A 233,084-nucleotide genomic window follows, 5' to 3' on the forward strand; every position below is an offset into this window, starting at 1 on the left:
CCTGAGGCAAATGGCAAGATGGCCGCCCACTCCATATTCCACTTACAGAATCTGACAAGACTCATAGCTGAATCTCATCTCAGCTCTGGCAATGGGACAACATCCTGCACCATACCTGAGGCACCAGGGTAGCTTAAGGGAAGCAGAGCATGCTAGCTTAGGGGGATTCAGGGGGAATGGCTGGGGGACTGCTGCCACCACACCCATCTGCCGCCTAAGGCAACTGCTTCACTCAGTGCAAGTTTTAGAAGATTCATTGACTGTTTCAGGGCATAACCCTATACCTGAAATGAGAAGCTGAGAAGAATGAAGGATTTGGATTTGATATCCCGCTTTATCACTACCTGAAGGAGTCTCAAAGCGGCTAACATTCTCCTTTCCCTTCCTCCCCCACAACAAGCACTCTGTGAGGTGAGTGGGGCTGAGAGACTTCAGAGAAGTGTGACTGGCCCAAGGTCACCCAGCAGCTGCATGTGGAGGAGTGGGGAAGCGAACCCGGTTCACCAGATTATAAGACTACCGCTCTTAACCACTACACCACACTGGTGAGGAGGCATAAGAAGAGCCCTGCTGTATCAGGCAAAGGGTGCATCTAGCCCAGCATCCCCATTCTCACAGTGGCCAAACTGATGCTGCAATGGGAAGCATCAGTAGGACCTGAGCGCAACCGTACTCTCACCCCCTGGGATTCCCAGCAAGTGGGATTCAGAGACATATTGCAGTGGAGATAGAAGATAGTCACCATGGCTAGTAACCGCTAATAGCCTAATCCTCCATGAATTTGTCTAATCCTCCTTTAAAGCCATCCAAGTTGGTGGCCATCACCACAAATTCCATACTTTTATGCACTGTGTGAAGAAGTGCTTCATTTTGTGTCCTGAATCTCCCAAGATTACAGCTTCACTGGAGGTCCTGGAGGACCAGTATTAGGAGGGAAATGCCCACTTTCTTCAACACCATGCATCACTTTAGATGCTTCTATGATGTCTCCTCAGATACCCATTAAGGGACGCCCACAAGCAGGGCCTGTGCCAAACAGGGCACTCTCCACCTGTGATTCAGCGGGTGTTCAGAGGCAGACTGCATCGGACGGTGGGGGGAGAACAGAGCCTTTGTGGCCAGTAGTTCCAACCAAGAGAGGAAATGCCAGAAAGGTTGGTGATGACATAATGCGCGCACACACATTACATGGTTGCCATGTTTTTTACTCTTTAATAATGATATGATAAATACATTCGGACATTAGGCCTGCGGACAGAGGGCCTTTAAGACTCTGGGTGGGATGCAGGGGGGCTTCCCCCCTCTCCCCACTTATATAAATATTAGAAATCATTGTACAAAAGAACTGGATACCGTTATAACGCATCAGGGTGCATGTGAAATGCTATCTGTGAGTTTGGAGTGCTCCAGTAATCAGAGAGAAAGAAAATGAGGCACAGTGTTCACATTACAAAATCCCACCCGAGTTCAGGTACACCATCCCGGGCTTCGGTTGCGTCCCACCGCTCCCCACTCCCAAATCTCTCTCTCTCTAAAGCATAGGGAGTGGGGATGGGAGGCCTTCAACCCTCCAGATGGACTCAAACTCTGAGTCAGCCCAGGCCATTATGGCCAATGGGCAGGGATATCGGAAGTTGTAGTTCAGTAATATAAAGATGGTCAGAGGCTCCACCTGTGACGTAGAGCCATGTTCTTCAACCTTAGGTCCCCAAATGTTGTTAAACTACAACTCCCATAATCCCTGACCATGGGTGAAAGCTGGCTGGGGCAGATGGGAGCGGCAATCCAGCATTATTGGGGCCCCAAGGCTGAAGAACTCTTGATTCAAAGTCTCCCTACAGCTCACACAGGAAACCTATGGCTCTCTAGATACTACTGGACTACAAGTCCCATCATCCTTGCTGCCTGGGGCTGATGAGAGCTGGGCTCCAGCAAGTCCCCCATTCCTGCTCCACAGAGACAGAGAAATAAGGGAGACTGGCAGAGATGTGCTCCTACTCAAATATTTTCACCAGCAGACCAAAGAAAAAGGCACATAGAAGCTGTCAATCTGTAGTTTATGGCTGCTAAGGGAATGAAGTGGTAAGGGATGAAATGGGGGCAAGGGGTCGTCTGGCCTCCAGCCACCTCCTTTCATAGCCCACTCTAGAATGAAAGTTTACATGCCTGTTTGTCTCCTTTCAAAGGAAGAAATCCCACTGCAAATTAGTTTTCTGTTGGGATGGGTAACACAAGAGCCCCTTAATTTTTCTGTGATTATGTTTTTAGAAGCCCAGCAGTCTTTCTGGAGATCTACCACTTCAGAGTCTAGGTGGGGGCTTACTTGAAGGAATGCTGCTTAACCTCCAACCCCCATTGTACGCAGAACAAAGTTTTCCCTCATGATGTGCTGCTTTTCTAGGTGTACAGTCTGGAGAGTGGGAAATGGAGGGGCATGTGGATCTCACAAGGATCTCACTTGCAGCCCACGAAGCCGTTAAAAGCCTCCCATTGCTAGAAGAAAAAGACCACATTTCTTCCACCGAAAAACTGGGTCTCTTATTTGTGGTTGTGTTTCTGGGCAGGGGCACTGATAGGAGATGGCCCAGGGGTCCCCAAACCCCAGGCAGTGGGTCCCCTGTCCACATCCCCATCTTTAAAACTTTTTTTAAAAAAGCTTTGCTCATAGAGTAGCTGGTTACCAAGCTAACCAACTTAATTTCCCAGAAGGGTCTATCCGTATACATGTGTGTATGGGGAAATTTGTGCCAATTTCCATCATGGGCCTGTGCAAAAGTCCTTTAAGTATCTGACCACACCCCCTTCCTCTACGCCACCATGCCGTGCTATAACACAAGCAGTGTTATTTTTCTAGAAAAAGAGGTGCTGGAACTCAACATGTTCTCTTAGAATGGCAATGGTGCCCACCTGAGAGGTGCTGGAACTGAGTTCTGGTAAGTTCTGGCTGGAAAAAAAAGCCCTGATATCAAGTAACCACTGAAAAAGCACAGGGGTTTCTTGCCCTGGGGTGGAGCAGCTTTCCTTGCAGAAGCAGAAATACGGCATTCAGAGGATGCATCTGTAATCTAAATAGGGATGGGGAAATCTGCCACTTTTGGTTCTCCTGGGTTCTCATTCCCTGCCTCTACCACATTGCAAATTCATTTTCACATCACATCAGTTTGCAAGTTTTTAAATTAAAGCCCCCATCAAAAATTCATCAGCACTTTAGTGCAAATTTATCACAATGCACACATTTTGTACACAGTTTCCCCTAATTACATATTTTTACAAAGTGATTTATTGGGTTACATTTCAAAGGGTGGAGACAGATTCCCAGTTATCAGCAGCACCTCTCCTGTCGGTGATGAGTAACATCAGCTAATCATTTCAGAGCATTATAAAGTGTTGGTCTTCACTAAAGATGGTTATATCAAACAATGGGTAGAAAGCATGTTATAGCCATCCACTGCCACATGTTGCAAGCCAAGCACTTTAAGTCCTTATGTTCTACCTTCCATGTGACAAGTTATTTTGACTAATATTTGTGTTTATATTTGCAACAGACAGGTGCTGTTATCCTGCATTGTATGGTGAAACTCTAGCTGCATTTTCAAAGCAGGCTCTGGGTTTTTAAAAGATCATGACCCAGCCTTAGCTTTTCTCTGACATTCCACTGAATTACTAGGATCAGAGAACGTCCCCTTTGCAGCCTCATTTTACATGCCACTCATCCAGAGAAAATAAGATCTCCTTCTCTGGATACTCTGCAGTGGGATAAACATGCAGTTTCCTGCCCTTAATCAACCTCTGAACATAACATGAGAGCTTTTCCTGTTAAAGAAGAAGGGGGGAAGGGGGTAAAAGATAAAAAAAAAAATCTCAGCTCATGAAAGTGAACTTTACTTTGGAGAGAAGGTTAGGGAGCCAAACATAATGTCCTTGAAATTTCCTCCAACGAGGCTCCGTCCACGAAAACAGGATAACACCACTTCCGCTGTCACAACCCCTGAGATGAAATCGGAGATGAAGCAGGCGAGAGGAGGGGGGCTAGAGAGGCTCATGTGGGGAGGCAAAGAGGGGGCTCCTCTGCATGGATCTGAGGCAAGATTGAGTGGGAAGGGGAGGGGGCATCAGGAACGGAGATTCACTGGTGGTGGGGAAGAGAGTGAGAGAGGAGAGAACTGTGGGGGTGGGGGGGGTGGAGACCAACAGGTGCTCTTGCCTGCGATTTTACTTCAGGGCATCCAGGTGAGTGCAGACCTGTTGGAACACTTCGTCCACTGAGCCTTCGGCATTAAGCTGAGGAGAGAAGGGAAGATGCATTTAGCAATTTGGGGCAGCCAAAGCCTTGCCGCTAGTACAAAACACTATCATCACACTTTGAGCAAAACCTTAACATCGCCCCCCCCCCACCGCACAGCTGACAGCATCGCCAGCAATTCTAAGCCATTCTACTATGCACCCACCTTAATTTTGTGATGGTAAAAATTGTTTTAAACTGTTTTCAGTACTGCTTTTTAATGCTGTAACCTGCCTTGGGACCTTAGGGTGGAGGGCAGGTAAAGAATAAAGCAGAGCCCACCAACCCACTTTGATTTTATTTATTTTTTTGCATCCTGTTCATGGCAAGAACCCTATAAAAATTAAACCGCTTGATGCATTTGTATAGACAACAAGTAGAAAACACCTGTGCCCCCTCCAGATGCTGCAGGACGCTGACTCCCATCAACCCCCACTGCCATGGCCAATGGGCAGAGATGATAGGAGCTGGAGTCCAACAATATTTGGAGGTGCTCCATCCCTGGCACAGAAGCAGGATTAAAGAAAGGATCCATGTTACCTTGATTTGCATGATTTATACAGGTTGCAGCTTTGGGGGTAGGGAGGTGCATGTGTGCAGAATTTCCATTTTAATATAAATAATAATTAGTAGAGAACAAGCACAAACCCCGGCTTCATGCTGCCCATGTGTCCTGGGAGTGTAGTCAAAAAATGATATGCCGCTCAAGAGATCTGGATGCTGGATCAGCCCAAAGACCCCTCTGGTCTATCATCCTGTTCTGACAGTGGCCAACAAAATCCCAACAAGAAGTCACGGCCAGAGTGCAACAGCGCTCTTCCCTCCTCTGACTCCCATCAACTCGTGTTCAGAGGCATACTGCCTCTGTAGCCGTTGATAGCCTTACTCCCCATGAATTTGTCTAAACCTCTTGTAAAGCTATCTTTCCAAAACTCTTTTTAAAGCCAAGTTTCTTCCTACTTCTCTCTCTCTTTTTCTCTTTCTTTCACACACACACTTTTTAAAGTAGCATCGGAGGACTCTAATTTTGATCAGAGTAGCAGCTTGAAAGGATATTTAGCCCCTTTAGGAATTTTTTTTTGGAGATTTTACCAGGACTTGTATACGGCTGGAAAAGAAGACTTAGAAAAAATCGAGGACTATCTAAGGAGAATAAACTACCAAAGATTCCAACAGAAAAGAAGGACCAGCTGAATGCACCAAATACAATGATGGAGGTACAATCAGCAATAGAACATTCCAAATTAGGCACATCACCAGGCCCAGATGAACTTACAGCGAAATATTACAAAAAATGAAATGATCATGAGCTGGTGTTACCATTGAAGGATGTTGATGATATATCATAATAAGATAATCTATATAATATAATGAATAAAGGAAAACTACCAAATTCATGGAAAGATGCCTACATTTCATTAATTCCAAAACAAGACACTGAACAATGATTATAAACTTATTAAAAGATTATTAAAAGATGTATTAAAAGACATTATTCATAATGATCAAGCGGGTTTTCTTCCTGGTCAACAAATGAAATATAATATGAAGAATATAATAGACATAATAGAATATTTGGATACCAGGAATGATAAGCAAGCAGCACTGATGTTTGTTGATGCAGAAAAGGCCTTTGACAATATTTCCTGGAATTTTATGAAAAAGAACTTAGAGATGATGGATGTAGGGCAATCCTTCCTACATCTAGGAGCTATATACTCTGAACAGAAAGCCATGCTGATTGTTAATAATGTTATAACTGAAAATTGTGAAATTACAAAGGGAACGAGACAGGGATGTTATCTGTCACCATTATTATTTATTACTGTTTTAGAAGTTCTGGCAAGAGCTATAAGATCAGATGAAGGTGTAAAAGGAATCAGGGTGGAGCAGAAAGAATATAAATTGAAAGCCTTTACAGACGATTTAGTAATAACAGTAGAATATCCTTTATCCGCTGTACCAAAAGCACTGGAAAGAATTCAGGAATTTGTAGCTGGTTTCAGACTTAATAAAGTAAAAACGAAAATGTTGATCAAAAAGTATGACTGTACAATTGAAAGAAAAGCTTCAACAGATCACAGAAATAAATCCCAAAGACAAAATATTTAGGGGTATGGTTAACTGCCAAAATTATATATTTAAGGACAATTACATACCTATGTGGAAAAAAATAAAGAGGGATTTGAAGGTGTGGGGAAGGATGATATTATCATTTTGGGGAAGGATTTCTGCTGTGATGTGAAAATAAATGTGCTTCCGAAAATGTTGTTTTTATTTCAATCAATCCCTGTGGTGAGCAGGGTCGGACACTTCGGGGAATGGCAAAAAGTAGTATCTAGATTTATCTGGAAAGGGAAGAAGCCAAGAATAAAATGTAAGTTTTATATATATAACTTAAATATAAGAGGTGGCTTCTCCCTGCTAGATCTATATATATATTATGAGATTTTCTGTCTTTGCTTGCTACGGGATTGGATATTGTTGAAAAATACAAATTTACTAGATATGGAAAATTATGACAGCAGATTTGGGTGGCATGCATATTTATGGTATGAGAAAGTAAAAGTTGCCAAAGGATTCCTGAACCACATAATAAGAAAGTCAATACACAAGGTATGGAATAGATATAAAAATTAAGTTTACTGGAACGGAAAACACCTTGGTGGCTCTCACCCTTGGAAGCGGTTTCAGTTAAAAAGTTACCGTAAATATGAAAGGAAATTGGGCCACCTATAGAGATTTGTTAATGGAGGCAGAAGACTAGTTAAAACTGGGGGAAAATTGAAGACGTAAAAGAATTTATGACATATTGGTTACAATACCACCAGGTAAATGATATTTTTAAGATAAAAGAAACGGGTTTGATACAGTAAGATCAAAGGTTTGAAATAGACCTGTTGCACAATAATGTGAAAGTATTATCGAAAATGTACAAATTATTGTTGGAATGGCATACAAAGGATGAGGAAGTTAAAGCCGTAATGATACATTGGGCTAGGGATTTTGGGTATAATATTGAAAAGAAATCTTGGGAGAAGCAATGGAGAGAAGAAATCAACTTCCCTGCATGCTGTTCATTGAAAGAAAATTATATGAAAATGATGTATTGTTGGTACCTTACACCAAGTAAAATTGAAAAAGATGTATAAAGTGAGTTTAAAATTATGTTGGAAATGTAAGGAGAAGGAATGTACTTTTTACCATATGTGGTGGGCTTGTAATAAGGTAAAGACGTTCTGGGAGATGATTTACAATGAATTAAAGAAAATGTTTAAAAAGACATTTGTTAAAAAAAATGAGAGGCCTTTTTGTTAGATATAGTAGGTGAAGAGATACCTAGAGAAGATAAACGACTATTTATGTATACAACAACACCAGCGAGAGTATTGCTAGCCCACAATTGGAAAAATGAAGAGGTACCATTGAAAGAAGAATGGCAGGCGAAACTGATGAACTATGTGGAGATGGCGAAATTGACAGGAAAGATCCGAAACCAGGAAGATCAAGTATTTGAAAAAGACTGGAATAAATTTTTACACTATCTGTAAAACCACTGTAAACATTTAAAATCACTGGCAGGAATGTAAAGATGCTTGTAATGTGAAATTTATTATATGGTTTTTCTTAATGGAACAATTAGTAGTTGGATAATTTAAAAGGATGCAGATATTTTTTTATTACAGAAAGAACCTATGGAAGGAGGGAGGGAAATCTGATGGTTCAAAGGAACCTTTTCTTTTTCTTTTTGGATATGTGAAATGGTTAATGTAAAGATATATAGAAATGTAAAAACTAATTTTAAAAAGTAATTAAAAAAGTAAAAGAAAGGCTATTTAGCCCCTTCTTTCCTTGCACTGCTTTCCTCAAGCCTTCTAAATATTCAAAGTAGAAATATATGTTTACAAAAAAACCAGAAGCCGTCCTATTAGCTATAGTAGGTAGAGAAATATATAAGTAGGATAAAACACTGTTCTTATATGCAGCAACTGCAGCGAGTATGTTATTAGCCCAAAGATGGAAAGAGGAAGATTTACCAGTGAAAGGAAAGCGGCAGATGAAATTACTGGACTATGCCAAATTGGCGAAACTGGCGGGAAAATTTCGGAACCATAAGGATCAGACTTTTCTGAAAGACTGGAATAAATTTACGTTCTATTTGAAAGACAACTGTAAAGAACTAACATTGCTAGTAGGGTTACTGGAGGTTTTGCAAGGTTAAAATGATTATGATTTAAGAAATATAAGAAAATGCAGTATATAGAGAACAGGTTTGAAAGCCATTGGCCGGGGAGGAGGGAAGTCATGGGGTTATGAAGCCAAATGTTTTATTTATCTATCTTTGTTTATATGGTGTCATGCATGAAAATATTTCTAAAACCAATAAAAAATATTTTTTAAAAAAACATTTAAAGTGTTCTTATGTCACTTTCAACAGTCATGGCTTCCTCCAAAGAATTCTGGGAAGTGTAGTTTGTTAACAGTGCAGGGGATTTCCAGCTTTGTGAGGGGGTCTCCTAACAACCCTCAGCACCCAAAACAAACGACACTCCCCTTGATTCTTTGACATAAGCCATGTTTTGAATCTGGCTTCTCGCTAAACTTGCCTGTTAGCATTTTATTTCATTCTCGTTGCTTTCTGTATAAAGCATCTAACAAATGTAATAAATAACACTAGTTTAGCAAGAAGTCCGACATCTCCTTGAGCTGCTCTTCTCAGGGAGGATTCCAGCACAAGGCACCAAACGCAACCAGAGCTCTCTGTGCCAAAGTGCTATGAATCTTGGGAGTTACCTTCCTCCCCGCCCAAGCACAGCTTCCTCTCCTCTCTGTCCACTTCTGCCCCTAAATCCTCACACTGTCTCCATCAGCCTGGCGCCCCCTCTTCCGCCCTGTGGGGCCTGTGGATTACTCACTGCCTTGCTATGCCAAGCATCTGGAGGCCTGGTAGACACTTCCTTTGGAGTTATGAATGAAGCCAGGACATCTTCAAGAGACACAGTGAGGCATCCCATGTTGTGACTGAACTCCCCCTCGCCCTCACTTTAAAATGAACCAGAACCTCACCGCCCCCTGCTGAAAGGAAGGGCTCCTCCAGAAAACGCATTTATCCAGCACCCAGCCTGATTGGCTTGCACAAAGCTTGCTCTGTAGTTAGACAGAAAAAACCCTTTCCATTGTTCATTCAGGATTATTTGTGCTCATGATGGCATCTAGCATTCAATGCTGTTTGTACCTGGAGACATCTCAGGGTGCACACGCTGCTTTGTTTCCATACAGTGAATATCCTGCAACTTCTTGCTGAAATCCTGTAACTTTTCATAGCACAAATGGTCCAGTTCATTATTATTTTTTGTAGTCCCACTTTTGTTGTGTTGTAGGGCAAGGGTGCCAGGTTCAAATAATGCAGTAACCTTGCGGGAAGCGTTGAAGGACCGCTGACAAAGCAGAATGATGTGAGGACTGTCTAATATAAACCCGCTTGAATCCCCCTCACAAAATACTGATAGTCTAGAGCAGGGATAGGCAAACTCCGGCCCTGCAGATGTTTGGGACTACAATTCCCATCATCCCTGACCACTGGTCCTATTAGCTAAGCTAATAAAAAAGCTGGAACTGTTGAACAAACAAATCATCTCACCCCCAGAACAATTATCTGGACAGACCAAGTTCATCACCCATGAGTGGAGTGTCCAACTTGGAGAAGTGGTGGCCATTTTGCAGCAACACTTAGTTGCTTTCTGCTCTCCTGCATCCTTTGTCCTTGCGAGCGGAGGGAGACAAATGGGTGGACGATGGGACTCACCTTACGGACAATGCCCCTTTTCTCATAGAAGGCAATGACAGGCTCAGTGGCCTTGTAGTACGTCTCCAGCCTCTTCTTGATTGTCTCCTCGTTATCGTCGACTCGTCCGCTCGTCTCCCCGCGCTTCAGCAGGCGCTTCACCATTGTTTCCTTGCCAGCGTCCACGTAGAGCAGCAATGTTGGGGGTGCGATCTGAGAAGGGAGGCAACATGGAGGGGTCAGGGAGTAGGGTGGGGGAGAGGAAGAGAAGATGGAAATGATAACTGCGCCGGCCTAAATTCTCCAGTCCCAGCCAGCACAGCAGCTAAGCAACATCTGGAAGGCCACAGGCTCCACAGGGCCTGGTCTAATTCAAAGTTCCGTATGTGGTTCTCCAACCTCACTTAATTCTCACAACAACTTTGTAGGGTAGGTTGGGATGAGAGGCAATGACTGGCCCAAGTTCACCCCGTGAGCTTCATGGTTGAGTGGGAATTTGAACCCTGGTCTTTCAGGTCACAGTCCAGAACACTGGAAATGGCTGGAGACTGAATCTCCACCTGGGGAGAGTGGGCTTAGACCCCAAGCTACTAGTCACCTTGTCCAGATTTTTTCAATCTGTGCTCAAGTCTTATCTGCCCAGGCTTCTAGGAATGTAAAATAAACCAGCAGTTATTTGCCAAGCTTACAACAGGCTAGGGGAACAATGCTGCCATCTTGTGCTGTCTCAGGGAATCCCAGGCAGGAAACGCTCAAAATAATACTGCTTCCAAACCATCACCACTGATGCACAAGAGAGAAGCTCACTTTCCCCGATTACATACATCACTGTACACACTCTTGGGCTGGAAAACTGCATTGCAACACCTGGAAAAGTGCAAAAGTTGAAGGATAGCTGCATTTCAGATTGCATGTCATTTCAGAAAGTGCAAACCAGGTAGGTTCAAATCAAAATCCGTAGCAAATATCTCCCCACACCATTCCTCTTCATAATCCTGAATGTTTAGGGTTCCAACCAGAATAAAGGGTCTCTCTTTCCATCCACCCCATTCTGGTTGGGTCAATCATCCTCTGGTTCAGCCCTTCCCAACTCATCCCACCCACTCCACACTTACCTTCTTCTCAAACTCCTCGCCCTGCTTCACTTCCCGGGGGTAGCCATCAATCAGGTAACCCTTGGAGGTGTCTGCCTTAGCCACCATGGCGTCCCTCAGCATGTCCAGGACGGTGTCCTGTGAGCAGAGAAGGGAAATGCCATGAAGTTAACACCACACGAGCGCTCTGCAAACTGTGGGGGCCTGTGATCAGGAGACCTAGAGGTGCCCCAGCAGTGGCTGGTACCCATTATGACTGGCAAAGCAGGAGGGCAACAGTAGGTGGCGCCAGAGTCAATGGCCTCTGAGGTCCCTTCCAACTTTATCATTCTGTGATTCATTTCAGTTGCATACAGACTTCCTTTCAATAAGAGGAGAGGACAAATGGGTTGGAGGGATCTCAAGTAAAAAAAAAAAAGGTGGCTTTATGCAAGTATTCTTTGAGGCAGCTCCCGTCATAAGGCATGGAGTCATTTGCAAGGGACTTTCTACTTCAACAGGTGGTGGAGCTGATATAAACACTGATATAGAGACCAAGGAATTATTGACTGTTCTTTAAATGGTTGCTCAGCTACCTATAGCTCAAACCTGGAAGGCCGCAGGTGGCGCTGTGGGTTAAAGCCTCAGCGCCTAGGACTTGCCGATCGAAAGGTCGGCGGTTCGAATCCCTGCGGCGGGGTGCGCTCCCGCTGCTCGGTCCCAGCGCCTGCCAACCTAGCAGTTCGAAAGCACCTCCGGGTGCAAGTAGATAAATAGGGACCGCTTACCAGCGGGAAGGTAAACGGCGTTTCCGTGTGCGGCTCTGGCTCGCCAGAGCAGCGATGTCACGCTGGCCACGTGACCCGGAAGTGTCTCCGGACAGCGCTGGCCCCTGGCCTCTTAAGTGAGATGGGCGCACAACCCCAGAGTCTGTCAAGACTGGCCCGTACGGGCAGGGGTACCTTTACCTTTACCTTTTTTACCACTGAGAAAATAACCCATAACTTAAAAGTGATAAATGGAACAGTAAAACTGGGTGAATTTTATGCAATATGGTGGCCATTTATCACAAGCGCTCGAATTGGAGAACAGCCTTTACCACAGGTGTCACGGACTTTGAAGATGCCCAAACTCAGAACAAAAGGGGAAAACGTGCTAAGAGGAAGGCACATTTGGCAAACCCTCACCTTGATCAACTCCTGCCCGGAAACCTATGTCTTCACTGAGGAAAGACGTGTGGATCCAGAATTAGCCTCCACAGTCACTTTAAGACTATGTTCATGGAAGACAATTTTACTCAGCTATGAGTGATTGCCAAAGAAGAAGAATACTGTAATGTACTCTACGTGGGACTACCTTTGAAGTTGACTTGGAAACTATAACTAATCCAGAGTGTGGCAGCTAGACTGGTGACTGGGAGTGGATACTGGAACCATATAATACCTGTCCTAAAGGATCTACACTGGCTCCCAGTAGATTTCTGAGCACAATTCAAAGGGTTGGTGCTGATCTTTAAAGCCCTAAAAGTCTTTGACCCTATATACCTGAAGGAATGTATACCATTATTCAGCCCAGACCCTGAGATCTAGCTCCAAGGGCTTTCTGGTGGTTCCCTCACTGCATTCTTGGTAGTGGCACCCGCCCTGTAGAATGCCCACCCATCAGATGTCGAGGAAATAAAAAACTACACAACTTTTAGAAGACATCTGAAAGCATCCCTGTATCAGGAAGTGTTTAAAGTTTGATGTTATATCATGTTTTTATATGTGTTGGAAGCTGCCCAGAGTAGCTGGGTAGGGCAAGGACGTTTGGATAATTTGTATGGATGAATAAGAATCAATTATGTTACTGTATAACCTGATATCTGCTTTGGAGGTAGTGGTGGAGGTGAATGTTATGTTATGGGGAATGTTATGTTATGGGTTTGTTATTACATATGTATATATAACACAAGAAAAACTATTTAATTGGAAGAGAAAGGTGGCAGACTGGTAGAGGGAAGATCTTAACTAGGTAGAAAAAAGAGGGAAATTGGGTATTTTTAGCCTGGTAAAGAGGAGACTGAAAAGAGATATGATAGCCATCTTCAAATATCTAACGCGCTGTCATATGGAAGATGTAGGAAGCTTGCTTTCTCCTGCTCTGGAGGGTAGGACCCAAACCAAGGGCTTCAAGTTTCAAGAAAGGAGATTGTAGACTCTCCTTCTTTGGAGGTTTTTAAGCAGAGGGATGCTTTAGTAGAGATAGAATCATACAATCATAGAGTTGGAAGAGACCACAAGGGCCATCGAGTCCAACCCCCTGCCAAGCAGGAAACCCCATCAGAGCACTCCTGACATATGGTTGTCAAGCCTCTGCTTAAAGACCTCCAAAGAAGGAGACTCCACCACACTCCTTGGCAGCAAATTCCACTGTCAAACAGCTCTTATTGTCAGGAAGTTCTTCCTAATGTTTAGGTGGAATCTTCTTTCTTGTAGTTTGGATCCATTGCTCTGTGTCCGCTTCTCTGGAGCAGCAGAAAACAACCTTTCTCCCTCCTCTATGTGACATCCTTTTATATATTTGAACATGGCTATCATATCACCCCTTAACCTCCTCTTCTCCAGGCTAAACATGCCCAGCTCCCTTAGCCGTTCCTCATAAGGCATCGTTTCCAGGCCTTTGACCATTTTGGTTGCCCTCCTCTGGACACCCTCCAGTTTGTCAGTGTCCTTCTTGAACTGTGGTGCCCAGAACTGGACACAGTACTCCAGGTGAGGTCTGACCAGAGCAGAATACAGTGGCACTATTACTTCTCTTGATCTAGATGCTATACTCCTATTGATGCAGCCCAGAATTGCATTGGCTTTTTTAGCTGCCGCGTCACACTGTTGGCTCATGTCAAGTTTGTGGTCAACTGCACAGGGTTGAACTAGAAGACCGTTGGTGTCCCTTCCAACGCGACAATTCTAAAAAGAGCATTGAAGGCAGGGCCCTGTCAGAACAAACCCCATTTATTCCCACCATAAACTCACCAGTGGAACTAACTCTCCCTTCTCCATGATGGCCGACAGTTTCTTCCCCCTGTCTGAGCCAGAGCTGACCTCTGCTCTCAGGAGGTCGCCAGTGGATAGGTGGGTGTAACCATACTTCTGAACAATCCTCTCACACTGTGTCCCCTTTCCTGAGCCAGGCCCGCCTGCAACACAACACAAGACATTTCCGCCACAGAGTCTAGGAAGAGAAACGCCTGGTACCCACTGGGACGGATGAGGTGGAGGGAATGGCAGGTGCAGCCACAGCCAAAGACAGGCAGAACCAACAAATTATATACCCCCATCCTTCTCCCCGCTTCTCTTTTTCCAATCCAAAGTTCAGTTTGTCACATGACCACATCAGTTTGCAAAAAACCCTCATGAAAATTCATCAGCATTATTGTGTGAATTTCTCCTCATAAACTCATTTTTGTATGCAGATTTTCAAAACAAATGCTGTTTTGCAAAGCAATTCCCCCTAGCATAATGCGCATCTCTATGTTGCTTTCATTAATATACGCAATTTAATGGACGCCCACCCCCACCCCAGGGTGTAAGTGAATTTTTGTAACACATTACTTTGCAGGAGAACTGCATTGCAAAACTTGGATAATAATGAGGTTTAAAGCTCTGCTGCGTTTTGTTTCGTGGTACTGTTTCTGAAGGTGTGGGTCAGACAGGTTCACCTTTAAATGCAAACTCCCCTACCCCTACTCCAACTGTGACTGCCTACTGGGGAGAGGTTGGCTGAGGATCCCTGGAAGGATGGAAGCCTGAACAGCTGGGGGGGGGGCACCAGGAATCCTATGCTTGTTATTGTTGTTACTCTTCCTTGGGATTTTAACATGCCCCAGATCATGTTACAGCAGGGGGCCAGTCCACTGTCCCTCAGACCTTGTGGGGGGCCGGACTATATTTTTTTTGGGGGGGGGGAATGAAAAAATTCCTATGCCCCACAAATAACCCAGAGATGCATTTTAAATAAAAGCACATATTCTACTCATGTAAAAACACCAGGCAGGCCCCACAAATCACCCAGAGATACAATTTAAATAAAAGGACACATTCTACTCATGTAAAAACAAGCTGATTCCTGGACCGTCCGCGGGCTGGATTTAGAAGGCGATTGGGCCAGATCCGGCCTGCAGGCCTTAATTTGCCTATCCATGCCCCAGATCCTTCCTTAATATACTCCAGCCAACCCTTCAGTGGTAAGTTCCTCACTTTTATTAATGTTCCTGTTCCTGTTTGTTTGGAAATCTATGAGCTGGATGAGAGATCTATTTCTGCATCAGGCTGACTAGCAACCTCTCCTATACTTACCAACTACAAAGATGATCTTGTGGTTTTTCAATTTTTCTGGGAGGGGGAAAAGAAGGAACAAGACAATGTTAAGCTCTGGGAGGCAAGCACTTGTGGACATTTACCAGATGCCCGCCCAGAGAGAGATATTCAGCAGAAAGCAAGTGCTGATACACACACACACACACACACACACACACACACACACACACGTGTGCTATTGCTGCTGCTCTCCACCCCAGCCCCTTGCCAAATGGAAGGCGCTCAGCCTTTGCTTTTGGGCAATGTGAACAGAAGCCAGCTTCCAGCTTCCAAAGGATTTCAGACAAGCCCTAAGGCCGTCAGATGCAAAGATCGCTGCCTTCCCTCCCAGGATTACCTCTGCCTGCTTTAACTATGGGATCTTCCACACAGGAGCACTGGGCACCCATCTTCCCTCCAAAACTGGTAGCTCCTTTTCGCTGCTTTGATTCCCGTCCTGTCCTTCCTCCTTGTTCCCGCCCCCCAGAAAGCCTCTCTTTTCCTGCTTAGTACATTTTTTGTCCATGAGCCTCTGGGCACCCTGCCCTCCACAGCTGGGGCTGGGGCTGGGCTTAGTCTGGGCTTTTTAGGGAGGCCTTGTGGCTCAGAGTCCAACACAGGTTGCCAGGGAGACCGTTGCTAAGGCCCAGTAGATGCCAGAGCTCAATTGTTTCATGCAGCATCTGCAGGGGGCCAAGAATCCAATACGGGTGGAGGATTCCAGATGTGCTCCCTTTTGCAAACAGAGCCTGGATCCAGCCCAGGAGGACCCAGAGTCATAGAATCATAGAGTCATAGGATCATAGAGTTCAAAGGGACCTCATGCACTGCTCCATGTTAGTGTAAGATGATCTGTTGCTTTGAGTGCCTCTCCTCAGCACAATTCAAATTTGACTCTTGAGAGAAGCTGGAGGAATCTTGAACTCATTTGAAAAATTTATCAGATGTATTCCAGTTACAGGAAGAGGAAGTAACTAAGCATCTTGAGGTGAGGCAAAATAAAATCCAGAAATATGGGGAGAGCGGATTCTTTATAGTCTAAACCCCCAGCGGCACTAGCTGTGGGAAGCTTGATTTGTTTTGGGTGGTAGGAAACAGAACTTCTACAACAGAAACCAACACAAGTAGGACCCGTTACATTCACAGCCCGCTAAAGTGCCAGTTACAGTGGACAGTCTTAAAATCTGGATATAATTTAAATCTAAAAATAAAACAATCTAAATGGAGGAGGCCGTCTCACTATGAATCTTTTTCAACTCCAATCTGCACTCAGAATCCAAGAGAGGCTCTTGCTAAAATTAGTAATAATGTAAGATGGTATGAGACTGAGCAAAGAGAGCTGGAGAAACTCCCTCTCAAGGACAGGTTTCGATGGTTAGGGGCTTGCGTGCTTGTTTGTTTTGTTGCATTTCTATCCCTCCTTTCCTCCAAGGAGCTCCAGGTGGCATACAAAGTTCTAATTTCACCTCACAACAACCCGGCAAGGTAGGATAGGTTGAGAGTACCGTAAGTGACTGGCCCAAGGCGACCCAGTGAGCGGGGATTTGAACCCAGGTCTCCCAGGTCCTAGTCATATCTGCTATACCACAGTGGGGATTTGAACTTGCGTCTCTGTAGCCCTAAAGCCCAGAATATCCATGATGTCACGCTGGATGTAGCCAATGCTATTTTTCCTAGAAAAAGAGGTGCCAGAACTCACCTCCCTTGTTCTCTTAGAATGGCAATGGTGCTCACTGAGAGGTGCCGGAACTGAGTTCCCCTGAGCTGCTGCTGGAAAAAAAGCCCCTTTAAAAGGGTAATCTTGCCCGCAGACTGACCCCAACTCCTTACTTAAAATGCATTGGTGCAGAGGATATTTTTTGCTCACATACACCCTTTTTAGGGCTGGAGCAGGAGGAGTGAGAACTCCTGAGCCCAGTCCTTTCGTAAGCCCCAGGTCTCAGATAGGAAGTAAGAATGAAAAAGAGTGCTTCAGGGCATGTAAAGTAAGAATTTTCTCTCACAACTGAAGGACAATTGTCATGACTGCACTTACCCAGCCATGGGCATAATCAAGTAAATAAATAAAAATACTTACTGGTAACTAATAAGTAGAAATTGTAGAAAGATTTTGACTAATTTTTCTGAGCACTTGGGGTCAAATGAAAGCAATTTAAAACAATTGATTTTGAGACATTTCATTCCAAATCTGCTAGATTGAGCCAGACAGAGGATGATGACGGGGGGGTGTCCTGCCCCAACTCCAATAAATACTGGTTATGCCCGTGTACCCAGCTGTTAATTTCCATGTTATCAAAATGTGGAGTCATCAAGGTTCAGGAATCTGTTCTTTTTATCATCTGTTCACATTTTCTGTGCTTTTTTTTTAATAATAAAAAATGCATGTGGAATTATGGGAATGGTATTATTTCTAGTCTGCAGGTCTTGCTGGCATCAACAGTGTCCAACCTGCTGCCTGACCTGGATGTACAAATCTGCCTCCATACACAGAATTAAGTCTGGATTTGTGTTTTAGAAGCACAACACGGCAAGGTCTCAAAGTGTTGGCATTTGGGGCATTAGGCCACGAATCCACAGCAGGATGGGATTTTGCATGTCCCTTGGTGGGCTTGAGTCAAATTTCAAACTACTGAAAGTTTAATTTGAATTTGAATTTAATTTAATTTATTCTTTTATATGGCATCCTTCCTCCTGAAGGAACCTATGGCAGCCAATAACAATATAACGAAGAACTTTCTAGAAACACTTAAGAAACAACCACATTCCCTCAAGCCAATGATTTCAGAGTAGAGGAATTGTTTTAAATTCCTCCTAAAAGTCAGTAATGGTTTTTGTGAGGGTGCAGGCAGTTTCACCCCCATCTCTTGCATTTTAGGGCAGTGGTGGAGAACCTCAGGCTCAGGGAGAATTGTGGCCCTCTGGGCTTCCTTATCTGGCCCTCAGAACTTCCCAGGGACTGGCTGAGATGACGGGCAGAATCCGCGACCAGGGGAAGGAGACAGTGGAAGAGGACTGGAAGAAATTTAAAATATATCTCAAATACTATTGTAAAATTGAGGAATGTTAAGATGTCAGGGGGTAAGAAGCAGAGAATTGCAGCTGTAACTAAAAAACTAAAGGAAATTTAATGAAAGGGAATTAAGACAATTGACTAAAGGGTTGCTAAAGAATCACTAAACAAGGATGCAGGGATGGGGAGGTATGGGGAAGTCAAAAGAAAGAAGGGCATGAAATTATAATTTTGAAGTTATATTGGTTTAATTGTTTTGTATGTTTTTGTCTGTGTTTTGATTTTCCTGTTTTTCTTTTGTTTGTTTTGTTCTGTTTTTATTATGTGTTTGAAAAACGAATAAAAATTATTTAAAAAAAAAAAAAACAGAACTTCCCAGGCCACATCCTTCACTGGCCCTGCTTTTGCCTGCCTGGGATGTGTCCGAAATCTCTGATTGTGCCCATTCCTTGCCTGGACAGAAGTTAGAGAAGGGGGTGGGGTGGGGGAGTCTAGAAACTAGACTCTGGCCCCGTCCACTGTTTGCACGTGGCCCTTGGAAGGTTGCACTGGATGGGTGAAAACCTAACTGACAGCGAAGGCAGCAGAGCTAAAAATAAAGAGGGTTGGTTTTGGAGCAGTCCACAGCTCAGGGCATCATGAGCAAGCAGCAGGGTGAGGTCTCCTTTAATTACAGCTTTCTAGAATTACAACTGCCTACTTGGGGACATGTGTGGCTTGGGGAAATCTTTTGATGTGCCTGAACCAGAGATGTTTATGTTCTGGGTTCCGTACTGCAGACCGACCTAAAATGCAGAAGGGGTGTTCCAAGGAAAGCCACGTTTGCAGCTAAGAAAGGACAAAGTTGTCTGATTATCATGGTCTGTTGTAGATTATGGGCATGCTGATCCCCATGGGCCAGTCATTCCCAGTGCAGGATAGTGACCCTTGGGACTGGTGGAGCGGAAGGCAAGGAAACCAACACTAGGTGGTGCCAGAGCCAATGGCAGGCAGAGCCCACTAGTTCTAATTTTGCTCCCATCCTCCTCCCTGTTGAGATATACAAAGGAAACACTAAGGGGGGAGAGGTCAGTGAGCGCCATCCCCTGGACTAGTTGCAAAAAGTAAGATGAGCAGCTGAGGACCAGCTGAGTTCAATGGGGCAGGGGCCTTCTTGTCCCAACGGACCACCCCCCGCTGACCTTACTCCTCCTCTAGCACAAGAGGGAGAAATAAACAAGGCAATTTACCAGCCATGCTTTGCTTGCCCCTAATGAGCTATGAGCCAGTGGCAAACCATAGTTTTAAGGCTTGCTAGCAGCACTGGCTTGTCAGGTAGGAGCAAACCTTGACGCTGCGTTTGGACATTGTGGGAAGCCAAACTTAACTGTGGCTTCCTGGGTTGCTTCTCTGACATGTAGCAGAGGAGAAGCACACTAGGTGTGGTTGGACAGCTGAGACCAGCACACCAGCAACCAGCAGCCCTTGCTTATCATGACATATGGACATGGCTGGTAGTGGCTACATCTCAGAACAGAGCAGCTGCTTTTCCTATGGAGGGTCCTCAGTACAATCTCTGTTTAAGAGAATCTCAGATGCAAAGGCCAAGAGAGAGCCTCTGCCCAAGAACTTATTTCTATAGAGAAACTTTCAGACCTGTGAGCCTCCTCCTGAAGTGGCAAAGCCCAGACACAGGCTGACCACCTCAGGAAAACCAGTCAGACCCACACTTTCTGGGCACAGGACAAGTGGAAGTGTGGGTGAGACATTGCTTTCCTCTTGCCCTGTGTGGTTTAGCCTTTGCCCTTCTGCTTTCCCCCAGGATACCTGCTCCTTATTGCTAAATAAAAGCAAATGTCAATCTGGAGAAAACCCAATAGACATTTGCACCAATTCTGTAGTAAAGATTTGAGTTTTTCTAGGGGAAAGCGGTGGGGAAAGCAGAACTGTGGATGAGCCCTGAGTTTGTGCAGTGAACTCACTTTTGTCAGCAAACCAGGTTCCCATTCATTCATTCATTCATTAAAAAACAGGCGGGCTAATACAGCCAATTGTATTTGAAGACATGACAAAAGCATGCAAAAACAATGCTACTCTCAGCCCACATGGTGCAGATCAGATGGCTGAACTTGCAGAGACTAAGGCAGCAGTGGAGCAATCTGGCAGGCACAGACACCCCCTGGTTGTAAGAAAGAAGGCAGGCAGGCAGGTGGAGGGCCGAGGGCAAGCTGAGATGAGTAGGGTGATGCCCCTTTCGCCTTGATGCACCAGCCTCCGCTGACACGTAATGCAGCTAGAGTAACGCTGCAAGGCATGCACCTACTGGCAAGATGGAATACAGTGTATTTGGACTGTCAAAATGTGTCCTATCACTATTCAAATGACATGTAAGGCCAATCAGAAGGCATGAGAGTCAACTCCAGGTTTGAGGGGATCCCACGGCAAAGGGGACCCTTATGTGGGGGGGGGGAGCACCAGGGCTGGCTGGTGTATGGGAGGCAGAGTGTGGTAGCAGTGCAGCCCAAATGTGTCCACCACCAAATCCAATCCACCATTGGATTCCTGACACTGCCTCTGATGTAACATCGCAATGGGATGTTGTGCAAAATTTACATCGCAGCTCTTGGTCACCTGGTGCTGTTTGCGGGTACCATGAAAGATGGGGTGGGGTGGGCATAACAGGTGTTGATGGGCTCCATTGCAGACCTGAAGCTGAGTCAGGCCAAAGGGGTCTCATGTAGTCCTACATCCTGTTCTCACGGGGGCCATCCAGATCCCCCTTCTGGGAAGCACTCAAGCAGCAACTCAAGTGCAATAGCATCCTCTCCACTTGTGATTCCCAGCAATTGGTGTTCAGAAGCTTACTGCCTCCAACAGTGGAGGGAAAACACAGCTACCATGGATAGCTGTCATTACTAGCCTTATCCTCCATGAATTGCTCTAACCCCATCCAAGTTTTGCAGCCATTGCTACAACATCGTTCATGCGCTGCTTCCTTCTGTTTGTCCTGAAGAGCCCAACATTCAACTTCACTGGTTGGCCCTGAGTCCTAGCATTGTAAGAAAGCGAGAGAGAAATTCCCTCTCCCTCTCCACACTATGCAGAATCTTATGCACCTCTATCACACCCCTCTTGCTCGCCTCAATCAAGCTGCAGTCCTCGTTCCTCAGTTGTTCCTCTTACTCTCCTCTCAACCCCTTTCTAAAACCAAGTTGGTGGACATAACGTCTTGTAGCTGGACAGAGAGGGAGGTTGGATAAGAAGACCTGAAGGATAATAAATAGAGCCCACTGGATCAGGCCAGTGGCCCACCTAGTGCAGCATCCTACTATCAGAGTGGCCAACAACGGGAAGCCCCCCAAAAAGGACCTGAACACAAGAGCGCTCTCCTCTGCAGTTGCAATTGCCAGCAACTGGTATTCAGAGACCTAAACTCAGAGATCTACCCCCTCAAATCCAATTTGTGTGGGCTGGTCTGTGAATTGGGCCGAAAGAGCAATAAGGCAGACTAAGTCAGGGAAAGAGTAAGAGGATTCACTTACCAGCTGCCATCCTGAAAAATTCTGGGACAAAGAGTTCTTCTGCCTGGAATTAAAAAATTAAAATTAAAAAAGACAACAACAAAGGGCTCAGTTAGGCTGAAGGCTGCAGAGCTTGGCAAAGGCCACCCCAAAAGCACTTGGTTGAGATCCTTGGGGAAGCTTCATTCTCCTCTTTCGCAACTGAGGGGAGCAAAATTTCAGTCAGCTCCCAGCTTGGCCTAGTCTGCAAAACATCAAGATGCTGCTGCTTTGCTTCTTAACCTTTTCCCTTGCTGAGCAACCTCCTTCACTCTTTCTCGGTTCTCCTGCGAGATAAATGGAGGGGAGGGAGGGAGAGAAGAAAGTACCACATCAACAGCACAGGTGGTTGGGCAGGGGAACCTTTTTCATCCCAAGGGCCACACTTCTTTCCAGGGGCCACGTGCCAGTGGTTGGCAAGGCCAGAGGCAAAATGAGCAGAGCAACTGATATCAATTTTACTTTTGGACATAGATTGGTTTCTGCACCCATCCATGCCTCCCTCCCTATCGTCCATCCAGAGGCACGACTGGAGTACAAAGACACCCTCCAGCCAGGCATGGCTGTTCCCAACGCTAAGCAGGGCCAGTGAGAGGTGTGGCTGGCAGAGACAGGGAATGCGATCCAGAAGAGCTACGAGGACCAGAAGTGAAGGACCACATTCATCCTTTGGGCCTGAGGTTCCTCACCCCTGTGGTGGGGGAAGAAGCTGTCCTATTACAGATTGCCTACACAAACACACTCATGGGACTTGGTGCGTCAACCCAAATAACCATTTGCTGGCTCTGCATCAGATGAGAGGCCAGAGCTGGAGAAGACAGTTGGTGCCCCAGAGGTTCTTCTTGGGTCTCCAGCTATTGTTGGACTACAACCCCCATCATCCTTACTTAGCAGGACCAGTGGTCAGGGATGATGGGAATTGTAGTCCAACAACCGCTGGAGACCCAAGTTTGAGAAACACTGCTCTGACACATGCCGTCTTCCACCCCACCAAAGATCCAGGACTAGAGATCCTAGCCTGGGACATGTGCAGACTTCCTGCCTCAGAGGAGCAAACCCAAAGCGGCATGTCTCCAACAACGGTGGCCAGCTTTGAAAGGCAAACAGGCAAGACACCCACCGGTCTGGTTGCAGCTTCTGAGAGAACACAACAGCCCTACACAAACATATCTAGGAGAAGCAGGGAAGGGGAAACGGTTGCACCACAATGGGGATTGCAGATGCCTTAGGATGGAGTTCCCGTGGCAACAATTACCTGGCGGCGGTGCTGCCACCGTCAGTCGCCAGGAGACGGAGAGCAAAGCAGAGCCAGCCAAACAGAGAAGATAAAGGCAGACATTCAGTTCCACAGGTGGAAAGCAGAAAAAGACACAAAGCAAGGCGACATAAGAGAGGAGCAGGGAACATTTTGTTCCGCAGTTGGTGAGAGCTGGAGCACAGCAACACCTGGAGGGTCACGGGTTAGCTGCCCCTGGAGTAGAACATGCTGGGCTGGGTGGACAAATAGTTTGACCTGCTGTGAAGCAGTTTCCCAGGTAACTGGTATCAAGTTCAAACCCTTAGCATCTTTATTTAATAGGCTCTGAGGTTGAGGGAGTGGGAAAGACCAATGCCTAAGAAAGGTGTGGGGAACTTGTGGCTCTCCAGCTGTGGTTGGGCTCGAACTCCCATCTGCCCTGGGCAACGTGGCAGGGATGATGGGGGCTATAGTCAGACACCAGAAGGAGCACAGGGTCCTCACTCCTGGTAATACTATGGAGAGTGGCTGCCAATCAGAGTACTAACCTCTAAAACAGCATGTGCATAAACAGGGATGTGGGACTTGTGGCTGGACCACAGCGCCCACCATCTCTGACCATTGGCCATGTTGGATAGGGTTGATTAACTTTGTAGTCCAAAAAAATCTTTGAAGAGCATGGGGGTTTGTGTGTGTTTGTGTGTGTGTGTGTTGGACTTAAGACCTGGACAGACTCAGTTCCAAATCCCCATGAAGCCCACTGGAAGACTCAATTGCCACCCCCCAGCCTAGGCTAGCCTACAAGGCTACTGTAATGACAAAATAAAAATAAAAATGTGTGTGGTGGTGGCTGCTCTGAGCACTTTGGAGAAAAAGCTGGGATACGTTACTGTGGTGTCTCTTAACCTGAAGCCTTGCTGTAGTTGCCTTGGAGAGCAGCTGCAATTGCTTCATATTTAATGGAGGGAGGACAGCTTGGATTACACCACAAGCTCAAGTCCCCAGGACCATGAATGCCTCCCCTCCAACAGATGAAAATAGAGACACATACCACAAAGCACTGCCAAAAACCTCCCCTGCTCCCACACCAGCAGTGTTGCATCCTTTTTTGGCGCATGGCAGGGCCAGGATGCTCAGGGCCAACAGAATCCCCTCCACTAGACCAACCCTCGCCTGCTTCTGGGCATGGGTGCATGGGGGCCAGAGGGCACATGGAGCCCATGTACCAGCTCAGCCCTGGCCACCCATGCAGGGAGGAGTATGCCCAGTCAATGTGGCCCTGGGCAGGCAAATCCCCACCCCAACACTGGCCAGGTGGCCATTCAGCAAGGGGGCCAGGGACACGAAGGCCAGGCCAGCCAGGCCAGGCTCTGGGGCTCACAGGACGGGACAGGGATCCTTGTGTGGGGGTACCTGGCTCATGCCCCTAAAAATCATGCACCCAGAGCTATGCCCCCCCCCCCCCATGCTACGTCCCTGCTCTGTTCTTTTTTAATTAAGAAACTTTCTGGTGCAAAAGTATAAACAGAAAACAGCTCAGCAGCAAAGCAGCATTGCATTTCCCCCTCTTTTGTTACAAAGGGCAGATCCACACCGTAAGGGTGCTGGGAACTATAACTCTGTGAGGGGAAAACTACCATCCCCATGATTCTTTGGGGCAGTCATGGGCTTTAAATGTGCTCTGCATGTGGTTAAAATATGTGGTTTGCATCTGCCCTTTTGAAGACAGCAAGAGAATACCCTTTCCCAATTCTTTTCTGCTGACATCAACAACTGCAAATTATAATGCTGGCTCCACAAGTCCGAACCTAGACATTAACCCCAACAATTTCTATTTGTGGTCTTTGCCCACTGTCACTATTTTGAGGAGGGGGGAGCTCACTGTATTCTATTTTCTCTCCCCCGCATGGAATAATAAATAAAGATACAGCCTAATACATTTCTGGTTTGGTTAGCCCCTTTGATCACACATTTTTGATAGGAAAGCTTTTCTGCTGCATTCCAAAGCTTACTGCACCAACAATCTATGGAAAATGGCACACAGCACTTGCAATTTGGTGCAGTAACAAGTCTAGCTGCAACCAGCAAGCTCTTTTGACCCCACGTGTGTGTTGTCTTCCCAAAACATGAAGGAGCGTCTCCACCCCCATCGTTCTGCCCGGACACTGAGGTCCAGCACCGAGGGCCTTCTGGCAGTTCCCTCGCTGCGAGAAGCCAAGTTACAGGGAACCAGGCAGAGGGACTTCTCAGTGGTGGCACCCGCCCTGTGGAACGCCCTCCCACCAGATGTCAAAGAGACAAACAACAACAACTTTTAGAAGACATCTGAAGGCAGCCCTGTTTAGGGAAGCTTTTAATGTTTAATAGACTATTGTATTTTAATATTCTGTTGGAAGCCGCCCAGAGTGGCTGGGGAAACTCGGCCAGATTGGCGGGGTATAAATAATAAACTATTATTATTATTATTCAAAGCAAATATTTGTTTTGCACTTCTCACCATCATTTGCCTATTTGCAAGGGTTACTTCATTTGGCCCATGAGGCCATTTCCCCCAAGCCACTCTCACCTGCCCTATAACTGGCACCATACATGACATCAGGGGTAGTAGGTAGGGCAGGTAAATATGCAGCTTGAAAGTAATTACCTGGGGACTTAGGCCTCACCCAACTTCCTTTTGTGCTGTGTTTCTAAGCACACGTCTGTGCTGTAAAGCACTGCGTCAGAGTGCTCCCCCCCCCCATGGCGCTTTCCCCATGGAAACCCATTCTTTACCATTGAACTGGAACAAGCAGCAATCCACAGAAAATCCAAATTGTCATTTGTTCTGATTCACTGTTAAAGAGCAGGTTTTCATGGAGGAAATGCAAGGGGGGAAAAGAAGAAGAAGAGCTCATGGACACAGTGCTTTACAGTGTGGACTGTGCCCAGAAAGGGGGAAAGCTAAGTGTAGACAAGCCTTTAACAGCATTTCTGATTGTTCCTTAGCATGCTGTATTTGTCACTTTTTAAAATTTGGTGCTGGGATTGGTTCTATTCAGGAGTTCATCCCTGCCTAAAATGCAGTTCACAGTTGGTAGCAATGAGCCGATCGCCACTGACGGCACACTCCTTTTCTGCATCCACCCCACACAATTCACTGTTTTAATGTCTATATTCAGAGCACAAGAAAAGCCTTCTGAATCAAGTCCAGGGCCTGCTAGTCAAACACCCTGTTCCCAAAGTGGCCAACCAGATGCTACAAGGTGAACCCCAACAGCAGGACCTGAACACAACAGCATACCCATCAACTGCCCTGGAAAAACTGGGACTTCCCATTTTTTTCCCAGGTGAGCAGGGCAGCCATTTTGGGTGCCCTGCTTTCGCATGATTTCTGGCCAAGATCTCACCAAAAAAGTAGGAATTTGGGGGTCTCGTTCACTGCCCCAAAATGTGTGTTTTTGGGTGCCATGACTTTTTTCACATCTGTGATTTTGTGCGGGTCTCGTGCATCACGCAGGATTTCAGACCTGGAAGGTGATGTCCCAGATTTGGGCAGCATCACACTGGAGGTTATGCAACAGCGCTCTCCAACAGTGGAGGCAGAACACAGCCATTATGGCTGGTAGCAATTGATACCCCTATGAGAATTCCTCTGTTGATTCTCCTATGAGAATTCCTCTGTTGTTGTTTAGTCATTTAGTCATGTCCAACTCTTTGTGACACCATGGACCAGAGCACGCCAGGCCCTCCTGTCTTCCACTGCCTCCCACAGCTTGGTCAAACTCATGCTGGTATCTTCGAGAACACTGTCCAACCATCTCGTTCTCTGTCATCCCCTTCTCCTTGTGCCCTCCATCTTTCCCAGCATCAGGGTCTTTTCCAGGGAGTCTTAGAATAATCTGCTTCTAATACTATTCTAGTTGGTGGTCATAGTGCTGCTTGTGGGCGTGAATTTCATAGTTAAACTAGGCACCCTATGAAGAATTTCTCTTCTTTTTCTCTTTCCTGAATCTTCCACCAACATTATAGCTTCATTATTTGTTCCCAGGTTCTAGTATTATGAGGGAGGGAGAAAAATGTGCCCCTATCTACTTTCTCCAAACCACACATAATTTTATGCACATCTGTCGCATGCTCCCATTGTTGGGGGCAAGGGACCAAGCCCCGAGGAACAGCAAAAGCTAGCAACTCATGCCAAGCTTCCCCCCCTCCCTTTTAATAAGGCATCCTAGTGATTAACAAGATTAAAGTTTGGCAACTCTAGCAATAGATAGGAGCCAAAAGGTTAAGTATGTTTCCGAGCACAATTCAAAGTGTTGGTGCTGACCTTTAAAGCACTAAACGGCCTCAGTCCAGTTTACCTGAAGGAACGTCTCCACCCCCATCATTCAGCCTGGACACTGAGATCCAGCGCCGAGGGCCTTCTGGTGGTTCCCTAACTGCGAGAAGCCAAGTTACAGGGAACCAGGCAGAGGGCCTTCTCGGTAGTGGCACCGGCCCTGTGGAACGCCCTCCCACCAGATGTCAAAGAGAAGAACAACTACCAGACTTTTAGAAGACATCTGAAGGCAGCCCTGTTTAGGGAAGCTTTTAATGTTTAGTAGGTTATTGTATTTTAATATTCTGTTGGAAGCCACCCAGAGTGGCTGGGGAAACCCAGCCAGATGGGCCGGGTATAAATAATAAATTATTATTATTATTATTATTATTATTATTATTATTATTAGGGGCCATCATTCACAGTCCCTTCTCCCTCTCTGTCTTCCTGTATTCCAGGGATACACTTTATGATTTGGAGAACAAATACCTCATGCAGCAACAAAAATTCAAACTCCTCTCTCTAAAAAGCACGGTGTCTGACAATGCCTTCCTGCTAAGGCTCTGCTCTCTTATTAGCTTGTCTCTGTTTTGTTTGCATTCAGGGTAAGACACGGGATTTGAAAACTGGAATTAAATAGCAGCTTCAGGCACTGATTACCACTGGGGAAATGGTACGATGGGGGCAATGATTCAAATGTCTCTCCCCCCAGGGGTTAAAATACGTACTCTCTTTCATACAAACACAAACAGTGTTTATGAAGAATAAGCCAGAGCGCTCCAGGAGCCCTGTTGCACCCAGCCTCCCAAAAAAAACCTTCTGTCTAGGAAGTCTGACTTCAGTCCCTAGCTCTGCAAGTCACTAATATTTCTGGCCTCAGTTCTCTATCTGTAAAATGGGAATGCCCTGAGGGGGAACACTATACAATAGATAGTTTTGCTGGCAAACACGTGGCCACACCTCATTCCTGCACCAAAGTAACAGCCTTGCTTTTGGGAAGAGTCTCAAAGGAGCAGGCACTGAAAATAGACCTGTGGTTCTTTGCAAAGATCACTGCGACCCACCTCACTGGTCTGACTGAAGAGGGATGGAGTGGGGTCCAGTTACACTCCGCAACAGACACACCTAATAAGGCCAGATGACCTTGAGGTTTTGCTGGCTTCAGAGTTCTAAGTATGGGGCACCCATAATAAATCTCAGAGGGGTCACATCCTTGCAATGGAGAAGACACACTGGTATTGTACAGCAAAGTGGAGGTTTTTCTAAAGTTAAAAATGACCTGTGCATATGGATGGATGGATGGATGGATCTATCTATATCTGGCCCATGTCAATTCTGCATGTGCTCATTCACAATGTGTTCAGTCTCATTTCAACATTAAAAAAAAAATGAATGGAAAAGCATATCTAAATATGTTAGTTAATTAAGTAACCTGCTCTTCATTGATACAAATAGGACAGGAAAAAGAACACCACAAATTATAAACAACACACCATATGCGAGAGGTGTGTGTGTGTGTGTGTGTGTGTGTGTGTGTGTATCAATCACACACAGAGTGAGACACAGGCAGTGTCAAATAAACGAAGAAACTATAAGCAACAAAGTGACAGGCAATAATCAGACAATAAACAACACAAAACATATATATAAATACCGTACATGGGGCAGCACCCCTGTTCACTTCACTCACCATTTTCTCTCCACATTCTCTCTAGGGAATTTCTCTCCCTAGAGCTCCCCCTTCCGACCCCATGGGGTTGATATTGAATGATATACTGGTTCTGGACATGGAAGCTTCATAAAGCCACCGTGATTAAATGGCCACAGATAAATTGAGCATCTTCCATGAATTTGCCTCATTCGCCTTCAAAGCCATGTTTAACCGCATTTAAACACACACCTGCAGAGTCATTTGGAACATCTTCCTCTATTATCCGGGGTTGCCAATGTAGTGCCCTCCATAAGTTGTTGGGACTACAACTCCCATCTTTCCACATTGGCTACCCCTGCTGTGCACACTACTAGCAAACTTATTGTCCAAGTGTCAGCCCACCTGCTTGTTCATCTACCCAATAGTGGGGTAGAGTGGCATCAGGTGATCAGAACCACAAGCACAGAGCCTTCCCATCGGCTGGTTCTTTTTAACTGGGAAGGAACCTGAGGCCCTTTGCCTACACAGCTCTGTAACTGAGTTAGGGGCCAACCGCATCTTGGTAAACCTTACAAGGTAGCTCTGAATCATTATTCCCATAATTGCTTGGAGACCATCTCCATGGTGAGGAACAGGAACTCTGCCTATCCTCAGAAGTGTGCTTGACTTTGTTATAAGCACCCACCACTAACCCAATGGTAGGTTCAGAATAAAACTCTGATATTATATATTATATAATATAACATATGCTTGGTAATATCCACAAATTGGCTTGCAGGGAGTTGGATTTGTCAGATGCAATTGCCTTGCACAAGCTGATGTTCTTCAGATATTTTGGCCTACAACACCTTTACATAGAATTATAGTTGGAACAGACCATGAGGTTCCCTGCACTGTGTGAATCTTTTGCCCAAAGTGGGTCTTTGAACCCACAACCTTGGGAATAAGAGTCTCATACTCTACCAACTGAGCTATCCCCAGCATCATACAACCATGCTGGCTGGAGTTGACAGACTCCAAAATGTATGTCACCTCAAAATTTCCATAAAAACTGAGACCTCTAAATGGCCCTTCCTAACCCCCCCCCCCAAAAAAAAAAACATAGGGGGCTTGCAAGTGCCTTAGAGTACTTTGCAGTGCCTTGATTCACATGCCTTCCAAATCCCCACAACGGCTACCTTCAGGTGAGCTGGAAAGCTGTTATTTGGGACACATGCTCCAAGACACCTTGGAGTCTAACAACTGACACCTAATGTTCAAAGCTTACATCAGGGGTGAGGAGCCTCAAGCATGGGGGGTGGAGAGGAAAGCAAATTTAGCCTTCCAGGCCGCTGTATTTGGCCCTTAGGACTCCAGCCAAGCCATGCCCCCACCCCAGCAGCTACATTCCTCACAGGTCCTGCTCTGCACCTTCCCTGCGTGTTTTTGATTAGTTGCAATATGTCCTTGAACGCTGACAGTGCCTCTTGCCTGCCGGGGTGGTGATGCCCATCTTTGAATGTGCGTACAAACACCTGACTTTGGAGTGGGTGGAGCACAGCCTACAGTACAAAGTTTAAGAGTCATACTGGTTGCTCCACCCACTTTGGCTTTGGTCCCGCCCACAAGGGGATGATGCCCTTAGGCTTCAAAAGAGCCAGATCATCTTAGACTGGCTCAGAGGTGCCAATATTGAACAAAATATTGGGGGGGGGGGTAAGCCCTGACCTGTATAATCTATCACATGATGTGTTGTATGCATGCCATTTGAATGGCAATACCCATCGACTTTGGAGGGCCCCAGCAAATATTTTAGAGGGGGGGGGGACAAAGCCCTCTCGGCCCCTGGGAGTTGACTCCTATGGACTGGTTATAATGGGCCAGCCCACCACTGAACAAAATGCTGTGGTAAGGAAGTTCTTCCGTGATTCATGCACTTAAATCAGCCTTGGGTGGATTTTGTGCAGCAGTCAGGAATTTTACACACACACACACACACACACACACACACACACACACACCTTCTCAGAAATGAGTTTCACCACTAGCTTCTTGCTTTCCCCCAAAAGGTTTCGGTTTGGTTGCAACAGCCTGTCATGCCAAGCCTTTGGCACCTTAATTTGAAATGGCTGGATCCAAAGTTGGTTCTCTTTGGAGGAGACCCACTGAAATTGATGGACATGACTACTCAGTGGAATTTAGTTAGATGAAAGGCATGTGTGTGTGTGTGTGTACACGCACATGCACACACACACACACACACACACACATACTTTTTAAAAACAACAACCACTCTACAGGTGGCAATAATAATAATATAATAATAATAATAATTTATTATTTATACCCCGCCCATCTTGCTGGGTTTCCCCAGCCACTCTGGGCGGCTTCCAACAGAATATTAAAATACCATAGTCTATTAAACATTAAAAGCTTCCCTTTTTCCACACACCCAGGAGGAAAGCATATTTCTAACATGATGCTACGGCACATGAGCGCACCATCAGAAAACAATTCAGCACTTTTCTTCTTTCAAGCTATTATTTGTTTATCTTTAACCATAGCCAGCTGCCATATCCAAGGTCAAACTCTTTGTTCACCTAATCCTGGAAGCAGCATTGACTATGGACTCTTGCTTGTAGCTGTTCTCCAAGGTCTGGGGTGGGCAGGGTTTTCCACCTGTTGCTCCTGGGTCCTTCCAGCTGCAGATAATGGAAACTGCAAAGCAGGTGCTCTACTACTCAGCTACATTATGGACACAGAGAACTGCCCTACACCAGCTCAGGCTATTTGCCTGCCCACCCCAGCACCCTCTATCCTGGGGACTGACAAGATAACACCAGCTCCCACCATGGTCGATGGTCCGGGATGATGAGTGATGTAGCCCAGAAGCATCTGGTTGCCACTAGTGTGCACTGGGGCCGGTAGGGCAGAAGACAAGGCCAACAGTAAGTGGTATCACATCCAATAGCTGGAGGAGCCAACTAATTTTGGTTTTGTTCCCATTCTCCCTGCTGTGTTCTACAAGGAACAACTCTGAGAAGGAAGAAGCTGGCAGGCAGGGCTACCCCCTCGGCTGAATAATGATGAGGATGTAAGTAAGAAAGCAGGTGGCTGACAACAGACTGAGGTTGATGGAGCAGTATCTTGTTCAGCCTAATGGACCAGCCTCTGCCATCTTGGTATCCTCCAAGAGGCAACTGTTTTGCAAGGACCTGGACCAGGGAGCCTTCTCCTGTCCTTTCACCCGGAGACGACAGGATATAAATTCTAGAGCTTCTGCGTGCAAAGCAACTGCTCTCCTGTCGGCTTATTGCAACCAGTCAAGCTTTCTTGTACAAACGCACACCTCAAGTGCATTTGCACATCCTGAGCAGCAAAACGCCACATACCTGTTATAGTCAAAACAAAATATCTGTATCTGAAGAAGTGTGCATGCACACGAAAGCTCATACCAAGAACTAACTTAGTTGGTCTTTAAGGTACTACTGGAAGGAATTTTTTTGTTTTGACTATGGCAGACCAACACGGCTACCTATCTGTAACTGCTACCTGTTATAGGTATGTAAACAGAAATTCCATGTTCACCTGCAGGTTCCCAGCTTGCAAAGCACACCACTTTCTTTCTCCCCACTCTTGCTGGCTCTTTTCAGTCTAGCATTTCAATAAGCTACAAACACTGGCTGCAGCTCCCCCCCGTCCCCCCCCCCGCCCGAAGTTTCTTAGCAACTAGCAAAGCGATTCAACATTTCCAGCCAGACTCCGGTAAAAAAAAACAGAGCGTGCCTTTCACAGGGATCTCCCTGTGGCTGGAGGTGTGAGGCTGGCCAATGGGGGAGGGGGGGAGCGCATACACACACTGCGATTTCTCTTAATGGCATGACTTTGTGGGGGGTGGGGTGGATATCCCAGCGATGCAAGATGGAAGGAACACTGACCTTGAGCGAATTAACAGGGGAGATTCCTGATTATCCCAGACGCACAACCCAAGCAAGACATGGGTGTGTGTATTACACACACCAGCGCCACCACAACAGCAACACGCACGACTGACAAACCAGCCAGAGGGATCAAATTCTGAAAAGCGCACAGCACTGCATTGTTCCATTGTTACTTGTCTGCAAGCACACTGAGCTGAAAAGGGTCTTAGCAGCCAATCCAGGGTTGCACCTTTCTACTGAATCCCTTACTACGACAGAGACCATGAGCAACATAATGAAAATATCTGTCCTGCTTCCTCGATCTGCCGGGTGGTACCCAATGAATGAAAACAATAAAAACAAGAATTGCAGCGTGCTTTCCCTGGCTGCATTAAGCGATTTGCGTGTGTGTGTGTGTGTGTGTGGCGGTGTGTCCTTTCCCCCAGAAGCCCTGCCCCAACAAAAGATCCGTACGTACCTCTCAGCGCTGGGGTGCAGGGGGACAAGAAAGGGGGGTCGAGGAAGACGAGGGCTCTTTCTCGCCAGCAGCCTGCCCCTGCATGGGATATCCAGCTATTTTTACCACTCTATATACACGGCTGCCAGGCGCGTGGCATGCTGGGAGCAGGCGGCGGGGGGGGACACTCTCGCTGCCTGACACCCGATGCCCGGAGACCTGAGCTGCATAGAAATGCTATGGGGATGATTTGGGGGGGGGGGCATAGCTGTCAACCTTCCCCTTTTTTGCGGGAAATTCCCTTATTCGAGCGCCACTTCCCGCTGCTATCCCGGATTGTTAGATATCCCGTAGACTGTCCCCAGGACAGGTGAGGCTGCTGATCCCTTATTTTCGAGGCTGCTGATCCCTTATTTTCAAATCTGGAAATGACAGCTATGGTTGGGGGGGGGCACACAAAAAGAGTGGCAAGGAAACCGCAAGAAGGTGCAGGATAGCGAAAGGGATAAGCAGATAAGGAAGCTAAGCTCTCCCTGAGTTTTCTATGTCATCACAATGACAAGAAAGGTATGGGGGGGGGGGAAACCATTATCAAATTAATGTGTTATTATATCTATCTGGGTTTTGGGGTGTGTGTTTTTAAAAAAGAATGCTGTCTGAGATCCTCTTCACTGGAGATGCTGGATCTTTATTTACACTTCGATTTGTTTGGTTTTATTGACAATCCTTATAACTATGTTATGGGTAAGGGAGCCTTTTTTGCTACCTGTCCCGACCTCCGTGGGCTGACTTTGACAGGTGAGTGGAACATCCCACTTGTCAGTTGCCTGATGCCATTATGATGTCAGGTAACTGACAGGTGGCTTTCCAACTGCCAAGTCATGTGCGTAAAACTTCGTTAAAGTGTGTAGAAGTGGGTTTGTCTTTGTGCAAAGTAGCTTGCAAAAAAAAAAAAAAGCATTATATGAGGAATAGGTGCATGAAAAATGTATGGTCTGCAAAACTGTGATCAGAAATCTTTATCTTAGGAGAAATTAGCATCAAAATGCTAATGAGGAAAGGTCTTTTTCAAGCAAACAAACAACAGAAACTTATGCGGAGAACTGGAATTAAGATTGGGAAAAATTATAAACCAGAGTTAACAGGTTCTCCCATCCAACCCAGAAACCAAAATGGACAGATTTGCCCTTCCAAACTACATTATGCAGATGCAGGGGGTGGGACTAAGAGGAGTGAGGGATAATGGAAAGTAAAGGAATGTCAATGAAGGAGTGAAGGGCACGTGGCCTGGTTGTTTCTGGAAAGACACTGCTGCTGGTGGAGAAAGAAGAGCCATATCTCCGTAGCAGGACACCTGCTTTGTATACAGAAGGGCCCAGGTTCAATCCCCAACACCTCCTGTTTGGAGTGGGGGCTGGAAATCTTACACACCGGAGCCAGCAAAGAGAGCCACTGTTGATCAGCACACAGTGTCCTGGGCTAGACATATCATGGGTCAGAGGTGGAGCCCCAGCGTTGCATGCAATATTTGTTGTTTTTCCCACTTGTGAGCCCAGAGTAGCGAAGGTAGGAGGGGACGGAGGAAGATGCATCTGTCTCTGGGACCCTGGGAAGATGTCAGTCTGGTAAAGGCTGTCTGAACAAATGAACTCCTCAAAGGCAGCTTCTTATAGTACTAGTGCAGGGATGGCGAACCAATGGCCTTCCAGATATTGTTGGACTCCACCTCCTACTGGTCCCAGCCAGCATGACCAATGGTCAGGGACGATGGGAGCTGCAGTCCAGGGGGCCACAAGTCTCTCAAAGCTGCCCCACACAGTTTGTAAACTGGGACCCTCCAAATGAGGTTGAAATCGATTTCCATCAGCCCCCTACACCTTTAACAGGGGTCAGATGGTGAAAGATGGAAACCATTATGAGGGGAAGGGCTGTAGCTCAGTGGTAGGAGTTTACTCTTTGCATGGTGAAGGTCAGGGGTTCAAATACTGGCATTTCCAGGTGAGGCTTGGGGTAAACCTCAGAAAGCTGCTGCCATCAGAGCAGATAGTATGAGGGTAAATGGACCGATGGGTCCAATGTAGGCAGCTATATGTGTTCATAGGAGCTGGGTCTTATGGAAGAGGAGAGCATAGTAAATCAGGTCCCCACACAAAAAGCATGAGGGAAATGTTTCAAGAAGCAATGGGGCAAAGGCACCAATCACCAGGCAACACTTCACCAAGGTCCTCAATCCTTGGCACCTCTAGGTGGGACTGGGAATGTCCCCTATCTGAAACCCTGGAAAACTGTGAACTAGATGGGCTAATGGGTTAACCCCTGCTCAAAATGGATGGATGGCTAACTTAGGAAAATTAAATGGGTCTACTCTGAGTAGGACTAACACTGGATACAGCCCCCCTCCCTGCTCCACAGGGGCATTTGAAGGACCATCTTGCCCTGAGGGGAGAAGCAGCAGTAATAGCTTTTTTTCTAAACAAGCATGTTGCCTTTCCCATTCTTTTGAAACTCATCCCCCACCTCCCCAAAATAAGAGTAATCTTATGTAAACCACTTTGTCGAGGTCCACCTGGAAAAGTGGTATATAAATCCTGCAAGCAAGCAAACGGAGCAAAATAAAATAAAAGCAGCCTCCTGTTGCATCCAGTACTTTACTTTCTGCGTAATGGACAGGGGTTAACTGTCAGCCAGTAGTTGACCAATGCCAGTTTTTGACCTCCTGGGCCACTGACTCTCCTGTTTTCCAGTTGTGAAGTCCCGCTTCCCACCCCTTCCCGTTCCTGTTTTTGACCCAGAAAAGAGGAAGTGGGGCTCCAGTCCAGCCTCAGCTCTGGAGGCACGTTGGCAGGCTTTCTGCCAAGAGCCCAGGCCTATGACATGCCACTGCTGCAACCTTACCTGCCCCCAGTTCTGTTCTTCCTTCGGAGAGTCTTGGCTGGGACTAAACAGATTGTCCAACGACGCCAGCAGCGGAGACTCTGAATCAAGAGACAGAAAACAGGAAACAAAAGATGCCTGGAAGGTTCCATGTGGTGGTGGGTGGCAGGGGGAGCAACACAACACACCAGGGTGCTGACAGAATCCTCCCAGGTGGTAAAAAGCAAGTCTCGGTCTCAGCTGCCATCGTTTTGGGATACTGGAAAGCAAGAAGCTACATGGGTCTTTGTAGAGCTAGTCCTTGAAATTTGTCCACCACTGTCCCCAGGCAACCTGAAGTTTCGCATGAGAAGAGCCCTGTTGGATCAGGCCAACGGTTCTGTTGGTTCATCATCCTGATTCCAAATGGCCAACCCAATTCCTCTGGGGAAGACTGCAAGCAGGGCACAGAAGCACAGCAGCGTCTCCCCACTGCCATTCCCAGCAACGGGCATCCAGAGTGGACACTGTGTTTAGGACCAGGAAAATATCTAAACTCTGCAGCTGGAGTAAAATTAGGCAAACATTTATAGTAGACTCCCTACTCACTGCAAATCAACTCATTCTCAGCCTACAAGTGCATGGGCAGTAGCCAAGGGGGTGGGTGGTTCCCCCCCCCCCCATCAATACAAATCAGTACAAATCTGAGGTTCTGCCCCCACCCCAAAAATACTGGCTACGCCCATGTACAAGGGAGGTACCTGGGAGATAAAAGGTAAAGGGACCCCTGACCATTAGGTCCAGTCGTGGACGACTCTGGGGTTGCGGCGCTCATCTCGCTTTATTGGCCGAGGGAGCTGGCGTACAGCTTCCGGGTCATGTGGCCAGCATGACTAAGCCACTTCTGGCGAACCAGAGCAGTGCACGGAAACGCCGTTTACCTTCCCGCCAGAGTGGTACCTATTTATCTTCTTGCACTTTGACGTGATTTCGAACTGCTAGGTTGGCAGGAGCTGGGACCAAGCAATGGGAGCTCACCTGTCGCGGGGATTTGAACTGCCGACCTTCTGATCGGCAAGGCCTAGGTTCTGTGGTTTAACCCACAGCGCCACCCGCATCCCAGGACCTGGGAGACCAGGGTTCAAATCCCTCACGTGGTCATGAAGCTCATTGGATGAACTTGGGCCAGTCACTGCCTCTCAGCCTAATCTACCTCACCAGGTTATTGTGGGGATGAGATTATAAATTAGGGTCAATCTCCTCTCATCTCCCACCCTCCTGCAGGTTCTCTGATGATGTTGTCTCCCCCACCCACACCAGAACTCAGGGACAAACTAGAGGTGATGAGAGGCACCTCTCTGTTAATTTCATGGGCATGACTGCCCTGCCTAGGTGCATGGAGGGGAGGCTGTTGAAGGCTACAGCTGAAGGCCACAGCTCTGCCTCTGCCCCTTCACGGCCTAGGACCCTCGTACCTACAGGACAGCCTCTCCCGGTATGCCCCATGGAGAGCCTCAAGGTCCATAAATAGCAACACCCTAGTGGTCCAGGGCCCTAAGGAAGTTAGATTAGCTTCAACCAGAGCCAGGGCCTTTTCAACACTGGCTCCAGCCTGGTGGAACGCTCTGTCTCATGAGACCAGGGCCCTGCAGGATCTGATCTCTTTCTGCAGGGCCTGTAAGACAGAGTTGTTCTGCCTGGCCTTTGGCTTGGAGTCAATTTGATTCCCTCCCCCTCTTTCTTTTTCCTTTTTCCTTTCTCCTCCTGTGATGAGGCTGCATTTTAATATTTTAATTTTTCAATATTTTAATGTTGTATTTTAATCTTGTTTTTAAGTTGTTTTCATTCAACTTATTTTTATTATTACTTGTTAGCCGCCCTGAGCCTTGGCTGGGGAGGGCGGGGTATAAATAAATATTATTATTACTATTATTATTATTACTACTACTACTACTACTACTACTACTACAGGTGGAGGCACCAATGCTCCCAAACACCAACTGCTGGAAACAGCAAGAGGGGAGACTTGCTCTTAGGGCCGGATCCTGTTTGCAGGCTTCCCATTGAGGCATCTGCTTGGTCATTGTGAGAAGAGGATGTTGGGCTAGACGGGTTACTGGCCTCATCCAGCGGGCTCTTAAGGTGTAACTCTTTCTCCTATCACTTTTCTCTATTGCCCCTGGCACTTTTCACCTACCTTCCCTGTTTTATTCCTTTGCGCTCAGTTTCGTTCTGATACTGGAGGGGAGGTTTTTTCACCCTTCACTCTTCCGATATAAAAAATTAGGCCCGTCTCTTCTTGCCTCCCCATGACTCCCTATGCCTTCATCAATGGATGGAGCAGACACATGAGCAGCAAAGGTGCATTTTGGCTAATGGTCCCTTTTCACTTCAGTTTTGTTATTTCCTCTCCTGGCAATTGGGTTTGTGCACTTACTCTCCCACTGAAAATTCAGCTTTCCAAATATTAGCCGCAGGTTTACGATTGTTGCCTTCCTTGCCAGCAGAACGTTTTGTAGAATCGTGGGCTCCTGCTGCAAGGACTGAGGCATAGACAGGTGACGTCCAGGGCCAGATCCAAGCTGAGCAACCACCAGAGTCACCAAGTCCCAAACTGGGAGTCTTTTCAATACTCCCAGTCCTGGGCAACTAATGACCAGCCAGGGTGAATGTGATGACTCCGGACCCTGAGTTATACTTCACTGTCTGGGATGAGGCTCCAAGCCACCATAATAATTGCTCACCAGACACGACAGGTACGCAGAGAGCCAAGGATTGCCGGTTCTAGTTCTGGCTCCTCTTGAAAGCACCTCTCCCACCTGCGAGTATCCGGGGGGGGGGGGGGTGGCAAGCCCTGGATAGAAGGAAGCTCTGCCCCCTAAGGCAACCATGCAATCACAGGCTTGACTCGAGCTTTTTTTTTTTTTTTGCAGAGTGCTGTTCTCCTTACCTTTCAGACCCCCACCCTGATGCAAGCAGGTGCCCCCCTGCTCTCACCTGGAAACTCCATCCTTTCCAGGTGCAGCCGCTGCTGAACACAGGAGCCAATGTCTGCAAAAATCTCCTCCTCCTCTCTGTCCGCAGCAAACTGGAAAGAGAAAGCAGGGGGAGGGAGGTGCTGTTAAATCTTTCTCAGGCTGGTTACAAAGGAGGAGTGCAGGGCCTGCTGTGTTCATTTTGAGAGGCCCCCATCATGATGAAGCGAGGTGTGCCTTAAGGGATCAGGCCAAAGATACCATATTTTTCCATGTATAAGACTAGTTTTTCCCCCTTAAAAATAATGTCAAAAATTAGGGGGTGTCTTATGCACAGATAGGGACGCGGGTGGCGCTGTGGGTTAAACCTCAGCGCCTAGGACTTGCTGATCGCATGGTCGGTGGTTTGAATCCCCGCGGCGGGGTGCGCTCCCGTTGCTCGGTCCCAGCGCCTGCCAACCTAGCAGTTTGAAAGCACCCCCGGGTGCAAGTAGATAAATAGGGACCGCTTACTAGCGGGAAGGTAAACGGTGTTTCCGTGTGCGGCTTTGGCTCGCCAGAGCAGCTTCGTCACACTGGCCACGTGACCCAGAAGTGTCTGCGGACAGCGCTGGCTCCCGGCCTCTAGAGTGAGATGAGCGCACAACCCCAGAGTCTGTCAAGACTGGCCCATACGGGCAGGGGTACCTTTACCTTTACCTTTATGCACAGATACATCCCCCCTTTTCTTAAATCTGAGTCCCCCAAAATAGGGGGCGTCTTACACATGGGGGCGTCTTATAGACAGAAAAATATGGTATGTCTAGGCCAGCTGCTTCTGACAGGGCATAGATGTGTGATGCCACCCTTGATCGCAGTGGCTGCCCTCCAGTGGAGCTGGACTACATCTCCCATCATCCCTGTCTATTGGCCATGGTAGCAGGGGTGGATGGGAGTTTAATAATATCTAGAGGGCTGCAGATTTGCCTATCCATGATCTAAGAAGATACCTTCCCTGCTGTCTCAAGGAAATGCCTCTTCCAAGCACAGACATTCATCCATTTCTTGCATACAGTAGGAATTGCTGCTGCTTAGGTCTGTAGCCTGTTTCTGCTTCTCTCCTCACTCTGCCCCCCATCCTACCCTCTCCCTCTTTCTCTGTGGGTATTCACAGGTTACACTAGAGAGATTAATAGTCTATATACCTATGTAAACAATAGCTAAACTGTACAAATCATAACGTGTGAAAAAGCCTCCTCGCAGTTTCTCATTTTTCCAACCTTAAGTTCCGTTCTCCCTGTTTCCACATCAGTTTGCAATGGTTTTGAAAAACATAGCCCCATGAAAATTTATCAGCTTTTTAGTGCAGCTTTTTCATCATCAGCCTTTGCCTTGCCTTGGTGATGAACTGGATGAGAGTCAACAGACTGACACACAATTCAGATAAGACTTGAGGCACTGTTGGTGTGTGGTTCCCTAGACCGGATGGCTGGGAGATCGCCTGCTCTTGATGGGGTTACACCCTCTCTGAAGGAATGGGTACTCCTAGATCCTTTGCTGTCAGGTGGCCTCAGGGTGCAGAGTGCCTCCCGTCAGCTTTGGCTGGTGCCCCAGCTACGCCCCCATCTGGACAGGGATAGCCTAACTCTTGTAGCGTACGCTCTGGTAACCTCTAGGCTAGATGACTGCAATGTGTTGTATGTAGGGCTGCATATGAAGATGGTTCAGAAACTTCAGCAGCCAAGTTGTCCACCAGGACAAGACGTTTTGGGCATATAATGCCAATCCTGGCCCAACTGCACTCACTGCCACTTAGTTTCCAGGCCCAACTCAAAGTGCTGGTTTTGACCTATAAAGCATTAAATGGCTCAGGGTCACAATTACCTCTCTCCATAGGAACCTACCCAGACCCTGAGATCATCTTCTGAGGCCCTTCTTTGTGTGCCTCCTCCATGAGAGGCCCAGAGGGGGGCAACATAATAAGAGGCCTTTTCTGCAGTCTGTGGAATGCTCTGCTCAGCAAAGTTTGGCTTGCACCTTCTTTACATATCTTTATGTGCCAGGCAAAAATGTTTCCCTATAACCAGGCATTCGGCCAATTCCATGGCCTCCAAAATGTGTTTTGGGGAGAATGAATGTTTTGGGCTTGTTTTTGTTTTATTATGTTTTTGTGTTCTTGTTTTGTATTTTTATGTTGTGAATCACCTGTGACCTTTGGATGAAGGATGGGATACAAATGTAATGAATATTTTTTTTATGTATGCTATTTTCTCTAATAAAACATTTCTGCAAAGAAATCTTCCCTTGTACAGTGGATTTTGTACATTATTTTCATCAATATATGCATTTTATGCATGCTTTATATATGTATTTTTGTATGCATTACTTGGCTGGAGGAAGTGCATTGAAAAATTCAGAAAAGTGCAAATTTTGAAGGATGTCTCTGCTGCAGTTTGTGTACTGCTTCAGAAAGTGTGAGTTAGTTCAGCTCGCCTTCAAATGCCAACTGAAACTAATTTCTGCTCTGTCTCCAGTCCTGATGAAAGCAAATTCTCTTTCCCAACGCCTTAGAGCATCCCAACCAACTCAGTTCAGGAAGGTCCTTACCCGGACAATGGTTCCCTTTTCCTGGTAATACTTCACTATCAGTGGCACATTCTGCTTGAATGTCTCCAGCCTGCGCCCAATGGCATGGGGGTTGTCGTCCAGGCGGCCTTGCTCCTGGGCACGCTTCTCTAGCCTCTGCCGGAGCTTCTGGCTGGGGCAGGCCAGGAAGACGACAAGATCTGGGGAGCCAATCTGCCAGAGAAGGGAGACAAGTGTCAGGCTTTAAACATGGCGGCCATCCTCTCACCCTCTTCGCTGCCCAGGGTATGTCTGGAGCACTACAAATTGACACTGGTTTCATCCTTTTTCTCAATGTTTCCCTTCTCTTCATTTTCTCCTCTATGTTCCTCCACTTTGGTCCATCTAGCTCAGTATCCTCTGCAATGACTGGCAATGGCTTTGCCAGAGTTTCTTTCACTCTGCCTGGGTTGTCTCCTACCTGCTCCTCAAACGTTAACACCTGGCCAATGTCTCGGGGGAAGCCATCCACCACAAAGCCTTTCGCATCTGGCTGCTTTATAAATTGTTGCTTCAGCTCCTCGATTGTTGTTTCCTGAAAGGCAAAGAGAGCATCACTGGGAAGGCTGAGGCTCTCAGCTCCTTGCTTGTGGGAAAGCAAGATGAACAGGGAAATAACAAAAAGTGAGCACCTTTTTAAAACAGTGAAGTTGCCAAGTTTCTGTAAGCCCTGGCTGGGAAACAGATGAATCTCGGTGACTCCCAGTGTTCCAGTCAATTACACACTGAGCATCACAGACTAAAGCTTTTAATCTGAGCCAGAAAAGAATGCAAATCTGCCTTCTCACCTCCAAAGCCCTTCTTTCTCCCTCATCCACTCATTTCCTTTCCTGCTGCTGCTCCAGCAATTGCAATGGGAGGGAGATAAATTCTACCCCAAAAAAATCCTCTTTCTCACAAGAGGTGGTAAAGGGAAAAGACACCATCTTCCCTTCCACCCTTCCAAGCAAGTTTAATTATTATCTTTAGAGACAGTCAAGCCTACTGGTGCCAGCTTGTGACTGCCGGTGCCTGGGGCCATGCGTTACCACTGGGGACGTGCTCTAGATCATCACATCCCCAGTGTGCCAACTTCACTCATGCACGTAGTGGGGTATGGCGAAGTAGCGCACACATGCCGGGGGCGTGATGATGTACTGTGCCCAAGCACACGTGGCCATGCCACACTTTGTGGAAGCCATGGCACCCAGGGCCCTGGGACTTGGTGCCTATGGCCAAACCTATGCCAAAAATGGACTTAGTCATGTCAAAATGACATTTTGGTCCACCATCTTGATTCAAAATGGTGGCTGGCATCTAAACATCGAGGAAGATTGCTGCCCTCCAGCTCAGGAACCCCCGTGCCAAGTTGGTGATTGATATCTCAAGAACAGATGGACAACCAGATGGACAAAGCACTTTCCAAAACTTATAGAAGATTCATCCTAATGTGCTTATAGAAAGCTTACACTTATGTCTGGTCTTGACTTCAGTGTTAGTTCTGATTTGTGATTTGTGGGGCAATTATACAGTGATGAGCATTCACCCTGAATTAATCCTGATCTGTATGTCTTCCTGTTAGTCAGCTGCTTATCCTATACATTTCAGTGACTTGAATCCACCTCTGAAAGTCTTGAAACAACCTTGGTTGCTAAAATTCTGAAAGCCAATCATTCTTACCGGTGGGGCCAGCTCCCCATTGGCGATGATCTTGGCAATCAGCTCCCACTTCCTGTCGCTGTTGGCATGATGAATCATCTGCTTGCGCAGGATCTCACCAACGGAGATGCAGGTGAATCCAAAATGGGAGGCAATCCTATTGCTCTGAGTCCCCTTCCCACTCCCAGGGCCCCCTGCAATCCAAAAAGACAGCTGAGCAAGGCATGTAGAGCAAGGAGTAGAGAACCTTTTCAGGTGCTGTAACCATAAACAATAACAACCAAAACACATCACAAAGTACACAACCAAATGGAACCATATCCACATGAGATCTAAAAATAAATATACAGAAAGTAAAATCAGTAACAGCAGCAAAAAAACAAAACAAAAACAAAAACATATCCCCCTAAGCTATAACCCAGACCATGAGCCTGTTCAGCAACCGCAGCTTTTGCAGCTGGCATCAGTCAGGGCCAAAATGACCCCCCCCCCCAGAGGCCAGGTGGAAAAAGGCCTACAAGGCAGGTCTTCCGGGGCAGCCAAGAAATTGATCAAGTGCACCAAAATAACCACAAATGGGTCTAAGCTTTAGAACAGACTTCCCCAACTCTGGGTCCTTATTTGTTGTTGGACTATAACTTCCAACACTCCTAATCTCTAGCAATGCTGGCTGAGGAGGGTGAGGTATGTGGTGCAACAACATTTGGAGATCCAACATTGGAGAAGGCTGCTCTGGAGAAATAATAATAATAATAATAATAATAATAATAATAATAATAATAATTATTATTATTATTATTTATACCCCACCCATCTGACTGGGTTTCCCAAGCCACTCTGGGCGGCTCCCAATCAAATCTTAAAGACACAATATAGCATTAAACATTAAACATTAAAAACTTCCCTAAACAGGGCTGCCTTCAGATGTCTTTTTAAAGTACGATAGTTGCTTATTTCCTTGACATCTGATGGGAGGGCGTTCCACAGGGCAGACGCCATTACTGAGAAGGCCCTCTGCCTGGTTCCCTGTAACCTCATGTCTCGCAGTGAGGGAGCTGCCAAAAGGCCCTCAGAGCTGGACCTCAGTGTCCAGGCTGAAGGATGGGGGTGGAGACACTCCTTCAGATATACAGCACTGAGGCCATTTAGGGCTTTCAAGGTCAGCACCAACACTTTGAATTGTGCTCGGAAACGCACTGGGAGCCAATGCAGGTCTCTCAGACCGGTGTTATATGGTCCCGGCAGCCACTCCCAGTCACCAGTCTAGCTGCCGCATTCTGGATTATTTGCAGTTTCTAAGTCACCTTCAAAGGTAGCCCCACTTAGAGCGCATGGCAGTAGTCCAAGTGGGAGATAACCAGAGCATGCACCACTCTGGCAAGACAGTCCACAGGCAGTTAGGGTCTCAGCCTGTGTACCAAATGGAGCTGGTAGACAGCTGCCCTGGACACAGAATTGACCTGCACCTCCATGGACAGCTGTGAGTCCAAAATGACTCTCAGGCTGCACACCTGGTCCTTCAGAGGCACAGTTACATTCAGGACCAGGGAGTCCTCCACACCAGCCCACCCCCTGTCCCCCAAGAACAGTACTTCTGTCTTGTCAGAATTCAACCTCAATCTGTTAGCCACCATCCATCCTCCAACCACCTCCAAACACTCACACAGGACCTTCACTGCCCTCACTGGCTCCGATTTAAAAGAGAGGTAGAGCTGGGTATCATCTGCATATTAATGACTGTTCCCACCATATACGCACACACATATATACACACTCCTCTCCTTGTACCCTGTGGCAGTACAGTCCATTAGGGACACAGGTGGCACTGTGGTCTAAACCACTGAGCCTCTTGGGCTTGCCGATCAGAAGGTCGTCGGTTCAAATCTGCTTGACAGTGGTGAACTCCCATTGCTCTGTCTCTGTTTCTGCCAATATAGCAGTTCAAAAGCACACCAGTGCAAGTAGATAAAAGAATTTACCCAAGTCTCCAAGCAAGCATTTGCCCCTCTTCCCACCGAAGAACCGTTCTTCCTCATCCCAGTTAACTTCTCACCTATTACAAATATGATCTTAGGACGAGGTTGACCAGGGACAAATACATCATATTCTTGGATCAGGCCTGTGAATTCTGTCATATCCGAGTCACTCTCAATGGAGAACTGGCTTTCAATGGGTGGTAGGTGCTGGTGGTACTGGTTGTATGGTGCCAAGCCTAGTCCTGCAAGGATAAAAATAAATCAGAATTGTTGTGTATTGAGTCAAAGGATTTTATATCTGTATTATTATTGTCTGTATTTGCATTAGGGTAAAGTAACTGCCTTTTGGTTCCAGAGGGTACAGCTACTATTGGTTCATTTAAGCTGCTGTATTTGGATCCTCTGTCTTACTGGTTTCCTCCAAAAGGCAGGACTGTGATTGCCTGATATTGTTCCCTCCAAAATGTATCCTTTCTAGCTAGTTCCCTGTCCCTATAAATGTAGCTCTCCCCTCCTTAGGCCCCAGTCTTGTTGCTTTAATTAAGAAGTGTTACTAGAGAACTGTCTCCAGCATATTATGTCAAGAGAGCTGAAATCACAAACCCCACGTCACAACAAGAATGTCATTGCAAATTACAGGGGTTGCCAACATGGAATCCATGTGTTCGATGGTGTCCTTGAGGTGCTTTCCCCAGGTGCCCATGCAGCCTCTGAATTCTACCCCCAGCCACTGTTGAAGTTGGATGAAGTTGCAAGAGATGCTCTTTTCCGCTTCCTCCAGCTTTATACGAAAAGGGCCACAACTCAGTGGTAGAACACACGCTTTGCATACAAAGTCCCAGGTTCAGTCCCCACTGGCATTTCCAGGTACGGTTGAGAAAGATCTCCTCTGAGGTCCTGGAGAGCCACTGCCCATCAGTGCAGATTAAATGGACCATTGGTCCAACTCTGCATAAGGCAGCTTCCTGTGTTCCTGTTTAAGGCTCAGATAAATCCTACTGGATTAGACTTTTAGCTAGATGCTTTAGAGAAGCAAAGAGAGATTGAGAGAGCAAAAGCACACTTGCACTTCCATCCTTCCCCTTCAGAAGGAGGATACAGGGAAAGGGGAGAGAAACACCAATTCAGGGTGGCACCCACAGCACGCATCAAAAATTCAAATGTGCCCACAAAGGTTGGTGACTTCTGACCTAAGCTCTTAAACATGCCGTTCAATGAGGGGGCATCCAAACCTGTGCAGAAGAAGGTTTTCTTGCCTTGCCCACTGCTGCCATTGCTGTGCATGGCCCGTCGTTCCTGAGTGATGAATGTATCCCATTGCACCATCTTGGGTCCGCCCAGCTCCCGGACTTTCTGCAAGCAGTGCTCCAGATAACTAACCGGGTCTTCTGGTCGGTGGTACATGAGGCCCGTTAACATGCTCTGTGGAGAAGCAGAAGTGGGGGAGGAAAGCACAGGTTAAAATTATATGTATTTCAGAAGGGGTGGCGGAGTACATGGCCAAGTCTCAATGCTCTTCCCAGATCTATGTTTTTACCTCACCAGCTCCAAGTCATAGCAGAAAGTTATGGCCCAGGGGCTAGTAGCACTAGCTGGCCAGTCACTCGCACATCATATTCACCTGGCTCAAGCAGGTGAAGCAAATGAGAATGTCACAATTACAACTCACTCTGTTTAGAACGCACAAAACCCCTGGTCTAAAACAGCAGCACTGGTTGCTAATTCATTTCCAGGCCCAGTTCAAGGTACTCACATAAGTTTAAAACCCTAAATGACTTAATCCCCAATACCTAAACTTCCTCCCAGGAAGTCGACTTACCCACCCATTTGTCATTAGGGTCTAGGGCAGGTCACAATATAAAAAGACAATATTCCTCTTGTCCTAGGTAAAGTGGTGTGTCTTAAGTATTATTATTATTATTATTATTATTATTATTATTATTATTATTTACCCTGCCCATCTGACTGGGTTGCCACTCTGGACGGCTTCCAGCATACATCAAGACATGGTAAAATGTTAAACTTTAAAAAGCATCTGATGAAAGATAACAATGAAGATACCAGGTGCACCTCTCTGGGGAAGGGATTCCACAGGGGTCAGCAAACTTTTTCAGCAGGGGGCTGGTCCACTGTCCCTCAGACATTATGGGGGCCCAGACTATATATTGGGGAAAAAACTAAACAAATTCCTATTCCCCACAAATAACCCAGAGATGCATTTTAAATAAAAGCACACATTCTACTCATATAAAAACACGCTGATTCCTGGACCATCCACGGGTCGGATTTAGAAGGCTATTAGGCTGGATCCAGCCCCGGGCCTTAGTCTGCCTACCCATGATATAAAAACATAATAAAATAAAAACATAATAAAACTACCTGATACAGGACTGCCTTCAGATGTCTTCTAAAAGTTATGTAGTTCTTTATCTCCTTGACATCTGATAGGAGGGTGTTCTACAGGGCGGGTGCCACCACCGAGAAGGCCCTCTGTCTGGTTCCCTGTAACTTCGCTTCTCACAGTGAAGGAACCACCAGAGGACCCTCTGAGGAGGATCTCCGTGTCCTGGCTGAGCGATGGGGGTGGAGACGCCTCCTTCAGGTATACTGGGCCGAGGCCGTTTAGGGCTTTAAAGCTCACCACCAACACTGTGGTGCCAAATGTAATCTTGTTACATTGATCAGTGCCTGGTTTGGCTAACCTTTATGGAGTTTGGGTTGCAACCTAATTCACAGATTGAAGATTGGAGTATACTTATCCTTTGGATTTCCAACTTCTCCAGATTTTGCAATGTTTATTTCAGCGCCAAAAAAAAAAGGGGGGGAGGTACCAATATACCTTTCTTTCTTTTTTAAGGATAAATTACATTTATAAATGCATGTACTGTACTGGAATATAAATAAATATATAAATATATAAATAAATAAATAAATAAATAAATAAATAACTGGCACAGTCTAGGTCCACACATACTGTGTTTTTTCTCTGCTGGGGCTGTCTTGCTAACCCTGTGTCAGCGCTGGAGGTGCTGGGTGGTTGTCTTGCACAGGGTGTGAAGCTGAGGGGGCACAAAATGATGCTGATACTACTATTAATAATAATAATACCACCTCTGTTTATATGGGTACCTACCAAGGATGTCGTGGGACGCAGGTGGCGCTGTGGGTTAAAGCCTCAGCGCCTAGGGCTTGCCGATCGAAAGGTCGGCGGTTCGAATCCCTGAGGCGGGGTGCGCTCCCGCTGCTCGGTCCCAGCGCCTGCCATCCTAGCAGTTCGAAAGCACCTCCGGGTGCAAGTAGATAAATAGGGACCGCTTACCAGCGGGAAGGTAAACGGCGTTTCCGTGTGCGGCTCTGGCTCTGGCTCGCCAGAGCAGCGATGTCACGCTGGCCACGTGACCCGGAAGTGTCTCCGGACAGCGCTGGCCCCTGGCCTCTTAAGTGAGATGGGCGCACAACCCCAGAGTCTGTCAAGACTGGCCCGTACGGGCAGGGGTACCTTTACCTTACCAAGGATGTCCATTAAAAAAGTAACAGTACCAAAATAAATTATTGTGGGGAGAAAGGAAATATTTTTTTTGGAGGGGGGTGCCAAATTTTGTCCTTGCTCAGGGCCCTGTATTACCAAAGCCTCTACTGTATCTGATGTTTATCATCTTGAACCAACTTGAAATTAAAACTACGTCTTATGATAAAATATTTTTAGTTATTATTATTTTATTGCATTTATGTCCCATGTTTTCTCCTAGGAGCTCAAGGTAGCATACATGGTGCTCCCCCTCCTCATTTAAACCCTACAACAACCCTGTGAGGTAGGTTAGGTTGAAAGGCAGTGACTTGCCCATGATTGTACCCAGTGAGCTTCATGGCCAAGTGGGGGTTCAAACCCTGGTCTCTCCCAGGTCCTAGTGTGACACTCTTAATCACTGTCCCACATTAAATGTATTTAACATGCATTTAAATACATTTTGCAACCCATAATTAATGACGGAAGTTGCATTTAAGTACATGTTCCAAGCCATATTGAAATATGAATGTATGTAGCTTATTTAAATGACACAGACTAATTAATGTGGAAACAAGAACGGAGCCAAAAATCTATGGTTCCTTTTGCTGTTTTACCCCTGCAGGGGTGGATGGGAATGTAGTCCTCTACAGAAAAAAGGTTCCTCACCCTTGCCTCAGAATAAAATGGTCCCGTCCCTCACTTTGTATGTTGTGGTAAGAGGTGTGTCTGGGAAAGAGGAATCCAGGGCTTAGCCATGGAGACAGTTACTGTGTTGGGATGCTACAATGGTGTAAACACACCTTGAATTACTACAGAGCAGTGGAAAGGGGGATACATAATCATATCATCCATTATAACAGGGGCATTGGAGGAGGGAACCTGAGATCCAGGGGCCAAAGTCTTTTTGTTTGGCCCTTGAGATATCCCCCATGCTACAGCCTCTCCCCACCCATACTCATGACTGCTCCCTCTTAAATGCTGTTGAATGCTTGCCTGGATGTATGGCAGAGCAGGGTGCTGTGAACAGGGGTGTAGCTAGCTGCTCCGTAACCCAGGGTGGTGAGGGCGGGGCGATCTGCCCATGGGGGTGGGGTGGCGATCCGCCCACAGAGTCCGCCTGGCGGACGCAAGCCCCACGCTGCCATTTTGGGCAGCATGGGGGCCCAAGTCACTGTGTCACTCGCAGGAGAGACGCGTGGCTCGGGCGCACTGCAGGTCAGGCCCCGCAGTAAGTGCCCCCCCCCCCCGTGGTGTGCCATTTTGTCACCCCCTTAGGCATGACACCCGGGGCGAACCACACACCCAGCACACCCCTTCCTATGCCTCTGGTTGTGAGATTGTGTGAAAAGAAGCCTTCCAGACTAACGTAATATTTACATTCCTTGCTCTGCCAACTCTTGTCTCTGGCCCTTCCACCACTGGCCTGTGCCCTCTACCCATCAGAAGAAGACAACAAGGCCCTCAGATTGAAAAAAAAGTTCCCCATTGTTGTTGTTGCTGCTGTTGTTGTTGTTGTCATCATCCGTCTGTCGTGAGAGACAATGGAGTGTGCCTCCAAGTGAAGTCCAGCCACTGTGTTGGCAGCACTAAAGTGGCCTCCCGGGGCAGTGTGTGTGGACTTAGGAAAGACCCAGATGGCAAGACCTTCCTCTTGGCTTCACTGAGGTGGTCCAAAGGAAAGCAGAGCAATATGCTGGCACCAATCCTGCATTGTAAAATCTGTTGCCCCAGGATGTGAATTGGCTCACGGCTTCACAAGGGGATTTGATACATTTGCAGAATGGGGTTTGTCAGTGGCTGCTAGCCACAATAACCAAGGCTGCAGTCCTATACCTGAGAGTAAGCCCCTTTGAAGTCAAAAGGACTTTAGACAAAGGTTTTCCCCTGCCCTACCTGGAGATGCCAGGGGTTAAACTTTGGACCTCCTGCATGCAAAGCTAATGTCTTTCCCTATTAAATGCTATGGGATTTTTTTTTATGGGGCACCAGCACTTGTGCAAGTCAACACATATGGTGGTACCTCGGGTTAAGTACTTAATTTGTTCTGGAGGTCCGTTCTTAACCTGAAGCACCAATTTAGCTAATGGGGCCTCCCGCTGCCACCACGCCGCCAGAGCATGATTTCTGTTCTCATCCTGAAGCAAAGTTCTTATTTCTGGGTTAGTGGAGTCTGTATCCTGAAGTGTATGTACAGGTACCACTGTATAAGAAAAGCATTCTGTAAGTTCCTCAGCTGTGTTTACACCCCTGGGAATTGTGTTTTGGACTGGAGCCTCACATTTCCTCTTTAATTACTGGCTCTGCAGGGACCTGATTGACTGTGACAAGGAGCCAAATGCAAAACCAGCCATATGGAGAAAGTTCCTCACAACAAAGGTACTTCCCTCTGGACGTTGATTTGTGTCTTGTTTATTAAAAACAGCTCCCTGGGTCTCAAAATAATGGCAGCTTAACAGCTTGATCACACAGGCTCCCTTTCAAGAGGGCAATAATTGAGTCAATTCATTTAGCAATCAATACAGGTTAATGTCAGCTAGGTTGCTAAGCTGTCGAGGCATCAAGCAGGCACATTTCTTCTCCATGCAAAGGTGGTCAAGAAACAAACACCTGAGGGCATGGGGGGTGGGGCATTATCCCTCACTCTCCTCTGCCAAAGGGAATTTTCCATGCTGCTCAATGATTTCTCAGAAGTGACTCACGCTAGGTTCTCTTGACCCAGAAGCCGTAGTGTTGTAACCTCAAATGCATGTTGGAGCGTTAGCACTTGGCACATGCTAAGATACTTGCTTGTTCTTCATATTAATACATGGAAGACATCACTCCTGGGTCTTTTTATTTATTACATTTATATCCCCCACCCCCTCCCAGGACCTCAGGGTGGTTTACGTGGTTACCAAGCTCCCCATTTTATTGTCACAACAACCTCCCTGTGGGGCATAGCTGTCAACGTTTCCCTTTCTCTAAGGGAAATTCCCTTATTCCGAATAGGATTCCTCGCAAGAATAGGGGAAAGTTGACAGCTATGCTGTGGGTAGGTTAGGCTGAGAGGCTGTGACTGGCAAAAGGTCACTCTGGAAGTTTCATGGCTGGCCAAGAAAAGATTTGAACTCTGCTTTCCCAGATCTTAGCCCATTACAAAACAGGGATGACGGCTAACATGAGGCATGAGTTGCTCTGGACATGCTTATGGGGCACAATCTTCCCACCCAATTTTTAACTCGCCAGCGGGGACTTAATTTGGGGGCTATCATTTGTCAGGGTGCGGAAACAAGCCTTCCTGAACACTGCCCTCAGTGGAGCCCCCGACAGGTCTACCTTTTGTGGCCAGATTCCAGGGGACCCAGCCCTGGCGTTCAAATCAGCGGAGAACCGGGCGAGCTGCCCGCCCGCCCGCCTCCCTCCTGTCCCGACCACGAGGCAAAGGGGCGTTTTGTGCATGCTCAGAGGAGGAGGTGGTGGACGCGCTCTTCTTCAGCTGCGACCGTGCACATGGCAAACAGGTGGCAAGGCTACCCCGGGAACGCCACCCCGAAAGGAGACCAGCAGAGAAGGAGCGCACAGGCGATCCAAGTGGCTGGCTCACCTCAAAAAGCTGCGGGATCTCCCGGCGGGAGACGTAGTCGCGGGCGTCGGCTGTTTCGCTCATGGCGATGGCAGTGTCTCTGAGCTGGGCAGGCGCCGGCGACAAGCAACAGCCACCCTGTTCGTGGGTCCGTCCGTCCGTCCAGCCGCTGCCTCTTTTCCCTCCCTCCCGCCTTCTTCCTCCTCCAACCGGGTCTACTTGCTGCGGCGATGAGCGGCCACTCCTCCGCCCGGGGACTGGAGGCAGGAGGCTGCGCAGCGCGCGCGCCGTCGATCAGATGGCTCTGGAACAGCGCCTGGTCCTTGGTGGAATCCCCCGAGGGTGGGAGGGCAGACAGAGTGGGACGCGCCGGGGGGGGGGGGCGCAAACTATTGCAGCGTCTAGGGAAGCCAAAGGCTAGGTGGGTGTGCTGCTGATGCTGGTAAGAGAAGGCAAGGATGCGTTTGGTTTCATCTGGATAGGCTGTGAGGTGGCCTGCTCTCGATGGCGTTACACTCCGTCTGAAGGAGCAGGTATGTCGCTTAGCGGTGGTACTCATGGACGTAGCCATAGCAAACTGAGGTTCTGCCCTCCCCCCAATAACAAAAGGCCTGCCCCCTCCAAAAAAAATCCTGGCTATGCCCATGGATCTCAGGTGGCCTCCGCAACGTGGCCTGCTTTCCATCAGCTTCTGCTGGTGGCCCAGGTGTACCCTTACCTTGACCAGGGACAGTCTGCTTTCATCTATGCTCTGGTAACTCCTAAATTAGATTACTGCAATGCTTTATGTAAGACTGCCTCTGAAGATGGTTCGGAAACTTCAGCTGGTACAGAACACAGTGGCCGCTCACCAGGACAGAATGGCTTGAGCATATAACCCTGATGCTGGCCCAATTGTACTGACTGCTAATTGGTTCCCAGGCCCAACTCAAAGTGCTGGTATTGACCTATAAAGCCTTAAATGGCTCGGGACCACAATACCTCCAGGACTGCCTCTTTCCATATGAACCAACCTGCAGCAGCGGAGTGTACACTCTGCTGCTGGGAACGAGGAGCCAGGCGCCTGGTCGCACTCCCTTTCAAAAATGTGCCAGGGCAGTGCCCCCCAGCCCCGCCCCACTACACCCCTGCCTACCTGGACCCTAAGATCATTCTCTGAAGCAGGGCCGTCTTTAGCAGATGCGGTGCCAGGGTGCAAATATCTGCCCAGCACCCCCAAATTTCCACGGGTAGTGTTGGGGTGGCCGTAGCTGTTCACTGCCAGCCATGGGGGGGGGCACAACTCTCCCCCATGCTGCTGCGGGAGAGCGATCCCCGCAGAGGCTTGGGAGGGAAGCTGCACGCCCACCAACCCTATTGTTTGGTGGGGCGCAGCTGGTGGGCGTGCAGGGAAAGGGAAAGCCACCAGCAAAGCCGCGCTGCTGCTCCATTTGCTGAGGCGCCCCTGAGAGGCTGGCACCCTGGTGCGACACACCACGAAGCCCTATGGGAAAGACGGCTCTGCTCTGAAGCCCTTCTTCGTGTGGCTCCTCAATGAGAGAATGGGCATTTTCTTCAATGGCTCCCTGTTTGTAAAATGCTTGCTCGCCTGCCGCCAATTTACAGGATTATAACTCTTCTAGTCAGCCAGCTGTTAAGCACCTGCCAGAGAGTCTCTTGCTACCTTTAAGCTTCGATTTGGAAGATATTTTCCTAACCTCTCTTTGTTCTTTGGACAAGAAATATAATGCACAGGGCCTGAAATTGTTGGAATTTGTGAAGGAATATATCCTTCATGGGAGAAGAAGAAGAAGAAGAAGAAGAAGAAGAAGAAGAAGAAGAGGAGGAGGAGGAGGAGTTTGGATTTGATATCCCGCTTTATCACTACCCGAAGGAATCTCAAAGCAGCTCACAATCTCCTTTCCCTTCCTCCCCCCCAACAAACACTCTGTGAGGTGAGTGGGGCTGAGAGACTTCAAAGAAGTGTGACTGGCCCAAGGTCACCCAGCAGCTGCATGTGGAGGAGAGGAGACGCGAACCCGGTTCACCAGATTACGAGTCTACTGCTCTTAACCACTAGGCATTGCTAAGGGTCCGTATTCTTATTTGAACAAATACAGTGGAAGTGCTATTAACTGCATCATAATCTCTCATTCATTATTCACTTTTGTGAACACTTTTTTTAATAATAGATTTATTGGAATTTAGAAAAAGCTATATATAAATTATTGTTAATTATATTTTTTGTCAAAGGTAAAAAGTTAACCTAGGTATAAGCACAAACTGCAACAACAAAAAAGTAATAAAAGGAAAATAGAGAAATGAGGAGAAAGAGAGAAAGAAGAGATGATGGGAAAAAGAAGAAAGGGAAATCAATAACTTCTGATTCCTCATCTATCCACTATTTGTAAACATTATTCAATTCACCACTCCACTATAACAAAACCATTTTCTATAACCCAACATTATCTTCAGGCTTCAAACCCAACTACCATTTTCTTTTTCATGCAAGAAGTCTATAAGAAGTTTCCAACCTTTAGTAAACAGCAACTGTGTCTTTGATTAAACATGTCAATTTTGCCATCTCAGCTATATCCAACAATTATTAACAACCATTCTTCTATTGTTGGTAAATATGAATCTTTCCATCTTTGTGTGTATAAAAGTCCCACTGCCATAGTCATGTATTGGAATAAAATTCCATGGTCACTTTTGTGAACACTTTTGAAGGGTTACAATGACCAGAAAGTGACCACATTCCAATATCAATGACCCTGTGTGCTCTAATAAAATGCATACATACAACCGAATCTGTGAGCGTAAGTAGAAGGTGAAAGACTGAAATGGTCTCACAGTGAATCCATCAAATGTAGGTTGGAATAGAAGAGTCTGCTCAAAAACAATTAAGCTGAAAATACAAAAACCGAGTGGCAGGAATTGGAACTAGCAGTAATGGAGCAGAGAGAAAACAAATTCTGGGAACTGGTGTCCTGGGATTTCAATGAAATGAGATCATCACATCTAGTTCTGCAGAACTAGATAAATTAACAGGAAGGATTCGAAACCTGCAGGATCAGAGATTCTTAGAACACTGGAGTAAATATATGAATTATCTGAAAGACAAACAAAAAATATATGAATTATCTGAAAGACAAACAAAAAATAGGAAAAAAGAGAAAAAAGAAAAAAGATACATACAACGTATTACCACTTAATTAATTAAAATTAAGTACCATCCATCTTCATAAACATGGTATTTGATTTCCTCGAATTTCTTCCATCCGAATTTCTTAGTAATTATATGTAGCAGTTTCCAATATCAGAGTTTCAAAAGACCATATCACAGTCCTGATCATAGCTTTCCTTATCGTACATTTTCTTATTTATAAATTTAAATATAATTACATAGCTTTCCTTATCGTACATTTTCTTATTTATAAATTTAATTCCATTTTAATCCTAGGCCTAATTGTTTCTTTCAGGTGGTTACATATCTTTAATATTACAATATTTATTCAAATAATCTTTATATTTCTTCCAGTCTTCTTGATGTTCCTCTTCTTTCTGATCGCGGATTCTCCTGGTGAGATAAGCCAGCTCTATAAACTCCATCATCTTCATCTGCCATTCTTCTACCGTTGGTAGTTCTTGTGTTTTCCATTTTTTGGCTAATAAAATCCATGTAGCAGTTGTGGCATACAAAAATACTTTTACACCTTTTTTGGGCAGTTCAGAACCTATTATTCCAAGGAGAAAGGCTTCTGGTTTCTTCATAAATGTATATTTCATCATTTTTTTAATTCATTATAAATTTTTTCCCAGAGGTCTTTTACCTTGGAGCAAGTCCACCACATATGATAGAAAGTACCTTCCTTTTCTTTACATTTTCAGCATAAATTATCACAATTATGGTAGATCTTCGCCAGTTTAACAGGGGTTAAGTACCACCTATACATCATTTTCATAATATTTTCCTTTAACATTGTACATGCAGTAAACTTAAACCCTTTCTTCCAAAGTCTCTCCCAGTCCTCCATCATTATATTATGTCCCGCATCTTGTGCCCAATCAATCATAACCGATTTTACTTGCTCATCTTTTGTATGCTACTCCAGTAACAAACTATACATTTTAGACAGATTTTAAACATTAGTATCTAACAACTCCATTTCCAGTTTAGTTTTTTCAATTGCAAAACCTTTTTTCTTATCAATCTTAGATAATTCATTAATTTGGTAATATTGAAGCCAATTTATCTTTGATTTGTTCAAATGATTTTAACATAAATCCCTCCCCGTCTTCAACCAATAAATCTGGGTATCTCAACCACTTATTTTCCATATTAAGCTTTTTTTGTGCCTGTGCTTCAGTTGGTGAAATCCATTTGGGTGTTTTTCTTATCAAAAGATCCTGATATCTAGACCAAACATTAAAAAGTGCTTTCCTAATTAAACCTGAAACTGTTCTTAACCTGAAGCACCACTTTAGCTAATGGGGCCGCCTGCTGCCGCCACGCCGCCGGAGCACGATTTCTGTTCTCATCCTGAAGCGAAGTCCTTACCTGAAGCGCTATTTCTGGGCTAGCGGAGTCTGTAACCTGAAGCGTATGTAACCTGAAGCGTATGTAACCCAACGTACCACTGTATTAGTTAAGGACAATTAAATGTAATAGGAAATAAAGAAATTCAGAATAAGTGATAAAGAACAGAAAATCATTAGAGGTGTTGACAGAAGTAAAAAATACTGTATAAGATGTGAAGATATGTTGTATGACAGTTGGAACTGATATGTTAAAAAATCCGGGTTAGCGGGTTAGCGCCTCTGGCAATGGCGGAGCTCCTCCGATCGGGAGGAACTTGCTCCGTGGAAAGCAGGGTCTGAACCGCCACGGTGAAGGCGGAGACCCTTGGAAATCACAGGCAGAAGAGCCTGTGAACTTGGGATTCGGCTGGCACCTTTTGCGCCCCCCTACTCGCGGGGAGAATCCAGTATCGGGAATCCGGTATCGGGAATCCGGAGCGACGTGGGGTGAGCGGCGCAGTGCTTTGAATCGACTGCTTCTTTCACGGAGTGAAGCCGCATTGCTGCTGCCGGAGAGTGCTGACTTTTTCCTGTGGACAATTGGATTTTAAACAACAACCCATGAGTAGAACGGAAAATTGGATTTCTAAATACTTTAATTTGGCATCGAACGGGTAAGGCTCAAAACAGGAAGTCCGCCTCCCCTTTTTGTAAATAGACTGAAGCAAAGTATTCGTAAGCTAAGGTTTTGGAAAGCTTCATGTAAAGGATCAAACTTCCATTGATTTAAACTATAAAACCCCCCTTGGAAGCAGGGGAAGAGGGGGAAAATTTTGACCAAGCGTGCCTGCAGGAGAGTGTGGAAAATTAAACTACCACGTCTCTGAACCTGGGAACGGGCTGCAAAAAGAAAAAAAAAGGAAAAAGTCCATTGACAGTGAACAGTACATATTTGACAGCTAGCTACAAGAGAAAGATACTGTTTCCATTGTCCGCTTCTGCGTTTTAAAAGAAGAAAAAGTAACTGAAAATTGATACTATTTTTCACCTTTGGAACTGTGTTGGAAAGGACTGAGATTTTGAAACTGTTACAAGAGTGGAGTGGAGTCATCCAGCTGTAAGATAAGGACTGTGAGAAACCAGAATTTGACCTTGAACATCCCAAGAATGTTGGTTAGGGAAGATTTAGTGTCTGCGTTTTATAAGACAAATTATTTGCTGGAAAAGCTTCATAAACAGATAGATGCTATGGCCACTAATGTTGTCATCTTGGGATCAAAAGTGGGTATCAACACAGAAGTTGTCAAGGATCCGGCACAGGAATTTATCATGACTGAACAAATCGTTGAGAAGGAGAAGGAGAAAGTTGCTGTGGTCGAGGCTAGAGTAATACAGGGGGGAGCCTTGACCTTGCAGATGCAAATTGAGGATTACAAATTGAGACCCTTTATGACTATGCAAAAGCCTTTGACTGTGTCGACCATGGCAAACTATGGCAAGTTCTTAAAGAAATGGGAGTGCCTGATCACCTCATCTGTCTCCTGAGAAATCTCTATGTGGGACAAGAAGCTACAGTTAGAACTGGATATGGAACAACTGATTGGTTCAAAATTGGGAAAGGAGTACGACAAGGCTGCATTTTGTCTCCCTGCTTATTTAACTTATATGCAGAATTCATCATGCGAAAGGCTGGGCTGGATGAATCCCTAGCCGGAATTAAGATTGCCGGAAGAAATATCAACAACCTCAGCTATCCACATGACACAACCTTGATGGCAGAAAGTGAGGAGGAATTAAAGAACCTTTTAATGAGGGTGAAAGAGGAGAGCGCAAAATATGGTCTGAAGCTCAACATCAAAAAAACGAAGATCATGGCCACTGGTCCCATCACCTCCTGGCAAATAGAAGGGGAAGAAATGGAGGCAGTGAGAGATTTTACTTTCTTGGGCTCCATGATCACTGCAGATGGTAACAGCAGCCACGAAATTAAAAGACGCCTGCTTCTTGGGAGAAGGGCAATGACAGGCCTAGACAGCATCTTGAGAAGTAGAGACATCACCTTGCCAACAAAGGTTCGTATAGTTAAAGCTATGGTTTTCCCAGTAGTGATGTATGGAAGTGAGAGCTGGACCATAAAGAAGGCTGGTCGCCGAAGAATTGATGCTTTTGAATTATGGTGCTGGAGGAGACTCTTGAGAGTCCCATGGACTGCAAGAAGATCAAACCTACCCATTCTGAAGGAAATCAGCCCTGAGTGCTCACTGGAAGGACAGATTGTGAAGCTGAGGCTCCAGTACTTTGGCCACCTCATGAGAAGAGAAGACTCCCTGGAGAAGACGCTGATGTTGGGAAAGATGGAGGGCACAAGGAGAAGGGGGCGACAGAGGACAAGATGGTTGGATAGTGTTTTTGAGGTTACCAGCATGAGTTTGACCAAACTGCGGGAGGCAGTGGAAGACAGAAGGGCCTGGCGTGCTCTGGTCCATGGGGTCACGAAGAGTCGGACACGACTAAATGACTAATCAACAACAACAACAAATGACTGAAACTAGAAAAAGCCAGATTTTGAAGATTGGAGCCTGGCCTGGTCTGGAAAAGGAAGGTTGGAGAGATTCCCTAATGCAGGGATCAATTGACTTTTGGGATATGGAGCTGGGTCAGGAGGAGATTGGAGCTTTTGGGACATTTGGATTTGGAGGATTTTTGAAACAAGATTTGGAACGCTTTATGGATCCAAGCTTTAACTATGGAAATCTGGCTGCCCTGTTAAGAAGGAATAAAGGCATTGTTGGGATGGAGCTCCCCCGAGATCTGCTTTTTAGCACTAAAGATTATGAAGAAGACCGGCAGAAGGGACGTGAAGGAGAGTTAAGAGCCTCGGATATAAGATCTCCAGGTTGATGGACTGTTTGGAGTTGACAGAAGGGACGGCAGAGGCCGAGACCAGGGAGAGGAGACGGTGGAAGAAGATTGGGAATTTAAAGTTTATATTTGGAAATTTTGTAAAATTTAATGAGGGAGAGAAAAATCGTGGAATGAAATTTTTATGACCCTAGTGGAAATGTTTTAAGAGTTTAAGCTCAAATAGATATATTAATTTTAAGGAGAAAAAGAGGGAAAGGATTTGCTGAAATATTTAATTGAATTAGAATACAAAAAAGGGAGGTGGGAGGAGGTCAAGGAAACAAGCAAATGAAAGATATACTATGTGAAGGTTTGATGTGTTTTTTGCTTTTGTTTTTCTTTTCTCTTTAACCTTTTTTTGTTTCTCTTTTTTCTTATTTGTATGGTATTCTTTTTTTAATGTGATACATTGTTTTGTTTTTTGTTTAATTTGGTGTTTTTCTGTTTTATTTGTAACCTTCAAAACCTTAATAAATATTATTTTTAAAAAAAATAAAAAATCAATAAAAATGTATATAAAAAAAGAAAAGAAATGAGATCATCACAGGAAACCTCAGTTCCTGCCTCTGATTCGGTTTAATATTTATCCAATATATTTGGTGCTCAATTTGGGCAACTGCTTGTATCAACAGTATATTGATCAACTTACCTGAACGGCAACCAGTCTCCTGTAATGAGTTCATGGCACTTATTTACTATAAAATAAGGCTTCCTCTGGGGACGCGGGTGGCGCTGTTGGTTAAACCACAGAGCCTAGGACTTGCCGATCAGAAGGTTGGAGGTTCGAATCCCTGCAACGGGGTGAGCTCCTGTTGCTCAGTCCCTGCTCCTGCCAACCTAGCAGTTCGAAAGCACATCAAAGTGCAAGTAGATAAATAGGTACCGCTCCGGCGGGAAGGTAAATGGCGTTTCCGTGCGTTGCTCTGGTTCACCAGAAGCGGCTTAGTCATGCTGGCCACATGACCCAGAAGTTGTACCCCAGCTCCCTCGGCCAATAAAGTGTGATGAGCGCTGCAACCCCAGAATCAGCCATGACTGGACCTAATGGTCAGGGGTCCCTTCACCTTTACCTTAAAGGCTTCCTCTGAAAGGAATACATATAATGGCGGATGCCTACCATGGCTGGTTTATTTATAACACTGGCAAAAACTATTGGTTGCTTGGCTTGTTACACATCTCTTCAAAACTATATACGTGGTATCTTCTTCAAAAGTTATCAGACTGGTGGCAAAATAATGTTATTCATGAAAACAAGCGAGGTTCAGAAAAGGACACAGTAACATTGATCAAATTCTGAACTATAGTATAGGGAAATAGTCTAAAAACATTAAGAGTAAACTTTATGTAGCCTTTTTTATCTTTCTGTGTTTGTCTCTATTAATCAAAACACACTGTTTTGACTGGCAATTGCAGTCATTTGCCAATGTTCCTCTAATATAATGCATTTTAGTGGGAAGGTTTGTATGTTGAATTTTGAAGGGTGGCTGTGCTTTGGTTCATATACTGTTTCAAAAACGGCGAAATGGGGTTTTCAGGAAGGGTTTTCCCACAGCCCTACCTGGAAACACCAGAGATTGTGCTTGGGACCTTTTGCATGTAAGGCAAATGCTCTGAGCCATAATCCTTCCCCAAAGATCGGCCCTACTATTAGGCAGAGGGAGATAGCTGGTACTTGGGCGGGGTGAGCAGCAGTGCCAAGGTAAGGGATAAGGTTGTATGTTCTTCTATAGGGAGACTTTTAGCCATCTCTCTTTAATGTTACAGCCTTAAAAAAAAATGTTATCTGTTTTGGGGCCCCTTAGGGACGCGGGTGGCGCTGTGTGTTAAACCACAGAGCCTAGGTCTTGCCGATCAGAAGGTCGGCGGTTCAAATCCCCGCAACGGGGTGAGCTCCCGTTGCTCGGTCCCTGCTCCTGCCAACCTAGCAGTTTGAAAGCACCTCAAAGTGCAAATAGATAAATAGGTACCGCTCCGGCAGGAAGGTGAACGACGTTTCCGTGCGCTGCTCTGGTTCGCCAGAAGCGGCTTAGTCATGCTAGCCACATGACCCGGAAGCTGTATGCCGGCTCCCTTGGCCAATAAAGCAAGATGTGGTCAACCTCAGGTGGAAGACATTATTCGTTAACTGTTAGCCTGCTCCTCAAATAGAGATCCAAGAGACCACTTTCTGAAAACATTATTCACAAAAGCAAGCAGGTGAAACCCAGCATAAATTGTTTGGCTTCTTTTGAGTGACAATAGCTTTCTAATACAGAGTGCAGCACTGGCTGCAGAAAACAAAACAAAACAAAATCAAGGAAAGAGTTAGATAAAACCACTATGAATTATTGTGGTGCTTCACAGGTTTAAATTTAAATCACCTTCTCTCTTACATCATGGATGTTGGCTTATATGATGGGTGCATATATGATCTGTGTTGTTTATTAGTACTGTTGCTGCAGGTTTGTCATGGCCTTTGGCTAGAACAATAAACTTATATTGAATTGAATTGGTTAGAAAAATTAAGAGATGGGCCCCCAAATGCATGTCTGAGTGAGTCCCCCGTATGAGAATGCTGGAGACTGCTGGAATTGACTGTCTCATTTCAGAGATGAAGAAATCTGCTCAAGAATCAGCCACTGGGTGTAGCTTCCAATTAAGTGTGCATGGGTTGCAGCCCCAGTGTGATCCATCATATAGTATGCTTTTTCACAAGCCAGCCCCATGGTGCTCAGTGGGGCTTAGTCTCAGTGGGGCTTGTGAATGCATTTAAGATTGCAGCCTAAGATGGATTAATTTTAGTCTTAAAACTGGTAACAGAGAAAAGGGAAAAAGACAAAGATGTAGCAGTATTTATTTCCTTACAAATCATTACAAAACTTCCACCCTTGCTGGTTTGATGTGCAGTTCTTTACTTGGCAGTCAGCACATGCGAGTCAAGATGCATCTACAAACATTTAACCGGACCTGGCACAATAAATTTTGACCAAACTTAGCCAAAGGAAGAATGACTGAAAGAGTGCTGGCCAATGTCAGATATCTCAGCCCAGAGGTCCAACGTGGAACTTCAAATCCAAACCAATGCCATCTTCAGTGTGCAATGCATTTTAAAGGTCTATGTCCTTTATCACGTCCTGCCTATGGGCTCCCCATAGGCACCTGATAGATCACTGTGCAAAACAGATGCTTGACCCATCTTGGACTCATCCAGCAGGGCTCTTCTTCTGTCTTTTTATAGGAAGTCTTGTGGAGCCAATTGGCCATAAACTAATAGTGCTGTTCAAGCTTGAGGAAGAAAGACTTGGCGAAATGATTGTCCTGATTGTCCATGCTGATCGTGCTTCTTGTCTGCAAATGTAGTCAAAGCAGCAGGACTCTAAAATTATCCCAGTGTATGATTGTCAAGTGAGAAGCCATTAGACACAACAGTCACTTATTTGGTCCTAGGGGAAGCTGCAAGTGTTTGCATTTTGCAGTTATTTCTTTGCTGCAGGCTTTTGCATTGTATGCAACTCGTCATCAAGCCAAGTCATATCTCCTAATGCAAAGCTTTGTTGGAAAAGAAAGCTTGAATACTACTTTATCAACCCAAACAGGTGACCAATAGAAAAAAAGAGAGACGCACATCTGACTACCTGGGCAATCTAAATGAACCCCAAGACAAAAAGTAGCTACTCTTTAGGGGAACTTGGGCCCCTAATTCTATGATGGTTCTGTAAGGCTAGGAAACAGTTGTGTACACAACACAGAAGAGGCAGCAGCTTTTTGATAAACCATGGTGATTTGTATGTGCCTTAGATTTTAGAAATACGTGAATACATGGGACAATGGGATTAGCTACCAATCTTCTTGTTCTGTAACACTAAGCAGTGGGGAACCACCAGCCAATGGGCCTAACATGGCGCACCAGGCCTTCCCATTATACCCACAAAGCCGTTTTGGTGAAGCCACGCTCACCTGCCCTACAGCAGGCAGGGCCAGCCCACCTATGAGGCAAATGAAGCCACCATTTCCTTCCTCAGGCGGCAAGATCCACAGGGGCAGATCTGGCCTCCCAGGAATGCATTGCCCGCTGCCACTGTGATGGCTGCAGCACACTCCTTGGCACTGTGCCTCTTTCGCAGCCTGCTTCTCCCTCAAATGCCACCTGCACAACAGCCTCTTGGCCAATAGGTGCTGCTGGTCTCCTCACCCTGAGGAAGGAAATGGTAGGAGTTGCCCTCTGGGGTCTCCTCCCACCAAGTGATTCAAAGTGCCCCCACCCCACCCAGTAATGGCTTTTGATTCCCACTTCAGCTTTCAGGAAAGGAATTTGATTCCTCTCCACTTGTTCCAGATGTAGATCTTCACTCACCCCTTCTTCCCTGGTGGGCAGGACACCCATTTTGTGGTTCGCCTCAGGTGCCAAAATGTCTTGGGCTGGCCCTGACAGCAGGTGTTATACATGAAATCAAGTTGGGAATATGTAAATACGTGGCTGTGCCAAAAGGGTTGAACAAAGGGACAGGCAAATCTGTCAATTCTGGTTTCTCACATTTCCCCATTTTTTTATATTCTCATTCCTCAGTTCAGCTCTGCACATTTCCACTTCAGATTGCAATCCCCCCAAAATCCTCACAGAAAAATCACCTGCATTTTAGCATGACTTCCTTGCAATATACAAGTTTTTTTAAGCAGCTTCCCCTAACACAAACATTGTTTGTAAGCAATTTCCCCTAACAGAATGCATTTTTGTATGTTACTCACTAATATAACATACTGGTGGAGGGGAGCGCACCGCCCCTGGCACCACGATTCTGGTGGGGTGCCATTGCGGCTGCCCCCTCCCCTGCGCTAGGTGCTACCCCCCTGCAGGTGGCATGCCATGTCCGCAGGACGCGTGCCACACCCTGCAGGCAGTGTGCCACATCCCCCAGGACGCGCGCCAGCCACGCCCCCACCTGCACTCTGCCGCTGTTGCCGGAGAATGAAGCTCCGCCACAGCTAATAAGTGCATTTCATTATAGAGTTTTCCCCAATGTGCACATTTTACAAACATGATTTACTTTGAGAACTGCATTTCAAAATTCAGGGAAGCGTGACTCAAAGGATGGGTGGCCTAAGAATGGAAGATCATCATTTGGATCTTATCTATCCTTCCAGAATTTGAGATCTAAGGACCTGTGCATCAATGTGACGTACAAACACACAAATCAGTGTTAATTACCCTGTGCAACCTCTCTTGATAGCTACTGCCACTTCCCAGCATTTGAAAATTGGCTTCGAGAAGAGTTGGTGGAAGAAGATTGGAAAAAAATTAAAGATTATTTACAGAAATATTGTAAAATTAATGAGCTTTAGAAAAATGGTGGAATGAAGTTATATGGCTTTGGCAGAAATGTTATAAGGAACTAGGTACAGATAGATTGTTAATGTATTAAAGGGAAAAAAATAAGGTTAGAATATGTTAAGATTAATTACAGGACAGAAAACAGAGGAAGATGGAAAGGAATTGCTGAAACAGTTAACTGAAGTGGAATACAAAAAGGGAGGCGTGAGGAAGTCAATGAAGCAAGTGAATGAAAGCTAAGATTGAAAATATTGGAAGTGTTTTTAATTGTTTTTGTTTTGTTTTGTTAATTCAATGTTTTACGTAGTGTTTTTGTTTTTGTATTGTATTATATTGATTTGTTTTAATTTTCTTTCTTTCTTTTTGTAATCTTTAAACTCTTAATAAATATTATTTATATATAAAAAAAGAAAATTGGCTTTGAAATGGGCAAAAGACAAAAACAATGACCAGCAATAGCTTGCCTTCCTTCCCAGTACCCTTCAGCTATCAAGTAGCTTATAGTACTGGTACAATCTACAGCTGGGTAAAGATAGGTGCTAAATCACATGAGAGCATTATTGCTTAAGGCAGGTTACAGGGTATGATAGTACCCTAAACACAAACTGGTGAACAAGCCTATCTAGGGTTTGCATTCAGCAGTACAGTCGTACCTCGGAAGTCGAATGCCTTGCAACTCAAACGTTTTGGCTCCTGAACGCCGTAAACCTGGAAGTGAGTGTTTCGGTTTGCAAACATTCTTTGGGTTCCGTGGGTTCCATTTGGCTGCAGGAGCTTCCTGCAGCCAATCGGAAGTTGCCCCTTGGTTCGCTAATGTTAAAAATCTCTCCAAAATGTATAATTTGTTGTTAGAATGGCATACAAAGGACAAACAAGTTAAATCTGTGATGATTGATTGGGCAAGAGATGTTGGGCACAATATAATGTTGGAAGATTGGGAAAGGCTGTGGAAGAAAGGGGTTAAGTTTACTTCATGTACTGTATTAAAAGAAAATATTATGAATATGATGTATAAATGGTACTTAATCCCGGTGAAATTAGAAAAGAGGTATCATACAAATGATAATTTATGTTGGAAATGTAAAGAAAAAGAAGGTACTTTCTATCATATGTGGTGCACATGTCCTAAAGTGAAAGACTTCTGGGAAAAGATATATAATGAGTTGAAAAAAATGTTGAAAAATACATTTATTAAAAAACCAGAAGCCTTTCTACTTGGAATAATAGGACTGGAATTGCCCCCCAAAAATGTTAGACTGTATTTGTATGCCACTACAGCAGCAAGACTTTTATTAGCCAAAAATTGGAAATCGCAAGAGATACCAACAATAGAAGAATGGCAGATGAAGATGATGGACTTTTTGGAGCTGGCTGACCTGACTGGAAGAATCTGTGACCAGAAAGAAGAGGAGACACAAGAGGATTGGAAGAACTTTAAAGAATATTTGGTTATATTGTAATATAAGATAAAGAGAAATTTATCGGAAGTAATAATTAGGCTTAGGGGTAGAATATGAATATGTTATTAATAAATATTAAGGGTTAGAATATCAATAAAGGAGTAGAAGTTAGTAAATGAAAGAAGTTAATATTATTAGAAATATGAATTTGGAGAACTGCTAAATAGGTGATATAATGAAATTCAATTAGAGGAGATTCAAGGAAGTCAGTTATCAATGTAATGAAATAAGATTTGGAAGTTAAAATTCATTTTTATGTGTTTTTCTTTGTTTTTTGTGTATTGTAACATTTTCCTTTTTCCCCCTTTTCTATAAGTGTGAAAATCAATTTTTAAAAAACTGGGGGGGAGGAAGTTGCGCTTTGATTTCCATACATTTTGGAAGTTGAAGGGACTTCCGGAATGGATTCTGTTTGACTTCCGAGGTACGAATGCATCTTCCTTTGCTCTCTCTGATCTGCTGTGTCATGTGGAAGAGCAGTATTTTGGAGGACAAGGGTTCCATCCCAAGCATCTCTTTTTGGTCTGATAGGGACTCCTGTCTGAAACCCTGGAGAGCCATTGCCACTGTGTGTGGACAATACTGAGCTGGACAGAGCAACAGCTGTTTTCCTATGGGTAAGATGACTTTGCTACCCTTCCTCACTTTGTAAAAATATGAGATTGCCACATTGCCCTCGCTGGGTGGACACGCTGCACGGACACCATGCATGTACAAATAAAAAGATATTGCTGTGTGATAAGGAGGTCATCAAGGTTATTGTTGGCTTTCTGATCAAAAGGTGGCAGCAGGGAGAAACTGCCCCTCTGAGGAAACAAGCTCTCTGCATGCCAAATACAAAAGAGACCAGCTGAGTGGGAAAAGTTGCTGCCATAGGACCTGCTTCTACACACGGGGGGGGGGGGGGGGGGGGGGCTCAGAAGCACCAAATTGTTGCTGTCCAGCTTTAAACTAGAATTGGAATCACAACTGTGCTCCTAGGCTTCAGAAACCTAAACCGCATCTTGTAGTCCATTGGGCAGTTCCCTTTCCCCCCAGTTCCAATTGTTGTGGGGATTTAAATTGGGAGCATTATGGGTAGTGAAAGGATTAAATACCTTCAGTCCTCACTGCACCTTAGATTATAACCTTTCTTACCTCAGAGAAATGGGAGGAAATAAATTGTTATAAAGGCATTGATATCTGGAAAGGGAAAGGTTAACATGATAGAGTTGATTCCTTGAGAGGAGAGGCATACCATTCAGAAGGGAATGAATGGCTTGAGCAAATTCTATCCAGGCCATAACCAGCCAGGAATGCTACTGAGTACAGTGGTACCTCGGGTTAAGTACTTAATTCGTTCCGGAGGTCCGTTCCTAACCTGAAACTGTTCTTAACCTGAAACACCACTTTAGCTAATGGGGCCTCCTGCTGTTGCTGCGCCGCCGGAGCACGATTTCTGTTCTCATCCTGAAGCAAAGTTCTTAACCTGAACCACTATTTCTGGGTTAGCGGAGTCTGTAACCTGAAGCATATGTAACCTGAAGCGTATGTAACCCGAGGTACCACCGTAGTTGTGCAATGAATTATCTATACCTGGTGCAATTGCACAGCTGTTCCAGTGTGTTTTTTCAGGGGGTACTCAGGGGTAAGCAGCAACAACACCACTTTTTGTTGTTGTTAAAATGTGTGGCATTCATTGTAACAACTTCATGGTGAGTATTGGCACCTATTTTTCTAGCTCATGGGCATAGCCAGGATTTTTTGTTGGGGGGGGCAAGCTTTCATTGGGGGGACGGACCTCAATTTGTATTGATTTTAATGATTGGGGGGGAGCTGCCCCCCTGCGCCCCCTTGGCTACGTCCATGACTGAACTGATCCACTGTGTTTTAAAAAGTCAGATTTGGGCGAAGCATGCTTTGATGGCACTGTGCAGATGCCCCATAAAAAGTGAGCAAACGAAGGGTAGCTATTCCGCAATAAATGTCCTGTTGTGGAAGCAGCCCATATGTCCCCGTTGATTTCTGACACTTCTGATTTCCTGGTCCCTGGTCCTATTTTAGCTTTTGGATAAATGCTGTGGTGTGTGGAGGGGTAAAGATAAAGGTAAAGGGACCCCTGACCATTAGGTCCAGTCGTGGCCGACTCTGGGGTTGCGGCGCTCATCTCGCTTTATTGGCCGAGGGAGCCGGCGTACAGCTTCCGGGTCATGTGGCCAGCATGACTAAGCCGCTACTGGCGAACCAGAGCAGCGCACGGAAACGCCGTTTACCTTCCCGCTGGAGCGGTACCTATTTATCTACTTGCACTTTGCCGTGCTTTTGAACTGCTAGGTTGGCAGGAGCAGGGACCGAGCAACGGGAGTTCACCCTATTGCGGGGATTCGAACCGCCGACCTTCTGATCAGCAAGTCCTAGGCTCTGTGGTTTAACCCACAGCGCCACCCGCGTCCTATATGTGGAGGGGTACTATTTAAAAACTACAGTTGTGGACAACGGCTGGGCTACCACATGAGAGCTGTACCACCAGATGAAAAAATGAGTGTGGGGAGGAGTGTACGGTTTCTGGGATGGGGTAGTTGCAGAGTAAGGATGTGAATGGGAAGGGATGAGATCAGTGGAGGCTGGTCCATCAGGGTAAAAGGGGCACTGCCCCATCAACCTCATGCCTGTCCTCAGCCAGACCCCATCTCCTTTGGTTCCCCTTTCTGTTGGGCTACCTGCTCTGGTTCCCCTTTCTGTTGGGCTACCTGCCTTTTGCCCACCTGGGCGCCAGGTACCACTGGACTGAGCTGAGGCTACCTTTGCTCCCTCCATTTTACTTTCCTCCCTCTCAAAGGGCTGGGCTCAGGGGTGCCAACTTGAATAAAACAGGGGGGGCAGGTAAGCTCTGCCCTGCATAATTGATCACAAGATGTAGTGCACACAGACCATTTGAATGGCAATGCCAGCACCATCAAATGTTTTACCGGGAAGGCCGAAGAGACCTCGGCCCCTAGGAGTTGGCTCCTATGGCTGGGCTCATTTTGACCAGCTGATGCAAGCTTAATAAAATCTAAACAAAACACAAACATGCTTCTTAAGTAAACAGCAGACTAATGGCACATGGCTTGCCTCCCTGGAATAAAAACAAAATCTTCGATTTGTTCCACCCCATGCCACTCTTCTTTCCATCCCCTCTTGGGTCTATTATGGGATGTTCTGTTAGTAATGCAAATAGTTGGCACAGGAAGGTGAGCTAGAAGGTTTGTGGGGGTGGGGGAAAGAGGAGCCATAGCAGGTACTTGTGGGTTTGCTAGGGTTGATTTTGGTTTCTATCAATTTCTCATTATTTCCAATCTCCAGTTCTCCACATTTCAACATTTGCCTTGCAATTATTATTATTTTTGGTAAAAGTGAAAAGTCCCTATTAAAAAGTTAGCAGCATTTTAGTTCCCCTCCCAACCACCGCAACCACTTCTCCCTCCCACAAGGGAGTGCCGTCCTTGACCCTCTCAAAAAGGTTGCCCATCCCTGTTACAAAGGGCTGGGTAAAATTCATGGTCTGCCCACGAGCTCTTAACCATGACAGCTGAAAACTGAACCTCCATGTACAAAGGAAGTCTACCTCTGTATACCCGCTCCAAGCAGGAGGCAAAACACAGTGGAGGGCTGCCACCTTTACACCCTTCCTTGTAGGCTTCTTGGAAGTACCTGGTTGGCAGATATAAGGTGCTGAGATCTCATCCTGATCCGACAGGGGTCGTTTTGTGTGCTAATACAAGCCCTCTGGTGGGCTTTCAAACCATGGGCTTCCCTGGCAGCAGCAGACTGCGACCTGTCATTAAGGGGGGAGGGGGGAGCAGAGTCATCCAATGCATAATGCCCAAGGGCATTGTGGGAAATTTAAAACAGCAGCTGAGCAGGCCTGGCAGCCTGGCACACAGAAGGCCTGGGGCTAGGACCAACGTTGGCCCTTGAGCTATCTTCACACCAAGGGCATCTCTTTCCCTCCTCCTGTTGTGGAGAGGGCCGTGTGCCCCAGAAGCTCCTCCCCACTGCCCCGCAAGTCCATGGGTTTGGCACTTGTGTGGTTTCTCCTCCGCCCCACCCCACAGGGGGCTTCAGTCCCAGTTCGGGTGGGAGAAGGTGATGTTGTAGAGACTCGCCCACTTGGCAAAGACCCGCTTCTCAGTGATGAACCGGTGGTGGTGGCCCTTCCGGCTTTGCTCGTTGTGGATGTAGGTGGCACATTCATCCGGACCCTTCGGCTCATAGTAGTGGTAGGGCAACTTGTGGGGTGGAGGCTTCCTGCTGTTGGGAAGAGAACCGGAAGGGGTGGGGAAGGTTGGGGTTCAGTGAGCAGGGAGCGGTGCAGAGAAGCAGAGGCAGAGATTGAGACAGCCCTGGGGCAACTCCCCCCCCCCTCGAAACTGCAAACGAGCATGCAGAGTGCAGGACTTACATGCAGTAGTTGGGAGGGACCATCCCATAGACGTGGATCTTGTCACACAGCTCAACGCCAATCACCATGGTGAACCAGCCAGTGCTTAGCCATGACCGTGACGTCACTCTGCAAAAGCAGGGAGAAACAAAAGGAGGGGGGTTTTCAAAGGAAAGGGAATCCAAACACAACCTGTGAGTGATTGATGTAGATTAGATGCTGACCTGCAACAAAATGTTGCAGTGTGGAATTCTCCACTTTGAGGATTCCAATCACTCTATTCTGTTTCACATCAATTTTTCACTCCACACACCTCATACTCCACAGCCAGCCAGCATTCTTTTATCACTCAGCACACACTCAACCCTAATTTGGCTGGTTTATTGTTTTTTGTGGAAGGTGATTGCCCCTCTCTGCCGATCCAATGGGGTCCCAGGCACCCACACAGGGTCCGTGTCCCTTTCGGAGACAGACGCGGCAGAAACTGTCATGGCTTTAAGAAATGTGGTTTATTCACCTATTTACACCTTCAGTCTGCATGGAGTGAGTCCAGATCTTATAGCATAGTTCTTTCAAGAGGTAGCAGGGCAGGCAAACTGCCCAAGATGGATCTCAGCTCTTTTTCCTCCTTCTCCTTCCTGGCAACCCTTGCTCAATAACTTCATTTTTGTGTCCCCTCAAACACACATCTCACTCCCTTTTGCCCCTTTTGCCATGTTAACAGATTGGTTCTTCTCTAGGCCAGCCAGGCTGGTTTGCATAAGCCAGCCCAGGGATTCCTTGTCTGGCACAGTTCTGCAGCCCATAAGGTAAAGGTAAAGGGACCCCTGATCATGAGGTCCAGTCGTTGCCGACTCTGGTGTTGCGGCACTCATCTTGCTTTATTGGCCGAGGGAGCCGGCATACAGCTTCTGGGTCATGTGGCCAGCATGACTAAGCTTCTGGTGAACCAAAGCAGTGCACAGAAACACCATTACCTTCCCGCCGGAGTGGTACCAATTCATCTACTTGCAGTTTGACATGCTTTCAAACTGCTAGGTTGGCAGGAGCAGGGACCGAGCAACGGGAGCTCACCCTGTCGCCAGGATTCAAACCGCCGACCTTCTGATCAGCAAGCCCTAGGCTCAGTGGTTTAACCCACAGCGCCACCCGCGTCCCACCCCATACTTTAATCCATATCCCAATTAATCAATATCCTAGCATTTCTTTATTTCTAGGATTTAGCCCCCCCGACCCGCCTATTAACCTATTAACACCATTTTCCTTCTACTTCTGCAAATCTTGGGATTCCCCAGAACCTGCAGACACCTCCCTCTTGTAAGTTAAAAGGAAAAGATACAGTCAACCTATCTTTCCTCCCTCCCCACAGCAGGGCTTGCCTGGAAGAGGAGCTGCAGAAACTATGCTGGAGGGACAATTGCAGGTGAATTTACCTGTCCTTCCCTGTCTCTTTTTTGAACAAGTCATCAAACTGTTTCATGCGCCTGGGGGAAGCTACGAAGGCCGTCATGTTGGGGAATGACATGCTGACGCGCTGGATGACCTTCAGCAAGCTCTTCTGCATCTTGACTGGTGGCCCCCAAAAGATTAAGATGGTGTCCGGAGTCTTGTTGACAAACTCCTGTGGTCTCTTCAGGACCCGGAAGATACTTGAATGGGCCACCACCCTGAAGGTCGTCTTGTTACCAACATCGGCTTCATAGGCTGTCGTGGGAGCATCGTTCATGCGAATTGTGCACTCCGACTGGTCGATTGCTGCCCCCAGCTTGCTCCCCAGCAGGTGACTGGAACTGGTGACGATCACGCATTGGCTGCAGTGATGATCCAAAGTCTGGGGGGGGCGGGGATAAGAGTATTATTATTATTATTAAATTTTATTTATACCCCACCCTCCCCAGCCAAGACTGAGCTCAGGGTGGCTAACACTGGTATAAAAACAATTAATTGAAATACAACTTAAAAGCAAGATTAAAATACAACATTAAAATGTTGCCTCATTACAGTAGGAACTCAAATCAAAAACTTTTTGGGGGATGAAAACGTCAAATCTTCACCAAGGCCAGCTATCCAGACTGGTCCTACGTGGGCCAGAAAAAAGCCAAGGAAGTCCCCAAATAGGAGTTCTATCACAGAAGGAGAAAGAAAAAAGAAAGAGGGGGAGGGGATCAAGTTGATTCCAAGCCAAAGGCCAAGCAGAACAACTCTGTCTTACAGGCCCTGCAGAAAGAGATCAGATCCTGCAGGGCCCTGGTCTCATGAGACAGAGCGTTCCACCAGGCTGGAGCCAGTGTTGAGAAGGCCCTGGCTCTGGTTGAGGCTAATCTGACTTCCTTAGGGCCCGGGACCTCTAGGGTATTGCTGTTTATGGACCTTGAGGCTCTCCGTGGGGCATACCGGGAGAGGCGGTCCCGTAAGTACGAGGGTCCTAGGCCGCATAGGGCTTTAAAGGTCAAAAGCAGCACCTTAAATCTGACCCTGTACTCCACCGGGAGCCAGTGCAGCTCGAAAAGCACTGGGTGAATATGCTCCCATGGCAGAGACCCCGTGAGGAGCCTCGCTGCAGCATTCTGCACCCGCTGGAGTTTCTGGAACAGCTTCAAGGGCATCCCCGCATAGAGCGAATTACAGTAGTCAAGCCTGGAGGTGACCGTCACATGAATCACTGTGGCCAGGTCGGGGCGGGAAATGTATGGAGAAAGTGGATAGAGAAAGGTTTTTCTCCTTCTCTCATAACACCAGAACTCAAGGATCTCCAATGAAGTTGAATGTTGGAAGATTCAGGACAGATAAAAGGAAGTCTTTCTTCACACAGCGCTTAGTTAAACTATGGAACTCCCTCCCACCAGAAGCACCGATGGCCAACAAATTAGATGGCTATCAAAGAGGATTAGATAAATCCATGGAGGTGAAGGCTTCCAATGGTGACAAGTCATGATGGTGCTGCTCTACTTCCACAGTTCGAGGCAGCAGTGCTTTTGAATCCCAGTGGCTTCAAACCACATGAGGGGAGAGAGGGCACCTGTGCTTGAGTCCTGCTTCCTGCTTTCCCACAGGCATCCATCTATTCAGCTACTGTGAGAACAGGATGCTACACTTACACTATTACGTCTATGTATGGAAGTGAGAGCTGGACCATAAAGAAGGCTGATTGCTGAAGAATTGATGCTTTTGAATTATGGTGCTGGAAGAGACTCTTGAGAGTCCCATGGACTGCAAGAAGATCAAACCTATCCATTCTTAAGGAAATCAGCCCTGAGTGCTCACTGGAAGGACAGATCCTGAAGCTGAGGCTCCAATATTTTGGCCACCTCATGAGAAGAGAAGACTCCCTGGAAAAGACCCTGATGTTGGGAAAGATGGAGGGCACAAGGAGAAGGGGATGACAGAGGACGAGATGGTGGGACAGTGTTCTCGAAGATACCAGCATGAGTTTGACCAAACTGGAGGAGGCAGTGGCGTGCTCTGGTCCATGGGGTCATGAAGAGTCGGACACAACTAAACGAATAAATACCAACAACAATAACAGCAACCGACTCTGTTGCTTGATTTGTATGTCAGGTGGTACAGTCCTTTGTGCACTGCATAGATGCCATCTGGCACCACAGGTTGTGGGTGCACAATGAAGGGCTTCAACTTTACTCATCGACTTTGTGGGGGCTCACAAATATATTATTGGGGATGCCAAAGCACCCACGGCCCCCTGAAGTTGGCTCCAGTGCTGAATTGTGTGGCACTTCGCCCTGCTAGCAAAGGGGGGGGGGGTCATGTTTTCAGTGCTCCTCTATGTTAAAAACAACAACAAACTCATTGAACACAGAAAACTAGCATGTCAGGGAAAAGGACCTTTCTCCTTGATACGCTAGGGGAGTTTTTATGTGCAGGCAGGCTGTTTTGTATTTTCAGACAGAACATTCAAAAACATGCAGTTCTATCATCCAAAGCAAAACTGTTCAGAATTCAGCAGCCACCTACGGACCATGAGACCATGATGCAATCAAGTGTGGAATACTGTATACAAGTTCTGATAAAAAAAGGTAAAGGACCCCCATGACTAAACCGCTTCTGGTGCAACGGAACACCGTGATGAAAGGCAGAGCGCAAGGGAAAATTCTGATAACCTGACCTCAAAAAGGATATTGCAGAACTGTAAGAGAACTATTATGAAGAAAGGGATTTTTCTTTGGGGGCAGGATGTGTGTGTTAGCCTTGGAAAATGGTGAGTAAAATGGGTTCTCATATTAGAAGTATATGCAATTATGCATGGCATGGAACACACTGATAGAATCTTTTCTTCCTCTCTCTATCGGCAACCTCCAGGATCAGACAATTTCTGAGAACCATATATACATAACAACTGAGGACCATACTCCATTATAGGAAATGGCCCTAGTCCATGAAAGCTTATGCAATAATACAATTTGTCAAGTCTCCCAAGGTGCCATAAGTCTTCTTGTTTTTTCAGTTCTGCGGTGGCAGGTTTTGAACCATTCTGAATAGCATTCGTGTTCTCCACAGTTTTTTTTTTTACTTTTTGTGTTGTCATTCCCCCCCCCCCATTTCTTCATTTAATGTCTTCATTTAAAAACATTGCTTCATTTAAAAACATCTTCTCAAAGACTGCTAACAACACCTAAGGCCAGTAAAATAATACAATGTTGGTATTATTCAAGATGAAATTGGCAGATAAAACGTCTAAAACAGCTAACCTCTAAAACTCTATTTAAAAGAAAAAATCATCGAGAACAAATCAGCAGAAGTTGAGAATCAATTTCCCATACAGCCGCTTCAGAATCACTCCTCTGCCATTCTGTGGCTGCTTGTTACCAACAGCTGCCAAGATAATTCTTAAAGGCAAGATTTCCTTACCCATTATTCCATCCTTCTGGCTTGTACGGCCTCGGTCCAGAATACCTGAAGGAGCGTCTCCACCCCCATCATTCTGCCTGGACACTGAGGTCCAGCGCCAAGGGCCTTCTGGCAGTTCTCTCACTGTGAGAAGCCAAGTTACAGGGAACCAGGCAGAGGGCCTTCTCGGTAGTGGCACCCACCCTGTGGAACGCCCCCCCACCAAATGTCAAAGAGAACAACAACTACCAGACTTTTAGAAGACATCTTGTCAGGGAACTGACATCGGAGCCAGAAGTGGAGGTAGGGCTCCCAAGCGATGCTGGAGAAGGGCCAAGCAGGGAGAGAGGGAACTCATCGGCTGGGGAAGGAAATCAGCGTAACACCAGGGATAAAGGGGGGCGGTTGGGGGAATCGGAGAGGGGTCTCCAGGACTCTTCGCTGGAGACCAGCGGGGAGAGCACAGGTCCTCCTCTGCCCACACCCACCCTGCGCAGAAGACTTCCGCGCAGGGAAAGTAGGCGTAGACTTGGCGTCAAAGAGCTTTTGTGCTGGAAGAAGTTTAAGAAACGCCCACTGACGGATTCTGCTAGCGACTGAACAGCCACGAAGTGAAGGGCTGTCCAGTCAGGAAAGGTTTAACCAGGGTACCTAGCCAGGCGTGGTGGCAACTTACGCACGAGCAACCCCCATACATTCATTACACATCTGAAGGCAGCCCTCTTTAAGGAAGCTGTCAGAGCTGCCTCTAGGTCCCAGCTCACAGAGGACCAACGCTAGGCTGTAGTTATGTACAAAAGTCTTTATTGAGGTTCAGTTTCCATTTCAAAGCCGTAGCGCGCAGCTCTACGTCTTAAAGCCTAGACCGGCGAAGTACCGTCTGAGTCTCCTCCCCTATGACACCAGTTTAAGATCCTAGCCCTGCTCCACCTTTTACGCTGCTCTCTTCTCCTCTGGGTCCTCCTGCCCGCTGGGGCATTGCCCTTTCTGGACTCTTCTGACGCTGAGTCGCTTAGCTCCTCCCCCTCCCCCCGGCGGGCTTTAGGACCCGGTTCCCAATCCTCATTCTCTGCTGTCCCGTGCTCCTGTACATTTGAACTTGCCTCTCGCGCCAACCCAGTGACCTTCCTCCTAACCGTTACACTACTTCTGTCACTGCTTCCCTCTTCCTGGATACTGGCCGGATCTGACCTCCCCTCCGTTGTCTGACTCTCCGATGGAGGTGTGGTCAGCCCTGCCTTATCTTCTCTCCCTGGTGGGGGATGCACTGGCCCTGATCCTTGGGACTCTTCCCCCCCACTCTGCTCTGGTGGGGAAGCTGGTCCTGATTTCCAACTACTGCTCTGGGAGTCCCTGCTGCCCCCTTGCTCCTGGGGCATTCCCCTTGGGAACCCCCTACCCCTGGCCACTGGCGCCCCCTTCTGTGAATCTTCCGATTCGCTGGAGAGGCTCATGGAATCCCTCGGTCCACTGTCCTCTTCTCCTACGCTCCCCTCGGATTCTTCCCCTTCGCTCTCCATCTCCTCTCTTCCCTGTGCCTCTGCTCCTGAACCCCTGACAGAAGCTTTTAATGTTTAATAGGTTTTTGTATTTTAATATTCTGTTGGAAGCCGCCCAGAGTGGCTGAGGAAACCCAGCCAGATGGGCAGGGTATAAATAATAAATTGTTGTTGTTGTTGTTATTAATAGAACCAGGGTACAGTGGCTGGTGACGTGCCAGAAATTATGGAATTTCTCAAGATCCCTCCCCGCCCACTCCCCTTTCCAGGACCCCCTATGATTAATCTACAGCCACAAAGCCCACTGGGAGACCTTGGACCAGTAACTCAGCCTAACCAACCTCACATGGTTGTTGTGACGATAAAACGGGGCTGGGGAAGTTTCTATAGCACGCCTTTAGGGGTTTTGGAGAATGTAATTTTTTGTGATGTAAATGTAATAATAAACAGAGGTAGGGAACCTCTTTCAGTCTGAGGGCTACACTGACTTCTGGGCAGCCGCTCAACGGACACATGTCAGTGGTGGGCAGGACCAGAGGCAAAAGTGGGAGGGGCAATGAATGTAAATTTTATCTTAGTTGTTTACACAGTCCTTTTTCTTCCAAGAGTTCAAGGACACTTTCTAGTTAGTCAGAAAACACCTGAGTGTGCAGCAAAGCCAGTGAGGGGCTGAGATTTGGGGAGATCTGAGATTCTATGACCTGCAAAACAACGGCAGCTGAAAGTTCACGCGCTTCCCATACCTTGTTTCCAGAGACTGGCAGGTACCCGTTCTTCACCCCCCATTTTTTGAGGCTGGAAGGCAACGGGGGCTTCACTTTCACCGCAGTGTAGTGGAAGACTTCGCTCCTGCCATTGTAGATGATCAGCAGCATGACCAGGCCAAACAGAACCACAAAGACAACTGCACGCTGGCCCTGCAGACACAAAGAGCGGACGAGGGGGCAAATGGTCAGAAGAGCCAGGTTGCTCTCCAGGGCATCTGTTCACACGGGGCACCTTTCTAGCTTGGCAGTAGCCTGCGTAAAAAGGGATTCAGGAACAGTAGTTGTTCACAAGCAGAGCAGGAGCCAAGAGCCTAACGTGGCAGAAAAATATACAGGTTCCAAGTCATGGGAAGCGGGAGATCTGCTTGATCCTGGGTGCAGAGGGTCCAGGATACATCCACTCAGGGGCGGCCTGTCCCACTTCATCACCTGAGGTAAAACAGGAAAGTGCTTCTTCCCCACAAAGCTGCCGCCGAAGCCTTGCGAATTAGGGTTGAGCAGCAGCAGCAGCTGGGACGCGGGTGGTGCTGTGGGTTAAACCACAGAGCCTAGGGCTTGCTGATCAGAAGGTTGGCGGTTTGAATCCCCACGACGACTCCTGTTGCTCAGTCCCTGCTCCTGCCAACCTAGCAGTTCGAAAGCATGTCAAAGTGCAAGTAGATAAATAGGTACCACTGCAGCAGGGAGGTAAACAGCGTTTCCATGTGCTGCTCTGGTTCGCCAGAAGCGGCTTAGTCATGCTGGCCACATGACCCGGAAGCTGGACACCGGCTCCCTCGGCCAATAAAGCGAGATGAGCGCCGCAACCCCAGAGTCAGCCACGACTGGACCTAATGGTCAGGGGTCCCTTTACCCTTTACCTTTAGCAGCAGCAAGGGTGGGGCTCTGCCTGATGTGGCTGCTTCAGTCTACGTCATGGGTGGGCCACGCCTGAATTCACTGTTAATGCACAATTATTGCGTCTGTGAAGAGCCCTGCTGGATCAGGCCAAAGGGTCCATCTACTCCAGCATCCTGATCCTGCTCTTACAGTGGCCAGTCAGCAGCCCTGCAGGACCTGAGCAAAAGTGCATCCTCCCATCTGTGATTCCCATCCATTAGTATTCAGTGGAGGGAGAATGTAGCCAGCTAGTGACCAGTGATAGCCTTATCCTCCATAAAATGATCACAGAATTCACCCCCCCCCCAAAAGACAACCTGCACATCAGTCTGGAGGGGGCCAGACATTTCCCCCTTCCCTTTCCCATCCTACTAGAGCAACTTTCATCAACCGGTTTTGGACCACAGCTCTCAGCAAGCACAAATTTATGCAAAGCTTGCTTTTGGAAAAACAAACAAACTTAAGTGCTTCGTGATTGCCTTTTGTGAGCAAATTATTTAGTGTTGTGATCCTGGGGAAATCTGAATAAGGAACTAATGGAACTGCTGGGCAGGGAGAGAGGGGGGTGAACAGTGGATGTGGTGGTGAACAGCCGCAAGAGAATAAACAGATTGAACCGCGCAGCAAACCCAGAAAACCAGAAGTGCTTTATGTGGCTCTTAACATTTAACGTTCATTTACCCTCGCAATGAGAAGCAGCAGCTTTTGCATAACTGTCAATGCAGCCTGCCCATAGGAGACCACTATGAATTCCTGGCTTGGTGCAGGAAGCATGCCACTCCCAAAGCAATTCCCAAAGTTTGGGCAGAAGCTAAATGTGCCCATCCAGGCCTCTCTATCTGGTCCTTGAACCTCTCCCTAGGCCACACACTTTCCCAAGCCATGCCTATCACTGGCCCTGCGACATGGCCCAGGTGCTTTTGCCTGTATGGAATGTGTTCCTTGAACACTAATAAAACTTTTGCTTATCTAGAGGGAGGGAGACGAGGGACATGTGAATGTGTTATCATGGGTAGGCAAACTAAAGGCCGGGGGCCGGATCTGGCCCAATCGCCTTCTAACTCCAGCCCGCAGATGGTCCAGAAATCAGTGTGTTTTTACATGAGTAGAATGTGTGCTTTTATTTAAAATACATCTCTGGGTTATTTGTGGGAATTCGTTCATCCTCCCCCCCCCCCCCCGCCAATATAGTCTGGCCCCCCACAAGGTCTGAGGGACAGTGCACTGGCCCCCTGCTGAAAAAGTTTGCTGACCCCTGGTGTATATGAAAACTTACAGTAGAAAGGTCCTCTTTATGTTCTTTCCTTTCCTCATTTTTGCCTCTGTACAGTCCTGGAAACCAAGCCTCATGAACGGTTGAGGGAGCTGGGTATGCTGAACTTGGAAAAGAGGAGACTGAGAGGAAATGATGATATCCATCTTCCCATATCTCAAGGGCTGTCGCACGGAGGATAGAGCAAGCTTGTTTTCTCGTGCTCTGGAGGGTAGGACTCAAACCAGTGGATTGCAGTTACAAGAAAGGAGATTCCAACTGAACATCAGGAAGGACTTTCTGATGATAAGAGCTGTTTGACAGTGGAACAAACAAACTCCCACAAGAGGTGGTGGACTCTCCTTCCTTGGAGGTTTTGAAGCAGAGGTTTGATGGCCACCTGTCATGTATGATCTGCGTGAGATTCCATCACTGCAAGGGGTTGGACTAGTTGACCCTCCCAGCTCTACAGTTCTATGATTCTATGTGGCACTTGGAAACTCTTTGTGCAGAAGGGAATGAGGCCACACAGGCTGAAAAAGATTCCCTGCCACTGGTGCAGTACAGCAATGCAACATTCATATTCATAGATCAATAATATGAGGAGGAAACAGATTTCTCCTGAGACTGCAGGGGGCAGGAGTGGGGTAGGGGGCTCACCTTGTCGTTTTTCATGTCGCCGTCCTGGCCTTAGGTTGGAGCCTCGATCAGCGTAACTTGGATGCCTGCAATAAAGTCAAAAGGACAGGGTGACATTTGTGGTTTCTGGATGAAAAAGAAGGGGCTTTTGCTAGCATACAAGGTGTTCCACCACCCTGGGGTAGGGGTCACTTCAATGCAAAGGAGAGTAGGGACGTGGTCTACTTTGCGCCTGGGCTAAGCACTGGAAAGTTGCAATGTACCAATAACAAAGCTGGGATGCGGGTGGTGCTGTGGTCTAAACCACTGAGCCTAGGGCTTGCCGATCAGAAGGTCAGCGGTTCGAATCCCCGTGATGGGGTGAGCTCCCATTGTTCGGTCCCTGCTCCTGCCAACCAAGCAGTTCAAAAGCATGTCAAAGTGCAAGTAGATAAACAGGTGCCACTCCAGCGGGAAGGTAAACGGCGTTTCCGTGCACTACTCTGGTTCTCCAGAAGCGGCTTAGTCATGCTGGCCACATGACCTGGAAAAACTGTCTGCGGACAAACGCCGGCTCCCTCGGCCTAAAGAGCAAGATGAGAGCCACAACCCCAGAGTTGTCCGCAACTGGACCTAATGGTCAGGGGTACCTTTACCTTTAATAAGGAAGCAGCGTGTTAGCATGTGCCAAGTGAACTGTTACAAAAGCCCGGTGCCTGCCCCTCTCTCTGCCAAGCAGAGGCCAGAGTGCATGGGGCCACAGGCACACACAGGGTCTGTGTCCCTTTGGAGAATAGAAGACATGGCAGAAGGACCCATGTCTGGTCCTCTCCTTCTGGCACCTCTGCAACCCCTGGTTCCTCTGGCAGGCTCTCGGGAATCTCTGTTTTCTCCTCCTCCCAGGGGTCAATCAGAAGCACCCCAAGAGTAGCTCCTCCTCAGCTCCAGCCAGCAGTCACACTTTGTTCTTTCAGCTGCTGCAAATGGTGCTTTTGCATCTGTTCCCCTTGTCAACTTTGGTACTCGCCCTTCAGCTTCCACTGCTGGTTTAGATGTTCCTGCATCAGCATTAACTGCTAGAGGAGTACTGCCATTCCTCCCTCTATTTTTTTATTTCTGGTTTGTGTTGATCCTTATATATAGTGAGAGGGTGGGGAGGGGTATTACTCAGAAGGGTGGTGGGAATGGGTGATTGGCTGATAGGTGTGGGAAACCTGTTGACGACTGTTAATGACTGCAGTTGGTCTTACAGGAAAAAGCAAGGGGTGAGATGACTAAAAACAGCTTTATCATGTATAATGAGACAAGAATCCAATGCCTCTATTCAGACCAGGTCTCTCCATGGTTTTAAGTTTGGTAATAAGTTGCAATTCAGCAACTTCTCTTTCCAGTCTATTTCTGAAATTCTTTTGTAATAAATAAGACAGCTACTTTGAGATCTTGTATAGAATGTCCTGGGAGATTGAAGTGTTCTCCTACTGGTTTCTCTGTCTAATGATTCCTGATATCCAGATTTATGTCCATTTATCCTTTGGCGTAGGGTTTGTCCTGTTTGTCCAATTGGCCTGTTTGTCTCATTGGGGCTGGCCTGAAGGCAATTGGAGAAATTTGGCCAAATTTGGCCCCACATGCTGTTCCTAAGCCCCCCCCCCCCAACCAGGGCAATCTAGATGGATTTTATTTATGGTATATCTCTAAGATTCTGCAGACTTTGGCTGTGAACTGGGGCCCCACAAAGAAAATTCAAGTTGGGCCCCAGAGCTTCAAATTGGGCCCCACTGGCTGGCCCTGTCTCATAGTTGCTGGGCCCGAGTTGCCCTGCCCTTGCATGAAGTCTTGGGTTTGCAATTTTGGGAGAGGGGAGATTGCCTGCTGGGGGGCAGGTGGGCTGGGGAGGCCCCCCTAGATTTAGAGGCCCAAGTTGCTCTGCTCTTCCATAAAGTCTTGGGTTTGCAATTTTGGGAGAGGGGAGACTGTGGCACTGGGGAAAGGGCTACCCTACTTCTAACAGTAGGGTTAGTAGTAGAAGATAGTGTATTTTAAAATAGTATTATTTGTAAGTGATAAAATGTGAAGATTTTTATGGTAAAAGTGTGATTAAAAAAATGGTTTAAAATTATGATATATGAAACTGCTAAAGATGAGGTAAAATGAAAATCAGATTGGGGGGGGGACTTGGGGAAACTCACCTAACAAGGTTTAGAAAAAATAAGGATAAGACAAGAATTTGTTTGTATTGTTTGTATTTCTGTTTGTATTGTTTATTTGTGTTACAAAATGAATTAAAAAATGGGGGGGGGGATGAAATGTGTCTCTTGCAAACCTGGAGGAGGACTGAGAGAGGTATGCAAGTGTGTGCAGAAGCTAATTAGCTGCTCCAAGGTAGAACGGTTGTGTTTCAATTCATTTTTATTATTTTTTTGGAAGGTGCTTAAGATCACACCGATAGGGACGCAGGTGGCGCTGTGGGTTAAAGCCTCAGCGCCTAGGGCTTGCCGATCGAAAGGTCGGCGGTTCGAATCCCCGCGGCGGGGTGCGCTCCCGCTGCTCGGTCCCAGCGCCTGCCAACCTAGCAGTTCGAAAGCACCTCCGGGTGCAAGTAGATAAATAGGGACCGCTTACCAGCGGGAAGGTAAACGGCGTTTCCGTGTGCGGCTCTGGCTCTGGCTCTGGCCAGAGCAGCTTTGTCACGCTGGCCACGTGACCCGGAAGTGTCTCCGGACAGCGCTGGCCCCTGGCCTCTTAAGTGAGATGGGCGCACAACCCCAGAGTCTGTCAAGACTGGCCCGTACGGGCAGGGGTACCTTTACCTTTACCTAAGATCACACCACCCCCCTAGATAAACTCTCTTTCTTGCTTCCCAGGAACAATGTGGCAGCTGGCATCTCTTCTTAACTGTCACGTGTCCTGGATATTTAAATGCTTTTTTTTAAGCCCTAGTTTTCCCCTGCACTGCACTCAGAGCGATCAGGAAAACGCTCTAATTGACAAGGGAGGGAGGACCGGGGAGGGGGAGGGGGGAGAGGCAGGAAACCAGCAGGGTCTATAAACAACACGCAGGAAAAGCAGCAGTGAATGGAAAATCTAGGCCTGACCTTAACGCACTGGACTGGGGCCTCCAAACAGGCCCAAGGACAGGATTGCTACGCATGATTAACTTGGGTAAACTGATTTCCTCGTGGGTTAGATGTCAGGAAAGAGGCCAGGAGAATCAGGCACGTCCGGAATGGAACATAGGAAACTGCCTTCTTTATACTGAATATTATGAATTTTCAACTAAGGGAAAGGCCATAGCTCAGTGATAAGAGCACCTGCTTGGCATGCAGAAAGTTAGGGCTGGGAGAAAAATGCTGCCTGAAACTCTGGAAGGTCACTACCAGGTCACATTGCTGAGCAGGGATGACTGACAAATGCTAGTCTAGGTTCAAGCAAAAACTTATCACAGCCCTGGTTTTAAGGTTTTTGGGCATGGTACTAAACCTTCTTCATTTCACTACCATGTAGATCACAACAGGTCACTTGGACCATTTCTATTTATTTGTTAATTCTAAGTACTTTTACCTTTTTAGTCCTAAAGGTAAAGGTAAAGGGACCCCTGGCCATTAGGTCCAGTCGTGGCCGACTCTGGGGTTGCGGCGCTCATCTCGCTTTATTGGCTGAGGGAGCCGGCGTACAGCTTCCAGGTCATGTGGCTAGCAGGACTAAGCCGCTTCTGGCAAACAGCACTATTAGTTTATGGCCAATTGGCTCCACAAGACTTCCTGTAAAAAGACTGAAGAAGAGCCCTGCTGGATGAGTCCAAGATGGGTCAAGCATCTGTTTTGCACAGTGATCTATCAGGTGCCTATGGGGAGCCCATAGGCAGGACGTGATAAAAGACATAGACCTTTAAAATGCATTGCACACTGAAGATGGCATTTGTTTGGATTTGAAGTTCCACGTTGGACCTCTGGGCTGAGATATCTGACACTGGCCAGCACTCTTTCAGTCATTCTTCCTTTGGCTAAGTTTGGTCAAAATTTATTGTGCCAGGTCCGGTTAAATGTTTGTAGATGCATCTTGACTCGCATGTGCTGGCTGCCAAGTAAAGAACTGCACATCAAACCAGCAAGGGTGGAAGTTTTGTAATGATTTGTATGGAAATAAATACTGCTACATCTTTGTCTTTTTCCCTTTTCTCTGTTACCAGTTTTAAGACTAAAATTAATCCATTTTAGGCTGCAATCTTAAATGCATTCACAAGCCCCACTGAGACTAAGCCCCACTGAGCACCATGGGGCTGGCTTGTGAAAAAGCATACTATATGATGGATCACACTGGGGCTGCAACCCATGCACACTTAATTGGAAGCTACACCCAGTGGCTGATTCTTGAGCTGATTTCTTCATCTCTGAAATGAGACAGTCAATTCCAGCAGTCTCCAGCATTCTCATATGGGGGACTCACTCAGACATGCATTTGGGGGCCCATCTCTTAATTTTTCTAACCAATTCAATTCAATAGAAGTTTATTGTTCTAGCCAAAGGCCATGACAAACCTGCAGCAACAGTACTAATAAACAACACAGATCATATATGCACCCATCATATAAGCCAACATCCATGATGTAAGAGAGAAGGTGATTTAAATTTAAACCTGTGAAGCACCACAATAATTCATAGTGGTTTTATCTAACTCTTTCCTTGATTTTTTTTTGTTTTGTTTTCTGCAGCCAGTGCTGCACTCTGTATTAGAAAGCTATTGTCACTCAAAAGAAGCCAAACAATTTATGCTGGGTTTCACCTGCTTGCTTTTGTGAATAATGTTTTCAGAAAGTGGTCTCTTGGATCTCTATTTGAGGAGCAGGCTAACAGTTAACGAATAATGTCTTCCACCTGAGGTTGACCACAAACACCACCTTGTGGGACCTTGTTGCAGTAGCTGTCCAAGTCCGTGGTGGCCATCCCTTTGAAATGCAGCTCAGTAAAGGAATTTCTTAAGGAAGCTGGTGAGTTTGATCAGATAACTAGCCTAAAAATGCTCTGCTCTCGGGAGTGGATAAAGGCAAAGGTAAAGGGAGCCCTGACCATTAGGTCCAGTCGCGGATGACTCTGGGGCAGCAGCGCTCATTTCGCTTTATTGGCCGAGGGAGCCGGCATACAGCTTCCGGGTCATGTGGCCAGCATGACTAAGCCACTTCTGGCGAACCAGAGCAGCGCACGGAAACGTCGTTCACCTTCCCACCGGAGCGGTACCTATTTATCTACTTGCACTTTGAGGTGCTTTCAAACTGCTAGGTTGGCAGGAGCAGGGACCGAGCAACGGGAGCCACCCCGTTGCGGGGATCTGAACCGCCGACCTTCTGATCGGCAAGACCTAGGCTCTGTGGTTTAACCCACAGCGCCACCCACATCCCTAAGGGGCCCCAAAACAGATAACATTTTTTTTTTAAGGCTGTAACATTAAAGAGAGATGGCTAAAAGTCTCCCTATAGAAGAACATACAACCTTATCCCTTACCTTGGCACTGCTGCTCACCCCGCCCAAGTACCAGCTATCTCCCTCTGCCTAATGGTAGGGCCGTTCTTTGGGGAAGGATTATGGCTCAGAGCATTTGCCTTACATGCAAAAGGTCCCAAGCACAATCTCTGGTGTTTCCAGGTAGGGCTGTGGGAAAACCCTTCCTGAAAACCCCATTTCGCCGTTTTTGAAACAGTATATGAACCAAAGCACAGCCACCCTTCAAAATTCAACATACAAACCCTCCCACTAAAATGCATTATATTAGAGGAAATTTGCTTTGCAAAAATTTGCATGTTCTATAAAACTGCATGCATGCATGCATACATGCATGTGTGTATTAGGAGGAATTCTCCTTTGCATAAAGAAAAATCTGCAAATGTGGATAACTGATGTTAAGACCAGAAAAATGAGAATCTGAAGAATCTGCCCACCCCTAGTTTGTAGAAGGATTTTTTTTCCCCTTTAGGAGCATGACATTTTAAGCACAATAAAAGGCTTGTTTTCAGTGTTCTTTAGCAATCTAGTTAGAAGAATTTTAACAATGTGTGGGTGTTAAAATGAAATCCCAGCATCCTGTGCTTGGGATGGAACATTCTGGGCTGCACAGCAGTGCTTTAACGCCAACATTTTACATAGAGACTGTCATCCATTGCTCTCCGGGGAATAAACCGGGAATAAACCCCAGTGATCTTAGTGGGGCTCTGTAAAACATGCATGTAATTGATTCTTAGAGCAGAGCTTCCAAGTGGAGCACAGCTCCCTTCTCTCAAATGTCCTACTGGGGAGTTTCTCCACCTCTTCCTCACCTACTCATCCCTCTGCCATCAACCAGAATGAGGTTTGAATGAGCAAGGATGATTAGGTTTATGCCTGGGCTGCTTTGAAAATAAAATAAAACCTTAAGTATCCATACTTGCCTTTTGTGAGTTAATTATTTGTGTATGGATCCTAGGGAAATCTGACTCAGGAACTCATGGAATGGGGGGAGTAGGAGTAGGAGTAGGAGAAGTATATTATTAAGTTGGGTGGGAGTGCAACTGAAGAGCCCAGGACGTGTGTCAAACCGGAGAACGCTTTGAACATGTGCTTAAATCTCCCGCAATGAGCAGCGGCAACTTTTGCCTAGTTAGGTAGCACTCCCATGTGGGGGCACAGTAGCTAAAACAGCATCCATGAAGAGGGCGGGGGGGGGGGCGGGTGCCAGCAGACTTACATATACTGCTTAATAATTTGGAAAATCAATAAAAATAATTGGGAAAAATATATACACTGCTTAATCACTAGCATTTCTAAGCTGTGTACATAAAAATAAACAATACAGAGAATAATACAAAGGGGAGGGCTTATTGGTTTGCTCCAAGGAGGCCCGGAACACTGCTGCTGCCGCTTTGCCGGTGAGTCTTGGGGAGGACCGCTCCCCCTGCAAGCCCATTCTCCAAGGAGGCCTCGGAACATTGCTGCTGCCGCTTTGCCGTGCGTTTGTGGGGAGGGCTCTTCCCCCTGCAGGCCCACTCTCCATCAGGCCAGGGGGCGGGGCCCACGCTCACCACCGCCGCAGCTTCGGGGACACTGGTGCTGCTGCAGCGGTTGTTTGAAGTGTTCTTATATGTTTTAAACTGTTTTTATTTTTTGCTTTGTTGTACCACCATAAGCGGTGGTTTTTATCCATGTACTTTTATTTTGTTTTGATTTATTTTGGGTTGGGGTGGGGTGGTTGGGGAGTGGGGTGGGGATTGGTTTTGTTTTCGTGTAATTGTTTTTGTTTGTTTGCTTTTATATTCTGTAAATGGAGGCGAGTATGAGGCTTGGGATTCCTACTGTGGAGGGGCGAGGGAGGTATGGCGGTGGGGGCAGATGTCATAGGCGAAGGGGATCGAGATACGGATATGCTCGTACCCCTTCCAATCTGCGCCCCATCCCGAGAGACGAGGGTAGGGTGAGCAAGGATTACTCACCTCCGTCATTGGTGTTGTGCAATGCCAGGTCTATAGGCAACAAAACCGCCACCCTGCGAGATTTCTTCACCTCGCAGGGGGTTGACCTGGCATGTGTGACTGAGACCTGGGTGCGCGAAGGGGATACTGTTACCTTACGAGAGATGGCGCCCCCGGGTTTCTCCATCCTTCACCAGTCGCGGACTGCGGGCCGGGGGGGAGGGGTGGCGTTATTAATCCGGGAAGATTGTTCTTTCAGGGCTCTACCATCGCCATCGATCCCCGGCATTGAATGTGTTGGCCTAGTGTGGGGCTCCGAGGTGAGCTTGGCTGTCTGGCTGGTGTACCGGCCACCTAGCGCACCAGCAGCCACCCTGTCAGGCCTGCTGGAGGCGGTAACCGGCTGGGCCTTGGAGTTCCCTAACCTATTGGTATTGGGGGACTTCAACATCCATGCTGATGCCACTCCCTCCTCACAGGCTCTGGACCTGGTGTCTTCCATGGCGACACTAGGGCTCTCCCAGTTTGTTTCGGGCCCCACACATCAAGCAGGCCACACGCTGGATTTGATCTTTGGCGTCGGTATAGATGTGATCATGTTTCCTTCGATGAAGGTGCCATGGTCTGATCACTATGCTCTGAAAGCCAGGATTGACGTTCCACCCCCACCCTGCTTGGGTGGCGAGCCAATTTGGGCTCGCCCGCGGAGGCTGATGGACCCTGATAGATTCCGTCAAGCCTTGCGGGACCTTTCTCCCCCTGGTGACTCATTGACTGAGCTTTTTGAGGGCTGGAATACCCAGCTCCTGGCAGCCATCAATGAGATCGCACCTAAGCGCCCTCTGCGGCCCCGCAGAAACCGGGCTCCCTGGTTTACCGAGGAGCTCCGGAAAATGAAGCGGGACCTCAGACGGCTAGAGCGAGTATGGCGGGGTGCCCGTGACGGAGCTTCAAGAACATCTTATAGGGTTTTTATGAAAACCTACGAGATGGCAGTGAAGGCCGCTAAAAAGTCCTACTTCTCGGCCTCCACTGCATCCGCTAGCTCTCGCCCGGCGCAATTATTTAGTATAATTCGGTCTTTAACGTCCCTCGAAGGACAGCCAAATTTAAATAACAATCTGACGCGCAGCTGTGAGGCATTTGCGAGCTTTTTTGCGGAGAAGGTCTTGTTGCTCCGCCATGACCTCCCTGCCAATTTGGATACAATAAAGGAACTGGAGGCCCCTCGACTGTCCTCGGGTTCAGTATTGGACCACTTTGACTGGATATCCCCAGCTGATGTAGACAGACTCCTCCGAGCTGGAAAGCCCACCACCTGTCCTCTCGACCCGTGCCCGTCCTGGCTGATTAGAGCGTGTCCAGACGAGGTGCGGGCCCCCCTGGGGGATATCATCAATCTGTCCCTTGGCACTGGGACATTCCCAGGGGAACTGAAGGAGGCAGTGGTGCGCCCGCTCTTAAAGAAAACATCATTAGATCCCTTAGATCTATCCAATTACTGCCCGGTTTCGAATCTTCCATTCCTGGGTAAGGTGATTGAGAGAGCGGTTGCTGAACAGCTTGGTAGGTTTCTGGATGAAACATCAGCTCTGGATCCATTCCAGTCCGGCTTCCGCGCTGGTCATGGGACCGAGACGGCTCTGGTCGCCCTAACAGATGATCTCCGCAGGCAGCTGGATCGAGGCGGGTCGGGGCTGCTGATTCTTCTAGACCTGTCAGCAGCCTTCGACATGGTCGATCACGAACTCCTGGACCACCGCCTTGCCGACGTGGGGATCCAGGGCACAGTCCTTCAATGGCTGCGCTCGTTTCTCTCTGGTCGGGGACAGAGGGTGGCGCTTGGGGGGGAATTGTCATCCCGCCACTCCTTGGTGTGTGGTGTGCCTCAGGGTGCAATACTCTCCCCGATGCTTTTTAACATCTTTATGCGCCCCCTCGCCCAGCTTGTCCGGAGTTTTGGGCTGGGCTGCCATAAGTATGCTGATGACACCCAACTCTATTTGTTGATGGACGGCCACCCGGACTCAGCCCCAGACACACTGATCAGATGCTTGGAGGCTGTGGCTGGATGGTTACGTGGGAGCCGGTTGAAGTTAAATCCTTCGAAGACAGAGGTCCTCTGGCTGGGACGGGACGACATGGGACTGAGGGGGCAACTCCCATCTCTTGCGGGGGTGCAATTAGTGCCAGCACCGTCCGTTAAGAGTTTGGGTGTAATCTTCGATACCTCCCTCTCCATGGAGGCGCAGATTGCAGCTATAACAAAGGCGGCATTTTTTCATCTCCGCCAAGCTAAGCAGTTGGCTCCTTACCTCTCTCGCCCTGACCTAGCCACTGTGATCCACGCGACGGTCACCTCCAGACTGGATTATTGTAACTCGCTCTACGTGGGGCTGCCCTTGAGACTGACCCAGAAACTCCAGCGGGTGCAGAATGCCGCAGCGAGACTCCTTACGGGGTCTTCGCTTAGAGATCACATTCATCCGGTGCTATACCAGCTGCACTGGCTCCCGGTGGAGTACAGGATCAGGTTTAAGGTGCTGGTTTTAACCTTCAAAGCCCTATACGGCCTAGGGCCCTCGTACCTACGGGACCGCCTCTCCTGGTATGCCCCACAGAGGAACTTACGATCTTCAAATAAAAACACCTTGAGGGTCCCAGGCCTCAGAGAGGTTAGGCTGGCCTCAACTAGAGCCAGGGCTTTTTCGGCTGCGGCTCCAACCTGGTGGAACGCTCTGTCACAAGAGACAAGGGCCCTGCAGGACTTGACATCTTTCCGCAGGGCCTGCAAGACAGAGCTGTTCCACCTGGCATTTGGTCAGGGCGCAGCCTGACCCCCTCCTCTGGCAATCTTTACAAAACTTTAGTTTATGGTTGCCATCAATTTTGATTTTAATTCATTTTTATAATGTTTTATAATGTCATACTGTTTTAGTGTTGTTAGCCGCCCTGAGCCCGGCTTCGGCTGGGGAGGGCGGGATATAAATAAAATTTATTATTATTATTATTATTTGTTTTTATTATGTATTTTGTGTTTTTATCTTGTATTTTCATGTTGTGAACAAATTAAATAAATGAATTTTTAAACCCTAGAAAATAAAACAGTTAAAAACTCATCATAAAACTGAACATAAACGCAAAACTATCTTAAAATGTTTGCTGGAATAAGAAAGCCATGCACCTGAAGTTCAGGAAAAGGGTGGGTGGGTGCCTGTGTAATCTCAATTGGGAGGGAGTTTCACTGCGGTGGGAAGGTAAATGCCGTTTCCGTGCGCTCTGGTGTTCTGTTGTGCCAGAAGCAGATTAGTCCTGCTGGCCACATGACCCAGAAAGCTGTCTGTGGACAAACGCCAGCTCCCTTGGCCTGAAGTTTGTTGAGCGCCTCAACCCCAGTCAAATTAGGCTGGACTTAACCATCCAGGGGACCTTAACCTTTTACGTTTACCTACCATTGGCTACACTGGTTGGGGCTGATAGGAGTTGGAGTACAACAACACCTACAGCACTCAGTGGTTTAGACCACAGTGGGGAGGGGGGTTACATTTTGTGGTTTGCCTCAGGTGCCAGAATGTCTTGGGCAGGCCCTGATCATAGGCAACCAAATAGATTATTGATTACCTGAAGAGGCCAGAGACCATCTTGGCTGGGAGCCTCGGAAGACCTGCTCCCCACCCCCCACCCCCCGCTTGTTGGCCTTTCCCACCTGGGAGGGTGGGACCCTGACTGACTCCAGCTGCAAAAGCTGAGGCTGATGAAGAGACACTTAGAATGGGGGTATTGTTTGGCGGGGTATTGCTGCTGTTGATATTAATGTTTTGTATCTCTGTTTTAAGATCTAATTATTTATGTGGAAATCAAATAGTTTGGTTGTGTATTTTTGATGTGTTTTATTTGTTGTTTGTGACTACTTTTTGGTTTTGTTTGTAATTCTGTAATTTGTTATGTCATAAGCTTCCTTGAGCACGGTTTGAACTCTGAAAAGGCGGCATACATATAAATTGATGTCTGTAGTATGTATGTCCAAGGCCAATGACAGCCAGAGCCAACTCATTCTTTATCTCCATGTTCCTTCTCCCTGCTGAGTTCTACAAGGGGCAGCACTGAGACTAAGAAGGAGGAAGATGGCAGGCAGGGCGACACCCTGGACTGGATTTAGGTAAGAAGGCAGGGGGGCAGGGTCTGGCTGGTGGCAGGCTGAGGTTGGTGGGGATGTAGATTTACTCTACATCTTTGCCCCACTCCCAGTATTGATTATGCCATTGTCTATTTTAGCAGACATTATATATAATGCATGCCGCCTTCAGAACTTCAGCCGGGTACAAATGTTTTAAAACAAGCAGATAAATAAGTGCTGCTTGGGCATTTGGGCCTGTGCGTGATTTAAGCTCTAACAGAACATATTAAAAATCCAGGTCAGTGTCTCCCTCCTTACCAAGGCAGGATGTCTCACATGAACAAAGTCGGGAGCATGGTTGGGGGGGTCTTCTCCTTCGTGGGGAGCCATGAGGTGCTGCCAGCCCCAGTTGCCAGACCATCCTTCCATGATGCAGCTCGTGCACTTGCTCCTTTTATTCAAGCATCGCAACAAGACAGGCCAGCACACAGCCCTGCTCTCAGAGGCCTGCAAAAGCAAATGGTGTTTAAAAATAAAATAAAATAAAGGAGATGGGCTGGCTTTTCAAACACGGTTGCTGGTGAGGAATCAAATCGAAAGCAGCCTCAGACGCTCATTGGCCAATCTGCTGGTTGGAGTTGAAGGCTTTCTCTCTAGCTAAACTTGAGCAAAGCACATGATGCCAGGTGGCAGAAGGCCAAGTTTGGAATAATTCCCTGCCCCAGGCCAACAGTTTTTCCCAAACAGCTGTTTTCATTATGGCAGGCTCCACCAACCTGGTGCTCTCCAGGTTGGCAAAGGCTGCATTAAGGATAAAATAAAATAAAGCTGAGTTATGTCAGATCCCACAGCACAAACGCACAAAATGCAAAAGTGACTCAAAGTGAGGATCCAGTGCTGGCTCAGCACATCTTGACCAACCACATACAGGGGCCGTCTTCACACCATGCATTTAATGTGCAGTTCCCCCACTCCCCACAAATCCTTGGGACTGTTGTTTGCTGCTGTGAGAGCTACAATTCCCAGCACCCTTAACAAATCACAGTTTTCATTATTATTTGGGGAGTGGGGGAATGTGCTTTACATGTATGGCGTATATGTAGTTAATGCAACATCTGCCAACCAGAGAGAGATTTTGGATTGTGCAATACAATCACAATCTGACATCTTGTTCCCTGGATAATTCTGTAACTTGCACTGCCTTGCAAAATTTTGTGTGAAAGTGCAGTGCACAATGATGTAAATAAGTAAAAAATATATTCTTAGGAGTGGCCGGGGTGTGTGTGTGTGTGTGTGTGTGTGTGTGTGCAAGGATGTTAATCAAAGAAAGCTGAGTAGTTATGCTTCACTGACCCAAGTAAATCCTTCCATCCCATACCGGAGAGTGTACAGACAAGAAACTTTACAAGTAAGACATCCCCCCGCCCCCTAAAAAGACACACCACTCTGCCTTCTGTGCTGCTTTACTTGTATGCCAGGAAGGGCCGTAGTGGAAGAGCATCTGCCTGGCAAGCAGATGGTCCCAGATTCAAACTGCAGGATCTCCAGGCAGGGTTCAGTGAGACCCCCGTACAAATTCCTGGAGAGCCACTATTAGTTGTACTGTAAACAATGATGAGTGCACAGACTCAGTTTTTACAGCTTCCTCTTTTCATTTACTCCTTCCTTCTGCATTGCTATACTCCATATATATATATATATATATATGGAGTCTTCTTATCTAGAAATATCACCACTCTGTTATATGAATGCACTTCTCTCATACACACACACACACACACACACACACACACATATATACATATATATGAGAGAAGTGCAATTCATATTATATATCTACACACACACACACACACACAGTATATATATATATACATATATATGAGAGAAGTGCAATTCATATTATACACACACACACACACACACACACACACACACAGAATATGTATATATATATATATATATGATACACACAACCAACCTGCCCCCCAAAACCCACCATACTTCTCTTTAAACCTACCCTTATCCTTTGGAGATTTGTCAAATAAATCGTTAGCATGCACATACATAAAAAGCTTAGCCAAGTGTAACGGATGGTACGGACACCTGGGTCCATTTGGAGGAACCCCAAGACCTTTACTCAAACAAATATTTAACAATGCGTTTCCATGGGAGGCCTGTTTGTTGTCAAACTCAGCAGCCTGCTGTCAGGCAACCAAACCTACGAAGCAGATCTAGGGGCAACCAGAGAGAAACCAGCCGCTATATCTTAAGGTTTCTAGACACTGGCAGCTTCTCCACCCCCCACCCCACCCCGCCTCTACTTCACAAAACAACCCCCTCCCCCAAAAAAGCCATGCATGCCACCTTCTTGATCTTCCGGTGCGCCCTCGATCCACTTCTAGATTTCAGCAGAAATGGATCTCTCCTCTGGGCTGGTACCAGCTTCACTTGCACACATCCCACCACCAGAAGAAGCTGCTAAACCTCTGGGATCCAGACGAAAAGACGACTCTCTTGGATTTTGCAAGCCTCTGGGTCCTAGCACGTCTCGCTTTCTCCCGTCTGCATTCATGCTCCGAGCAGCAAATCAGGGGCACCCTTTCCGCCCCCTCCTCCTCCTCCTCTTCTCTCCTGATCCGATTTCAGCTCGCTCTCTGCCTCTGCCTCTCGCTGTGCGCGCGCGCAGTTAGTGAGGTGTTTGGGAAGAGAGATCTGACACCAAGAAGGGGCCCGAGGAACAAATCCAAGCGATCTATTTTTAATTTTACACTAGATTTACACTATTGCCTTGCGATCAAATACGTAGTTCCCCAAAGTGATCATATAAGCAACAGGTTGCAATGATACAAAAAACGAAAAACTCTCTGTATCTCTCTTTGCACCAGCAATCATTAGTCCTGATGGATAGGGCCAGAGGGATACCCACAAACTGGTTTTGTTTTTGGCAGGTGTATTCTATACTCACGAAATTAAAAGACTCCTGCTTCTTGGGAGGAAAGCAATGACAAACCTAGACAGCATCTTAAAAAGCAGAGACATCACCTTGCCGACAAAGGTCCGTATAGTTAAAGCCATGGTTTTCCCAGCAGTGATGTATATGGAGGTGAGATCTGGACCATAAAGAAGGCTGATCACTGAAGAATTGCTGCTTTTGAATTCTGGTGCTGGAGGAGACTCTTGAGAGTCCCATGGACTGCAAGAAGATCAAACGTACCCATTCTGAAGGAAATCAGCCCTGAGTGCTCACTGGAAGGACAGATCCTGAAGCTGAGACTCCAAGACTTTGGCCACCTCATGAGAAGAGAAGACTCCCTGGAAAAGACTCTGATGTTGGGAAGGATGGAGGGCACAAGGAGAAGGGGATGACAGAGGACGAGATGGTGGGACAGTGTTCTCGAAGCTACCAGCATGAGTTTGACCAAACTGCGGGAGGCAGTGGAAGACAGGAGTGCCTGGCGTGCTCTGGTCCACGGGGTCACAAAGAGCCGGACACAACTAAACAACTAAACCACAACATTCTATACTAACTCAGACCATTGGTCCATCTATACAGCAGGCAGCAGCACTCCGGGGCTTCAGTCAAGAGTCTCTCCCAGCCCTACCTGGGAGATGTGGGGGGATGGGGTGGCGGGGAGGTAGAACCTGGGACCTTCTGCATGCAAAGCAGGTGCTCTGCTACTGAAATATGGCCCTTCCCAATAATTGCTGCCATAATTGTGCATTGGAGTGGATTTATACCAGGCCGTCTGCATGCCATTCTGCTTTATTAGCAGAGCAGGCAGAATATAAATACAGGTAGGTAGCTTACCAAAGTCTAAATGCTATTTACTTGCATTGTTTCTTAATGAGGTACTGGGAAGAAATATGTCTGTATAGTTGCTCTTATTTCACCACAAGTAAAAGAGACGAGAGACTTGCTTTTTTAAATGATGGCCAAATTTTCTGGGGGGGGGGTGTCCTTGAATATCCCTGACGGGGGTTGGGTAGAGGCTTCAGGCCACTCTGAAGCTACATCTCTGAAAGGGAAGATAGTAGATTCCAGTTCACATTTTAAGTGTTTAAAAAGCATCCCTACACAGGTGAAACAGGGAAAGTGATGCACACGCAATAAGGCACCAAAAGCACATTAACACTGTGGAACAAATGCAACGAGGGCCTGTTGTTGTTTTTCCAATTGATTTCCTCCTTGGTGCATGGTTAAATATTTATTTATGTATTCACAGTCTGCCTTCTTGCAGAGTTTCAAGACAGTTAACAATCAGATACAAAAAGAAGTATAACAATAAAAACAGGAGCAGAATCAATGGCACAAACCGGAAGTCAATTTTTAAAAAATTAAAAATGGGGAGGGGGAGCAAATATACTAAAAGACAGATCAGATTAGAGCCAGAGTGGTGTAGTAGTTGGAGTGTCAGGTTAGGACCTGGTAGACCTGAGTTCAAATCCTGACTCAGCCATGAATCTCACTGGGTGACCTCAGACTGATAACTGTCTCTCAGCCTGGCCTACCATGCAGGGTTGTTATAAGGGAGAAAATGGAGAAGGGTACACCATCATGCACACCATCTCAAGCTCTTTGGAGGAAAGGTAGGATTCTGAATGGGATAACAATTAATATTAAACTTAAAAGTCCAAAAGATTAGGGCAGGCTTTGCAAGATATAATTAAGAGGCAATAACAAAAGGGACCAGCTGCACAAGTTTATGCTGGGAATTCCATTATTTAGCTGCTGCCACTGAAGGCCTTGTCCCCAGAAGGCAGGTTTGCGGAGGAAATCTTAGACAAATTCCTGGAGGGCAAGGCTGTCAGTAACCACTAGCCATGATGGCTATGCTCTGCCTGTAGCTGGAGGCTGTCTACTTCCAAGTATCACACGTGGGGAGAGTTTCTGTAGCACTTGGGTTCTGCTTTTTGAATTGTTTGTTTGTTTGTTTGCGTTTCTTAAATAAAGTTATGTAATTACAATTTGCAGCCAAAACCAATTATGCATCAAACACCCTATGCTTCTCACACTGGGGGGGAAAATGAAATAAAAAGGAGGAAAGGCAAGAATAGAAAATGGAATGGAGGGAAGGGGAGGCGGAAGGGACAACGTAACAAAAACTCTACAGTACCATGTATAAACCAAAAGTGAAGAATATTGTTGTTTACGTTGTTGTTCCAGAAATGCAAAAACAAGGCCGGCTTCTCAATAAATTTATTTTCATTCTTATTATGCATTGTGTTCCTCTCACATGCAAGTTTTATGACGGAGGATGCCACATTTTCCTTCACCCAATCAGTTATGCTCGGAGTTTTTTCCCATTTTTGTGCAGAGTGCAACACACACAGGCCCAAGACACACAGTTCAGGAATTATTCTTTGCAGAAAGGAATGCAAGGATGCAAGGTTGGACAATCAGACTACAGTCTGAGGACTTCCTTTGCAAGTGTTTAAGGAAAAAGAACCAGATTAAAAAAAATTGAAGGTTCCAAGTTTAATTATCTAAAAATATTTACACAGCAAGGTGTTACGTCCCCAACAGCTCTTGCCATCGAAAACGCTTCCTGTTTAGCTGAAGTCTCATTTGTTGTAATTTGAAGCCACTAGTTCAGATCTTACCCTCTAGTGCAGCAGCAAATCTCCTCTGAATTGTAATTCTTCTAACTGTAAACTATTTCCCAATTGGTCTTCTAAGTTCCACTTGGGTCTTCTCTACCACTGGCTTCTCTGCCCCATATTGTTTTTTCTAAATTGGAATTGAGAGGGAACTGTTTTCATAGTCGCATCAAGGGCCGGCCCACCTATAAGGCAAAGTGAGGCAACTGCCTTGGGCAGCAGAATCCACAGGGACAGCAGATTCTGATATAGATTATCACTCACCCTTTCTTCCCTGGTGGGGTGGGAGACACCATTTTGTGGTTCACCTCAGGTGCCCAAATGTCTTGGACTGGCCCTGGTTGCATCTCCCAGCAAAATGTTCTTTCCTATAGAATCCATAATGGTAATTAGCTTATGAAAACGGCATTCTTCTCTGCCAAAATCCTGGTTTGAATTACCTCAATACAGTGGTATACCTCGGTTTAAGAACTTAATTCGTTCCAGAGGTCCGTTCTTAACCTGAAACTGTTCTTAACCTGAGGTACCACTTCAGCTAATGGGGCCTCCTGCTGGCGCCACGCAATTTCTGTTCTCATCCTGAAGCAAAGTTCTTAACCCGAGGTACTATTTCTGGGTTAGCGGAGTCTGTAACCTGAAGCGTCTGTAATCGAGGTACCACTGTATTGTTCTCTCATGCATTCACGGGAACTTTTATTAAGCATCAAAGAGTCCAGATTGCTGACACTTCAGATATTGCCAGCTTGCTCATCTGCTAGACAAAACGTGCTTCTTTGCCCTCCTGTAAGCAAAATCCATTCTCTCTCTCTCTCTCTCTCTCTCTCACACACACACACACACACACACACACACACAAATGCAACTGTTCTGTTCCGGTTGCTCTGCAGTCAATAAGGCTTGAGTTATTTCTCATCAAAGCTGATACATCCTGCCCTGCAAAGCTCGCAACTCAATATTTCAGTCCAGCTGGGTTAAAACACAGCTTAAAGGTAAAGGTAAAAGTACCCCTGCCCGTACGGGCCAGTCTTGACAGACTCTGGGGTTGTGCGCCCATCTCACTTAAGAGGCCAGGGGCCAGCGCTGTCCGGAGACACTTCCGGGTCACGTGGCCAGCGTGACATCGCTGCTCTGGCCAGAGCCAGAGCCAGAGCCAGAGCCGCACACGGAAACACCGTTTACCTTCCCGCTGGTAAGCGGTCCCTATTTATCTACTTGCACCTGGAGGTGCTTTCGAACTGCTAGGTTGGCAGGCGCTGGGACCAAGCAGCGGGAGCGCACCCCGCCGCAGGGATTCGAACCGCCGACCTTTCGATCGGCAAGCCCTAGGCGCTGAGGCTTTAACCCACAGCGCCACCTGCGTCCCTAAAACACAGCTTACTTAACTTTGAAAGGGATAGAATAAAGAGGTCTGATACACTTTTAAAAATATATATACAGGTATATGTAAATATACATTAAGCATAAACGTATCTGATAACATTAAGGTACTCGGTAGCCAACTACACAAGTGCTTCTGTTTATTAGGGTTGCCAACTTACTAAAATCATGCTTAAAGGCAGAAGATGCATATTAATCATGGCCAGGACTTGCATCACAAAGCAGCAAACCTGGTCCTTAAGAGGTGTGCATGACCCCTTCTAGAATGCTTCCCTGGCCTGAAACTGTGTTTATTTGAAACTCCTTGAAAGCAGCTTTGGGTGATATTTGTAAAAGCAGGATATAGTGTACAGTTGGGACATGCACTAGAGATGAGGGCAAAATCCTCAAAAGTAGTTGCTGGTGGCCGGGTGCGTCAGACGGTTGTTCCCCATGGTTACCATGCTCTCGAAGTACAGTCGTCATAGCAACTCTGTCTCACAGATTTAGGTTTCTCAACATTTCCAGAGAAGGAGGCTCTTTGCATGGGGGCAAGGAAAGCCCCCTCCGTTTTGAACGCTGCTCAGCCAACATTTAATGCATCTTTGCTTTTAATGCAAAGAAGCATTTGGTTTTTATATGTGGGTGTGGTGGTCCTAGCTTTAATTTTCTTTGTGTGGGGTGGGTGGGTATTTTAAACCCTTTAGTTATCTGGATGATTTGAGGGGGTGCTTATCAAATTTGCAGATGATGTGAGGCATAGCTAATGCCACAGAATCAAAATTCAAAATGACCGTAACAGATTGGAGAACTGGGCGCAAGCTAACAAAATGAATTTCAGTAGGGGCATATGTAAAGTTCTGCACTTAGGCAGGAAGAACCAGATGCAGCAATGTAGGATGGGGGGGACACCTGGCTTACTAGCAGTACATGTGAAAAGGACCTGGGGTCTTGGTGGAACACAAGCTTAACATGAGTCAACAGTATGGTGCAGGGTCATCTGGTCCAACCTCTGCAATGCAGGAATCTCAGCTAAAGCATCCATGACACATTGCCCTCTAACCTCTGCTTCCAAACCTTAAAGGAAGGAGAATCTACAACCCCCCCAAGGGAGACTGTTCCACTGCTGAACAGCTCTTACTGTCAGAAAGTTCTTCCTGATGTTTAGTCAGAATCTCCTTTCTTGTAACTTGAAGCCCTTGGATCGAGGCCTACCCTCCAGAGCAGGAGAATACAAGCTTGCTCCATTTTCAGTGTGACATCCCTTGGAATATTTGAAGATGGCTATCACCTCTCCTCTCAGTCTCCTCTTTTCCAGGCTAAACATACCCAGCTCCTTCAAGCGCTCCTCATAATGCTTGGTTTCCAGACCCTTGATCATCTTCGTTGCCCTCCTCTGCACACGTTCCAGTTTGTCAACATCCTTCTTAAATTGTGGTGCGCAGAATTGGACACAGTATTCCAGGTGTGATCTGATCAAGGCAGAATAGAGTGGGACTATTATACTTCCCTTGATCTGGATGATAGACTTCTGTTGATGCAGCCTAGAATAGCATTAGGGGGTTTTTTTTGCTGCTGCATCACACTGTGGATTCGTGGTCTGCTCAGACCCCTAGATCTTTTTCGTACCATCCTGCATTTTTCAATGGCTTTTCCTATCACTTTCCAAACTGCAGAAAGCCCTGAGGCTTTTAAAAAGTTGATTTGTTGCACTAGGGCAGCAGAGCTCCTTAATATTCACTTTAAGTGTGCAAACCTCAATAAGGAACATGGGGAGCTGTCTCATATGGAGTCAGACCACTAGTTCATCTAGCTCAGTACTGCACACTGATTGGCAGGAGCTCTCCAGGGTTTCAGGCAGGGAATATTCCAGCACCACCAGGAGATGCTTGGGATTGAATCTGGGACCTTCTGTTTTGTGTGTTTTTTTTTAAATATATTTATTTATTTTTCCAAAAACAAAGGAAATATCAAAACAACACAAAACAGCAAAAACAGTAAAAAAGTAAAAAGAAAAGAAAAAGTTAAAAACAACTCCGCTTTTCAAACTCATGTTTACAAAGCTTTCTTTCTTGACTTCCTCACGCCGCCCCTCTTTGTACTCCTCTTTGTCCAATCAGTTACAGCAAATCCTTACCCTTCTTCAAAACTCATTTCTGGTTATTGTAATCACTTCTATTATGTCTCCAATCTTTCCTCCTTATAATTAAACACCTTTAACATATTATTTACTTTGACATAATATAACCTTATTTTTCCACCCTTTTTGTTACATTTTTAACATATTTTTAAACACTGTTCCCATGATGCCATATTATTCCATATCCAACATCATTTTAACATTCATACACTTTACAGTGTTTCTGCAGATAGTTCTTAAACTTCTTCCAGTCCTCTTCCACCGCTTCTTCTCCCAGGTCTCGGAATCTGGGACCTTCTGAATGCAAAGCAGATGACTTACCACTGAGCTATGGGCCTCTCCCTAAGTTCCAGTATGCGTTTGGATCCCTCCCGCAAAATACTGGCTGTCTGGAGGCTCCCTGGCTCAGGTCAATTGAGGAGCCTAGTCCCCAATAAATTCCAAACTTTCAGTGAGTTATTTGTTCTTCCCCTCTCCCCTCAGAACAAAGGGGACATTGTTCATGTCATACTGTCATGGGGATGGGGGGAGTGCTGAGTGCAGCAGACGCCATGGAGACTCAACATTCTTTTTCTCAGAACTACATGTGGGATTTTGGCTCAAGGGGCATCCATAGACTGTTCATGCTTTGGCGACTTAAACCAAGGATATGAACTTGGTAAGGAAAATGGACAATGTGACAAGAACACCAGGACACCAATAATGGTTAATGTTCACCTAGTTTATTGTTGCCGCAGAAAATAATTTTAAAAGTACTTTTCAAAACAGAGAGAAGATAACTATGCATGGGGGAGGGCAGAAGAGAGCTGAGCTTCGATAGTTTCTGCTTCGCAGCTTTTCTCTGCCACTGCCCTCGGAGGGTGAGCCTGCAAAGCAGGAACAGAGAGCCTGTGGTTCTCAGGATCTTGGGATCGTGCAACACTGCCATTTAACGTGAATAGCAAGCTTCCTGTGCCTCCATTTATTTCCCGTTATCTATATGACATCCTCTAAATCACTGCCTTTCTGCACTTCCTCAATCTATCCAAGATAGTGGCCATCAAATCTTGTGGGAGTGAATGAATTCCATAGTTCAGCTCTGTGCTGTGTGAAAAAGTACTTTCTTTGTCTGCAGCTTCAGTGGATTTCCATGAGTTCCAGCATCGTGAGAGGAGAAATACTTTTAGTCACTTGCTTCACTCCATGTGTAATTTTATGTGCCTCTATCATGTTCCCTGCCTCCTCAGTTTATTGACCTTCCTTTCTGAAATAAAAAGCCCCAATCATGGCAACTTTGCCTCAAAGGGGAGTGGCTCCAGCCCCTCAATTGTTTTAGTTCTGCTTTTCTGGAAGTTCCCCCATTCTACAATATCATTTTCAGGTGTGGTGACCAGAACTGATCACCATATTCTGAGTGTTAGTGCCATAAAGACATTGAGATAATGGCTGTCTTATTTTCTAGTCTTCTCAGAAAGAGCTGCAATATTTTTATGGGTGGGGGCGTGGAGAGCAATAGGATTGAAATAATTTGCAGTTCAGGACTTTTGTTTCTGACACCAACATTATTTTTATCCTTAATGTACTGCTTGGCAGCAGTGAGATACTTGACTGTGAGAAATGCATTTAACAAAATAAACAATAATCTTACCAAATGTTAAAAGGCTGATCTATTCCCCATTCCGGTTCCTCATTTACCATAGCATGATGGGTGTGCTGAATTTTTCAACTTTCAAATTCCCAAAAATGAGGGATGCTAAAAATTTGTTACGTGACTTGGCAATTCAAAAGATATTTTGGTTAAATTAATATCATTTAGTTTTGCTTCGTAAATAAAATGTGTGTAAAATTGCATTGGAATAGTTAAAAATGATTGCCAAGTACTTTAACTGCATGTTAAATATTAATATCATTATGTATTTATTCATGTTACTGTTGTTTAGCATTATCTGACACCTTCAGAAGATAAAATTAAAATTATTTGGTTTTCTGAAAACAGTTTATGTGCTTCATCAAACGTAAACTTACCCAGCCAAATGTTGTCAAATCACAAAAATAATAGCAGATTTGAAGTCTTCACACCCAAAAATATCTTTAAGACCCCCTCACCGAAGAATGACACCCCCTACTATAACAACCTATTATTATTATTATTATTATTATTATTATTACTACTACTACTACTATATATCTCATCCTTCCTCCCGAAGGAGCCCAGGGCGATAGGTTGGTTGAGGCCCTCTTTGGGGCTCCAACTGTCACCATCATCATCATTGCACATGGCACTTTTACAAAGCCAGAGAGGCTTGTAACTTAAATGGTTATGCAGAAACACACAGGGGTTTGGCTGGACATCAGGAAACAAGAGGGTCGGGATTTACAGCTGCTCAGAAAGCGTACAGAAATTGAACAGTAAGCACCCTAGGTAAGTGGTGTGACCCTGCAACCTTGGCTGTCGCTCTCCTCTTTCTCCTCATCTCAGTGTTGCCTTTTTAGAACTCAGCAGGGGTGCAGGGGGCAAAGCTAGAATGAATTGCCTCTGCCTGCCATTGGATCTGGCCCCATCTGCTGTTGACCTCCCTGCCCTACCACTCCCAACGGGAACCAGCTCCCGCTGAGGACTTCCTCTAAGCTGTGTTCCAGATAAAAAAACCAGGACTGGTCCACAGTTCCCACCTCCTCCCTCCATGCCCAATGGCTGAACACCACTACCAGCAAACCATTTCAACCCACCAGTTCCCTGATCTCCACCTGTAACTGTCCCGCTGATCCCTTCGTTGTTGCTAAAAAAATGGTCAGATTCATTGAAAGCCTGAATCTTGAAGAATGCCCTCCTCCCCGCACTTTAAGAAGAGTTTGGACTTGATATCCCGCTTTATCACTACCCAAAGGAGTCACAAAGCAGCTAACCATCTCCTTTCCCTTCCTCCCCCTCAACAAACACTCTGTGAGGTGAGTGGGGCTGAGAGACTTCAGAGAAGTGTGACTGGCCCAAGGTCACCCAGCAGCTGCATGTGGAGGAGCGGGGAAGCGAACCCGGTTCACCAGATTACGAGTCCACCGCTCTGAATCACTACACCACACTGGTTCACACTGGCAAGCCTTTCTCCAAGGGAAAAGGACCGCTTGGAGGGCAGGGTGTGTATTTTTGATTGGGACTGCAGTAGGTGGGGGTCAGGAGAAGGGTTGACTCCCTTTCTCACAATTCCAGCTGCCCCTGCTATTTCTTCAGGAACAGGAGTGGGCACCTTTTTCCTCTCCCTGTTGGGGGCCCCGTCTGCCAGTGAGTGGGGGGCAGCATCCATGGTGAAGCACCCCACTCTCTGCTTCCATACTAAGGGTTTCTCTCTCTTGCTGCCACCCACTTCCCCCCCTCCTCGTCACCTGCGTAAAATAAAGCTGAGGGCCACATGAATTTAGTCTGGGGGCCATCTGCGGTTGACAAGGTACACCCCTGTTTTCCAACAGCCAAGACACGTGAAGCACAGCAATGTATTTCTCAAGTAGCTGCCTCTCGCGCTCAGAAAGGCCATGCACTGTCAGCCCTTTCCATGCTCAGGTTTCTAAAATGTTTGATAATCTCTCAGAAACAGCTGAAGGGAAACAGAAGCACGGAAGGCGGTGGAGATAAGAGGAAGCAGCTGAAGGGGTGGGGAAGGAGGGCGACATGGTGGAGAGGCCCACAGAGCCACGTGACCCACAAACACAGCAAACAGCCACATGGCAGCCAAGGCCGTTTTTGCTGCTGAGCCCTGCAGTGAGCCTTCTTTGTCCTGGCTGAGAGTCTCAGGCAGAAAGGGGTCGTTTTTTATTTTATTTTATTTCATTTTTTTATTTCATTTTATTGCTAAACCATGTGATGTTTGACAATCTCTCAGCAGTGCACAAAACATAGGAACAGTTATCGTGGAAACAGATTACTGTCGTCCCCCTCATCTGCTTCCCAAAATCCCATTAACTCAGGGGGTGGGGAGCCTTTTATCAGGTAAACTACCTGGGATCTCCAGCATTAGAAAACGTTGCTGCCTAATCCAGGTGTACTTCTCATCACACAATGTGTCAAGCACAGAAAACATAATTTGGTGAAGTAGGCCGCAACAATCCAACACTAGTGAGGATTGCTTAAATATATATATATATATATATATATATATATATATATATATACACACACACACACACACACACTACAATATTTGAAATGTTTCCATCCCTCCACTTAAAAAAAATAGTAATTCCAAAGTGTTTCCCACCTACCAACGAGGACTTTCCACTCAGTGTTCAGGAAGAGGAGAACAACTCCTTGCCTCTTGACTGGAAGTTTAGAAATACATGGCCAAGGGAAATGGAAGAGGCCCTGTACTGGCTGCTCTGCATCCTGATGCCTCATTGCCCTTTGAAAACCACGCATGCAGGAGCCAGCACTTTCTGCAGAACCAAACAGTGACAAATATGGCTTCCGTCACAAATGTTTGAAGATTGAACTCACAGAAAATTCCAAAACAACAATAGCACCGTGGGTGGCCTGCTGCTGGCCTCATCTACCCATCTGGCCACGAAGGGTGAGTGAAGACAATGTTCCTTTTCTTTGCCCAGCGAGAAAAGACGGCCTTCTCTGTGATGAAACGATGCCCACCATGGGGGGCTCTTTCATGGGCCAGGTACATCTTGCATTCATCTAGTTTGCCCTTTTCAAAGTAGTGGTAAGGCACAGTGGGCTGGATTCTGTCTCTGCCAATCAAAGGACGACAAAAACACAGAAAATGAAAACCAGGTTGCTGCATGCTTAAAGAAGGCCTGGACCACACCGTCTGACAGGTTAAGAGCTGGGTTACCATGTGGCTCCTCCTACTGTATACCCATGTATCCTCCCATCTGCATTACTGCAATGCACTGTAAGTGGGGCTGCGCTTGAAGGAAAAGGCTGCAGCTATTGCAGAATGTGGCAGCTGCTGGGTTGCCCCTGGTCCTGAAAGCTGGTTGCCAGAGAGCTACTGGTCTAAAGTCAAAGCTTGGGACTCAAGTACTTAAAAGAGCGCCTTCCCCCATACCAAGCATCTTGGACCCTGTGACTGGCAACTCTACAATTCCATGAATCTATGATTCTTTGGGTACCTTCTAACTCTGCAATTCTGTGATTCTGCAAGCAATTCAGATGTCCCTTCCCCTGCAATGCAGGAATCTCATACATGGCAGATGGCCATTCAACCAATGCTAAAAAACCTTCAAGGAGCAGAGACATAGCGTGTTGGGGATGGGGGGGTGGGCAGAGGGGTTGTGGCCCCAGGCGCACATTTTTGAGGAGGTGCAATCAGGCACCCCATGACAGGCATAGAGCCCTGGAAACTGAGGCGCAGCAGAAGGTGGGCTGGTCTAGTGGGCAGGTGGATGGAGACAGTGGGTGAGGAGCCTATTGGAGGTGGGCTCCGTTCATCCTCTCTGCATGCACACCCCTGGTGTGTGCCCCCACCTCAGCTGCTTAATCCACCAGAGGAGCTCAACACTTGCCCTGTCCTGGGTGCTGGCGTCCTATGCTACACCACTGCTCCAAAGGGAGTCCATTCCCCTTCTGAACAGCTCTTACTGTCATCCAATCCCCCAAAAGCCCCGGGTTCAAGCCCTAGCATCTCCAGATAGGGGTGGGAATGTCCCCCGTCTGAACAACTCACTGCCAGTCAGTGTCAACAATGCTGAGTTGACAGCCACCAGCCAAGAGGACTGTGTTTTACCTCAACTGTAAGAGGCAATATGCCTCTGAATACGTGTTTGCTGGGAACTGCAAGAAGGGAGAACTGCCGTTGCACTCAGTTCTTGCTTGTGGGGCTTCCCAAAAGCAACTGTGAGAACAGGATGCGTCTTTTTTTTGCTGCTGTGCTGTCGGGCAAATCAGATGTTTTGCAGGGTAGTGCGGTACAAAAAGATGCGTCTTTTGCTGCTGCGCTACCCCACAAACCACCTGATTCAGATGGCAGCATTTATTTTATTTTATTGCTGTCGGGCTGCCTGACTTTATTGCTAGAGGGGCAGAAAAAAAATTGGCACCTAGACATTTTGTTTTGGCACCTGCAACTTAGGTTCCAGGAACCACTTGGCTCCTAGAATTCCTATTCCAGTTTCTAACACTGCCGGTAGGCTTGGGATAGAGGTGAAAGCTGTTTCCTGGTCCTGCTGGATCTCTCAGCGACTTTTGATACCACTAACTATGGTATCCTTCTGGATCATCTAGGCAGGCTGGGAGCTGAGGGCACCGTCATGCAGGAAGTGTCCAGAAAGTGGTTTGGGGATGAGTGTTCAGCCCTTTGGCGCTCACTTCTGTGATGCCTCAGGGTTCCATCTTCTCCCCCATGCATTTTAACATCTATATGAAACTGCCAGGAGAGATCATCAGGGGTTCACCAATATGCAGATGATACTCAGCTCTACCTCTTATTTAAATTGGAACCAGTGCAGGGGTGAACGTCCTGTGTGGGTGTCTGTATGCTGTTGTGGGGTGGATGGCAGTCAAAAGATTGAGACTGAATATTGTTTCTGGGGGATGGGGGGGATGGCAGGTGTGGGGGATTTGCTGGTCCTGAATAGGGTGACTGCTCCTAAAGGACCAGGTGTGCAGCCTGGGAATCAATATGGACTCCCCATGGAGACAAAAAGTAAATTCTATGTCCAGGGCAGCTGTCTACCACCTCCTGCTTGCAGACTGTCTTGCCAGAGTGGTGCATGCTCTGGTTATCTCCCGCATGGACGACTGAAATGCACTACCTTTGAAGGTGAATCAGAAACTACTGTAATCCAGAATGCGGCAGCTAGACTGGTGACTGGGAACAGTGTCCAGGACCATGAAACAAGGATCCTAAACGATCTTCACTGGCTCCCACTAAATTTCTGGGCGCAATGCAAAGTGCTGGTGCTGACCTTTAAAGCCCTAAATGGCCTCTGCCCTGTATACCTGAAGGAGTGTCTCTAGGTCAGACATTGAGGTCCACCTCCAAAGGCCTTCTGGTGGTTCCCTCACTACAAGAAGTGAAGTTACAGGGAACTAGGCAGAGGGGCTTCTCGTGGTGGTGCCCACCCTGTGGAATGCACCCACCATCAGATGCCAAGGAGCTAGAAGACACCTGAAAGCTCTGTATAGGGAAATTTTTAATGCTTAATGTTTTGTTGTTTTTGTATATGCTGGAAGCTGCCCAGAATGGCTGCGGCAACCCAGTCAGATGGGCTGGGACAATTATTATGTTTATTATTACTCTTAAATAATGTGTGTGTATCTCTGCTTACACATCCTTTCATACCCCACCTCCCTGTGCCATACCTGCAATAGTTCTCGCTGACCATGCCAAAGACAAAGATCTGCTCACACAACTCCATCGCCAAAACCATTGTGAACCAGCCTGTGCTCAGGAAGGAGCCAGATTTCATCCTGTGGATTTGGGGGAGACAAGGCAAACACTAACATAGAGACAGGCAAATCTGTCAATTGCAGCTTCTCTCTGTTTCTCACTTTTCCGACTTTTTAAAAAAGTCACCATGAAAATTCATAGGGCTTTCAGTGTTGATTTCTCCAAAAGTGCATATTTCTGTGTGCAATTCCGCCTGAAATACACATTTTTTTGCAAAGCATTCCCCCCACCCAAAATGCAGCACGTTTTGTATATCATTTTGGCTAGCATTTGTCGTGCATGGAATCATAAAGGGCTGGAGGATGACTCCTAGGCCACCAAAGCTCAAACCTCGGCTTGCTGCATGGAAACCTAGGACTTCCTGCATGCAGGGCAGATTAGACCAATTCATGGAGGACATGGCCACCAACAGCTACTAGCCACAATGGCTAAGCTCTGTCCCCACTGTCAGAGGCAGTGTGCCCCTGAACACCAATTGCTGGAATTACAAGCAGGGAGGGTTGGTGTTGTGTTTATGTCCTGCTTGTGGCCTTCCCATTGGGACATTGGGTTGACCAGTGAGACAGGGTGCTGGGCTAGTGACTGTAGCTAGCCAGCAGTAAACTACACCGAGCACATTGGAGTTACTCATCTGTCAGGCCTAATGAGCACAGCTACTCATATCCAGCAGGTCTTGCCCCCATGAAGCACTGAAGGTCCCTGCCTCCCCACAGCTGCCTAAGCCCCCTCCTCTCCACGGATTTTCCTAAGCAATTTGAGGCTGCACCTGTGAGAAGCCCGCTTCTCCTCTGCCCTCTTCATGCCTCTCCTGGTTCTCGGAGACCAGGGTGGAGGAGGGCTTGTCGCAACTGGAGGGGGAGACACTTGTGCCTCTTCACCAGCCACACTCATCTCTGCCTCTTGGCCTCTCTCCTCTCCTGCTTCAGCTTCTGCCTCTGATTCTGCACTGCTCTCTGCTGCACACACTCCCTTCTCACTAAACCCTGTTACCCTCTTCTGCTTCTGACACCTCCTCCAGTCTTTCTCTGACCACTTACTGCCTTCCCACCACCAGTCCCTGGGCAAAGAATCTGAGCCTTCTTCCCGTGGTGGTTCCCCAGCTAGTTCCTCCCACCATTCCTCTGAGTCCAACCAGTCCATGACAGCTGGACAGGCCCCCTTGGCTGGATCCAATGGGCTCTTCTTATATCCTTGGGAGATGTGCTTCACCATTATGGTCCCTGCCTGGTGATAACCCACTCTAGCCACCTCTCACCTGTTCTTCCCTGTCTCCAGCAGGAAGAGCTCGTCACAGTGCACCATCATCTGGTCAGTCAGCGTGTAGAGGTGCAGGCTCGGGTACATCTCCTTCACTTTTAGGAGGGTGCGGTAGACCAAGCCCACCTTCTCCCGGCTCATCAGCCTGGTGGGGCCCCAGATAACATAGATTGTGTCCCGGGACTGCTTGAAGAAATAGCTCTGGTTCCGCAAGAGCAAGGGGATGCTGGTATGAGAAACGACCCGGATAGTGCTCCTGCCACCCACATCCTCCTCGTAGCCCTGGGTGGGGGCCTGGTTCATGCGCAGGACACACTCCTTCTCGTCAATCTCCTTCCCAGAACGCGAACCCAGCATCTGTCCAGAACTCGATACCACAGCACACTGGCGACATGGCACTCGGGCCAATGGCTAAAGGTAGAAGAAAATTGAGCCTGGAGGGAGCTTAGAGAAGACCAGAGGCAGTGGCTAAGGCTACCCTTGCTGCACTGCTTCCTTTCCACCATTAAATCTAGGAACCAAGCCAAAGGAGAAGACAGACCTTTTAAACAAAATTGGGTTTTGCCTCTTTTGGAAATTCAACATGCATCTGAAAACTGGACCAAGAAAAGGGAGGGGATTCCTCCATTCAGAGTGAGAGTAACACTTCCGGCTCTCAATCTGATCTGGCTTCGTGACACTGACACACAGCCAGATCTAATTGGCTGTCTGGTAATGTGGTGTCATCATGTTCACTAGGTAATTTCCAAGTGACTGGTGGCGTATTATGAGGCCAGCTTAAAAGAAAAGGAAGGAGAAAAAGGAGTTTGAAGTGGTCCTGCCAATTAGGCAACTAACAGCCCACAGGAGAGGTGAACTGTGAGGAGGAGTAAACAGAGCAATTTTGTATGCTATTAAAGCATGATTTTCCTTTTGGTGAAAATTAAATTAATACATCTTTACTCTGGCATTTGACATCTGAGAGAGATATATTTCAGGACCCATCTCTCACGTCTCAGCCTATCCATGCCCTTTGGTTTTTATTCATCCAGGGTTTATACTGACATCCCAGTGAGAACTACGAAAACCCTTCGGGCAAGCAAGGGATTGTTTTGTTTTGTTTTTAAATTTCTATACCGCTTTATATTTTTAATAAAAATCTCAAAGCGGTTTACAGCATATTAAATCAATAAAACAATAGCCGGCCGATGTTCCTCCAGCCTCATGAGGAGCCTCTTCAGTGGGGCTGGTGAGTGTGGGCCTCACCCCCTAGGCCAGGTGGAAGGGGCCTTGCAGAGAGCAGCCTTCACACTCACAGCCCACACTCACCAGCCCCACTGAAGAGGCTCCTCATGAGGCCGGAGGAACATGGCCCGGCTGTGGGGCGTGAAGGCCGCGCCCTGCAAGGCCCCTTCCACCTGGCCTAGGGGGTGAGGCCCACACTCACCAGCCCCACTGAAGAGGCTCCTCATGAGGCTGGAGGAACATCACCCGGCTGTGGGGCATGAAGGCCGCTCCCTGCAAGGTCCTTTCCACCTGGCCTAGGTGTTTGTATTATTTCCTCTATTTCTCATGTTCAGAATTAAATGTCATTGCTTATGCAGCTAAAACAGCACCATCCAGGCCCAAAGAGGAAGTATCAGCAAACTTTTGGGGGTGGAGAGAACCATAACTACAAAGAACTGTCACAAAAAGACGCAAGGTGGCGTGAAACCTACCAAACAGGTCTGGGCCCCGAAAAGGACTGACTGCTGGCTGTGGAGCAAGTAGGAATGGAGTGTCTGAAAGAAGGGTATGGCTGGCTGGAACCCTGAACAGGAGTGCTTCATAATGCAGATCCAAATGACATTTTCAGAAGTTTTCTGCATCCCTTTCTAAACCCTGAACATACTTGTCTGGGTCTCCACACAGAGCACAACGAGGAGGCAGAACAGTCTGCACTACTCCAGGTGTGTGGGGAGGAGAATGTCACGTTTCTGAATGCTCCCCACCCCATATGTTTTGCTTTTTTTAAAAAAAAAAACACCCTGCAAGTAGAAAACAAGCACATCAGGGAGGAGATAGACCCCTTCCTCCGCTCTTTGCTTATGGGGAGGGTTTCTTTTCTCTCTTCTTCATGGAGGATTAAAATGACACCCCAAAATGCAACCTGAATTGGTGCCTCTCAACTGACCAATGCCACGGTTTGACAATGGTCGCTTTCATAACTGGGAGGCTTGACTCACCTTCCCATCAGGGACGCTGATGTAACCCTCAAACTGGGCAGCTCCAGGACCAGCTGGCAAGACTCCTTCTTGCTCTTCCGGGTGATGGCAGCCAAGCCAACACAACGACACACAGAAGTAAGGGCAAATCAAGATGTACAGGATGGAGCAGGCGCACAGGATGACCAGAGTTAAAAACAGCCGAGACTGAAGAAAAAGAGAGGAGAGTCTGAGCTTCCTCTTGGCAGGCAGAAAGGCAGATGCACATCATAGTCCGAGGGCCGCATTCTCTTCTGGGCAACTTTCCAAGGGCCACATGCCAGTAGCAGGTGAGCCCAGAGGTAAAAGCGGATGCAGCAATAATAATAATAATAATAATAATAATAATAATAATAATAATTTCATTATTTGTACCCTGTCCATCTGACTGGGTTGCCCCAGCCACTGTGGGCAAATGTTAAATTTTATGTTTGGACCATTGGCTAGTTTCTACACACTCCCCTTTCTAGTCTCCTTCCACGAAAGCTGGAGAAGCTGCCAGAGTTGAAGGACATAAACACTCAAGCGCAGTACAAATGGGGCTGGTGAGAGATGTGGCCTGGCTGAGGAGGAGTGCAGCCCAGGGACATTCCCAAGGGCCAGGGGGGGGCATTTAGCCCCCAGGTGAAAGGTTCCCCATCATTGCATTAGGCAGAGAGCGGTCTTTCAACTGAACCTGCTAACAGGGACTGAGCCTGGGACTCTGCACATGCAAAGGTCGCACTCTGCTGCACAGCTGGGGTCCTGCTCTGTAGAGACCTTGGCACTCTAAGGACCCTGGGAAAGCAGTGCCACATTAATAGTTCTATTAATTGTTCTACAGGATGCTTAAATATACTTGCCTAAGTGCATCTTGTGGAAATGACAGCAAACAGCTCGATGGCAAACAACTTTGCTGCAGGCAACCCTGAAGAAGTCAATTTGAACAAAGTCCACCTCACACCATTTTCAGAAGACGAGCAAATTTTAGGTCTGGCAACTGGCCAGGAAGAAGAGCATTCCAAGGGCAGATCAAGTGAGGAAACAAATATACCAGAGTTGCCCCACATATCTGCCTCTCAGGTTACTGGCAAGCTTGCAAGGGGACTGGAGAATTTCACTTCCACTTTTAGAATCAGAGAATCATAGAACTGGAGAGTTGGAAGGGATCACGAGGGGCACCTAGTGCAACGCCTGCAACGCAGGGGTCTTTTGCCCAAGTGGGCTAACCAGAGTTCCCGGTTGTGTCCAGACTCGGAGGGATGGGGGGAACTCTTCGTTTTAAACCAATGATGGGAAACCTGTGGCCCTCCAGGTGTTGCCGGACTACAACTCTCATAAGCCCTAGCAAGCACAGTCAATTGACAGGGATGATGGAAGTCAAACGTGGTTTTAGGGTACTGCTGCAACAATGTTGTAAAATGGAGCACAAGGGCGGGGGGGGGGGGTGTCCGAATTTTACTGTCACACAGGGCACTTCTGAAATTTGAAAGCCCCAAGTCTGCCACTGTGGAAGTCGTAGTTTCCCAGAAAAAAACCATGGTTCTCCATTTCCAGAGATATGGAGGATTTTTATTTTTTCCCCTAGGGAATCTTTCAGAGGCAAGCATGCAAAGGCAAAAAGCGAGCAGAGCAATGAATGCAAACATTTACTTTTGTATGGTAGGTGAGATTCTCCACATTCCCCTCTACTGTCCATGCGGACAAGTATAAGAGGCAGTGTTTGTGGACACACTGTATGCAAGCAAAAGCAAAAGGAAGGCATGAAGCTGGGGCAGTGAGGTGTGTGGCTTGGGGAGAATCCAGGAGGCCAGGTAGAGAGTTTTGGAAGGCCCTATCATGCCCCTGGGCCTATGATTCCCCACACCTGGCTTAAACTATGGTTAGTTCAAACAAGCCAGGATCAAACTGTGGCTTAAGAACCACTAAGCAACATTCTGAGTTTTGACTTAATGCCGAGATGGGCTCAGTATAAAAGCAGTTGACTAGCTCACTGGGTAGAGCCTGAGACTCTTAATCTCAGGGTCACGGGTTCGAGTTGCACCTTGGGCAAAAGAGTCCTGCATTGCAGAGGGTTGGAGTAGATGACCTTCGTGGTTCCACCCAGCTCTGCAATTCTATGTATCTATGAGATATTATTTTAATTAATTAGTTAGTCAGCCTCTTTATCTTGCCCAGGGCAACTTACAGCCAAATATTTCCAAATGTTTTACTTGCAGTCACACTAAAGAACAAGGGGCAAGCGCCACAGGCTAAGATTTGCACACACCATGCTACAGCACAGTAATCGTCTCTGGACTCCAATTCCCATTAGCCCCAGCATGGCCCAACGGTCAATGAACCTGGGAGCTAGGGTCTAACACCACCTTCCAAAGGGCCACAGGTTAGCCACCCATGGTTTAGGGCTGTACCTGAACAGGGCATTCAACTCGGCCTTACATCGGCTGCTCTGCACCAAACCTCTGTCCCACTCAGACTTCACAGGTCTGCCGATAGTCCCACCTGCCCTTCGTTCCATGAGCTAAGTGGATGGCGATCACTGTGCTCTTAAGAGGCTTGTTTTAGATGCCGTAATTGGCTTAGGCCTGCATGGCATGAGATCTAACTGCAAAGAAGCTTAAAAGAAACAGAGCTTTGGTTTAACTGGTTGCAGGTTAAATTCCTACCCACCCCATGCAGATGAGCAGCCAAGTGGCCACACATGGAACAGAATTAGGTATGTGCCCACAACAGGTTTTGGGGAGCAAGGAGGTTGATCTTAAGGTTACACTTGGATCTAAAAGAAACCATCATGGATGGGGCAGGTGCTGTAGCTCAGCAATAGAGGATCAGATTTGCATGCAGAAGTCCTCAGGTTCAATTGCTGGCATTTCCCAGTATGCCTCAGGCAATCCTCAAGCAAAGGACTGGTTTAAGGCAGCTTCCTATGTTCCTCAAGGCCAAATGTTGCTGGACTAAAATTCCCATCTTCAGGGGAACAGCCATAGTTTGTGTCAAAGAATCAGCCTGGCATGCAGATTCCCCAAGTTCAGCCCTTTGCTGAGAACCACAAGGACTAGAATCTTACTTTATCTTTAGATGAAGAACAACAGCTCAGTAGCAGAGTGTATGTTTTGCAAGCAGATGGTCCCCAGTCCAATCCCTGGCATCTCTCAGAAAGTGCTGGGAAACAACTCTTGTCTGAAATCCTAGAGAGCCCTTGCCTGCCAGCCTGTAGACAAACAATCTGACTTGACTTAAGGCAGATTCCTCTGTTACTAAAGCGGCTGCATCTGCTGGGCGAAAGGAACCCAACAGGCAGCGTTTTGAAAGCAAGCAACCCCCTGGGAAGGTGTGCTACGCCAGTCAAATGAGCAGAAGGCAAGGAGGCACGTAAAGAATGTTAACTGGAAGGAATATTCCCATGGTGAAAGGAGCGTATGAGTGCAGACTCAGATATCCCGTACACACCTTCTCCCCAATTGCATACTTACAAACAACTGCATCCTTTTAAGGTCTTATCAGCCATGTATCTGCTTTGGGCCTTGAGGACAATGCCCTGAAAAAAATAAAACCGATTGTTTAAGAGACTGCTTCTTAGGACATCTCCACCACATGAAGACATTTGAAAAAGAGAGAGGAAAAGTGGAAGGAGTGATGCAGACTATTTTTCATACTTGGATATTAGCCTTTGTGCTGGTCATAGTCAGTGCAATGGAAGTGAAGTTCAGTACACTTTATGGCACTATTTGTGTCCGTATGTGTGTTCAGTGGGTGTGGTGGGAAGACTGTTTCACCAAACCCGTGAGCTTATGGCCCTCCATATTTTGTTGGACCACAATTCCTCATCATCCCTGACCATTGGCCAGGCAGGCTAGTACCCCATCCCTCCTGTGCAGGTAGAAAATGCTGCAAGACCTTCCAGGTGGGAAGGGGGAGAACAAATATCCAGGAGGACCTCTGAAACTAGACTCAGGAGAAGGGGAAATGCCACTGAGATTCGTAGGGTGGGAGGGGCCCAAATACAGTCATACCTTGGGATAAATACACTTCAGGTTGAGCACTTTCGGGTTGTGCTCCGCGGCGACCCGGAAGTAATGGAGCGCGTTAATTCTTTTTTTTTTTTTAATAATTTTTATTAACTGGCCAATCACATCAAATTAAATCACATCATATAAATTCCGAATTACAAAGCCAAATTTTTAAATTTTGTTGGGGGAACCCATACTTCAAGATCCAAAGGGGAATTCAGATCATCTTCTTATTACTGCGTTAATGTCCAAATCAGTCCCAATCTGTCCAAACGAAGTTCATAATTCTATCCAGTCTTATCTTGGTGTTGCCACATCATATCTTGTTCGTATAATTTCTCTTTTTCCTTTACGATCTCTTCTGTTAGTCTCCTTAAGCCGATAGCAAGTGTAATAATCCTGTGTGGATTTCCCGTTCCTCCACTAAGTCCAGATGATTTCCATATATCTCCTTCGTAGATAACATCACTTTATCCATCGTAAATTTTGGCATTTGTCGCTCTTAAGTCCCACCGAGGAGTTGATTCACGATATGTAAACAACTCTATTTCTCTCTTTCTCCTCCCAGACCCAAGAGCTCCCACAATGCCTCACAAAATGGCGAACGGCATTTTTTCCTGACTGCGTCACTCCAAAACTCTTAGCTTTCCAGCTTCATCTTCAAACATTGCTTTGGATCGAAAGTTTATCTCCACACAGCCTTAAATCCACAGCTTAAGTCCTTAATTTCTGACTCATTAGGGGAGGGAGATTCTTGTTAAATCACATAAAAAGGTAGAGGCAGGTTTCCCCCCCCCCTCCCCCCTCAGTCATTACCGTATCTTGACGTTCTTCTCGTATTTTATTGTTGTCTTGTTATCAGAGATCTCTTCTGTCAGCAGTATTTACTCCCCTTTTTCCTTGATGTATGTGCAATTAATCATGTCCAAATTATTTCTTTTAAAGATCATTGCAACCAGCAGCGCGAATCGGGGACGGCGTTGAGGAGTGCCGAAAATCCCACAGGAGGGCTTTGTGCCTAGTGCCCCCACCCCCACAAATTCGGGGGTGGTATAGGGCACAGCAGGCAAGGGCCGTCCCCCCCATAATCCTGGGGGGGGGTTAAGCAGGCTAATTACCCCCATCATAGCCTCCAAATTACCTCGTGTGGGTCGGAGAGATGTTATTGTCAGCCATCTTCCGATGCGCCACCTAGTGGCCCCCCGGAGCGCGTTAATTCCGGGTTTTGCCGCTCGCACATGCGCAGACGGTCAAAATGACATCACACACATGCGTGGAAGCAGTGAAATGCGACCCGCGGAGACGTGCTGTCGCGTCTTACGTTCTGTTCAGGATGCGAATGGGGTTCCAGAATGGATCCCATTCGCATCCCGAGGTACCACTGTAATATGTGCAGACAGAGTCAACTAATTCTACTTTTGTCCCCATCCACCTCCCTGCTGAGACTAAGGAGGGAGGCAGTGTGGCCACCCATCCCCAAAATAGCAATATAGTTTGTCTCTCTGCTTTGCCCCAATTTAAAACTAAGTCAGAACTTTCAGAACTTGTCATGTTGGTGACACACTTTTTAGACATGTCTCATTTCATGAGACAGTAATTTAGTTTTACTACCAAAGTGGAGGTCAAACTAACCCCTTTCCAGCCCCAGGAGGAGCACAGGCTTTGCTTGCAGAAGATTCTAGAGAGGAGTAGTATATGTGCATATATGTATGCATGTGTGTGTGTGTGTGTATATATATATATATATATATATATATATATATATATACACACACACACCTACACACAGGAATCTGGTCTGTTAGGGCACACAGGGCTCTGCCTCACCACCTCAGCCTGTGCTCAGCCAGCTTTTTTGATTGCAACCAGCCCCAGAGATGGCACAGACTGTCAGCTGCCTCCTCCTTAGTTTTTTATTTAACTGTGGGTAAAATTGAAGCTAATCTGTTGGCTAACATTCCTGCAAATTATTTACTGTTAGATATGTAGGCTAGGCATCAAATGGCACCTTAAATCTAGCTTTGCAGAATGTCTATTTGCCAGGGGGGTTGAACTAGATGGTCCTCAGAGCCCCTTCCAGCACTATAGTTTTACGATACTATGGTCCTATGATCTCAGCTACATTGCTTGACTTTAGCTTGCTCTCACAACAGTTCACTTGTCCTAGGATGCAAGAAGGAAAAGCTCTCACAGTGGAAATGGTATTACTTTCTATTTTGTTCTCTTCCTGTCACTTGATCACAACAGCTGCCTTTTTAACACCTCTCTTTCAGCATCACTGATACCGTTTTATTTCAGGCTCTGTGAAGTTTTAGCAATTTGGCCAGCTTCAGCTTCTGTAGTGTTGTTGGATCAGTCACAAGGAGTTTTTCCTTGTCGTGGTGGACTTTACAACTAGATTCTTGCTGCTGTGCGACTGATGGCTTGGACTTTTTGATTTCATGTTTTTATTGAGTGCTTCAGGTCTGCTTTTCTTACCATACATGCTAGACTTGAGAATACTGTATTTCTATTAGGCAACTAAAAAACTGAGTTAAATAAACAAGTAAAATTTTATAAGTAATAATGAGAATAACTGACAACAATTAAAATAAAAAATTAAAATACTGTGGGTCCCTTCCAACTGCTAAGTCACACTCCAGAGTAAGGTAAAGGTAAAGGTACCCCTGCCCGTACGGGCCAGTCTTGACAGACTCTGGGGTTGTGCGCCCATCTCACTTAAGAGGCCAGGGGCCAGCGCTGTCCGGAGACACTTCCGGGTCACGTGGCCAGCGTGACATCGCTGCTCTGGCGAGCCAGAGCCGCACACGGAAACGCCGTTTACCTTCCCGCTGGTAAGTGGTCCCTATTTATCTACTTGCACCCGGAGGTGCTTTCGAACTGCTAGGTTGGCAGGCGCTGGGACCGAGCAGCGGGAGCGCACCCTGCCGCAGGGATTCGAACCGCCGACCTTTCGATCGGCAAGCCCTAGGCGCTGAGGCTTTAACCCACAGCGCCACCTGCGTCCCTATACACTCCAGAGTAGACTCACTGAAATTAAATGACATGTCTAGCTTAGATCCATTAGGACTATTTTGAATAGGGTATAGTTCGATACATCACAATCACACACACACACGACCATTTTTGGACAAACCACATGCCCAAATATGTAATCTTAGCCGGATACTGCGGGGGCACAGTTGATCAAAGAGGAGGAGGACGTTCTGCACATGCTCAACAGCACATTCATCATACCTGCTCTGTACCTGAACTCAAGGAGGGGGCGGAAGCGATGGGTGGTCTTCCTTCCACACGTAAAAGCAAGACTTGGGCTGAGAGCCCCTTTGCTGCTCCGGCTTCCCCGGCTCAAATTCAGACCGCTGACTTCACGAAGCTCGACGAGAGGGGAGGCGCAAGAGGAATTGGGGGCCCCGCTGCTATCTCGGTGACTCGGTCTGGGAAGAGGAGACGTGCGCGACTCCCACAGCGCTGCAGAGGGCCGGGAGGAGAGGCGCGCATGGCCCCCGAGGGCGGCCGCTTGGCGAGGAGGTATCCTTCCCAAGGCGCGCTCTGCAACTAGACTTTGACGTGCCAAAAGGCGCGGCGGGAGGCGGAGGCGGCGACTGGGACTTCCCAGCCTAGCTGTTCGCTCGCGGGTCCCGAGGAACGGGCCTCGCCCGGCGTTTCGCAGCCTCAGCCGAGGTCTGCGCGCAACGCGGCCGCACGCTCTCCAAAAGCGCAACGCTGCGCGCAACCGCTCGGCCAGCTGGTGCTCTGCTTCCTTCCTTAGCTGATAGCGACTCCGCCCTTTCCCCTCCCAGCGCCCGATGGTTCGCGCGACCGCAGCTTTTCCCTTTCGCAGCGCGCGGGAAACGATTCCAGGCCGGTTGCCTTGTGCGGAAAAGCACCGCCTCTCCACCGCTCAGGCCCGGGCCGCCGGCTCCCTGAATGATGGATAGGTTCCCTCGGCTAGGGTTTCAGGAAAAGAGGGTTCTTGCCATCCCTAGCTAAAGATGTTCCACCTCGGTCCTTTGGGGTGGGGGGAACAAAATGAAAGAAATATTGGAAGGGGGAAAAGCTGGTGCTTTAGCGCCCCTTCCTAGGGGCTGCGATCCAAAACGCAACTTACAATTGGGAATCTGCCCTCGGAAATCCCTGCTCCCGAGGAAGCGCATTGCAGAGCCCTGACCCAAGAGGAAGGGCAACCTTCGGCAAGCCTCGTCTGTACTGTACCTCTCTTGCCTTCCAGACCCGCGGGTCGTTTGGCGCTGTGGCATACTAGCTCAGATCCATTGGTGGCTGATCCATTAGAGCCAGTGGCTTCCTGCCAGTCTTCCTACTTAGAACCACACTGGGGTGGTGCTGGCTTTCAGCTTCCCCCGCCTTAGCCTCAGCGTTGCTGGGAGGGTGGGCACAAAACATGAATTACACAGACCCTGCTTGTCGTTGGCTCTGGCGGCAGCCACTGTTGGTCCCCCTGCCTTCTGCTCTACCAGCCCCAACAGGCAGCAGCCCCCAAGGCCTACAAAGCCCAAAGTGGGCAGATGTTCCTACGGTTGGAGCGCTACTACTCAAACTAATGCTGTGAACATTTTTTGATCTTGATTCAGAAGATTAAGAAGGCAGAAGGAATTGAAACCGTTAATTTCTTTTATCTGGGTTTGGGAATTAATCCAATACAAAAAAATGTTTCCCTGTACCTGGCACATCAACACCTCTTCATATTGTGTTAAATAATATTTCCAATTTCGGAATTGAAAAGTCTTCGATTTTGATTTTGATTTAAAAAAATAAAAGCAAGAAAGACAATTTCCTACCTGCGATCCCTTGGGAGATGTTTGTTCATGGTGCCACCTTCAATTACAACTGGGTAGAAATTATGGGAGGAACAAGAACATCTTATTATTGGGAAAGGGAAGAGCATAGACACTGCCCCCCCCCCGAAAAACGCTATGGGAGGGTCAGGAGAATCTCCAGAAAAGCACCCTGTGGACGAGAGTTTCCCGTCTCCCACTCAGTGAAGAATTCGAACTCAGGCTGCCGTGTCTACCAAAATCTTTAATGCTCAGATCAGTGTGATACATGGGCAAAATGCCATTCAAAGGCACAGCAGGTGCTACACATAGCAAAGCAAGCAAAGACATTGATCCAGGAACGACATATAACCCAACTTAAGAGCTAACTCCTCTTAAGCCCCCTCCCCAATAAAATATTTGAAGGGGCTGGGACGTCCTCCAAAAAAGTTGATGGGTATTGCCATTCAAATGGTGTGTGTGTGCCATGTCATGTGATTGATTATGGAGGGCAGTGCTTACTGCCCCCTCCCCCCAATATTTTATTCAAGTTGGCACCCCAGCAACCCTGTTATTAGGGACTGGGGTGGGCACTAATTTCTCACTCATGCACAACGACCCCATGTTGAAAACAAACACATTTACATCCACTGTATTAATGGGCTGAGGGACTTTTTTATGTGCCTTTATGACCAACAATGGTGGAAGGAGCGAGCCAGATTCTAGTGAGCGAGACTGTCCCTGGCTATAGTATTGGTTTTAGCCCTCTCACTGGTCAGAGCTGGAGGAGCTAATGGACAGAGGGATTAGGAGAGGGAGGCTAGGGGAATAGGTTTAAAATGGAAACTAAAACCAGTTTAGGTTAGATTTCTTTTCAAAACTATTGTTAATTATTTTTTAAGTAAGCAAAGGAGTTGTAAGGCACAGAAAAATTATTATTTACCACTTTAAAAAGAGATACAGGGGAAAACGACAAATGAAAGAATGTGAGGGGCAAAATCAAATTTATTTACCTTTCAACCAACAAGTCATTGGGTGTGAAAAGGAGCACAGGAAATGACGGTAGGTGGATATGAAGTCTGCTTCAAGCAGAGTGAAGAATAAATACAGAAAATAGAAGGCTTTTCTTTTAAAAGGCCATTTCATAAAAAGAAGAATGGGTGTCTGATGTCAAAGTTATTTGTTTGTTTGTTTTCTATACCACCCTATGCCCAAAGGTCTCAGGGCAGTTCACATAAAATATCAAATACACAAAATCAAAACAATAATAACCCAATAACCCTCCCCCCCCCAAGAGAGCCAGCATTTTTAAAAGGATATAGGATGTAGATCAGACAGGCAAAGGCCTTGTTAAAAAGGGACGTTTTTGCCTGGTGCCTAAAGTATATAGTGAAGGCGCCAGGCAAACCTCACTGGGGAGAGCATTCCACAGGTGGGGAGCCACTGCAGAGAAGGCCTCTTCTTGTGTTGCCACCCTCTGGACCTCACATGGGTGAGGCACACAAATAAGGGCCTCAGAAGATGATCTCAGGGTCTGGGTAGGTTCATATGGGAAGAGGCTTTCCTTGAAGTATTGTGGTCCTGAGCTGTTTAAGGCTTTATAGGTCAACACCAGCACTTTGAATTGGTCCCAGAAACTAATTGGTAGCCAGTGCAGTTGGACCAGGATTGGTGTAATATGCTCAAACCGTCTTGCTGCAGTGAGCAACCTGGCCACTGTATTCTGCACCAGCTGAAGTTTCCGAACCTTCTTCAGAGGCAGCCCTATGCATAACGCATTGCAGTAATCTAACCTTGAGGTTACCAGAGCATAGACAACAGTAGTTAGGCTATCCCTGTCCAGATAGAGGTGTAGCTGGGCCACCAGCCGAAGCTAATGGAAGGCACTCTGGGCCACTGAGGTGATCTAAGCCTCAGGCAACAGCAAAGGATCCAGGAGTACCCCCAAGCTACAAACCTACTCCTTCAGGGGCGGTGTAACCCCATCCAGAGCAGGGTTAAACAACATGGGGGATAGAATTGAGCCCTACGGAAACCCTGTTGGAGGTTCCACGGGGCTGAAAAGTAACACCCTCCGGGAGCGACCATCCAAATAGGACTGGAACCACCACAAAGCGGTGCCACTTACTCCTAGTTCAGAGAGTTGCTCCAGAAGGATACTGTGGTCAATGGCATCAAAAACCGCTGAGAGGTCGAGAAGAATTAACAGGGACATGTTTCCCTTGTCTCTCTCTTGACAGGTCATCACACAGGGTGACCAAGACAGTTTCTGTGCCAAAACCAGGCCTAAACCCTGATTGAAATGGATCCAGAAAATCAGCTTCTTCCAAGAACACCTGGATCTGGTCTGCGACCATTCGCTCCAGAACTTCACTCCAGAAGTTAGAAAAACCAAGACTGGGAAGATTTTAACATAGGTAAGACTTAGAAGTGAGAAGGGTAGGTGGATCCAGGGGGAAAGAAGGCTGTGCATGTGATAAAGAGCAAAGCAGAGGGGGAGAAGACAACATAGTGTAGCACCCTGCTTGTGGTTAACGCTTAGCTGGAATGAAATATTCAACGCAGCAATAGAGAAATTAAAATAATAATTTATTTGTCAGACAAATAAATATGAGGCACAGTGGTATATGGTTACCAAGCTCTGGCCTGGCCTCCTGCCATTCTGGCCAGCACTTATATTTCCTTAATCCAGCTCCCTTGCTCCTCCTGTGGCTGCCTCTGTCCAATCAGCCTGGTTGAAATTCCTATTGGCTGTTTGCTAGAACCAATCACAAAAGATACACCCATTTCCTCTTGTTCTTTTATGGGAAACAAAAAGATATATATTCTTCTATCTATAAATAACAAATAAGTAGTAATATATCTTACATGTGTCTCAACAAGGAACCTTAATTACCAGCTCACCTCGCCCTATTGCCCTCCAAAACAAATGGTTTAATCTTAAATTTTTATCTTAAACAGATGTCAAGGATCTTGAGTTCACATCATCATTGAAAGATCTCCTTCTCTTGAAGGTCTTTTAAACAAAGGCCTGACAACCATATGTGTGCTCTAATGATGTTTCCTGCTTGGCAGGGGGGCTGGGCTGGTGGCTGATGGCCCCTGTGATCTCTTCCAACTATATGAAATAAGAATCTAGCATAAGGATTTAACATTTCTTAGCTTCTAATTCCTTTGCATAATTACATTTAAGCCAATATTTAATACATAACATAGATAGCTTTTTAGAAGAATAAACCTTTTTAAAGTAAAAAAGGAAGGAACAGTTTCCAGCCTCAAAATAAGATAGAAAGAAAACCTCTTCTCCAGCCAAACCAGTTGCCTTTTTCACTGCTCTTGACCTTTCAACCTTAGGAAAATATGGCTCAAGTTTAATGGGAGGCACATGGTTTTATTTTACTATTTACCCACTCTTAATTATGTTTATCTCTTTTTTTATCTTCTGTAATATGTAGGGTCAGTGTAACCTTGGCTGTCAGCCTGTAATTCCCTTTGACTTTGAGAATTGTTTTCTGCTATAAATCAGGGGGGCCCCTTGTCCAGGAGAATAAACATCTTGCCAAGGTTCTTAGGCAGCTGGTCTTCTGCCTGGCATGAACATTTGAAAATCTTTAAGCTCATTTTAAAATACAGGCCCTGATCAAGCCTCAATAAAAATGCAGGCTATGATTAGATGCCTCAATAGTTCCTTTTAATTTTATGTTATCTCAGGTTGCCTTGCTGACAAAAATGCTTTGCAGCCATTTTGTGGTAGCTCTTGGGGACTATAGATAAGCTCCTTTGCTGATGGGCAGAACTTTTATTTACCGAATTTTTCGCCCTATAACGACAGGCCCATAGGACGCACCTAGTTTTCAGGGGGGGAAATCAAGGGGGGAAATATAATCCCCCCCCCCGCAGCTCTGGGAGCAGTGGACAGGCTGCACGCAGCCTGTGCGCTACTCCAAGACCTTCTTCCTGCTTTTGCGGGAGGTGGCGGAATTCCCCCACCTCCCGCAAAAGCCCACAGGAGCCGCGCGCGATTCCTGCAGGCTTTTCGACCAGGAGGGAGAAGGGACTGAAACGGCCAGTCAGTCCCTTGTCCCTCCTTGGGGAAAAGCCCCCTAGAGCGGTGCGCTCTTTAAAGGCTGTGCGGCTCCTACGGGCTTTTCTACGAGGTGGGGGAATTCGCCCACCTCGTAGAAAAGCCAGCAGAAGCCGCGCAGCCCCTTTAAAGAGCGCACGGCTTTTGCCTGCTTTTGCGGGAGGTGGGGGAATTCCCCCATCTCCTGCAAAAGCCCACAGGAGGGAGAAGGGATGGACTCGGAATGTCAGTCCCTTCTCCCTCCTTGGGGAAAAGCCTGCTTTCTCCCACTGCCAGCCTCAAAGCCGGGTTGGAGAGTAGCCGGAAGGCATCGCGCGCCTTCCGGCTGCCCTCCATCCTCTGGGGCTGGCGATGGGGGAAGCGCCGCTTTATTATTATTAATACCCCACCCTTTTCCCTGATGGGAATCAAGGCAACTGACAAGCCACTTCAGATTGGTGAAGTGGTGAAGTTAGAACAGAATGAAGGCACGAAAAGAGAAATAACTATAGAACAAGAAAAGATTTGGAAGCCACTAGGATCAAGAATCGGTTCTTGGGGAAGCAAAAAAGGAGGAAATAACTGAGAAAACCACAAGGAGCAGCAGCAAAAAACAACCAACCAAAGGTGAGAGTATTATACCTAATTGTAGTTACTGGGCAACTGCAGAAGAGGCTCACCAAAATATTGTTGAGTTTTTGTTCCTTCAGATGTGTACAAATCCAGAAGGATCCAAACATGGTTTGGATCCTCACCAGTATTTCTGCTCCTAAGGTAATACATTTAGAATACCCATTTTAAAACCTGATGCATCAAACTGGTTCCTTTGTCTGTAACAGTTGCCTTGCTGATTTCCGTGTGAAAAAGCAAGTAAGGCATTTTGAGGGTGAATATACTGATGGCAGTGGTAGAGGCATTGGAGTGAACAGAGGTTTTCACCATTTTGTCGGCCATTTTTAAGCAAAAAAAAAGTCCAGCAAACGTTTAAGCAATACATATTGATAATTAGGAAGGATGAGCCTTGACCATTTTTTCCTGTACATAAAGGGAAGAAAATTTTGTCTGCTAATGGTAAGGCTGAAATGACTGAGAAAATATTTGAAATCTTATGAATCCTGACTCTGGCCATTTTGACTCATACATAAGGGGATGGCTGACTGTTCCACTAATGACCAGAGCAGGGCCACACAAAATAATAATAACCCACATTTGTGAACATTTTGGAATAGAGGTCTGTACTCCTATCTCCTGTAGATAAAGGAAGCATGTAGCTCCCAATTTTCTTTGCCTGGGGTCTGTTTACTGCAGGAAACATGATCCATTTATTAGAAATTTAATTTCACCAAAATTGTATTACTGGCTTTTTGGTGAAAACTTGCATGATAGGGTTGATAGTTGCTGGGTTTCCAACAAATACTAAAATCCTCACCAGTACTTCTGTTCCTAAGGTAATATATTAAAAAACCTGGTGTAGCAAACTTCTTCCTTTGTAATGTCTCACTTAGTTACCTTCAACTGCAATCGTAGCTTCTATTAAAAAAAACTTTCGAATTATCAGTGGTGGTGATAGGCACTAATAAGTAACAAGTAATCTCTAAGTGCTCTATTGTAATTATACCAGCAATACAGTTGTGTGTCTTCTGGCTAAAGCGCAACTAGGTGAGTATCTTGTGCTTGGCCGAGGAGAAAATATGTGCTGTGTTCTGCCTGCAACTCTTTGTACAAAGATTCTTTCAGGTCGCAGTGAGGGGAACCATTCAAGCACCCTGATCCCGTTAGAGAAAAGGTAGGCTCCAAATGGAATAATACATCAAATATGCAAACTAAATATTCCAAAGAGCTTGTATTGAGCAATGTTGGTTATTCAATCACTTTTTCAGAAGAGCTGCGAACTCGAAAGCCTAATGCAGTCACTCTCTGTGCTTCTACCTGGAGGGACTTCTCTTGTCGGGACACCGCTGCAAGGGAGGCCCTTTCCTGTGCCATCACCACACAATAAGGTACATCTTTTGGTGAGACAGCCATCCTTGCTCTGTTACAGCTCTTTTTTTTTACAGACCTCACAGAGCTACCTGTGCCTGAAGCAGATCTGCTCAATTGACAAGTAAAAGGCAGTGTCAGAGCTCTTGATACATCAAGTGAACATCTGCAGCATAGGATTGAGAGATACCTGCGTCTTGATTGCGCTGCTTTAGGTAACCTGCTGTTTTTGCTCCGCTGTGTCTGGAGGGGAGGGCTGCTGAAGACCCTAGTCTCTTCCAGGTGCATCTCAGCGACACAAGAAATACAATTTTGCAAGCCTTCTGGAAACTTAATGGCAAGTTAAGTTCACACCACAATTTAGTGATCTTTTTCAGTACAATCCTTTTGTGCTGGCCTCTCCATTTCCGTTCGCTTGATCTCTTCACAGTTCTGTCCAAGAGCCCACCACACTCAGGGGAAGCCAACTCCTCCTGCAGAAGTCAGGCTGGTAAGAACAGCTGTGTTCCATTTCCCTAGAACTGGCGGGGATGGGCTGGCAACAAGCTAATAATCCAGATTGCTTTTCACAGACCAGCAGAAGGAACTTCCAGGCCCATGAATTCTCACTTCAGAGGGACAAACAAAAAGGTGAGCATAAAGGCAGAGTTTTAAGACTGGAACCAGTCTCTCTCTGCTGCCCTGCAAATTAATGGCCCTGCAAATAGTGACTTAAACTCATCTAGGTGAATATCCCTTAAAACCTCGATTGTGTTCTGTCTGCAACTTCATAACTCTTATGGGTTTTCTTTTTCCTGAGAGAACATTCAGTATTCAGAGTGTTCGCTCAGGTTTTGCTTTTCACCTTGTTGCATTGCCAAAAAAAAGAAAAAGAAAAAAAAGCAAAAGGCGCTGGTGGTTGGCACTCCTGGTTTCCAGGACGGGGTTCAAGTCCCTGCAGTGCCCTTTCTTACTTCCAATGCAACCTCTTTCTCTATCTCTCTATCTCTCTATCTCTTCCTCCCTAAGAACTAAATCAAGCAAGGCGCTCCCCTGATGCATCACTGGTGTGTGTCTAAAATAAGCTGTATTACATGGATGCTTCCCATTCTATTTTTTTTATATATATAATAATTTTTATTAGTTTTCCAATTTTGAAACAAAGCAACAGCAACAACATAAAAACATAAAAACATCAACCAATACAAACAAACACACAAATATAAATTCTTAACCTCATTTTCATAAGCCTCCTTTCTCGGACTTCCCCATACCTCACCCTATTTGCATCCTTATTTTACAATTTTTCAGCAACCCTTTTAGCCAATTAAATTTAAATTTAAATTAAATTTAGCCAATTAAATTTAAAATTTGTTATCTTTCTCAATTTCACCCTAGATCCTCAAACATTTTCAGCTGTAATTCTGCATCTTCCTTCCCCTTGACATTTTAGCACTCATCAATATTGTAACAGTTCTTAAGATAAGCTTTGAACTTCTTCCAGTCTTCCTCCACCATCTCCTTCTCTTGGTCACGGATTCTGCCAGTCATTTCTGCCAATCCCATAAAGTCAATCACTTTCGTCTGCCATTCTTCCAGTGTGGGGAGTTCTTGTGTCTTCCAATACTTTGCTAGAAGGATCCTTGCTGCTGTAGTGGCGTACATAAAAAAAGTCCTATCCTTCCTTAACACCAATTGGCCGACCATGCCCAAGAGAAATGCCTCTGGTTTCTTGTGAAAAGTACATTTAAGTACCTTCTTAATTTCATTATAAATCATTTCCCAAAAGGCTTTAATCTTTGGGCAGGTCCACCAAAGGTGAAAGAAGGTACCTTCAGTCTCATTACATTTCCAACATTTATTATTGGGCAGATGATAAATCTTCGCAAGCTTAACTGGGGTCATGTACCACCTGTAAATCATTTTCATAATATTTTCTCTTAGGGCATTACATGCCGTAAATTTAATACCGGTGGTCCATAACTGTTCCCAGTCAGCAAACATAATGTCATGTCCAACGTCTTGTGCCCATTTAATCATGGCTGATTTAACTGTCTCATCTATTGTATTCCACCTCAGCAACAAATTGTACATTCTTGATACATTCTTAGTATTGGGTTCTAGCAATTCTGTTTCCAATTTCGATTTCTCCACCTGGAAGCCAATTTTCCTGTCTTGTTTAAAAGTTTCCATTATTTGGTAATAATGAAGCCAATCTCGCACCTTGGGCTTTAATTTCTCAAAACTCTGTAGTTTAAATTCACCGCTTTCTTGTTCTAAAATTTCAGAGTATTTTGGCCATTTGGATTCCATATTAAGTTTCTTCACCTCCTTAGCCTCCATAGGTGATAACCACCTAGGGGTTTTGTTTTCCAACAAATCCTTGTACCGAATCCAAACATTATATAATGCTTTCCTAACAATATGGTTTTTAAAACCCTTATGAACTTTAACCTTGTCATACCATAAATATGCATGCCAACCAAACCTATTGTCGAATCCTTCCAAATCCAGAATATCTGCATTCTCAAGAAGTAGCCAATCTTTCAACCAGCAGAAAGCTGCCGATTCATAGTACAGTCTCAAATCCGGCAGGGCAAACCCCCCTCTTTCTTTTACATCAGTAAGTATCTTAAATTTTATTCTGGGCTTTTTGCCCTGCCAGATAAATTTAGATATATCTTTCTGCCACTTCTTGAAACAATCCAGTTTATCCACAATTTGTAATGTCTGAAACAAAAATAACATTCTAGGCAATACATTCATTTTAATCACTGCAATTCGGCCTAACAAGGAAAGCTTCAAATTCGACCATATTTCTAGATCTTTCTTTACCTCTGTCCAACATTTATCATAATTGTCTTTAAATAAGTTCACATTTTTAAATGTCATGTTAATCCCCAAATATTTTACTTTCTTTGCCACCATTAACCCAGTTTCATTTTGGAATCTCTCTCTTTCAACATTTGTTAAGTTTTTTTCCAGAACTTTAGTTTTTTGTTTATTCAACTTAAATCCTGCCACCTGGCCAAAGAATTGAATTAACTCTAAAACTCTTTTTGTACTAGTGTCTGGCTCTTGTAACGTCAATACTAGGTCATCTGCAAATGCCTTCAATTTATAGTGTTTAGCTCCGACCTGAACTCCTCTTACCAGCTGGTCCCCCCTGATCATGTTCAACAAAACCTCCAGGACTGATATAAAAAGTAATGGGGATATCGGGCACCCCTGCCGTGTCCCTTTTTCTATGGATAGTTCATCAGTAACCACATTATTTACAATTAGCTTAGCCTTTTGTTCAGAATATATTGCACTTATACCATTTTCAAACCTTTGGCCTACCCCCATCCCATGGAGATTCTTCTTCATGAACTTCCAAGAGATATTATCAAAGGCTTTCTCCGCGTCCACAAAAATCAGGACTGCCTTCGTATTAATATTTACAGTTAGCAGTTCCATAATATCAATTATGTTCCTTACATTATCTGATAAGTGTCTTCCTGGGAGAAAGCCTGCCTGGTCCTTATGAATCTCCTCCATTAACACCCTCTTCAGTCTTTTTGCTAAAATGTCAGCAAATATTTTGTAATCCACATTAAGTACTGATATAGGGCGGTAGTTCTTAATCTGGTTTTTTTCAGTTTCGGTCTTTGGTATAAGTGTGATGAAGGCTTCTTTCCACGATTCAGGTGCCTTTTTCCCCTCTAATATTTCATTACAAACCTCCTTAAGCGGCTGTACTAACCATTCTTTCAAGCTTCCCATTCTAGCACTCCCAGACATAGGGAACAAAATACTTCTTTTTTTATTGAAAAAAGACTGTCTCTGAATTTTGCATTGTTTGTTTAGGAAGTAACCTAAATAAACAAACAAATGGATCCTATTTAGATTATGCAGAATGTGGAAAAGGCCGGGATGAAAGAGAAATGACATCATGTTCACTCATCAGCAGAAGAAGAACAGCAAATATAAGATGCTTAGGTGTCCTATTTTACAGAAGACAGTGGTCAGTTTTCAGGGCTATCAGAGGATTTGGACAGGTGACCATTCTCTGTATGAAGGTGTCCTCTATTTGAATGGCTGTGCATTTAAGGTCTGGATGAAAGATACAAATTGGTGTCCATTCCTTTGGCCGAGTGTCAATGGCCACTCTAAACAAAGATGTGTCCAATTTCTGCAGTTGGGAGTATCTAGGGATGCAATATTGCATGTTCAGTCAGGCCCTTTTGTTTTCTCCTGATCCTGAGGAATACGGTTTGACCCTAAGTAAGTTTACTTCGAAGGAAGTCTGAGTGCTTCCAAAGACTTACTCCCTAGTAGGGTTACAGCTCCATTTCAGAGTGCATGCTCTGTATGCAGGAGGTGGCGTCCCTGGCATTTCCAGATAAGGCTGCTAGGAAACATCCTTACAGAGCCACTGCAAGTCAGTGATACCCAGACATTAGAAGAACTTTTCAACCAGATCTTCAGGAGCGCCAGAATTGCATTTTGCAACATTTTCCACATTAGTTTGTGGAAATTTCTTTCTTACTTTGGGGCGGTATTGCTGAAGGGAACGGCACACCTTCCCCTGCAGTGAGATTTTCAAATTCCAGTTATCTGGAACATGCACATTTTTGCTAGTTATCTGAGGAAACATTTTATAGTAAACTGGAAGAGGAAGTGTGAGTTACTGGTGCCCCCACTTTCCCCAATATGTACATATATATATATATATGGGAATGGAGCACCAATGACTCACACTTCCTCTTCCAATATTTATTTTAGTGCGTGTAATTCCCCTCTTTGAGAAAGTTCCAATATTGAATGGCAGATGAAGGTGATGGACTACATGGAACTGGCGGAAATGACTGGCAGAATCCGAGGCCAGGGAGAAGAGTCGGTGGAAGAAGATTGGAAGAAATTTAAAGTTTATTTACAGAAACATTGTAAAATTAAGGAATGTTAGAAGGAGGCTGGAATGAAGTTATGTGGCTTTAGCAGAAATATTATAAAGGACTAAGTAAAAATAGACTGTTAATGGATGAAAGGAGGAAAGGTAAAGTTACATTATATTAAGATAAATTATAGGATAAAAATTGGGAAGGATGGAAAGGATTTGCTGAAATAGCTAACCGAACTAGAATACAAAAAAGGGAGGTGCGAGGAGGTCAAGGAAACAAGCAAATTAAAGATAAGTTATGGGAAGGTTTGTTGTGTGTGGTTTTTTTAATTGTTTCTATTTTTCTGTTTTTTACAAGTTTGTGTTTAACTTGGTGTGTTTTCTTTTTCTTTTTGTAACCTTTAAAACTTTAATAAATATTATTTTTTTTTAAAAAAGAGAAAGTTCCAATATTACTGTATTAAAACGAAGTGCGTGTGACCCAAAATGCGGCACTCATTTGGTACCAATGTTCTGGGCCTGGTTACATGGCACAGAAGTTTGGGCCAGAGACCAACTTGGAAAGTTATACATGATTCTACAAACCATCGTGTTCACCATAAGTCTACAGCAGCACGCATAAACCTCTCTGTTGTTTTACAGCTTTCTCAGAAAATCAAGCATGTGTGAAAGGTCACAGCCATGCCATACACGTGGAGCACATTTAAAGCACATGTTCACCCACACCCAGAATCGTTGGAACTACAGTTTACCCCTCAGTTTCTGCGGACAGCTTGTCAAGTCTTTACCTTTCCCTGACCCATAAAATTGGACCTAGTCCTTTGTGCTTGACTCTCTTCCATTTTTATTTGCTCTTACATATTTTTATACTGTTGTTTTATGGAATGCCAAATGCTATCGTTTTGGTAAAATATGCAGGGATATCTGATATGTAAAATGAACCGTGGAAAGAGACGAAGGGAAGTCATAGATATCTTAAGGGTGTAAAAATGAGTGCTTTAAATGGTAAAACAGAAAATTCAATAAAAATTATATACCCCCCCCCCCAATGGTTTTAAAAGAAACGACACGAGAAGACTCGTACAAAGTTATTCCAAGGAACGGTTATTTTGTTTTGCATCTTTCCCTTTCCAATTTCCCGCCCCCGGAGGGAACCGGGCAACGCCGCCTTCCGAAGCCGAGAGCGCCGAGAGCGGGGCAGGGCCTGGCCGGAGGAGGCGGCCGCAAAGGCCACGAGGAGGGTTAGGCCCGCCCGGCAGGCAAGGAGCAGGACGGCCGAAGCCGGAGACCACGCCGTGGTCTCTCCGCCAACGCCCCCCGGCCAAGGCAGGCCTTGCGGGGAGCTGAGCAGCGGCACCGTCTTATAGCGACGCCCTGCTCTCCATCCTCGCCATGGTCCCGGGGAGTCTCTCGGAGGGAAGGGCAGCCGAGTCAGGCGTCCAGAGGGCGAGGGGGAAGCAGGGGCGTCCCTTGCTGGGGGAGTGGGGGGACTTTCCCCTCCACGCGCGGAGGGCGGGTTGAGCTGCACCTGTTGGATTTCCGCCTGCCGCGCGGACCAGAAACGAGGCGGATGGAGAGACACAACCCCGGGGCTGCCCTTTGGCATGGAAGAGGCGAGGTTTCTGCAGCAGCGCCTCTTCCTTTTGGAAGATGAAGCAGCGTGGCTGAATTAGAACCTCAGGACGCAAGGATAGCTAGTTGTTCCAGCCTCTCTCCCAGTGTGCAGTAAAATGGCAGAGGTCTGTCATCCGGAGGTGGTTGAGCAACCCATCTTTACCTGGCTACCTCTGGGGAGAGGAGGTTCAGTCTGCAGCAAACTTCTGTCCTCCTGCCCATTGAGCAGGAAAGAAACGCCTCAATGGATTCTAGTGATGCACCTGCACACTTGCAAGTCCTCACACCCACGAAGTCTCCGAGCCTCACCTCCTTGGCTTCCCTTTGAATCATGGCGTGATTGCTTTTCATATCTCTTGAAAAGTGCATAGAGCTAAAAGAGGAAACTGGGAGAGTGATCCTCGCTCCCATTTCCTCTTTCAGCTTTGCTTTTCAAGGCTTAGGATTAAGGCTGTGTGCGCACTCTCGCTCCTGTTGACTTTGAATGCAGTGTACAGAGTAAATGTGCAGATAGGTTGCTTTTCTCAATCTGGATCTAAGCTTGGGGGGTTTTTTGGGGGGGATGTTGATGCCATCAAAGTGCAGCATTTCATAAGACAGTATAAATACAAAATAGATATGGATTGTGGCTAATGTGGTTGGAATGCACTGGGTGCAGAATAAGTAGGAGTGTGTACCCAGTCTAACGGCTGTCATTTTTACCTAGATCCTCTGGGGTAGCAAGATTTGTGATTCGGGGGGAGGGGCAGAGAAGTGACTATAAGAAGCAGCACCCACGACCCATACGGATAACGGCTATTGTGCCCACAGGCCTGGAAAGGTTTGAACCTCTAGAAAAGATGGTTCTGTTTGTGGAATACACCAGTTCTAATTCAGCAATGGCAAAAATGTAGAAGATGGGGAGAAAAGCTCCAACTATCACCCAGATAAGGACACTTTTAATTGATCAGCTAATTATTTACTTCTTCATAGATTTGCCCATGAGAAGAAAAACCTAATTCAAATTGGTGGGAGTTGACAGTGCCTGTCATTCTTCACAGTTCAGCTCCTGGCTGATGGTTGCTGGATTGGGGCTGATGCTGTTGTACTGCAAGCCCCTTCATCGCCAGCCAGGGCCATGCTGGCTGGGGCTGATGGGAGTCCAACAGCGTATGGTGGGTCACAGGTTCCTCATCTGCTCTAGGCACAGATGGAGGAGGAGATGGAAAGGGCGATTTTGAGGTCATTCTTAGGGGATCTGCTTTGCACACAGAAGATTCCAGGTTCAGCCACCAGGATCTGCAGGTAGGACTGGGAAAGATTCCCTCACTGCGGCTCTGGAGAGCTGCTGCCTATCAACCCCAGGAAAGATGAACCAAAGGTCTGACTCAATTATAAGGCAGCTTTTTAAGACTTTTAGGTAAAGGTAAAGGGACCCCTGACCATTAGGTCCAGTCGTGGCTGACTCTGGGGTTGCGGTGCTCATCTCGCTTTATTGGCCGAGGGAGCCGGTGTACAGCTTCCGGGTCATGTGGCCAGCATGACTAAGCCGCTTCTGGTGAACCAGAGCAGCGCACGGAAACGCCGTTTACCTTCCCGCCAGAGCGGTACCTATTTATCTACTTGCACTTTGACGTGCTTTCGAACTGCTAGGTGGGCAGTAGCTGGGACAGAGCAACGGGAGCTCACCCCATGGCAGGGATTCAAACTGCCAACCTTCTGATCAGCAAGCCCTGGGCTCTGTGGTTTAGACCACAGCGCCACTCACGTCCCCTTAAGACTTTTAGGCTGGGTTTATTTTAGGCAGTTTGTTTGTTTGTTTAAAGAAGTCCAAATCTGTTTACTAGACTTAGATCCCGGGTCAGCAAGCTTTTTCAGCAGGGGGCCGATCCACTATCCCTCAGACCTTTGGGGGGGGGCAGACTATATTTTGAAAGAAAAAAATGAATGAATTCCTATGCCCCACAACTAACCCAGAGATGCATTTTAAATAAAAGAACACATTCTACTCATGTTAAAACACACTAATTCCTGGACCGTTTGCGGGCCAGATTTAGAAGGTGATTGGGCCAGATCCAGCCCCGGGCCTTAGTTTGCCTACCCATGACTTAGATCTACAGTAGGGATGGGAAACCTGTAGCCCTTGCAATGTAGTTGTGATTCCAGTTCCCATATCTCTAGCCCTTGGCTCCACTGGATGGGCTGGGAGCTGGAGTCAAACATTACCTGGAGGGCCACAGATGTTCCCAAGCCTTGTTTCAAACAAATGCACTGCTTGTTCTCCTGTCCCTGTTCTCCCTTTCCCCATCCCCCATTCTTTCCCAGCTCAAAAACTTGCTATCCCACCAGCCCCAACCAGAATTGCCAATGAGCCAAGGATGAAGAGAATTGAAGTCCATCATCATTTGGAAGGTCACAGATTCCTCACCTCTGAAAACTGAACCTTCTGAGAACTGTCACTGACAACTCCTTTTCTCAATTACTCCTTAATGCAGTGGTTTCTCAAACTTTTTCCTTTGGCCCACACTTTCGGAATAAAAATTTGCTTGTGCAAAGTTTTTATTGATAATACATTGGAAATACAACCAGGATTGTACTCAGTATTACTTGGAGCTCTTGCTCTCATTTTGAAAAGATACCCATCCATATTCTGTGAATATATATATTCTTTGTTATCAAAATACACTGAAATGTTTAAATGTTTCTTTGATTGAACCTTCCTGCTATACTTGCCATCCTCACACTTTGAGAACCACTGCCTTAAGAGTTCTCAAAATTATGGAATAGTTGGAGCTCCATAACTGCATGCATTAACTGTCTTCAAATATAGGAGAGCATATACCGGTATTTATTGAATATATGGGAAATAATTGTGTACAGCTGAAAACGCTGGCAGAGTTAAGATGAATTCAACAGTGTAAATAAGGTTTGATGGAATACTGATTGGTATAGGTTTTGTAGAATATGCAGGGATATATGATATGTAAAATGGAAAGACAAGAAGGGAAGTCATTGCTATCTTAAGGATGTAAAAGGAGTTTTTTAAATTGTAAAACAGAAAATTTAATAAAAATTATGTGTGTATACACACAGAGAAAGAACAAATATAGGAGAGCATTTGTGCCCACCCATTTCAGTGGACAATATGCAAATGAACCGTTGTCTGTGTGTGCAGCTGGAGCAATAGAGCCTGTTGATCATGACCTTTTGCATTCCAGTTTGTATTATGAGTTTGGGGTGTTAACATGGGTTAACATTCCAGATCCCTCTAATCCCTGGATCCAGCAAGTGTTAAAATATAAGCCATGCTGGCTTTCTGATGAAAGTTAAAGCCAGAATTTAGAGTTGAAAGTGATGAGATGTCACAAAGAAGAAAAGCGGCAAGCTGGAAAGGCAGAGAGGCAGAGCAGTGGTTGGTATCTGTATGGGTCCAAGACTGCAGTTATGAGAGAAGCAAGACCCTTTTGGGTGTTAATGCCATGAACCCCTCCATCATAGGCTTAGCTTGTATATAGGTATAAATAAACCATATATCCTAAAGACAGCACTGTCTCCGCTGTGCCTCGTTTCCAAAAAGAAACATGAGCCCTGGGTGAGCACCAAGAACCCCTGGAATTTCACACTGCTCACAGATTGGGGTGTTGTGAGTGGGGGAGAGGTTGATTACTGTATTACTGAAAGTGTTTCCCAGAAAATATTCCCAATTTTAATGAATATCAGTGCAACTTTCTTGTCAGCTTCTTGAAGGGAAAACAAAGTATGCGTATAGCTATTTGTTTTTTAATCGTTTGCCATCAGTGGGTTGCTGTCGCTGCATGTCTGATGTCTCTTCTCCCCTCACCTTTAACTCCACCTGGCCTCCTTAATGCCTCTGTATAACTATGCTCAATAACAAGCTGGGATGCAGAAACACACACAAACACTTTTGTAGATTCCTGTATTGTCACCACCCTCATATCCAGGATGTAGCAATGATGTTTACAATGTCCAGGATTCAGATCTAAATCCCAGCAGTTGCAGTGTCTCAGCTCTTCAAGACACACGTCTCCCCACCCTCACAAAAATACACACCACTCCTGCAGAAAAACCTGTTCCCTTCTGGCTCTGTGACATAACCCAGCTACCAGAATACAGGGGAATTTTAGTTTCCTGCAGATGTTGTTCCCATCCCTGGACACCAAAAAGTTTCCACAATGACCTCCAACTCCCTGGAGCAGTCACTTCAAAGCTTGTTCTTGTGTACTTGTTGTTTTCTCTGCAAGGCATGTAGGGGACAAGACTCTGGGGACAGTCTGGGGATGTTTCCCTCAGCCCTCCTGCAACTGCCCCCCTCCCTGCGTTCATGCGGTATGGTCTTGCACCCATTTGCAAAGCCTCCTAGCATAATAGACGGGGCCAACTGTGGAGAAACTTTTATCCCGGAACCGAAGGGTCTTCCAGAAATGCTCCATCTTCTTGCGGAAGTTGTAGACTGTGAACAGGTCAACGATACCTATGTAATAGCGATAGTCAGGACCATCAATCACGTGCAAGGCATTCCGCGTGTTGGGAAGGAGCCGCCTGTTCTGGGCCAGGTGGAAGAGTGACTCCGCCAGATGGCTGAAGGTTTGGGGATGCCCACCCTCCTCTGTTCCAACAGGATACTGGGCGGTCGGGTCGAAGTTGAACCCATGGAGCATGTAAGGAGCCAAGACTTCCTGCATGAAGGTCTCGCTTCCCCTAGAAGAGTCTGCCTCCTTGTCTGTGTTCGCTTTCTTCTTCAGGTACAGCGCCAGCATGTTCTGGATGGTGTACCTGCTTTCAGGGGAGAGCTTGTAGAACTGGTCCACACTAGAAGAATAGCCATGAGACGTGTGAGACTCCTGCAAGGCGTTCCCAAAGTTCTGGTTCTGGTAATCACTGTTAGTGTCAATCGACCTGTCAGGGGAACATAAGCGCATTTGAAGAGCCTTGCTGGGTCAGGCCGAGGCCCATTCAGTCCAACATCCTGTTTGTATAGTGGTTCCTTTCAGATGCCCTTTTTTGTCAATGACAGTTATATGCAATACTGTATTCAGTGCTGTTTGTGCCTGCAAAGCTTTCAAGGCAGACATACTCCTACATTTCCAACCAGTGCCCCCTAACTTCAGCTGAAACCAGGTAACTTTTTAATACCACAAGTGTTATTTAGTGGTGGACCATGGTGTCTCAAATTTCAGGGGAGCCCTGTACGATGCCAAAATTCAGTGCCCCCACGCCTCTTGACGTCCATTAAACATCATAGTTGTGGTGTCCCCTGTGGGGCCCGCAAGGCTTCGTGCCAGTGTGACCAAACCAGTTGCACTCCCCTAATTCCATCTAAATGTTATGGGAAGGGGGAGTTGTCCCACTTAAGTTGCACTTAGGAGCTCAAGAGAGCTCCTCTGGCCAACAATAATATACAATGGTACCTCACAAGACGAATGCCTCGCAAGACGAAAAACGTGCAAGACGAAAGAGTTTTCTGTTTTTTGAGTCGTTCCGCAAGACGAATTTCCCTATGGGCTTGCTTCGCAAGGCGAAACGTCTTGCGAGTTCTTGCGAGTATGTTTCCTTTTTCTTAAAGCCTCTAAGCTGTTAATAGCCGCTAAGCCGCTAATAACCGCTAAGCCGCTAATAGCCGTGCTTCGCAAGACGAAAAAACCGCAAGACGAAGAGACTCGCAGAACAGATTAATTTCGTCTTGTGAGGCACCACTGTAGTAGCACAGGGGAAGCATCACAGAACAACTTAGAAAGCAAAATGACATGTGGATTGTCCAGCACAATTGCAATATTATTGCATCAGTGCCCTGCAAAAATGTCTGCAACAAGTCACTGACTGCAGTAATAGTGCCCTGCTATGCCTTTCACACATGGAGCAACTGGGAAGAGCTTTTGGGGGCCATCCATAAATAAGATAGTATAGAATAAATACCGGTAATTCATATTTATTATAGTATACTGCATATGTTCTCCTCCACACATACAGGAGGACATGCAAACTTGTATGCAGGGGTATACAAGTTTGTAAATTAAAAGAAAATGTTTTATTTTAAAAAAAATCTCAAGTTCTTGCAGAGGGAGCAGGTAGCCAGAACAGGCCTTGTAAGTGTGTACCATGGCAAAGCAGGCATTGAAAAAAATTCTTCCCCTCTTTGACCGTGTATTGGTTGAAAGGTGTGCAGCTGAGACTGTAACAAAGGAGGCATTGTGATTCTACAAGCCACTGTTATGGCAATTGGAACAGGCTCTAAAGGCAAGGAGGGAGATACTCATCCAGTTAGTTTAAAAGTTGGTGAGAAGTTTCTGCTACTGGAGAATGATGGAGAAACAGTTCGACTGGATGACAAGGACTGTTTCATATTTAGAGATATTCTTGGAAAATATGTGGACTGAACAGTTCATCTTGAAGCACTATCATTAAATTTTCATTATTATTATTATTATTCTGAAAAAGTGCTCAAATGGTTTTGTTCCACCACATAAATAATTTCTTTATTTTTCCAATAAATACAAACTCTCCCAAATTACCAAGCAACATTCTGACTTCAAAATTAAAAAAAAATGTGTGTGTGTGTGTGTGTGTGTGTGTGTGAGAGAGAGAGAGAGAGAGAGAGAGAGAAGGTGGTGTGAGAAGCACCTGGGAGCTTTCAGGGCTTGTAGAAGGTTGAGTTGGCTAGTAGAGGGTAGGGAGAAAGTAAGGGCCCTGCCAGACTGGCTTCCCCTATGACAGATACCCCCCACCAACAATAACAACAACCCCACCGTAGGGCCTCACATGCTTTTGGCAATGATGTTGGCAAGTGCGTGGCTCAGGAGCCTCTCGTCCTCATGAAGGGGCTGCAAGCCCACCAGAAGGCTGTAGTCTATCACGCCCAAATCCTTCAGGAATTGTGTGTCCAGCTCAAGCTGAGTCAGCATCCAGGCACGCTGTGGACCTGCATGGATGAGAGATGGGCATATTCGGCCAGTCAGGGGTGAAGAGGTTGCAAGATCCCCTGTACTGAGCAGAAAAGCAAACTCTTTGGCCTCTGAGATCTCTCCCAACCCTGAGCAGCCCTCATTAGAGGAATTTTGTCCTGCTTTTGCTGAGCTACAACACAGGAGCGCACCCCCAGGTGGCAATAATGTGGTAACCCTGTGGAAGCATTGCAAAGCAACTGATAAGGGTTAGGATGTTTGTGTGGACAGGCCATTAGAAAGCTGCACTATTATTGCATCTATAGCATATTGCAGAATACAGCCCCCCTCCACACAAAAACATCCGTCTGGAGGGACAGTAGCTTTCATTTCGGAGGTTGTGGTTTTACATGTTGCCATTTATTTAAGATTATTTACTTACGGTATTTCATAAAATTTATACGCTACCAGATTGTAAGGAACATCAAAGCCGTTTACAGAAAGATAAATCCAAAAAATCAGGAAAAACTTACAATACATTAAACGTTGAAGAAGTGAATACCAGAATAGATTAAAACTCCCTCCAGCACATCTAAGCATCTTGTCTAAATATGAATTATTTTAGCAAGCATCAGAAAGAGTTCAATGAAGGCACATGATTGATCTCAATAGGCAGGGAGTTCCAAAGTGCAGGGGCTACCACACTGGAGCTCTTACAAGTGTGGAATGGGTACCATGTGGCATCTGTAGCAGTACCAGTTTTGTCCATTGAAGCAGCCAAGTGGGCACGTGTGGGGTAGGTGATATTGTAGGTAAACTGGTCCCAAGTGGTTAAGGGTTTTGTATACTAATAGCAGCCCCTTGAACCTGGCCTGGTCACAGAACAGCAACCAGTGCAGATCTCTGAGAAGCGATGTTATATATGCTGACAAGGCCTCACTCCTATAAGCAATCATGTGGCAGCATTCTAAAATAACTACCGGTAATTGCTCTGTGGCAACAGGCTGCAATGACAACTCTTTGGGGATGCACAGGTGCGCTACAGAATCTCTGATATTTGCACTTTCTGCCTAAGACACCCGTTGTTGTTTTACACACACAGCTATTCTGTAGAATGCCTGAACAATGTGGGAGAGAACAGATTTTCAGTACTTTGGCTGGGTTTTAATTTTTGCAGAAAGTGTAGATTCCCCAGAGATTCCTTGGATCACTTGCACTGAAATGTTGCCTGTACACGCACACATATACCCCTGACCCCACCTTTAAGGCAGAAATGGATGCCAACAAAATGGTCACGGTTGGGAGCAGAATTCTGTACAAAGGACTTGAATTGGTTAATACACAAAGATAAGTGCACAGTATTGTGGTTAGGTGCCTAAGAATGTAAGGAGCAGCAAATTTGCTGTCATCTGAGCAAAACATCTGGTTCAACATCCTGCTGATGCTGTTTCCTTGTGAAAAAAATAAATATTAAGCAGTTAATTTATTTCTAAATAAATAAAGAGTGAAATAACGCACACCCCTGGACTGCCTCCCCTGCTTTAGCACAAAGTGTGACTTTTGTAGGGATGGGGGCCAGGAAGGTGCTCCTGCACAGGTGGGGTGGGGGGTGGCGAGACCTACCAAGGCAAATGGTCTTATCAGCAAAGTTTAGATCCTTAAAAACCACAATGATTTCGCTGCCCTTCGGGGCCGGATCTGTCCAGCGGCCCACGTCACATCCTTTAATATCATACCTGCAAGGAAAAAGGAGGGCTGGTGAGTGCCAGAGAGGTGGTATTCATTCCCTCACCTGTCGTCCAAGAAGGCCTGGGGCATCCCAGCAACAACATCCCCGTGAGGTACGTCAGACACAAGAGATGGTGACACCCAAGACCACCCCAGTGAGCTTACTGCCTGAGCAGGGATTCGAACCTGGGCCTGCTGGATCAACACTCCCAACTTGCTTTCAGGGCTCTGTTGTTCTTTCAGCAACCCACTTCCCTTCAGAGTAGCAGGCCAGAGAACAATTTTTCTAGTGAGAATAGTAGCTTCCAATCTGCAGTCCGAGCAGTGATACGGTCCCTCAGAGATTTATGAAGGAGACTCAAGATTTGGTGACAATGGACAAACTTCTCTTGCCCACTGCTACACCTCCTCTCATTCACTGCCAACACACAGCTTTGGGGGGGGGGAGTGCACACCAGACATGTCCCAGGGTGTGTGCAGTTGGGCCCAGGTCTTGCTGAGGCCAGGTACCTGCATCTAAGCTGTGGCAATTCACAAAAACAATGAACCCCAGCACACAGAAACCTAGCATATTTCTAGAGGGATGGTAAGCCTTGCTTCAAAGAGCCCAGTCAGTAGACAGTATTTGATAGGGAATAAGGTCTTCCTCCACGGCACAACCCTGTGCACGTTCCTCCAGAAGTAACCCCCCCCCCTTTCGGGGTTTACTCCCAGGGGCATAAGGAATTCTAGCTTGACTACTGCTATTCACTCTACGTGGGGCTGCCCTTGAAACTGTCCCACAAACTCCAGTGGACGTTTTGTGTCGCTGGCAGATGGGACTAAGAGGCCTTTAACTGAGTCTGGGTTTTTGTATTGTTCCTTCCTAGATAATGAGGTCCAGGCTTTTGTGGTTCCAGAAATTGCCAACTGTCTTTTATCCGTGTCTGCTCTTGTCGCTGACGGTTTCAGTGTAAAGTTTGAAAATAGCATGTGTTCTTTTTCCATGGCAGGGCTCCTCCTGGGGTCCCTGCCATGGGAGCATATTCACCCAGTGCTTCACCAATTGCACTGGCTCCCGGCGGAGTATAGGGTCAGGTTCAAGGTGCTGGTCTTGACCTTTAAAGCCCTTTGTGGCTTAGGGCCCTCGCATTTATGGAACCGCCTCTCCTGGTCTGCCCCGCAGAGGACCTTAAGGTCCATGAATAACCATAGTTTAGAGGTCCCGGGTTCTAAGGAAGTCAGACTATCCTCCACCAGGGCCAGGGCCTTCTCAGTGATGGCTCCGACCTGGTGGAATGCTCTGTCCCTTGAGACTGGGGCCCTTCCGGATTTAACCTGCTTTCATCGGGCTTGTAAGAGAGAGCTATTCTGCCTGGCCTTTAATTTGAATTCAGCCTGATCTTTTATTTCCCTTCTGTTCCCTCCCCCTCCCCTTTATGAAGATTACCCACTCTGAAACCCCACAGCTAATTCTCCTCTGGCCTCCCCACCCCCTCACTGGCCTAAGTAGGACCACTTCAGTCAGCTAGCCCTGGTGATTATCTAATGCTTATTTCCCCTAAATTGATTTCTGAATTTTGAATTTTATTGTTATTCATGTTTTTATGCTGTATTTTATGCTGCTTTTACAATTAAGTGCTTTAAATTTGTTGTTAGCCGCCCTGAGCCCGGTTTTTGAACTGGGAAGGGTGGGGTATAAATAATAATAATAATTATTATTATTATTAGCCCCAGGAGTGGAGAAAGGCCTCTATCGTCAACTCAGACACACCCTCCACCCCCCAGCTAAAAATAGTGCCATTCCTCTCAAACCATGCAAGGAACTCACCGCTCAACAATCTTATCGTGAGGATAGAAGATACTCTGCATGATGATGAAGTATCTCTAGAGGCACAAGCAGAAAACAGCAGCAGGTCAGTCCAGGGCTATGACCGTTCAAGCATGCAGCACTCATGGCAGTGTGCAATCTCTCCCATAGGACATTTTCAGGATGCTTAAAGCTAAGATGGGACGTGCGCGGCACTGTGGGTTAAACCACAGAGCCTAGGACTTGCCAATCAGAAGGTCGGCGGTTCGAATCCCCGCGATGGGGTGAGCTCCCGTTGCTCGGTCCCTGCTCCTGCCAACCTAGCAGTTCGAAAGCACGTCTAAGTGCAAGTAGATAAATAGGTACCGCTCTGGCAGGAAGGTAAACAGCGTTTCCGTGCGCTGCTCTGGTTCGCCAGAAGCGGCTTAGTCATGCTGGCCACATGACCCGGAAGCTGTACACCGGCTCCCTCGGCCAATAAAGCAAGATGAGCACCGCAACCCCAGAGTTGTCCACGACTGGACCTAATAGTCAGGGGTCCCTTTACCTTTAATGCTAAGACAGAAAGATGGGTGGAAGGCAAGGGCCTTCCTCAATGGGTGGGGAAGGGAAGGGCCCCAAGATCCACCTCTTGACCCTGGCTTTTGACACTTAAGATGTATATTTTTAGGACCCACTTTACTTCTGTAACTTCAACTTGTTGTAAACTATTTTTAATATTGTGTTTCAATCATTTTAACCTGCCCTGGGATCTGAGGGTGAATGGTGGGTAAACAATAACAGCTTCTGAATGCTACTAAGCATTCTTGTTATTTTTAATAAAACACCTACAGTAGGGGGGTGGGGTTTAAGCCATTAGTGGTGGATCCTGCCCCCCCCCCAGGTGGGTCCCCAAATACTCCCCAAATTTGTCATTTCTAAGAGGAAAAATGAGTTTTTAAAAAGTGTTTTTTCTTTGGGTAATAAAAGAATTATTGACATCCCCAACTGTGATGCCAAAGTCTTTTTCGTGCCCCACAAAGCTTTCAAAATTTGTCCATTAAAAAACTATTTCTCACCCCTCATTTTCAGGGTTTGCTGCTGTAATGCTGTGATGCAAACAAGGCCCCTAAAAATGTGTTCAGTTAAAAAAAAGTATTTTTAATTTTGTTTTTTGTATAGCACCTGAAAATCTCTGGATGACATTAAAAACACAACGAAAAAGCAAGACAGGCCCTGCAAAAAGTGAGGTGGGGACAAGAAAACAAGCAAATGTAGGTGCCTGTTCTTCCCAAGTTAGATAATAAACATAATGGCTTGTAGCCAAATAAGTTCAGAGTAGAACCATTGGAATTAACGGGCCTATGTAAGCCATGCTTGGCAGTTTCGATGGGTCTACTCTGAGCAGGGCTAGCACTGGGTACAACACCTCAGGCTTTTCAAAATAAAAATGAGGGGGCTAGGAGAGGAGGGGTGATTACATAGCCGCCGCCCCCCCTCTCCAGGCCTTATTTATAGATGTTTCTGTTGTGGCAATTATCTAACATTCCCTCTAACAGCAAACTCAAGTGTTTGAGTGCCAACAGGATTGTCTCCAAAACAGGGATATTGAGGAACAAGAGGGAGGTATTTGTAGGTGTGCAGAAGCTGCAACACAGACCCTCCAAGTGTCCCAGGGATGTCCCTGATTTAGAGAAGCCATCCCAGTTTCTGGTGTGATCCCGGAATGTCCTGCTTTTCCGTCCCTATTTTCACTGGAGAAATGTTGGAGGGTATGGAGTTATCAGACCCCCTGAGCCTTCTGAAGGGAATTCTATATAGGGAAGTTAAAAAAAAAAAATGTTTAATGTTTTATTATGTTGGAAGCTACCCAGAGTGGCTGGGGCAACCCAATAAGATGTGCGTGGGGTATAATAGTAAAAATATCATCATGGAATGGGATGTCCCTATTTTCATCAGAGAAATGTTGGAGTGTATGGTAACAGGGTTAACTGAAATCAAGAGGTCAGCCATTTCTTCCCAACCCCCACAAAATGGCCGGGGGGGGTGAAGAGTGAACTGCCCTGTTTGAGCCCCCAGCTAGCTTATTTCAAGGCTGGAGCCCCAGCAGAAATATTCCAGTAAGGGAGCTTTGAAGCCTTGCAAAATCTCCTCGCAGGTACTGTATATTAACTACTAATAGAAATAGTTCACATAGAACCTTACCTTCTTTTCCCGAGGGACGATAATACTGTGGACACCTATTGGAAGAAAGGGAGAAACACACATCACAGCCAAAGGATTTGGCCTGATCATAAGAAACGTATTACTGCTGCTGACTTTTAAGGCTTGTTTTCATTCATGTGCTTCAAGCATGTCTTACCCAGGAATTTGACAAGGATGGAGTGAGGGTATCTCTCCATGTGCTCTAGATACTTGGCTAGGTTCATGAGAAGGAATTGGATTTCTTGCTTACTTTGAGTCTTCAGGAAGAAGCGCTTATCATTGCTGTTTAAGACGGGAGGGAAGCAGGAATTTAAATTTGTTTAAATTTGTTTAAATATTTGTTTAAATTTACATATCACTTTCTCATGCAAGTATGCCCAAATCAGCTTTCAACAGAACAAAACTGCAAATCAATACATCATTACAACAAAGTTCAAATATGAAATAGCTGCATGGAAGGGGGTTGGACTAGATGACCGTTGGATTCAATGAGTTCAAAAGAACCCCCCCCAAAAAAAAAACACCAACCCCAACAATCCAACAAATAACTCAAGTTGTTTATACGAACACCATAACATTTCAAAGTCATCATATAGCAAACTATCAACCATTAAAATAGAACAATTAATGCAAAATGTAATTAACATTCCAATGCGATTGCATGTCAGTGATAATATAACCAGCAGTAACTGCCTGGCAAGAACTGTATCAAATGGTAGAAAAATTAACAAAGTCCATAAATTTTTGTTCTTTTGCTTTTCTTTATTTGCAGTATATATCATTCATAAACAGTGATTAATAGATAGCATATGTAGAGAGGCTAAAAATTGAAAATGCATTCAATTTTTAGTAGAGTTAGCGCACAGCTTGGAAGCTGGCTGCATACTGAATACATGTTGCTGAATGCGATCTAGTGGTAAAACAATCACACTGAGTGTGGAAAACTTAGCTTATTATAAGAAATACATATTGGATATAAAACCTAGTTTATTATAAGAAATACATATTGGATAGTAAATACCGTATTTTTCGCTCTATAACACGCACCCTACCATAACACACACGTAGTTTTTAGAGGAGGAAAATCCGTAGGCATGCCACCCATAGGCATTCCCTCCATAACACGCACAGACATTTCCCCTTACTTTTTAGGAGGAAAAAAGTGAGTGTTATGGTGCAAAAAAATACGGTAGTTTCTACTCCAGCTAACAAGCTGCAAAGGAGCAAAGCTTGCTCTCTGATCTCAGCAGAAGAGAGAAAGGAAGATGGATCCTCTATGCTTCGGAAGGGACAGGGTAGGGTCAGCAACCCTAAAAGCAGCAATCTAGTAATACACTGGTACCTCGGCTTAAGAACTTAATTCGTTCTGGAGGTCCGTTCTTAACCTGAAACTGTTCTTCACCTGAAGCACCACTTTAGCTAATGGGGCCTCCCACTGCCACTGCACCACAGCAGCGCGATTTCTGTTCTCATCCTGAAGCAAAGTTCTTAACCCGAGGTACTATTTCTGGGTTAGCGGAGTCTGTACCTGAAGTGTCTGTAACCTGAAGCGTCTGTAACCCGAGGTACCACCGTACTGTACAGTCATACCTTGGTTCTTGAACTTAGTCCGTTCCGGGAGTCTGTTCGATTCCTGAAACCCTTCGAAACCCAAAGCGGCTTCTGATTGGCTACAGGAGCTTCCTGCACTCAAGCAGAAGCCATGTTGGACATTCAGCTACCCCCGCCCCCCCCCCCAAATGTTTGCAAACTGGAACACTTACTTCTGGGTTTGTGGCATTCAGGAGCTGATTTGTTCGACAACTAAGCAGTTTGAGAACCAAGGTACCACTGTATAAAGGCCAGCACATGTTAGTTTAAACATGGGTAGGCAAACTACGGCCTGGGGGCCCAATCGTCTTCTTAATCCAGTCTGCGGGTGGTCCGGGAATCAGTGTGTTTTTACATGAGTAGAATGTGTCCTTTTATTAAAAATGCATCTCCGGGTTATTTGTGGGGCATAGTAATCTGTTCATTCCCCCTGCCCCAAATCTAGTCCGGCCCCCTGCTGAAAAAGTTTGCTGACCCCTGGTTTAGAAAGACAGTCTAGGAAGTTTGGAGGTACTGCTGTCTATCTGCTTTCTCCTTACGCAAATCCCATCCAGTATGAATGCAAATTGAGTTGCATAAGAGGCAGATCTGGGAAGCACAACTGGTTTGGTTGCACAGGGTGGGGAGTCTGGGGCACCACAAGGGATGCCGCCGCCACTATGTCTTAGAATCTGCCAATGGCTGCATTCTAACAGCTCCAACATAAAATGCATAGGAATTCATAAATATATACAGTGGTACTTTGGGTTACAAATGCTTCGGGTTACAGACACTTCGGGTTACAGACTCTGCTAACCCGGAAGTAGTATCTCAGGTTGATAATTTTGCCCCAGGATGAAGGTTGGCAGTTTGAATCCCCACAACGGGGTGAGCTTCCGTTGCTCAGTCCCTGCTCCTGCCAACCTAACAGTTTGAAAACATGTCAAAGTGCAAGTAGATAAATAGGTACCGCTCTAGCGGGAAGGCCCAAAGGGTAGTTCAATTCCTTTTTGAAGGTCCTCTCCGTATGTGGTCAGAAATTTGTCTCTATCTTCCAGTGTTCTAATTTTAACCTTCTTCCCTCTGAAGGTGAAAGATAGTCCTTGGGAAAATTCCCACCTAAAGATAATTGAATTGCTCCTAAGCAGTTTAACCAATTCAAGATAGGCGGATCTAAGGTCCAACAATTGTTTAGGGATATCTTTATAAATTTCAATTCTTCTATCCAAAATGTCCAGTGACTTTTCGTAATGTAAGCCCAAAATCTTATCCCTTTCCTCCTTTGATCTCAATGTTATCAAATAGTCTCTGGGCTTTTCTTTCTTTACAAGTCTTCCAAGCCTGAAAGCAGACACAATTTTAAAGTCCTTTTCCTCTAAATTCCAGAACTTGGAAAATTCTTTAGTCAGAAGCTCAGCTAAGTTGCCTTCTTCCACTTCTGGTATCGACCTTATCCTTAAGTTACTCTCCCGGTTCCGCAGTTCTATCATAGATAGATAGGTCTGATGTTCACCTACTTGTTTGCAGAGTGGTCTTACCTCTTGTTCTAAATTTTCTAATTTTTGACTAGTGTCCTCAGCCAATTTCCGATTTTCTACTGTGGCCTCCGTCAACTGCCCAATTGCCTGTGCGTTCTGTGATACTTGTCCAGTTAATCTATTTAGACATTCTGTGTTTTGATCAATTTTGGCTGTTTGTTCATCGGCTTTCTTGTCCAGAGATTCCACTCTCTTGTCCAGAGATTCCAATTTTTCATAGATTTTCTCTAGTATAGAAGCAGTTGCTCCTGAGGCCATATCTTCCAATTGTAGCTGTTCAGTTTCTCCCTCTCCTGCCCTTGGCAGAGAAGCAGCTTCTTCCTCTGAAGGCAAAGTAGATGATCTACGTGTCTGCGAGACTGAGGTTAAAGTTGTCAAAGTTGCTTGTCTAGTTCTTCCCCTCCTTCTTGCGCCACTCATTCCAGAGTTATCTAAAAGTCAAGGTCAAGCTGAGTTGTTCCCATGAGAAAGCAGCGGCCCAGAGGAAAACAGTCAAACAGGAGGTCGGGGAAAAGGAAAGTGAAATGATGTCACTGCTGTAAATCCCAAATCCTCTAGGGGGAGCTTGAAGTGTCTTAAGGGAAGAATCCAATTCTAGTAAATTTACTAAAATCAAATTTAATGTCCAAGAACATTCAATAGCAGGTTTTAAGCAGAGTTAGTATTAACAGCCACATTGTTTCAGACAGTGCATTACTGGTGCTTTAAATGATGTTTCAAAGTAACAAGTCCAAACCCCCTCAGATTGTTGCAAGTTCTAATACACAATAGCCAGATCTGCAGAACTGACAGCTCAAGTTGCTCAGGCAGCTCCAGCACCTGGGTTTCTCATTCAAGTTGTAGTTCCAATAGAAGAAAGGTATCACAGTACAAATAAAAATCAGAGAATCAAATGCTTAAAGTCCTTATTTTGTTTAAGGAAAAGTTCAGTGGGTGCTCAGATCAGTTAGGCTAAAGATTCTTTTTAAGCCTCCACTCCTCCAGCTCTTTGCTTTGAAGTTCAGTAACAGCAGAAGACGGACTTCCTGTTTTGCGTCGCTCCGCTTTCAGCCAAATTCAATAATTTAGTCTCAAATTTTTTAAAGTCCTTCTTTACTCATGGGTTGTTGCTTTCCCGAATCAAAAGTTTCCAGGAAAAGAGGTCAGCGCTCACCGGCAGCAGCAGCGCGGCTTCACTCCGTAGATTGCGAAACGACTCACAGCACCGCTACCCCATCCACGTTCCGGAGCCCCTTACGGGGTTCCTTCAGCGTTTCGGGAGCCGCTTCTGGCGCCCGCCGAGTCTCAAGACCACAGGCTCTTGCTGCCTGTGGGTTTCCGATGTGGGTCTCCGCTTCGCCGTAGCGGACGACCCAGTTTCCACGGAGCTTCCTCCTCACGAAAGGAAGAGGACCGCCATTGCCGTTCGCGCCGCCTCCGGAAGTCTAGGGAAGGTAAACGGCGTTTCCGTGCGCTGCTCTGGTTTGCCAAAAGCGGCTTAGTCATGCTGGCCACATGACCTGGAAGCTGTATGCTGGCTCCCTTGGCCAGTAAAGCGAGATGAGCACCGCAACCCCAGAGTCGGCCACGACTGGACCTAATGGTCAGGGGTCCCTTTACCTTTACTATTGATTTACACTATTGAATCCAGTCAGAATAATGCTAGGCTGGATGGACCGCGAGTCTGACACAGCACAAAGCAGGTTCATATGAATATATTCACATTATTCTCTGTATTTCCAATGTGCTGTGTGTGTGTGCTGATGCTTTTGTATCTAGAACAGCACCACCCATCCACAAGCAGGCTTGGGAGAATCCCAGAGTTTGCCAATGTACCAAGAAAACCTCCTTTTTTGGGGGGGGGAGCCTAAATGAGGGTGAGGGTAGTGAAGAGACCGACTCAAAGTAGTCCAGTGAGAACTGAGCATGCTCAGAGTGCATGGAAGGCTCACTGATTGTTGTGGGGAGGGGCAACCAAAAGCCAGGGAAGCAGGGCAGGGGAGATATGAACAGCAGCAGGACACGCTGCAGCTCTTTATTGCAGGTCTCACTTGTGTCTTTTCTTGCTGTGGACAAGGTAGTTTTCTGACCTGAGGAAGAAGTCAGCCGTGCTTTTAGAGTTGCTGATGAACTGCAAGTATGAGCTGTCACAAGTCAGTGACCGTTGGTAATCGACATCCACCATGCCAAGAAATTTTCGGAACCGGGTAAAAGCAGGAGCAGCATACGTCCTCATCTCAAAGCCCTGCTGGGAAGAAGAACTGAGGTCAGTTCAGAGAAAGGGGCGACCAGAATGCTCAGGGGGCCAAAATGCTGCCCTTCTGGTGGAGAACCTTTATAGCTGAGCAAAGTCCCTGATAGGGAGGGAATGATTCAGTTCAGTTCCCATTTCAAGGCAAATATATCTGCTTCGCACTTTTCAAAGCAATATATGGGAACTGGAACACAGCAGGCCTTCAAAATGTGTACTCATCCAAATCACCCATTGCTAAGTTCTCCAGCCAAGTAACGTGTGAAAAAATGCACACAAAGATAAAGTGTGCTTAAAATGCACATATTAGTGATAATAGACACAACGTACATTATATTAGGAGGAAATTGCTTAGCATAAAATATTTTTATTAGGGGAAATTACATACATAGACACACACACACATGTGCTCACTTCAGTCTACTTCAGTCTCTGGAATTGGCAGTGTTACATGTGCCACATAATGTTCATTCAGCATTTGTAAGAAATCTATCTTTTAGTCTAGCAGCACCCACACTTTGGAACTCCCAGCCTACTGACTTCAGGCAGACACCTTCGCTGTACTCTTTTTGGTGCCTTCTAAATATATTCTAGGGACGCGGGTGGCGCTGTGGGTAAAAGCCTCAGCGCCTAGGGCTTGCCGATCGAAAGGTCGGCGGTTCGAATCCCCGCGGCGGGGTGCGCTCCCGCTGCTCGGTCCCAGCGCCTGCCAACCTAGCAGTTCGAAAGCACCTCCGGGTGCAAGTAGATAAATAGGGACCACTTACCAGCGGGAAGGTAAACGGCGTTTCCGTGTGCGGCTCTGGCTCTGGCTCTGACTCTGGCCAGAGCAGCGATGTCACGCTGGCCACGTGACCCGGAAGTGTCTCCGGACAGCGCTGGCCCCTGGCCTCTTAAGTGAGATGGGCGCACAACCCCAGAGTCTGTCAAGACTGGCCCGTACGGGCAGGGGTACCTTTACCTTTACCTTTAAATATATTCTTGCTTACCCAGATATGTATAATGCTGACATGTGTTTCAATTTGTGTTTACCAAATTGTGCTTACTGCTGATTTTAAATGTTATAAATAGCTTTCTAAAACTGTTTTTACTGCTAATTTCATTCTTTTTGTATACTGCTCTGGGGTGTTTTGTTTTTTAAATTTGTATTCCTCTCTATACCCGGAGATCTCAGGGCGGTTTCACAACAAACGTTATGAAATAGTAAATAAGTAAGGAGAAATATGTGCTCAGATATTGCTGATTTTTCGTGTGAAGAACTGAACCTAATGCTGGAAAAAGGAGAAGTGGAGAGAATCTGGAATGTTGTACAGATCTGCCCAGCCCAAACCCAACTTGTGCTTGGGAGGGTTTCCTTTGCGGACCCCCACCCCCACCCTTCAAAGGATGCCTACCTCGTGCATCTGCCTGAGGACTGCCTTAAACTGATCCTCCCTCAGGACGTCCTGCAGAGAGAAAGAGAGTCAGAACACCCACCCTTTCCCCCTTCTTGTCCTCAGAATTTCCCAGCAAATTCCTCACATGCTTGTCACCAATAAAATACATCTCTTTACATGTAATAAAAACTTGAATCTCTCAGTCATTTCTCAAATGCTGAGGCTGCTGAACAGCCTCTTGCACTGGGTTGTTGTTTAGGGGGTAATTGCATGCGGTGTTGTTGCTGTTAATTTTATGTGTCTCTATTTTGGATCTTATGTCAGTGGCTCTCAGAAGATGTGGTGCACCACAATGGTGTGGCAGTAGAGGGTGGCAAGGGTGGTGGGGAGATTCAAGGCCAAGTGTGTGCTCAGAGGAAACTCCCATCATCCCTGGCCGTTGACCATGCTTCCTGGTCAGTGACAGGGAACCTTTCTTCAATTCAAGGGCCTCATTGCTTTCTGAGCAACCCACATGCCAGTGGGTAGGTGAGTGGGGCTGGGACAAAACTGGGCAAAGCAAAAATGTCAATACTACCTCTGGACCATGCAATGTTTGCTCACCATTCTTTGTGCGAAGGTGCAGTAGGCCAGTTTCTACATCCACACTCACACACCCTTCCCCATCCTCTATCTAGGCAAGAAAGAGCCATGATCAAGGAGGCATCCCAGTGAGGCAGGAACACTCCATGAATGTGTAAAGCAAAGGCAGCAAGGAGTGTGACTTGGGGAAGAGGGGTGTGGCCTCAGGATAGTCAAACCTGGGGGAGACATTTAGGCCTCAGGCCTCAGAGCTTTCCCACACATGTTATCTCCCGCTTGGACTACTGCAATGTGCTCTCCATGGGGCTACTTTTGAAGGTGACTCAGAAACTGCAATTAATCCAGAATGCAGCAGCTAGACTGGTGACTGGGAGCGGCCGCCAAGCCATATAACACCAGTCCTTAAAGACCTACATTGGCTCCCAGTACGTTTCCAAGCACAATTCAAAGTGTTGGTGTTGACCTTTAAAGCCCTAAACGGCCCTGGCCCTGTATACCTGAAGGGGCGTCTCCACCTCCATTGTTCAGCCCGAACACTGAGGTCCAGTGCCGAGGGCCTTATGGTGGGTCCCTCACTACGAGAAGTGAGGTTACAGGGAACCAGGCAGAGGGCCTTCTCGGTAGTGGTGCCTGCCCTGTGGAACGCCCTGCCATCAGATGTCAAGGAAATAAACAACTACCTGACCTTTAGAAAACATCTGAAGGAAGCCCTGTTTAGGGAAGTTTTTAATGTTTGATGTTTTATTGTATTTTTAATAATTTGTTGGAAGCCACCTAGAGTGGCTGGGGAAACCCATCCAGATGGGTGGGATATAAATATTAGTCGTAGTAGTAGTAGTAACTCCCGCCATCCTTGTAACTGTAACTCAATTGGCCAGGGCCAATGGACCTTGAGAATCCAACAACACCTGAGGGGACACAGCTTCTTCATCCCTGATGTTGGCCTCTCTGCCCTCTTCTTCCTCATAGCGTGGGTTGCCAGCACCTGGGTCAGGACAAGCGTTGTCTCCTCCCGTCCCCCCATGGACTGGGCAGCTGGAGTGGAGGTGTGCACCTGAGGGGAGAAGCTTTCTCCCTCCTTGGTGAGTGGCGCCGCCACCCTCCTCCTCCATCCCTCTCAGCCAGGCCAAGCAGCACGTGGGTGGTGGTAGGAGAGCTGAGGGCCGCTGTCCTCACGCACTCTGCTGTTGCCCACCAACCATGGCCTCCCATCGCTCCGCACACAACGACCCCAACTCAGCCTCTGCCGTAGCCTCCTCCACGCCCTTGATGGAAGCAGAGGAGTCCTCTGTGGACTAGGTCTCGACCACTGCTTCCACTCGTGCCTTGTGCTCCCCTGGCCCCGCCACCTCCATCCTCGACACCTCGCAGGCTGGGTGAGCGAGCCCTCACCTCTTGACCAGCCCAGGAACCGTGTGCGTGGGGGCATCCGAGGAGGACCAGGAAGCACACTGCCCCAGCCCGGACATGGCTTCCCTCCCTGAGTCTCCAGAAGGCAGCAGTAGCTCAGCAGAGAGCCTGTCATGGGAGCACCTAGTTCAGGGGTAGGCAACCTAAGGCCTGTGGGCTGGATCCAGCCCAATCACCTCAAGTTGGCCCACGGACGGTCCAGGAATCAGAGTGTTTTTACATGAGTAGAATGTCTCCTTTTATTTAAAATGCATTTCTGGGTTATTTGTGGGACATAGGAATTCGATCATATTTTTTTCTTTAAAAAAAAAACCCACCACATGGTCTGAGGGACGGTGGACCGGCCCACGGCTGAAAAAGGTTGCTGACCCCTGACTAGTTGAATCCCTCTCAGAATTCTGCACCTGGTCCGTCCCCCCCACACACTCTGCTACTGCCTCATCTTAATCTTCTACACCTGGCTCCAGATGGTCAACCTTGGGGTTCAAGGGGGAAGAGGGAGGAAAAGTTGATCGCCCAAACACAAAGTCGGCCCATCCCTGTGCCCAGAAGGCTCCTGTTTCACAGTTGCCAAGGAAGCAACAAAGGTGGGAGTAGAACCTGCCCCCCACATCCTGCAGCCCAAACTCACTGTGGTTACTGGGTTATGGATAGCATGATTGACAGACGCCCTGAGCCCCTTCTTTATCATACTGGTGAACTGATAGAGCGGGTGATCCTCGTTGATTTCAAAGAAGCCCAAAAGGTTCCACTGCTGGCGGATTCTCCAGAGGATCCGGTACAGGAATGGGTTAAACCTCCGACTTCTACCTTTAGGTAGGATCTCACAGTGCTAAAAGGGAAGGAAGAAATGAAGGAAGGGAGGGAGGAAGGGAGGAAGGGAGGGAGGGAGCGGTCAGCAGTGGATGGGGAGAGGCACAGCGGATGGAATCAGAATAAGTTGCACTCAGAGCAAACCCAGAGCAAAATCAATATACTGTGGTGCCTTAGTTCTCATACTTAATCCGTTCTAGAAGTCAGTTCCAAAACCAAAGCGTTCCAAAACCAAGGCGTGGTTTCCCAGAAAGTAATGCAAAATGGATTAATCCTGAAGGGTCACCAGCTTTTTAGTGTGAATTTCTACCAGTATATGTATTTTTGTAAGAAATTTTGTGTTTCGCATAGTTTCAGAAAGTGCACGGTTTAAATGCAAACTGAATCAGATTTCTCCCCCACTGCTGATATTCACTGGGTGATGTCTGACAGAGTATGGTGAGGCTGAATGTTGCTCAGTGCTTGGAGAAAAGGGCTGGAGATTTGTTTCTATCAAATGGCCCAGGTCCAGAATCTGTTACAGCTGCTGTAGCAGAGGATCGTATTGATGTATACATTGCCAGGTAGCCTACATGTGAAGAGGTGCAAAAAAAGTGTGTGTGAAAGGATATTGTTAGGATAATCAGCTCACTGTATGTGTCAAGAATGTTTGTGCAGGAAAAGAATGCAGCCTTGGACCAGTTTTGTAGAAGGTAGACACTGAATTATTCCTGCTGAATCAGGCAACCAGCTGTGATAATGCAGGCGTGCTTTTCCTCTGAGAATGTGAATTTATATGCATGTGTACAGAAGTATACCTAGATTCCCTTTCGCCATTGGCAAGGCAATTTAACAGTGGCGCCCCCCCCCCCAGTCCCTTACAGCCTTGGCAATCGCTGGCTCTTTCTGTACAATTTTTGCATCCCCTGGGTCTGCGCGTTGGTGGAGGGCAACCTAGCCAACCCCTAGTTATGGCCCTGCATGTGTAAAACTAAGGTGGGGTTTTGCCTTTATATAAGTGTGTATATAAGAGTATACAGAGGCCTGTGGACTCTGCTTTTGTGAGTTCCTCAGTGGCCGCTCTTGTTCTGAACAAACTAAAGCTGTCTTAAACATCATAAATTGGAGAAAATCCACTACAGCTTTCTCCAATCTATGGATCTCCAAACGTTATTTTTCTGGGGCTTGAAGGGTATGTAAGGTAAGAATAAATTCCTTGGCAATATCTGATTCACCAGATCACGACTGAATTCACGGCTTGCCACTTATCTGATTTTTTGGTAAGACTCTTGGCCAGTAATTTCTGCTGCAAATGTTGTTGAATGGATTCCAAATTATAGTCCCAAGATGTAACATCCTTTGCTAATGTTATTGTACCAATGAATTTATTCAGTTAACTATATACAGTATATATACACACACATATATACACACACACCACTTGAATGCAGCAAAACCTCTACGAAGTTTTCAAAAAATATTAAATTTATCAATTAAAAAAATTAAAACAATGGAACTCATATATATATATATATATATATATATATATATATATATATATGGTAGAAGAGATTAAGCATGTCAAGGTGTCTGGATCAGCTTGCCTAAACAAAGATGTTTTAAGCAGGTGCTGAAAAGTATATAGCGAAAGAAGCTGTCAGGCGTCAACAGGCAGAGAGTTCCAAAGTGCAGCTGCTGCCACATTACAAGGTCTTTTTACTCACAAGCGCAGAGTGAGTTTTCTGGGGCACATGTAAGTGCCAGCTCTGTAGATCAATGCAGAATTCTATTGTTTGTCTGGATTTTATCCCAGATTCAGTCCTCAGAAGGACTAAATGCAAGACCAATCACTGGAAATGTAAGGAAGCAACAGTGGCCTAGAAAATTGTGGATAATCTTTATCAGTGGATAGCATACCATATGTCTTGAAATGCATTTGCACTTGCTCATGAAATATATGAATCCCAGATGCCATTTTCATTTAAAAAACAAAAACCTCTCAGTTGCTAAGTTGTGAACAGGGTGAATGGTTAAACCCCATTAAAAAGGGAAATATTCTGCCAATTGTTGTAAATGGATTTATCTCACAGAAAAGTGGCTCTTATAGGAAATGCCTGGGTTGGCTCCAGTGTTAGTTCAACTCGGGCACATTAAAAATAGCGGCCATGACTAACTTAGCCCCACAGTATTTTATTTCAGTGGGTCCTGTGTACATCCCTTAGTTTTAGCTTCTGTGTATCTTGATATTAGTATAAAATACATTTGTTTGCTTGTTTGAAACCGGGACATACCTGGAGGGTACCAGATTGGGAAGAGCACCGCACCCCAAAGTCACCTTCAACTGGACTTAACTGTCCAGGGGTCTTTTCTCTTTACCTGTGCCATCAGATAAATACCATATGCACATGGCATTGCCGTGAGGTCTCATTCCAAGGAAGGGGACAGGAAGCTTTAGGGAACACACTGTCCCTTATCTGGGAGTAAAGCTCCATTGCGATCGGTGGGACTTTCTTCTGAGTAAACAGGCAGAATTGTCTGGGAGCCCTTTAAAAGGATCTGGCAGTGCGTTCCACTGAGATGTAAGAAACGTGAATTAAGAGAGTGTTAGGAGACCCTGAGAGCTGCATTTGCTTCTGGGCAACATTCCGAGGGCCACATGACAGTGGTGGGCGGGGGCAAAGGCAAAAAATGGGCGGGGCACTGAATGTAAATATTCCTTTTGTACAGTAGGCTTGTTTCTACACCCACACTCCTCTATTCAGGCAACTGAGAGGCATGTTCAGAGTTCAAGGACACATTCTAGCCAGGCAAAAACACTTGGGCTGCACTGAAGGCCCAGTGAGGGGTGTGTGCGTGAGGGAGAGCTCTAAGGGCCAGGCAGAGAGGTGTGGAGGGCGACACTTGACCACTGGGCCTGAGGTTCTGTATTGAAGGACTGATTTGTGGATTCTGCACAATCACCAGGAAGTGAGCCCACCAATGATGTGGACTGACTCCCACAAGCCTTTCATTTTGTTCAAAACAAGGGAATGTGAATACGAGTCCATTACTGGGATGGTTTATGGTGTGGGGCAGGCTAGCCTTCCAAATGCTCCCAATAAGTGTCAACTTTGTGAGCTGGGGCAAGGGGTATGAGGAAGGATCACAGACATGGTTTTTGTGAGCAAGTGGGGAAAAGTTTCCTACATACCTGACTTTTGGAACTCATGATAAACGGACAGGTCGCACAGGCACTTCTGAGAGAAACAAGCTGGTGGCGATCAGGTGAGTTCTCATCTCCCTAGAAACCACGGAACCACTTGGAGGTTCCTTTCCAAGATGGCAGTTCAGTCTTGTGGCCTTTCAGAGGGCCACGTGGGAGTTCCATTGCATGAGGAGAAGAAATTGGATCAGGTTCTTGGGCTAAATGACAGAGGAGGCTGGTCCATATGGGTGAGTGTGGCACTGCCTCCACCAACCGCACTCTGCCCTCAGCCAGCCATCTGTCCATCATGGGCACCAACATATCCTCCAACATTCCACAGATTAAAATAGGGACATTTCTCACTCCCCCCCACGATCGCTCCCTCCCCCATATTTCATCCCACCCACACTGAGCATTTCCTATCAGAAGAAGGGCAAGTGCCACTGCCACTACTCCTATGGGACACAGAACACTTGCCCTCCAAAGTCTTGAAGAAGAAGAAGAAGAAGAAGAAGAGGAGGAGGAGGAATTTGGATTTGATATCCCACTTTATCACTACCCCAAGGAGTCTCAAAACATTCTCCTTTCCCTTCCTCCCCCACAACAAATACTCTGTGAGGTGAGCGGGGCTGAGAGACTTCAGAGAAGTGTGACTGGCCCAAGGTCACCCAGCAGCTGCATGTGGAGGAGCGGGGAAGCGAACCCGGTTCACCAGATTACGAGTCCACCGCTCTGAACCACTACACCACACTGGAGAAAACTCCTTGATAAAGATTTTATTTTTTGGTAGATTTACAAAAAAGAAGGCACATCCCAATAAATAGATTTTATAAAGGGGCAAGTTCAGATCCACAAAGCACTTCTTTATATTTTTTAAAAAATCAAAACTCCTTGCACTCTGCTCCCCCTTTCTCCCTGCCCAGGGCGGTCCTGCCCTCTGCCTGCCCCTCAGAGCTGGTGTGTCACGCAGGGCAGGGCCTTAGCGGCAGCAGCCCCTTCTTCTCCTCACCTGCTCTCTAGCAGTCACTGTGAGCTGCCCACAAGAGAGGAGGAGGGAGAATGGCTGCAGCAGCCGCCGCCATGGAGTGGGAACGTGATGCTGCTTTGCAGCCACCACTACCGCTGCTGCCACTTAATAATAATAATAATAATAATAATAATAATAATAATAACATTTATTTATACCCCACCCTCCCCGGCCAGAGCCTGGCTCAGGGTGGCTAACATCAATAAAATCACAGTAAAAACATAATAGGGGGAGGGGGGGAACAACCAATTTAAAATACAGGTTAAAATGCAATTTAAAATGCAGCCTCATTTTAAAGTAGCCAATAAATCAAGACCATAAGGGGAAGGAAACATAAGGGTCAGACCGAGTCCAAACCAAAGGCCAGGCGGAACAGCTCTGTCTTGCAGGCCCTGCAGAAAATGTCAAGTCCTACAGGGCCCTAGTCTCTTGTGACAGAGTGTACCACCAAGTCGGGGCCAGTGCTGGAAAGGCCCTGGCCCTAGTTGAAACCAATCTAACCTCCTTGAGGCTCGGGACCTCCAAAGTATTGTTATTTGTGGACCTTAAGGACATGTGCCACCTCCTCCTCCCTGAGATTGTTCGCAGCAGCACTGGCAGGGGAAATAGGGACATTCTGGCATCAAATCAGAAGCCAGAATGACTTTCGTAATTCTGGGACCATCCCTGGGAAATTGGGACACTTGGGAGGGTATGCACTGATGGTCTCCAGGCCTTCTAGTGGTACCAGGTTGGGAGCACCCCAGATTTCAAACCTGATACCTAGGGGTGGCCCGTGGTGATATCAAGGGAGAGGCCACCGATTATGTCACAGCCCTGGAGGCAGAGGTTAACTGGGAGAGGGGAGGAGAGAAGGGCAGGTCCCCATAATGTTCATGCTATTGTCTGCCACCAGCTCTTGCCCACTTGGAGATTCAAACCCACCTGCCATGTGAAGGGAGCTGGGGAAACTTGGATACTTAGGTCATACCAGGAGGCCTGGCAAACTTGGGGCCTTCCGCACTGCAGTTCCAATAGGTACCAACCACTGCTGCCAACTGACTATGCTGCTTTAACCTTTGCACCAGGAGTAGGCAACCTGTGTGTGTCTACACATGTCTGATCATCATCCATGGAAGCCCTCCTCCATCTGGAATATTCTTAAGATTCCTGTATTTCAGTCAAGTGCATACCAGGACTTTAAGATGGCACGATCAGAGTGAATTAAACCACTCTGTTGGCATAGCACAATACATCCACTTTTAAAAAAGAACCTGACTTTTTGCAGCTAAAAAACTGATGGGAAAGGCATTGAGAAGTGTGAAACAAATAATGGAAAGACATGTAAACACCCTGCAATCAGTTAAGAGGATGAATTCTCCATGTCATATAACTGCCCTGTAAACGAATAAAAATTAATGCTCAATAAAGACCAGGTTTTGGGTCACATTCACACCATACATTCAGACCATGTGACCCCCCCCCGGGAATCCTAGGAATTGCAGTTTGTTAAGGATGCAGCTCTGTGGTGGATGGCCTACGGTTCTTTGAGGGTAGCCATGTGCTTAATATATGGTTTTAAATGTAAGATGTGGACGTGACCCCATAGCCCAAACACCACATAAGCTTCATCGAAGCAAATCAGGACGAAGGCTGAATAAACAGGGCTTCTGGAAGAACATCCGGACTGGAACATCATCTGTCTTATGCCAGGTCAGACTGTCTACAACCCTCCCAGTTTTCTTTCTTCTGCCTGGAAGTGCCTCTTCAGAGAGAGACCATCCCCTGCTTCTTTTCATTGGAGACACCAGATTTTGAACCTCTTCCCCACTCACTACTCACCACCAACCACAATGGCTTTTTGTTTGAGGAAGGCAGGGGTGGTGTGTCCCATTTTGCTGCCTGAGGTAAATTGGGAAGATGCTACCTGAGGTAAAACGTGAAGGGGCCAGGTGAGGCGAAACAGGAAGGTGCCGCTCCCCCCCCCCCCCCCCCGGTCAAAATATGGCTCTATAAAGCTGAAATAAATAAAGAAAAGAGATGCAGCCTGCAAAACTGTACCCATGGAAGAAACCAGCACATACTTTATTACCAGAGTTGCTGGGGATTACAGGGCAAGAGCCTGGGGAGACAATTCTGAGGAGCAGAGTCTCCAATACATACATAGGCAGAGAAAATAATAGCAATAACCAAAACTAGAAGAAGAGGGGCCATTAACTGTTTATTCTGATAAGCTCAATACACTTTGGTCAGGAAACCTGTTTTCAGCTCAAAGATACAGAGGGTTGTCCAATGCTAGTCCTATTTCACAGTAGACCCACTAAAATGAATGGGGCTAAATTAGTCATGCCCAATCATTCCAGTGGGTCTGCTCTGAGTAGGACTGGATTGAATATTCTTTTGCACTGCTTTTCGGGCACTGCTTCCAACTTTTCCTCTCCTCTTTCTCTTTTTAACATTCAAAAGACAGGGTGGTTTCAAAAAAGGTTCTTCCTGCTTGCAAATCCCCATGCTGTGAGTGGAACCATCAACGCCCCTCAGTGTTTATACCTCCATTTAACAGATGTGCAGTCTGAGCCCCAGAGCAAATGCCAAGCCCAGCTAGTGGATTAACTTTCCCCGCCTCTGGGTTAATAAAATTACAAAACTGAATTAATACTCCAGGACAACAAAACACAAGCTCTAAGTCAGGGTAAGGAATCTGTGGCCCTCCAACCATTGGAGGACTCCAACTCCCATCACCCTCTGTCAGCACAGCCAATGCTTAGGGATGATGGAAGTTGGGAGTTGAACAGCAACACTGGCATGGCCATAATTGCACACATACAAACATGCCACAGCTGTAAGCAAAGCTCTGCTCTCATGTGGGACCTGCTTACTCATCAGACAACTCTGGGTCAGCACAGCAGTAAGAGTGCCAGTTTCAGCTATATGACCCTGCTTCAAAAGTCAGGCCTTCCAAATGCTGCCAGTGAACACGTGAAAGTGTTCCTGGGACCTCTTTTGCAATTTTGACAAGCAAAGGGGCTCGCAGGATGCAGCAGAGCTGCCTGGGGCTTCTGGGAGTAGTAATCCACAGCGACGGCAGGGCGCTGTACTAGGGGAGGCTGAACTGAAGGAAAACATGGTCCAAAGAGCTGAAAGGGGAGTTAGATTGGTGGTGGCAGAGAGATGGAATTGAAGGAGGTGGAGGAGGCAGGAGAAGAGGAAAAAGTGTGTCAACAAAAAGAGGTCGCAGTGCAACCAGAGGTAGCCAATGACACCTTGCAGATGCTGTTGGGACTCTAGCTCCCATCAGCCCCCAGTGGTTCAAGGATGGCAGGAGATGTAGCCTAACAACATCTGGAAGGACCACAGGTTCTCCATCTGTACTCCAAGACATCCCCTACAGCATTTGAAAGATGGAGTAAGACCTCTGTTTGGACAAGGCATCCCTCCCTGAGAAGGGATGGGGAACCTGGTGCCCTTCACTTTGGGGTGGAGTCGCAACCACTGGATGGCCAACGGTTATGGGATGATGGGGGTGAGTGTGACAACATCTGGAGAGCGTCTTGCTGTCTACCCCAGATTTAGGCTCTTTACTGTGGTAGCCAAGAGGACATTGGGGCACTGATCTAAGTATTCCAAAAGGCTGGAACAGAGCAGTATTGTTTGTGGTGCCTCTGGCTTTGAGTCCCTTTGGTCCATACCCAGACTGGGACATAGTTGATGAGGGTAGCAGCCAAGTCCCTCTGCCCTTCCTAGCATCTGCTGCTGGTGTCTGCTAGTTATTGTGGGCTGGGCTGCCCCAGAAAATGTGTTGCTGTTCAATAAAAATGATTTGGTGGAAAAAACCCACACACGTTGCTGCTGTCAAGAGTGCCTGCAGGATTTCCTGTGTCCTCCTTCCTTCTTGCCACCTTCATGCAGATTTCTTCGCAGTCTTCCGGTTCTTCCATGTGATGGTGGCTATGAACATTCCTAGAGAAACACAAAGGGAGGGAAATCTGTTTTAAGGCACTGCTGTGCTGCCCTGAGTAACGTCAGACTCTCGGCCATCAAGTTATTCAAGAAACAAAGCTGTTCTACGGCAATAGAACCATTGGTGCATTGGAAGAACTCTTCTCTGTATATCGAAGTGAGGAAGGAACCTCATTTCCTCGCCCCCTAGGCTTTACATTGCACATTTCAGGTTATGTGAAAGGAAAAACAGGCAACACAAATAAGACAGGTTCTGCTGATAAGCCAGTTCCATCAGGCACCTCCCTCGAGCGATTGTCATCTTCCAGCAACTATTCCATCAGGCTGCAGCAGAGGGAAAGAAGGTAAGTGGGGCTACTCCATTGGCCTGCAAAGAGACCAGCAATTTCTGACTGCTTTCCTTGAGCAGTTTCCAATTCCAGTTGGTTGTGGGGAGATACTGCTCAAGCAGGATTACTGCCCCCCCATGCATCAGCTGATGCATGGGGGGTGGTCGGTCCTGCTTTCTTCAGGGTTTGGGTACACCAAACGGTTTCTAGTAAGAACTTGCTGGCATGCCTGAACCAGGCAGGATTTAACTCTCTGGTCACCAGCTGATGTGCTATTCAATCCTGCTTTCTGCAGCCGTGTCTCTACCTGCTCCACTCCTGATCTCACATGCAACATCAGGTGTGGGGCAAGTGGGCATGGGTTGGGGCTCGTGGGCAAAATGGGGAGGCTGGATGTTTCCCACCCCTGAACCTGTGTTTGTTTTAATCTCCTCATTCTTTCTGTGACATGCCTTTTAGATTGTTGGCTGGGGCTGATGGAAGCTGTAGTGCAACGAGATCTGGAGGCTTGCCCCCCCCCTCATTATTATTTTTTACAGCTTTTAAATTTTGTATCATTTGCTGGCCAGAGAATGTTAATTATTGGGCAGTACACCCATATTATGAATCAATACAGAGATTCCTTGCTAAGTCCTTAACACAAGTTTCCATCTGTAAAAAACACAACACAACATGAAGACATGGAGATATGACTTACCTATAAAGAGCAGCAACACAAGCCCCGCAACCACAGGGATGATCACCGAATACTCTCGTGGCAAAAAATACTTGTGAATCAGGTGGTCAATTTCAATGAAGGGCTGAAGGAACAGGTGCATATGTCAGTGAGTGCAAATGGGGAAAGGTTTCTGCTTGTACCCTCAGCAGTAGACCAGATTCCAACACCCTTTTTTGCACAGAGAGTTTGTAGAGGTCTCAAAGGGACCAGAAACTCAATGGTTAGGGAGCTCATGCTTAGCATCTGGAATTTCCTGGATTCAACCCCTGAAACCTCCAGTAAATAGGATCACAGAGCAGGCGATGGGAAAGACTTTCCTACAGAAGTTCTGTAGCTAAGAGGCAGAACATCTGCTTGAAATGCAGAAGGCCACAAGTTCAATCGCCAGCATCTCCTCGTAGGGCTGGAAAAGTCCCCAATCTAATATCTAGGGACCGACTGCTGGTCAGTGTTAACAATACTGAGATAGATGGGCTATTTGTGAGACTTTGAATAAGGCAGCTTCTTACGTTACACTTTGGGAAGGTTTGTGGCTCAGTGTTGGAGCATCTGCTTGGCATGCAGAAGGTCCCAGGTTCAATCTCCAGCATCTCTTGGTAAGACAGGGGGAAATCCTTGTCCAAAACTTTGGGAGAGCTGCTATCACGATTGTGCCGCAATTGAATTTGCAAAAACCGGTGTTGTGCCATGGTTCAAGTGAGACTAGGAAGCGGGATTTAAACCCACACTCAGTCACAGTGCTTACTAAGTGGTGCTGGTTCAATCACTATTGCTCAGCCTAACCTCCCTCACAGGCTTGTTGCGAGGATAAGCTGGGGACGGGGAGAATATTACAGAGCACCCTGAGCTCCTTAGAGCAAAAGTGGAGAACTGTTTTCAGCACAGGGGCAACATTCCCATCTGAGCATCCTAAGAGGCACATGCTAATGTTGGGTGGGACCAGAGGCAAAAGTGGGCCAATCAAAGAATGTAACATTTCACCCTTGTAAAGGTAAAGGGACCCCTGACCATTAGGTCCAGTCGTGACTGACTCTGGGGTTGCGGCGCTCATCTCACTTTATTGGCCGAGGGAGCCGGCGTACAGCTTCCGGATCATGTGGCCAGCGTGACTAAGCTGCTTCTGGCAAATCAGAGCAGCGCACGGAAACGCCATTTACCTTCCTGCCGGAGCGGTGCCTATTTATCTACTTGCACTTTGACGTGCTTTTGAACTGCTAGGTTGGCAGGAGCAGGGACCGAGCAATGGGAGCTCACCCCGTCGCGGGGATTCGAATCGCCGACCTTCTGATCGGCAAGTCCTAGGCTCTGTGGTTTAACCTACAGCGCCACCCGCGTCCTTTCACCCTTGTACAGCAAGCTAATTTCTGCGCACACCCCTCTCTTCCTTTCATTCAGGCAGGCGATGGGTGAGCTCTGGGGGGCAGTTCCGAGGGCCAAATAGAAAGGCCTTAAGGGCCACATTCCACCCCCCCAGGCCTCAGTTTTCCTACCCGTGCCTTGGAGGAAAGGTTGGGTATAAATGTACTAAAATAAGATTTTTTAAAAACAATGATAAGTAACATACCAGAATGATAATCCAGACAGTATAGTAAGCAAAGAGAATGAGACTGAAGGCTACCAAGCCATACCCAACCAACTGGTCAGTAGCAGTGGCCTAAAACAAAGCCAGAGGTAGAAGAAAAATTAGGGTCATCTCAATGAAAGGCAGTCAAGATATAACATACACCAGCATATATACCGTTTACTCAACATAAATCATCCAAGTGGTTTACAGAACACAATTCAAAACATTCGTTAACAAAATACAGATATAAAGCAAACATTAAAGACAAGCTCACATAATACGTTACAAAAATATGAACAAAACCAGAAATTTAAATATTATGCTAGTTTTGGGGGGGCAGGGCGTTGAAATGGTTCATTATTTTACTGATTTAAACTGTTCAAAATTATTGTTATACTTTTAGAATTGTATATTATTTTAACTCCGTGCAAACAACCCAGGGGACTTTTTTTAAAAAAACACACACACACAACAACAACCCTTGCTTCTTTTCTTTATGTAAACGATTTTCAAAAAAGAGTAGATTGCATTAAAGAACAATATATTGAAACCCAATACTTGACGTTATGCTGTATAGATTGAAAACAGATCAAATCATCGTTCCACAGTTGTCCATGAGAATCGACCCATGTCGTATAACAAGGTCCAAACCCCAGCGCCCACCCCCCAAGGGCAGTGCGGTGTTCTTTTCATAAAACTTATGTGCCCTATCATCGTGTGGCAACCATGCTTCGGATAGGTCCTGAGAAAGGTCCGTTCGAGAGCGCTGCTCCCTGGCTGAGCTACAGATGATTCTACCAGCCTTTCTCAACCTTTGGGTCCCCAGATGTTGTCGGACTACAACTCCCATCACCCCTAGCTAGCAAGGCCAGAGCTCAGGGATGATGGGAGTTGTAGTCCAACAACCTCTGGGGACCCACAGCTGGAGAACCACAAGGAAACAAATAAGGGAGGCGGCCGCCCCTGCAACGCCCAGCTCCCCAATATGAGTCCCAACGAAAGAGAGGCAGCAAAACGCCCTTTCCCCGCAGCGAGACCCTCAACCAGCGGGGAGGGGAAGGGACTCACCATAGTAAGCGCGGCTAGTCCTGTCTCTCTCTTTCCAAGACGGGTTGACGGGTTCACTTCCGGCCAGGCTGTCCAACCAGGACTCAGGACGTAATACAAGCGCCGGAAGAGAGCACCCAACCATAGAGATAGGAAAAGGAGGAAAGGCTAAACTAGCGACTGACTTTCGGGAACGTCGAAACCTCACCATAGACTTACTAAATAAACGGACGGAACCACGGACACCATATTTTTATTTTTCGAAAGAATATTTCATTCTAACTGACAGGCTGTTCACATTACCAGTGGAGGGAGCTGTAACAGGGGAGGAGGGGGAAAGTGTCCCTGCCCCTCCCCAAAAAAGCATCAAGAACAGGGACCATCGAAGAAAAAGCCCTTTCCCAACCACATACTGTTTTTGTGTGAAATGTTCAGTTTTGTTGGCCATTTGCAGTGCAGTCCTGCAAATGTCTTCCCAGAAGTAAAACCCTGATTAGTTGAATGGGGCTTTCTGCCCTGTAAGTGAGCCTGGACCTTAGGGAGCTTCCTTACACCCAGTCAGCTCCACCTCTCTTCCAAATCAGAACCAGTGAAGGCGGTGAAGGTCCTGTGTGAGTGTCTGAAGGAGGTTGGAGGATGGATGGCGGCTAACAGATTGAGGTTGAATCCTGACAAGACAGAAGTACTGTTTTGGGGAGACAGGCTGGTGGGTATGGAGGACTCCCTGGTCCTGTCTACCAACTCCACCTGGTACGCAGGCTGAGACCCTACCTGCCCGCAGACTATCTCGCCAGAGTGGTGCATGCTCTGGTTATCTCCCGCTTGGACTACTGCCATGCGCTCTATGTGGGGCTACCTTTGAAGGTGACCCGGAAACTACAACTAATCCAGAATGCGGCAGCTAGACTGGTGATTGGGAGACCACATAACACCAGTCCTGAAAGACCTACATTGGCTCCCAGTACATTTCCAGGCACAATTCAAAGTGTTGGTGCTGACTTTTAAAGCCCTCAATGGCCTTGGGCCCGAATACCTGAAGGAGTGTCTCCACCCCCATCGTTCAGCCCAGACACTGAGGTTCAGCGCCGAGGGCCTTCAGGCAGTTCCAGCACTGTGAGAAGTGAGGTTACAGGGAACCAGGCAGAGGGCCTTCTCGGTAGTGGTGCCCACCCTGTGGAACACCCTTCCATCAGATGTCAAGGAAATAAACAATTATGTGACTTTTAAAAGATATGAAGGCAGCCCTGTTTAGGGAAGTTTTTAATGTTTTGTTGGAAGCTGCCCAGGGCTTCAGGCAGGGGAATTTTCCCAGCCCTCCCTGGAGATGCTGGGAGCGAACCTTCTGCATTTAAAGCAGATGTTCTGTCACCACCAATGTCTCACTCACACCCAATACATTTAAACAAAATAAAAAAATTCCTTCCAGTAGCACCTTAAAGACCAACTAGGTTAGTACTTGGTATGAGCTTTCGTGTGCATGCACACTTCTTCAGATACACTGAAACAGAAGTCACCAGACCCTTCTATATAGTGAGAAGGTGGGGAGGGGTATTACTCAGAAGGGTGGTGGGATTGGGTGATTGGCAGATAGCTGTGATGAGCCTGTTGACGACTCTTTAACGACTGCAATAGGTCTTACAGGAAAAAACAAGGGGTGAGAAGGTGAAAAATGGCTTTGTCATGTATAATGAGATAAGAATCCAATGTCTTTGTTCAGACCAGGTCTCTCCATGGTTTTAAGTTTGGTAATAAGTTGCAATTCAGCAGCTTCTCTTTCCAGTCTATTTCTGAAATTCCTTTGTAATAGAACAGCTACTTTGAGATCTTGTATAGAATGTCCTGGGAGATTGTTCTCCTACTGGTTTCTCTCCATTACTGGCCCCAACAACATCACACATACCATCTCGGGACTATTTAATTGCTCATCGTCTAACATTGTGTATGCCATCAAATGCCAACAGTGTCCTTCAGCTCTCTATATTGGACAAACAGGCCAAACCTTACGCCAAAGAAAAGAGGAACTCTGGTTTCTCTTCAGATCGTATAAATCTTTCGCCTTTTATTAATTATGTGTTTTAGGACCTTTACTGATATCAATATCAAGCTCACCAGTTGGTAGTTACATGGGTCTTTTTCCCCCTTTTGAAAATGGGAGCATTTGCCCACCTCGTCTGCAGGGACCTCACCTGTTCTCCCAAGTTCTCAAAGATTATAGACAGAGACTCTGAGATTACATCCACAACCTCCTTTGTGATTTCCCTTTTCTTCCATTTCTTATGCATGCCCTTCTTAAATCTCACCTCATCTGCAAGCTCCTTATGCAGCCACACCTGTTTCCTTAGATGCCTCCCACTTTTCTTTCTTGTTGGAATTGTCTGCATTTGGGCCTTCAATATTTCACCTTTTAAGAAAGTACTGTCTACTGTGCACCTTTCCCCCTATCTATCTTGTTGGGGAACATCAGGGCGGAATGCAACCCTCCAGGCCTCCCCTCTTTGGTCCAAGGCCATATGCTCAGGTTGAGGTGTGTATAACAACCAGTAGCTTTTGCATATACATAGTTAAGTTGCTCTGCCTACTTTGGCATCTGGGCCATGGAAGGCTTCCTCATGATAGATATACAGCCACTTTGCTGAAAGTAGTTCCCAACCCTGGTGGCTCTCTGCTTGCAGAATGTTTCCCCCCAGGCGGCTTGCCTGGCACCACCACCACATAGCATTAGGCACAAGGCAAAAACATTTTTCTTGCCAGGTATTTGGTTATTAATTATTTGTGGCCTCCTTGAGTAGGTGGAATGTTTCACTCCTGTCCTTTAAAAATAGGATTGTCTTTTATATTTTTGTTGTTCTTTTGAGCCAGTTTAAAATGTATTTGTTTCTATATTGTAAAGCTCTTTATATTGTTACCTTGGTAACAATGTGCAACAAATTCAATTTAATAAAAATTAATTGCATTGTCAGAATTCCCTCTTTTCAAACCAAGTATCGCAATATTCAATCCACCCAGGCATATTGAAAAACTTTATAGGTGCTATAGGTTTGGAGTATTAGTTTTGATGATATCTGTGGTCCTTTCTAGGCCTATAGTTCTTCATCCAGTAAGGTTTAGAATCTAGTAGCAGCAGTTGAACAGTCAGACCAGTTTCTTCTTCATAAGGTAATAGCCTTAGTTAAGTGCCACCATTTACACATCCAAAGACAAATGGGGGTGATTGTCCCCCACCCATTGGAAGCAACATCACCTTCAAAGGTTGAAGTGCTATTGTCAGTTTGGTGTGTTTTGGCTGGTGCTGGAAGACAAAGACTCATTTTGCTCTATGCTGGCGTCAAAGCTGTGGCTTGGGGCTTCCCTAGAAACCCAAGGGGGAAACCAGTATCTGTTGAACTGTTAATGCAGCAGGCCTTTCCATCATATGCTCAGGTTGAATATATGTGTAAACAAAACCGTGTATCATAAAGAAGCCAGACTCCATTGACCTTCATCTAAAGGAAACCAAACCCTGGGTAAGTGGGGGAACTCCTGGAGTCTCTCATCACTCCAGGACAGGGGTACACACCTTTCCTCTCCCTCTTAGTGCACTTTTCCTGCTTCTGCCTTATTTTCTAATAGAATTTGGGATCTCCAGTTTGACTGATGTCTTTTTCTAGTATCAGGATATATATTTACTGTGTTGGGCTCTTCTGAGTATTACATAATAAGCCCCAAAAGGCAAATGCAGAAACTTTGTAGAGGGACTTAGGCTTGTCTCCAGCTATGCAAGAGTTGATGTGCAGACACTCAGTAGGATGGGCATCTCCCATGAATGCTTAGTTGAGATTCCTGCATTGCAGGGGTTGGATAATATGACCCTCAGGGTCCCTTTCAACTCTACAGTTCTGCAACTCATTGTACATTAAGAATCCCACTTACAGTGGAATAGTATATATGCCTACTTTAGAAGCAAGTATGTTTGTATTTAAATAGCTGTACTCCTGGGTAAGCAGCCCATTCTTTGGTTTAGGATTGCCATGGGGGGGGGGAGGTTCTTGTACTTTCTTAACAGCTGTATCTCCACAATCAGGACCAGTAGGACATAGTGGACTTCCCATGGTTAACAGGTAGGTTTGGGGAGCAGAATTAACTGTGCTCCATAATTTTGTTATGGTGCCCATGGTGGTGTTTTGCTGTTATGCCAAACCCCTACGGCAGCCATTTTATGACTGGACCAAAAACACTCTCAAAATTCAGAATGTGCCCACTGTTCCAAAAACTATCATTAGCTAATATTTATATCTCATTGCTCTTCAACTCCCACCTTGCTATTTTCTTTTTGATATACCTGCCCACTAATATGTCACTTCTTGTATTTCGATGAAATGGGCTTATGCCATAACAAATTTGTTTCATATTTTAAAGGTGCCACAAGAATTTCCTTGTTTTTGCTGCAGGAAGCTGAAACACAGCTACCTTCTAAAAATGTACATGTGGCTTCTGGAATTCAATACACTGCCTTCTCAAACTTGGTACCCTCCAGATTCTTTGTAGTGTCAGTGCTATCAGCCCCAAAACAGGTTGGTGAAGGTTGCAACTACCACAGAAAGGGAGGAGACACTGGTGTTTGTTTATAGACATCCATGAGCCAAGGCAGAATGCCAGAAAGTGCAAATCACATGGTTTTCATGAGCTTCCTGGATGGGCGTCCTGGAGACATCTGTCTGGTTACTGTAGGAAACAGGAAGCTGGACTAGATGGGCCTGTGGTCTGATCCAGTAGGGCTCTTGTATTCTCAGCAAGTCCAGAGTGCTGTATTTAGAGGTGTTTGCAGCCCATGAATGCCAAAAGGCTGAAGACAAAAAGGAAACCCACACAAAAAAACAGTCAAGACAGATCAGATGTGAAGTACCAAAAAGAAAAAGAATGAAGATCACCTTTATTACCCCCAAAACCGTAATGACATTTGACATTATAGTGATTTTCTCATTTATACTTGTGGCTTCTCTACATTAGGAAGCAAAAATCAGAGAACACAAACACAATTGGTTGAATCAGAGACGGCACAGCATTCCATTAGAAAACAAAAAACCAGAATACACTAGTGGAGCAAGTTAGAAATGGTGTGGGCGGGGGGGAAAAGACAAATTCATAAACCATTCTCCTCTAGCCCCACAAAATCTGAACAAGAATAATTGAAAGAACAGAGCAGTGGAACTAACATATCTTCTATACTTGCTTTTAATGATAATGGAATCTTTAGATTTTACTTAAATCTGTGTTTAGTTTAGAATAGGCATAGGCAAACTCAGCCCTCCAGATGTTTTGGGACTACAACTCCCATCATCCCTAGCTAACAGGACCAGTGGTCAGGGATGATGGGAATAGTAGTCCCAAAACATCTGGAGGGCTGAGTTTGCCTATGCCTGGTTTAGAAAATGTTAAATCTATCTCTTCAAGCATTCTTAAAAAAAGTTTGCATAGTCCCATTTTCCCTTTCCAAAAATATCTACGCGCTCTCTTTCTCTCTATAGAATTATCTGAATATAAACTTGAGCGCAGCTCTCTTCTGAGCCTCAATAACTTTTCCAAGAAAATAAACATGATCTCTCTCATTTTTTTTCTAACCCTCTCAAAAATATGGGCTTAAAAAACAAAACTAGCAAACATTTTCTCTTGAAGCAAAGTAAAAGAATCAGAGGCTCTACTCTTAAGTTCCAAGTTCCTTTTACTTCTCCAGGGGAAGGGGAATATATCTCCCCCCACTAGCCAAAGAGGGAAGGGGAAAGGTTAGGACAGACTGGGGTGGCTTCCTTCGCCACGCTGGTTGGGACTGATGGGAACTGCAGTCCACCAATACTGAGAGGGCCACGTTTCCCAGTCCTGACGTAGGATGGCCAGGTGCAGTCAGCCCACAATGGGGACTCTGCAGAACAAGGCCCTTGGGATGTGGAGGGCTAAAGATCCTACAAACACTTGCTACTAGGCAGAGAGTTTGTGGATCAGGCCCTATGAAGAGCAGCCCTGTCCACAGGGCAAAGAAACAATGGCACATATTTCCTTAGCTAGCTTGAGAAGGGGAGCAGGAAAAGTGGGTTCGTTTAGCAGCTCCTGAGATCAAGCTACAAGGGAGAGATCTGCTCTTCTCCTTGAGGTTCCCCCTCTCCAGGAGAGGTGCATTTAACATGGGCGCTTTAACCGATGCGTACCAGGTATGGGGCCTTCCAGAGGTTCACATTATGGGCACAGTCCAGCTGCACAGAGTTTGTTTGTTTTTTGTTAAGGGGGGGGAGGGCAAGAATACACAAAATGAAATATAAACACAGCTCATGTTCAAGACCCTAAATCGCCACTCATTGGTGTCTTGGGCTTTCTTTACAAAGGAACAAACCATGCCTTTAAAAATAAGGAAATAAATCATCTCAACCAGTCAGGGACAGCCAAGTGAATTTTAGTACATAACTACTTTTTGCCCCTCCCCAAGTGCTGAGCAAACTGTGAAATTCAGTTACCTGATCCCTTTTCACCACCATTCTAGCCTTCAGGGTCTCTACTGAGCCCATCTCCAACATCAGTGCAGCAGGAGATTAGCACGATTCACTAAGGCTTAATGTATTACCCACAGGGAAAAGGTGCCTCATTCACTACCCACCACAAATACCATTACACTGAATACCCTTTGCATTCTGCAGATCAGGTTCACAGAGAGACAGGGAGATACCAAAACACAAAAAAGTCTAAGTTGCAGGAGAGTTGAAGATCAACCTGTTCTCATTTGGCACTGGACAAAGGGGGGGGGGGGCAAAGATACTGCTCCCTATCAGCTAACAGCTTTCTCTAACCAGGTACCTCCAGATAAACTGGTCTACAACTGCCATCATCCCTGATGACTGGCCCTACTAGCTAGTCCTGAAGGGAGTTGGGAGTTCAACACCATCCAGATGGTCTTAGGGTGGTATCCAACTATGTTCTACCCAGTGAAATTAATGGGCCCAAGTTGGTAATATTCAATAATTTGAGTGGGTCTGTTCTGAGTAGAACTAACATTGGATACAAACATTTGCCCCTATAAAATCTTTTGTGTGACCCGAGGGGATGGGAATTTGATGGAGGTGTTGTTGCCGAAACTTCTGGGTTTTAAAGCAGTATGACTATCAAAATGGTGAGGCTTCACTGGGTTCCTGCTTTGCCTCACACAAGCTAGAAATAATAATAATAACCCCCAACACAAGATAGCAATGAAACAGTGATTCCCCTCAAAAAAAAAAGCAGAAAAAGAAAAAGAAAAAAGAAAGCTGCAAAACACCAGCCTGCTGGGTTCATAAACAAAAATCAACAAAAGATCAAGAATAAAGAAATGAAAAAAAGTCTCCAAGCGGGATCAGTGGTCTGAGAAGTTCAATTAATAAACAAAAAACAAATACAACCATTATCTTCCAGTCAACTAGGAACAAACACACCAATCATGCCAAGAAAGACAGTGCTTGTGATGCAACTAACATTTTAAGCAGCAGCAGAATGGCTGACCAAAAAAAGTCCCCAGCTTCCCCAACACAGATCCTATTCAACTAGTGAAGTGCACTTAGAGAAGAGCCATGGATGGAATTTTAGGATGGGGTGATAAAATCATAGACCCCACAGACTCCCTTGGTCCTTACTAATATTGAAACAAAACTGGTTTAGCCTTGAAAGCAGTACCAAGTGGCTTGGCACAACTGAGTACACAATTTCATCATAGCAACACATTTTAAGTCAAAGCTTCAAGAACCTAACAAGCCATCAAGAGCACTGAAAGATGGCCCCTAAGAACAGCTGTTAATGGCTGGGGCTGCAGGGAGCTGTCGCCCCAAGCTTCTAGGGGACACCAGTTTGGGGAAGGTAGCAACAGAAGGGTGCCCTTTCCCCTCCTACTTCCTCCTGATCAGGGGTCCCCAAACTAAGGCCCACAGGCCGGGTAAGGCCCGGGGGACTCATTTATCCGGCCTGCGGGGACCCCCACAGGGTCTATCCATTTGGTCCGTGAGGCTATTTAGGCCAAGCCATGCCCACCTGCCCTACACGGCAACTGAAAAGAGGGGCTTGCAAGCACCACTGCTTGGCAATGCCTACAGAACCCCTAAGAAAAGCACTGCTCAAGGTAGAACTGTGAAAGGGGCTTCTGAAGAGCAGAGAATCAGCTGATTGTTGTGTCTTCAGAAGCTCCTTCAAAGCGCCATCCGGCACAGCATTTGGAAAGGGGTTCAGCAAAACTGATTACAAGGCCCCTTCAGGTTTTGGCCACCTGTCAAACTTGGCCCAAAAGCAGTAGGTGGAGTAAAATCTGGCCCACTAGTCAGAATGAATTCCCCCCTCCCTGCAGTAGATGATGTGCGCAGCCTGGAGCCCTAAATATAGCTAAACCCTAAAGAAAGGATGCTCCAAAGCATGTACAGTGGTACCTCTGGTTGAAAAGAGCGCAACCCACAGTGGCACGTCTGCGCACGCGCGGGTTGCGATTCGCCACTTGTGCGCATGGCATCATTTTGCATGTCTGCGCATGCGCGAGCGGCGAAACCCAGAAGTAACCCTTCCGGGTCGCCGCAGGACATAACCTGAAAGAACATAAATGAAACGGACATAACATGAGGTATGACTGTAAAGTGAAGGCTGTGTGCCCGCACTTCCACCTCAGAACACAGTGGTCTAGTCAGTTCAGAGACAGCAACCCGACAGAGCCATGTTTCCTTTCCCAATTCCCACCCACCCACCTGAATTCCATCTGTGGCACTCCATTCACAAATACCTCTGTTACAAAGATGGCTCTCAGCCCACTTGAACATAAGTATCAGGGGTGGGGAGAAAGAAAAGGAGGAGCCCCTCCCATCCCTTCTACTTTGCTGCAGGTGATAAGTGTGAATGTGTGTGCTTTCATGTACACAAACACCCAGTGCTTAGCACATGTGTTAACAGAACATTAATGGCCTTGGCCTCTTCTCAACAGTGGCTGGCAGTGCTCCCAAAATGTATATGCTGTCTGCAGAGCAGCAGACATGAAAGTGAGGTGGGGAAGGTGCTAAATGGAAAATAGCGTATAGGCTGAAATTATACACAAGTAGCGCCCGTGTCCTGCCTGCAGCCAGGTCAAGGCAGGAAACCCCTTCAGACCTAGCAATACAATTGCCAGGATTATAAGGGTGGAAAGAAAATTGAGCTCAGACTCTTTTTCTCCTCTTCTGCATACCTGGACTGTTATTCCCACCCCCCTACAAGGTCTCAGTGTTGGAAGGGGAAAGAAGAAACAGAGAAAAAGCTCAGGCATCAATTATTACAAAACCCAATCCCCTCACCATGCTCCAAATCGTGGTAAACTAGTATGAGGACACAGCAAGCACAGGCAGGAAAATGAAGTAGTAGAAGAACCCCAAGATGGCAGTTTTCTCCCATGAAAACAAACATCTCCTGCAAGCAGAAATCTACCACAGCAACAAGTAGACTGAGCTAGACCCTCTCTTCCTTCTGTGCTAGTGTTCTACTTCAGAAGAATGTTTTTCTTTACACAGGGGGAGCATTAAAAAACCGGAATCTCTCCTGTTTTAAGGTTACTTTACCTCTTCATTCTGCTGCTTGCATTCAGCAGATTTAGCTTGATTCGGCAAGGGATGGAGTCCATGGGCCAAAGCAGGAGCCTCCTGGACAGATTTTAGGCACATTTTAGGCAAAGGGAGAGGAGACTGGACTCATTATAGCAGCAGCAATTCCAGCAGCTATTCCAAATCAAAGCTGAAAGACTGGTAGGGGACAGGGGGAAGAACTATCAACCATGTTTCAGTTTTGGAAGAGTGTCAAAACTCTCCCTACCCAGAATGGGATAAAAGACTACCCTAATTCAACACATTTTGTGACCCAGAAGGTAGCCGTAATGTTAAATGATTTCTCCTACTGGCCTCACAATGAGCAGACAGAATCATAATTACAGTGGACGCTCGGGTTGTGAATGTGATCTGTGCAGGATGCACATTCGCAACCCGCAGCGTTCGCAACCCGCAGCGGCACGTCTGCACACGCGGATTGCAATTCGCCGCTTCTACGCATGCGTGACCGCCGAAACCCGAAAGTAACTTGTTACGGTACTTCCAGGTTTCGGTGGGTGCGTAACCCGAAAAAAACGCAACCTGAAGCAGCTGTAACCTGAGGTGCTCTGATGCTCAACTGTTACAGACACCCCTACCAACCTATAACATCAGTTCTTCGTTGCAAAAAATGAATGAAGAGTGCAGGTTGCACTTCTGAAAACAGCCTTTCAAAGGTACGTTTGGAATCCGGAAAGCGCTCCATCTAATTAAAACTGAGGACAGGCACCCCCCCTTCCATGTCCTGCAGTGGAGGGCGGGGGGGAGGGGGGGCGCTACTATAAGACTGCAGCTGGCAATACCATGATGTGCTCAGCATTCGTAATTCATTTGTTTTCTCTCTTTCTTTGAACAATCAAGTTCCATTTTTCAGCAACTCTTGAAATGCACTTTTGGAAGAAAAACAGAAATGAAAAGCCATTTCCTATGAATGGATGATCTTTGGGGCTGTTGACTTTAAACTTAAAAAAAAAAATGTTTGGGTGCTCTGCTCAGCAGCTGTCCTCACAGCAAAGTTCTCCCATGATCTACAAGGCAGAAGCCTGCTGAAGAAAAAGCTGCAAGAGTGATTGCACCAAAGTGGCTGCTTCCACCTCGCCTTTTGCATTCAGTTAACAATGCTTCTCCTCAACCCCAATTCGATTTGGGGAGGGGGGTTGAGAGGAAGTATTCAAAGTGGTATAACCCAATGGCTGAGAGACACAGGATCAGCAAAATCCTACACATGAGAAGAAAAAGTGGTTCAATGGAATGAGGGTTTGACATGGAGTGCAGAGTTGTCTTCCCCTGACAAGGAAGATTGGCAGGAAAATTCTGGGGCATTGCCAGATAAACTTGAGGAGACATGAGGCAGATTTGGGCAAAAGTGCATGTTCTGGAGTGTCAAGTCCTTGGAGAAGGTTCTGCAGTGCACACATGTCAGGGAACAGGTTTTGGGAAATCCTGCCTGGAATGTTGCTTGAAGAGAGGTTAGAAAAGGAATAAAGAATGGCATCCACCAACACCACCGCAGATGGGTAAGGAGACTGTTTCCAGCAGGTCTACTTGCTTCTGTTCACATTTAATGGGTTTCGATTACCACTGGCTCGTAAACTCCAGATGAGACTCTGTGTAAGAAAGAGGGGAGGGAGCCATTATAATCTCTGTGTGTGCAGGTCCCATTTGTAAAGAGCTGAAACTTAAAAATGAAGACATTAAGAACTGTTCTAATGGAGATATTGAAGATAACTAACCTGGCCTGAAATCATACGTCAGAAAGCTTTTTTGGTGGGGGGTTTTCGGGAGTGGGTGGAGAAAGAGAGAAAGAGACACACAGATATTGCTTTAATTCAAGACAGTTTACCATGTTATTAGCAGGGCATTTCGATACTAGTAAAAATGGATTTCAATGGAGCTAAATATCAGGATTCCTTCTTATTTTTTCATGCATGTCATGCTTTTAGCAAAGTTTGCAGATAGGGTCATATCCTCTAAATTAGTAGTAGATAATGGGTACTATGATTTCGTCACTGAAATGGCCTAAGACCTGTGGATTTGTGCTTACAAAACAATGCCTGTGATTTTTCATTTCACAACAGAACAGTAGGCTTCAAAGAGATCACTCAGGACTACAGCACATGCTTTGCATATAAAAGATTTGAGGTTCAATCCTTGGCATCTCTAGGTTAGGTAAGAATACTGCCTAAGGTCAATAAAGACTGACATAGTGTTCACCATCTCCCATCAGTCAAGGATGATGGGAGCTGTAGTCTGGGAAAACTAGTGTAGACAGTACTGAGCTAGATGAAGTCATGGCCTGTCTGATATGGAAAGCATATGGTTGCAGGGGTGACTGAGCATGCGTTAGCCAAAATAGCAGTACCAAAAGAATACCCCCCTAGGCCTTTTACTTCAGTATTTCTTAGGCACTGCCTAGATCCATCCCCCCAAATGAGCCTTTGCCACCAATTTCCAAAGTTGTGGATTAACTGAAAACACCCACCCACAAAATACCAGCAAAAGCATCTCCCCACGGGCATGGTCTAAACCTAGTCTTTCAAAAGGAATCTGCTAGGGAACTCATACCTGTTGGCAAGCTGAATTCCGCTTAGTGTAGTTGTGCCATCTCTGCTCACAAACAGCCTCAGGTTACTATCTGTAAAGAACAAAGGAAGGGGAAGAGTGAAATATAAAACTGCCACAATCCCCAAAGGGTCTCCTGCTGGCTATGCAAAACTGCTGAGCAAGGGAAGGCATTTTCACAGTTGCCATTTTGCACAGCCATGAGATTACACCGTCTTCAGCATCAGGGAACATGCTTAGCAGAGTATTTGGGAAAGTGCTCTTCATATTGGGTTAGGCACTCTCAAGCTACAATGACGAAAGTGCAGCACAGCAAACAGGAAGGAGGAAGCTGGGATGGCACCAAAAGGGAAGCACATTTCACACGCAAGAAATGCTTTCATATATAGAAGATCCCCTAGATAAAAATAAAGATTGTATATAGAATGATAAAGCAGTTTGGGAGTCTGGCAGGATTTTCTGTTAATAAGGATAAAATTAAAATGTTGGTAAAAAATATAGATCAATGAAAGAGACTTTGCAAGAGGAATTGGGTGTTAAAGTGGAAAAAAGGTGAAGTATCTGTGTGGATATGGATAACAAATAAGAATGTATTGTTGCATCAAAACAACTATGAAAAAGTGTGGAATACTGGGGAACAGGACCTATTAAGATGGGATAGGAAAAAACCTCTCATTAATGGGAAGAACCTCAGCTGTAAAAATAAATGTATTGCCTAAAATGTTATTTCTTTTGCAGGCAATGCCGATAATAATAAAGCATGATTGTTTCAAATAACGGCAAAAAGAATTAACTAAATTTATCTGGCAGGGGAAGAAATCTAGAATAAAATATAAAATACTAAGAGATGTTAAAGAAAGAGGAGGATTTGCACTGCTGGATTTAAAATTATATTATGACTTATCATGTTTTATGTTGTTATGGGAATGGTTGCTATTGGAAAATACCAGATTGCTAGATCTGGAAGGATATAATACAAGGTTTGGATGGCATGCATATCTGTGGTATGAGAAGGTAAAAGTCCACAGAGAATTTTTAAATGTATTATAAGAAGCTGTCTATACAAACCAATTGGAAAGAAAAGTGCCATTGTGGCTACCCCCATAGAGGCATGTGCACAAAAGAAAACAAATATAGGGGCAAAATGGGGAGCTTATAGAGATATATTAAGTTTTTTCTGAAGCTGGTTGTAAACTTAAAAAACAGTAAGAGATCCAACAATGGATGTGATTGGTTTCAGTATTGTCAAGTAAACGAAATATTTAAAAAAAGATATGTAGAATGGTTTTACATAACAAAGGTCAGAATCTGAAATCAAACTGTTAGAGGTTAAGGTAAAACTGATCTCAAAAAAGTATAAACTGTTATTGGAATGGGAAGCAAAAGATGAATGGTTAAATCAGTCATGATACAATGGGTCAAAGATTTAGGGCATAATATTGATACAGTGGTGCCCCGCAAGACAAACGCCTCGCAAGACGGAAAACCCGCTAGACGAAAGGGTTTTCCGTTTTGGAGGCGCTTCGCAAAACAAATTTCCCTATGGGCTTCCTTCGCAAGACGAAAGCCCATAGGGAAATCTCCGGGACAGCGGGGAAGCACAGCGCGTCTTCCCCACTGTCCTCGGACCTCCTCCGAAGGCTGCCGGTGGGAAGGAAAACCCTCCTCCCGCCGCCAGCCTTCGGAAGGCTGCTCCGAAGGCTGGCGGCGGGAGGAGGTCTCTCCGCCCCACCGGCAGCCTTCGGAAGGCTGCTCCGAAGGCTGGCGGTGGGGTGGAGAGACCTCCTCCCGCCGCCAGCCTTCAGATGGCTGCTCCGAAGGCTGGCGGTGGGGCGGAGAGACCTGCTCCGGCCGCCAGCCTTGGGATGGCTGCTCCGAAGGCTGGCGGTGGTGCAGAGAGACCTTCTCCCCGCGCCAGCCTTCAGATGGCTGTCCTGAAGACTTGCGGTGGGAGGAGGGTTTTCCTTCCCACCGCCAACTTTCGGAATGCTGTTCTGAATGTTGGCGTGGGGAGGAAAAACTCTCCTCCCACCGCAAGCCCCGGGAACAGAGGAGAAGCGCTGCGCGCCTTCCCCTCTGTTCCCGTACTTGTCCTGAAGGCTTGCGGTGGGGAGAAAAGCCCTTCTCCGCACCGCCAGCCTGGCAAGCGGTCTCCATAGGAACGCATTAATTGATTTTCAATGCATTCCTATGGGAAACCGTGCTTCGCAAGACGAAAAACTCGCAAGAAGAAAAAACTTGCGGAACGAATTAATTTCGTCTTGCGAGGCACCGCTGTATGTCTTCATGGGAAAAACTGTGGAGAGTAAATCTGAAATTTACTCCTGTTATGCATTAAAGGAAAAAGTATATTAAAATGATATACAGATGGTATCTAACACCAGACAAATTGGCAAAGATGTAGAAGATGGTATCAAAACAAACGCTAGAAATGTAAACATAATGAGGGAACATTTTTTCATATCTGATCAACATGTGAAAAAGACAAACGTTTCTGGGAAATGATACACAATGAAATGAAAAAATGTTTAAACCGGTAATTCCCCCAAAACCTGATGCTTTCCTTTTAGGGTCAGAAACCCCCCAAAAGATGATAAACTTATTTATGTATGCAACAACAGCAGTCAGAATCTTGTATGCACTACAATAATCCTACCATGAAAATTGGTCATTTCTTCGTCAGAGGGCGAACGGGCAAATTTAGCAGGGGATCAAATACTTTTCCCCCTCACTGGAGGAGGCAGAAAACAAACCTCAAGACCATGAAAACAAACCTCAAGACCACGGGAACAGAGTCTAGTAAATACTAGTAAACTCACCTTCAGTGTTGCTGACATCCGTGAAGTCCTGACTCTGCATGATTTTCTCCACTATGTCATCTGCATCAATCCGGGTGTCATCCACCCAGGTGGGATGGCTTTCCACAGAATCCTTTTTTCTCCTTAGTAAATAAAATATGGAAAAAATAGAGAAAAGTGAAGGAGGCTATCCTGATAATGAAAACCTCAATTTCTGCCTGGAAGGGAAAACATGAAGTTCTGCTTTTATATCCAAGAATTTATGTCCCACATATTTAAGCATCACTTTTACAATTTTAACCTACTGCAGGAAATTATAAAACAGCCATAGCCTAAACTGCCCATTTGGCCCGTAAGACATTTGGACAAGCCATGCCCACCTGCACTACATCTGATGTCATATATGACTTCAGATGTAGGGTAGGCAAAGCCAAACCAGAAGGGTCTTTGCAGGCATTGCAGATTGTGGGCACAGTGAAAGGTGCATTGAATAGCCACTCCCAAGCATGAGACAGCCACCTGGTTGTTTTTAGGAAGCACTATGCAAGGGACTTTGGCATGTGTCAATCACCTGGCACCAAATGATTGACAAGCCAGTTGTCCTGCCCATCTGCCAAAGCTGGCCAGTGGGGAGAGGGGCAAAAATAAAAATAAATATATCATATCTGGCCACCAGGATTTCACTGTGCAGGTCTGGAAACATTGTTCATTGCAGCAGGCAGCCCAGAGCTAGAAGAACCTGAATTCTGATTAAGAAAAAGGAGAAATGTGCCCAGATTACTGAGCAATGCCATTAACTCAGTGACACAACACATACTTTGAATGAGTAAGATCCCAAACATAGACTCCATCACGTGCAGTTTAACTAGTGGTGGAGAACATGTAGCCCACCTGATGTTGCTGGACCAGAACTCCCAGCGTGTTTGGCCACTTGTTGGTTGGGGCTGATGGGAGCTGAAGTTCAACACCACCTGAAGGGCCACAGATTTCCATACCATTGAATTAAAGCATCTTGGGGATCCATGGTCTTAATCTGGCATAAAGAAGTTTCATATGTGCTCCAAGAGACACAAATGAATTTTCTCCCATTGCACCAGTGATGGGAAACCTCCAGCACTTTAGATGACTTCCATTACACCAACCAATCGTTTCTCACCTGGATGATCTGTCCAACAGAAGGTTTGGTCTTGGTGGGCGAGGTGGTTTCTCCGGCTTGTGCTCCCGCTCACCCTCCGGGCACTCCACTGTCATGCTAAGTCCTCCTGAGGCGCTACTGCTGGTGGATGTGTTGCGGCGGTGGGTCAGGTCAGACAAGCTGGAGGATCGTGAATGCTCGGTACTGTAGCCTGTGAATAGATATATCAGGTACTACAAGCAACCCACCTTTCCACACCACAGCCACCAGGCACAAGGGTTTGCATGCAGTTTGCTCCACAAACAAGGAAAGCTTTAATCTGTTTATAAACAGGACAATACTTGCTCCAAGTATATCCTTCATGTATTGTCAACACCAGTCTTCACCAACCGGGTGCCCTCTAGATTTTTGGACTGCAAGTCTCCAATGAGAATCAGAGTCCGAAATATTTGGAGGCTTCCTGGTTTGCGAATAATGTATTGTCTGAATCAGTGGTTCTCAAAGGGTGTGGTGCGTTACACTGGTACGGCAAGTGTGGAAGGAAGATTCAAGGACAGCCACGCAGTGAGCTTCACGGTTAATTTGGGTCTAGAACCAGGCCTTCCAGGTCATACCCCAACCCTCTTACTACTACATACTGGCTCTTGGACAGTAACACAGAGCTCTGCCCCACCAAAGACAGATGTTTGTGCTTGGTTGTGTTTTTTTTAAAGCATTGTACCAAAGAATTTTATGCTTTCTAGAGTTCTGCAATTGCAGCAAAGATAGAATTAAGCAAAATTAAGTGCAGCAAGGAACAACTGCAGTGTACTTTGCGTTTCCCTGGCAAGCTATGCAACAAGCAAAGTTACCAGAGATTTTGGATTGCTGGCTGGCGTAGCTTGAATTCCGTGAGTGTCCGGAATGGAATACTTCATCAGGACTTGACAGGTTCTGGTCTGGTTCTTCTGTTACACCTGATAAGGAAAGGAGACAAGGACATGGAAATATGCTGGGAGATGTCAGCTATGTGGTTTCTCTTTCTCTAGAAAAGTTCCACAGGATTTGTTTCAACTGGCATGTAGTGAGGAAGCCATGCCATCAAATGTCAATATTATCTGTGTAAGAGGAGCAACAGCTCTGGAACTGCCAAGCAACTTCCCACAACGATAGCATGAGGCATTCCCTTGGACTGCCCCACCCCCTTCCTGAGAGATCAGCCAATTCTTGAACAGGTCTGACCCTTAAAGTTTACTGGGTGAGGTGTATCCTTTGATTCTGTACAGCAGTGGTGGGGAAATTGTTGCCCCTTGGCTCCAATTGGGCCTGGTAGTGGTCACAAACCACAGCCGCCAGCCCAACACTTGACATTTTTATGTGACATCAGATGTGAGGCAGGTAAAGACTTGCCTGGTATTGACTGCACTAGGGAGTTCCTCATCACTACTGAGAGCAAGTGTCTTTGGAATTGTTCCCCAACGTAGTAGTAGTAGTAATAATAATAATAATAATAATAAACCCAAAGGATTTTGATGTCAAAGTTGGTCCATGGAGCAGGTTAAGAACAAGTCCACTCACTGTATCCCGTTTCCTTCCCCTGCTGCAAAGAATTCCATTTTTAAAAAGCTCAGCACAACCATCAGGAAGTCAGCACACTGCATTCCAAAGGTGGATTTTTTTTGGCCTTTGCTCCCCTTTTGTGCTTCCTATTTTAAGACCTCTCTCATGCAACAGAGCAGGCACATCGTTGCACTATTCAATGTTAGCACATGGTGCAGACTGGCAATTGCCCAAGTGGAAAGGGAAAAGATACAGTAGTACCTCATGTTACAGACACTTCAGGTTACAGATGCTTCAGGTTACAGACTCCACTAACCCAGAAATAGTACTTTGGGTTAAGAACTTTGCTTCAGGATGAGAACAGAAATCACACGGCGGTGGCAGCGGGAGGCCCCATTAGCTAAAGTGGTACCTCAGGTTAAGAACAGCTTCAGGTTAAGAAAAGACCTCCAGAACAAGTCTAAAAATGGAAGGGTAGCGGTAGAGCACATGTTCTGCCTATAGGAGGTCTCAGATACAATCGCAGGCATCCCCAGATGGGACTGGGAAAGACTCCCTGCCTTTCTGAAACCCTGGTGAGAGATTAACAGTCAGTATAGACAACACTGACCATGTTGGACCAATGGACCAATTTGGTATAAAGTGGCTTCCTGTGTTTGCTGAAAGGTAGGGGAGCTGTTCTAGGCCCAGACAAAATAGTCTGGCACGAGGAGAGAACCAAGTGGAGAACAGTGGTCAATAAATAGTAAATAAACTTGTGCAGAAAAAGAGGAATGCTGCAAATAGAAGAAAAGATACTATTTGCAGAAATGAGCTGAAGCACTTAAACCCAAAGAACAGCAAGCTTGATGCTAATTCAGAATGTGGTGGAGATGCAGCAAATGTACTTCAGAAAACATATATTACCTGTACCCGAACCAAGAATGGTGGGTCTGGGCTTGTTTTGACGGACTGAACCAATGGTGGCAGATGTGCTACTGGTGGGAGTTGTGCTGCTGCTGGTCGTCCCCTCCCCTTTACAGGTCAACTGCAGGGTAGAGTCCTGGCCTGGTATAGTAATTGATTTGGCTGTGGACGGAGGCCTACAAAAAGCAAACACACAGAGAGAGTTTAACAAGATGCACACAGCGATCTAGGAACATTAGCAGTAGTCAGTCAGCCAGGGAACGTTAACACTGATCATTGTGCTTTGCTGCATTACAAGGAAGGAAAGAGACAAGCAGGTTGTAAATAACAACATAACAGAAAGAAGGGAGGGAGAAAGAATTGCTCATGAGAAGCTGAGGTCCTTGCTGGTATGTCCTTGAAAAAAATTCTGTAACAGCTGTGTAAGTGAAGTATGCAATATGATATGAAGTAAAACACTAGCAAGCCGAGATTGAAATATTTTAGCATATAAACAGAGAGCTCTGGTGTGGCAATGAGGGCTCCATTTTGAGTATCCTCTACAGCATTAAGACATCTTCCACAGCAAACAGAATGAACCTGATAGTCTTGAGACATAATTGCATTTTACTTCCCTTCTCCCCTCAACCTAATGAAGGAGGACAACAGGGAACCATGTGACATGCACTTTAAAATGGTTATTACATAGTGTCTGTAAGCAGCAATGATTTGGCCAAGTGGTTCTCAGGAAGAGAAACTACCTGTTGTGAGGCAACAACAGAAAATATATCCTTTAGCAGTAGCTGTTGAAGCAGAAGTACCTTGTGAATAAGTGGTTGTTGACTGGCTAGCAGCCCTCTCCAAAGTCAGCAGCCCCCGCACACGCCGTGCAGGGGCTCTTAAACCAGCCAGCAACAACACACAGGCACAGCACTGACAGAAATGCCAGAACACAGAACACACAGAAATGTGTGTTCTCTCTGAGGCAGCCACACAAGGGTGAGATCTTTTCAGTGACGGCTCCCTGTCTGTAGAATGCACTCCTCAAAGAGTCATGATCAACCTTTAGACACTGGGTGAAGATATTCCCATTCACTCAGGCATTTGACTCTTAATTGGGGTGTAATTTGCCTATATTGGTGTTCATCTTTTAGTAGGGTGGGGTGGAATTTGTCCTTTTTATGTTACAGCAGGATAAGCACTTTTAGTCAAGAATATTCTTTTATCTTTTTGATTTGTTTTCAATTTTAGAATTATGTAGGCTTTTATACATGTAAGTCGCTCTGAGACATTTTAGGCAGTAAGCGACGAATGCAAGTGATAGTGATGATTTTGTTACTGGTGAAAGAAGCACTGGAATCCTGGACTCCTCTGGGAGGAAGGGTGGGGGGTATAAATCAAATGAATTAATAAACTGAATGAACCAATACTCTCGTGGCTGCCCCATGGCAGCAGCCAGCAGTTCCCACCAGCAAACAGCTTTACTATAGCCACTGTTGAATGTCACCCTGTAGAGAGGTGACCTCCAACAGGCAAACACTCAGAATTACATCCCAAGCCACACACCCTGCTCAGAAGTCAGAGGGAAACAGGCAAAGGCATGGCAATCCTGGGCTTTGCACACGGCTCCTCATCATCTCCTTCTAGCGTAGAAGTGTTTGGAAGCACAACAGCAGACATAATTTTCTCTCTGAACTCTGCCTGTTTTTCTCAAATCCCTTTGCTGACAAAATAATGGTAAAACAAAACAAAACAAAACAAAACAAAACAAAACAAAACAAAACAAAACAAAACAACCACTCACGTTTTGAAGCAAGGGTCTCCAGAGAGCAGGGACATGCCAATCGTTACCTGAGGAAGATTGAAATGAAAGTCATGAAAATATATATGTAGACCATCCTGGTAATTCATAAAACAAAAACAAATAAACCACAGTTTTAAAACCAAACAGAGTTCAGGGTTTAGAAGTTATTGGGAACTGTCATTGGGTTTTTTTCCCTTTTCCCTTATTAAATGGAAGCAGAGGCTTTCCATCTCTTTCTGGCCATAATAAGGGAAAGGGAAGGGTGTGCTTGCAAGTCCTTGGCTTGTTGCGGTTTGTTACCATAGCAGGAAGCCATGGTTTCCCTTTACGTCTGAACCAAGTCTAAAGGAACTAAAATTGCCCCTAAAAGCGATGACAGCATAGCACTAAGCAATGTGCGTGGATATATTTTTTTGCTGATCATCTAGTTCTCCACATCCTATATGGGAAACTGTTTTTTCCCATTGGGTAGGGAACCAGCAGCTTCAAGTTCCTCCTTTCAGCACCCTACTGCCAAGACACACCAGAACCGGAAGAAATAAGAGGTTGAGGAGGGGGTGGAGTAGAGAGAAGGATTTTAAATATATACACATTCAGGCTGAAATTCAGAAACAGCACCTGTCCATGGAATTTCTTAGCATTTACCTTCAATATGGAATTATCCTGCCGAGTATTCTTGGTGTCATATCCCTCCAGCAAGCAGCATCTGACAGTGAACCCGGAGCCTGCAAATTCTGCTAGATTCAGATCAGCAAAACCCAGCTGTAAAGGCAACAGAGTCAAGATCAGCAAAACTCCACGTGAATGCACATGCATGCACACACAAACTGCACTGCACAGTAAACAAGAAAAAAGAAGAGCACCAAGTGGGACAGGACCAGAATTTGCAGTATCCAAATCCCATTTTGGAACATGCCCTGTTCCTCACCTGGAGGAAACTTTCAGAAAAGGTTTGTTCAGGAAACATTTACAGAAAGGGTGGAAGAAACAGAACTGCTGTTCTGGCAAGGACAGCGTTAACCCGCCTGGAGTCATTGCATAACCAAGGACATAGAAGACACTAGGGTCAGTGATGTGGAAAAACACACACTCCTATGTGCGTGCGTGCGCGCGCGCGCACACACACACACACACACCCCAACATAATAAAACACTCTTTGTATTATGCTACCCCAGAATGCACTGCAGCAAGCATGCCAAGAGATGAAAGGATATTGCTGTAGATGAAAATCAGTGCACAGTTCCTAAGGAACAAGACTGGGAGATTGCACGGAAACAAGGCTTCAGACTTATTTTAAAATTCTGAGGAATGAGTTAGAAATGCTCTAGTACAGCAAGCCATATGGTGAAGTGGAGGAACTTGCCACTAGAGTATGAGATGTCCAACACTGAGTGCTGGTCCAATAGGAGGGAGTTTCACAACCTCTGGGTCACCCACCTTACTGACAGGAGAGGATGGACACCCCAGGAGAGCCTCTGAATCAGGCCTTAGGGCGCTGATTGGTATAGGTACATGTGGTCTAATGAACAGCTTAGAACCAAAACCATTTAGGTATTTTACTTAAGCAGCATTTTAGCCCATTATAGGATATATTTAGCGTCAAACATAATTTGTTTAGGGTTTCCATCGCCTGATAAAAAAGAATTCTGAAGGCAGGCTTTCTCCTCCCTTTCCCTTTCCCCCATCATATGGGACAAATCACAGTAATTGCTTGCAAATTTTAGTATTGGCACCACAGTACAATCATACTGGAGGTGTTGCCACTTTTAACAGGGTGTAAGGGGTAGGACAACTTTGTTTTGGACCCAAACATACAACACGTGGCTAAGGTGTAATGGTGGAAGCTCCCAGCTTTCTTGTATCTGACACCGCTTCAGTAACTAGTTCTATGGCAGCCATGTCCAATGTGTCGATCGCGGGAGTGATTCTGGTCAATCTGTCAATTTCTCTCTCTGGACCTAATCCAGCTCTTTCTGTCTCTGAGGACTTCTCTCTCTCTCTCTCTCTCTCTCTCTCTCTCTCTCTCTCTGGAGAAGTGAGCGAGTGCAAGGCGGGAGGAGGTCTACGCAGATGGAGAGGGTGAGCAAGAGAGAGAGCGAGAGAGAAGCCCTGCGCGCTGGCTCCTCAAGAGAAAGGGCTGGTTTGGGTCCAGAGAGAGAGAGCGTGTGCGTGCGAGAGACCACAGTGAGGCTTACTCCCAAGTAAACACGTGAGGGGGAGGGGGGGACCCTTCCTGGCTGCTGCCATCCCGCCCACATTGAGAGATTTACTTCCGAGAAGACGTACAAGAGGATTGGGCAGAACAAAACTGAAGGGCAGGGGGAGAGAAATTCTGGAATGCATTGATGGGGAAACAAAAATCCTACAGGGTGTGCAGCGTGTCCCCCCTCCTCCCCGCTCTAAAACAGCCGGCCTTTATCTACAACAACACCCCTTCTGCGCTAGTAGTTTGCAGCAGCAGAGGGGATGTGGTGTGTGTGTGTGTGTGTGTGTAGAGAGAGAGGGAGAGAGGGAGGGAGAGAAGCCCTGCGCACTGGCTCCTCAGAGAAAGGGCTGGTTTAGGTTTACTCAAAAGGAATGGATGGGTTGGATCCAAGGGAAAGGGCTTCTACAGGTTTCACCCAGTTCTTAAGGTGGTGCATGAAGGCTGTCAACTCTTCAGTTGAGTTTACCCAATTTCTGTTTCAAACTATTGGGGAAACCGCTGTGGCTGTCATGTGCCTGACTCATTTGAAAAACAGCAAGAGCCCTGGGGTACTTTAAAGACTTAACACATTTATTATGACATGAGCTTTTGTGAACAACAATCAGTGCATCATGTTATAATGATGATGATGATGATGATAATAATAATAATAATAATAATAATAATAACAACAACAACCTGTCCTCAATGTTATTTTCTTATGTTATTACAAGTATACAAAGCATGTATTTTTAAAAAATATATTGATTTATGATGAACTTTTCAGATTTTATGGAAGTGATTATCATTTGTTACTACTTTTATCATAAGCTCAGCCAAATATAATATGTTTAAGTTGAAGAATGACAAGGGGAGAGTGTGGTAGATCACTGCCAGTTTTTGATATTGGATAGTAGATCAAAGCCTCCTTGAAGTTGGACATGCCTGTTCTATGGTCACTCAGATACTCCACCATACCAGCTAGTAAACAAGCAAGTATTGACATCGAACATTTCAAGGATGTTCAAAGCTCTTAGCATATGTTATGTTAGGATGTATGTTGCCTTGGTTGCTTTTCCTTAAAATAGATGTAAGTATCAGTTAAGGAGCTCAGTATTTGCTGAGGTGTGGCACAGAAGTAGAAAGAAGGAGGTGGCTTGTTTACACTCATCTAGTGAGTTTGCAACTGAGGTGAGATCTGAACTGACGACTTCCTCAACTCACTGTTTACTCTTAGGCAACAGACTTAAACTGCTAAACCAATCATCCTGTCACCCCTCTCATATTCTGGGAGGGGAGCTAGGGTTAATTATTGGTACCTTCACTGAAATAAAATTCCCAGGATTTTCTGTGGAGAAATCGTAACAGTGAAATTGATATTTGTAAGTTTGTAGACAAGAGGTGCTCTTAGCTGTTACACAATACTGTTTACCTCTTGCTTGAACTTTCATGTTTCCAAGCTTTCATCTTGGGAAATGTGGGATAGGACAAATAACTCTATGGTATCTTTTGAGAGGGAAACATTTCCATGACCAAATGATGGTAAAAGAAATGGGAGCAGACATGCACTGAATTAGCCTTTAACAATTCTGTGAGTTTGTTTTCACAGACAATGATACATCTTCTGAGTTTCTTTCATTTAAAATTGTTTAAAAATATTTCCACCTGGTGTGTCCTCAACATGCCTTGGTGGGGAACCTTTTTAGCTCCTGGCCCACATCCTTATCAGGCTCAGCCTTGTGGGCCAAATTTGAGTGTGGGCCAAACTTGTGGGCCAAATGTGAGTGTGGCCACTGACCTGGCACTCACATGGCGTCATTATGATGTCATTTGATTGTCAAGTGAGCAGGGCTGCCCACCTGTCAAAATCCCTCACACAGTTTTGCAATTCTTTCTACACTTCCCTTTTAAATCCAGTGTTGGAGGTTTAAAAGAGGAATACAGGGACACTTGCAAAGGCCAGAGCTTGGAGTCTGTCTTAAAGCTGCAAAGAAGCCTTTGAAGTAGTCTTGAGAGCAGGAGGGAGCTTGCTTCAAAGTGTGCTTTTGCCTGGCACTCTAAGATTGAATCTGCTGCCCATGCTCCTTTCTTTCTCCTTTCTGGGGAGAAAGAAAGGTGATTTTGCTAGCAAAAGCAATGGAGATGACTTCTCCAATGCTCTGCCTTTGCTTGCAAAATGCTGCCTTTTAAGATTGGAGCAAGATGGGGACTTAGAAGGAAAGAAGGAGGAAACTTGCAAAGGCTTCTGTGAGTCTCCCCACTTCCCTTTTCAATCTTCAGTCTCACGTTGATGTTTAATTTCCATTTATGATCAGAAAAAAACAACCATGTTAGGAATAGGATCATGCACCCAATGCAACGTTGGGAGTCGTAAGAGTTGGAGTTCAACATCATCAGGAGGCCCACAAGTTATCCATCCCTAGACTAAAAGCAAAATGGGTAGATAATAGCAGTTCAAATTGTGATCTGATTTTAAGCTTCTGTTAAAGGCTCATGAAAACACAACAGACTTAGCCAGGCACCTATGAGACCTTCATTGCCCTAGTTATGATGGCACTAGCAACAGGGTACTTCAGAAAGCAGCTACAGAAAATTTGAATTCTCAGTGGTCGACCAGGTGTCCTGCTTTTACGTGATCTACACGTAATAGACCCGTGCACCCCCTCAAAGGCAAAGACATCTCCAAAACGCGACAAGCTAGTTTTCTGGAACTTGCCCCAATACATTCTTCCACTTGTGCATTTCATTTTCTGTTTTAACATGACCACACACCCACTGCTTACTCCTGCTATAAAACGTCACCTGGCTTTGTCATTATGGGTGGCATTTCCCAGATGGCAAATCTCACCACACCCTTCTCACATTAGTCAACAGCTTGGAACCCTGAAGGAACAAGAAGATTCCTTCAGATGTTTGATTCAGGGAAATGGTGACCTATTTTTTCAGCATACCCCGCTTCTCCCTTTTAAAGTCACTTATCCGCTCTTAATTCATGCTGGTGAGTGCTTCCCAGACTGAAATACAAAGAGGGGGGACCCCTCCGTCATGGAAAAATCTTCAATTCTCCACTATGCATGAATGCAGCCTTTGGCAACCTGGTGCCCTCCTACTAGGGCTAGTGGCAATTGTAGTCCAAAATATCTGGAGGGCAGCAGGTTGGTGAAGGCTGTATTAACACATAGCAGAGAAATGTGGGGCTCTTGCTGGCTGCAAAGAAGACCCAAGAAAAGATGCTGTGGGTTCCTAACCCAGTAGCCACCAGTGCTATGTGTAATACATGCTGAGGTCTAAACTTTTCCCAGGAAATGGATTCCTGAGAGCAAATAGATAACTGAAGACAGCCAAAAGCTGCTAGAGGAAGGGCAATGCTTTTAACAAAAGGATGTTCAGATATAACCTTTCAGTACAGCTTCCTTAATTTTCATTCCGTAGCCAACTCTACCATCCGGTTCAGAACTTAGTGTTTTCTCTACATCAGCACATCCATCAGATCTCTCCCAAAGAAATAATTTAACTGAGTACAGAGATCTTGGGAGCCTGGCTTTTGAACAGTACATGAACCCAGCTTAAAAGCCAGACACTAAAAAGGGCCATACCTAACGAATCAAAGATGAGGAACCCCAGGCCCAGGTGCCAAATGTGACCCTCCAGGCCTCTCTATCTGGCTCTTGAGATCTTCCCCAGCCACACATCCTCACCCCAGGTCTCACCCCTCCCTGGTGTTGCTTCACACACTCCTTGGATGTTTTTGTTTGCATAGAATGTGGTCGCTAAATAACACTTTCTGGTAGAGATGGCTCATGGCCCCAACCCCCAAAACACTAGTCAGCCTCTGAAATGACACCCAAGATGCATGGGTGGGTCATTCACACCAGCTTCCTAAGCCAAATGGAGCCAGTCTTCCATTATTTTAAGTGTTTTAAACAGCAGAAATTACAGAGTCCTAGAACAGCAGGGCAACCCATTGACAGAAAGTGTCCTTTTTTTCTCTATAAGCAGTAAGAATGTGGTGTCATTATCTTAAAAGAAAGACAACAACAGGTAAAGGAGAGCTGATATCCACCAGGAACCAACAGGTGCAACAGCTGAAAACAGAGGGAGACACAAGCCAACTCCGTCAGAAAATGTAATTTAGGGGGCTACCCATTCCCTGGTACAAAGTACACCCACATCTCTGAGTTTCCCAGAGCTATTTTGCCAGACTCTGTAAGACAGCATCATTGGCCATCCTCTCTCCGGTTCAGTTCCCCATCTGCATTAAGGGGATAATACTAAACTACCTTACAGGGATGTTGTAAAGATTGCCAAGAATGAATTCAAAGTGTTTTGTATGCTCAAAAGCTCATTATTCTACAATTACAAAGAGATGATGTAAAGTTTGGTTTTTCACTGCTCATAATCCATCTTACCTTGGAATAAGTTTTCCCTCCCTTCAGTTCCTGTAATGAGAAAACAAAAAGAGGACAGAAGAGTTTTATTACAGTAATTATAGCAAAGGCATCGCTCTCCTTGCCTGAGTGTAGTGACTGTACATGGTGAAAATACCTTTCAGTGCAATGAAAGGAATATGCAGTACTAACCATTCATCCACTGTTTGAAACAATTGCTGCTTTCCTAGCTATTTAAATTGGGTGCATTAGCTTCTCTGTTAAAAATGAGGTACATTTAGGGCTAGTCAAGCAGCAACCACTTAGGACTGACATGCATTACGTGTGTTTGTGGGGTGGGGGTGTTAACCAAACACCTCTAAGTTACCTGGTTTTATTATACTGTATTTACTTTTAAAATGTATAAACCTTTTATCTAAAAGACATTCTAAAACCAACCAACGACACACACAAAAATGTAAAAGGAATAAAACCTTTAGACTAACTAAATCTGCTAAATATATTGGAAAGTTGTTTGCCTGCTTGCTGTGCATTTGGACACCCCTTAAGATATCATAGCCAAATTCTGTATTATGGTTTCTGAGATAAAGGAGCAAGTTTTCATCTATGGTTGAAAGCAACTGGACGCCATTTTGAATCAAGATGGCAGACAACCTTTCAAAACTGCACTGTTTTTGTTTCTTAGAATTCCTGAGCAATGCCAGGTACAAGCCTGCTACTATACCATTATCTAAAATTCATGGGAAAATAAAAAGGTTTTAAACTGGGATCAAAAAACAAAATACAGTCTCAGCACCAGACCTACCTACACTAGGAGGGCATTCCAGAGTCAGAGAACCACCATAGGAGCAGCTCTTTTTCCCCCCACATACTTGATGTACTTCTAAAAACTGCACATAGAGAAAGACCCTCTCTGATGACCTTACTGCATAGGAGGTGCTCCTGTAGATATTTGAGCCCCAAGCCATTTAAGACTTTTAAAAGCAAGCACCAGGACCTTGAATTGGGCATGGTAATAAATAGGGAGCCAATGTAGTTCCAATGCATTCTCTACATCCTCCCTTCAGGAATAGGAACCCAAGAAATAATGCATTTTATCCAAAAATTCTGCCACAAATAGCAGTTTGTGGCCTTCTGTACAAGAAGTGGGGTTGGTAAGCAAGTTACAATTGTGGGGGAAACTCAGAGGAATTTGGATTTTTATACATATAGGTTCATACAGTTCAGGGGAAAGCTGGGGTGGTGATAGAGGGAAATCGTATTCTTAGCTCAACAGAGAGAACAACAACTACAAAAACTATTTTAAAAAGGAATTATTGCTGGAGACTGTATTCCCCACTTAAAGCCATAGTTCTAGGTCATAAACCAAACAGGTGTAGAGTCAATGCGGGATACTCACCTTGCGGACAGACACACGGCAGATGCAGGGGTCCAGGAGGCCAGTGGCAGGATTGGCACTCATTTTACAGACAAAGGTAAATTTCTTCTTCCAGTGAACACAGTTCTCCTGAACTTCTTCTCTATAAAGAAAACAAAAAGAGGCAATGTTGAATTCAAACCACTTTGAACAGATTCCAGAACTAAGCTATCTTGGCTGTAGACTTCAAACCCAGAAAAAGAGAAAACATTACCTCTTACCCATTGTGTCCCTTGAGCTCTATCTACATTTACTTTGGGAGCACATTTGTCTGCACGAGAGAGAGAGAGAGAGAGAGAGAGAGAGAGAGAGAAAACAAGCCTAAAAGCTTAAGCACATGTGGGGGTCAGGTGGGATGAACATGTCATGAATGAAGGGCGGGCTACTGAAAGCACACTACACACACACACACACACACACACACACACACCAGCCCTCCCACAGCCCTGTAGGTTAACAGGGAGAAAACTGGACACAGGAAGGCTAATCTTCTCCTGCAGGATCCCTTCAACTGTAATCAATGAGCCTAAATTTGCCCTCTACCTTCAGCTCTTGATCCCTGCTTGTATGGGGGGGGGGGAGGTTTAAGTACACACACAATTCACTCACTCCACTTTTCTATCACAGGCATAGAAGCCAATTCCTAGGGGATGAGGGCTCTTCACCGCCCCAATAAAACATTTGAGGGGGTCGGGGGGCCCCAAAGTTGATGTGCATTGCCATTCAAGTGGTGTCCGTGCACTGCATCATGTAATCAATTATGTAGGGCAAGACTTACCCCCCCCCCCGCCAATATTTTATTAAAGTTGGCAGCCCTGATTGCAGGTAGTGATATCAGTAAGTTACATGAACAAATTTGTTTAGCTATAAGATCCACTGTCTAACACATACCGGTACCTTCACTGTCCACATATCACCCTGCTTTAGAGAGTGAAAAGCAGGTGTAGTGGTTATCCTACACACCCTGATTTTGTATTCCTTAACAGTCAGCATAACATTGAACCCCATATCACACCCTGGGAAAGCCATTTTTACACAACTAGTTACTCTGGTATCAATCACCCTCTTTTAGCTATCATCACAGCGCCATTGTGAAGATAAAGGAGGGTGGGGGGAATCTGTCATGTACATTGCTCTGAGGTCTTCAAAGGAAGGACAGATTAAAATGTAACTAGTAATAAAACAATCAACATTAAATAACTCAAACATTTGCCCCAAGATACTACACAAGTGCAGAATATAAAAGGGTAGGATACTTTGTGAAGCAGCTTAGAGTAAATGAGCAGCAAATTAAATTAAATTAAAACAAAGTAAATTTAATTGGGGGAGGGGAGAGAAGAAATGGAGGAGGAGAAATCAGGAAGCGGTTTGCATTGTAACTGCTGTAACCTGCCCTGGGACATTACAGTGAAGGGCAGGTCAATAATAATAATAATAATAATAATAATAATAATAATACAAAGAGGAATCAAACTCAACATCTAAACCTCAAAGACAAGTTGGGAATGGGGGGAGAAAGAAACATTAGAAGTATCCAGCAGGGAAGAGATGGAGGAAAAAGGGTAGGGTCACACACTTTCAGTTTTGGCCCTGTTTACAATCCCTGCCCCCTAAAAAGGTGAATGTAGTGTTTTGACAGAAAACAAGTTTGCCCACCCCAGACATACTGTTTTCCTCAGTCGTATAATAAATGTTTAATACAGTGGTACCTTGGGTTACATACGCTAACCCAGAAATAGTACCTCGGGTTAAGAACTTTGCTTCAGGATGAGAACAGAAATCTTGCTCCAGCGGTGCAACGGCAGCAGGAGGCCCCATTAGCTAAAGTGGTTCTTCAGGTTAAGAACAGTTTGAGGTTAAGAATGGACCTCCGGAACAAATTAAGTACTTAACCCGAGGTACCACTGTAATCCCAAGTCTCAAATGAACACATGGAGAACAGTACCCTACTTTCAGCTGAATTTACTTTGCCTTTTGGCCCAATTTGGAGATTCTCTTTTTTACTGGCCTGTTGCCTCCATCAACCCAAACCAGAAATGCATGTTTTACAGGGGGGAAATGTGGGAAATGGCCCTGGTGACAGGACACTTGACAAAATAAATGGCTCAGGCAGAAACAGATAAGGAGAACAACCTGGCTGGTGCAGGCCTTGGCTTTATGACAAACCAACAGAAACATTAAGGCTGACAATAGACTGGGAGGAGGGGGCCGTGTTGCAGTGAAAAGGTTCAGGTTTTCATTTCTTCTCTGGGGTAAACCATCAAGGGTAGCGGGAAAATAGGTAGAATTGGCCAGCTCCCTTTTCAGTGAGAATAAACACAACTGTGAATGTGTACAAGGCAGACAGTGTGAGTTTCCCTCTGAATGAGAGGGTGTACTTTGATGAATCAGGGAGGCTTGTCTGATCAATTTGTGGGCCTGCCCACAGCTCTGAAGACAATTAAAAGTTCAAAGTGTAATTTGGAGGGCATAAGAAGAAGAAAAAAATAACATCACTGAGATTAGTGGAATACTTCTCTAGCTACCACCGGATAGCAATTTTCAAGCACAGAAGAAAAAGGAGTGGAGTGGGGGAGATAGTACCAAGAAGACATTAGATAAGATTGTGCTTCAATAATTAAATGCAGCTCTCTCTCCACACCAATAATTAAATGTGGCTGTCTCTCCCTCATCCCTTTTTACCCTTAGGCACAATGCAAGTGAACAGAAACAGAATCAGTTGTGGGCTGGTAGGAAGAGGGAGCTTTATCCACTGCTTGTTCTTTGATTTCCAACATTTGATTATGGCTAAAGGGACTCTTTTCAATGTTTAGGTTTGCGAATACACCTGGAAAAGTAACAAGCTCACAAAATGACATACTAGCCCACACACATTTATTATTGTCATTGTCATCATTATCCATTTATTACAGTCAGCAGATCATCCCAAAGCCAACACAGTACAATACCTTTATTAGGCCTTTTTTTAAAAAAAAAAAGAGGTTACAAAATGGCGGTAAACAGTATCAGCCATTCAGTGAGGCCTTCCTTGTGATTTTTGGCCTTACTGATTCGGACCATAGACTCAGGTTTGAACTCCCACTTAGCCACAAAGCTCCCTGGGTGACTATGGACCGGCCACAGTCTGTCAGCCTCATATGGTTGTTGAGAGGTTAAATAAGAGAGGGGGAAGAAGAGCTAAATTATGGGATAACCTGAACATTGCTGTAATGTGTGTCAAAAGTCTACGTCACTCTAATACATTCTCTATATATTATTGTTGGTGGGAGGCGTGCTGCAGTAGAATTCTAGAAATAAACTTTAATAAAGCTTGGGTTATGGAGGGTATATTTTCTGCCTGCTCAGCTTAAGTCTTTAAAGTGAAGGAAATTACAGGGAGCATAATTTAACAGCTGGCCTGGATGAGACCAAGAAAAATGTGTGTATAATCACAGAGGGTACAATTAGATAGGGAGCATGCACACAGAATGAAGCCAAAAAGGTGCCAGAAACAAAGACAAGAGGAAAGTAACAACATTTCCCAACCAAGATTACAGGGCAACCCCAGCTTCACCCTAAATCAGATGCCAGAAATAGATGCATCCAATTTGAAAACAATGCCCTGTGAGTGAGAGCTGGGGTGGGAATAGATTAGACCAATGACTGGCCATTAGTGCCAGATCATCACTGGGCTTGCAAGTGTCTATCTAATATCATTAATACCTCCAGAAGCAAACATCATCATCATCATCATCATCATCATTATTATTATATTTCTGCCAGGCCAAAATATTTACATTTCATTCATATTCTTATCCTTCAGAAAAGAAGTAAAATATCCAAAAACCTATTACTGCACCCTGGAAATTTCTATGAGGGGCACAGAGGAAGGCCAAAGTATTCTGTCTCTCTTCTAGCACCATTCACTTGCCTAAAGGCAACTTTCTCGCTCAGGCTACCAGGGTGGTGCTTAAATACAAGGCTATTATCATGGTTCCATTTTACTTATTGACACTAAATGTTCATATATTCTTGGAAAGAAAATGCCATTTTTGCTTTTTTTAAGTTCCTGCAGTTACATACAGATCCAGTTTCCAGGACAGCTAATTTTGTGCAAGTACTTCCTTAAGAATTACGCTGAAAAACAGAAGTGGAAAAGCCCAAGTATTTTAATGACGCACAAAGGTCAGATTTAGGCATCCCCATTTACAGATCCTTAAGTAATGGGGCAGAACAAACTTTTTCCAAGTTCCTCAAATTTATCCAGGATGTATGGTATAACGAAGGAAAAAAACTGACAGGAGATTGTACAAAATGCAGTTCACATATGCATATTCTCCAAGGCCTATTAGAGATTATGCATGGCCAGAGAATATACACAATTCAGATGAAATATGCACATTCCCCAAAGTCTGTTGGACATTATGCATACTGACCGAGAAAAGTGCACAATTCCCTCTTAGTGGATAGATTACGTGCACACTCTACATGAGACCAGGTGAATGTGCACATGGCCAATCATTATGCGCATAACAACTCACATTCTGCTGAATATACATACAGTATGTGACACACACGTATTTCACATTTCATCCTCAGCACTAGGTACAAAAAGGGATCTCAGGTTGCAGTGAAAGACTATGGGGGAAAGAGAAAAAAGTATAGCAGCAGCCATGGCAGCTTTCCCACAGCATAAAAGCTAGCATTTATTCAGATCAATAGCTTTGTTTACTTCTCATTTTCAGGGGTCATTGTGCTTTTGCGATATCTGCTTGATTAAAAGTTTTATCACTAAGATATAAATCTGGGTCAAACCCTCAAAAGCAGCACTAATCCTCTTGTGCTATTGCAACAGATGGCTCTGCGTGGCATGTTGGCTCACCACTTTGTTTGAGGATGCCCCAGTTAAGCACCAAGGCCATGTCATGCTACCTGTTCTTAATCAGTAGGACAAGCCAACCTATCTGATAAAAAGTCATTCCCCCAGCCAATCCTAAAAATCCAGTATTGGAGGCTGTATGCCTCTGAATAGCAGTTGCTGGGAATCTCAGGTGTGGAGAGTGCTGCTGTGCTTAAGTCCGGCTTGTGGGCTTCCCATGGACTTCTGGTTGGCTACTGTGAGAACAGGATGCTGGACTAGATAGGCCTTTGTTCTGATCCAGCAAATCTCTTATGTCCCATTGTAAAAAAAGTTAAGAAAAAATAGTAGCAGCAGCTGTTTTTCAAGTTTGTACTAACTTCCTTACTATGCAACTTGGTTAACTAGAAGAGTTTAAGTTACAGATAGGTAGCCGTGTTGGTCTGCCATAGTCAAAACAAAATAAAAAAATTCCTTCCAGTAGCACCTTAAAGACCAACTAAGTTAGTTCTTGGTATGAGCTTTCGTGTGCATGCACACTTCTTCAGAAGAGTTTAGCCAGTTTCTTAATAGGGTTGCCAAATGTCCTCTTTTTCCAGGACACATCTACCTTTTCAAGGGAATGTAAAATGAGAGTAGTCATAGTGATCCATAGTTAAAAGTAGAAGTCGGCAAATGTGTCCTCTTTTTTGCTCTTCAAAATATGGCAACCCTACTTAATGTAATCCAACAATGGGAACCTTTGCTGGACACTTTCATCCTAGTGAACGGCTTTCCTAATATTAGCACCATCAGCTAAAACATGTTTGTCTATGAAGTAAAAAGCATATTGCTGGACCTCATGATGGCATGACTCTCCTACTTAAGCCATCAGGCTGGGGTTAGGATATCTATAGAACCATCTACTCTTTTGTCCTCTTACCATTCTAGGTGCAGCAAGTGGGCATGTCAGAGACAGGACCTTTTTGATGGTAACACCAACAATGTGGAATGCCATCCCAGGCTCTGCCACTGTTTGCAGTTCTGTTTCTCCAAAGCGACTTTCTCCAGAAAAATCAACCAAATCTCCCCTCCTGCTCCTTGTTCCTAATGAGAAGCAATCCATTTGTTTGAAACCACACCATGTTTCTACCTGCTAATCAGTCAGATCTCCCTTCCTACTCCCTGCACACATGAGAGAAGCAATACATTTAACTGTGTGAAAGAGCTTCTTCACAGTTTGTTTGCAATATGTGTAATATTTGATGTGCTCCTCAGCACATCAAAAAGAGCAGATGGAAAGGAAACACTTCAGTCAGTCAATCAGGGCAGTCTTGCCCATGCCACTGCCCATGTATGAGCCAGTGGCAGCATTCAAAATTTGTCAGGCACCAGGCACATTTTGCACCTGGCTATTGGCCACTTGTGACCAAGTGAAGATGCCTGGGCGCCAGGATGGCACCTGATGTCTCCACCATCTGGAGCTGCATGCCTGGGGATCCTAGGATCTTGCCTGTTTTCTAACAACACACGCTGCAGAATTTTGTGATATTTTATCTGCACAATCAGAATTAATTTCATGTATCCAAATGTCATATTGAAATATATGACTTTCAAGCTGTCTGGCCCCCAAATGGCAACTAGACATTCTGTTTTGATGACTATAACCCTAGTTTAAGGAGGCATTTGGTGCCTAGCTTATATACTGTATCTGGGTTTCAAAGACTGGCCAGTGAACCATCCTGTGATCTTTGAATGAAGGGCAGTAGACAAAATAAATAAATAAATAAATAAATAAATAAGAAAGATCCAACTTATTAAAAATCCCAGAACACAATAGGAAGGGCTCTGAATCAACAGCATTTTGTCTTGGACTGCAAGACGTACCTTTGACACAGCCAGTCAATGCTAGAAAGTCATTTGTTCGTGACTTCACTCACGTCATCCAAGACAAACAGCCAAACTTAACAGATGAACATTCAGCTGTTTTCATTCTCTACATGCTGTTTCTTTCCCAGAACACTGAAGTAATTATCCAAGCAAAAAAAGAAGGGGGGAGCCTTTTCTAAAATGGAAAGAGTATGGCTCAGACACTGATGATGTAAAACTTTGTTATCAATACAAATCTTAAATTCAGTTGTTAATGCAAACAACTCAGATGTTCCACAGTGAGCATTTACTGAAGGTCACGCAAATGAGTTACCACATCCTCCTACCCATGAAGTTACACTCATGCTTTTATAACCCACACAACTACAAGCTATCTCCATCTCATTCTTCTATAGTCCTATGCTTACCTATCTTATTCAGATATCATGACAAGGCTATATGGAATGCTAAACATCTGCTATTTATTTTGGAAAGTTGTTGCTTGTTCACTATGCAAATTTTGTATGATGATTCCAAAGATTCAATAAGGTTTCTGCCTACATATGAATACTACTGGACAACATTTAGAATCAAAGTGGTGGACTGAACCTTTCAAAACGGCATTAATTTTAACCACCGATTGGCTGAGGCCAATGCAGCTTGTTTTTCCAACATAGCAGTATATCACCAGACTGTGATGTTTGGGCTGGTGATATACCTCAATGCTGAAAAACTGATATTGCCCAGCCCTAATCATGAGAGGTTGCTGACCAACTAGAATGTGAAGCCTGGAGAGTGGGATGTTCGTTGTGGGGAAAGGTGGACATGTTTCCCAAGGAATGTCAACTTAAGTCTTAATCTAATTACCAGTGCAATAGGCCTGATGGAGGAGGTCCTACTGTCATTTTCCTAGATTTAATTAACAAGTGATTAAAGGGCATAGAAGTGGACACTTACATTAGGTCTGGCAACAGTTTTGGGGGTTTACTAGGCTTAAGCAGCCATCTTTCCACATGAATAACTTCAATCTCTAGAAGGGTTAGTAACAAAATCTAGGAGTCATATGGCACCTTGAACCTAGGTTATGTTCACACAATGATATGTCTGGACAATTTTTTACAGGATTACAAAGCAAATGAAGACAAGATTGCCAATCTAGCTGAATATGGAATATATGCTGTGCATAAAAGGCAAGTTCTTTTAAAATACAGAAATGATTAAGTGGAAAAGCAGCCTAAAAGAGATGAGACTACCGTTTCACACTAGGAAAAGTAAAAACCAAACTTCAAAGCAATGCTAGAATACACAGCTAAAATGCACTGAAGTTCCCATTAAACTATGTTTCTCAGTAAAAAAAAATGCCTGCTGGGAACAGAAAGATGGCCACATTCAAATACAGCACAAATCCATGAACAGTAATTAAATAAATTAGCCTGTTGTACAAGCTGGAGCCTGAACATTCCCTGCTTCCTTCCTTCCTTCCTTACTTAAGCAGGAAAACAAACCATGGAGCAGCTGGCTATGTGTAAACCATTGCTCACAGTTCCTTCCTCCCAAACTAACCTGACTGTGAAAGCAAGCACAAGCCTTAGCTTCAGATCACTTTTTGGAGAGTAACAAATGGTTTGGTTCACACACAAATGGGTTGTTTCTCCACCAGAATAAGGAAGGAGTGAAGCAGGAAGGCTTGAACTGCATTCATCAGCCAATTTCCTTAACTCTGGTTAATGGCTTCATGCTATATCCAAACACACCCAACGCCTGCTAACATATCACTGGATGGATAAGACACTACTTAAGCATGTTATGTTCACAGAGGGTAGGGAATGAGTAAGAACAGATTATATTTGAAATACAAATGATTTGCTAGTGTTATAGCTTTATTATAAAACAGCTTTACAATTTTTTAAAAGTATCTTCTTTGTGTGATGGATAGGTCATGCATACCTTGCTTCTACAAATTCAAAGCAGTCTTTTCCGGCTGTTACAAGACTATCTGACAGGGTCTGCAACCACATACTAGTTACCTACTGCTTGCCCCAGAAAGTATATTTTTATCTTCACAACTAAGGAAATATAAATTGCAATTCAAAATAGCAGTGAGCTACTACAGAGATGCTTAAAAGGCTTGAAATGACACAGCAAAAAAGAAGGGGGGAAAGGAAGTTGGTGAAATGAGAAATAAAGACTGCAGGAGCTAAAGTAAGGCATTAGAGGGGTTAATAGATTATGAGTTATGATCAACTGCTGCAAAGGAGTGCTGATGCACCAGTACAATCAGAGAGGGTGGGCAGTTCCAACTCCAGAGTCTTTCTGCCACATCTACAGAAAGAACATGGATTGCTTTTGGTCAGAGGCCAGGGATGCTTGCCAGAGAAAAATATCACAAGGGTCACAAAGTGAGCTCATGCTGCAGCTCGAAGAGACAGATGGCCCTTGACAGAAGCAAAGCAATAACTGGGCAGGCAATGCTCTGTTACTAAAAAACACACCCAGAATTTTCAGCAATACAAATGCAAACAACACAGATTTGCAAATAACCCTACAGAAAAGCTATCAATTACTACTCAACATGGTGGCTATATACTGCCTCCAATAACAGAAGCAGCAATCCTCTGAGTAGCAGTTGCCATGGAACAGCAGGTGGGGAGAGGGCTATGGTCCTCCTCTCCAGCTTGTAGGCTCCCCAGGAGTAGCTGGTTGGCTACTGTGAGAAACAGGATCCTGGATTAGATAAGCCTTTGGTCCGATCCTTAAATTCTTTTTAAAAAAAACCAAACACCTGTCTTACCTACTTTCATCAGTATGGAGGCAATTGAGATGCCAAAGCAGTGACACCTGGCTTTGCTGCACAGCCTGACTGGCTATCAGTGGAACCATGAAGGGTGAGGAGCATGGCCTGGGGAGAGTCTGGTAGGTCAGAAGATTCTCACCCCTGTGCTACAGTACAGAACTCAGCTGGGACAGCAGTTAAAATCCTGGTAAGTTGGGGAGTTAGGAACATGGCATTTACTCTGGCTACCTGCAGCTTTTTAGGCACAATTCAAGTTTGTCAATAAAATTCCAGAAGTCTGGGCACAATATTATCCACTATGGATTCCCAGGCCGACCAGGAATACTACCCAGTGGCATTATTATGTAATCTAATCGTCAAATGGCACATTAAACCTAGGTTACAGTTGCCACAGTGGAACATCTAGGCACCATTCCCCCCCCCCATGGGATTTATTATTGTTATTGTTGTTGTTCATTCCATTTCTATAACGCTTTATGTTTTAAAGAACAAATCTCAAAGTGGTTTACAATACATTAAAACATCAAATAAAACAATCCAGAATAAAACTAATTCAAACTTCAGGGAAAGTATTTCAGATCCTTCTCCAAGTGACAATTTTGCTTTTCCCAGTCACCAGCCTGGCGTCTAAAGATCTCCACCAAGTCACAATTGGATCCGCACCAGTGGCAAAGTGTGCCTGATGCCTGCCTAATTTTGAACACTGATACCACCCTTTTGAGTCTATCCCAGTATCAACTATTGGAAGGCAAGGACCCTGGAATAGTCACAGTCTCTCAGCCTAGGTTACCTCACATAGTGCTATAGGGAGGATAAAATGGAGATGGGAGAACCATGTATGCCACCTTGAGCCCTTGCAAGAAATGTGATGCACCTTCAAAGAATACTTCTTTCCCTTTTAAAATTGCATTTATAGCCCACAACAGTGAACAGCCTTTCCAATGAGCTATCAAAGGCCAGACATCATTCAGAACTATTAGGTATTTAAGATACAATCTACACTTAACTTTGGGTGGCTGAGGTTAAGCAAGTGAAAAGGGTGGGGCTTTATTGCCTTTTGGTTGGTTGGTTTCATGTAAATAGCTGACCTATGTTCTCATTTCAAAGAGTTACCTTTAGACATTTAAATAGGAGCACATGTACTTAAAAAGCAGATAAAACTGAGGTACGTCAGTCAAGAAGAACAACTGGTTGAGCAAATCAACAGAATAAGTACAATTCTTCTTCCGTCAATGGTGACACACTATTAACAATGCAGAAAAACTGAGTGCACACACAAGATCACAGGTTGTTATTTTGGATTTTGAGAACAGCCACAATCCCCTTGAAGATTACTCACACCATAAATATAGGTTGGAAACTACTTTATAAAACAAATGTATGGATACAAAACAAGTGTCTCTTTTCTGTCTAATCTCTTCATGAAAAAGAATGAGTGACAAGTGATAAACAGTAATCATGAGATCATCTTGTTATGCATTCTAGGGCTAGTGCTAGCACTGAAATGGAGACATGTGAACTCAACTTTATTTGGCAAATTGGATAACAGAACGAAGTGGTGGGGAAAAGAAGTGATAGGTTTTAAGATCAGTCGATGGAAAACTTACAGGCACATGTTTTGTGGTAGGAAAGATCATTCTGGATATTGGAATCTGACTTCTAGTATTAATATTTTCCTGAGAAGCAAAGGGCTACTGTTGGAAGTGTTGGAATTCTGCCTGGGTCAGAGGAATGTGCCACAGCGTAGGCACCGGCAGATATTCCTTGGCGACCTCCCGGCTGCTACTCCCGGCAGATAAGCTGGCGAGGTCTCGGCGATTTTTCTCAGGCTGTGAGAAAAACACACCGTTCCTTCTCTCTCCCCTTTGGTGTCCCCCAGGGAGGGGAAAGAAGCAGACAGAAATCTATTTACATCTTTTATTTCTGTCTTTCACTTCAGTACAGAGAAAACATGTCTGCACTCAACAGCAGTAAGAATAAACTCCACCCATGTACATCCTGTACAGGTCATATGACACACACTGAGCTCACATCCTGTGCTCAATAAGGAGAATGGACTGCCCTTTTGTTTCCATGGCAACAGTCACAAACTTCCTGTTTGGCTTTCCAGCCACAAGCAGCTGACTGAGCTGCTAGAGGCCTTTGCTTGCTGCTGCATTGCTGCTTTAGAATAACAGGAAGCTCAACTCAGAAACTGACTTACTGTTTAAGTGACTGAGGACAGCAAAAGTTGGGGTAGAGGGGAAGTTAAAACCATTCAAGTTTCAATGCTCTCCACTGTCCAGTACCGGGGACAGCTATGCTTACAAGCTACCTAGGAGCATCTGGATGACTATGTCTGGATGGAGACAGGCCTGGTTCACATATCACTTTAAACCAGCCAAATTTCACTATGGTTTAAGATGGAAGTGCAGAGTGCTGGTGCACAGCGACTTGATTGGCTTTTCCCCAGCTCCCAAAAGCACAGAAGGAAGGAAGCCATGATGTGGCTTAGTGCTACATCCCCTATCAAACCACAAGCAAGACACCAAGAATAAACTTTGGTTATAGCTTGTGGAGATTTATAAACCAATGAGCCCAAGTTTAGACATAATGCCTGGAAGAGAAGGGGAGGACCAATGCACCCACCTTTTCAGCCCTGTGCATCACCATGCTGCACATTCACCTCTGAATCATAGTAAAGGTAAAGGGACCCCTGACCATTAGGTCCAGTCGTGGCCGACTCTGGGGTTGTGGCGCTCATCTCACTTTATTGGTCGAGGGAGCCGGCGTACAGCTTCCGGGTCATGTGGCCAGCATGACTAAGCCGCTTCTGGCGAACCAGAGCAGCACACAGAAATGCTGTTTACCTTCCCGCCGGAGTGGTACCTATTTATCTACCTGCACTTTGACATGCTTTCGCACTGCTAGGTTGGCAGGAGCAGGGACCGAGCAATGGGAGCTCACCCCATCGCGGGGATTCGAACCGCCAACCTTCTGATCAGCAAGTCCTAGGTTCTGTGGTTTAACCATAGTTAAGGTTAATAGTCAAAATGACATGCAAATGAGGCCATAGAGGTGTTAAACCTGGTTACAATATCAACTTTTTGGGGCCCTGGCTTGGAGAAACATCATTCAGAATTCCTTTTGGGCATATTACTATCAGATATATATTGCTCTACTCTCTCCTCCCATACTCCTTTAAAAATTTGTTTCCAGACCTCAGATTCTGAACTAACATATTGGTTCCATTTTTATTTTGCTTTTTATAGGCATGGTGAGGCGCAATTCATTTTCACTTGGCAGATTTACTAAAACAGAGAGTAAAAACCTCTCCAGTGAAAAAAGGAGGCAGTCCGGAGCTGGTAGCTTTACTAGTATCTTCATTTTAGATACAGTTTCCAATTCACCCTTTGGATCTGCAAATAAATTGAAGCCTAAGAGAGCTATGCACGAATAATATATGCCTAAATTCAGTCCTGCAGTGAACTTTAGCCTTGCTTTTTATCTCCAAAGTTACACCACCTTTAAGCTCAATACAAGAAATGACAACATAATCTGCATTATATAAGAGCTATAAAAATAGCCCTGATTAAACGTTCACACCCCAACATGTATGGACTTGTCCCATCAAGCAACACTACCAGGTGCTGTCAAGTCCACAAAGAAACAAGACCACCATCACGATCAAGTCATGTTCTGCCTCTGAATACCAGCTGCTGGGAATCACAGGTAGGGATAGCTCTGTAGCTTAAAAAAGCCCCCACCTCACCTCCAGCTTGCATTAGGCAACCTAGAGGTGCAGGCTCCATTAGACTCCACCCCCTTTCAAGGCAGTCACCGCCTTGGCATGTGGCTTTGGTGGGCTCAGCCAGGCAGTTCAAGGGCTCTCTGATGCTGCTGCCGGGTCCAGAGCTTGCCAGCAACCTCAGGTAGTCCCGCCTTGCGGACTTCACCTGGGAGGGTGGGTAGGAGCCCTGAGGTTCCTGTTCATGCACAAGCAACAGGGACTTCAAGGCTTGGTCAGCTAGGGGCAGTGGTCAGCTCAGTCAGCTGAGCAGCAGTGGGGTCAGCGCATTGGCTCCAGCCTATGAGGCGATGGGGTGAAAGCGCCTCAGCTCCCATAATGAGAGCTGACTCAGTTTCACCCCACGCCTCGCCGGCTGGGGCCAATACAACTTCTTTCAACATCATAGTTTATCACCAAACCACACTGTTTGACAGGTGATAGATACATCACAATGGTGAAAACCTAACATCACCCAGACCTAGGAGTAGTAATGATGCATACTTGTTAAGACCTGAATCCACTTCCATCACTACTGCCACTTGGTGGTGCAGAATAAGCAAAGTAAGTAATTGAGGAGTGGGGTGGGTAGAAATTCCAGTGGAAGGCAGGAGTCAGAAAACAACTTCTTTTACCCTCTTCTCCTCTCCCCATAAGTTGGCTCAGTGTGATGGCACACAAAACACAAGAGGGAAACCCACTAATAATTAGGCGGTGGAATGAGAATAAAAACAGCACTGTGTCATCATATAGCTCCATGAGATGCATACAGCCAGTCAGAATGTTGTGTACAGTACCAGTCACCCCACCTCAAAAGGATATGCCAAAGAAAGTGGGAGGAGTATGATTTAGAAAGACAAGCTACATTCACTGACTTAATTAATATATAGTGGCATTGCTCATATTAAGAACTTAGGGATCTTCAACCTTAAATCACTTCAGAAATTACAGGTGCAAACATGTCACACACCACTACAACTTGGTTACATACATATCTGTGAAGTTCTTAACATTTGCTAAAAACTATTTCTTTAAATAAATAGGACTATCTATCTATCTGTCTATTGCACCTATGATGTTGGAGGTAGGGTTGTTGTTTTTTTAATTCTAGGGAACAACCTAGAGGAAGCATTACAAACAAGATAGATTTTATAAATAGATGTTGTGATTATGCATCTGTGCACTGAGCAATACAATATTATAGTACTGAATTATGGTAAGCCAGTTATTTAACATATGCATTGTTTTAATAATGCATATTTAATATCTGTGACCGTCCAGATGGTGCTTGACTACATCTTTCATCATCCCTGAAGACTGGTCATTCAGGCTGGGGCTTAAGGAAGCTGGAGTTCATCAACACCTGAAATTCACCCAGTTTAAAAAGAAAATATGATAAAGATTTATAAAAGTTATCAGTAGCATGAAGAGTTCAAAGTAATTTACTCTCATGCAACACTGAAACTTTGTCACCCAGTTAAAGGACAGGCATCAAGTTAAGCACTTCCTTCACCCAATGCTTAATTTACTTAGGAAGTGATCCAACCAGATTTACTTTTCATCAGTTTCATGGGGGAGAGTTAAAGCATGTGAGCTCAATGGGGCTAAAAAATACTTTATTTGTCTGGGTCATGCCATTTAATTTGTTACGGCAAGAATGGTGATGGCTACTAGCAATAGATGGCTACTTAGATGATTTAAATTATATTCAATGAATCAGTCTACCATAGCTTTATTAGCCTGTGGTGATGGTGGCTAAAACTAAAATCTTAATTGCCAGGAAAACTTTCTCTCTCCAATTACCGCACACACACACACACACACACACAGAGAGAGAGAGAGAGAGAGAGAGAGAGAGAGAGAGGTAAGTTACAAAGCAGGAGATGACTATGTAACTGCCCAAGGTATCTGACTGGCCTTTGTTGGGAAACAAATCTCTGGACTGGATCTTTTGGTGTGATCCAGCAGAACAATTTTTGAAAGATTCAGGAAAAACTATGATATTATTATTATTATTATTCACTCTCACAAGAGGTAGTGATGGCCGCCTAATTGGATGACTTTAAAGTGTTGACCCAGTGTGCAGCAACAGTGAAAAGGGCATGCTATGGATCATTAGGAAATGAACTGAAAATAAAATTGCCAATATCATAATGTCATTATACAAATCTATGATGCAATTGCATTTGGAGTTCTGTGTACAATTCTAAAAAAATAAATTGTAGAGTTGGAGATGGTTCAGAAAATGGCAACTAAAATGATAAAGGTGATGGAGTGACTCTCCTATGAAGAAAGGTTGCAGCATTTGGAGCTTTTTAGTTTAGAGAGACGGCAAGTAAGAGGTGACATGACAGAAGTTCATAAAATCATGCAAGGCATATAGAAAGTGGATAGAAAATATTTTCCCTCCCTCACTCACAAGACCAGAACTCATGGGCCTCCAATGAAGCTGAATGCTGGAAGATTCTGAACAGATAAAAGAAAGTACCTCCCCACACAGAACATAGCTAAACTGTGGAACTCACTGCCACAGGAGACAATGATGGCTTTTAAAATGGATTACAAAAATCCACATAGAATAAAGCAATCAGGAGGTACCAGCCATGATGGCTGGGGAAACCCAGCCAGATGGGCAAGGTATGTATAAATAAATAGATAAATAGATAAATATTATGGTTGGAGGCAGCAATGTTTCTAAACACCAGTTGCTGGAAACTGAGGGTTGAGTGCTCTTATGCCCAAATCCTGCTCGTGGGTTTCCCACAGGGATCTGGTTGGCCACTGTGAGAACAGGATGTTGGACTAGATGGGTCATTGCGCTGATCCAGCAGGGTCTTCCTATGTTCTTAAAAGAGGATTAGACATATGAATAAAGGGTAAGCAGAGACATCACCTTGCCAAAAAAGGTCCTTATAGTAAAAGCTATGGTTTTCCCAGTAGTGATGTATGGAAATGAGAGCTGGACCATAAAGAAGGCTGATCGTCAAAGAATTGATGCTTTTGAATTATGGTGCTGGAGGGGACTCTTGAGAGTCCCCTGGACTGCAAGAAGATCACACCCATCCACTCTTAAGGAAATGAGCCCTGAGTGCTCACTGGAAGGACAGATCCTGAAGCTGAGGCTCCAATACTTTGGCCACCTCATGAGAAGAGAAGACTCCCTAGAAAAGACCCTGATATTGGGAAAGATGGAGGGCACAAGGAGAAGGGGACGACAGAGGACGAGATGGTTGGATAGTGTACTCGAAGCTACCAGCATGAGTTTGACCAAACTGCGGGAGGCAGTGGAAGACAGGAGTGCCTGGCGTGCTCTGGTCCATGGGGTCATGAAGAGTCGGACACGACTAAACAACAACAAGGGTCTCTATGGCAAATGGTCACAATGGCTATGTTCTGCCTCCACTGTTGGGAGACAGGATGCTTCTGAATACCAGTTGCTGAGGAACACAAGAATTATTAATTTATTTCCATTGTCATTTATGGCATTTCATTGTCACTTACCATTTTATTAAGTACCCTACTTTGCTGAAATCCACTGAGTGCTGAAATCCACTGAGAAGTACTACTGCCTCACTTAAATTTTAGTCTTTATCCTCCAGTTCTCCTGTTTCAAGAGTTTAATGAACTGAAGTAACCTTCTGAAAATATGAGTCATAACTGTACATATTTTTCTGAGCACAATTTGATGGAGGAGCTTGGGTCATGAGAAGGCATGGGGAAAGAGAAAGAGTCACTACAAAAAGATTTCATCCAGAGATATTTCAAAAAATTATATACTCAAGGGCCGCAAGATGAGATTGAGATTAAACAATTTTTGGAAAAAAATGGACTATCAAAATTGTCACAAGAAAATAGATCAATCCTGAACTGTAAAATAACACGACAAGAGATTGAACAAGCCATTCAGAACATGAAATTGGGCAAATCTCCAGGACCAGATGGGCTGACCTCCAAGTATTATAAGACACTAAAAGACTATCTGATACAACCACTGATGGAGGTTTGCAATGAAATTATGGAGGGAAGGAGGGCGCCAGAATCGTGGAAAGAAGCCTTCATCACATTGATACCAAAATCGGAAGCTGAAAAGACACAACTTAAGAACTATCGTCCCATCTCCCTTTTAAATGTGGATTACAAAATATTCGCAGACGTTTTGGCAAGTAGACTCAAAAAAGTATTAAATGAAGTAATTCATAAAGACCAGGTAGCCTTTCTCCCAGGTAGACACTTGTTTGCTAACACAAGGAATATTATTGACATTTTGGAACTTTTGCAAACAGACATAAATACAAAAGCAGTGTTAATTTTTATAGATGCGGAGAAGGCCTTTGACAATATCTCTTGGAAATTTATGAAGGGAAATTTAAAAGAAATGGGAGTGGGACGGGGTTTTGAGAATGGGATTGATGCTATATATTCAGAACAAAAAGCTAAAGTGATAGTTAACAATGTGGTTACAGAAGAGTTTAAAATTGAAAAAGGAACACGACAAGGCTGCCCCATTTCCCCTCTGCTATTTATTTCGGTTCTGGAGGTGCTCTTGAACATGATTAGAGGGGACCGGTTGGTGGAAGGAATCCAAGTGGGAGCGAAACAATACAAACTTAAAGCTTTTGCAGATGACCTAGTTTTGACCCTGCAGGAGCCAGAATCTAGTACGAAAAGAGTGTTACAATTAATTCAAGACTTTGGTCGGGTGGCGGGATTCAAATTAAACAAACAGAAAACTAAGGTGTTGGGAAAAAAATTGACAGATACAGAGTCAGAACGGTTTCAGAGAGAGATAGAACTAACTGTGGTTAAAAAAGTAAAGTACCTAGGGGTAAACATAACTGCAAAAAATCTGAGTCTTTTTAAGGATAATTATGAAAAGTGTTGGTCAGAAATTAAGAGAGACTTAGATAGTTGGACAAAATTGAAACTTTCTTTGCTAGGCCGAATTGCTGCTATCAAGATGAATGTATTGCCAAAAATGTTGTTTTTGTTCCAAACATTGCAGATTGTGGACAAGACGGAGTGCTTCCGGAAGTGGCAGAGAGACATTTCTAAGTTTGTCTGGCAGGGCAAAAAGCCCAGAATTAAGTTTAAGATATTAACTGATGCGAAAGAAAGAGGGGGCTTTGCCCTGCCAGATCTAAAGTTGTACTATGAGGCCGCAGCTTTCTGCTGGCTAAAAGATTGGCTACTTCTCGAAGACACTGATGTATTGGATCTGGAAGGTTTTAACAATGCTTTTGGTTGGCATGCATATTTATGGTATGACAAGGTTAAGATCAATAAGGCCTTTAAGAACCATATTGTCAGAAAAGCAGTGTTTAATGTCTGGACAAAATATAAAGACTTACTGGAAAATAAAACTCCAAGGTGGCTTTCACCGCTGGAAGCTAAGGCCCGAAAAAGACCCAATATGGAGGCCAAATGGCCAAAATATTGGGAAATATTAGAAAAAGATGGAGACAATTGGAAATTGCAGAGTTTGGAGAAAATTAAGGACAAAGTGCGAGACTGGTTACATTACGCTCAGATTAATGAAGTTTTTAAAAATGACAAAAAGTTAGGGTTCCAGGTGGAGAAATCGAAATTGGAAACTGAACTGTTAGAACCTAAGACTAAGATACTTTCAAGAATGTATAACTTGCTGTTAAAATGGAACACACAAGATGAAATGGTTAAATCGGCTATGATAAAGTGGGCACAGGATATTGGGTATAACATTATGTTTGAGGACTGGGAAAGCTTGTGGACCACTGGGTTGAACTTCACTGCATGTAATGCTTTGAAGGAAAATGTAATGAAAATGATATATAGATGGTACATGACCCCAGTTAAACTTGCCAAAATATACCATTTGTCTGATAACAAATGCTGGAAATGTAAAGGAAATGAAGGAACATTCTTTCACCTCTGGTGGACGTGCCCTAGAGTGAAGGCCTTCTGGGAAATGATATATAATGAGTTGAAAAAGGTATTTAAGTATACTTTTCCCAAGAAACCAGAGGCCTTCCTCCTGGGTATTGTCGGCCAGAGGGTGATAAAGGAGGACAGAACTTTTTTCCTGTATGCAACAACGGCAGCAAGGATACTCATCGCTAAGCATTGGAAAACCCAAGATCTACCTACACTGGAAGAATGGCAGATGCAACTGATAGACTATATGGAACTGGCTGAGATGACCGGCAGAATCCGAGACCTGGGAGAGGAGAGAGCTGAAGAAGATTGGAAGAAATTTAAGACTTATTTACAAAAATACTGTAATTTGGTTGAATGTTAAGGAGGATGCTAGATCATAAATAATTGAGCACCATTAAATTAGATGTAATCTGGATGATAAAGGAGATTGAGGAAAGTATAAATTTTCTTTGGAGAATTATTAGACTAAATTAAATAATGAGACTTAAGAATGTAAACAAGTTGATAAATTGCTGGAAAAAGTTTTACAATGATGTAAGTGGGAGCGAGAGACGTGAGGGAGTCCAAAGAAGTTATGAAAAGATGTTATGATACATGTTATATTGTTTATTATATTTGCATTTCTGTATTTAAAAAATCTCAATAAATATTTATTAAAAAAAAGAAAGATTTCATTTCCTCCACCTCCATGACAGAACCATTCCCTCACTCACAAAAACTGGATTCATTTTGTGAACATAAGCACAAGTGTTTTATCTAACGAGAACAGTCTTTCAAACCCAGCCAGTACATGAGATTCAGGGCCCAGCTGAATGGTACCACATCGAGATTAGCTCAGAATGCCGGCACAGTGATATGGCTGCGACACGCTGATGGGCAAATAGCAAGCTTGCAGGAACAGGAGCAGAGTCCAAGGAGAATATGTCATTCTACATAAGACTGGCACTCCCAACCCTAAGATGAAGTATTTAGAACTCAGGGACTAATAGTACCAATTAGTCTGACCTTTTTTTTTTTTTTTAGAGCAACACTGAAGAGGACAGGTGAAATAGTTGCTTTAAAAAGAGGAAGGCCTCTCTTAGTGCCACAAGTGGTTATGAGCAAAGACAAACTTCTTTCTATTCCCACTCTCCCTCATAATGTAACAATATTAATTTTAAATAGCAGGAGATACAGAGGAGTATTTTTTTCAGCATTATTACATTTATATACGTACTGCCTTGCTACCAGGGAACTCAAAATGATGCACAGATGCAAAGCATAAATTTTCAGTAGGGTTCAGTATTATAAATGTTATAAATAATAAATAAATAAATTTATATACTCCCCTTTCTCTGAGGTTCAGAGAGGTTTACAGTAGACACACAAAAATATGTGACATAATAACAAACAAAACAACCCCCCCCCCCGTTCAAAAGCCCACAGAATGTTTTCACCTGGCACCTAAAATATGTATTGAAAGTGCCAGGTGAGCCTCCCAGTAGCAGTTACTACCATGTAAATGTGTATAGGATAGACCTACTGAATGGTCTAGGCTAGGCGTACCTGTTGCTGCAGGCCTGCAGCACTGCTGAAGCTAATGAAGTACGATGGAATGAGAAGCCACTGGGAGACCAATGCAACAGAAAAGATACAACAGTTTTGAGTTTGCATAGGATTTCAGCATTATTTCAATATGTTATCAGAAAAAGGATCACATCAGAAGTTTAGCTCTCACTGCTGGTTTCACCACAGCAGTTAATACCCAGTGAGGCAAAATGTCTTTCATCATACTCTGACTTTTACAAATGAAAACAGAAAAAGTAGGAAGTCAGAACCTGTATAAAAGATATATGTAATCTTTTATGTAATCTTTTATTACATAAAAGATGCAGACCTTCATAGGACAGAAGTTTTTTTAATCACCCCTTCCTTTCACAAAAGGAGCAGCACCTTTCTTAAAGTCCGCAGGGTAGAAAGCTTTGCTTAAGAGAACAAACAACCATTTGCAGTGGTTTCCGTTTGATCAGATGACACAGGTGCAAAAACCACAGCCTGGAGAGATAAACATCATGATGAAAATGAGATACACTGAGAAGAAAATGTAACTCATATCTACAGAAGGAACACTGTCTCTAGGACACATTTATGCTGCCTGCTCTGCTGCTCCCTTTCACATAGTTTTCCCCACTTCCCACTCTTAACTGAAAAGTGTTCTCTCAGAAGCTAGCGCCATCTGGACCTCCTCCCTGCCAAACTGGTTTTCAACATTCCACTGGAAACAGCCCATATCTATTGTCTTGTTTATACTGCTAGCTTTCTCTCCTTCCATTACATTTGTGGGGAGGTAGACAGGGGAGGAATGAGTGTGCACAGTCACATGTGTGATTGATACAACCTTCTGCCCAAGTTACCTCTCAGTGTTAAACTGTTACTACTTCTGATAATGGATGTGATGGGGAAAACTATTGTGTAAAACTGACTTCCTAATTTAGTAACACGGGGATGGGATATGCAATAAATACCTCAGTTTCCATGATGAAACTTCCGTATGTTTATCTGTATCTTTCTGTGGTCTTTCTTGAAACATTCTATAACAGATGGCATAGTAAATCTCATACTAGTTGCACTTTGAAAGCAGAGGTGCTGGCCCAGTATTTGTAAGCCACCTAACATCTTCTGTAGTGCTTTTGGCGGATACAAACTACAGCATTTTAATAGTGACGTTTCGGAGAAAGAGAAATTCACATTTTGATCAGAGGAACCTCATGTTCTAATATGTTGCATATCAAGTCTGATTCCAAACTGTAGTAAGACTATTTCTGTGGCAATAGGTTACAGGGAGTTGAGGAAACAGCTTTTCACTTTTGTGGCGCTTGGTCAAGGGTAATTAAAATTCCAAGCTGGAAACTTTCAGTCCAGCCTATGACACTATTTCCTATAAAATCCAAGCTTGGAAATATTAATGTGTTCCAAACAAGCTAGGATTGGTATTCCTTGAACAGTTGGAAGATTTTTATTATTTTGTTGTCATTTCTGAAACATTGCTATGATCTAGTAAATTTATTCATGATGTATGATATGTTTTAATGAATTGTTTAAAAAGATTTACTGATCTAACATTTTGTTATTTGTGTGTTGCCTTATCATGAATTTATGCTTTAGCTGCTGGAAAAAAAAGTATAGGCTAATTTGGGGAGGGGATTGTATTATTATGTTTTTGTCAATTTGATGTAAATCACCTTGGGCATATATTGAATGGTGTCATATAAATAAAAACAGTAACAGCAAACAAGCAGCAAGAAGATATTAAAAATATCCCAAATCTGGATTTGCTTTCAGGGTCTGCTAGTGAGAGAATGAGGGAAATCCACATGCACTAGTCTTAAAGTGACTCAAACTGCTTACACTGCTGCAGCTATCAACACTGGCTTTAGGACCCAGCATTCACGGGCAGATGTGGAAGCCCCAGCAGCTCAACAGAGCCAAGCACTGATGCCAGCTTTGGGTTCCCCATAAAGGCAGCTGGGTCTCTGAGCTGGCCATCATTTGAATTACCCACAATGCCTAAGAACCACACTGCCAGGGCACTATAGGTTAATAAGATAGTGTATGGTTCACAGATAGCCACAGATTACAATGCTACTGTAGAGGTAAAGGATCTCTGGATGGTTAAGTCCAGTCAAACATGACTATGCTGCTGTATGCTATTGCCACCAGAAGCAACAGATAACACTTTGCCAAGCACCTTCAAACCTACATTTGGTCCTGATGACTAGAGTGTGTTACCATTGACTTTCTAAAAAGGAGTCAGCGCTAGGAATTGGACACCTAAGCAGAAAGGCACACCACAGCATCTCTGTTGGCAGATTATGTGAACAGTATATAAAACGAGAACAATTATGTCCTCCAGAGAGTTGCTTTGAATATAAAGTTGGAAAGTTGTAACACATAGGATGAGTGTTAAAAGTTTACATGTTATTGCAACAGTTGTCAAACTTGATCGTGATTTTCTATAATCTGAGCATCTTATTAAGATGTAGGGGAGGCTGCAAAAATTAAGGCCAGTTTTAATGCACAGCTAGAACCAGAGCTTAGGGAGTGGAATGTGGATCACACACTCGTCAACCCCTCCCCCATAACCCCTTTCCACTAGCCACTGTGTGACCAACCATCTCTATCCTATGAAAAAGTCATTTTAAGAACCTTAAATTTTAGAAGCATACCTGGCTCTTACTAATCTAGGATAGTAAGCACACCCATGCACACTCACACACAGAAGAGAGAGAAGGGTGGGGGAAGGGGATACACCCTTGACCCTTGTTCTTTGTACTGTATATCCAAACCCATCATGAGAAGACAGAAAGGACACTGTGAAAGGTTTCCATGCCAGCTCCGTGAATATGATGTGCAAAGCCCACTTGAGCTCTTATAGAGGTTGCAGAGTCCAGCGGACAAGACAGCAAACTGTGAAGCTTAGTGGAAAGGAAACAAGTTTTCACACACTTTCTCATTTGGGGCAAGCTGCCCATGCGTGGATAAGACTGCATACTCTATTGCCAGTTTTCCACTTTACTGGTTTATGAGTAACCATGCTGGTAGAGAGAAAAATGCATGCATCTGGATTAAATTAGAGGCAGTTTCTCTGCTGGAACACATCTGTGATCTGCAACAATCACATGCTGAGAGGACTGCTGAAATTCAGCGGGGGGGGGGGGGGGAGACACACGAGTTCAGCAGCAGCAGCAGCAGCACTAGCACTGGAACAGACAAACACCAGAACTACACCGCTGCATCCAAGGTCAACAAGGAGGCATACTAAGCATTACTTGCAAGCAAATTACCTAGATTCTTATTTTGTTGGGGAGAGGGGGAATTAATTCCTTCCTCTTCCCAATCTTTCACACACTTCAAATTCCAGAGATAAGCCTCTTTCACCCAAAACAATAGGTAAAAACTAAAGTGGGAGAAAGTGGGATCTCAAAGGGGGTGGGGTGATGGTCAGGCAGCACTTATGAAGAACTCAACCGTTAAACTAAAGGGCTTCCAGATTTGGAGGGAAACAAATCTGGCCTTTGCACAGTACAAGGGGGTGGAGCATCATCCAAAAAGGATCAGCAAAGGGAAAACACTTTAGCAGTTAAGTTTGCTCATCTCCTTGAACGCCTATATGGACTCCCCTGCTGAGCACCTGAGGGCCCTGTTTCTGCCTCTTTCCACCTGGCCCAGGGCCTGACAGGCCTCTGAACAGCAGAGATGGTTCTTTTTTTAAAATGTTTTTAAATTATTCTTTTACCCTTTTAAATTCTTTTTTAACATTGGGGGTGGGATAAATGTTTAGTTGGGGTTAGGGATTTGTTTAATTTTAGTAAGATTGTAACTTTTTATTATTTTTAATTTCTATTGTTTTATTTGTTTTTTGTATAGGTTGTATTTTGTTTTTAAGGGGCGGGGTCAGGGCTGGCTGGGAGTGGGCCCCAGCCAACAGAATGGCTGGGGCAGGTTCCATGGGGGGGGGGTGCACTGGGACACCCTATCTCAGTGATCACGGGTAGTAGGAGGAAGAGTTACACTAAGACCAGACCATGTCATTACAGAGGAAGCAGATTTAGTCACTGTTTGAGGACTATCCCTGCCTCCAGGTCTGGTCTTGACTGGATGGATACTGGAATCAGCAAGGGAGACCCACATGACCTGAAGGTGCTGCTGTGCAATGCCAGGTCAATGACTGATAAGACCACTGCCATCAAAGACTTGATCGTGGATGGAGGACTTGATCTGGCATGTGTAATAGAGATCTGGTTGGATGAAGCATGTGGGCCTGTCCTTGCCGCTGCTTGTCTACCAGGTTTCTCTTACGCACAGCAACCCAGGTCATGTGGGCGGCGGCGGCGGGGGTTGCAGCAATTTTTAGCAAGTTATTAGCATGCACCAGGCGTCCTATTGGAAAGACCCAGTTTTCTGAGTGCATGTTCTGGAGGATGGGCAATAGGGGCAGTACAGGATTCCTTTTGGTGTACCAACCTCCCTGCTGCACCAAGGATTCCCTGCCTGAGCTGCTTCAGGTTGTTGTGGATGTTCTCCTGGAGACCCAGAGTTTGGTTGTCCTGGGGGGTTTTAACATCCACGCCGACACAACGTTACAAGGGGCCTCTCGGGACTTTGTGGAAAGCATGGCCTCCACGGGGCTGTCCCTGAATAAGTTTTGCCCAACTCATAGTCGCGGACATGCATTAGACTTGGTGTTCACCTCTATGGATGTGGGTGATCTGACACTACGTAAAAGTGAAACAAAAGAAGTGCCATGGTCGGATCACTTCCTGGTGCAACTGGACTTCTCCACGACCCTTCCCCTCTGCAGGAAGGTGGGACTGATTTGGCTGGTCTGCCCCCACCACTTAATGGATCCAAATGATTTCCAGAAAGTTGTAGGGGATGTTTTATCCCATGTTGATGACCTTTCAGCTGATTTCCCTGGTGGCCCTCTGGAATATGGAGTTAACCAGGGCTACTGACTGTCCAGCTCTGAAGCACCCTCTCCGATTGCATGAAGCCTGGACAGCCCCATGGTTTCCCCCAGAGCTGAGGGCAATGAAACAACCACTGAGATGGCTAGACTGCCAGTGGCGGAAAACTCATTCTGACTCTGACCGGACACGGGTTAGAGCTCAACATCGAGCCTACCAAGTGGCAATAGCAACGGCGAAGAGGACCTTCTTCACCTCCTCTATTGCATTTGCAGAAAACAGCAGCAGGAGACTCTTTCAGGTGGTTTGCAATTTAGCAGTACCACATGAGCCATCGGTAAGGGCCCCAAGATCTCCTGCAATGATTTTGCAAGGTTTTTTGCAGATAAAATCACTCAGATTTGGAAAGAGGTAGACTCCACTGTGGGAACAGGGCTGGGGCGGAAGAGTGCTGGAGTCCTGTCTAGTCCAAGTTGTGTGGGATCAATTCCAATCTGTTACCTCCGAGGATGTGGACAGGCTGCTTGGACGAGTGAAACCAACCACCTGTCTCCTTGATCCTTACCCGTGCTGGGCTGTGTTCAGAAAGTGGTGTTGGGGGATGAGTGTTCAGACATCTGGGCTCTCATTTGTGGGGTGCCTCAGAGTTCCGTCCTCTCCCCCATGCATCTACATGAAGCCGCTGGGAGAGATCATCAGGGGGTTGGGGCTGGGTGTTCATCAGTATGCGGATAATACACAGGTCTACCTCTCTTTTAAATCTGAATCAGTGAAGGTCCTGTGTGAATGTCTGGAGGCGGTTGGAGGATGGATGGCGGCTAACAGATTGAGGTTGAATCCTGAAATGACAGGAGTACTGTTTTGGGGAGACGGGGGGTGGGTATGGAAGACTCCCTGGTCCTGAATGGGGTAACTGTGCCTCTGAAGGACCAGGTGTGCAGCCTAGGAGTCATTTTGGACTCACTGCTGTCCATGGAGGCGCAGGTCAATTCTGTGTCCAGGGCAGCGGTTTACCAGCTCTATCTGGTATGAAGGTTGAGACCCTACCTGCCCGTGGAATGTCTTGCCAGAGTGGTGCATGCTCTAGTTATCTCCCACTTGGACTACTGCAATGCGTTATACGTGGGGCTACCTTTGAAGGTGACCCGGAAACTACAACTAATGCAGAATGCGGCAGCTGGACTGGTGACTGGGAGTGGCCACCAAGACCACATAACACCGATCCTGAAAGACCTACATTGGCTCTCAGTACATTTCCGGGCACAATTCAAAGTGTTGGTGCTGACCTTTAAAGCCCTAAACAGCCACGGCCCAGTATACCTGAAGGAGCATCTCCACCCCCATTGTTCTGCCCAGACACTGAGGTCCAGCGCCAAGGGCCTTCTGGCGGTTCCCTCACTGTGAGAAGGAAGTTACCGGGAACCAAGCAAAGGGCCTTCTTGGTAGTGGTGCCCGCCCTGTGGAATGCTCTCCCAAAAGATGTGAAAGAAATAAACAATTATCTGACTTTTTTTTTTTTTATAATATTTTTATTAAATTTTCACATTTTATAAAGACAAACATACACACACCAAGACAAAGACAACACTTATAAAATTTCATAACCTTACTTTCCTAACCCCAGTTCTTGACCTCCCCCCACCCCCCCTTCATACATCCTAGTTCAATTACATTAACTCAGCAAATTCAAATCTCTCATCCATTACATATTATTACTATATCTATATATATATGTTTTGTTTTGTTTTATAAAAAAGGCCATTTACTTGGCCAGATTTTACTTATCCAATTTTCTTATAAAACATTAAAACCTTTTCTAAGGTCGTCTCGAGTTCCTTCCACGAATTTCCCTTTAATCTTAAAAATAGGTCATAATAGTCAAACACAAAAGTCATAAAGATTTAAAAACAAGTTCTCTTTCCCCCCCCCCCCAGCCCCGGTTTCTGTCCCTTCCAAATGTCCCCCCATCCATAACAACAGTTTTTAGCCTGGGTTCCTCACATCTGAGGCCTTTAAGTCCTTATCAGTCTCTCTTTGCCGATCTTGTTGGTAACCCTCCTCATTGGTCCTCAGGTTTCGGGGAAATTTCAGCTCAGTCTCATCGAAATTTCTTCCATCCAAAGTACTTGACACCAGCTGCTGCAGAAGATCAACCAGTCCATACTCAAATAGGAAGCCCCGGTCATATTTCTTATTTCTTTTAAAATCAGGTATTCCAGATGTTCCAGGGGCTTCCTCCCTCCTCTTTCGCATCTTTCGCAGATTTGTAATCCAAGGGTCTTCTTCTTTGTATTCTAACAATGAAGGCTTGTGGTTGGTAGTCTCCATCTGTACTAGCCCTTGCTCACTCTCCCCCTGTTCCAAAGTTATCTCTTCTGATTCAGCTGCAGATTTTTCCCCAGTCAAATCCATTGTACCTTCAGCAGAGTCATTTATTTTAGAGTTCAAGGTTATGAGTTGTTTACTCATGACCATAGTCTGCTCCTCCAGTTTTCCCACAAGAAAAAACATTCTTTCTAGCTCTGCCTGTAGTTTTCCATCTGTAGCCATTGCAATGTTTCAATGTTTCCCCTAGGGGGATTCTAGTTACTTAATAATCTTTTCCAATAGTCCTTTACTTTGTTATTTCCCTACTTTGTTTCCAACCACTTTAGTTCGAATGTAACAAATTAAGTCCAAAAAGTGTTAAATAATAGAGTTTTTCACTTTCGCTGCCCGTTTGACAGTTCCTTTGACAGCTGTCAAACTCCTCGTTCCTTATTCTCCAGCTCACATAAAAGGACACCCCCGGGTCTGGGGGGGGTTCAAACAAAAACTTCTAAAAAGTCACTCTTACTCTCCAGCACACATCTTCTTCTGGCAAATTCATGCAAATCTTATCTTATGCAAATCTTATCTTTTACAGAACACCAAGGAAAGAACTCTCCACCTTAGTTCTCCGATCTTTGCTTTAAATTTTCTGTAGGCAGGGGGGGTGCGGACTTCCCTTTAGCACATCCCCCGATCGTGCCGAATTCAAGGATAAACTTTTTAGAGTCCAAATTCCAATCTACTCACGGATTAATTAAAGTCCAAATTTCAGGGAAGAAAGTCAGCGGTCTCCGGCAATGGCTCGCGGCTTCGCTCCACTGCAGTAGCGATCTACTCACAGCACCACGCCACTCCCCGTACCCTCTCCGCAGCCTTTAAAAAGGCTCTTCGTGGGTCGGGGGGGCGCTTTAGGTGCCCGCCGAGTCACCAGGTCCGCAGGCTTCCGCGCCTGCGGTTTCTAAGGGTCCCCGCGTCGCCGTCGCGGTGAGACCCGTTTGCAATGGAGCCGATTCCCTCCGGAGCTCGGAGGGAATCCGCCATTACTCGGATCGCGCTAACCCGGAAGTCTAACAATTATCTGACTTTTAGAAGACATCTGAAGGCAGCCCTGTTTAGGGAAGCTTTTAATATTTGATGAATTATTATATTTTAATATTTTGCTGGAAACTGCCCAGAGTGGCTGGGGAAAACCAGCCAGATTGTCGGGGTAGAAATAATAATAATATATGAAGAGACAAAAAAACTTTGGCTTCGTGCTGCTTTTTTAAAAGAAAGCCACACAAAAATCAATTTTTTTCCCTTCCTAGAGACCTACGTGCTTTTGTACAAGTACAAGAAAAGCTTCTAAAATCTCCTGCCATGAGTTACGGAACAAGGCAGTTCACGAGCAAGTCCAGGATTGTTTTTGGAATTTGTTTTGGCACAATGCTAGGCAATAATCAATCTGCAAACAGCCAACAACAAAAGCAACATTTGATTAACAGTTACTGAAAGACAGGGCAGTCGCCTTTTAAAGAAGAGAGAAAATAATCCTACAAATTAAATGTTTTTAAAAAAGGGACTCCCTCCATGGAACCAGAACTGTATTAGTTTAGATTCATGATACAGCATTTTGGTCTATTAATGAATGTAAAACAACAAGAAAGGAGAACAACACAGCATCTAAAGCTGTGATTTTCCAAACAGACTCTCAAGTATCACATACTTTGCAACCTAGAATAAGCTCAACAAGGGAGCAAAGAGGAAGGATATGCAGAACTATCTTTCCCAAATCTCAAGTTCCTTAGTGAGTATCAATACACACACTCATCACTATATGCACTACTAGGGTGGGGAAATGAAAAGTTTTTCAGATCACAAATGCTTTAGTTTGAAAAGTCTTGAAAAATGTGTACCCAACTTCCTGAAGAACCTCACACAGCAGGCCATCAGTGCCCACAGAACTTCATTTCCTCTCTCCCCACCCACCATACACACACAAAGCATAAGGGGGTACTAGACAAGAGGAAATAGCCCTAGTGACACATAATTGCTCAGTAGAACAAATATCAAACAGGGAGGGCCAGATAGGCGGGGTATAAATAATATATTATTATTATTATAAATGAAGAACTTCCTACCTGGAAGATAAAGTGGCAAAATCACCTCCATCAAGAAGCCTAATTTTGCAGAACAGAACCCCATTCACAAAAGGAACAGCAGTCAGCTCCTCTAAAGTGAAACTGGTTTGAAATTTGAACTTCTTCTTCTTCATCAAGAAAGCCATGGGCAAATTCAAACAAGACCAAAAAACACAAAGTCTAGGAACTCCCAAAAGAAAAAGAGCAAAAATATCTATAGAGTGCAGCAGCTCCAAATATAAACAATAAAGATGTTTCAAAGAAGGTGAAACCACAATGTAAGAAATAAATCCACAGTCAATCCAGTTTACAAAAATAGAGCACGGAAATCTCAGTTCAAATGCAATGGCACCCTAGCTTTAAATGAAAAATCCTCTTCTCTCTTTGGTGGTCTGATCTGGCTATAGTATCATCGCTGGTGCAGACTTCAGGTAAGGAGGAGGGCAAGTGAAGTCTCTGGTTCATCTCCAAGGGTAGAGGGGGAAATCTAAGCTCCAGACCAGCAGGAGCTCCCTTGATTAGAGATTGTGGTGCTTGGCTTCTCTCAGGGCTCCTCTTGACAGTACTGCTAGTTTCTTTCTGAGCTGCTGCACAGCAGTGTCAACACTTCACAGTTCCAGTCTCCTCCCCTTGTGCAAAAGCTTCACGTGGACAACTGCATCAGCAGCATATGTTGTGGCTCCCACAGGTTTCATGCAAGCCTACAGAAGGGAGAGAAGGGGTTAGTCTCAGCTTAGTATCCGCTAGTGTCAGTTCCTCCCTCTGCCCCCAATCTAATCATAGATAAATGAATATTCAAGTATTATCCCATATCTATCTATAAATAAATTCAAGATGCCTTCATCACTATCCTTTACTTTACATGCCAAATGCTTCTGCAACCTGCTTGAATAGTTTTTATTTTTCTGTACTGTATACATAGATCTTCAGGTTATCTACAGCAAGCAGTCTCAGAAAAGGATGGATGCTCATAGGCACATTTGCATGTATGAATGTGTTCTCTCTCTCTCACACACACACACACACAAACACAGTCTTCCAGTGAAAAGGATGTTCAAAAGAGAAATAACTAGTCCACAGATGGCTGCTAGATATCAGACTGTGGCGTATCAAGGATAGGCACTTTCCATCCACCACACCTCGCCTTTCAGTCAGCTTTGCCACAACAAGAAGGAAGCAAAAAACATGTCAAGTAATGTGACCAGGGTTTTACAAAACATGGTTGTGAGGCTTGCTTTTCCTAGGCCTTAGACATGCCTTTACATCAGGGGTATAAGGCTCAGGGTTTGTTCAGCCCATTAACTCATTGAAGAAGACAAAACAGACTGGCTGTGGGCACAGTCAGTTTCAAAAGCAACTCAAATTAGAGTTAAAATGTAATGAGACAGTAATAAGACAATGAGCTTGCCAAAAGCCAAATTAAAATTTATGAAATTATTTTTCAAGAACCTAGCCTACATGGCAGTTCTTGAGATACTTCCAGCATCTTTTCCCTATCCCACTCTGCCTTGATGAATGCTTCTAAAGTTCAATGTCAAGAGTTCATTCTGATCTGTAGTTACATATCCCGCCTGCTGTGTTCTGCTATATTTTAAATAAACAGCTGACCCAAGTGACTCCTGGGACTTCCTCACCAACTGCCCTAACCACAGCCCAGTTATCCACCCCCTCTAATATTAGCCCATGTTGAATACCCCTTCCACAGACAGCAGCAACATTTTCCCAATCCAAACCCAATCTCCCAGATTCTCAGCTTTCCTCATCTAACTGACCTAGTATTCCCATTAGACATATTAAGTGCTTACAACCCAATTCACCAACAAATCCCATCTAAGTAGCTTCATCTGTAACCCACGAACATTCCACCATCACAAACTTCACTTCCCCACCAGCTTGTAAAACAAAATGGCTAACCACTTGCAATAGGAATCACCTCCCTCTCACTCCCACCCCTCCTATATCAGGTCTTCCTCAGCTTCTACCCCAACTATAGAGTTGCCAAATCTCCAATATCATACCTGACACAGGAGATCTGGGGTAACTCTGATGGGGCAGGAGACAGAATTTAGTGGACACACAGTCTATATAGCAACCCATTTTCAAGTCAACTTTTACTATCTACACATATTTTTATAGCCCTTTCAGTGAACATTGTGCTGAATTAACATGACCCATTATTTATTCTGAACAAGGGATAAAGCTATACAGTCCTCAGGACAGATGAGGTAAAAAATAGTTGTGGGTGTCCTGTTTCCCGCCCCTCATAATCTTACTCCCAAGCAAGTGGAAGATACATCAGCGTCTACTGGTGAACCACATGCCAATTTCCAGCGGACCATGCTGGTTTGGTGTGATTTCTGCAAATAATGTTTCTCTGTGTGGACTTTGGCCGGATCCAGTTATATTCTCCTTACATTTCTATGCAATGAGTACCTAGTGAGGATTACTGGAAATAGTGTAGTTAGGCCTTAAAGATATCCTGATTATTCAACCCTTACTCTGTAAATTTAGAACACATTGGCGGACCGTGCTGATTCTTATAAAGAAAAAAGGAGGCCATACCAGATTAAAATCGGCTTATCCTTGTTATAACTATTTGCTTCTGAGACCCTGGAGAGGAAACTAAACCTATGAAACTACAGAATCAACCTCTCACAGGCAATCAAATCCTCAAATATATGTACAATCGCACCTTGGTTGTAGAACGCCCTGTAATTCAGACGTTTTGGCTTCCGAATGCCGCAAACCTGGAAGTGACTGTTCCAGTTTGCGAACGCTCTTTTGGAACCTGAACATCCGACAGGGCTTCCGTGGCTTCTGATTCGCTGTAGGAGCTTCCTGCAGCCAATCAGAACCCGTGATTTGATTTTCAAACATTTTGGAAGCCGAATGGACTTCCATAATGGATTTCGTTCGACTTCCAAGGTACTATATTCTTAGACATGTTCTGGAGTAGCAGCTGTTGTAGTGCAATCCAAGTAGGGCTGGGTGATATATTGATATATCATCCAAAACTGGTTTGAAGTCCATATTGTGGTATCAGTTACATTGTTTTTAACCTGGAAATATATCACAAATTATGACTGTGTGTGTGTTATGCAAAACTCATAATGTAGGAAAAAACGTGAAGCCAGCCAATGCTTCTCTTGATTCCTGCAGCCCCTGTTAACTCTGCCAGCTCAGCTTTCCCCTGCCTCATGCAGGGGGCAGTGAATCACAAGAGCAGGCGCTGGAAAAAATCACGATGGAAGAAAAACCATGAAACCACCTAATGCCTCTACATAGCTCCATCCTTATTTCAGACACTGCGATATATCACAATGTTAAAAACCAGATATTGCCCAGCCCTAAATCCAAGCAAGTCTATTTTAAAGTAAGCCCCAGAGTGTTCAACAGCCTTACTCCTAGGTAGGTTTGCATAGGATTGCAGCGTTCTTACATTCCAGCAATTCTAAACCGGCTAAAGAGGAAGGTCACATGGACACAGGGATATTTATTTCCAAACATGCCCACGAGTGTACAGCTTAGGAGTGAGCACAGGAGTCCTATAGCACCTTAAAGACCAACACAACTTACAAGAGTAAATCTTAAAGTACAATTCATTCAAAAGCAAGTGCTTTAGAGCTCCACTAGTTTCAACATTAACTTTAAAAAGTGTGCCACTTTGGCTAGATCATGGCTATAATGTTTGTGTGTCTGTAGGTACACAGAACTATATACATGCACAATATGTAATTAATTAATATATTTTTACACACTTTTTATTGCTGAAGCAATAAAGAGCGGACTACATTAAAACAAAACAGGCAAGAATACACACGTACACATCCCTAACTAAGTGGTGCAGCAATTCTCACAAAAAGGCTTGGGCAAATAGATACCAAGCTTGTATCAAGAGCTTAAAGAAGTCAGCACCAGACATATCTGAGAAGGGAGAGAATTCCATAAACTGGGTGCCTGTACTACGAAGGCCCTCGCTCACCGTGCTACATATTGGATTTCACTTAACAGAGTTTAGAAAGTCTTCCCTGTGGACCTTAAAGCAAGGGCACATTTATACAGGAAAATTTGTTCTGCCAAGAACACAATACACATTTGTGGACACCACCACACATGTATCTTACCTGCACACACAAGATATGTATGAATGGGTGTGTTGTATAAATTCACATACACACATGTAGGTGCATATGTACACACATCCACACATAAAAAGTGTTTAGATAAAACTACACAGGTGTATGTGTTTGTGTCTACACTCTACAAAAACAACAATGGATCCAGACTTCACCACACTGAAACTAAACCCCCTGAAATCAACAGAGCTTATGTTAGTCTAACCTAAGCCCCACTGATTTCAGTGCAGTCTGGCTCTAAGTATGATCAAGCCTGATCCAACCCACAAATTAGACTGCATACACAGCAAACATTTAAAGAACATCCTCAACCACCACTGCCAAAATAAAATCAAACCTTGAGAATTGTAATTTAGCCCTCACAGAGCTACAATTCCCAGCACCCTTAAATTACACTTCCCATGATTTATTTGTGCAGGGCGAAGTGCTTTGAATGTATACAGCTTTACACACTTTCAGACTTAGGCTGTGCACACAGCATATTTTAAAGCACATTCTCTCCTAAAAAAAGAATGATGAGAACTGTAGTTTGCCCCTTGAAGTGCTTCAATTCTCAGCGTAGCTGTCAACTTTTCCCTTTTCTTGCGAGGAATCCTATTCGGAATTAGGGAATTTCCCTTTTAAAAAAAAAAAAGGAAACGTTGACAGCTATGATTCTCAGCATACATAAAATACATTTCCCAGGATTATTTGGGTGTTCACATGTGTGCGCTTTAGATGTATAGTTTTACACTCTTTCGAACTTAGGCTGCATACACAGCATACATTTATAGCACATTCCCACCATACCTAATAATAATACGCGTTGTTCATCCCTCACAGAGCTACAGCCAGCAACCATAAACTACCTTTCCAATGATTACCGGGAGATATATACAGCTTTGCACAAAGTGTGAATGTGTTTCAAGCGCTTCAGGCGCAGGAGCCACCCGACGGGGGGAAATACAACCCCTCTTTCCCGCCCCATACAAGAGGGGGCGGAAGAAGGGGAGAAATAAAAGCTGGTCTTATAAACTCTCCCACCCCCTCCGCTCGCCCCATACAAACTCTCCCCACACAACAAGAGCCGTGAGGAGCCCTTCGCCCTTCACTTTCCTCCTAACCCCCCCGCACCCCGACTGACCCTCAACATCACCCCATGGCTCTCGCTCGCCTCCCCCTCAGGCCCCCTTAAAATAACGCCCCCTCCCAGGAGAAAGCTTTCCACTCGCAACCTATTTTTTTTTTAAACCCTTCCCCCCACTCCAAGACAGATTGACCCCCCACACTCCCCCACGATCTCTTCCGTGGGGAGAAAGAGGCCCCCGCGCAAGGACCTCCCCCCGCTTTTACCTCACACTGCCACCCACCCCCCACCCGAGACCGACTCGCTCTCACCTCCCTCCTCCTCGGCGCTGGCACCGCTACGCCGAATGCGCCCGCTGCGCCGACAGCGTAACGCGAGGAGGCGGAAGGGGATGGAGGAGCGGGAGGAGGCGCCGCCTGCGCTTGTGCAGTCAAGGCATTCGCTCGTTCGCTCGCTTGCGCTCTGTCTCTGTCCATAAACTGGGCGCGAGTGCGGGGGGGGGGGAGAAGAAGACGAGAAGCCGCTCTCCGAGGATTGGGCAGTGCTTTTCTCCTCCCCCCCCTCGCCACGCCCCCAACGGAAAGAAGAAGAAGTAGAAAAAAACGAAGGAGCAGGAAGAAGTCCGGTTTCCAATTGGGCGCGTGGATGACTTCAGCGGCGAAGCGATTGGAGAAGGGGTGCCTTCGCTCAAATGAAAGGGCCCGCCTCCACTTCCCCAATACCTCAGGGTTTTATGGAAATGGCGGGAAAACGAGGCGTAAGGGGATTCGGGAATGGATTGAGAGGGGGAAAGGAAGGATGAGGAAGAGAAAAAAGTGTTTCTCAAGCAAGGGCCTTACTTTGATTTATTATTATTATTATTATTTAAATTTATACACCACCCTTTATCCGACAAACACAATATAAAAACACAAATATAAATACTTATTTTTGTAATGAACATCTCTCCTCCAGAGAGATGAATGTATCATTTAAGCATTTTATTTATTGAATATTTCCCACTTTTTCCTCCAAAGGGTTCGAATCCCCACGACGGGGTGAGCTCCCGTTGCTCGGTCCCTGCTCCTGCCAACCTAGCAGTTCAAAAGCATACCAGTGCAAGTAGATAAATAGGTACTGCTCCGGCGGGAAGGAAACGGCGTTTTCATGCGCTGCTCTGGTTCTCCAGAAGCAGCTTAGTCATGCTGGCCACATGACCCGGAAGCTCCCTTTGCCAGTAAAGCGAGATGAGCGTTGCAACCCCAGAGTCGGCCACGACTGGACCTAATGGTCAGGGGTCCCTTTACCTTTAAGGAGTCTCAAAGCCGTTAAAAATCTCCTTTCCCTCCCTCCCCCACAACAAACAGGGTGTGAGGTGATTGAAGCTGAGAGACTTCAAAGAAGTGTGATTAGCTCAAGGTCACCCAGCAGCTGCATGTGGAGGAGTGGGGACGGGAACCTGATTACAAGTCTACACTCTTAATCACTGCACCACACTGGTTCAATATAGCATATGTATGTGGTTCTCTTCCTCCCCGTTATATTCTCACAACAGCCCTGTGAGGTAGAGTTCCTTCCAGTAGCACCTTAGAGAACAACTAAGTTAGTTATTGGTATGTATTTGAAGAAGCGTGCATGCACACGAAAGCTCATACCAATAACAAACTTAGTTGGTCTCTAAGGTGCTACTGGAAGGAATTTTTTTAATTTTGTTTCTGTGGCAACATGCTCAGGGAAGCCAGTTTGTGAGTTAAAATGTTAAGCAAGGAAGTCATTTCGTTGATCTAGGCCAGGCC

At 45.5% G+C, this 233,084-nt stretch overlaps 6 protein-coding genes, 3 long non-coding RNA genes and 1 pseudogene across 31 annotated transcripts; 4 read left to right on the top strand and 6 right to left on the bottom strand.

The window, feature by feature from the left end:
• Window positions 1-3,866: 3,866 nt before the first annotated feature.
• On the bottom strand, window positions 3,867-52,823 carry AK1 (adenylate kinase 1). Of its 4 annotated transcripts, none has more exons than XM_079962122.1 (14): window positions 52,705-52,823; window positions 46,846-47,035; window positions 45,691-45,855; window positions 43,659-43,831; window positions 42,421-42,534; window positions 41,982-42,173; window positions 39,418-39,508; window positions 36,463-36,542; window positions 22,009-22,051; window positions 15,478-15,513; window positions 14,155-14,318; window positions 11,183-11,299; window positions 10,089-10,280; window positions 3,867-4,281 (listed from the first exon to the last, which is right to left on the bottom strand). In XM_079962122.1, exons 1-14 carry the CDS (start codon window positions 52,765-52,767, stop codon window positions 4,213-4,215), a joined length of 1,689 nt encoding a protein of 562 aa, XP_079818248.1. In that variant the 5' UTR covers window positions 52,768-52,823; the 3' UTR covers window positions 3,867-4,212. The 4 variants fall into 4 exon arrangements, with proteins under 4 accessions (XP_079818248.1, XP_079818249.1, XP_079818251.1 ...); XM_079962123.1 differs by having other exon boundaries at window positions 46,870-47,035; window positions 52,705-52,822; XM_079962125.1 differs by lacking the exons at window positions 36,463-36,542; window positions 39,418-39,508; window positions 41,982-42,173; ... (3 more) ...; window positions 46,846-47,035; window positions 52,705-52,823 and adding an exon at window positions 33,589-33,724.
• Window positions 52,824-62,903: 10,080 nt separating this feature from the next.
• ST6GALNAC6 (ST6 N-acetylgalactosaminide alpha-2,6-sialyltransferase 6) lies at window positions 62,904-95,284 on the bottom strand. Of its 7 annotated transcripts, none has more exons than XM_079962244.1 (7): window positions 95,037-95,284; window positions 92,988-93,176; window positions 81,160-81,224; window positions 78,345-78,518; window positions 72,691-73,088; window positions 71,279-71,386; window positions 62,904-71,124 (listed from the first exon to the last, which is right to left on the bottom strand). In XM_079962244.1, the coding sequence occupies exons 3-7, from the start codon at window positions 81,172-81,174 to the stop codon at window positions 70,938-70,940; spliced, it is 882 nt and encodes a 293-aa protein (XP_079818370.1). In that variant the 5' UTR covers window positions 81,175-81,224; window positions 92,988-93,176; window positions 95,037-95,284; the 3' UTR covers window positions 62,904-70,937. The 7 variants fall into 7 exon arrangements, with proteins under 7 accessions (XP_079818370.1, XP_079818367.1, XP_079818371.1 ...); XM_079962241.1 differs by having other exon boundaries at window positions 62,904-71,127; window positions 95,037-95,282; XM_079962245.1 differs by having other exon boundaries at window positions 62,904-71,127; window positions 78,345-78,620; window positions 95,037-95,282.
• A 10,646-nt stretch (window positions 95,285-105,930) lies between these two features.
• Window positions 105,931-120,797, bottom strand: ST6GALNAC4 (ST6 N-acetylgalactosaminide alpha-2,6-sialyltransferase 4). Of its 2 annotated transcripts, none has more exons than XM_079962303.1 (6): window positions 119,853-120,797; window positions 116,068-116,132; window positions 112,598-112,783; window positions 110,392-110,804; window positions 109,049-109,156; window positions 105,931-106,473 (listed from the first exon to the last, which is right to left on the bottom strand). In XM_079962303.1, the coding sequence occupies exons 2-6, from the start codon at window positions 116,077-116,079 to the stop codon at window positions 106,284-106,286; spliced, it is 909 nt and encodes a 302-aa protein (XP_079818429.1). In that variant the 5' UTR covers window positions 116,080-116,132; window positions 119,853-120,797; the 3' UTR covers window positions 105,931-106,283. The 2 variants fall into 2 exon arrangements, with proteins under 2 accessions (XP_079818429.1, XP_079818428.1); XM_079962302.1 differs by having other exon boundaries at window positions 119,842-120,797.
• Window positions 120,798-122,738: 1,941 nt separating this feature from the next.
• Window positions 122,739-126,351, top strand: LOC307208009. Its single transcript, XR_013834934.1, has 3 exons — window positions 122,739-122,917; window positions 123,620-123,796; window positions 125,876-126,351. It is a non-coding gene; the product is annotated as an uncharacterized lncRNA (long non-coding RNA).
• Window positions 126,352-126,375: 24 nt separating this feature from the next.
• Window positions 126,376-133,114, top strand: LOC307208008. Of its 3 annotated transcripts, none has more exons than XR_013834931.1 (4): window positions 126,376-127,637; window positions 127,853-127,912; window positions 127,995-128,052; window positions 132,926-133,114. It is a non-coding gene; the product is annotated as an uncharacterized lncRNA (long non-coding RNA). The 3 variants fall into 3 exon arrangements; XR_013834932.1 differs by having other exon boundaries at window positions 127,853-127,908; XR_013834933.1 differs by lacking the exon at window positions 132,926-133,114 and adding an exon at window positions 128,431-128,514.
• A 4,682-nt stretch (window positions 133,115-137,796) lies between these two features.
• Window positions 137,797-159,496, bottom strand: PIP5KL1 (phosphatidylinositol-4-phosphate 5-kinase like 1). Its single transcript, XM_079962148.1, has 10 exons — window positions 159,164-159,496; window positions 155,813-156,013; window positions 153,208-153,258; window positions 151,653-151,807; window positions 146,634-146,758; window positions 146,477-146,511; window positions 144,314-144,369; window positions 142,399-142,511; window positions 140,654-140,813; window positions 137,797-138,793 (listed from the first exon to the last, which is right to left on the bottom strand). The coding sequence occupies exons 1-10, from the start codon at window positions 159,179-159,181 to the stop codon at window positions 138,217-138,219; spliced, it is 1,491 nt and encodes a 496-aa protein (XP_079818274.1). The 5' UTR covers window positions 159,182-159,496; the 3' UTR covers window positions 137,797-138,216.
• LOC307207942 (10 kDa heat shock protein, mitochondrial pseudogene) lies at window positions 139,600-140,647 on the top strand (annotated as a pseudogene). Its single transcript has one exon. The product of its transcript is annotated as a 10 kDa heat shock protein, mitochondrial pseudogene (transcript).
• A 2,871-nt stretch (window positions 159,497-162,367) lies between the features above and the next one.
• Window positions 162,368-167,909, bottom strand: DPM2 (dolichyl-phosphate mannosyltransferase subunit 2, regulatory). Of its 2 annotated transcripts, none has more exons than XM_079962278.1 (4): window positions 167,803-167,909; window positions 166,735-166,824; window positions 165,150-165,252; window positions 162,368-164,123 (listed from the first exon to the last, which is right to left on the bottom strand). In XM_079962278.1, the coding sequence occupies exons 1-4, from the start codon at window positions 167,803-167,805 to the stop codon at window positions 164,065-164,067; spliced, it is 255 nt and encodes an 84-aa protein (XP_079818404.1). In that variant the 5' UTR covers window positions 167,806-167,909; the 3' UTR covers window positions 162,368-164,064. The 2 variants fall into 2 exon arrangements, with proteins under 2 accessions (XP_079818404.1, XP_079818405.1); XM_079962279.1 differs by lacking the exon at window positions 167,803-167,909 and adding an exon at window positions 167,460-167,584.
• LOC307207963 lies at window positions 164,132-178,861 on the top strand. 2 transcript variants are annotated; one of them, XR_013834897.1, is made up of 2 exons: window positions 164,132-164,467; window positions 178,221-178,861. It is a non-coding gene; the product is annotated as an uncharacterized lncRNA (long non-coding RNA). The 2 variants fall into 2 exon arrangements; XR_013834898.1 differs by lacking the exon at window positions 164,132-164,467 and adding an exon at window positions 170,834-171,284.
• On the bottom strand, window positions 172,656-231,758 carry EEIG1 (estrogen-induced osteoclastogenesis regulator 1). Of its 8 annotated transcripts, none has more exons than XM_079962192.1 (13): window positions 231,621-231,758; window positions 226,108-226,808; window positions 196,056-196,176; window positions 194,678-194,707; window positions 188,728-188,844; window positions 188,083-188,129; window positions 186,306-186,475; window positions 184,706-184,810; window positions 183,876-184,065; window positions 182,741-182,862; window positions 179,925-179,994; window positions 179,093-179,118; window positions 172,656-178,966 (listed from the first exon to the last, which is right to left on the bottom strand). In XM_079962192.1, the coding sequence occupies exons 2-13, from the start codon at window positions 226,251-226,253 to the stop codon at window positions 178,935-178,937; spliced, it is 1,176 nt and encodes a 391-aa protein (XP_079818318.1). In that variant the 5' UTR covers window positions 226,254-226,808; window positions 231,621-231,758; the 3' UTR covers window positions 172,656-178,934. The 8 variants fall into 8 exon arrangements, with proteins under 8 accessions (XP_079818318.1, XP_079818315.1, XP_079818317.1 ...); XM_079962189.1 differs by having other exon boundaries at window positions 186,300-186,475; XM_079962191.1 differs by lacking the exon at window positions 231,621-231,758 and adding an exon at window positions 231,092-231,240 and having other exon boundaries at window positions 186,300-186,475.
• Window positions 231,759-233,084: the final 1,326 nt, after the last annotated feature.

This window comes from Podarcis cretensis (genome assembly GCF_951804945.1).
Source record: "Podarcis cretensis genome assembly, chromosome: Z".
In the NCBI taxonomy this organism is placed as follows: Eukaryota; Metazoa; Chordata; class Lepidosauria; order Squamata; family Lacertidae; genus Podarcis; species Podarcis cretensis.

Excerpts from the sequence above, each read along its gene's own strand:
- EEIG1 (XM_079962189.1), bottom strand. The coding sequence starts at position 226,253 with ATGGCTTTCTTGATGAAGAAGAAGAAGTTCAAATTTCAAACCAGTTTC. Across the intron at positions 186,476-188,082 it reads GGAGACCCTTGCTTCAAAAC|GCCTCCGTCCACAGCCAAAT; the intron begins GTGAGTGGTTGT and ends TGCTTTTTGTAG. Across the intron at positions 184,811-186,299 it reads CATTCTTGGTTCGGGTACAG|GTGTAACAGAAGAACCAGAC; the intron begins GTAATATATGTT and ends TTTCCTTATCAG.
- PIP5KL1 (XM_079962148.1), bottom strand. Across the intron at positions 146,759-151,652 it reads ACGGCTGACTTCTTCCTCAG|CAATGATAAGCGCTTCTTCC; the intron begins GTCAGAAAACTA and ends CGTCTTAAACAG. Across the intron at positions 140,814-142,398 it reads TGATAAGACCATTTGCCTTG|GTCCACAGCGTGCCTGGATG; the intron begins GTAGGTCTCGCC and ends TCATCCATGCAG.
- ST6GALNAC6 (XM_079962243.1), bottom strand. Across the intron at positions 73,089-78,344 it reads TGCCAGTCTCTGGAAACAAG|ACTTTGGATCATCACTGCAG; the intron begins GTATGGGAAGCG and ends CGCCCCCCCCAG. Across the intron at positions 71,387-72,690 it reads AAAGAGACAGGGAAGGACAG|AGTGACGTCACGGTCATGGC; the intron begins GTAAATTCACCT and ends CTGCTTTTGCAG.
- DPM2 (XM_079962278.1), bottom strand. Across the intron at positions 165,253-166,734 it reads CTGTCTGGATTATCATTCTG|CCCTTCATTGAAATTGACCA; the intron begins GTATGTTACTTA and ends CTGTTCCTTCAG. Across the intron at positions 164,124-165,149 it reads TGTGTTGCTGCTCTTTATAG|GAATGTTCATAGCCACCATC; the intron begins GTAAGTCATATC and ends GTGTTTCTCTAG.
- AK1 (XM_079962122.1), bottom strand. The coding sequence starts at position 52,767 with ATGAGCGAAACAGCCGACGCCCGCGACTACGTCTCCCGCCGGGAGATC. Across the intron at positions 47,036-52,704 it reads AGATCCCGCAGCTTTTTGAG|AGCATGTTAACGGGCCTCAT; the intron begins GTGAGCCAGCCA and ends GCTTCTCCACAG. Across the intron at positions 10,281-11,182 it reads GCGAGGAGTTTGAGAAGAAG|ATCGCACCCCCAACATTGCT; the intron begins GTAAGTGTGGAG and ends CTCCCTTCTCAG.
- ST6GALNAC4 (XM_079962303.1), bottom strand. Across the intron at positions 109,157-110,391 it reads CTGGAGACAGGGAAGAACAG|GATGAAATCTGGCTCCTTCC; the intron begins GTGAGAGGTGGC and ends CCAAATCCACAG. Across the intron at positions 106,474-109,048 it reads GTCAGCGAGAACTATTGCAG|AGACAGAATCCAGCCCACTG; the intron begins GTATGGCACAGG and ends TTTGATTGGCAG.